At 41.4% G+C, this 258,162-nt stretch overlaps 2 protein-coding genes across 4 annotated transcripts; both read left to right on the forward strand.

Annotated features, from left to right (window-relative positions):
• The first annotated feature begins 71,863 nt into the window (after positions 1-71,863).
• map3k1 (mitogen-activated protein kinase kinase kinase 1, E3 ubiquitin protein ligase) lies at positions 71,864-196,098 on the forward strand. 3 transcript variants are annotated; one of them, XM_067986192.1, is made up of 21 exons: positions 71,864-72,231; positions 72,307-72,498; positions 131,972-132,122; positions 136,381-136,602; positions 138,888-139,088; positions 142,640-142,756; positions 145,516-145,664; positions 150,786-150,907; positions 151,838-151,919; positions 152,732-152,882; positions 153,230-153,523; positions 166,104-166,225; positions 168,116-168,207; positions 173,390-173,588; positions 177,292-178,603; positions 185,387-185,539; positions 188,044-188,206; positions 188,910-189,041; positions 189,391-189,533; positions 192,328-192,459; positions 192,914-196,098. In XM_067986192.1, the coding sequence occupies exons 3-21, from the start codon at positions 132,015-132,017 to the stop codon at positions 193,058-193,060; spliced, it is 4,041 nt and encodes a 1,346-aa protein (XP_067842293.1). In that variant the 5' UTR covers positions 71,864-72,231; positions 72,307-72,498; positions 131,972-132,014; the 3' UTR covers positions 193,061-196,098. The 3 variants fall into 3 exon arrangements, with proteins under 3 accessions (XP_067842293.1, XP_067842285.1, XP_067842274.1); XM_067986184.1 differs by having other exon boundaries at positions 71,864-72,498; XM_067986173.1 differs by lacking the exons at positions 71,864-72,231; positions 72,307-72,498 and adding an exon at positions 79,314-80,133.
• A 23,048-nt stretch (positions 196,099-219,146) lies between these two features.
• setd9 (SET domain containing 9) lies at positions 219,147-256,458 on the forward strand. The gene is made up of 6 exons (XM_067986205.1): positions 219,147-219,513; positions 229,614-229,981; positions 238,219-238,342; positions 243,314-243,429; positions 245,360-245,465; positions 250,470-256,458. The coding sequence occupies exons 1-6, from the start codon at positions 219,428-219,430 to the stop codon at positions 250,555-250,557; spliced, it is 888 nt and encodes a 295-aa protein (XP_067842306.1). The 5' UTR covers positions 219,147-219,427; the 3' UTR covers positions 250,558-256,458.
• Positions 256,459-258,162: the final 1,704 nt, after the last annotated feature.

A 258,162-nucleotide genomic window follows, 5' to 3' on the forward strand; every position in this document is an offset into this window, starting at 1 on the left:
TAGCACCAAGGAGCCATGGCAAAACTTACTTCAATGCGGGTCAAGGGGAAAGCCCTTCAGTGGCTGGGGTCCTACCTGACACAAAGGAAGACAGTTGTGGCTTTCAGAGGCCAATGATCACAGACTCAGGACATTGCTGCAGGAATTTCTCAGGGAAGCATCCTCAGCCTGACCATCTACTGTTGCTTCATCAATGACATCCCCTCTATCATAAGCTCCAGAGTGGGGCTGTTCGCTGACAATTCCACAGTGTTCAGCTCCATTCACAAATCTCCTGATAATGAAGCAGCCCATATCAGCCTCCAGCAGGAGTTGGACAATATCCAGGCTTAGGATGACAAGTTGTAAGTAACATGCACATAAGCGCCATGTCAGTGTCATAGCTGTATTGGAACAACCTGGCTAGGGAAGCAGCTAGCTCTGGTGCATAAACCTTTAGCACTACATCAGGAATGTTGTCAGAGCCCATAGCCTTTGCTGTGTCCAGTACACTCAACCACTTCTTCATGTCATCTGGAATTAACTGAATTGGCTGGATACTGGCATCTATGATGGTGGGTACCTCGGGAGGAGGCTAAGTAAGGTCATCCACTCAGCACCTTTGGCTGAAGACACTTGCAAACACTTCAGCCTTGTCTCTTGCACTCATGTGCTGGGCTCCACCATAGCCGAGGATGGGGATGTTCACGGAGGCTTATCCTCCTGTTAGCTGCCTGGTTGTCCACCACTATTCTGGACTGAACATGGTAGATCTAGATTTTTGCTCTGATTCATTGGTTGTGGGATTGCTTAGTTCTGTCTATAGCCTGCTGCTTTTGGTGTTTAGCATGCAGGTGACCCTATGTTGTAGCTTTACTAGATTTATACCTCATTCAAAGCTATGCCTGGTGCTGCACCTGGCATACCCTACTGCACTGCACTGAGCCAGGTTTGGTTTCCCAGCTTAACGGTGATCAAGGAGTGATGGATTTTGCGGGCCATGAGGTTACAGATTGTGGTAGTATATAATTTTGCTGCTGCTGATGGCCCACAGGGCCTCATGGGTGCCTAGTGTTGGGCTGCAAGATCCTTTATCTGTCCCACTTAGCACTGTGCCACATTACACATTGGAGGATGTACTCACAGTAGGCACAACTTTGTTTGTTCAGGGAACATTCTGTGCCCTTGCTTCCCTCAGTGCTCCTTCCAAATGATGTTCAAGATGGAAGAATACTGTTTCATCAGTTGAGGGTCAAAGTTGGTGGTAATCCTTGGTTCCTTGATTCATTTGATCTGAAGCCATGAGACTTCATGGGATACAGAGACAATATTGAGGACTCCCAGGGCTATTCCACCTAACTGCATATCACTGTGCCTTCAACTCTGGTGGGTCTCTTCTTCTGATGGGCCAGAACATACCCAGGAATGATGGTGGAGGAATCTGGGATGTTGGCTGATAGATATAATTCTGTGAGTATGACAATGTCAGGCTGTTGCTTGTCTAGTCTATAGGACAGCTCTCCCAACTTAGGCACCAGATGTTAGTGAGGAAGACTACATGGTGGAATGGGCTGAAATTGCCTGAGTTTTGTTTTGATAGGATGCCTGGGTTTTTGCAAATGATCCATCTATTTAAAAAAGGAGGGAGAGAAAATAGGGAACTACAGATCGGTTAGCCTAACTTCGGTAGTAGGGAAAATGCTAGAGTCTATTATAAAGGATGTGATAACAGGACACTTAGAAAATATCAACGGGATTAGACAAAGTCAACATGGATTTATGAAAGGGAAATCGTGTTTGACAAATCTACTGGAATTTTTTGAGAATGTAACTGGTAGAATAAGGGACAACCAGTTGTTTATTTGGATTTTCAGAAGGCCTTTGATAAAGTCCCACACAAGAGGTTAGTGTGCAAAATTAAAGCACATGGGATTGGTGGTAATGTACTGGCATGGATTGAAAATTGGTTAACAGACAGGAAACAGAGAGTAGGAATAAATGGATCTTTTTCGGGGTGGCAGGCAGTGACTAGTGGGGTACCGCAGGGATCAGTGCTTGGGCCCCAGCTAGTCACAATATATATCATTGATTTGGATGAAGGAACCAAATGTAATATTTCCAAGTTTGCTGACGACACAACACTAGGTGGGATCATGAGTTGTGAGGAGGATGCAAAGAGGCTTCAAGGCGATTTAGACAAGTTGAGTGAGTGGGCAAATACATGGCAGATGCAGTATAATGTGGATAAATGTGAAGTTATCCACTTCGGAAGGAAAAACAGAAAGGCAGAGTATTACTTAAATGGTGATAGATTGGGAAATGTTGATCTACAAAGGGATCTGTGTGTTCTTGTACACCAGTCATTGAAAGCAAACATGCAGGTGCAGCAAGCAGTTAGGAAGGCAAATGGTGTGTTGGCCTTTATTGCAAGAGGATATGAGTACAGGAGCAAGGATGTCCTACTGCAGATATACAGGGCCTTGGTGAGACCACACCTGGAGTATTGTGTGCAGTTTTGGTCTCCTTACCTAAGAAAGGATATACTTGCCAGAGAGGGAATGCAGCGAAGGTTCACCAGACTGATTCCTGGGATGGCAGGATTGTCGTATGAGGAGAGATTGGGTCGCCTCGGCCTGTATTCACTCGAGTTTAGAAGAATGAAAGGGGATCTCATTGGAACATATAAAATTCTGACAGGGCTGGACAGACTGGATGCAGGGAGGATGTTTCCCCTGGCTGGAGGGTCCAGAACGGGGGGTTACAGTCTCAGGATATGGGGTAGGACATTTAGGACTGAGATGAGGAGAAATTTTTTCACTCAGAGGGTGGTGAACCTGTGGAATTCTCTACCACAGAAGGCTGTGGAGGCCAAGTCACTGAATATATTTAAGAAGGAGCTGGATAGATTTCTAGACACAAAAGGCATCAAGGGGTATGGGGAGAGAGCGGGACTATGGTATTGAGATAAAGGACCAGCCCTGATCATATTGAATGGCGGTGCAGGCTCGGTGGGCCTAATAGCCTACTCCTGCTCCTATTTTCTATGTTTCTATCTGATTTTTTTATTATTACTGAACTTTGTACAAATGAGTGGCTTGCTAGGTCATTTTAGAGGGCATTAAGAGTCAACCACATGGGACTGGAGGCCAAACCCAGGGTAGTGGTGGCAGGGTCCTTTCCCTGAAGGACATTAGTGAACCAGTTGGGTTTTTATGACAATCTGGAAGCTTTCATGGTTATTTTTCTGGTGATAGCCCACAATTTACCACATTTATTGAATTCAGTTTCACAACTTGCCATGGTGAGACTTGAACTCATGACTTCTGTTAGTCTAGTAACATAACCACTAGGCTACCATACCATCTCTACAGTGGAACTCAAACATGCCTAGAAAGTTTTAAATGCAGTAACTGTTAACATCATGCCTAGTTGCTGGTACAGGAATAATAAGGCTGGCCATTAATAATTGCATCAGTGTGTGCCATGGTTCACATCCAACATTACGGCAAATCATTCATCTAAAAGGCAACTTTTTTTCCACAGTATGAGCAGTTCTCAGAGGCAAAAGCCAGCAGTTTATTTTATAGGAAGAGTTCACCTCTGATTAATTACAAATATTAACCATAAGGCCTTAATCTAACTAACTGCAATTATAATGAAGTGGCAAAATGTAACAGAATATGAAATTGATTCATTTAATACACTTTTCATTTAGTAATGGATAGATTTGCACCCATTCATTGTCAATGGCTGGAAAATCTACCCCTGAAGCACTGACTCAAGCTGCAAATGTGCTAATTTTGCTTCCTGAGTGCTAAGTTCACCAAAATATTAACTTTTGCAGAAACCTGCTGGATGGCATTTCATAATATTAAAGTATTTTCATGCTCCAGAATACCATTCAAAATGTTGTAAAGTGGTTTCATTCACTGTCAACACCTGCTGCATACAGATTTGCAAATCATGGAATGCATACATACATATAACTGATACAGACACACTTCAAAAATACGCTTCAAGCCTCATTTCAAAATACAGTTGAATCCTCAATAAATACACGGCCAGTTCAGTGCATCAGGATTTGTTTATAAAATGGGCAAAATTTTCATTAATGTAGTTTCATTAGTGCTAAATTTAATCCAAATGCATTCAGTTTGCACTACTGCGAGCTATACTTCTAATAGATATTACTATAACAGCCCTGCACAAACAATTCTTCGTCTGCTGGATAAAAAAGATGTAGGCTACAGCACAAAAAAGTAGGTTTTTGATTATCTGCTCTTCATATAAAATTTCTGTGTAAGCATTTCTTTTTCTACCTCCAATTTTTCACTTCCACTTCTGAAGCTGATGATAAATGTGGGATGCGGTTCCACTCATTAAACCAGGCTGAAACACTCTGTGGGTCTCGCTTCCACTGCTGAGATGCACTGTATGCCTGCAACTATTGAGACTAGTGGAGATTAGGTCAATTGATGCCATCCCGTTTTCCATTCCTGACATCAGGCTGCAAGGGAACAGACACAACAACCACCCATCTCCACCTCCCAGATAATCCCAGTGCCACATCCAACAGGGTGACGACCCAGTACAAGTGGGTCCCACCCCAATTTCCATAATTGCAAGTCCCCATCCACCCTAAATGTACCCTGAATCCGCCGGAAGGATTGCGGATTTTAGAGGCCTGAGTGCCATCAGACTTTTTCCACTGCAGGGAACGCTGAGGCCAATTTTGTTAGCACTGCCTCAGCTGAGATCAGCTAACACCACACTGTCCTGGTGTCAAACCTGGACGGTGTATGGCTCATTTTCACATTGCAGTGTTTTACCAACTGAGCCATTGAGGAAGCCAATGTATTTTAATCTCTCTGGACGATTGTGGCAGGAACATGAATCCATACATTCTTTTTTATTTTCGTATTATGACTATTAGGTTTCAATTAGTGCAACCAGTCATTTGTACCGAGAGTTAGAGAAAAATTGTTAAGGTTAATAGAAGGTAAGCCAACTTAATCTTCTACTAATTGTCTCCTTTCTGCTTTGCATAGTGTAAATTCCAGTTGGCTATCATTGCGTCTTACAAGTAATCATAAATACTACCTCTATTTGCATGAATAAAAACGCTGCACATTTTCCTGTGCTTGGCCAGAACAAGGGTAAATGTTACTTACAGAGAGTGACTAGTTAATATCAAAAGGGTTACATTCTGTGCTTGTATCGAGTGCACATTTAAGCTGGCAATTTCCTCTGAGCTGCTCCCACTCCACCAACGTGACTTCGCCGGAAGTGCAACAGAAATGCCATTTATGTGCGTAAGTGGAGTTACTCCACTCTTCTATCAAAGTTACAGCAGTGGTACGGGAGTAGCTCCAAGGAAATTCCCAGCCTTAGAAATTTCTGAATTTTGGGAGTAGAGTTTGGCTAAGTACAGAATACATTGTACCATAAATATTTCATTCATACAATGTTCATTCTCAGTGTGATTCTTTGAACCCACAGATAAATAATCCGCAAGATTTCATGCTTGGGTCATCTGTAATCATTCATGGAGCAGCCAATAGCTTTGTTAAAGTAACCGTACTATCCTATAGTTCACATGTACCAGGAATTTCCTTGGAGATGCTCCTGATTGGCCACTGTAACTTCAGCGAGAGATCAGTCGAAAGCCTAAAGCTACAATGGCCGATCAGAAGTCTCTCAAGAAAATTCCCGGCACATACTTTTTTTCTATTCCCCTGCATTTCTGTACATTTTCTGAATACACAAGAGCAAGAAAAGATTAGAAGTAAATTGTTTCTACTTTGTTTTTTATTTTCACTCCTGCATACAAGAATTTTTAAAAATTTAAATTTATATGATATTTTAAATGTGCTATTTACTCTCAAATGCCAGCATGGTTCAGTTGGTAAGTCTCTTACCTGTAAGTCAAAAGTTTGTCACTTCTAACCCAACTCTAGATTTTGAGCACGTATTTTAGAATGTGCTAAAAAAAAGGGGTCATTTTAACTGGGAGCAGGTTTTGAGCAGGGATAGCGTCAAACTGAGGCCCTGGCTATTTTAATGCCCAGGCCTCATTTACATCCTGTCAGCCAGCTACTGAGCGGGGAGATGACCTAACCAGCATTATCTTGCAAAACAGTTCAGACTCCGTGCGGATCCGAATCTTATATTTTGCAAATAAGAGGTGCAGGCTGCCTTTATGTGGTGCTAGCCACTCACGCAATATCACGTGAGTACCTGGATGCGGGGGTTATCGAATTTAACCCCCACTGTCTTTTGCATGAGTATATATGAGTGAAAACTTTTACTCATGCCACCATTTACTTTTTTTCTTAAAATTAGCAAAGACAGGAACTATGACCCCCAATTGCTCTACCTCAGCTAATTCAAAACTGTCAGCTTCTCATTACATTGCAGATCACATCTGTCAGTGCAGCTGAGCAATCACTTCACCTTTACAATAGGTCTTCACCATGCTGAAGTGCTAAAATTGGGTAAAAGTTACTATCCATTTCTGCTACAGCAACAATATTGTCATTTAACCCTTTTACATTACAGCATTGCTGCCAACGGCCCTGACTTTACTGTAAGGTAGGCAAGGTGCGTTATTTTTGGAAGCAATGAAATGCACCAAAACAGGTGCTTTTCACCTGTGCCTCTATAGGCAGCAGTGACAAATATAAACTCTGCCACTGGCGATGGTGGCTGACACTTTTTGTGACATAAAAAAATAGAGTTTAACCTGCCTATGTAAGGCTGAGATGCAGTTTTCCAATTATTGTCCATCACTGGCTTTCCCTAGCCACTGGCTAGTAAACGAAGAACAAAGTTGCGTCTTTTGAACAACCTTGCCTGCACAAATCTTGCACGTATGCACTTGTTTTTCTGTTGCCATCAGGTTTTGGACCCTATCTACAATACAAGATATCACAGCACAAGGGCAGTCTATACTGTTGCAGATCTCCTTCAACTTGAAATGGTTCTGTAATATAAAAGCGGCAAGTGTTGAAGAACACAATTCCTGTTATCTTCCATCTCCAACAGCTATTGTAAAATTCAAACTGTCAGGTTGAGAATGAATTTTCATCTCTCCCATTGAGTAATCAGAGTCCTGGTGCTCCATGGTGTGAATTAATTGCTTAATTGACAGGCAAAAGTGTTGGTCTCTTGCTGATACCTTGCCCTTATCATGGGGGTTAAATTCATTTTTAATCTTGCTTGTGCTCTTTCTACAGTTTTTCTCTATATTTAATTCATTCCTTGGTGCTTTGCTCAGCCACTATCATTGTGAGAAAGGGAAAATCTCTATATTGATCCTCACGTTTAAATTTTTTTATGCTTAGAGGTGCAATTGGAATGTGTCTTTTGGTGCTCAGAGTCATTACTGTAACTCCTGTTTGTAATGTCACACCATTTATAGCCCATATTACTGTACAGCACTGCCACTGTCAGCAGTCCTCACTTTGGCTGCAAGATAAGTGCGGCCCACCTAAAAAAATGTTTTTGCTTGAGGCACCACCATCTCTAGCAATCTAAATGGTGCTACCAGAGAAAAAGGCCATTATTTTTTCTGACTACCAACAGACTAAATGTCTTGTACAAGCAGTGCTATGGCAGAAAGCCATACTTGAAATGAGTTGTGACACAACTTTTTTTGAGTTGTGTCTTACTGTACCAAGAATAATGGAATAATTGAAGGTAAATCCTATTTAAACTGCTGGCAAGAAGGAAAGACCAATGGCAGGAGGACAGTAACTTGTTAGCAGAATTTGAAAACCTACCTGCACCTAGACTGTTGGGAACTCTGCATCTAGAGTAGATTATGTGTCTGATTGACCAATTCGAGCTGTATTGACTATTTTATTTTTTCCACTGATTTGGTCCTTATTTGCAGCTATTAGCAAGGTATGTATGGCTGACTTTCCCTTTGGTACTGGTGGAAAATCCACTTGTCCAAGTCATAAATTTAATTCTTTACGAGAGCGAGTAGTTTTAAGTATGTGCGAATATCCATAATGGTAGACTTTACATTTTGAAATGGCACTTTTCCAGCTGCCCCCAGCATGCTCTTGTGGGTGGTCCAGTATGTCACCTGCCTCAGTTTTTCTTCAACTTTCTTCAGGCTGTTCTTAGTTTAAACTTGCTCCTCATCCTTCCGTGAGCATGAATGGAACTTATCCCACCAACGACAGTAACACAGTGTGTCGTGGTTTTTCTTGACAATCAGGTAAACGGGATAAAAACAGGTTTCCCAAACTCTGCATTAGAAATGCATGTTTCATCAGTTATAGTGGGCAGGAACATTGATCTGCCCCAACACCACTTTACTTAAACTGACTGGAGTTATATGGTAGGCGGGTTAAGCACGGGATAAGATCACAGGGATAGAGAGGGGTGAGGCCATGGAGGGATTTAAACATGAGAATTTCAAATTTGAGGTATTGTGAGGCAATGTAAGTCAGCAATGACAGAGGTAATGGGTGAGAAGGACTTTGTGTGAGATAGGATACAGGCAGCAGAGTTTTGGATGAGCTGAAGTCTACAGAGGATGGAACATAGAGGACAGTCAGAAAAGTATTGAAATTGTTGAGTCTGGAGGTGACAAAGGAAAGGATGCGGGTTTCAGTAGCATATAGGCTGAGGTGGGGCAGAAGTGGGCGATGGAAGTAAGCAGTCTTTGTGAATTACATAGAATCTACAGCACAGAAACAATCCATTCAGTCCAACTAGTCTATGTCACTGTTTATACTCCACAGGAGCTGCTTCTCACTCTAATTAACTTGATGGAGAGAATTAGGGGTTGGAAGCTCAACTCGGGGTCAAATAAGATGCCGAGGTTACAAACAGTCTGGTTCAGCTTGAGACAGTAGTCGAAGAAAGCAATGGAGCTAGTGGTGAACGTACAGAGTTTATAGAAGGGGCTAAGGACATGGCTTCAGTCTTCTCAATGCAGCTCACCCAAGACTGGATGTTGGGCAGGTAGTCTAACAGTACAGAGGCAGTGGAGGGATTGAAAGATTTGGTGGAGAGGCATGTTTTTCACTGCTTGCACCCATGGAGGTTGCTGTTAAAAGGGGCAGAAAAAGTACTAGCTCCTTAGCTGCCAACTTTAATGCTTTAATGTTTTCTGCTCTTTTAAAAAAAGAATTTATTAGCACTAATGTTCTGGCATCATTTTAATACTCAGTGCTGAAGAATGCCAATTAAGGCCTCATTAATGGTTCAACTCCGATTCGCACTGTTTTCTGTTCAGTACAATAAATTCTGCATAGGAACTCATCACTCTTGCCCTTAGTTGGAATTATTGTGATCCCCAGCTGTAATTTATACTATTCACATGTAAATGCCAGTAGGTATTGGAGCCCGATCCATCCTGCTACACAACAGATTCACTCTCATTATCCCCTCACTAGTGAGTTACTATTTTGAACCATGTGATAGTGGGAAGGCAGCAGATGGACATCAAAGGGCAGATTATCTGAGTCCTTGACACAGCTTAGTACCTTGATTTTCCAATGCATGCTTGTAGTGTGCAAGGTACCCCACCAAATACGAGTTGTCAAAAAATCTACCCTCAAGTGTTTCCTCAAAGAGGAGGAAAGTCACCTCCTCTGGGCTATTCCTATACCAATCTGAATGACTACAGAGCAACATTGGAAGGGGAAATTAGAGAAGGTTGGTTTTCCCTCCCTGCACTTTGGCTCTGGTTGGTGCTTAACAGGGAGACAGAAGAGAAAGAAAGAGAAAGTAAATTCATTAATTTTTTTAAAAAGAGAATATCAGAAACTAGGTCTGTGCAAGACCACCTGTTTCCCCTTCACCACTTTGCAAACAGCTCATGCCTCTTCTTCCTGAACTGTCTTGCAGCCATTACTGAGACATGGCTGCAAGACGGTCAGGACTGGGAACTGAATATACCAGGTTATAAGGTAAGAGTTGTGTATAGGCCCCCTGTTAGCAACTGTGAAGTGGCAGAATGCATAAATTCAGCGATTAGACAAGAATGTAGCAAAGGCAAAGTAGTTTTAGTGGGGAAGTTTAACTTTCATATAGATTGGGCTAAGCAGACGAGCTCATGTCAGAAAGGTAACGAATTTCTTGATTGTGTTCAGGACAGCTTTCTGCAACAATATGTCCAACAAGGGGGCAAGCCAAATCAGCTTTAATAATAAGTAATGAGTCAGATTTAGTTAACAGCCTAATGGTGCGTGAATATTTATCTAATAGGGATCATAATATGATCGTGTTCTACATTGTGTTTGAAAAGGAGAAACCCGTAACAGCTACTAAGATTCTAAATTTAGGTAAGGTCAACTTCAACGGGATGACTCAGAGACTGTCCACAGTAAACTGGGCAAATCTGTTAATGGGTAAAATGACAGAAGATCAGTGAGAGGTGTTCAAAAAAGAATTTAACATGATACAGAACCAGTTTATACCCCTAAGGGGCAAGAGCACTACTTGCCAAAGAAAACAGCCATGGATGACAAAAGAGGTAAGGGATAACATAAAACTAAAAGAAAAAACAAACAAAAATGCAGAAAATAGCACAGATCCTGGCGGCTGGGAGAGATACAAAGAACAACAAAGGGTAACAAAACAGATGGTAAGAACTACAAAAAGGGAGTATGAAAAGAAACTTGCAAGGGATATCAAAATCAACACAAAAATTTTTACAATTATATTAGGAAAAAGAGGGTGGACACGAGCAATAAAAACAGAAAATGCTGGAAATACTCAGCAGGACAGGCAGCATCTGTGGAGAAAGAAACAGAGTTAACATTTCAGGTCGATGACCTTTCGTCAGAACATTTTCTGTTTTAATTTCAGATTTCCAGCATTCTCAGTATTTTGCTTTTGAAAATAAGGAAATGGCGGACATGTTAAGTAATTACTTTGGGTCAGTATTTACAGTAGAGGAAGAGGATAGCATGCCGGACACCCCAAGGAAACCCATTTTGAATCAGGTACAGGGACTCACCATAATTAATGTAAGCAAATTAACAGTAATGAAGAAAATAATGGCACTAAAGAATGACAAATCCCCAGGACCAGATGGTCTCCATCCCATGGTTTTAACAGCAGTAGGTGAGAACATTGTAGATGCCCTAACTATAATCTCCCAAAGTTCTCCGATTCAGGACCCGTTCCTTTAGATTGGAAAATTGCACGTCACTCCACTATTTAAGAAAATGAGAGAGGGAAAACAGGAAGTTATAGACCAGTTAGCCTAATATCTGTTGTCGGGAAATTACTAGAGTCTATAATTAAGGACAGAGTGACTGAACACCTTGAAAATTTTCAGCTGATCAGAGGATCCAGCACAGATTTGTAAAGGGTAGGTCATGCCTGACAAACCTGATTGAATTTTTTGAAGAGGCGACTAAAGTAGTGGACAGGGGAATATCTAAGGATGTTGTTTCTATGGACTTCCAGAAGGCATTCGATAAAGTCTCTCATAAGAGACTGTTAGCTAAAGTTGAAGCTCATGGAATTGAGGGCAAATTATTGACCTGGTTAGGAAATTGGCTGAGCGGCAGGAGACAGAGAGTAGGGATAATGGGCAGGTACTCAAATTGGCAGGATGTGACTAGTGGTATCCCACAGGGATCTGTATTGGGGCCTCAACTATTCACTGTATTTATTAACCACTTAGATGACGGGATAGAGAGCCACATATCCAAGTTTGCCGATGAAACAAAGATAAGCAGCATTATAAGCAATGTAGATGGAAGCATAAAATTACAGACAGATGTTAATAGATTAAGTGAATGGGCAAAACTGTGGCAAATGGATTTCAATGTAGGCAAGTGTGATGTGATCCACTTTAGACCTAAAAAGGATAAATCAGACTTTCCAAATGGTGAAAAGCTCGAAACAGTGGAGGTCCAAAGAGACATGTACATAGATCATTAAAATGTCATGGACAGGTACAGAAAATAATCAAAAAGGCTAATGGAATGTTGGCCTTTATATCTAGAGGACTAGAATACAAGGGGGTAGAAGTTATGCTACAACTATACAAAGCCATGGTTAGACCACACTTGGAATACTGTGTTCACTTCTGGGCACTGCACCTTAGGAAGGATATATTGGCCTTGGAGGGACTGCAGTGTGGATTTACTGGAATGATAACTGGACTCCAAGGGTTAAATTACAAGGCGAGATTACACAAACTAGGGTTATATTCCCTGAAATTTAAAAGATTGTGGGGTGATTTGATCGAAGTTTTCAAAATATTATGGGGAACTGATAGGGTAGATAGAGAGAAACTATTTCCACTGGTTGGGGAGTCTAGGACTAGAGAACATAGCCTAAAAATTAGAGCCAGGATTTTCAGGAGTGAAGTTAGGAAACACTTCTACATGCAAAAGGTGGTAAAAGTTTGGAACTCTCTTCCGCAAACGGCAATTGATGTTAGCTCAATTGTTAATTTTAAATCTGAGATTGTTAGATTTTTGTTAACCAAAGGTATTAAGGGATATGGGGCTAAGGCGGATATATGGAGTTAGATCACAGATCAGCCATGATCTCATTGAATGGCGGAACAGGCTCGAGGGGCTAAATGGCCTACGCCTGTTCCTACGTTGGTAGCTTCCTACTTCCTACCACCAATTCTCCTGAGAGGAGAGAAACTGGGAACGTACCACAAAGCCAGCTGTAAACCAAGTTACTGCAGATGAAAAGAACACATCTGGTTGCCATTTGTGGGAAGATTGAGACCCAGGTTTGAAACGTGCTTTGTGGGAAGGAGATTTTCTTATTGATAATCTTTGGAATCATAATCAACTGTGGGGCCCTGTCACTTTATGAAGTCTTGCAATCTTTAAATCAAAAATGAAACATTGGACTCATTTGAAAACACAATCAACTGCATAATTAGAATTAATTATGTAAGGTATTTAAAAAATTTATTACAATTTTTCTAAATTATTTTTACAGATACCTTACCCAGTAGTATTCAACTTGAGCCTAAATTTTCTGCTCAAGTGAAATCCCAAATGGAAATATGGCAGAATGTAATTTGTGCCTGTCTGCCAGGACTTATGCTGACCCTGCTGCAATTTCTAGGGTCAACCTAACGACAGGCAAGGTCCTGGCATTATGGACATTGGTTATTGGTCAGTGTGTGGGGTGTGGGATCTAGCATGCTACTGCAGGATGTAAAGGTGTGCAGTAAGTTAAAGGACCCATGCCAAAAAAAAAGGTATTGGATGTGCCGCTGAGATTTCTTTACCTCAAGAACGTCTGTCAGATCTGGGAGCGTCTAAGGTAGACCCAGAGCCCTCATGTTCACAGCCAATGGGGTTTAGGGGTTCTGCATGAAGTCAGGCATAGGAGGAATACACTGTTTGACACAGAATGATGAAGGCCTGCAAGAACAGTAGCAGTGGCAGGAGGTGGCCAGGGCAGTCAGTACCAATTTAATCACCCCATGCACAGCAGCCGAGTGCCAGAAAATGTTTCATGACCCTACCACGTTTGACAAAGTTAAGGAAGCTAACCACACCTTCCAACAATGCACTGCATTAAGCATTTCAGCTATGTACCGTGACCTCCCTCATACTATACTAAGAAATTGCTTTCAATACCCAGGAGGAAGCATGGTGTCCTTTACCCCCCCAGCCTCCACCTAACAGTGTTCCTTCACTCAGCCTTACATGCATTCACCCCACTAAAAGCCTCATGGTATGTAATTGCTTGGAACATGCACCTGTCTTCATCCCCATTATGGTCTGTATGTTGATGCCTTGGTTTGACTGCAAACAAAAGCAATTCTTACTTTTTTGCATTCTTTTTAAAAGGAGAAGACAGACCATAACAACAAAAGCTCTTCAGATCCTGGACAGTGAGTCCAAAATGGGGAATTAGTAGGGCTGGTGCTAGCTACAGGTTTATCTTGACATTCTGTTTCTCCTTCTCTTCATCCTACTGTACTTTGAATTGCCTGTCAGAAAATTATATCATGAAACCCTCATGTAGTTCCTTCTCTTCTCTTCAGCAACTCAGTCTAACCTTTCTTCCCATTTTCCTCCTCTAGATGTGACCCAGGAAGAAGAGAAAGAAGAAGAACCAAGACCCACTGCATTCAACACTACCAACACTTCACAACCTGCACTGTTACTCACTACCTCCATCCCAAGCACCAACTCAGAAACATCTATGCTACAGGAATTGAAGAGTGAGATAGAGGGGAGAGTACAGGCTGATGCAGAGCTCAAATGAGCCGGAGGAGCCGGGGTATGGAAGATAAAGAGTCTGAGGATCCAGATTTCCTGCTTTTAAAAGAAGGATGCCTGCAGAGCACAAATGTATGTGCTGGCACTGGGGACCATGTCAGACAAGGTGCTGCAGATTCACTACCTGCATAAGAACACAAAAACACAAGAAATAGGAGCAGGAGTGGGTCCCTCGAGCCTGCTGCACCATTCAATAAGATCATGGCTGACCTACGACCTCAACTCTACTTGCCAGCCCAATCCCCATATCCCTTGATTCCCTTAGAGTCCAAAAATCTATCGATCTCAGACTTGAATATACTCAATGAATGAGCATCCACAACCTTCTGATTGAAGAAATTTCTCCTCATCTCAGTTCTAAATGGCTGACCCCTTATCCTGAGACAATGCCCCCAAGTTCCAGACTCTCCAGCCAGGGGAAACAGCCTCTCAGCATCTAACCTGTCAAGCCCTCTCAGAATCTTATATGTTTCAACAGATCTCCTCTCATTCTTCTAAACTCCAGAGAGTATAGGCCCATTCTACACAATCTCTCCTCAAAGGACAACCCTCTCATCCCAGGAATCAATCTAGTGAACCTTCGTTGCACCGCCTCTAAGGCAAGTATATCCTTCCTTAGGTAAGGAGACCAAAACTGTATACAGTACTCCAGGTGAGGTCTCACCAAAGCCCTGTACAATTGTAGCAAGATTTCCTTACTCTTGTACTCCAACTCCCTTGCAATAAAGGCCAACATACCATTTGCCTTCCTAATTGCTTGCTGAACCTGCACGTTAACATTCTGTGTTTCGTGTACAAGGACACCCAAATCCCTCTACACACCGGCATTTAATAGTTTATCATCATTTTAAAAATATTCTGTTTTCCAATTCTTCCTACCAAAGTGAATAACCTCATATTTTTCCACATTATACTCCATCTGCCACCTTCTTGCCCACTCACTTAACCTGCGTGACCCCCTGTTAGATAGCTTTGCAGCACTGCAGTCTACCCTAAAGCAAATAGCAGGGAAATCGGCAGCAGGGGCACCTACGACAGACTGCTGCCATAACTGCCTGGATGCCAGATTGGAGAAGGCTGTCTCTTCCAACCTCCAAACAACTGAGGCTGGGTTGCAGACAAGTATCTCATTGGTCCTATTAGTTCTGCTTTGCCACAGATCAGTGACCATTTGGAGACCAGGGATTCAGAGTGCCCAGTACTATTGGCACAGCAGGAATAGGATTGGATGATGCTGCTGTCTCTTAGGATGGCAGCATGTGCAGACCCTGCTACCAACTTCCTATAGTACGTGGCTCCCCATGCAGCAGCACAAAAACTGGCATCTGCAGCAGTCCCAGCAGGCACCAATATCAGTACAACAGCCATCCACCTCACACACTCATACCACTCAGATAGCACCTAGGAGAAACATAAGGTTAGGTTTAAGAACACATACTTCATACACTAGTACAAAGGAGTGCACTAGCATGTACACAGTATGGGTTTTCATTAAAATTAAGGTTGCACCAAAGTTGTGGGTACAGATATTGTTCTGGGCAAGGTAAGGAAGTGGCTTTGATTGGGTGGCACAAATGGGAACAGTGTGAGATGATGTGCACAGAGAAGAGTTTGTCGATGAAGCATATTTGTTGTGGGAGGGGGAAATGTGCACAGGACTGTTTGTGCAGTGGGCAGATATGGTAGTGAAGAGAAAGCCAGAAGAAATATCACTTGCAAGTTGACAACTGGTTGTCCTCCACATATTCTTCAGGGTATTGCTGTCCCTCTTGATGATGCCTTTGCTCCCCATGGAGGCCTTCATCCTTTAAGGGCTCTAACAGGAAGTCTTTTTGTATAGTGAAACTGCACAGCACACAGTACGCCACCATGATCCTTGAGACTCTTGCTGAATTTTACAGCAGAACACCCCAGATCGATCCAGGCATCTAAAGCGTACACTCAACGGGCTCGATTTTAAAAGGGCGGCAGGACGGCAGCAATGGGGTCAATGGACCCGCGGCAAGCCCAAATAATAAAAACTTATCGTTCCCCACGCGATTGCAACTTAATTGGTGGCCATTAATCTTGTTTCCAGGCTTGCCATCCGAAAGCTGCGCAGTGGGCAGACTGCGCACCACATGACAGGCTGTCAGCTGGGGTGTCTAGATGCAAGAGGATTTGAGTACAGGAACAAGGATGTCTTGCTGCAGTTGTACAGGGCCTTGGTGAGACCACATCTGGAGTATTGTGTGCAATTTTGGTCTCCTTATCTGAGGAAGGATGTCCTTGCCATGGAGGGAGTGCAACGAAGGTTTACCAGACTGATTCCTGGGATGGCAGGACTGTCGTATGAGGAGAGATTGGGTCGACTAGGCCTATATTCACTAGAGTTTAGAAGAATGAGAGGTGATCTCATCGAAACATTTAAAATTCTAACAGTACTAGACAGACTAGATGCAGGGAGGATGTTCCCGATGGATGGGGAATCCATAACCAGGGGTCACAGTCTCAGGATACGGGGTATGCCATTTAGAACCAAGATGAGGGGAAATTTCTTCACTCAGAGGGTGGTGAACCTGTGGAATTCTCTACCACAGAAGGCAGTGGAGGCCAAGTCATTAAATGTATTCAAGAAGGAGATAGATATATTTCTTAATGCTAAAGGGATCAAGGGATATGGGGAAAAAGTGGGAACAGGGTACTGAGTTAGATGATCAGCCATGGTCATTTTGAATGGCGGAGCAGGCCCGAAGGGCTGAATGGCCTACTCTTGCTCCTATTTTCTATGGTTCTATGATTCTATGATTTAAAGGGCCATTGCTCCAATGGATTTTGTTGGAACAAAGAGCAAGAAGACCCAATGGAGCAGAGGGGCAAGGCTGCTCCAAGATTCAGCGATGCCTCACTTTAGGTACTACTGGCGGGGTGAGGAGGAGGAGGGAGCTATTTTACCCGGTTGACAGGAGGAAGTGCCCTGCCTCTGCCACCAAGAAGGCCTGGCTCGAGGTGACAGAGGAGGTCACCAGCAGCAGCAACATATTCCGCACTTGGGTCCAGTGCAGGAAGCGTTTCAATTACCTAACTAGGTCAGCAAAAGTGAGTACACTTACTGATTCTCCTGCATGCCGTGGTGCACAACACCCCACCCTCCCCAAGTCCCCCAACTCATTCTGCATTGACAAGACTACTCCATCACATCACTCCTCACACCCACTTAAGGCTCATCCTCAACTTACCTTCACTTCCTCACCTCCCCATTTGTGACTCCGCCACTACCACTCACCCTAATCCTGATCCAGTGTGATGTGTCTGTCTCATACTCATCCTCTGATGCATCACTTTCGCGGTCAGCCTCACCCAAAGCAATGCATTCATCGGTAGGCCACTTCATCATCACTCACTCACATGTCTGTACTTTCTTCCCTTCTAGAAGAGAGCGCATCATAAGGTCAGAAATGGGAATGTTCGCTGATGATTTCACAGTGTTCAGCTCCATTCACAACCTCTCAGATAATGAAGCAGTCCGTGCCCGCATGCAGCAAGATCTGGACAACATCCAGGCTTGGGCTGATAAGTATTATAAATAACATTCATGCCAGACAAGTGCCAGGCAATGACCATCTCCAACAAGAGTGAGTCTAACCATCTCCCCTTGACATTCAATGGCATTACCATCGCTGAATCCCCCACCATCAACATCCTGGGGGTCACCATTGACCAGAAACTTAACTGGACCAGCCACATAAATACTGTGGCTATAAGAGCAGGTCAGAGGATGGGTATTCTGCGGCGAGTGACTCATCTCCTGACTTTCCACCATCTACAAGGCACAAGTCAGGAGTGTGATGGAATACTCTTGGAAATATATCGCCGTTCCTTCATTGTCGCTGGGGCAATTAGGGATGGGCAATAAACGCCGGCCTTGCCAGCGACGCCCACATCCCGTGAACGAATAAAAAAAAAAAATACTCTCCACTTGCCTGGATGAGTGCAGCTCCAACAACACTCAAGAAGCTCAACACCATCCAGGACAAAGCAGCCCGCTTGATTGGCACCCCATCCACCACCCTAAACATTCACTCCCTTCACCACCGGCGCACTGTGGCTGCAGTGTGTACCATCCACAGGATGCACTGCAGCAACTCGCCAAGGCTTCTTCGACAGCACCTCCCAAGCCCGCGATCTCTACCACCTAGAAGGACAAGGGCAGTAGGCACATGGGAACAACACCACCTGCATGTTCCCCTCCAAGTCACACACCATCCCGACTTGGAAATATATCACCGTTCCTTCATCGTCGCTGGGTCAAAATCCTGGAACTCCCTACGTAACAGCACTGTGGGAGAACCTTCACCACACGGACTGCAGCTGTTCAAGAAGGTGGCTCACCACCACCTTCTCAAGGGCAATTAGGGATGGACAATAAATGCTGGCCATGCACGCGAGAGGGCGAGGACTGGAGTGGGGCAACAACAAGTAGTGGTCCTCACAGACACGGAGGAGGAGGCCCTGGAGATCAGCCCCACCCTCGAGTGCTTGTCCGTCGGGGATGCAGAGACTGGCACCCCACAAACATCTGGTGACACAACTTTAATATTCATCACACACAACATGAATTGATGTTAAGAATGATTGGCATGTTGAAGACTTCAGTATGCTCATTGCAACATGACACATCTGTGCTGATGCTTAATATTGCCTTCTGTTCTCTTCCAGGCCCTTCAACGACCACAATGACGGCAGAGGGGATTCCTCAGAGGAGCTCCCAGCCTATGAGGACGCACCATCACATCATAGCAAACCATCCACCAGCGCAGATACTCACACCTCGGTGGGTCCTAGTAATCAGTTAGTTAGGTTGGCACCTGGTGAGTCACCACATGTAAGTGAGCACGAGCAAACACTGGTGGCAGGGGCAGCTGTGGAGAGTCCGTGTCGGTGGGCGCACTCCTCTCCAGACTCTGCTTAGCTGGACGCAGATGCTGAACCTTGGGGGCCATCCTTTAAAAGGAGAATGATTGAGGGACAGTAGCACATTTGCGAGGTACTGGAACAGGTGCCACGCACACTCTCCACAATAACACAGAGGATGGAGGAGTCCAACTCCTGCATTAGTGGAATAGTGGCACAGGTACTTGAGGGAATCTCTGAGATAGTGTCACAGGGACATGAGGAACTGTCTGAAATAGTGTCACAGGGATCTGAGGAACTGTCTGCGATAGTGTCGCAGGGACGCAAGGAACTGTCTGCGATAGTGTCGCAGGGACGCAAGGAACTGTCTGAGATAGTGTCGCACGTAACTGCTGAAATGTCTGAGATAGTGTCGCAGGAAAGTGTGGGAATGTCTGCGATGGAGAGAATGGCAGCCTCTGTTGAGCTTCAAGCATGGCTCACCATTGAGTCCACTCAGGCCCTGACAACGGCCGTTCAGACTCACGGTGACCAACCTTTCTGCCACCTTAAACAGGCAGACAGAAACTTTACAACTGGGTTTCCATGGCATCATATATGTCCTCCAAACTGTTGTCCAGCAGGGTGGTAGGAGTGATGTGTGCCTGGCCCAGGAGAGGGATGATGGCGAAAGGGGACATGGAAGTGGGGACTCCACTCAAAGTGCTCCCACGTCTCACCCGTTGCCCCCCTCTCAACCAGTACCTGCAATGCTGCCTCCTCTCCAGGTGGCCAAGTCTGCCCTTGCACAGGTGCAGGTGGAGCAGTCTTTGGAGGGGCCCTCATGGCCTCCAAAACCTCGAGGGCGAAGGCCAAAAGCATCTCATCAGTCCGGCCATGGACATGAGCAACCTGCCACTACATCTGCTGCAGCCACAGGGGATGCACCACGTAGAAGTGGTAGGAAGAGAAAGGCTAAGGATTTGTGATCACGAAGGGGATGCACAAGGGTGTCAGACAGACTGTCATGTTTTTCATTTATATTTGGTTTCTGTTAAAGTCACATTAAATGTTATCATTCTCACCACTACTGCCACGTCTTGCCCATTCTTGACTGGCTTTTGTGATAGGGCCCTTTCATGAGCTTCATCATGAACAGCGACACTTGATACCGCCCAATGGGTCACTTTACAGTGGGTGTATGTGTAGTTGCAGGACTGTTTTGTGCAAGGAGAGGGAGGGGCTGGTGTTGGCACTGCTCTTTCCAGGTGGTGTGAGGACTGGATTCTTCTCACTTTCTGATCTTACGAAAACCGTTCACGTATGTGTTCACTTACTCCCTAGCCTCACAAGCAGCCAGGTGAGCTGTTGCTCTGCCCATGGGCTCGTCCTCCTCCTCCTCCTCCTCCTGTTACTGCTCCTCCTCAATGTTGATTGCAGACATGGATGCTAGATTAGGGCAGGAGGCCTCCTCAACCGGTACCCCTCTCTGCTGCACCATGTTATGCAGGACACAACACACTACTGTAAAGCAACCCACTCTCACTGGTGCATATTGAAGCGCTCCCCCAGAACAATTGACGCTCCGAAATCGCATCTTTAGCAGTCCTATCGCATGTTCAATTATAGACCTGGTGGCGATGTGGCCGTCATATCAACGCTGTTGCTTGGTTGTGGGGTTCCCCAGAGATGTCATGAGCCACGTGTGCAGGGGGTATCCCTTGTCCCTGAGGAGCCAGCCCCTAAGGGTGTTTGGTATGTGGAAGATGTCCAGGATGTTGGATTCCTCAGAATGAACGAATCGTGGCAGCTCAGCTGCCAGGGAATCTGGTGTACACTTGAAGAAATCTTTTGCAGTGGTCACAAACAAGCTGAGTGTTGATAGAGTGATATCCCTTTCTGTTGATGAACAGTCCTGGCTCGTGTGGAGGTGCTCGGGTTGCTATATGCCTGCAATCGATTGCACCCTGTACATGTGGGAAGCCAGCCAGTGAGTGGAATCCCACTGCCCTTTCCGTCTGGCTGAGGTCGTCCATAGAATTAGAATCATAGAAAGTTACGGCACAGAAGGAGGCCATTCGGCCTATCGTGTCCATGCCGGCCTAAAAAGAGCTATCTAGCTTAATCCCACTTTCCATCACTTGGTCTGTAACCCTGTAGGTTACGGCACTTCAAGTGCACATCCAAGTACATTTTAAATGAGTTGAGAATTTCTGCTTCTACCACCCTTTCAGGCAGTGAGTTCCAGACCCCCATCACCCTCTGGGTGAAAAAAATTCTCCTCAGCTCCCCTCTAATCCTTCTACCAATTACTTTAAATCTATGCCCCTTGGTCACTGACCCCTCTGCTCAGGGAAATAGGTCCTCCCTATCCACTCTATCTAGTCCCATCATAATTTTATACACCTCAATTAAATCTCCCCTCAGCCTCCTTCGTTCCAAAGAAAACATCTCCAGCCTATCCAATCTTCTCATAGCTAAAATTCTCCAGCCCTGGCAACATCCTCATACATCTCTAGCACAATCACATCTTTCCTGTAATGTGGTGACCAGCACTGTACACAGTACTCAAGCTGTGGCCTAACCACTGTTTTATACAGTTCTAGCATAACCTCCCTGCTCTTATATTCTATGCCCCGGCGAATAAAGGAAAGTATCCTGTATGCCTTTTTAACCACCTTATCTACCTGTCCTGCTACCTTCAGGGATCTGTGAACATGCACTCCAAGGTCCCTGTGTTCCTCTACACCTCTCAGTATCCTCCCATTTATTGTGTAGTCCCTTGCCTTGTTTGCCCTCCCCAAATGCATTACCTCACACTTCTCTGGATTGAATTCCATTTGCCACTTTTCTGCCCACCTGACCAGTCCATTGATATCTTCCTGCAGTCTACAGCTTTCCTCCTCACTATCAACCACACGGTCAATTTTTGTAACATCTTCAAACTTCTTGATCAAGCCCCCCACATTCAAGTCCAAATCCAAATCCATGGAGAAGGTGACGTATTGCGGGGCTCTGCAAAACAAACCGTCGGTAACCTGCCTTATGCACTTGTGTGTGGACGACTGAGAGACCCCGACGATGTCCCCGGTGGCACCCTGGAATGATCCAGAGGGGAAGAAGTTGAGGGCAGTGGTAACTTTAACTGCGACGGGTAATGAGATGCCACCAAGCCCAGCCGGGAGCAGCTCGGCATGAAGGAGGCTGCAGATGTCTGCGACCACCTGGCGACTCACTCTCAGCCTCCATATGCACTGCTTCTCAGAGAGGTCCATAGCTGAGCCTTGGTCTGTAGACCCTCTGGCAAGGGTAGTGCCTCCTGCAATGCCGCTCTCTCTGTTGTTGCCCTCTGTGCTCTTGTGCAGGTGCTTGTGACGCAGCACTGTGTTGTGGCGCTACAAGCGACAGAAGTACACGCTGTGCCTGGTGAGGATGGTGCTGTTCCTCGTCCTCGGATGTACTGGTGAATGCAGCCATCGCGCCCTCCATCCTGATGGTGTCAGTTTGATGGAGTCTGAAAAGTTGGTATATATGTGTGAACAGAAGAATTCTGAGTGGAAACAAAGAATTTTCAGTCTAAACATAAAGATCTCCCAGGCAAAAGTTTGTCTGAGAGAACTGAGTGCCCTGCTGCAATAACTCACCTTTTAACCCCATCCGTCAAACAGGGATTTAAATGTTCAAATGGCTGCCGGCTGCAACCCGCCGAGTTTCCCATGGCGTGTTTCACACAGCACGGGAAACACGTTGAGGCAGCGTTGAAATCGCTTGCCTTCACAGCTAATTGCATTTTTGGATTTTTTAACTAGTTTAAAGACTTCAATTGCTGCTTTAAATATCGTCAGACTTCTGGGTTCAGGAACGCGCATGCACCAAGATGGCTCTGGCGTGTTGGAGCCGGAATTTCTGCCCGCTCCTGGAAAATGCAATTTCCTTTGCCCCCCCACCCAACGCACCTGCACTTTTGTTTCAAAATCGAGCCCAACATGTGCCTCTAGTGATGCTCAGCTGGGATCCTGGGAAAGTACACAGATGTCAAGAGCCATGACTGTAAAGGATAGCCTTGATCTCCAAGGACCCAGGTTGTGATGTCATTATTGCCTCATTTTCATGTGTCGACACAAAAAATGGGCCGGACTACCACCAGTCACTGGAAATGATAGTTCAAAAATGGGATGGGTGCAAAAATGGGTGGGGATATGACATAATGCATCCCCACCCCATTTCCCGCTCCTGTTCACCTAATTACCACCCCAAAATCCAGGCCATAGTGAGTAATCTACAACATACAGTGACCAGATTTTCTTGCTGCATTTAGATAATATTGGAGATAAATCGACAGAGTGCATAAAGTTTCTTTCTCCCTACTTAGTGGGCAAGTTATGGAGAACAGCTCCTGCCACAATGATAATCCCAGCTCCAACAGGTGATATGCACAAAGTCATTTCTAAAGAAGGAAACCTCCTCTTGAAAATGCTGAACATACTTTCTAGACATTTTTTTACATTGTTAACAACCATTCAGCTGCAGTTCTTGCAAATAAAGATGGTGTCTCTGGGATTGAGTCTGACACTTGGTATGCAAGCAGCATTGTCAAACCTGTTGACAGATCCACTGGACGACATAATGGGCCAGATTTTGCTGTCAAAATAACAGTGAGGCTCATGGCACTATTATTTATGCACAAATGATCCAGCAACTTCAGGCGAGGGGCAGATGTGTGATTAAACTCAAATATCCAACAGTTGCTGTCCGAGTTCCGCTGTTAGCTTTGTGAAAAAGGTATCTCGCTGTCTGCCTCACCATTGAAATGCATTGAATGGCAAAACTGCTGTATTTGCGCAGTAGATACAAACTAACTTCACCACACGAAGTTAAGTCTTGTCCATTCCAGTCTAAGTACCCTTTTAACGACAGGCTAAGTGTTAATTACTGCCAATAAACCTCTCTGGCACTGAAAATTAACTATTACAAGTGTGGAGTCACATTCCTTCAGGTATTAATTATTGTTGGAGTTTTTAAAAATGTCACATTTTAAATTTGACATTTTTTTTCCTTTCTCTCTCTTAATCCAATCTTTCTTTCCCTCTCTTTTTTCCTCTTTCTGTACCTGATTTGACATTGAATTTACCCACTCTAATTTACACTTCCTTCTCAGTCCTTGTGCTGTTAATTTCACAATCCTTCAATCTAATTGGTTAAGTAGATACACAGTTGCTTGCCCTGTTCACTCAGGTCCTAGATGCCCTGTTTCCCTCCCTGCGACGTTATCAGCTCGCACTTTCAGCAACTTGCCACACAAAAAAATTAAAAACCTAAAGGTGCAAGGGAAAGTCTAACTAACATCAAACACCGTTAGATGTCCTGCTGCAGCAAAATTTGGCCCAATATTGTGAATTAAGGCAGGTTGCAATGCAACTTTGTTTTCTTAATGACATATGCATTGATTCAGTATTACTGTTACAGTTTTGCCTTTAATGAAACACATAGTAAGTTGGAGTCCTGAATAAACACACTTGAGTTTGTCAGCAATCAAGAAACAGTAATGGCCTTGGGAAAGATTGTGATTTCCTTTATGGCAAATTTTACATACATATAAATGTTACTTTTATTATTAACAACTGGAATAGATTTAAAATTAACCTGATTACTATTTTGAAGGGGAAGTCATGTCTGACAAATTTGCTTGAGTTCTTTGAGGATATAACGTACAGGGTGGATAAAGGGGAACCAGTGGACGTAGTGTATTTAGACTTCCAGAAGGCATTCGACAAGGTGCCACATAAAAGATTATTACTTAAGATAAAAAATCACGGGATTGGGGGTAATATTCTGGCATGGGTGGAGGATTGGTTATCGAACAGGAGGCAGAGAGTTGGGATAAATGGTTCATTCTCGGACTGGCAACCAGTAACCAGTGGTGTTCCGCAGGGGTCGGTGCTGGGTCCCCAACTCTTTACAATCTATATTAACGATTTGGAGGAGGGGACCGAGTGCAACATATCAAAATTTGCAGATGATACAAAGATGGGAGGGAAAGTAGAGAGTGAGGAGGACATAAAAAACCTGCAAGGGGCTATAGACAGGTTGGGTGAGTGGGCGGAGATTTGGCAGATGCAATACAATATTGGAAAATGTGAGGTTATGCACTTTGGCAGGAAAAATCAGAGAGCAAGTTATTTTCTTAATGGCAAGAGACTGGAAAGTACTGCAGTACAAAGGGATCTGGGGGTCCTAGTGCAAGAAAATCAAAACGTTGGTATGCAGGTGCAGCAGGTGATCAAGAAGGCCAACAGAATGTTGGCTTTTATTGCTAGGGGGATAGAATATAAAAACAGGGAGGTATTGCTGCAGTTATATAAGGTATTGGTGAGACCGCACCTGGAATACTGCATACAGTTTTGGTCTCCATACTTAAGAAAAGACATACTTGCTCTCGAGGCAGTACAAAGAAGGTTCACTCGGTTAATCCCGGGGATGAGGGGGTGGACATATGAGGAGAGGTTGAGTAGATTGGGACTCTACTCATTGGAGTTCAGAAGAATGAGAGGCGATCTTATTGAAACATATAAGATTGTGAAGGGGCTTGATCGGGTGGATGCGGTAAGGATGTTCCCAAAGATGGGTGAAACTAGAACTAGGGGGCATAATCTTAGAATAAGGGGCTGCTCTTTCAAAACTGAGATGAGGAGAAACTTCTTCACTCAGAGGGTAGTAGGTCTGTGGAATTTGCTGCCCCAGGAAGCTGTGGAATCTACATCACTAGATAAATTTAAAACAGAAATGGACAGTTTTCTAGAAGTAAAGGGAATTAGGGGTTATGGGGAGCGGGCAGGAAATTGGACATGAAGCTGAGCTCGGATCGGTCAATGCCCTGTGGATGGCGGAGAGGGCCCAGGGGCTGAGTGGCCGGGTCCTGCTCCTACTTCTTGTGTTCTTTGGATTTGTGGTTGGGATCAGATCAGCCATGATCTTATTGAATGGCAGAGCAGGCTCGAGGGGCCGATTGGCCTACTCCTGCTCCTATTTCTTATGTTCTTATGTTCTTATCCCCTTAGAAAAATATGCATCAAAAAATTCTCGAGAAATTTTTGACTACTTTTTTTCATTTTGCATTCAAGGATTTTTATTCATTTAGATTTAAACATAACAATAATTTGCTCACATCTTTATTTTCCAATTTTCTCCCCTCCTTTCCTGAATGTGCTGACTCATGTTTACCTACAATGTTTCTCCAGGGTTTCCGTGGCTCTTCCACCGAAGTTACAACGGGCAAGTGGGAGAACCCCTGCAGAAATTCACCCCGAGTGTCAACAGATTCTTCTACCCTCAAGGTGTTACAGCAGAGCATAATATCGTCTCAACCAACGTCTATACACGCACACTTTCTAGCAGGTGTCACTGGATTGCGATCAAGTGCAGAAACCTTGCCTGATATTTCCGCTTCCCTTCGCTCAATTGCTGCACCTCTACTGAGATCAGATAACTCAGCACAGGCTAGAATCTGAACACGGGGTTTTCCCAGTCTGTAAGACTGTTGAAGGTTCTGAATTTGTAAACATCAATTTTAAAAATGGGAAAAGCATGGATTTATGCTATTGAGAAGATTCATAGATTACAGTTAAGTAACAAATGCAGACTCTATCATTTAAACACAAAATCTAAATAATGGATCATGGTGTTTATTATTTTGTCCTGTGATTGCTCTATGGAAAGAACTAAGACAAAAATCCATCCATAATTATCACCAGCAAACTATTCCCTGTAAATTCCCTGTTAAAATTCCTCTTGACACAACCATTCTGAAAGATTTAGGCATCATGTACAGTTCTATTCAGTCCTTCATTTCTTGTTCACAATTCTACGTTAATACAAGGTCTCCTGTTGCGCTTGATGTAATTCATACCCCTCCCTCTCACTAGTACTTTGATGTGTATATGGCATTCCTGAGTGCTGCTGAATGCCAGATCAACTTTCAACTTGTTCCAACATGTTCTTCCACTGTGGCCTATTGTTTTAGTAGTAGAATTAAATGTATGACTTTTCTTAAAGTACAGCCTGGTGCAAAATTTTAAAATGTAGTTTTTGCCAGGAACTGGACAAGTCCTCCTTCAACATATGAAAGTCAGTTACAAAATACATTAAAAACCTTGGTACTTATCCTGTTGGATTGCATGGTTCAGCGCAGGTCATTGTGACCTGAACGACTGCCTTCTCTACAAGCTTGAAAGTATAAATGGAATGAATAATACTGAAAAAACTCTATGAATCACTATTGAGTTGCATATCCATCAAAAGACTGTCAAGACTTGTACACGTACTCCCACCATTGCTTTGGACTGTTTTGAGTCTGGACACTGGGTGGGGAGGGATTTCCTTACCATTTTCAGCAGATTAACGGTGGATAAATGGCACAGGGAAATTTTTTGACAGGAAAATCAACTAGAAGTCATTCCCAATCATATTGTGCCATTAAAATGCTTCACCCAAGTTCCATTGCACTCCTCACGATTTGCCCACCAAGTCCCCACTGGCCTCATTTGTATATGTCAGAGTGAGGGCCAGTGACATAGCAACTGCAAGTTTCCTGGGTCTGCGCTGCTAATGCAGTCTGGGTAAGGTAGATTGCGATATATGAGGTGCAGCAGCTGCCAGGAGGACCTGATCAAGGTGAGAAGTTTTTGAGCCTGAAGAGTTCAAACACTGATTTGTACAGCTGGGAAAAGTTTTTTAACAAATACCTGCATTTTCTTCTAACAGGGTCATATTCTCAGATTCCCCCACCCCCACCACAGTCAGGCCTTCTCAGGAGCAAGCATGACATTCCCGATAGGCATTCCATTTTGTGCCATTATCATGGAGGAGGAACAGCAGCACAGGATGGAAATAAAGAGAGTCAGACACCATTTAAGGAGGATGCAGCCCAATAGGTATTACCCTCTCTTCAGTCGAATATGCATGCAGCACAGGTCTTATGAGGACTTTTCTGAGGAGTTATGCGTAAGTAGGGTGCACTTTAGCTATGAGGCAATAGGGCTCTCTGTGACCTGCTGCAGGAGGACCTTCAGTTACATTCATCTGCCCGCAGTGGTCTCTCAGTGGTTGTGACGCTGACCACTGCCCTCAACTTCTAAGGCACAGGGTCATCTCAGGCAACTGGTGGGTGGGGGGGAGGGGTCTATGTAACATCAAGCAGGGTGCAGTATGGGTATGTGTGTAATGGAGTAATTGTCCGTATGTATACATCGTGACAAAACCACTGGGATATCCAAACATAAAATTATTTTGCAGGGACAAGTAGGCCCAAGCCTACCTTGAATTTGCTAAACCTGCATGTAAAAATTTTGTGCGGACACTAAAATTTCAAATGCAGTGGCATAAAACAACATTACTTCCACGTGACTACATAACACAAACAGCATTCAGCAGCATAATAACAACTATGAACTCAGGCCCACTATGTTACCACCAACCACTGAAGAGCAACCATTAACTCTATGATAAATCAACCTTGGAACGTTTTACTATGTTAAAGGTGCTATATAAATGCAAGTTATTGTTGTTGTTTAATCAATGACAGATGTTGTTAAGTTATACTTACAAACTGCTGTTCATTATCCATTTTGCTGGCACATTAACGGACATTTTTCTGGTATCTGAAACTCACTCAATTAACCTTATTAATATGAATTCAATATTAAACCTTGACAACACTGAAAAAATATTGATTTTGGGTCACAGTAACACAAAAGTGCTTAGAGCAACAGCGTAGATGTTAGCAGACGCAAATAAAAGATAAAATTCAGCCCAGTAACTCCAGATTTGAGCCTGGGAAAGGAAAATAACAGAGAGGGCTGAATATCATGGGATGCATGACCCCAGTGATAAAATTCCTAATAATATACTGCTTGTAGCTGGGAGGATTGGGTCTAAATGCCACACCACTGAAAGAATTTGAAACATCAAGAGCATTCATCCCTATATCAAGGTATTTGATCTGCAAACACCATTAGAGAAAAAATATAGGAAAATGAGTGTAAACAGTATTGAGACCAGTGTTTCACCTTATCTAAGTAAACAGTTGCAGTAAACATTAACAGTTACTATGTACTCACCAGGAAAATCAAGCAGAAAGTGCTTCTACACTTAATGTGTATTAATATATATTAATATATCATATATAATTCATAGTTTTTAAACTTATTTATTTTCCACCTTTTCCAATTTTCTCCTTTCGACTCCTGAAGGCACTGACTTATACAACATATGATTCCATGTGGCCATTCTTCATTTGTGAGCCCAGACAGTGAGTGCCAGCAGACTATTCCACCAAAGAAAGCATCACAGGTGATCCTGGTTCTGTTCTCAGCCGACATCCGCAAGCATGCTTACCAGTACTGAATACTTACCAAGAGCAGCAACCCTAGCTGATTTTCACCCCCCCTCTTTGGCTGAGTATAATTGTAGCACTCCTACTGCAGCCCTAGATGAGATCAGCTCATTTAGTTTGGAACAGCAACTAAATCTTCTTAATTTGCATAAAATTTCTTCAAATAAAACATAATGTGCATTTTAACTATGACACGGGCTGACTTGATCTAATTTAGTAGCATCGATTTGCTTTTCATTTAAAAGCAAAATTTTATAATGCAGCACACATGAAACATCGCAGTATGCTGTAACAGCCAATGTTACAATTAAAATGAAAAGCCATTTTTCTTCATGTCAAGCCATTCCAAATAAAACACAATAATGTACCATTCATGATTTTTTTTAGCATGAAAGAATGGAACCTGTTTTACATAAATTTGTAGGCATCTACTTCTATTTTTCTACTTTTTGTTCATTTCAAAGTGATTATTGCTTCTTGTAATAGTTCCTAAATGTGATTCAGTGCCTGCACAGATCAGTCTGGCTAAGCTTCCGAAAACATATTCGATAAGGTGCCACATAAAAGGTTGTTACACAAGATAAGGGCTCATGGGGCTGCGGGTAACATATTATCACGGATAGAGGATTGGTTGACGGACAGAAAACAGAGAGTAGGGATAAACGGGTCATTTTCAGGTTGGCAGGCTATAACTAGTGGGGTGCTGCAAGGATCGGTGCTTGGGTCTCAGCTATTTACAATCTATAATAATGATTTATATGAGGGGACCAAGTGCAATGTATCCAAGTTTGCTGACGATACAAAGCTAAGTGGGAAAGTAAGCTGTGAGGAGGACACAAAGGGCACAATTTTAAAAGGGAAGAACGGGTGGATTGGGGGCGGGGGGCATTAAAAATCGCACCCATTTCGGATCTGCCTCCAACCCGCCCACTTCCAGTTTTCACCGGGACGGGACGAGGGGCAGACGATTAAACCACTCCCAGGAGGCAGGTTGATAATTAAATCCTTTCGAGGAGGCTGCTGGCCTCCATTTTTACAAAGTTTCCAATTTCAACCCCTGGGGGCCGGGATTCCCGGGCCTTCTCTTTCATGCCACATGAAAGAAGGTGAGAAGGCCTGAAACTAACAGGTAAGTATCTATCTGGCACAGGTTGTGGGCCTGGAGGAGCCTATCTGCAGCAACCCCCCCCCAACAATCGCGGACCCCCCCACCCCCCCCGATCTCTGACCCCCACCCAACGATCGCAGACACCCGATTCCCCCCCAAATTATTGCAGACCCCCGCGATAACCCTCAATCCCAACACTCCCCCATGACTGACCCCCAATCCCTCCCCCCATGACTGATTTCCCCCCCCCCATGACCCCCATTCCCCCCGGTGCCCCGTGCCAACCCATGCCCTCCACCCCCATCGATACAAACAAAGTCTTAACTGAAGACTTACCTTTTCACGTCCTCTCCTTGGCTGCTCTCCCGTCTGAATCAGACCAGCCTGTCCATGAGGCCAGCCAGTCGGATGGCAAACCGACAAAAATAGAACACGTCCTTACGTCAAAATTGTACGGACCTCTGGGAAATCCATACTTCCAAGTTTCCCGTCCGCAATTTCACATCCTCCGCCCCCATTTCCGACTCAGGGTCAAAATGATGCCGAAAGAGTCTGCAAAGGGATATAGACAGATTAAGTGAGTGGGCAAGAAGGTGGCAGATGGAGTATAATGTGGGGAAATGTGAGGTTATTCACTTTGGTAGGAGGAATGGAAAAACAGAATATTTTTTAAATGGTGAGAAACTATTAATTGTTGATGTTCAGAGAGATTTGGGTGTCTCTGTCATTTAAGACTGAGATGAGGAGGAATTTCTTCACTCAGGGGGTTGTGAATCTTTGGAATTCTCTACCCCAGAGGGCTGTGGATGCTGAGTCGTTGAATATATTCAAGGCTGAGATCAATAGATTTTTGGACTCTGGGGAATCAAGGGATATGGGGCTCGGGCGGGAAAGTGGAGTTGAGTTCGAAGATCAGCCTTGATCTGATTGAATGGCGGAGCCAGCTCGAAGGGCCATGTGGCCTACTCCTGCTCCTATTTCGTATGTTCTTAAAACAATAGGTTAGAAAGAACTATGTAATATTGCTTCAATTTGATATTTTACAGGTGCCATTTTTTTTTAGACCTGTTCCAAACATTTCTAAAAATGATCAGTTAGAACCTGGGGTATTTTTGAAAATTGTAGGAAAAGAAAGAAAAGCACAAACCTGGAATAAAATCATAAAATGATGAAAATGCACGGTAGGTCGGTCAATGTCTGAAAGAACAGATACATGCTAACATTTTGTGTGTTCTGATGAAGCATATGGAAATATTAACCTGTCTTTTATCTTCCAGATGCTAATGTCCAGTTAGGTAGGATTGTTGAAAAGCCCAATGGCAGCCAGGTGTTAAGGAGTAACCCCTTCAAATAATGAATTAGGAGCTTCAACGACTAGCACTGGAAATACATTTCAAAAACTGCCTGATGTTAATGAATTGGGAAGATACCACAGTGGCGCCCAACACTTTCCACCCCAGGTGCCCAGAACGATAAAGAAAAAGACAGAAAGAACTTGCATTTATATAGCACCTTGCACCACCTCAGGACGTCTCAAACCACTTTACAGCCAATTAAGTACTTTTGAAGTGTAGTCACTGTTCCAATGTAGGAAACGCAGCAGCCGATTTATGCACCACAACATCCCACAAACAGCAATTAAATAAGTTACCAGATCAACCGTTTTAGGTGTTAATTGAGGGATAATTAATGGCCAGGACACCAGCCCTGCTCTTTTTCGAATAGAGCCGTGGGATCTTTTACATCCATCTGACAGCGCAGATGGGGCCTCAGTTCAACCTCTCATGCGAAACACTGTACCCGCTACAGTGCAGCGCTCCCTCAGTACTGCACTGAAGTGCCAGCCTAGATTATGTGCTCAAGTCTCTGGAGTGGGACTTGAGCCCACAATCTTCTGACTCCGAGACGATAGTGCTACCACTGAGCCAAGGCTGACACTAAGCCAGTCTTGTATCTAATAGTATACCCTAACCCTAAAGACATTTTAAATCTGTTTACATTTATACATATTAAGGGCTCTGTATATTAACTGTCAATTGCAATCAAAACTGTGCACTCTAATGCACAACAAAATCTGAACATATTTTTGCTACTTCTTTGAATTCTGATTCAGCTGTCACATAGTGAAGTGAGGCTTTACACTTCACTGCACACTTCACACTGGCTCAGAGAAGCTTAGTTTCCGCTCCACCTGTGGTGTTGGTCTGTTTCCTGTAGATGATGACGCATTTCCTGGCTTCCAATTTGGTTTCAAACCACTTCTTCTTAATTTCTCTAGATGAGCACGTCTCTGATCCAACCATGTTGTAACAGTCAGCTGCTTTTCCTAAGATTTACTTTTTGTTCAGATAATAAGCCAGATAGCAGACATCTATGATTTTGCATTTTATTATTAATAATTACCTGTATTTTTTTCTTATGTAAAATTTTGCAACTTATGCTTATCAATAGTTCTCTTAAAGGTAGAGTTTTCTCTACACTAAATGGCTTCTCAATATTTAAAATGAGCACCCTTTGACTATGACTAATAGGGAATATGTGGCAATCTAATTATCACATGAACACTTTCAATATAAATGTTTCAAACATGTTCAATTGACTGTGATAATAATTATATAAATGTAAGATTTCTTTGTAACTTTGTACAGATCAGGAAGTTCCTAGCTTCAATTCCGGGTTTGTGCTGCATTAAATTTATTTCAGGGGTAAGGCTTAAGAAGAGGTAGAATCAGTCATGGCTCCCTTTCTTGGTTGCTATCCAGTAACTCTTGCTGGAAATTGGACACTGGGTAAAGATAGGATTAGGCCTGGCTATGAAGAACTCCATAGTCAAATATTTTGGCAACAGTCACCATCTAGGCCCTCCTATGTAGAATAGTCAGTTAGATGAGGTACCGAAGGGCTGTCACCACCTACCCTAACCTAAGTCACTGCATTTAAGAGAGAGGAGAATGTGTAAGTGTTAAGGTACTTGTGTACTAAAATGTTGCAATGATTTTACATGCACCATTTGTAAACATAATGTGAGAATTTTCCATTGCTATGACCCTGGTGTTATACTTAAGCATTTATTTAATTTTCTTAGTTCAAAAGCTTATCAGAAACATGTAAAAAGTTTCCATAAATTTATAAATTTTACATAATGATGTCCCTATTAAACTACCCATAACTATGATAATGTAGCCATGATGTGGAGATGCCGGTGATGGACTGGGGTTGACAATTGTAAACAATTTTACAACACCAAGTTATAGTCCAGCAATTTTATTTTAAATTCACAAGCTTTCGGAGGCTTCCTCCTTCCTCAGGTGAACGAAATGAAATCCTCGAAATGAAATCGCATTTATAATTCACAGAACAATGCTTGGTGATTACAGACAGTTTTTTCAACTGCCCGTTGCCAAGGCAATCAGTGTTACCTGCAAGGTCTCAGAATATACAAATCATCAAAAAAAAACAACAAACAAAAAAAAACAGAGATAGAGAGGTAGAAACATAGAAAAGACAGCAACTGACCCGTTATATTAAAAACAGATAACATTTGTTCGCTGGTGGGGTAACGTGTAGCGTGACATGAACCCAAGATCCCGGTTGAGGCCGTCCTCATGGGTGCGGAACTTGGCTATCAATTTCTGCTCAACCGGGATCTTGGGTTCATGTCACGCTACATGTTACCCCACCAGCGAACAAATGTTATCTGTTTTTAATATAACGGGTCAGTTGCTGTCTTTTCTATGTTTCTACCTCTCTATCTCTGTTTTTTTTTGTTTGTTGTTTTTTTTTTGGTGATTTGTATATTCTGAGACCTTGCAGGTAACACCTGTCTGTCTGCACACTGATTGCCTTGGCAACGGGCAGTTGAAAAAACTGTCTGTAATCACCAAGCATTGTTCTGTGAATTATAAATGCGATTTCATTTCGAGGATTTCATTTCGTTCACCTGACGAAGGAGGAAGCCTCCGAAAGCTTGTGAATTTAAAATAAAATTGCTGGACTATAACTTGGTGTTGTAAAATTGTTTACAAATATGATAATGTAAGCTAGCAAGGAGCAATGTGAGATACACAATGAGCCATGAATCGACATCCAATCTGGTAATACAGTACACATAGCACACTATGGGCAAAATGTTAATATGCCGGTGGGAAGAGTCTGAGGCGGGGGGGGGGGGGGCGGGGGGGTGGTGGTGGGGGGTGATTTGTGGGCGCCAAACCTGGAAGGGAAGTAGGCGGGTGATCGTAACCCTAATGAGGCCAATCAAAGCCTGATCCGGGTTTCGCGCCCGGCAGCCAGCCTGATTGACAGGAGCTGCACATCCGAGGGGCGGGGGTAGAAAGAGAGAGAGAGAGACCTCATCAGCAGTTAGGATAGAGATGGGGGGGCGGGGTGGAACAAAGATTAGAGCAGAGACATTGGACATCGGGATCAGAGGGCAGACATCGGACATCGGGATCAGAGAGAAGACATCGGACATCGGGATCAGAGTGGGGGGAGGGGGGGAGTCCAGGCAACATAGTTTTTAAGGTATGTTTATTTAATTTGTTTACAATGGGAAATGTAATTTTATTTAACTTATTTAGTTTATTTTTCATTGATTCGGCTCTTCCCGTCTGGGAAGCTGTGGGAAAGCCGCCCAGGTAATATTAAAATCTTTTTAACTATCCAATACACAAAAAATAAACTGCCTTAAGTACCTCAATGAGGTACATTTGCTCCTTTAATTATCAGCCCTCCGGATTTAAGTGTGGGCGGGACTTCCTGATGACTGACGTACGCACGCACACAGATTTGCCTGAGTCTCATTCAAAAATGTGCGGGTTCCAGCCGGGATTTCGGTCCGCTCCCAAAAACAGCGATTTTGATTGCCCCGCCCTCAACCCACCCGTTTTTCGCTTTTAAAATCATGCCCTATGTGTGCTTAGACACTGCAGTCTGATCGGATTTGGATCAGCTGTGCTTTTCTAGTTTTGTCAACAATGAAACTCTTTCAAAAAAGAACTTACAAAACTGATGCTCATTTTCAGTGTAAAAACTCAAGGACTGCAGTACGGCTAATATTTTCCTGTACATTTCATTTTGGAAGAAATGAACAGTTTGAAATCAGCATGGCAAAACAGCAGGTTTTAAAAGATGTTTTGACACATTGTGGATTTTCAGCAATTGCACCGAAAGGCCCAGGGATACTTCTTGTCATACCCCCGCCAACTGGCACCGAAAGGCCCAGGGATACTTCTTGTCATATCCCCGCCAACTGGCACCGAAAGGCCCAGGGATACTTCTTGTCATACCCCCGCCAACTGGCACCGAAAGGCCCAGGGATACTTCTTGTCATACCCCCGCCAACTGGCACCGAAAGGCCCAGGGATACTTCTTGTCATATCCCCGCCAACTGGCACCGAAAGGCCCAGGGATACTTCTTGTCATACCCCCGCCAACTGGCACCGAAAGGCCCAGGGATACTTCTTGTCATACCCCCGCCAACTGGCACCGAAAGGCCCAGGGATACTTCTTGTCATATCCCCGCCAACTGCACCGAAAGGCCCAGGGATACTTCTTGTCATACCCCCGCCAACTGCACCGAAAGGCCCAGGGATACTTCTTGTCATATCCCCGCCAACTGCACCGAAAGGCCCAGGGATACTTCTTGTCATATCCCCGCCAACTGGCACCGAAAGGCCCAGGGATACTTCTTGTCATATCCCCGCCAACTGCACCGAAAGGCCCAGGGATACTTCTTGTCATATCCCCGCCAACTGCACCGAAAGGCCCAGGGATACTTCTTGTCATACCCCCGCCAACTGCACCGAAAGGCCCAGGGATACTTCTTGTCATACCCCCGCCAACTGCACCGAAAGGCCCAGGGATACTTCTTGTCATATCCCCGCCAACTGCACCGAAAGGCCCAGGGATACTTCTTGTCATATCCCCGCCAACTGGCACCGAAAGGCCCAGGGATACTTCTTGTCATATCCCCGCCAACTGCACCGAAAGGCCCAGGGATACTTCTTGTCATATCCCCGCCAACTGCACCGAAAGGCCCAGGGATACTTCTTGTCATATCCCCGCCAACTGCACCGAAAGGCCCAGGGATACTTCTTGTCATATCCCCGCCAACTGCACCGAAAGGCCCAGGGATACTTCTTGTCATATCCCTGCCAACTGGCACCGAAAGGCCCAGGGATACTTCTTGTCATATCCCCGCCAACTGCACCGAAAGGCCCAGGGATACTTCTTGTCATACCCCCGCCAACTGCACCGAAAGGCCCAGGGATACTTCTTGTCATATCCCCGCCAACTGCACCGAAAGGCCCAGGGATACTTCTTGTCATATCCCCGCCAACTGGCACGTTTTCAGAACAGTAGCCATCAATAATTTCGTGCTAGGACCATCTGATAGGACATGAGCCATCTAGCACTGGAATGTCAGCATTCCTCCCCACTGTGTTTTCACAGTTGTGCCCTCTGTTTAGATACCAGCCATTAATAGAAACTCCAGCACCTGCCTTGCACACCTCAGCCAACCAAGTCTTGCAGCCTGTCTTAAGAAATTAAGAAACAGTACACTTCTCTTAACCCCTTGTCATCCAAAGGTTCTCCATTTTTCCATCAGAGTACTTGAGGCAACTTTTGTGATATTGATTTCTGAAGTGTTAAAAAAAATCTTACAATGAAATTCTTACAAATTGATCTGTGTTACAATGCCACAGTTACATTGGTTTTAGGAAATAAAACTTTAATTTACACAGTTTTCAAACCATTTGAATCAGTGTGCTGTAGCTTTGGAGAATGCTCGGACTAAACATCCATTGTACAGTACATTTTCTAAACATTTTAGTGACCTTTGAAATGACTTATTACACACATATTGCGGATGGTGAATTATGTTTTGTTGTGAACCGTTATTTTGTAAGATTTCAGGCTAATTATAGTTAATCACCACAGCACTCAAGCAAAGTAGAATATATCTCCACACCAAGCAAAGCATTTATTAGATTCCAGGCAGCCGCTGAGGTTTTTTTTTAAATTTAAAATTCATAATGCTTTATCATCTAAATGCAAAAGCACAGGAAGAAAAGGAAACCTTTGAAGCTTTGGAAAGCTAATAATAATGGGTTCTAGAGCATTAGAACCACATTGACAGGAAACTAGGGTTAGTGGTAAAAATGTCCCTTTTTGTTTGGTCATCCTTTTTTCTATTGATGCAGACAGACAGTGCAATACATTTCGGTTAAATGCAGGCCTAATGCAAAATAACCAAGAAATATTTTAATCAATGGTTATTTTTAGGACTAGGACTTGTTTCAAACTATTTTATGTACATTGTTTAAAAATACATGTATATTTTTTCATCAGTTAAATGTTTTTCCATTGACTCTCTATCAAACCTAGTCTCGCAGAGGATGTTTTCAAAATGTAAACAACTTGCAGCCCATTGTGAGGTACATGAGATATTTTCTTCATTTTTCGCCATCAATTTTCTTTTCTACACCCTTGTAAGAATGACGTATGCTGAGTTATGGTACCATAATTGTTGACTGTGCTCTCGTTTCTTACCTAAGTAGCCTCAACAGTAAAATTTGTCTGTGTGTTAGAGCTAACACATGTGTTAAAATGTGTGTTAATGTGTTGTTAATGTGTGTTAGCAGTAACACAGCTTTCACTAATTTCTGCTCACACTCCTAAAATTTCTTCAGGGAGTAATTTGGTTTAATGCATAGATTAATACATAGATTCATAAATTCAAATGCAAAGTGGTTAAACTTGCAGATGACACCAAACTAGGAGTGGCAGTGGAATCATAAGAGGCAGCTCAGAAACCACAAAATGAGTTGGACAGAAAATTGGCAGATGAAATTTAATGCAGACAAATGTAAATTGTTACACATGGGTAGAAAAAATGGACGACATGCGTACTCCACGTATGTTTTTGAAAGAGTAAGGATGAAGTTGAAAGAGGCCTAAGAGTCTTAGTAGAATCAATGCTAAACACGTCCAACCAATCTAGTTTACTAGATTGATTCCTAGGATGAGAGGGTTGTCCTATGAGGAGAGGTTGAGTAGAATGGGCCTATACTCCATGGAGTTAAGAAGAATGAGAGGTGATCTCATTGAAACATATAAGATTCTGAGAGGGTTTGTCAGGGTAGATGCTGAGAGACTGTTTCCCCTGGCTGGAGAGTCTAGAACTAGGGGGCATGGTCTCAGGATAAGGGGTCGGCCATTTAGGACTGAGATGAGGAGAAATTTCTTCATTTAGACGGTTGTGAATCTTTGGAATTCTCTACCCCAGAGGGCTGTGGATGCTGAGTCGTTGAATATATTCAAGGCTGAGATCAATAGATTTTTGGACTCTAAGGGAATCAGGCATATGGGGATCGGGCGGGAAAGTGGAGTTGAGGTCAAAGATCAATCATGATCATATTGAATGGCGGAGCAGGCTCATGGGGCTGTTTGGCCTACTCCTGCCCCTATTTCATATGTTCTTATGTTCAATGCTGAGCAGCAATCAGTAAAGCCAATAGGGTGTTGAACTATATAGCCAAATCAGTAGAATATAAGTCAGAGAAAATTATGATCACCCTTTATAGCGCTATAGTCACAATGCACCTTGAATACTGCATGCATTTCTGGCATTTCTGGTTGCCATGAAACAAGAGACACATTTGAGTGCTGTATTCAGTACAGAGAAGAGTCACGAGGTAGATCCTTAATGTTAGGGGTCGGTTATGAGTAAAGGCTGGAGAAACTTGAGCTTTTCAGTCTGGGAGGGAGATGTCTGAGGGTTGACCTTATAGAGATATACAAGATTGTTAAGGGAATAGAAAGAGTTAGCCTGGAATATTACTTTAAATTAAACAGCAGGAGTAGAACTAGGGAGTACAGGTTCAAGCTAGAGAAGAGTATTTTAGGACTGATATCAGGAAGTTCTTTTTCACACAAAGATTGATCAACATGTGGATTAAACTTCCAGATAGAGCAGTGGAGGCAAAAACCCTGGAATCATTTAAGAAACAATTAAATGCTACAATGGGGTGACGTTAGGATCTTTCTGAATGGATGAATTAATACAGACTGAATGGTCAACCTCATCCGCAATTATCTTGTAATCTTGCAATCTTCTTAATAAATTTGATTTGTAGTTTTCCCTCAAAATGTTATGGTCTGTCAGTGTGCTATGTGCCGTAAGTCGGAGGGATCAGAGGGTTCAGTGGGATCCTGTACTATTTCCAGTGCATGCTTATTGATGAAAAGGATTCATTGTTCACCCTGTGGCCTGCTGTCCCAGAATACTTCATACATAAGGTCATGTTTCAGTTCATAGGGAGCTGAAACACAGTTTTGCGTAGGACACAAGGAAAAAATATGTGGAGCTTGAATTGTAACAATCCTATCCTCACCAAACATTCGCACGTGTGACCCGGCGTGTTTAGGGACTCGGAGTGGGAAACCGACTTAAACATTCTCCTCCCTAGCCTACAGATACTGAGGTTAATTGTAGCACCCTTCTATCGCTGCCCTGGCTGAGATCAACTAACTCAACAGAGATAGGGGATTGACTATGGGAAGGGGCATTTAAAAATGATTCATTTTCACAGACGGTGGTTTTATTGTTACTGCCGAGCAGGGATAAGCTGAAGAGAAATCAAAGAAAAACTAAATAATTACTGCACAGTACAAGCTAAAAAGGCAGTAATGGGAAAGTAATTATCATATGAAAGCCGGGATTTTGCTCAGTGATCCTGCCTGAAATTGGGCGGGACAGTGGTGGAAACTGAAGAAAAATACAGGCATTTAGGCCTACCACCATCTCACTGCCTGACTTGTATTTCCCTCCCCATAATGGGACTGCCACTGGCCTCTCCTTCCCTGCCTTTCCGCCACATTGCTGGGAAGCGGGGCCTGGGTCTATGGTGGATTTCCCTCTTGTCCATCCATGTTACTGGCACTTCTTGGGGCCATCATGAAGCAAGGTGGTCGTGTAGTGGCCTCCTTTCCATTTATTTTCCATTCCACCATCCTTTGAAAAGTACCATAGCACATTTTGCTATTTTTAAGGCACTACGTAGGTGCAATTTTTTGTTGCTGTGGACAGTGAATGTCAGTAGACCATTTCACGATTGAGAGGGGGGCGGGTGGTCATTACAGCTGAGCACATACTATCGTCCCCCAGCATCCATTGACTAGATCAGAATTGGGAACCCTGGGTGATTTTATTTTTGTTCCCTCCATAGCAAATTGTAGCAACCCCCACTACTGCTAAGCTAATTCAACAGACCAGTGATCAAACCTTAATGTACAGTGCATTTGCTCTCTAAGTCACCAGGTTAGTTAGTTTTAGGAGTAAAGGATGTTTACATCACTTATTTTTGCAAAAACGTTATTTAGGAGAATCCTTCCATTTAACAGCCAAGCTTTAAAGGGTGTCCGAGTGTTTCTTTAGCATTACATGCCTAAGATTAATTTTACACACCTCAGTATTCTGCTTGTCCTTTGGCATCATGACCATAGACTATAATGGTACGTTCAACATTGGGTCAACTAACACAACAGGCTTACTCAGATCCTTTTTAATTCCTCTGCTCATTCAGCAATCATTTTTCTGTTTTAGCAGCAATGTGCATTATCTTACATTTTTCAAATTAAAAACATATGTTTCTCATCAACCCAGTGAAGTTTCTGTAGAAAACTTTGAATTTTATTATTTTCCTCCACATCCTGCTTTCCTATACCACATTGGCAGTTTACCTACGCTATTCTCAGACGTTCATTAATAAATGATACGCAGAATAGGCTCCAGAATCAATCTATGGGCTACTTCTCTGATAATAAAACTAGTTCCACTGATAATTACTTTTTATTTCCTGTTATTTAGTGAATTCATTATCTAATTTAAAATATCCTCCCCATCTCACAAGCTTTTACTTAAGCAACAAGTCTCTCATGAAGAATTTTATCAGATGTTTTCTCAAAGTCAAGATATTTATTATGAACATTTCCACTATCCACCAACATACATCTTTAAAAATATCTGATCAGTTTATTATGAATGACTTACCTTTCACAGAACTATAGAAGTTAACAGGACAGGAAGCCATTCAGTCCATTGTGTATGTATTGGCTCTTTGTTAGAGCATTCTAAAACTAATTCCAAAGCCTTGCTCTATCCCCATTGTGCTGTATTTTCCTCTGCTTGAAATATTTATCCATATTTAAATGTGCAATGGTCTCTGCCTCAACTATTCTGTAGGGCAAAGCATTCCATGCTCTAACAATTCTTGCATAAGGAAATTTCTCCAATTTTTCATTCTCTTAGTTACAATTTTAATTTTTTTTTTTATTCGTTCACGGGATGTGGGCGTCGCTGGCGAGGCCAGCATTTAATGACCCTTCCATAGGAAATAGTCTTTTCCTATTCACTCTATCAATACTCTTCATAATTTTAAAAGCCTTTATTAAATCTCTTCAGCCTTCTTTGCTCCAATGGAAATAGTCCCAGTATCTCAAGTCTCATATCTATAGTTTTGCATTGCTGGCATTATCCTGGTGAAGCTACACCATATGCTCGCTATGGCATTAATGTCCTTTCTATAATGGGGTGCCCATAACTGCACACATACCCTATCTGTGGTTTGACCATTGCTTTGTAAAAATTTGTATTTACCCCTTTGCTCTTGTTCTCTGTGCCCCTATTTGTAAAACCAATTTTGACTGGGAATTATTGCCTTTATATTTCATCACTAAAACAAATTTTAGTTATTTGATATCTTGACCTTTCCTAAACAATCCATGTTTTCCTTTTTTAAAACTTTTTTTGCTTATAGTAGTTTTGCTTATTGTAGTTCTTTAAAAAATATATTGACCTGAACTCTCTCTTTTTTCTCTCTCGAACATTTCCAGAACTAGCCTGCAGTCACAAGTTAATCCATCCCCTCCAGAATCAATTACCTTAGTCTATGTAAGATTTTGGGCTTTTTGGACTCAGCAGGGAGGGCAGACGGAAAGTCTGCCCATGCCCTCCCCCAACGGAAAATGGATAAATGAAAGAAATGGGGTGGAATCATGGCAGAACCGGGTTCTATCCCATTTTGCAAGCCCTGATCTAGAGATCGCTAGGTTTCTGCCAGGAATTTACCAACAGAAATGTATAGGACCAATTCTTCAAACTCTGAAGCTATCCTAGTGTGGGCAATTCCTCCGCCAGTCATTTGGGGCTTGTATGGGGCCCAATTCCCAACTCTGCAGGGTTTTTCCATCAAAATCCGCATACGCAGTGTATCTGAGATGTTGCCGGCTGTATTTAGATACCCTGCGTGTCTCTGTATATTTAAATGAGCTGATCCTGCCTTTTATACCAGGGTCAATGCCATAATCTCAAGGGTCCCGCCCACCTCAGTTACGATGATGCAATAGCACCAGCAAAATTTCGAACCCTACTTCACTCTAAACTGAGTGGCTTATCATCTACTCCTGGAATACAATGTTAGAGAAATGAACTGCAACTCCAATTACAGTACTCTAAGGTAAAGAAGTGTGGGCCTCCACAATTCTCAGACATGATCTAAGAAACCTATGTCCCTCTCCTCATTCACTCCGGTCTCCATCTGTATTCCACTCTCAAGTCCAACAGTGCTCTACTCCTGTGCTTGACTTTTTAAAATAAATAATTTTATAAAGAAACCTGATTCCCCACATTTACTCCTGCAACCCACACACCCCAAACCTCAACCCAGCACTCACCCTCACCCTAAGCCTCAGCCTCAGCGCTGACGGTGGACCCCACCTGGCCTTGATGAACACAGTCTCCCTCATCCTGTGAGCAAGGGTCCACATATGGGTATATAAATGACAGAATGGTAATTTATATTACCATTAAAGGGGTACAGATTCAAAAAAAATGTTCAGAAAACCAATATTAATTTAATGCAAACACTCAATACATTAACATAAAATATATCAAAACCCTAGTATTGAGTCACATGCACATGACATTGTAGTGAATGACGTGGCTTTTCCGTCTGTTTTCCCTCCTCAAACCAAAAAAAGGTTTTATAAATACTATTCCTATTCACAATGCCCCTTTAAATAATGGTTCGTTTATTCTTTTTGAAAATGTCCTATGATCCGATGGCCTACATTTTTGCAGACAGGGTTCTGCTTCATGTTTTAATAACAGATCCTGACTAGCTTCAGGCAGCAAAGTTTCCTGCCTTGTTGATGTATGCACACAGATTCAGGAAGCTGAATGAACATAGTTAAGTACACAGTGACTAGAAGCTATTTTGAAAAATGGCACATGAAAACAAATTAGACTCTTGCTTCAAAATGTTATAATTCAAACCATTTAAAAGTTAATTTTTAGATGAAGGTGTTAGAATAAAGATTTAGGATCCAAATTCAGATTTTTTTTGGGTGCACAGGTAGTGTAGTTTTGATGTAGGGGGCTGGAATTCAGGATGTAAGTCAGTTATGCCAGAATTACACCTGTTCTAAAATACATGCTTATTTCCAGTAGAATTGGCTGCTGGCAGATGATTTGCCAGCCCCAAAGTGTAGCATTTATGTAAATGACAGGATAATGAGGGCAACAGATTTTCTGCCATTTACACCTGACTTTGTTGGCCCTGACTTTGTTAAATTAAGTCAATTAACTTCTCAAACCAGGAAGTAGTTGAGTTCACAGGCTTTAAATGTCCACAAACTTTGTCTGAAACATCTGCTTTGACTGAAGTTTATTCAAGAAAAATTCTTTTCTCAGCTGTGCAACTAAGAAATTATTTTGCACGCTGCTTTTCAGCAGTTTTGGGCAGCAAAATCTTTTGTTTTGCACCTTTTTAACATGGGAGTCCTTACCATCAGGTTCACTATGGGCATTTCCATACATGTCCTTATAATGGAGGCAGAACAGGAGCAGGAGGAGAAGGAAGGGGAAATGACAGTCAGGCCAGAAAAGGCTACATCAAAGGAGAAGAAAACCGACCAGAGGGTACCCTTCCATCAAGAGTCTACAGACCACGCAGCTCCCTTGGTGATGTCTCAGAAGAGGCCTGTTAAGGAGGCAACGGTTCCGTAAGGAGACAGAGAAGAAACTCTGCCTCACATTGCAAACTGACCTCCAAACATCCTCTCAACTCTAAACCTTGGCATGCTGGACTTCTTATCACAAAATTTTATTGTGCACATATATACTTACAGTGTGCTTCTTATTACCAGCTTGCCTACCCCCGGTGTCTCTGTGAGCCGTTCTTAAACCTATCCTGGTGCTGTGCCAAGGTGATACCCAAGTGCTAATGATGCTATAGTATCATAAGCCTCTTGGGACCAAGGTGACCCTTTACTATGAGCTTCTGAATCCAAGGAGTCTTTAGCAGGCTGCATCACAACTGCAGGTGCATGGGCAGTTTGTATGCTGACACCCTACATGAGCAAGAATCTGAGGGAACTGGCTAGAAAGGTTACACGAGCTTTCACCAGGAGAGGGGATGGCATCATCAAGGCAGATTCGCCACTTGTGTTGGGTCCTGGATATGAGTGTCCACTGATCAGCAGGAGGGCAAGCCTGATGAAAACAGTTAGATTCTGCAGACCCTGAGAGAGGTCACCTAGGAGCCACATTCCATCGTCTCTCCACATAATCCCCAAAGCCTCAAGACCAGTTGACAAAGCATCCATTTTGGATGCACCGACTGGTCTTGAGGACTCTCTGTTGGTGGGGGAGGGGGGAACAGATGCAGTTGTTCATGATGCCACCACCTGCTCCAGCTAGCCCTGCATTGTTTGGAGTCATACCTAGCACAAAGGAAGATGGTAGTGGTTGTTGGAGGCCAACCATCTCAGCCCCAGGACATTACTGCAGGAGTTCCTCAGGGCAGTGTCCTAGGCCCAACCATCTTCAGCTGCTTCATCAATGACCTTCCCTCCATCATAAGGTCAGAAATGGGGATGTTCGCTAATGATTGCATAGTGTTCAATTCTATTTGCAACCCCTCAGATAATGAAGCAGTCCATGCCCGCATGCAGCAAGACCTGGGCAATATCCAGGCTTGGGCTGATAAGTGGCAAGTAACATTCGCGCCAGACAAGTGCCAGGCAATAACCATCTCCAACAACAGAGAGTCTAACCACCTCCCCTTGACATTCAATGGCATTACCATCGCCGAATCCCCCACCATCAACATCCTGGGGGTCACCATTGACCAGAAACTTAACTGGACCAGTCATATAAATGCTGTGGCTACAAGAGCAGGTCAGAGGCTGGGTATTCTGTGGCGAGTGACTCACCTCCTGACTCCCCAAAGCCTTTCCACCATTTACAAGGAACAAGTCATGAGTGTGATGGAATACTCTCCACTTGCCTGGATGAGTGCAGCTCCAACAACACTCAAGAAGCTCGACACCATCCAGGACAAAGCAGCCCGCTTGATTGGCACCCCATCCACCACCCTAAACATTCACTCCCTTCACCACTGGCGCACAGTGGCTGCAGTGTGTACCATCCACAGGATGCATTGCAGCAACTCGCCAAGGCTTCTTCGACAGCACCTCCCAAACTCGCGACCTCTACCACCTAGAAGGACAAGGGCAGCAGGCACATGGGAACAACACCACCTGCACGTTCCCCTCCAAGTCACACACCATCCCGACTTGGAAATATATTGTCGTTCCTTCATCGTCGCTGGGTCAAAATCCTGGAACTCCCTACCTAACAACACTGTGGGAGAACCTTCACCACACGAACTGCAGCGGTTCAAGAAGGCGGCTCACCACCACCTTCTTAAGGGCAATTAGGGATGAGCAATAAATGCTGGCCTTGCCAGCGACGCCCACATCCCATGAACGAATAAAAAAAAACACGAGAGGTTGTTCAGCAAGATAAGGTCTCATGGGATTGGGGGTAATATATTCGTATGGATTGAGGATTGGTTAACAGACAGTAGGTTAACAAACAGAGAGTAGGAATAAACGGGTAATTTTCGGGTTTGTAGGTTGTAACTAGTGGGGTGCCGCGAGGATCAATGCTTGGGCCTCAGTTATTTACATAAGAACATGAGAAATAGGAGCAGGAGTAGGCCATACAGCCCCTAAAACCTACACCGCCATTCAATAAGATCATGGCTGATGTTCAACCTCAAATCCACTTTTCTGCCCAATCCCCTTATCCCTTGATTCCTTAATGTCCAAATATCCATTGATCTCAGTCTGGAATATACTCAACGACTGAGTATCCACAGCCCTCTGGGGTAGAGAATTCCAAAGATTCACAACTCGCTGAGTGAAGAAATTTTTCCTCATCTCGGTCCTAAATGGCCGACCCCTTACCTTGAGACTATGATCCCTCATTCTAGACTCTCCAGCAGGGGAAACAGCCTCTCGGGATCCACCCTGTCAAGCCGTCTAAGAATTTTATATGTCTCAATAAGATCACCTCTTATTCTTCTAAACGCCAGGGAATATAGGCCCATTCTACACAATTTCTCCTCATTGATTCCTGGGCTGAGAGAGATGTCCAATCTAGTGAACCTTCATTGCACCCCCTCTAAGGCAAGTATATCCTTCCTTAGGTAAGGAGTCCAAAACTATACACAGTACTCCAGGTGTGGTCTCACTAGAGCCCTATATAACTGCAGCAAGCCCTCTTTGCTCTTGTACTCCAACCCCCTTGCAATAAAGGCTAACATACCATTTGCCTTCCTAATTGCTTGCTGTACCTGCATGTTAACTTTCTGTGATTCCTGTACAAGGACACCCAAATCCCTCGGACAACCAACATTTCTTAGTCTCTCACCTTTTAAAAACTATTACAATATATATCAATGACTTAGATGAGGGGACCAAATGTAATATATCTAAGTTTGCTGACGATACAAAGCTAGGTGGGAAAGTAAGCAGAGAGGTGGATGCAAAGAGGCTACAAAAGGATACAGACAGGTTAAGTGAGTGGGCGAGAAGGTGGCAGATGGAATATAATGTAGGGAAATGTGAAAGTATCTACTTTGATAGAAAGAATGGAAAAGAAGAATATTTTTTAAAAGGTGAGAGACTAAGAAAGGTTGGTATTCAGAGGGAGACCACACCTGGAGTACTGTGTATAGTTTTGGTCTCCTTACCTAAGGAAGGATATACTTGCCTTAGAAGGGGTGCAACGAAGGTTCACTAGATTGATTCCTGGGATGAGAGAGTTGTCCTATGAGAAGAGATTGAGTAGAATGGGCTTATATTCTCTGAAGTTTAGAAGAATGAGAGGTAATCTCATTGAAATGTATAAAATTCTTAGAGGGCTTGACAGGGTAGATATTGATTGGCTGTTTCCCCTGGCTGGAGAGTCTAGAACTAGGGGTCATAGTCTCAGGATAAGAGGTCAGCATTTAGAACCGAGATGAGGAAACATTTGTTCACTCAGAGGGTTGTGAATCTTTGGAATTCTGCATCCCAAAGAGCTGTGGATGCTCAGTCATTGAGTATATTTAAGTCTGAGATAGATAGATTTTTGGACACGAAGGGAATCAAGGCATATGGGGATAGGGCAGGAAAGTGGAGATGAGGTAGAAGATCAGCCATGATCTGATTGAATGGCAGAGCAGGCATCTGGCCTACTCCTGCTCCTATTTCTTATGTTCTTATGTTCTTCCCCCCCCCCCCCCGCCCAACTGCCCCTTTCCATCTGCATCTTCGTTCCTCCAACCACTGTTCCCCTCTCCCCATCAAGATATTTTCCAGTACTACCAGCCTCCGCCCCAATTCTGCCCCCCCCCCTATTTTATGGCCCATTTGGTCTTAAGTAGCTCCCCTTCTGTATTTTTTGCATCACCGCCCCCCCCCACCTGCCCCCCCCCAGCATACTAGAGGAATGGCAGACTGTATCTAAACAGCCTGCATGTCTCTGTATATTATAATATGCTGCCCGCTCAATTTATGGTGAGGTCAACACCACCAGCTCCAGAGGGGTGGAAGTCCGATTTACCGCTCTTCTAACAGTGCAAGGGAATGAAGTCAGAATTTCAGTTTTCAAAGTTTTTATTTCTGAAATACTACTTTTTCTTTCAATTTTTGCCCTCTCCCCTTCTAAAGGCACTGATGTAAAACAGTGATCAACCGTGGGACTCCCGGTTTATTTTTCCCCTTCCCCAGCACAGGAGAACAAAGACTAATTGTAACAGCACTACCACCGTTCTGACTGATATCAGGTAACCCAGTATGGGCCACGGATCAAACCTGGAACCTTCCTGGCCTCTGTGGCTCAATGCCATACTGGGCAGTGCACTTATTCACTGAGCCATGAGGTGAAATATTAATTAAGTAAGCTACCATTTAAATATGCTATTTTTTGCAGTAACAAGCCTTTTTTGAAATTAGTGGTGGATGGGAGGTGACAGTCATCAGTCTTGCAGTTACAGTACTTGACCTCCCGATATCCTAAACCCTAAACCTGCTGGCAGGCCAACTGGAAGCACATGTGCCTGCCTGTCAGTTTAATGTTTAACGTCACTGTTTATAGCTATATATTAAACTTTGCAGATCTGTGGACAATTCTTTTAAAATAATAGACAATAAGAAATTGTAATCATCTCTGTGGAAATAATGAAATCAGCAGTAAGCAAAAGTGCTGCTTTTATGTTCTCTGGAGGGACTTGCTATCTGTGCCAGTCACTCATATATCTTTTGGTTTTTTTAGATTTTGCTGTGTTTGCTGACAGTTTGTAGACCATGTACACTTAATACTCGAGGCTTTTTCAAAAGGCTGAAATCCTTTATAGTACTGATATATCTTGACTGATGTAAGTTGAGCTGACAGCTTGTAATAATACATTTATCAACTTCAACCTGCTCTGTAGGCATTTGATGTCTATATTTCCCCCAGGCTATCAATAAGGCACCAGATTGATTTACTGGATGTTACAGTCTATATATGTATCATACAAACATTTATTGGCATTTCCACTACACACCAAAAAAAAAACTTTGTTAGAGCTTTAAATTATATTATATTGTAATACAATATTCCTAGTGACCAGGTTCTCCAAATTATCATGGTAAGTTAATCTAGTTTTAAATAAATCTAATTTTGTAGCAAACTTCAACCATTACTTTATTGAACCAAGTTCTGATCAGTCCCAGTATTACAAGCTGTTCTGCCAGGCTCTGTACAAGGCAGTGAAAAACACAACTGTCAGTGCTAACAGATGGCTCTCTTGCATCGACTGAAGGCCGCTGACTGCCGCAATTTATGATGTGCAATATTTTTAGGATCTTAGCAACCTTCTTTGATTTCAGAAACATGAAAAAATATTTGTCTTTCCTCGTCAACCAAATTGGAAAATATTTGTGTTTCCACCGTGAGAAATCTCTAGCCATTTGGAAATGTGGGGAGTGAAAGTTGCTTCTAATGAAACATATTCAATAAGCTCCGACTATCAATGTCAAATCAGAGCTCCCTCAAGTCCCTTCTGCAAAATCTTTTATCTGTGGCCAAAATGTAATTCCGCCAAGTTACTCAGATATTCCGAAGAGGTTAAAGAAACTTCACCAGGGAATAAGAACCTATGAATCATAACTATATAAAATGGATCGACAAATATTTGTGAGCAAAGTATTTTCAATTGTAAGAAAAGCTACTAAATCCATTTTTATTTTTACACCCTATTTAAATGATAGAATACCAAATAAATTGCTTTTGACTAGTAAATTTACAAAAATGAGTTGCACATTTGATACATTTTATGAAGATGATTAGTTAATTGGCTATAAGTACATGCATTTGACTCTTAACCTTTCCGATCAGGCCAAATTGTCTCCAACATTTGATGGTCTGAACATTGGCTTCACAGCAGTGGCCCAACTGTGAATCTGAGTTTTGTCACTGGATAACTCCAATTTCATTCAAACTGAAGGAGAACTTCAAATGCTCATCCCCCATTGCCTGTTCATTTTGTGATACTGTTTTATAATACAAACCATTATTATCTTGTAATATTTAGTAAAATAAAAGCTCGTATCACAATAGTATGAATCACACAGCATGACAGAATTCAAGTATTACTTTAATTTGAATTCCAGATGTTTGCTGTTAAGTACTGAACACTCAGTTCTACTAGGGATTCTCAGAACTACTTCTCCCCCCTCCTATTCTCCTGAAGGCACTGACTCCTACTGGGGTAAGGTTTCACGGGCACCAGCTATCCTCTGGTACATGGTCCAAGTAATTATCCTTGACATGTGAGCCTGAACAGTAAATGCCCGCTGGTTATTCAGTCATTCGGGGGAGGGGCAGCCAAACTCAATCCAGTCCTCAATTGGCGTCAATACACATGCAGTTTCCAGCAGGAGTCACTGGATATCAATAAGAAACAGGAGCCCTGGCTGATTTTTTCCTCACCATAGCCCAGGAATGCTGAGACCACCCTAGCTGAAATCACCTAGCTCTGCGCAAACCCAAAATCATTTGGGTACTTACCAATGGAGCCACTGAGGGAGGCGACTCCTGTTTTTATATTATAAAATAAATAGAAATATGTTTCAAGATAGAAACACATCTCAGGATTCAGATGGTGCTAATAAACCAGTTGAGCTTTTCTCACGGTACATTCTGTCATTTGAAACCTTCAGTGTGTTCTTGTCTTGAAATGCATCTCTGTTTATGTATTATCCTAGTTATCAGACAAAGTTATTCCGCAGTTGTAAAGTTATTGAGGTCTATTTTGGTTTTTGGATGACCGTTCGGCGGAGTGCACTGGTCAGCCGTCCATTCCGGTGGTGAAAAGGCCACTGCAATTTTGAGGCCCCAGCCTCATTTAAATTGAGCAGGCGAACAACAAACTGGCAGCCCTGTGCAGCTTACCAGATTTAGGCCTCAAGGTCGGGCGAGACTCCTGCTCCTCTGGGGCCCACAAAAATAATTTGACACTTACTTTTAGCGGGTCTGTTCGGTTCCATTGCTTAATTTTGAGGCGGTTACCGTCCTTTTAACGCCAGATGAAGGCAGTCAAAATTGCTCCATCGATAGTTAGAATGGCACTTCAAATACTTGCACACATACATTACTGTGGCTAAAAGACTGTCTGTTTCTAGGGCCATGTGGCTTCTCTGAAAATCTGCGCAGGCTCCGACCAGTTCCAACCTAAAATGGCAATCGGGGTTCTATTTATGTCATAGGATCCGATTTCCGTATTAAATGGAGCTTATCGCCTGAAACAGGCGTGCGCTTTGGACACCCAGCGGTAGGCCCCTTTCAAAATGGAGCCGACCGCATCACCGTTGTTAATTTTGAGGCTGTTACTGCCCTTTTAACGCCAGGTGAAGGCAGTCAAGATTGATCCCATCAATAGTTAGAATGGCACTTCAAATACTTGCACACATTCATTACTGTGGCTGAAAGACTGTCTGTTTCTGGGACCATGTGGCTTCTCTGAAAATCTGAGGCATACAAAAAAATATGCCAGTTACAGAGAGGCTTTGCTATGTATAGATAAACAAGATCACAAGATAATTATAAATGAAGGCGGCCTTTCGGCCCATTTCAATTCATCCATCCAGAGAGATCCTAAAGTTCCCCCATATCTGCACAGTAAATAGTATACTGCAAAGTCCCAAGAATAATCATAGGTTCCACAATCAAAGAAGAGTTAAAAAATACTGTAGGGATGAGTCTTAATTTTGAATAAATAAATATAATGATAACTGATGATAATACATGAAATAATACAGTAAACCAGAAGATTTTCACATTCTATTATATTCACAGATACCAAAAATCATCAAATATTTTTAAACTTAATCAGTAAAAAGTTGCACGATATTTTAGCTACAAAGCAAATGGATGATACAGAGTAGGAATAAGGCAACACGTTCATGTGAAGTGCTTTGAGACATTTCTGAGTGACGTGATAAGGTGCTATAAAAATGCAAGTCTTTCTTTGATTTCTCTTTTGCGATTGTCAGGCTTTCATTTCTACAGTGTTAGTCTTAGTGGGCAAATATTATATGGCCAAATGGACACAAGATGAATTTGCCCTTAAGTTGATTTCAAAATTGTTAAATGACAAGATTTACTCTTAGCCAAGCCTGACTTTGAAGGGTCAGCTTCATTTGCATAGTGTGCATAAGCTCCTGACCTATATCTGACCTGGCATTGGGCATCAGAAGTCACTTATAAGGAGTCCTTAAAGAGCTGATTACAAGCAATGATGCGTACATTTAAAGGGATGCGGCCACTTAAAGGTAAGTGCCTGCATATTGAGGTTAAAATGCTTGTGTCCTTTACAAAGCATCCTATTATTTTTAATGTATATTTCAGCCTTTGCAAAGGCTTATTTGGTAATAACTATGTATGGCAAAAGACAGTGATTGTCACAATAAACAGGGAGGCAGGAAACAGAGTCTGGCCAAGTGATGGATTGATACAGCACTCCAGTGCCCTGTTTGATGGCTGGAGCAGGATGAGGTGGGCAGCAAGGAAAGTGGTCCTGCTTCTCACTCTGGGACACCTTCCCCGTGTGACAACATTGCAGCATTTCTGGGAGGAGGCAGAGGAGGACTTAAGGGCACAGTTAAACATTACTGCCACTGGCAAGGTTTTTCCTATGGAGTATGTTATCTACAGACACCCTCGCAGCAAATAGCACAGCTCTTTATCTGGCTGTCTAATAACTTTGAAACTGTGTAGCCAGTTCCACATGATCATTATCAGGTAGGTGTACCTTTGCATGTAAATGTGGGTGGGAAGGTACTGGCAGGTGAATACATTCTACTACTTATGTGGCCTGACCTGTTTGGCATCTCTCAATTAATCTTCTTCCTCTTCCAAAACATATAAGTAAAAAAGAATTCCTATTGGAAAAACCCATTGTCCCAATATCATGGATGTACCAAAAATGGCCTCCTGACTAAGTAAGCAGAAAAATGAAAGAAACAAAAGAAATGGGCTCAGAAATAGTCTCTAAATGCTGCTACAAGGTAAGATACTGAGAAGTCTAGAGGAACGGAGGGACTTTGGAGTGCATGTCCACAGATCCCTGCAGATAACAGGACAGCTACATAAGGTGGTTAAGAAGGCATACGAGATACTTTTCTTTATTAGCCAAGGCATAGAATATAAAACACTAGTTAGGCCACAGCTTGAGTACTGCATACAGGTCTGATCAGCACATTACAGGAAAGATGTGATTGCACTAGAGAGGGTACAGAGGAGATTTACGAGGATGTTGCCAGGACTGGAGAATTTTAGCTATGAGGAAAGGTTGGATAAGCTGGGATTGATTTCTTTGGAACAAAGGAGGCTGAGGGGAGATTTAATTGAGGTGTATAAAATAATGAGGGGCCTAGATAGAGTGGATAGGAAGGACCTATTTCCCTTAGCAGAGGTCAATAAACAGGGGGCATAGATTTAAAGTAATTGGTACAAGGATTAGAGGGGAGTTGAGGAAAAAAAATTTCACCCAGAGGGTGGTGGGGGTCTAGAACTCACTGCCTGAAAGGGTGGTAGAGGCAGAAATCCTCATCGCATTTAAAAAGTACTTGGATATGCACCTGAAGTGCCATAACCTACAAGAGCTGGAAAGTGGGATTAGGCTGGATAGCTCTTTTTCGGCCAGCACAGACACGATGGGCCGAATGGCCTCCTTCTGTGCCATAAATTTCTATGATTCTATAATACAAGTCTTACTGTAGGACTCTTTAAATGCAACTTGGTAAACACTAGCCCTAATAGCCCTGACGCCCATTTAATATGGGTGAGTATATGATAGACAGTTAAGCTGCTGTAAATGCTAGAAAGTTCTGTAGATGTCTAACTGGTGTCACCGGGGCCTAATTTTGTTATAATTGACTGCAAAATGCTAGTAATTTCTAGTGCCAGTACAAAATGGACACCCAACTGGAAAACTGGATGAGTGTTAAATGGATAAAAATTTAGCATAATGTATGTACACCCATGTTTCAATTGGTTATACCCATTTTACACCCGGTAATTGAGTGTAACTGATCAGAAAATCTACCCTATTGTATAGGTAATGTTGTTGAGATGCAAGCACATCGAAAGTCATATTCTGTAACATCTTAAACAAAAAAGTGTACTCCTTAGCTAAGTGGCCTTTACATGACCTCACACAAGCAGCAGAAAACATCCTATACCCTCTTATTCTCCTAGTTGTTAAAACTGACCAGGTTACTCTGGGATGCTATTTTTACTGTAACTATAACACAGGTCATACCCTCACAAGAGGCTAAAATTAGATTAAAGAACAAATTTAAGGAGACTGTTTGCAGCCTGTTCAGCAAATACAGCTGCATTACCCTATATAGGCAAAACGATTCACCCTGCAGCACTTGGTGCTTGTTGTGTGACCTGGGATTTTAAATGTGTAATTTATTTTGGTTTTAAGTATATTCACCATCTGGGAATGTTCCACAGTTAAATCAAAATATGCAAATGCAGGTAACAAATTGCACTATATTTAAGAAGTGGACATCTATGCAGTGCTTTGAACCTAAACATTGAATGATTATTAATGACAGTTAAGACAAATAAATATTTCAATATTTGTTTATGTACTATTCACTGTATTTATTAACAACTTAGATGACGGGATAGAGAGCCACATATCCAAGTTTGCTGATGACACAAAGATAGACAGCATTGTAAGCAGTGTAGATGGAAGGATAAAATTACACAGAGATATTAATAGATTAAGTGAATGGGCAAAACTGTGGCAAATAGATTTCAGTGTAGGCAAGTATGAGGTCATCCACTTTGGACCTAAAAGGGATAGATCAGAGTATTTTCTAAATGGTGAAAAGCTTGAAACAGTGGAGGCCCAAAAAGACTTATGGGTCCATATACATAGATCATTAAAATGTCATGGACAGGTAAAGAAAATAATCAAAAAGGCTAATGGAATGCTGGCCTTTATATCTAGAGGACTAGAATACAAGGGGGTAGAAGTTATGCTACAGCTATACAAAGCTCTGGTTAGACCACATCTGGAGCACTGTGTTCTGTTCAGGGCGAATCACCTTAGGAAGGATATACTGGCCTTGGAGGGAGCACAGCGTAGATTTACTAGAATGATACCTGGACTCCAAGGGTTGAATTACGAGGAGAGATTACACAAACTAGGGTTGCATTCCCTGGAATTTAGAAAATTAAGGGGTGATTTGATCAAAGTTTTCAAGATATTAAGTGGAACTGATAGGGTAGATAGAGAGAAACTATTTCCGCTGGTTGGGGAGCCTAGGACTAGGGGACATAGCCTAAAAATTAGAGCCAAGACTTTCAGGAGCGAAGTTAGGAAACACTTCTACATGCAAAGGGTGGTAGAAGTTTGGAACTCTTCTGTAAACGGCAGTTGATGCTAGCTCAATTGCTAATTTTAAATTTGAGATTGATAGATTTTTGTTAACCAAAGGTATTAAGGGATATGGGGCTAAGTAGGTATATGGAGTTAGGTCACAGAACAGCCATGATCTCATTGAACCACGGAACAGGCTCGAGGGGCTAAAGGGCCTACTCCTGTTCCTATGTTCCAATTACTACCTCTTCACGATATCAAAGAAGATTAACTATCTCAGGTGTTTTCCACATTATTCCAGGAATATTTTAATAATCTGTAATATAAACTGAACTCATATTGAAAGAGTTGGGCATTGAGTTTATTCATGAGCAAGACTTTTATAATTCCTCGTGACTTCACCTATCGATAATAATGTTTTCATTACCATGGTATAAATTGCATAGCCCAAATTCCTAGTTGTACTTTTAGATTTATTCTTCAAATAATATATAGATTCATTATTCACTGCAGCAAAATGATACTATTGAAATTATTAACCTTTTAAGCATATCAAGCAGAAGTGAGGAATTTTGGTTTAAAGAAGTTTGATATCAATATATCCATTAAACATTCAGAACAGTTAAAAAGAATTAACTTTTTTGGCATAAACTGGTTTTGATCTATTTCTTTTCAATTTCAAAAATATTTTCTTTAAACCATGAATTCTGAGGGTATTATCCCAGCCTGGTGGAGTTGCTGTCTGTGTCCAACAATGTGAGGAAGCTCTATTAATATACAGTTTAAATGATAAGATCAGTGAAGCACCCTGGGTTAATGACTATGTCTACTGATGTAATTCAGCCAATTCATAGTCAGGCTCAGTAACTCCACCCAGATAACTCCCTCAATTAAGTCATAAGCATCCACTGTTTAAAACAAAAAAGTTTTAAAAAATTTTAAAAAGAGAAGTGATAAAGTTTAAGATTCTTATGTTTTTAAAGCATTACAGATGTTAAAACTTCTTTGGACTCTTGATAAAAAAAACCTTAATGAAAAATTGTTTAAATTTGACTAAAAAACAAAAAAAAAATCAATTGAACGTAGGGCAACTACTTTGAAAGTGGATTTGTTCAAGAGAAAAAAAGGGAGGAAAGAAAGCAAGCTTTATACGTCTCTCTAGATGTCCTGAAGTGCTTGCATACAATTAATGACTTTGAAGTGCTGTCGCTATTGCTGTTATGGCATTCAGGAGTATGCCATTCAATCCATTGAGCTCCACCATTATGTTAGCCATGGTAGCTCTTTATTTTTAAAAAATCCTAATTAATCACCCTTTCTCCATATCCCTTAATACTATTACTTTCAAGTAAGTATCCATCTCTTTTTAAACGCCTGGTGATAGGATTTCCATGGCAGTTCTCCACTGTAACTTCAGTGGGAGATAGGCGGAAACCCCAGAAAATGGCATAAACGCCCGCCTACACTATTTCTCCAGGATTTCTGCTGATCTTCCATCAAGTTAGTTAACCCTAGTTTGTGTAATCTCGCCTCGTAATTTTTTTTAAATTCGTTCATGGGATGTGGGCGTAGCTGGCAAGGCCAGCATTTATTGCCCATCCCTAACTGTCCTTGAGAAGGTGGTGGTGAGCCGCCTGCTTGAACCGCTGCAGTCCGTGTGGTGACGGTTCTCCCACAGTGCTGTTAGGTAGGGAGTTCCAGGATTTTGACCCAGCGACAATGAAGGAATGGCGATATATTTCCAAGTTGGGATGTTGTGTGACTTGGAGGGAAATGTGCTGGTGGTGTTGTTCCCATATGCTTGCTGCCCTTGTCCTTCTAGGTGGTAGAGGTCGCAGGTTTGGGAGGTGCTGTCAAAGAAGCCTTGGCGAGTTGCTGCAGTGCATCCTGTAGATGGTACACACTGCAGCCACGGTGCGCCGGTGGTGAAGGGAGTGAATGTTTAGTGTGATGGATGGGGTGCCAATCAAGTGGGCTGCTTTGTCCTGGTGTCATTCTTGTAAATCCACGCTGCAAATCCCTCCAAGGCCAATATATCTTTCCTAAGATGTGGTGTCCAGAACTGAACACAGTGCTCCAGGTGTGGTCTAACCAGGGCTTTTGTATAGCTGTAGCAAAACTTCTACCCCCTTGTATTCTAGTTCTCTAGAGATAAAGGCCAGCATTCCATTAGCTTTTTTGATTATTTTCTGTATCTGTCCATGACATTTTAATGGTATATGTACGTGGACCCCTAAGTCTGTTTTGTATCTTTTACAATAGTTGTAAATTAATCTCTAAAGCCTCAATATTCTTTCTATAGTGTGGAGGCCAATACTGCAAACAGTGCTGCAGGAATATAGGAACAGGAGTAGACCATTCAGCCCCTCGTGCCTGCTCCGCCATTTGATAAGATCATGGCTGATCTGTGATCTAACTCCATATACCTGCCTTTGGCCCATATCCCTTAATACCTTTGGTTGCCAAAAAGCTATCTATCTCAGATTTAAATTTAGCAATTGAGCTAGTATCAATTGCCGTTTGCGGAAGAGAGTTCCAAACTTCTACCACCCTTTGTGTGTAGAAATGTTTTCTAATCTCGCTCCTGAAAGGTCTGGCTCTAATTTTTAGATTGTGCCCCCTACTCCTAAAATCCCCAACCAGCGGAAATAATTTCTCTCTATCCACCCTATCTGTTCCCCTTAATATCTTATAAACTTCGATCAGATCAGCCCTTAACCTTCTAAACTCTAGAGAATACAATTTGTGTAATCTCTCCTCGTAACTTAACCCTTGAAGTCCGGGTATCATTCTAGTAAACCTAAGCTGCACTCCCTCCAAGGCCAATATGTCCTTCCGAAGGTGCGGTGCCCAGAACTGCTCACAGTACTCCAGGTGCAGTGTAACCAGGGTTTTGTATAGCTGCAGCATAACTTCTGCCCCCTTGTAGTCTAGTCCTCTAGATATAAAGGCCAGCATTCCATTAGCCTTCTTGATTATTTTCTGCACCTGTTCATGACACTTCAATGATCTATGTACCTGAACCCCTAAGTCCCTTTGGACATCCGCTGTTTTTAACTTTTTACCATTTAGAAAGTACCCTGTTGTATCCCTTTTTGATCCAAAGTGGGTGACCTCACTTTTGTCTACATTGAATTCCATTTGCCACAATTTTGCCCATTCACCTAATCTATCAATATCCCTTTGTAATTTTATGTTTTCATCTACACTGCTTACAATGCCACCAATCTTTGTGTCATCGGCAAACTTAGATATGAGACTTTCTATGCCTTCATCTAAGTCGTTAATAAATATTGGGAATAATTGAGGTCCCAAGACAGATCCCTGCGGGACTCCACTAGTCACATCCTGCCAATGTGAGTACCTTCCCATTATCCCCACTCTCTGTCGCCTTTCGCTCAGCCAACTTCATAACCAAGTCCGTATTTTTCCCTTGATTCCATGGGCTTCTATCTTAGCTAACAGTCTCTTATGTGGGCCTTCTGGAAGTCCATATAAATAACATCCATTGACATTCCCCTGTCCACTACTTCAGTCACTTCTTCAAAAAATTCAATCAGGTTTGTCAGGCACGACCTACCTTTCACAAATCCATGCTGGCTCTCTCTGATTAACTGAAAATTCTCGAGTTGTTCAGTCACCCCATCCTTAATTATAGACTCCAGCATTTTCCCCACAACAGATGTTAGGCTAACTGGTCTATAATTCCCCGGTTTCCCTCTCTCTCCTTTCTTAAAAAGCGGAGTGATATGTGCAATTTTCCAATCTAGAGGGACAGTTCCTGAATCTAGAGAACTTTGGAAGATTATAGTTAGGGCATCTGTAATCTGCTCACCTACTTCATTTAAAACCCTGGGATGGAAACCATCTGGTCCTGGGGATTTGTCACTCTTTAGTGCTATTATTTTCTTCATTACTGTTGCTTTACTTATGTTAATTTTATCGAGTCCCTGTCCCGATTCAATATAAGTTTTCTTGGGATTTCCGGCATGCTATCCTCTTTTTCGACTGTAAATACTGACGCAAAGTAATTATTCAATATGTCCGCCATTTCCCCATTGCCAATGACAATATCCCCACTTTCAGTTTTTAAGGGGCCAACACTGCTCCTGACCACCCTCTTTTTCCTAATATAACTATAAAAGTTCTTCGTATTGGTTTTGATTTCCCTTGCGAGTTTCTTTTCATACTCTCTTTTTGTAGCCCTTACTATCTGTTTTGTGACCCTTTGTTGATCTTTGTATCTTTCCCATTTGTCAGGATCTGTGCCATTATTTGCCTTTTTGTATGCCCTTTCCTTATGTCTTATACTGTCCCTTACCTCTTTAGTTGTCCATGGCTGTTTTTTTTGGCAAGTAGAGTTCTTGCCCCTCAGGGGTATAAACCGATTCTGTATCACGTTAAATGTTTCTTTAAACATTTCCCACTGATCATCAGTCGTTTTACCCATTAATAGATTTGCCCAGTTTACTGTGGACAGTCTCTGTCTCATCCCATTGAAGTCGGCCTTGCCCAAGTCTAGAATCTTAGCAACTGATTCACTTTTTTCCCTTTCAAACACGACATTGAACTCGATCATGTTATGATCACTATTGGATAGATGTTCACTCACAGTTAAGCCGTTAACTAAATCTGGTTCATTACTCATTACTAAATCTAGTATGGCTTGCCCCCTTGTTGCCTCTCGGACATACTGCTGTAACTTATTAAGGATTTATATTGGCTCAGCATTGCTACTTGTTTTTATGTATGTGTTTTTGTCGTGGTCAGAAGGGAATTTCAGAAATATGCTGATGCCTGAGAATAGAGCCGTGGCTACACACACTGGGATACACAAGATCACTTCTGTGCCTGTTGGAGGGTTGGTGCCTCGGATCTGCCTCGATGTTATTGTTTTTTTGAGAGGATTGCGAGATATAAAGAAAGAGAGAGCAGTTTCTATAGTTATATAAAAAGAAAAAGGGTGGCTAAGGCAAACGTAGGTCCCTTAGAGGATGAGACCGGGAAATTAATGGTGGGAAACATGGAGATGGCAAAAATGCTGAACAAATATTTTGTTTCAGTCATTACGGTAGAGGACACTAAGAATATCCCAACACTGGACAAACAGGGGGCTCTAGGGGGGGGAGGAGCTAAATACGATTAAAATCACTAAGGAATTGGTACTCAGTAAATTAATGGGACTCAAGGCTGATAAATCCCCTGGACCTGATGGCTTACATCCTAGGGTCTTGAGGGAAGTGGCAGTAGGGATTGTGGATGCTTTGGTAATAATTTTCCAAAATTCTCTGGACTTGGCAAAGGTCCCAGCAGATTGGAAAACTGCTAATGTAACACCCTTATTTAAAAAGGGTAGTAGGCAGAAGGCTGGAAATTATAGACCAGTTAGCCTAACATCTGTGGTGGGTAAAATTTTGGAGTCTATTATTAAGGAGACAGTAGCGGAACATTTGGATAAACATAATTTAATAGGACAAAGTCAGCATGGCTTTACGAAGGGGAAGTCATGTCTGACAAATTTGCTTGAGTTCTTTGAGGACATAACGTACAGGGTGGATAAAGGGGAACCAGTGGACGTAGTGTATTTAGACTTCCAGAAGGCATTCGACAAGGTGCCACATAAAAGATTATTGCTCAAGATAAAGAATCACTGGATTGGGGGTAATATTCTGGCATGGGTGGAGGATTGGTTATCTAACAGAAAGCAGAGTGTTGGGATAGATGGTTCATTCTCGGACTGGCAACCAGTGGCCAGTGGTGTTCCGCAGGGGTTGGTGCTGGGTCCCCAGCTCTTTACAATCTATATTAACGATTTGGAGGAGGGGACCAAGTGTAACATATCAAAGTTTGCAGATGATACAAAGATGGGAGGGAAAGTAGAGAGTGAGGAGGACATAAAAAACCTACAGGGGGATATAGACAGGCTGGGTGAGTGGGCGGAGATTTGGCAGATGCAATACAATATTGGAAAATGTGAGGTTATGCACTTTGGCAAGAAAAATCAGAGAGCAAGTTATTATCTTAATGGTGAGAAACTGGAAAGTACTGCAGTACAAAGGGATCTGGGGGTCCTCGTGCAAGAAAATCAAAAAGTTAGTATGCAGGTGCAGCAGGTGATCAAGAAGGCCAACGGAATGTTGGCTTTTATTGCTAGGGGGATAGAATATAAAAACAGGGAGGTATTGCTGCAGTTATATAAGGTATTGGTGAGACCGCACCTGGAATACTGCATACAGTTTTGGTGTCCACACTTAAGAAAAGACATACTTGCTCTCGAGGCAGTACAAAGAAGGTTCACTCGGTTAATCCCGGGGATGAGGGGGCGGACATATGAGGAGAGGTTGAGTAGATTGGGACTCTACTCATTGGAGTTCAGAAGAATGAGAGGCGATCTTATTGAAACATATAAGATTGTGAAGGGGCTTGATCGAGTGGATGCGGTAAGGATGTTCCCAAGGATGGGTGAAACTAGAACTAGGGGGCATGATCTTAGAATAAGGGGCTGCTCTTTCAAAACTGAGATGAGGAGAAACTTCTTCACTCAGAGGGTAGTAGGTCTGTGGAATTTGCTGCCCCAGGAAGCTGTGGAAGCTACATCATTAAATAAATTTAAAACAGAAATAGACAGTTTCCTAGAAGTAAAGGGAATTAGGGGTTACGGGGAGCGGGCAGGAAATTGGACATGAATTTAGATTTGAGGTTAGGATCAGATCAGCCATGATCTTATTGAATGGCGGAGCAGGCTCGAGGGGCCGATTGGCCTACTCCTGCTCCTATTTCTTATGTTCTTATGTAGGAAGAAAAGTGTGTGTAAGTCATGCAGAGAAAACTGTATGATCCATACAGAGAAAGTGGGAGACATAAGGGAGAGAATGCAGCAGGAAGCAGATACCTACAGAAGGTAGAAGAGAGAAAAAGGTTGATTTTAATTATGCCCGCCCGATGGGAACGGGATAGCCAAGTGGTTAAAGTAGTGGTTGGATGCTTCCCGCTGCATTCCCACCACGTATGCATCCACTGCCATTTTAACAGTGCTGATTTTGGTGCTGGGAAAGGCACCACAGGCAGGCATGGTCTTATTAATATATAAAAGTTGGAGTCCTATGATGCAATTAGGACCTGAAGCAATTTTAACCCTGGGACCCAACAGTGAGGCATGGCAAGCAGTAGCATGGCCAGAAGAGGTCCAGGTAAGTTGTAATTCAATTTTCTTTATGGTTCCGTGAGCTAGGAGCAGGAAAGCTTCTCCGGGCCCCACCGCCCCGGGTTTCCTTCCCTCTCCCCTGACCACGATCCTCAGGAGAGCAGGTTAAAGTCGTGGGAACCTGGCATTTTTCCGGCAGGTAAGTAATCTGGACAATTTTAACTGCCCAGCCGCTTTGTAGGGTAAAAATTACCCCCTGTTGTTTCAGCGCTAAATCCACTACAGAGAAAAATCTAGGCCAAGCGTTTGCTCCGCTCAGGGCAGCCCAATTTCTCAGAGGAGTCCTAAAGTGGATGTAGGCCCCTCATTAGCACATACAAGAGGCTAACACCTGTTTTAGGTCGCCGCCCCAGACGTGTGAAAAATGGCCCGACCCAATATCGGACCAGACATCATTCAGGCGTACTTTAGGCATGGGATGGACGCAAAGAGGTCCAATTTCTAGGCCAAAGTACATTAAGCTAGGTGGAGGAGGAGGATAGATCTATTGTCGTCATTTAGACTAGCCTCATCTATCAAGGATAAATAGGCTAAATGACAATGTTTATGGCTTGAAACCTTGGCTAATGGCCAGCCCCTCTAAATTTTAGTTCACCTGCTAAGGAACAGTTCGGCACTTGAGTTCACTTCAAAACCTATGAGATGCTCAAGTTGCATTTTAAATATTCGAGCCATTCAGGAGGAATGCTACAATATATTCCTCAGAAGGTCTAGCAGTTTTTTCTGTGCTTCATAATCTTGCTATTCGCCAAGGATGACTGGTTGATCTTTCTGAGGAGACATTGAATGCTTACAGACATATCTGTTTCTGGAACTTTGTGTCCCGACTCCCAACAGGAGCTGAATGTGAGAACTGATAATATACACGAGGAGCACAGTCAGTAGTTTCTACAATAGGCTCTTGTCTGTGCACTATTCTAACTGCTCCTGTATGACTTGCCAAAGCACAGGTGCGGGGGATACTGATCCTTGGCCTTCACATAATATAATGTTGACTGTCTGTTTTCAATGCCTCCTCCTGTTGTCTGGTAAGTTATGTATAAAACATATATAGAAAGAACTTGGTGACATTGAGACTGAGCTTGCAGGTAAGTGTTAAGACTTAGGTACAGCACAGATTCACTCGGATGCTGCCTGGTATGAGGAAATACAAATACAAAGAAAGACTGGAAAAATTGCCACATAATAGAATGTTAGCAAAATTGAAGCCCATGGGATTAAAGGGGCAGTAGCAGCATGGATACAAAACTGGCTAAGAGACAGAAAGCAGAGAGTAACGGTGAATAGTTGTTTTTCCGACTGGAAGGTGGAGTCCCCCAGGGATCAGTATTGGGACCACTGCTCTTTTTGATATATATTAATGACCTGGACTTGGGTACAATTTCAAAGTTTGAAGATGGCACAAAAGTTGGAAATATAGTAAACAGTGAGGAGGATAGTAGCAAACTTCAGGAGGGCATAGAAAGACTCGGGAAATAGGCACTCACATGGCAGATGAAATTTAATGCAGAGAAGTGTGAAGTGATGCAATTTTAGGAGGAAGAATGAGATGAGGCAATATGAGCTAAATGGTACAATTTTAAAAGGGTGCAGGATCAGAGAGACCTGGGGGTTCACATACATAAATCTTGAAGGACAAGTTGATAAAGCTGTTAAAAAAAACATGTAGAGTCTTTGGCTTTAGAAAGAGGCATGGAGTACAAAAGCAAGGAAGTTATGGTAAACCTTTATAAATCACTGGTTAGGCTTCAGCTGGAGTACATAAGGACATAAGAACATAAGAAATAGGAGCATGAGTAGGCCACATGGCCCCTCGAGGCTGCTCCACCATTCAATCAGATCATGGCTGAACTTCGACCTTAACTCCACTTTCCTGCCCGATCCCCATGTCCCTTGATTCCCCTAGAGTCCAGAAATCTGTCTCTCAGCCTTGAATAGATTCAACGACTCAGCATCCACAGCCCTCTGGGGTAGAGAATTCCAAAGATTCACAACCATCTGAGTGAAGAAATTCCTCCTCATCTCAGTCTTAAATGGCCGACCCCTTATTCTGAGACTATATCCCTTAGTTCTAGACTCTCCAGCCATGGGAAACAACCTCTCAGCGTCTACCCTGTCAAGCCCCCTCAGAATCTTGTATGTTTCAATTAGGCAACCCCTCATTCTTCTAAACTCGAGAATATAGGCTCTACTTAACCTCGCCTCATAGGACAGCCCTCTCATCCCAGGAATTAATCTAGTTAACCTTCGCTGCACCACCTCTAAGGCAAGTATATCCTTCCTTAGACAAGGAGACCAAAACTGTACGTAGTGCTCCAGGTGAGGTCTCACTAATTATAGTAGGACTTCCTTACTTTTGTGCTCCAACTCCCTTGCAATAAAGGCCAACATGCTATGTGCTTTCCCAATTGCTTGCTGTACCTGCATGTTAACTTTTTGTTTCTTGTACGCGGACACCCAAGTCTTTCTGAACACCAACATTTAATACTTTCTCACCATTTAAAAAATATTCTGTTTTTCTATTCTTCTTACCAAAGTGAATAACCTCACATTTCCCCACATTATACTCCATCTGCCATCATCTTGCCCACTCACTTAACCTATCTATATCCCTTTGCAGACTCTTCGTATCCTCTTCACAGCTTACCTTCCCACCTAGCTTTGTATCGTCAGCAAACTTGGATACATTACCCCCAGTCCCTTCATCTAAGTCATTAATGTAGATTGTAAATAGCTGAGGACAAAGCACCGATCTTTGTGGCACCCCACTAGTTACAGCCTGCCATCCTGAAAATGACCCTTTATCCCAACTCTCTGTTTTCTATCCATTAATCCATCAATCCTCTATCCATGCTAATATGTTACCCCCAAGCCCATGAGCCCTTTTACTGTGTAACAACCTTTTATGTGGCACCTTACCAAATGCCTTTTGAAAATCCACAGGTTCCCCTTTAGCTACCCTGCTAGTTACATCCTCAAAAAACTCTAATAAATTTGTCAAACACAATTTCCCTTTCATAAAACCATATTGACTCTGCCTAATTATATTATGATTTTTTAAGTGCCCTATTACCACTTCCTTAATAACGGATTCCATCATTTTCCTGACGACTGATGTCAGGCTAACTGGCCTGTAGTTCCCTGTTTTCTCTCTCCCTCCTTTCTTGACTAGTGGGGTCACATTTGCTACCTTCCAATTCGCTGGGACTGTTCTAGAATCTAGGGTTAGGGAATTTTGGAAAATCATAACCAATGCATCCACTATTTCTGCAGCCACCTCTTTTAGAACCCTCAGATGTAGGCCATCAGGTCCAGGGGATTTATCAGCTTTTAGTCCCATTAGTTTGTCCAGTGCTTTTTCTCTACTGATATTAATTGCTTTAAGTTCCTCACTCTCATTAGACCCTTGGTTCCCCACTATTTCTGGTACATTTTTGTGTCTTCTGTGAAAACAGATACAAAATATTTGTTTAACACATCTGCCATTTCCTGATTCCCCATTATAATTTCTCCTATCTCAGCCTCTAAGGGACCATCGTTTACTTTTGCTACTCTCTTCCTTTTTACATACTTGCAGAAGCTCTTACAATCCATTTTTATATTTCTTGCTAGTTTACTTTCCTTTCTATTTTCTCCCGTTTTATCAATTTTTTGGTCGTCCTTTGCTGGTTTCTAAAACTCTCCCAATCCTCAGGCTTACTACTCTTCTTGGTAAAATTATAGGCCTCTAATATTATCCTTAACTTCTTTAGTTAGCCATGGATGGATCACTTTTCTCGTGGAGTTTTTATTTCTCAATGGAATGTTGAGAATATTGAAATATTTCTTTAAATAGTTGCTTTTCCACTATTATACCCTTTAATTTGGTTTCCCAATCTACCCTAGCCAACTTGCCCCTCATACCTATGTAATTGGCTTTATTTAAATTTAAGTTTAAGACTCTAATTCTGACTTAAGTACGTCACTCTCAAATTCAATGTGAAATTCTATCATATTATGATCACTCTTCCCCAGAGGATCTCTTACTGTGCGATTACTAAATAACCCTGTCTTATTACATAATACAAAATCTAAAATAGCCTGTTCCCTGGTTGGTTCCATGACATATTGCTCTGGGAAACCGTCTCGAATGCATTCCATGAACTCGTCCATCAAACAATCTTTGCCAATTTGATTTGCCCAGTCTATGTGCAGATTAAAGTCCCCCATGATTATTGCATTACCTTTGTTACAAGCTCTTATTATTTCATGATTAATACTCTGTCCAATGCTATTGCTACTATTAGGGGGCCTATAAACTATTCCCACCTGTTTTCTGCCCCTTGTCATTTATCTCCACCCATACTGATTCTACTTCCTGATCTTCCAAGCCAAGATCCTTTCTCACCACTGTACTTATGTCATCTTTTATTATTAGGGCTACACCCCCTCTCTTTCCATTCTGCCTGTCTTTTCTAAAAAGTCATGTACCCTGGAATATTTAGTTCCCAACCTTGGTCACTTTGCAACCATATCTCTGTAATGGTTTTTAGATCAAACCCATTTATCTCTACATGTGCAACTAATTCATCTATCTTATTACGAATGCTCCATGTATTCAGATAAAGAGCCTTTAATTTTGACTTTTTACTATTTTTTCCTGCTTTGACATTATTTGCTGATGCACTATTATTGGTAAACTCTCTGTTCCTTCCTGCCACACACTGCTTACCTAAATCACCACACTGCTCTCCTAAATCACCACACTGCTCTGTTGTCTTGACTTTCCTGATTAGATTTCTAAATTTCCCCTCACCTGACCCCTCCCCCCCCTTTTTAGATTAAAGCCCTAGTTATTCGATTCACCAGGATGCTGGTCCCAGCCTGGATTGAGTGGAGCCCGTCCGAACGGAACAGCTCTCTCTTTCCCCGGTACTGGTGCCAGTGCCCCATGAATCGAAACCCCTGCTTCCCACACCACTCTTTAAGCCACGCATTTAGCTCTCTGATCTGTTTGTCCCTATGCCAATTTGCAAGTGGCTCAGGTAGTAATCCAGAGATTATTACCTTTGAGGTTCTGCTTATTAATTTAGACCCTAGCTCCTCAGCAGAACCCCATTCTTAGTTCTACCTAAGTTGTTGGTTCCTACATGGACCACGACAACTGGATCCTCCCCGTCATGCTCCAAGTTTTTTTCCAGCTGCGAGGACAGGTCCTTAACCCTGGCACCGGGCAGGCAACACAGCCTTCAGGATTCTCAGTCGCGGCTGCAGAGAACAGTATCTATCCCCCTGACTATACTATCCCCTACCAATACCACATTCCTTTTTACTCCCCCCACTTGAATGGCCTCCTGTATCACGATGCCGTGGACAGTTTGCTCATCCTCCCTGCAGTCCTTGTTCTCATCCATACAGGTAGCAAGTATCTCATACCTGTTGGACAAGGTCAAGGGTTGAGGCTCCTCCAATACTATAACCTGGGTCCCCATACCTGCCTGACGTGCAGTCACATCCTCCTGTCCCTGATCACTGAATGAATCTAAACTACTACCTAACCTAAGGGGTGTGACTGCCTCCTGGATTAAAGTGTCCAGGTAACTCTCCCCCTCCCTGATGCATCGTAACATCTGCAGCTTGGACTCCAGCTCAACAAATCTGAGCTGAAGTTCCTCGAGCTGCAGACACTTACTGCAGATGTGGTTGCCGGGGATCACGCTGGTCTCCACCAACTCCCACATGCTGCAGATACAGCATACCCACCTGCCCTGCCATTGCTTGTCGAAGCAGAATTTATTTATTTACTTTATTAAAGTTTTTAAATCACTCAATATTTTTGGTTTTATTAACTAATTAATTTATCTAGTTTAAGTTACCGATTTAAGCTCTTAGTTAAACCCCTGCCCTGACTTAGAGAGAGAAAAAAACATTGACATATATCAACCAATCACCTACCTGCTCTCCTCTATTGTGTCCAATTCTGGGCAACGTACTTTAGGAAGGATCTATCTATTGTCCGATCATCAGTCCCTGTGATTACTGATAAAAAATATTCTGCCATCCTGCATTTTGTGGTGCTACATAGGCATACTCTGGATTTAAATGCTGTTATCCCACAAATTAGAATAGTAGAGGACATAGGAACATGAGTAGGCCATTCAGCCCCTCGAGCCTGTTGCGCTATTCAATTAGATCATGGCTGTACCTGTTCCATTTCTCTTGATACCCTTACCCAACATCTATCAATCTCAGTCTTGAAAATTTCAATTGACCCAACATCCACAGTCTTTTGGGGGACCAAGTTTGAGATTTCCAATATCCTTTCTGTGAACAAGTGTTTCCTGATTTCACTCCTAAATAGCCAAGCTCTAATTGTAAGATTATGCCCTCTTGTTCTGAATTCGCCCATCAGAGGAAATAGATTCTCTGTACCTACTCTATCGAATCTCTTTAACATTTTAAACACCTCGATTAGATCACCCCTCAATTCTAAATTCAAGGGAATATGAGCCAAGATTATGCAAACTGTCCTCATAATTTAACTCTTTAAGGCCTGGTATCATTCTAGTGAATCTGCACTGTACCACCTCCAAGGCCAATATATCCTTCCTGAGGTATGGTGCCTAAAACTGAATGCAGTACTCCAGATGGGGTCTGACCAAGGCTCTATACAACTGTATCATAACTTCCTCCCCTTCATATTCCAGCCCTCTTGAGATAAAGGCCAACATTCCATTAGCCCTTTTTGATTACTTGTACCTGTGCACTAGCTTTTAGTGATTTGTGTATCTGGACACTCAAATCCCTTTGCTCCTCCACAACTCCTAGTCTCACACCATTAAGAAAATATACCGATTTGTTTTTCTCAGATCCAAAGTGGATGACCTCATTCTTCCCCAAATTGAACTCCATCTGCCATAGTTTTTCCCCACTCACTTAGTTCGTCTACATCCCTTTGTAACTCCCTACTCCCATCCACACAATTTACTGTGCCTCCAAATTTAGTATAATTTTCAAATTGGATCTTTAACTGTCTATTTCTTCATCCAAGTCATTAATATATATGGTGAAAAGCTAAGGCCCCAGTATCAATCCCTGGAAAACATCATTCCAATCAGAGAACATTCCCTTTGTCCCTACTCTCTGTCTCCCACCTCCCAACCAAATACCGACCCATGTCACAAGGTTACAACCAATTCCGTGCGCTCTCATTTTTTCTAATAATCGCTTGTGCAGGACCTTATCAAATACTTTCTGGAAGTCCATATAGAAAACATCCATTGACACTTCCCTATCCACCACGCTAATGACTTCCTCAAAAAATTCAACTAGATTAGTCAGACATGACCTACCCTACGCAAATCCATGCTGACTCTCTTTGATCAACAACATCTTGCGCCTTTAATGTAGTAAAACATCTCAAGGCACTTCACAGGAGCATTATCAAACAAAATTTGACACCAAGCCACATAAAGGGATATTAGGACAGGTGACCAAAAGCTTGATTAAAGAGGTAAGTGTTAAGGAGTGTCTTAAAGGAAGAGAGAGAGGTAGAAATGTAGAGAGGTCTAGGGAGGGAACTCCAGAGCTTATGACTTGGATGAAGAAATAGAAAGTTATATAGATTCCAGTAACTTCCCCAAAATTGATGTTAAACTGATAGATCAGTAGTTACTTGGTTTTCTCTCCCTCCCTTCTTTAATAATGGAGTGACACTTGCAAATTTCCAATCCAAAAGCACAATTCCTGAATCTAATGTGCATACAAATATCTGCATTTATTTTGGAATAAAACCACGTGGGCAAAATTAGGGGCACCGGTATCAGCTGTGGCTCATTGACTGCACTCTCACCTCTGAGTCAGAGGTTGTGGGTTTAAATCCCACTCCAGAGACTTAAGCACTAAATCTAGGCTGACAACTCAGTGCAGTATTGAGGGAGCGCCGCACTGTCGGAAATACCGTCTTTCGGATGAGACGTTAAACCGAGACCCTATCTGCCCTCTCAGGTGATAAAAGATTCCATGGCACTATTCAATGAATAGGGGAGTTCTCCCTGGTGTCCTGGTCATTATTTTTCCCTAAATCAACATCACTGAAACACAGATTATCTGGTCATTATTGTATTGTTTTTGTTGGACCTTGCTGTACACAAATTGGTTGCCCCGTTTCCTACAACAGTGACTACACTTCAAAAGTACTTAATCGGCTGAAAAGCACTTTGGGACATCCTGAGATCGTGAATGGCTCTATATAAATGCAAGTCTTTCTTTCTTTCAATGCACCTTTTGTTAAAAAAAATTCTCAGCCTGACTTTTCAGTTTGTTTTTATCCCCACCCTGACACACTCCTTGGCCAAGACTGTAAACTGGGGCTTGATCTTGTCAACTCTTGAGTTAGACAGTAAGACGTGTGTGAAGGCAGTCTGGGTGACTTACCCATTAACTATTCCCTCCTTACAATTGGGAAGTGTGTAGGTTGTACTTAATATCTCTTCCTGATTAAATTTAAAGTGCAGGCACAAATTAAAGTTCTGCTACTCTTTGGTATAATAGGTTGGTAAACCAAAATTAATCTAGGTGTATCAAAAATGGTGAAAATAAGTGTTGTGCAACTCAGTGTTCCCTCTATAATGGCCAACCATTTAGAGTCCTCCACACTATAATGCAAATATACTGCGTATAGAGTTACCAACTTTGGTTGGACGTATTCCTGGAGGTTTGATCATGTGGCATTTGATCACATGACGCTCAATCGCTGCAATTTCCAAATGTTATTGCACTTACCTTATAAAGCTTGGGGTTCCAGTAGTTGAGTGCCTTTGCATACAGTTTTTATTTTATTTTCAGCAACCTGAAGAAATTTCAGCATAGAATGAGTGGCTGAAACCGAAGATGGGCAGCGCCTTGAATGCCTAAGATAGTTGTCTCCTAGCTAAGACGGTAACTGAGAGTCCAGGCTACAGAGGCATTCAAAAGCACTTTTTCCGGGATCGCCAGCAGCGGCGCTCAGGAGATTAATCGCCCATTCAGGGAGAGTCCCGGGCAATCCGGGAGGGTTAGCAACCTGAAATTACTACAACAACGACGAAAGATTAATTCATTATACATCTATTAATTCCTTACAGACATTTTTTTAATAGATATTCGTCCAAGTTAAAGATGGAGTGAAATCGCAAAAGGTACAGGACAAGTAGGTAATTACCCTCTGGACTAGCTATATGCAATGCACAATGATGTTTTCCCCTATTTTCCAGGTATTCCTGGCTCAGGTCTTTGCAATCCTCCCTATCTTACCTCAAAATTCCGATTCTGCATCCATCTTGCTACCACCACCACCGTATAAGATAAAGCAAGACAGAGATATACACTGACAAAGAGAGTGAGAGAGAGCAAAACAAACAATGAAAGAGAGCAACAACAAAAAAAGTGAGAACGCGACGGAGGAGGTGAGTTGTTGGGCAAGAGTGCATGGGGCTACAGGGATGGGGACTCATGGGCTGAGTGAGGTGGGAGTTGGAAAAAAAAAGTATATGGCTCAATTTTCTGCAACAGGCTGGTATCTGTACGTCTCAAGAATCAAGGATAGAAAAAGCCAATCTCATTTTTAATTATAAAATTTACGTGCCCGGTATAAGCAAGGAAATAAGAGGTTTTCCCGGTTGGGCGACCAGCAGGGGCCTTGTAATGCATTGTTAATTGGCTGCAAGCGAAGATAGTCAGGACGGTGCGCATGAGCGAACTACGCATACAAGGAACCTTTCTCCCGGATCACCAGCAGCAACTCATTCCAGGAGACTCTTAGCTGTCCATGGTCACTCTTACGAGAGGTTTTTGATTTTACAATTATGTACATTCAGTAAAAAAAAATGCAAAATTAGGTTGTTAATGAACAAAATTGCACAGATGAAAATTGGTACCTTCCTCTTGTTTATGCCCAATTTTCTCCCATCCTCTCCTGAAAGCACTGACTCATGCTGATGTAATTCGACCGGCACCGTTCTCTCTTCAGTACTTTGCCCATTTTCCATGCTTGAGGCGTGTCAATGTATTTGTTGACTTACTACCATATTATTTCTGTTGTTGTATATTACTAAAAACATTTTCATAGGGGAGCTAGTGTGTCAATATTTGCAGAGGTCACTCAAAAAAAATATTAGGACACTAGAGCAGTGCTTTCCTAATTTCTGTGTGAGGGACCCCTGTAAATATTGACACACTAGCTGCCAGCATAGAGGGGAGGGGGGGGGGGAAGAACTGAACAGTTGTTGCAGGCTGAGGCTCTGACATAGCATGGGAGCAAAAGACATTCATGTGACTCTCACGAGGCTTCAGATGTAACGCATGCTTGGTTCAGTTGGTAGCACTCTAGTAAGAGAATTGTGGTTTCAAACCACAATCCAGTACCTGAGCACATAATCTAGGCTGACACTTCAATGAGTACTGAGGTTGTGCTGCATTTCACAGATGATGGGGGTTAAATTGGTTGACCCCCGAAAACGGGAGCTGAGGTCATGGTGCGTGATTAACCCGCGCTCGATCGTAGCGTTGCAGGCTGCATGTAACGTTTATGCTGGCTAGTGATTTCAATGACTGCTGCGTGCAGCTAGCGCAGCAGCAAGGGGCCCCAATATCAGGAGTGGCTAGCACCATTTAAAGGCAACCTGCACCATGGCTGCAGGAAGTGGTACAAGTCAATTATAAAGTGACTCTGTGCTGCAATATAGTGAAGCATGGTGATGATAGGAACTGTGGAATTTTTAATGAGCAACAATTTGGCTGCTCAAAGTTTGCGGGACCCTTATATTTTCAAAATATAAGTTACGGGTCTGAATGGAGATCAGAAATCGCACACATAAAACATAGATGCAGGTCTCATCCTTATGTTTAAAAACTGTTGTTTTATTTTAAAATATTGAATAAAGGTTGCTCATAAACTACATCCCACAACTTCCGATCTGCGTGCTAGACCCCACCAATTGGCCGATCTGAGTTTGTACCGGGCCTGCGAGAGAGCGTACACCAAGGTTCTCTGATGATGCACTAGAGGCCTTGGTGCAAGAGGTGGACAGAAGGAGGGGCATTCTATGTCCGCCGGGGGGTGGGCAAGGGCAAGAGACCCTCCAGACATATGCTCCCAAGGCAGTAGGGGACGAGGTCAATGCCAGGAGCGTACCACCGTGTGTTAATTGTATCCATGTGATTTATATCAATTAGTGTTAATTGTATTCAGGTGGTACATATCAATTGGGGAGTCTCTTGTAACCATATATATGAGAGCTGATCTCGAGTGTGGAGTGTGTGATGTGGAGCTCTGTGAATAAAGGCTTAGAAGCAACTAAAGACCAGGCTCTAGTATTCTATCCTTCACCAGGCTATCCAGTTTGTAACACCACAAACATGGATGCAGTGTGATGATTTGACATGAGTGGTCAAGGTGCGTGAGATCAACTGTCAAGTGGCATATCCTACCAACTGCACCACTAGTCTCATCCACTGCTCCATGCACTACACCCCCTACCACCCACCTACCAACAGACTCTTTCAATCAGTACTTAACTCTTCCAATCAGATGTTTCCTCTCACCCTCACACATTACCACTGTTGCAAGCCACACCCCCACAACTCTCAGGTTACACACACTGGCAGCTATTCAATCATGACAGCCACATCACCCAAACATCTTGCAGGACACTCTCCAAACCACTTCCCGCCCCTTATGAAGGTGGCGCGTAAAAGAAGGCAGCAAGTGGCAGTGGTTCCATGGAACATGAACCCGCTGACCTCTCTCAGGATGACAGCCTTCCTGTCCCACCCCAGCCAATCTACCAGTGCCCTTGCTGTTGCCTGTCAGCTAGCCAGCCTACTCCCTGTAGAGTGTTGAAACTTTATTATAAGAACATAAGAAATAGGAGCAGGAGTAGGCCACACGGCGCCTTGAGCTGGCTGCACCATTCAATCAAATCATGGCTGATCTTTGACCTCAACTCCACTATCCTGCCCGATCCCCATATCCCTTGATTCCCCTAGAATCCAAAAATCTATCTATCTCAGCCTTTAATATATTCAACGACTCAGTATCCACAGCCCTCTGGGGTGGCGAATTCCAAAGGAACATAGGAACAGGAGTAGGCCATTTAGCTCCTTGAGCCTGTTCCGCCTTTCAATGAGATCATGGTTGATCTGTGACCTAACTCCATATATCCCCTTAGCCCCATATCCCTTAATACCTTTGGTTAACAACAATCTTTCAATCTCAGATTTAAAATTAACAATTGAGCTAGCATCAACTGCCATTTACAGAAGAGAGTTCCAAACTTCTACCACCCTTTACGTGTAGAAGTGTTTCTTAACTTCACTCCCGAAAGTCCTGGCTCTAATTTTTAGGCTATGCCCCCTACACCTCGTATTCAAGTATAGGAGACTTCCGAAAACAGGTACAAATGCATCAGCAGCCAGAAGCAATAATCCAGCAACTAACCTGTAACTCCTGCATGATCCCTTTAAATAGCGCTGATGGGGGCTCCTCCATGCCACTTAAGACCTGTTCAGCTGTGCGAGGTTAAGACAGTGTGTTGGCTGGAGCATGGAGTTCCAAAATCGCATCTGTCCCTTTAAATCAGCGTAGTACACTGATTTATGTCATAATCTCCTTACTCTACATGCTGCCGGCATTTGTTAGGTGTGCACCCACCTTTAACAAGATGGCATCCTGCGCATGTCACACTGGAAGTGTGCGCGCATATCTCGGACGACATTTTCGGAGCTTAGGTGTCCACGTAGCGCCTACACAATGGGCGCTACGCAGCCGAATTTAGCCCTTGATGTCTGTTTGAAGAGATGTTAAACTAAGTGGTTCAGGTGGATGTAAAAAAAAACTCCATTGCACTCTTCAAAGAGCAGCGAGTTCTCCCACTGTTCTGCCAACATTCCTCCCTCAAACAATACCACTAAAATTAACAAGTTATTCATCTCATTTGCTGTATGTTGGAACTTGCTGTGTGCAAATTGATTGCCGCACATTTACCGACAACAGTGAGTCCACTTCAAAAGGTAACTTGTCCTGAGAGACATGATATGCTATATAAATGCAAGATCTTCTAAAACAGATTGAGCCAATTTCTTAAGTCAGTTGCTGTGCCTGATGGAGAATCAAATGTAGGCTGCTGCACTACAACAGGAAGCAGCAACCCATGCCTTGGACACTGCAACAAGATCTGTCGCTTTCAGTGCATTGATTTGCGCAGATTGATATGGTTACATTTAGTGTTGCGTTGCTTCCATGGGAGCTAAAGCAGAAGCTATTATAGCTTCTCTTTGGAAAAAAACATTTTTTTTGGGGTGGGGGGCAGGTAGGTAGAGGAACTGCTGAAATTGTTTAAAAGAAACTCGCAGGACATATATGGTAAGGCACAGATAGCTATAAATAGCACGGTCCCTCTCAAGGGTCCCCCTTTCTCAACAGGTAGAATGTAGCTAAATTCAACTTGAAGACCACATTATACTCTAGAGTGTCTTTTTGTCTTTGAATGGTATCCCTGCCCAGAGACTCCAGATGGGGAATCCCGTTTCACCTAAGGCCTTGCATCAATAACTTACCAAATATTCCCTTCCTAAATGCCCAGAGCCTAGAAATTATCAGAGAGAGTTACCTCTTCAATTTATAGGATGCCTCTGAGAATCTATAGAGTGATCAGATCAAACCATTTGTAGCACTCTATTATGGTAGCAGCATTGAAGATGAGATAGTCAAACTACCAGCATCAGGATCACCTTGATCAGGAGAGAACGTTAGGCACTGTCCTTTGGATGAGGTGCTAAACCAGGTCCTTTCTTGTTTGTTAAAAATTCCATGGTATTATTTAAGGAAGTTCAGGTAGTTTTCCTGGTAACCTATGGATTAAATGTTAAACCAAGATCCTGTCTCCTTCTTCCGGTAGCTCATCTGCATGTTAAAGATCTTAAGAAACAGCAGGGAGTGTTGCAACCAGCATTCCTCTCTCAATGAACACCACCAAATGGAGATGAACTCATTGCTCATCACTTTCTTGCTATGTGTGGGATTTTGTTGTGTACAAAATAACTGCCATGTTTTCCTACAGAACATAAATCACTGCACTTCAAAGTAATTCATTATATGTGAAGTGCTTTGAGATGTTTCTGAAATGTGATAAGGTGCTTATATAAAATGTAAGTGTTTCTCTTAAAGGAATATTGTCCCATGATTTTGATGCCTCCTGCTAGATAATGATCCCATTGTGATGTGTGTGGAAGATAAATAAATGAGAAAGAATGGTGAGATATATTACACCTCGTGCAGTTTGCTCAAATATTTGACTGGTTTCATTAATATAATATTTAACATTGAGCACTCAGAATTGGGAAAATAGGCTCCAATTACATGCTTCTAATGAAATCTCTGAAAGTAACAACTTAAAAATGGTTATTATACATCATTTTATTGATACATAGAAGTTACAACACAGAAACAGACCATTTGGCCCAACCAGTCCATGTCAACATTTATCCTCCACTCAAGCAAATAGTCCTAATCAGCTTTCTCCACCTGTTCCCATATCCCTTTTCCTACATCCACCTATCCAATCTAATCTTGAATGTTGACATAGTTTCTGCCTCAATCACTAATCCTGGAAGTGAATTCCACAGCCTCACAGCTCTCTGTAAAGAAGTTTCTCTTCTTCTCTGTTAAATCTCTTACATTTAATCATATATCTATGCCTCTGCATTCTAGACCCCTCAACTACTGGAAACAGTCTGCTTCTATCTAACCTGTCCCATCCTTTCATATTTTAAAAACTTCTATCCTATCGCCTTGTAATCTACATTGTTCTAATGAAAAAGGACCCAATTTTTCAAGGCTTCATATTTGTATTTCCTCATACCATGCAGCATCCTGGTAATCTGCCTTGTACCTTCTCTAAAGCCTCAATATTTTTCTATAGTGTGGAGCCCAATACTACATACAGTACTCTAACTGGGATCTTATTAAGGTTTTATATAGGCTCATCATTACCTCTTGGGCTTTTATATTCTATATCTTTTGTGATAAAACCTAGAATCCCATTAGCGATTTTATACAGCTTTATCAACCTGAGGTGCTGCCTTTAATGTCCAGTAAACCTGTACCCCCAAATCCATCTGCTTTTTCACAACACCAAGCCTAATTCCATCCAGAATATTACTATTATTTTTTAACCAAAATGTTTCACCTCACACTTAACTGACATTGAATTCCATCTGCCACTTACTAGCCCATCCCCTCATCTTATTAATGTCCTTGTGCAGCTTCCTTTGGTCTTCCAAAGAATTAACAATACCTCTTATTTTAGTATCATCTTCAAACTTCAATATCACTCTCTCTAGGCCTAAATCCAAATCATTCATATACACAGTGAACAGAAGTGACTTCAGAATTAAACCTTGTGGAACACCAATACCCACTTCCAACCACACCGAAAAAAATGAGCGGCAATATGTGGCAACGGCTCACCTGCCCGCCACAGAATGTATCCACTTTTCATCCCACTTGAATGAAAATTAGACGAGCTCTACAACAGACAGGTGATCCACCCTGCCAGTTCACTACCCAAGCAGCAGCGAAGGTGAACATTACCCCCACTCTCTGTTTTCATGAGTTTTACCCAGAATCATAGAATTTGACAGCACAAAAGTCCATTCAGCCCATTATGCCTGCCCTGGCTCTCTGAAACTTAGTCTCATTCCCCTGCACCTTTCCCATACCCTTTTAATTTTTCTTTTCAAATTATTATCCACTACCCTTTTAAAAGCTATTATATATTCTGCTTCCACCACTGTTTCTGGTGGGATGTTTCATATCCTGATATCCTTCTGCATATATAAAAAAAATATAGCCTCTCCTAAAATGACAGTTCAAATCGATAAATACTTATCTCCCCTTCCCAAAACTATGGAGAAGAACTTTATTAACTCAGTAATACTCTCAGCTAGGTTTCTCAATTGAAAATGTTTGGTGCATAACAGATTTTACGTTGGAGCTCTCTGCGCGCTGGTTTAGAAGAACAATTCGCCTCAATGAATGAATGAAATGACTGACCGACATACAGGAGGCTGTCCACGATTCCTAGATCCTGCCAACTTGTAGATGTGAAACAGTAGGTCGGTTGGAGGGGGACTGGGGGCGGGGGGGGGGGGTTAACTCCAGGGAAGTTTGGCCATATAAGGGATGGGGACGGGTCGACATCACGAAGGAGCTCGAGCGCTCCTCCCCCTTCACTTTTGAGAGCGAGAAAAAAAGAATACGCGAAGTTTGTGTACATAAGACTTAAAGGCGGCTCAGTGAGTCGGTCGGTCCGAGCAGCAACAGCACGGCCTCCCGCCCGGAGAGAGATGTTATTAACCGTGGCCGCTCCTCCCGCCGTGGCACTGACTCAGACCTCGAACTGTAAGCCGGTTTAGTGCAGGTGGCGGTGAGAGGAGGACGTCGGGGCCGGTTGAAGAGTGCGGTTGGTGCCCGACCTCCGGCTCGTTGTGCGAGGGGAGGATGTGAGTGGGCTGGTGGTTATTTACTGTGCGTGTTTCTCTGGCCCGGTGTGAGGAGGAGCGCCGCCCGGCTGTGCTGGAGGAGGCCGATCGTCTCTCCATTACACTGGGGCCCATGAACTAAAACAGCACAAAATGGCGGCGGCGGCGGCGGCAGCAGCGGCGGGGACGGGGAGCCGGGCGGCGTTAACAGCGGAGAACAGTGTCGGGACCGCGACCGGCACCCGGAGCACCGGTACCAGCCTCGGTAACAGTAACAGCGGCAAGAGCGCTGAGCCGAGGGAAGAACCGGGCTCGGCCCAGAGGCAGCTCGCCTCGTATAGGAAGCACCTCCGGAAAGTCAAGAGCGTCGATTTCGATGTCTCGGTGGAGAAGGACCTGAGCCCGGACCCGTGTCCCCAGGCCGACCCCGGCGCGGAGCAGCCCGTGCATTACGGTGGTGGTGGTGGTGGTGGTGGCGGCGGCGGCACTGCGGGGGCAGCGGCGGCGGGATATGGCGGCTCGGCCGGGGCCATCCTCATGGATATAGGCGCTCCTCTCAGGTAAGGTGCTTTCCCCCCCCCCCCCCCCCCCCCCGGTTACATTAACGCGCTGTGACCGCGGCTCCCGCTGATGGAGGGGAGAGGGCGGGCGAGGGGAGCCCTTGCCCCGGGCACGGGTGTAACGGCGGAGTCGGTCACGGGACGGGGTCGGCAGGCTTCGTGTTTGAGGCAACCTCATTTGTGATGTTTGCCGAACATAGGAGGGTTTGTAACTGTGGTTAAAATCTGACCTGTAATGAATAAATTAAATGACTATAATGTGTGTGTGAAAGGGGTGCTGCTCTCACTGGACTGCGAGTGATGGTCGTGGTGTGTGTTCGGGGGCTGTTGAGAGATCAGGCCGGAGGTACATGCCTTCAGCCTCAATGTAAACAATCTTTTTTTAAAACAGTCGGAGTCCTGTGTGAGTGGGCGAAGTTTGGGCGCAGCTACATGTGATTTAGTCTTTTTGTTAAAATCTGAGACTTTGTGTGTTCTGGTTTTGCTGAGTTTTATTTATCGAGATAAGTCTTTCCCAGTTTCCTGTACTGGTTTTGAATATGTTGTCGGTTGTGGTATCGTCATATGATCCTGTTTGATCTTCGGTGAAGGACCGACACTTCTCGCTCTTTTTTATATGTTAAAAAAAAATGTGTCGTCCCCCTTTCCTCCGCAAGGCTTGAGTTCTGTTCATTTTGGAAAGTTAGTGATGTTGCCGAAGTCACTTCAGAAGTTAGTACTGCGTACGTGTAGACACAGCGAGCGAGGACTTTGTAGCACTTCATGGTACTACAGCCTCGGGCCATTGCAAATGGTTAAAGTACCAACGGATCATTCACGGTGAAGTTAGTGTAGGCTATTTTTCATAACATTGGATAATAATGGGACGAAAAACACGTTTCTTTTTTCTCAAGATCTGCCCGCGGTAGTAAGTTGGGTTATAGTTTTAGTTCCATCTGTGAATTTAAGCAACGTTGTAGATTGCTCGTAGCACGTGAAAGGAGACACGCGTTTAGTTTTTTCTGATATTTTGGGCATCAGACACTAGGCGTCTTAACATTTGCAACTCCGTGCGCAAGAGCGCAGGGTCTCTGCGTACACATGCCAGATTCGTGTAGCCTCTTGTGCATTTGTAATATTTTTTTAAATGAACACTTTGTGTGCGAGTGAGATAATGTACCGAACTGTTGTATTTTATATATTGGATTTAAATGCTGTAATTGTCTAATGCCAATTTGGGAGGTGGAAGTGTTAGAAGTCTCCTGTGGTATTAATTTATAAAATGTTACCAGATTAACAGCTGTAATTACATTTAAAATCACTAAAGCAATTTGCATTTATATAGCAGCTTTAACTTAGAAAAACGTCCAAAGATGTTTCAGAGGCATACTAAAAGGAGATATTGGGTGGGGAAGAGGGTAGATAAAATCTTGGTCAAAGGTGTGTTTTAAGGAGGGTCTTAAAAGAGGAGAGGGGATGGAGGGGTTTAAGAGAGGGAATCCCAATACAATCAGATCAGTGCATGGCCATACTATGTTAAATGAATCACCACTTGTGTCTAAATTTGGAACATAAGAAATAAGAGGCCATACGGCCCCTTGAGCCTGCTCCGCCATTCAATAAGATCATGGCTGATCTTCAACCTCAACTCCACTTTCCCGCCCTATCCCCTTACTCCTTGATTCCCTTGGAGTCCAACAATCTATTGATCTCAGTCTTGAACGTACTCAACGACTGAGCATCCACAGCCCTCTTGGATAGAGAATTCCAAAGATTCACAACCCTCTGAGTGAAGAAATTTCTCCTCATCTTAGCAGATGAGATGATCTCATCTAAATGTCTGACCCCTTATCCTGAAACTCTGCCCCCTGATTCTAGACTCTCCAGCCTGGGGGAAACAGCCTCTCAGCATCTACCCTGTCAAGCTCTCTCTGAATCTTATATGTTTCAATGAGATCATCTCTCATTCTTCTAAACTCCAGAGAGTAAAGGCCCAGTCTACTCAATCTCTCCTCATAAGACAACCCTCTCATCCCAGGAATCAATCTAGTGAACCTACGTTGCACCGTCTCTAAGGCAACTATATCCTTCCTTAGGTAAGGAGACCAAAAGTGTACACAGTACTCCAGGTGTGGTCTCTCCAAAGCCCTGTACAATTGTAGCAAGATTCCCTTACTCTTGTACTCCAACCCCCTTGCAATAAAGGCCAACATACCATTTGCCGTCCTAATCGCTTGCTGTAACTGCATGTTAACTTTGTGTTTTGTGTACAAGGACACCCAAATCCCACTGAACACCAACATTTAATAGTTTCTCACCATTTAAAAAATATTCTGTTTTTCTATTCTTCCTATCAAAGTGTATAACCTCACATTTCCCCACATTATACTCCATCTGCCACCTTTTGCCCACTCACTTAACATGTCTATGTCCCTTTGCAGACTCTTTGTGTCCGCCTCTCAGCTTACTGTCCCATCTAGTTTTGTATTGTCAGCAAACTTGGTGGATACATTACGCTCGGTCCCTTCATCTAAGTCATTACTATAGATGCAAATAGTTGAGGCCCAAGCACTGATCCTTGCAGCAGCCCACTAGTTACAGCCTGCCAATCCTGGAAATTGATTAAAAGTGTAGCCGAACACTTTTTGGGAAAAGTTCAAAATATCAGGCTTTGAAATTTAGTCTTTCGCCCTGACTTTTGACCTTGCTTATGAGTGTTCCACACATTAAGTAAATTATTTGTAGAATTGAAGTGTCATTGGAGTAGTAGCATGGTTTTGGTTTTATAATACAACAAAATAAGATTGAACAATTTACTGGTACTCTTGCATCACTGTAAAGAAACAAACAAAACTTGTTAGCTTTTAATGAAGCAAAAATGCAATATGTCTTAACATTTGATATACTTTACATGTGCTCCATTCGGTGTATGGACTGGTAAGTTTGAAAGGAAGTTGGTTTGACATTTTGTCAATGTTGGTTTCACAAAATTTTGCCTGTCTATGACCTCTAATTGGCACTGCCTGCTTTTTAAAAAATTAGCTTGTATTTTGGAGTTTTGTCCCGAGTCATGTTACTGTGTTTAGAATTGTGAGATGACTGGAGTACAAAAATTGACCATGTGTGTATTTGGCTTTTCAAAATGACTCTTCATAAACTTTCTAGTAGCAACTTAAGCAAGTATTAAAATTATCTTGTAGCTGCTTATAAACGGGAGCAGTATTTTAGAAACTTGGGTTAAGTCCTGTTTGAGAGCCTTCATTAGCTCAATGAATATTTTTGATAATCTGGGACCATCATTCTATATAACTAGTATGTTCAGATGTTTAACAAATGTTGGTCTAATCCAATTGCTTTATTTTCTCGTGGAGGCCACTAGTTCTAATACAAACAAATGGAGTGTTCCAAGCCACTGTACCACTCTCCCTTAACTAGGCAATGAAAATAGGTATATATTTGTTTCTCCTACCTTTTTCTTCCTTCCCAATTTTCTTTTCATTTTCTCTTATGGAAGCAGTGCTTTGGACTGAGAGTGGTCCCATGACTGGTAATTCTCCCCCCTCCCTCCTCCACCTCTCTAGCACCATACCTAAGTAGTCATTCTTCAGGTGTGACCCCCAGAGAGGGAGACAGTATTGGGCTTTTTGACTGGCATTTCTCATTCATCAACTCATGCTAAGGTGGTCAACTGTCTGAGGCCCTCGGCTATATTCAAAGAAACTGCCAAATGTAGGATGAGTTAATGGGCCCAAAATGAAAGTTATTCATTTCCATCGACTGCCTCTGTCAGCTGCTTGTGTACAAGTCAGAAATAATATCGATTGTGTTGAGCGGCTCATCATCTATATTCTACTACAATGGTGACGTTACTAACGATTCAATTTTGGCACATTCATAATGTTCAGCCCTCAACATGTGATGGCAAGTATAATGGATAACCATGCAAAGTGTTGACTTTTTTTACGTTGCTATGCTACTGACAGTGTTCTATGGTGCCAAAACTCTGACTCTGGTTAGGACCCAACTACAGTGACTATCGACCTTTGACTTGTGAAGTCAATAGTGCCTACTCTGAATCAACTGGCACCGATGCATCACAAATGTCACCATCAATCAAAGGACTAATGTTAATTAATTAATGCCAGCAAGTTGACTATTGTGCTACTTTGGACGTGCTGCTTGCAACCCCCAGAGACGATGGTTAACCAGATTTTCTTGACCATCAGATTGAGACTCTCTGCATGGATGATAGCATGCTCACTGGGCGGATCAACAACTGAAGACAGTGCAGCATTAATTGAAACTTGAATGGGGAGAAAGCTTCAAAACTGCCCCTGACATCCATGATGCATACTTCCAGTAGAGATCACTGGATAATGATCAAGACCAAGAACCGTGGCAAATATTTTTCCTACCCTATCTTCAAGTTAGCACAGGGATGCTGAGGCCCATTATAATGCCCCACTACTAAATCTATAGTGACTGGAGATCAAACCAGGGATTATCCTAGTCAGCTAGTTCAGTACATTGTCATGTGATTAAAGTTATTTTCTTTGGCAGTAAGATCCTACAGTAGTTATTGTGATGTCCTTTTGAATATTCTACTTTTGCCAAAAGCTTGTGCTTTTTTTTTTCCTGAGACCTAATGGTGTGGTGGTTTTGTACATTTCTGTTACTTAGGAACTGGAGTAGGCCATTCAGCCCCTTGAGCCTGCTTCACCATTCAGTTAGATCATGGCTGATCTGTACCCCAATTCAATTTTACCCACCTTTGTTCCACATCCTTTGATGCACTTGCCTAACAAAAAAAATCTTATCAATCTCAGTCTTGAAAATTTTAATTGCCTTGCCATCCATAGCCTTTGGGGGGAGCGAGTTCCAGATTTCTATTACCCCTTGTGTGAAAAAGTGCTTCCTGATTTCATTCCTAAATGGCCTAGCTCTAATTTTAAGATTATGCCCCCCCCCCCACCCCTACAACCAGAGGAAATAGTTCCTATATATTAATCCTATCTAATGCCAAAACCATTTTAAAGATCCCGATCAGATCACCCCTCATTCTTCTACACTCGAGGGAATATAAGCCAAGTTTATGCAACTTGTCCTCACAAGTTAACCCTTTAAGCCTTGATATCATTCTAGTGAATCTGTGCTGTACCCCTTCCAGGACTATGGTTCAGTCTCCAAAATTGAACTCCGTACTCCAGATGGTATCTGACCAAGGCTCTGTACAACTAAAGCACCACTTCCTCATTTTTGAATTGTAGTGAAGATGGTACAGTTTGCAAGTCCACTGTCACTGTTGTATTTCTGACTTTTTTAAAGCCTGTCCATTCAGATGTGGGAAACAAAACTTGCAGGTGCCTTCTCTGCATCACAACTGTCCCTATGCTAGATGTTCAGATGAATTGTCCTCGATTCCAGTACAGTTGGTATCAAGTATAATCTGTAATTTGTATTTATATTATGGTCCTGGACTTTAACATGAAAATCCAACTGGGCAGGAATTGTTTTTTTTTGACCCACAAATGGTTTTTGTGTCACTTGCAAGCCCACTTAACATAACTGGTGTGTAACCTTTTGTGTTCATCACACACATGGTTAGTTTCATCTGTGGTATGAAGATCATACAAGTATGTACACCTTTTTTTAATACACTTGGTAATTTATATGATTTCTCGGTTGTGGTGAAAGGCATGATTACGTCAGACTTTTATAGTATACCATTTTTTGGCAACATATTCAACTGAATTACATCTTTTGCTTAATATAAACAAATGTGTGAATGGAGTGTGACATGGAATTTGCTGTCAGTGAGATTGGGAAAGGATCTGTACACAATTTTTCAAATTTTTAACCTGGGATGCCTCTACAGGAGATTAATTGCAAGTCATGATGGGTCTGGTTATAATTTTCCACAATTTTCTTGCATTGCCAAAGGTGTAGCAATTCAGTCACTGAAGGTTTGAAATGTAATCATTTCTAACGTAGTATTTAACGTTTCTTTGTGAACGTTTGTAGAAGTTGCTGAAGGAAACTATTTAGTGGTGCCTTAGCATGCCTTCCTCGCATACCCAATACTAGCAAGAAATGAGAACTGGTAGATTTTTTTTTTTCTCCTCTAAATGAGAGTACAGGTAATCCTGGTAAATTAAAGGTAAAAAATAATTTGAAATATCCTTTTTTTTTCTCACAGCAAATATGGAAAATCATGCACAGAGCTTTATTATGGCATGAGTTCCAGAGCGAAGGCAGGAGCATTCCTGAAATTCAATACTATTTTATTTAAAACTTTCTCCATATTAAGAGATATTTGAAAGAAAATGTGGAAAGAAAAACCACAACTGTAGTTGGCATGTGTTAAGTAGTAACTGAGAGACCTAAAATGTTATGGAGCCTTTTAAGAGCATTTGTGTTCTACCCCAGGGATTTACCGAACATTAATGTTTGCAGAGTCATTTTGACCTCTAAAAGTAACTGGGAATTGAGTTGGATCTTGCAGGATATAATCCATGGTTGATTTGTTGGCATAACCATCTTGAAGACCTACAGTTGAAGGCAAACATTGCTTTTAATACATCAAATTATAACTGAAAGGGGATAATTACAAAAATGTGTGGTCCTCCTATGGTAGTCCTATGTCTTAAGGACAATTAATGTGCTCTGCTGCAACAGATCTGTTGTACTTCTATGCTATAAGAACATGTTTCAAGATGTAAAACTTTCCCAGTACTTGGAATTTACTCAAAATTAATTGTTCTCATCATTGAATTTCAGAATTGATTGCCGCCTTTTGAGCTCTCATCTCTGACGTGACGTGTTTTAACTAGGGTTTTTTCATGGAACACCTGCTAATTCATTACAAGTTATCAAATCAAGGGAGGGGAGAAAATCTAGAGTCTGCTGACATTTCCTGCATCCTGAAGTGTTAGCACTTGGGGTGGGGGGGTATCCCTCTTTCCTGCAATTCCCAGTTTTTGTCTAGAGGATTCCTATGTTTCTCACTGCTCTTATTTAAGAAATGAAATAATTCCCCCAAAAATTCTGTAATGGTAGTAGTGGATATCTTCATCCAGTTTTCTGAAGTACTGTTGCGTTTTATTTTCTTGTCTTGTTCCTTGCTGCACCTTTCCTGCTTTCTCTTGATTTATTTGCTTGCTGATGTTTATTTCTGTACCACGTTCTGGTTTGTGCCCTTTCTTGATGATCTAGTCTTAGTTCTGTCCCAGGCAGTCCCACCATTAATTATCTATCTATCATCCATTTCATGCCAATAGAGGAGATTACATGTGGTTCTGGGGGTGAACAAAATACTGTAGTTACACATAGGTTGATGCAGAATCACCTAGAGTAGTTGGAGAGGGGAGAGAAGGAGGAGGAGAAGTGTCTTGCACCACAGTTACAGCATGTATAGAGCCATGTGTGATAATTAGTGTTTCTGGCCCAATAAATTACAATGTAAAATGAAATCTATTTTATGGTGTATGCTAGGTTTGTGTGTCCTGGCAGCTGCTTTTTAAATCATGTCCTCATGATTACTTGGTTAATCAATTGCACCATTAAAAAAAAATCAGACCATACATTTAATGTTAAAATGCTTGATTTAAAACAACACTGTTCTGATGTAAAACAGGTGTGGGAAAACTGTGCCAGTGTGTGAATTATCATGGAGAAAATCATCCAGTACGATCTCTTTCAATGGACTAATTTTGTGTTTTCCAATGTTCTGTCTTTTTGCTCTCCTTTTCTCTTTTTTTTGTTTCTTCCCCCCCCCCCCCCCCCGGCCCGCCCAAAACCAAAATGTGATAACTCTTGCTAAGGGATGGTGCCACAAGTGCTGGCAGGCATCTGGCACATCAGCCCAAGTAGCCATTTTTCATGCTTGAGCTAAATTAATAATGTCAGTAGGTTATTTCACCACGGTGACATCACAGCCATGTCTCAAGTTGTCTCTTTAAATATCTGTAAAGCTGCACTTTCCAACAAGGGCAACTGAACAGTAATAACGGTTGGGAACTCCAGTTGTTCCTTTTTTTTACTCCCAGTCCAGGGTTAACTAAAGTTAATTTGCACCCCCTACCCCAAAACCCTGGGTGCCATCTCCAATGAAGCAACAAACGACGCAGGCTGGGAATGATTCTTGATCTCTGGCTGCATGGCATAAAAGAGCGTTCATCAACTGAGTTGATGTAATACGTAGAATGTTCTGCATAGAAACAGGCCATTTGGTCCAATAGGTCCATGTGGGTGTTTATGCTCCACATGAGCCTCCTCCCACCCTTCTTCATCTAACCCCATCAGCATATCCTATTCCTTTCTCTCTGTGTTTATCTAGCTTCCCCTTAAATGCATCTATGGCTAGTTGCCTCAACTGCTCCTTGTAGTAGAGGGTTCCACTCTCTGTGTAAAGATGTTTCTCTTGAATTCCCTATTGGATTTATTAGTGACTATCTTATATTTATGGCTCCTAGTTCTGGTCTTTCCTACAAGTGGAAACATCTTCTCTAAGTCTACTCTATCAAACCCTTTTTCATAATCTTAAAGACCTCTTGGGTCATCCCTCTTTTTTTTTTCCTAGAGAAAAGACCCCCAGTCTGTTCAATCTTTCCTGATAGGTGTAACCTCTTAGTTCTGGTATCATCCTAGTAAATCTTTTTTGCACCTTCTCCATTGCCTCTATATCCTTTTTATAAGATGGAGACCAGAACTGTTCACAGTACTCCAAGCGTGGTCTAATCAACGTTCTATACAACTTTAGCATAACTTCTCTGCTTTTCAATTCTATCCCTCTAGAAATGAACCCCAGTGCTTGGTATTTTTTATGGCCTTATTAACCTGTGTCGCTACTTTGATTTGTGTATCTGTACCCCCAGATTCCTCTGCCCCATTTAGACTTATTATCCAAGCAGTATGTGACCTCCTTATTCTTCCTATTAAAATGTACTATCTCACACTTATCTACATTGAGATTCATTTGTCAATTACAGACCCATTCTGCAAGTTTATTAATGTCTTCCTGTATTTTGTCCCAGTCTTCCTCAGTATTATACCCCCCCCCCCCCTCAATTTGGTGTCACTTGCAAGTTTTGAATTTGTATTCCTGATTCCGGAGTCCAAATCATTTATGTAAATGGTGACCAACAGTGGTCCCAGTACTGATCCTTGTGGAACACCACTTCCCACCTTTTGCCAGTCTGATTAACCCCTACTCTCTGTTTTCTGTTTTGTAGCCAGCTTGCTATCTATGTATTTTGCTACATGTCCCCCCAACTCCACATGCTCTGACTGTAGTCATGAGTCTACTATGCAGTACCTTTATCAAAATCCAAGTAAATAAAGAGACACTGTTCCCATTGGCGGAAGGGTCGAGAAACGGGATATGATTTAAGGTGAATGGCGAAAGGATCAAGAGGACATAAGGAGAAACTATTTTACGCGGCAAGTAGTTATGATCTGGAAAGCGCTGCCTGAAAGGGTGGTGGAAGCAGATTCGGACGTGGCTTTCAAAGAAATTGGATAAATACTCGAAGAGAAAAAACTTGCAGGGCCACAAGGGAAGAGTGGGGAATGGGGCTAACTGGATTGCTCTTACATAGAGTGGGCACCGGCTCGATGGGCCAAATGGCCGCCTTCTGTGCTGTAACTATTCTATGATTCTAATTATCCTTTCCGCTAGGAATCTGGTCCCACGCCAGGTGGAGCCCGTCCCAGTGGTACAGTTCCTGTCCCAATACTGGTGCCAGTGTCCCATGAAATGGAACCCCTCCTTCCCTCACCACTCTTTCAGCCACACATTCACCTTTCTGATCTGTCTATCCCTATGCCAATTAGCATGTGGCTCGGGTAGTAATCCTGAGATTACCACCCGTGAGGTCCTGTTTTTTAATTTAGTTCCTAACTTCTGATATTCCCTTAGCAGGACCTCCTCCTTGTCTTCCTTATCTCATTGGTGCCGACATGGGCCACGACAACTGGATCCTCCCCCTCCCTTCCCAAATTCCTCTTCAGTTGCTCCGAGATGTCCTTTACCCTTGTACTGGGTAGCAACACACCCTCCGGACTCTCGGTCGCAATTGCAGAGGACGCGGTCTATCCCCCTGATTATAGAATCTCCTATGACTACAACCTTTCTGATCTGATTTCAGTTCAATCCATTAGAAGTTCACTCTCTGTCCTTACCAACCTCTGTGCTCAAGCTCTTAAAATATTTGATGTTAAATGTAAATTTGATTTTCTTTGAGAGTAATTGACAAAACATCAGCTTAAACCTAACTGTTTAAAGTATCAGAAAACTACAAGTATTTCAAATTTCAGAGACTTAACATTTGAGCTTTGGGTAATTTTCTGTTGGTTAGCATAAAGAAATAGTGTGATACCAGCAAGAGCTGTTCTGATTTTATTTTAAATGTAGATATATTTTGAGGTTTGGAGGATGATGCTTTCAAAAGTTTGCTTGTAACACCAGAGCCTTCAAAATGTTGCCAGTATTCCCACTCATATGGCTGTAAGCTAAATTTTTTTTAAAAAAGTAGATATTGTCCAGATCTTTTACATCTTGTATGTGTAGTAGTAGGAAAAATATGATTGTCTCACTGGAGGAAAACCCCACAGGAACTGATCCTATTAAAACATCAAATGTAAAACTTCTAAGAAATCTAATTGTTAGTGTTGAATTATATTCAATAATAGAACAACTAAATGCATCATAAAAGGATTTTCTTTTCCTTGGCCATAGTTCTGTCTTGAAACCCATTCTTCATTACATGGATCATCCTATTTTCCTTACTTGTGTAATCAGTGCTATAAATAAACTCTCTCATTTTTGAACAAGGTTTACCAGATATGAAGTCAATAGGTTAAAAGTGGGATATAGGTCTTAATAATTCCATAAATATTTAGTCCTCCAGCTACTTCTGAGGGCTGAAAGCCTCTTGTAGTTCCAGTGAAATTAGTGTTGAATTTTGTAGCAGTGTCGAATGTAGGGGACATAACATGAAAATACAGCCCTCAGCTCTTAAATGTGCCGCTAGTTTTAAAGTTCTATGTCATTGATCATAAATTGCAAGATATCTATTTAGAGATGTAATGTCTGCAAAAAAAAAGGTTCTGTTTAGAGTTCTATATACTATATTGTATTTAATTGTTCAGTATACTCTTTGACAATCAATCCGTTTCATAGGACTGAATTGGATTTTATATTGGCTTTCTTTTAACTCAGATTCTGGGAGACTGAGCATGTTGCAATAAAGGAACTGGATTTAGTAGTATAAACACCAGGAGCTGTCTTGTGATTCATTGTTACCCAGAATTAATATTAATACTAAGCCGATACAAAAACAACCTAAATGTAGTTCTTTCAAAGAGCAGGCACGATGGGCTGAATGGCCATTTTCTGTGCATGTGCTGATGAGATTACTGTATACTGCGTTGTACAGCAGACTCTGCTTTCACCTAAATAATTTTTGTGTTTTAAAAGCATCTGCCAGCCTATATTGTGTGCAGATTTTGCTTGGTGTTCCTAGCTCCAGATGGTCTCAACACACTAGATTTGTTTTCTGCTCTCCAGCTGCCCCCTTTATGCTTCATCTGAGTCTATGGGTGTGGGGACTAGCAGTGCTAGAAATGCCCTGCTCAAATAGGCAGGAGTTTTTTGTATTCCTTTGGAGATGGGGACATCCTGCACAAAATTTCCCAATGGTGTTCAGAAATGCAGGACATTATTTGCAAAGGGCAGCCATAAGAATTGGGCATCCAGTATTGCTAGGAAGGACTTCTGCAGATATAGGGTGCTGGACCTTACTTTGTGCTTACAGAGGCTCCTGTTCCTGGAGGAGTGGGAACAGCAGATCTGATGGCACCACAAAGATATATGAATGCCTGGCTAAATATAGTGTTAGATGCTTCTGTAGTATATTGTGCTTTTGGTGACACTGCCTGAAAGAAGGTAATTGTAAACAATTTTACAACACCAAGTTATAGTCCAGCAATTTTATTTTAAATTCACAAGCTTTCGGAGATTTTCTCCTTCCTCAGGCAAATGTTTCAAGATCTCCTTGAAGCCTACGCATTTATACATATTGAACAATAATAAATGGTGTTTACAGACTGCCTCTGCAACTGCCCGTTGCCAAGGCAATCACCGTGTTCAGACAGAGAGGTGTTACCTGCAGAACCTCCGAATACACATTCAATAAAAAAACAAACAGGGAAAAAAAAACAGAGAAAAAAAAACACAGAGAGAGGCAGAAACATCCGGAAGGCAGAGAGAGCCAGCAAATGACCCATTATATTAAAAACAGATAACATTTGTTCGCTGGTGGGGTAACGTGTAGCGTGACATGAACCCAAGATCCCGGTTGAGGCCGTCCTCATGGGTGCGGAACTTGGCTATCAATTTCTGCTCGACGATTTTGCGTTGTCGTGTGTCTCGAAGGCCGCCTTGGAGTACGCTTACCCGAAGGTCGGTGGATGAATGTCCATGACTGCTGAAGTGTTCCCCGACTGGGAGGGAACCCTCCTGTTTGGCGATTGTTGCGCGGTGTCCGTTCATCCGTTGTCGCAGCGTCTGCATGGTCTCGCCAATGTACCATGCTCTGGGGCATCCTTTCCTGCAACGTATGAGGTAGACAACGTTGGCTGAGTCACAGGAGTATGAACCATGCACCTGGTGGGTGGTGTCATCTCGTGTGATGGTGGTATCTGTGTCGATGATCTGGCATGTCTTGCAGAGGTTACCGTGGCAGGGTTGTGTGGCGTCGTGGACGCTGTTCTCTTGAAAGCTAGGTAGTTTGCTGCGAACGATGGTCTGTTTGAGGTTGGGTGGCTGTTTAAAGGCGAGTAGTGGAGGTGTGGGGATGGCCATAGCGAGGTGTTTGTCCTCATTGATGACATGTTGAAGGCTGCGGAGAACATGGCGTAGTTTCTCCGCTCCGGGGAAGTACTGGACGACAAAGGGTACTCTGTTGGTTGCGTCCCGTGTTAGTCTCCTGAGGAGGTCTATGCGATTTTTTGCTGTGGCCCGTCGGAACTGTCGATCGATGAGTCGAGCGTCATATCCCGTTCTTACTAGGGCGTCTTTCAGCGTCTGTAGGTGTCCATCGCGTTCCTCCTCGTCTGAGCAGACCCTGTGTATTCGCAGGGCCTGTCCATAGGGGATGGCCTCTTTGACGTGGTTAGGGTGGAAGCTGGAAAAGTGGAGCATCGTGAGGTTGTCCGTGGGCTTGCGGTAGAGTGAGGTGCTGAGGTGCCCGTCTTTGATGGAGATTCGTGTGTCCAAGAAAGAAACTGATTCTGAGGAGTAGTCCATGGTGAGCTTGATGGTGGGATGGAACTTGTTGATGTTATCGTGTAGTCTCTTTAGTGATTCCTTGCCGTGGGTCCATAGAAAGAAAATGTCGTCGATGTATCTGGTGTATAGTGTTGGTTGGAGGTCTTGTGCAGTGAAGAAGTCCTGCTCGAACTTGTGCATGAAAATGTTGGCGTATTGGGGTGCGAATTTGGTCCCCATGGCTGTTCCGTGTGTTTGGGTAAAGAACTGGTTATCGAAGGTGAAGACATTGTGATCCAGGATGAAGCGGATGAGTTGTAGGATGGCTTCCGGAGATTGGCTGTTGTTGGTGTTGAGTATTGATGCTGTCGCAGCGATGCCGTCATCGTGGGGGATACTGGTGTATAGTGCCGAGACGTCCATCGTGGTGAGAAGTGTTCCTGGTTCAACTGGTCCGTGGGTACTGAGTTTTTGTAGGAATCATGAAAGAAGGTATGCTAGGCTGATTGGCCACACATGCCTGTAAGTATGACACCTAAGCTAAGAAAATGATCGTAGCCAAAATTTTCAACTAACACACTGGCAGTACAAACTTCAACATCTACAAAGCTATTGCCTGCACCAAAGCAGCCACTGACAATCAATTATTCAAGCTCCATTGGAGTCTGTACAATACTCCTAAGAACAAATCAGCAGGAGCCAGCCTCAGTTGATTGCTCTTGAGACTGGTGTGCTGAGGTGACTGGTTACAATCGCCACCATAGTCTTTTGACCTGGTGAGTGGTGCTTACTTAATAGAATGGGGCATATACTTATAGGCTCGAGGAGTGTGTATCCAATCCTGACATACAACTGGCTTGTGCTGATTTCCAAAAATGAGGTTTGTCACAAATTAGAGATTCTACACAAAACAGCTATTTCCTACATCTGACTAGTGTATGCAAAACTTCAACAGTGTTAACAAAACCTCAAGATCCTCCTTGCTCACCTCAAAGATGTTCAGAATGTGATGCAGTAGATTTCAGCAGGGATGAAGTACAGTCTTATAGATGGGTTGCTTTGTAAAATGTCTTAGATTACAATAGATAAATGGGATTGGTCAGATAAAGGTCTGTAGCTAACCTTCAGGACAAAATATTGCTGAAATTCTGATGCAGGACACAACAATTAGGCAGTGCTCTCAATGACTCTTGATCCAGAATAGAAGTTTCTTTATGCCTGCGTACACCCACCCAACCCCACCTGCCCTCTTCCATTTTCCTGTTGACAGGAATCACTCAAAATTTGAATGGAGCACACCATCATAATTAAATTTTGACCAACTGAGACCTTACTCTGCGTATTGTTTGACCGTTCCAAATGTTATGCAGGTGAATTATATTGTAGATGGAAATTCAGCTTAGTATAATATGCATGAACAAGAATATTAAAGGACTTGGGGAGCAAGCAGGAGAATGGCATTAGACAGTGACTTGATAGGCCGAATGGCCTTTCTCTGCTATAGCATTCTAAGGTGTTGGGGAACTCTCTTTGAATCCACTTCAGTCGAAAGCCAGATGCAGAGTGTGCATTTGCTATAAGAACATGTGGCTACCATGCAGCGTGGGGTAGGTACATCCACTGACCGTTAATAGTCAGCTGTACTCTGTAACTTGGCTCCACCTCCTTGAGGACATGCTGCAATGCTGACCTGTGGGGCACAGTGGGCCACCCTCATAAGCACATCGTGTAGCACCACTTACGCTCTAGCAGCCATCAAATGGAATGGGTGCTGGGCTGCTCTGTCATGGGCTTCCAGTTCCTCATTTTAGTCCCAATCCTCTTCTACCAATGGATTGAAATGCCTTTTGAGCCTTTTCAAAGTTTTTGTTGCCCAATTCTAACATTTTTCCATAAATGGCTTCTTCACTTTCATTTGCATGCATTTTTCCACTCCTACCACTGGTGTGTCCTGTAGCCATCCATTTCTGCACCTGAAGCTATGCTAATGAGATGTCCTCAGAAAATTGGGTGCAAAGAGCACACTTACGTTTGGGTCTGCCTAAAACCGTGTTGTGCAATACATTAGCCACAAGCCAAATGTGGATGATTTGGGAATTCAGATGTGGCTTAATTGCATTTCTAATTAGTAAACAAATGTATAAGACACCTTTTGGGAATGTCAACTCGCGATAGTGGCTGGGGGATGGGGTGGAGTTGGTAGTGAGGATACAGATTTTGTGGCGAGGGCCAAAGATGACTTCACTCATCGCTGTGTTTAGCTATAGGAAATTGTGGCTCATCTGAGACTGGATGTCAGACAAGCAATCTGACAGTATAGAGGCTGTGGATTTATTGAGGGAGTTGGGTGGAGAAGTAAAGCTGGAAGTCATCAGCTTCTATATGTGTGCTAACTTCATATCTGTGGATAATGTAGCCACAGGGTAGCCTGTAGATGAGGAGAATGGGCTGAGGCTGGTTTCTAGGTGGTCTCTGCTGGTGTGGGGCTGGGAAGAGAGGCTGTTCCTAGAGATGATCTGGCTACCATTGGATAGGTAAGAGATGAACCAAGCAAGGGTTAGTCCTACCAAGTTGGACATTGGAGGAGGACAGTGTGATTAACTGTGTCAAAGGCTGTAGAAAGGACAAGGAGAGGCAATCACCACAGTCATGGTCAGAGAATGTCATTTGTGACTTTGTTTTGGTGCTGTGGGACGGGTGATAACCTGATTTGGATGGATTCAAACGGGATTTGTGAGAGATTTGGCAGAGATCTCGGAGGTGATGTGTTCAAGAACTTCGGAGCGGAAAGGGAAGCTGGAGATGGGATGGTGGTTTGCAAGGACAGAGGAGTCAAGGATGGGTGTTTTGAAGAGGCGGGTGAGAATGGGCAGTTTTGAAAATGACGAGGATAGTGCCGGAAGAGACTGAACCATTTACAATGTCCGTTAGCATGGGGCCAGGAAGTGTAGTTGGGTAGTCAGTTTAGTGCTACTGGGGTCAAGGGAGCAAGAGTTGAGCTTTGTGGATGAAATGAACTGAGATGGCATGGGAGAAGATGGGAGATGAACTAGAGAGAAAAGGGTTCCGGGCTTAGTTGGTAGGAGCCTGGAGGGAGTCTTGACTTTGTGAAGAAAGCAGCAGAGGAAGCTGAATGGCTAGTAATTATCGGTGACAAATAAGTCCATGAGCTTATGGAACTTGTTAGAGGTGAGAGTGTAGGAGTCCGGAGAGCTGTTTAAGGAAGTAATTGATAGTGAAGAAAAGAAGCTGGGGATTGTCTTTGCTTTTCAAAATCATCCTAGCGTAGTGGTTTTGGCAGATAAGAATGAGGTTTGGTAGTGCTCGACGTGGCCCAGCCAGAACTGTTGGTTTGGCTAAGCCAGATATGCTCAAGGCTGCACTTGAGGGAGCTAAGATTGGTTGCGGGGGGTTGTACCAGAGGGAACAACCTGGATGGGAGACTGTGAAAGGCCAACCAAAGGATGAGGGAGTGATTGAATAAATTTATAAGTATTATGGCAAATGGGCCTAAGGCTAGGCAGTTGGGAGTTTGAAAGAAGCTTGGGAAAGTTTTTTTCCAGGGTGGATGTGGAAGGAAGTGGAATTGAAAGGGATATGGGAATGTGGTTGACAATGTCATTGTCAGTGATCAAAGTGATGGGAGTAAAGAGACCCTGGGAGATGGAAAGGTGATGGGTTAGCCATGAATATCAGTAGGAGAGTTTTTATATGGAGGGAGTGGTTTAGGGAGGAGAGGAGAGCAGTGAATTCAGAGGAGAGAATGCAAGGGAAGCTAAGGTGGAGATTGAAATCACAGAGGATGAAGAGTCTCAAGAGTCTCTCCAAGGCTGAGAGGATATCTCTTAGGATAAACTCAGGGTGTGGATTAGGAGTTGGGGTGATAAATGGCGAGGATTTTAAATAAGGCGGGAGTGGTGGAATAAAGGCTAATTTTAATCGCTCCACCATTGGTGGCCATGCCTCAGCTGCCTAGGCCATAAGCTCTGTAATTCCCTCCCTAAACCTATCTGACTCTCTACACCTCTCTCCTCCTTTTAAGATGCTCCTTAAATCGTACCTCTTTAACCAAGCTTTTGGTCACTTGTCCTAGCATCTCCTTTATATGGCTTGGTTTCACATTTTATTTGATAACACGCCTGCGAAGCGTCTTGGGATGTTTTACTATGTTAAAGGCGCTGTATAAATGCAAGTTGTTGTTGATATTGAAGAAACCAAGGTGTGACCTTGTGCTTATAGCCACGGTGCCACTATGGTAATTTGTGTGGTGCAGATGGTTGGAAGTATGAGCATGCACAGAGGCCTTGGTAAGGGGCAATGTATTGTCACCTGTGAGCCAAGTTTCGGTCAAAACCAGGATGTCCATGTGATTGACCACAAGGCTAGCAAGGGGAAGGCAGATGAGTAGTGATGGATTGGGGTAGGAATTAGAGTGGCAAAGGTACCTCGGAGGGGACGAATGAAAAGCAATATGACTGATTGATGGGGTGGGAGATTGCAGTAATGGTCTTGGGTCTGGAGGTTCCAACTAATATTGGGACATTCTTCACACAAGAGTGATCAGTACACGGAATGAACTCCCAGGTAGAGTAGTGGAAATGAAAACATTTGAATCGTCAGTTAGAGGCTGCCATGAGGATCTTTAGGGTCATTCTGCATAAATGATGCTGCATAAATAAGATGGCCCATATGGCCTGCCTGCCTCATAATTATCTTTTAAGTATATGAAAGCATTAACCATTTTGTTTACATAGACAAGCTGGAACTATTATCTGATCATCTGGTTAGGCTAATAAAAGTATTTGACATGGTTTGCCCTGCTGAAATATGCTCTGCTGTTTCTTTAAATACTGCACAATGGTGCCATTCTTTGATTTTTAAAAAAGGTCAGATTGAAAATTTTTAACAAGACAAAGAATGCTGTATTGACTTTTTAGATTCAACCAATAGAAGCTGTCTGAAGTTTCACAGATGTTTTCAGTGAGTGGAACAATGTCTGCAGTTGTTTTCACTGTAAATGCAGAAGTTATGTTTGTTTGCCAGTAATGTGAATCCTGGGTGGAGTTAAGGTGGTATGACAGGATTTTAAAAGATATGGGTCAATTTGCCCTGCAGAGAAACAGATGGGTCACTTTTCTTGATGCTGTGCTGCATAATTGCAACAAAGATTCCACTTTCAAGGGTGAGAGTTACCTGAACAGAATGGACTTTGCTTTGGAATTGGTGTGTACCTGAACCCCTAACTTGCACCTCATAGTTTAGAATTGGTGAGAAGCCGAAACCACAGCACACCAAAGCTAAACTTCTGTGAGTGCCCTCTACTGAATTATGTGAAAATGTGTAGATCTGTATTCTTGGATTAACTAGACATTGAGTAAAGAATTAACTGTATTGGAGATTTTGTCAGTCATAAGAGGATATTTAATATAGAACCGCTTAGTCTGTGAGCTAATGCCTCTATCATATGACCCTTGCTTGCACAGAGAATATCCGAATAGAATCCTAATATTTTAGCATCAACTGAAATGAATAACCTAGTTTGTGAAGTTTAAAAATATTTAATGTACCTTGTTGAGCATCGCTATAAAGATTTGTAACATAATCTGGCAGTCAGATCCCAAACACATGAATGCACCAAAGCCTCAAGTAGTGTGAGACCCTCTCCATAGGCCATCTTGCATTGGTTGCAGTGTGCTCTAGGAATAGTATATATGCAGCTTGTGCAAAGCTGTGTTTATATTTCAATAATGGTGGGTTGATCCAGCTGCCTCTGTTTTAAAAAAAAAATTAGCTGCCCAGGGGAGGGGAGCAGGAGCGGTAGCCTTGCACTTATGTGTAATCGCACATAGGCAGGGCTGTGTTGGCGCTGACCTGTGTCCCAAACTGCCCGTACTTGGCAGTATAAAGGCATTGAAATAAGGATTATAAAGTCTTAAATCCGGGAATTCTTTTGATTTGGTTGGGTGGTGGTGTAGCTTTGAAGGCTGGGAATGTTGTATTCTGAAGTGCAAGTTGCCATTCCATCAGAAAGAGCCTTCTGTTTGTAAAATGCTGCCTGTAATTTTTGTAGCTTTTGTAACTTGCATTTTTATTGTAAAATTCAGTTTAGCTTTTTCTTTTCTGATGGAACTAATTTCAAAGTTGGTGTACAATGTATTGTGCTGTGGGCTAAATTACCTTTGGCAAACTGTGCAGTGGCAACTAAAGGCTATCAGATGGCAAACTTTTCAAACATGTTAATTGTTATGTATCACTTTAGGCAAGTATTTTTTTTAAAGTTATAGAACAGCAAAGTTGTGCAATCGTTCCTGTTCATATTTTTCAAGGCCTTTTTGACTTTATTTAGTTTCAGCCCAGATCTATGGCTGCATTCTGTTTTAGTTTTGATTACTTAATGCTGAGTTTTCAGTTACAATACAAACTGCTATAAGCAGCCAGCTTTTGTTCCATGGAGATGAGTTTAAACCAGTGGAAAATTAGGTATCGGCATTGGTTTATTGGCATCACCCTCACCATCAGCATTTAATCTAGGCTGATGTTTCAATGCAATACTGAAGGAATGATGCACTATCAGGGGTTGTAGTTCAGATGATATGTTAAAGCACGGTCCTGTCTGCCGCCTTGGGTGGACATAAGAGCAGGGGCTTTCTCAGTGTCCTGGCCAACATTTATTTATCCATTAACCAATACCACTAAACCAGATTATCTGATCATTTAATTGCTTTTTGTGGGACCTTGCTGTGCCAAATTGGCTGTCATGTTTTCCTACATTACAACAGTGACTACAGTTAACTCTTTTTCTTTCATCTTGTAATTGTCATTGTGTGAAGCTGAGGAAGAGTGCCAATAGATCTGTTTTACTAAGTGATATCCAATATTTCTGCTAATGAGGTGTGTGTGGTTGGTTGGTTTTGGTGCATGTTGGTCATACTTCAGGTGTTGTTCATGGGAATTCTCCTTCATACTTAAAATTAATAAGAGAGTAAGACTTTTCCTGGCCAATCTGCCAAAGAACCATTAACCTCTTTGAGTGCAGGATTTAGACTTTTGCCCATTAATGGATCAACAATCTTTGCCCTCCGGAATGATCAAAACCTGGCTACTGGCCAGTAAACTTGCTCTTCAATGAAGCTAAACTGCCCATTTTCATCTTTCCTGCCCAAACCCCTGTGGCTGTCATGGCCTTATTCCTCTGGCATCATTTTCTCATGCAAACACCTCTGCTATTTCAAAGTCCTTGCTGTCTACTGCCTCCTCTCCAAGTCCCATAGCAACTCCCAGGAATGCACAAAACTGGAAAAGGCCATTGTGGTCCAAATGACTTCTCACTCGCTGAGGTCTCCTCCCTGAGCCTTTGTGTCTCATCCTTGACGATTTTAGCCTAAATTTTTCTTGTCCTGTATCCACTTGAGGTCTCTGCCCTCCTGTCCTTGTTCAAGCAAGGCCACCCCCTCAAGCTTGCCCTCCCCACCTCTCGTGCTCTTGATCACAGATAAATGCTATCTCTAACCATATACTCAGCTTCACTACCTTTCTTAATTCCAATGACCTTGCCCTCTGCCCCAACTTTCTCGAACTCCATTCCTAAACAACTCTCCACCCCCATCACTTTTTTTTACCTGAAAACTCATCTCTTCAACTAACCTTTTGGTCATCTCCCCTAGCTGCCATTTTGATGTGCCTTGGTTTTTTCTCTCTCTCTCTCTCTCTCTCTCTCTCTCTCTCTCTAACAATCTTCAAGCACATCAGGTTACATATTTGCTTCTCTCTTACAGAATAATACATTGTGCTTTATATAGTATAATGCTCCTGTCCTTGTAAATTGACTTTCTCGCTGTATTTTGTCCACTTATTTCTAGCTAAATCATCTTAAGTTTGTAATTTGGTTAGAAATAATAAACTTAAGAAATCCCCCTGCTATGTTTGCAATGTTACTTAACACGTAGCATCCACAGTCACCCTGTTGGAGAACACAAACAGTGAACTGATACGGTAACAGCTTATGTTTTTGATTGAAATGGAGCATGCAGCATAATATGCTCAAAGTGCATCCATGTGGAGCCTTTCAATCTAAAAGTAGCCTATTTTTCCCCTCCCCTCCCTGTAGGATCCATTTGGAGCTGCTTCATGCGCTAAACTGAGATCAGAATCGGTGGCTAGGTGGAGAAATCCATGTTCCACCACTGTTAAGATGTGGTGCTGTAAATTGTGCCACTCAAATAACTATAGAGCTCTGCTGGTATGATTGTGCTTAATCTTGTGTTTAAAACATTGCTTTAATTTCCACCTGCTTAATTCTAAATATTAATTGAATTTGTGACCAAGGATATTTTGAGGATGTTCTTTTTGTGTTGGCTATTTAAAGCTATCTAGTTAACGAAGTAGAAACCAAAATGTTCTCAGTTTAGCTTTAGGGAGTACATGCATCTCAAGACAGCACTTATAAAATTGAAAGCAGGGGTTCGTAAAATAATAGAATACTCTTACTGTTGCTGATGTCCCAAAGGGTATTTAGTTTAAATCCTACATTTCCTAATCCTTTGGAGTATAAAAGAGTAGTACTGTAAATGAATGTGTTGGAGAGGAAACAGACCATGTTGCATTAGTGCAGGGGTTTGTGTTTATTGAAACAAATGAGAACATTGCATGTCGGATTGAATTGATGCATTTCTTTGCCCTGCAGCTGTAGAGGAAACACAAATGGATAGATTTGTTCTTAAAAACATAGAAGCTTGTTTTTACAACTGAGCCACTGCTCACTGACAAACTTGTTTCAGTTAATGTTTTAGAAGCATTACACAGAATTCAGTATCTGAATTTTAAAGAAATACTTTAATTGAACTGTATTGTTTGTGGGGGGATGGGTGGGTGGTCTAACTATCTTATATCAAACGACTTCCCCATTTTGAAAATATTGGCAAATGCAAAGAAGACGTGGTTCAGAATCAGCCTAGATTTTCTTTCCTTTATCATGATGTGGAGATGCCGGTGATGGACTGGGGTGGACAAATGTAAGGAATCTTACAACACCAGGTTATAGTCCAACAGTTTTATTTGAAAATCACAAGCTTTCGGAGGCTTTCTCCTTCGTCACCTGACTAAGGAGAAAGCCTCCGAAAGCTTGTGATTTTCAAATAAAACTGTTAGATTATAACCTGGTGTTGTAAGATTCCTTACATTTTTCCTTTTATTAGTTATTCCTTCGTCGACTAGCCACAGCTGTGGCTACAGCAACACCATTTTTAGCCGCATGTGTGAATTTCAGTAGAAGACGCCTTGCATAAGACGCGTATACGTACTTAACAAACATCTGCCACCATTCAGTGGTGAAACTCTTCAGTCTCTCTTTCACCAAAGTTTGGAATTCTGGCATGAAATACAGACACAGCACATTCTAGGTTTTTGCTCAGCGTTTGTGAGCGGTACTTTGACTTCACCAGCATGATTGCTGAGAATGTTGACCAGACCTCAAGATGTGCCAGACCCACCCCTGCTCTCTATCCAGAATGTGGCTGCTAGCCCTTTGCCATGACATGCCTTGTTGGAGCTGCTCGTTATTGGTTGGGCTTGTTTTTTTCTGACCTGGAGTTGTTATTCCGATTAGTCAAGCTGACCATGATGACATCTGCCCTTTTCTTAAAAAGTTGCCGGTGTTTCCATGGTGCTGAAGTATGCTGTTTTCACCCGTGTTACATGCCATTTTAGCAGATAACCAATCAGCAGTTAGCAACTAAGTAAAGCACGCACAACAATTTAAAAAAAACATTTGGATGCTTAATTTTGCCAACAAATGTACAAAAAGGTTAAAGTACACATGCATACACCGTGCGAATGAGTATTCGGATCACATGCTCAATGATATTTATTACTCATTTTATTTGCTAATCAAAAATACAATTAGCCACATATGACATGGTTAATATATTGGACAATAGGTTTTTTGCTGCATATAACTAACTTTGTAAAGGAGGTAATTCTATCAAATCATGAAAAGTCATAATAAAATTGAACTTGAATTTTATGTTGGGTGAAATTAGAACTAGGGGGCATAATCTTAGAATAAGGGGCTGCTCCTTCAAAACTGAGATGAGGGGAAACTTCTTCACTCAGAGGGTGGTAGGTCTGTGGAATTTGCTGCCCCAGGAAGCTGTGGAAGCTACATCATTGAATAAATTCAAAGCAGAAATAGACAGTTTCCTAGAAGTGAAGGGAATTAGGGGTTACGGGGAGCGGGCAGGAAATTGGACATGAATTTAGATTTGAGGTTAGGATCAGATCAGCCATGATCTTATTAAATGGCGGAGCAGGCTCGAAGGGCCGATTGGCCTACTCTTGCTCCTATTTCTTATGTTCTTATGTAAGTATTTGACATTTGTTGTAAATGTATGTAGCACAGAACTTTAATTGCACATTAACCATGGTTTGTGAAATAGGGCGTTTTAAACCTTGCAAACAGCCTGAGGACCACTGCACTGTAAATTTTTATCTTTAGAATATATTATGGACCTTCTAAAAATCAGTTTTATGGCTAATTGAAAAACCTTTTTTTGCTTTTCACGTGGTATTGATGTTTTTAAAATGGGTGGGGGGAATTTCAACCCCCAAAACCCTGATAGTTTTGAGTTTTTAGCAAATTTATCAAGGGATTGAAACAAAACTTGCAGTCAAGTTAAATGACAACCCACAATTATTTAAATAGTTCACAAGCACCACTTTCATTGAACTCATCAGACTCTTGCTTAATCCCAAGAACCTATGTTTATTATTGTGGCTCCAGCCACTTGAATGATGGGATATTAAAAGTTGATGCCGATGATGCAGAAGGAAGCAGCAGTGATCATGCTATTAGTAAACATTGCCTTGGTGTGTGTGCCCGGAGTCAGCCCTCTAAAGACGTTTACTTCAAGCAGAAGCAGTTCTGTGTGATTTTAGAGGTTGCCTATGCTTCTCCATTTATATTGTGCGATAAATAGTACAACACTGAAGGAAATTGAGAAATAATTGTCAAAGCACAATTTTGCAAGTGCACAGTTTGAAAATTATGGATTGTGACCATCACTTCTGGGTGCAGAAAGTCTCTTGATGCAGTCCTTTCTGGTCAGAAAATAAAAATCCTGTTGCTCACTTGTATTAGTTGAATGCTCATCTGAAATGACATGCTACTGGCAAGAAGTGCAGTGCCTCGGGAGGCTACAGCAAACATCACCTGTTGAGGTGGTTCTTTGCTGCACTAAAGATATTAGCATTGCCGTATTTACTTCACAATGCTGTTGCCAAAGCCACGGCTGCTACCAGTGGAAGTTCTTTGATGTGAAAGGACACTAGACATTTCCCAAATTGGGAGTGGCTAATTTGAAAGTACTTAATCATAAGTGAAGAGGGAAGTCAAAATCGGGCATTTTTGGAACCAAAATCCATTATAGCATGGAGTCTAGGAGACTCTAACTAGGCTTCCATCTTACCACTAGTGGAAACAGGGTGGATGTGGAGAAACTCAAACCCCATCATATAATTTTACAGACTTATATCAGGTCACCTCCTGTAACAAAGGTAATGCGATAATCGTGGGGGACTTTAATCTTGATACAAACTGGACAAATCAAATTGGCAAATGTAGTTTGGAGGACGAGTTCTTGGAATGCATTCAAGACAGTTTTCTAGAACAATACATCGTGGAACCAACCAGGGAACAAGCTGTTTTAGATCTTGTCTTGCGTATTGAAATTGGATTAACCAGTAATCTCATGGTAAAGGATCCTCTGGGGAAGAGTGATCTTAATATGATAGAATTTCACATTGAGTTTGAGAGTGACATATTTAATTCCAAAACTAGAGTCTTAAACTTAAAGCTAATTATATAGGTATGAGGAGTGAGTTGGCTAAGGTAGATTGGGAAATTAGATTAAAAGGTATGATGGTAGATAAGCAATGGCAAACATTTAAAGAAATATTTCAGTATTCTCAACAAACTTACATTCCATTGAGAAATTAAAAACTCCATGGGAAAAGTGATCCATCCGTGGCTAACTAAAGAAGTTAAGGATAGTATTAGATTAAAAGAAGAGGCTTATAGTGTTAGCAAGAAGAGAAGTAAGTCCTGAGGATTTGGGAGAGTTTTAGAAACCAGCAAAAGATGACCAAAAAATCGATAAGGGAGAAAATAGAATATGAATAACTTAGCAAGAAATATAAAAACAGATTTGTAAGAGCTTCTACAAGTATGTAAAAAGGAAGAGAGTACCAAAAGTAAACATAGGTCCCTTAGAGGCTGAGACAGGAGAAATAATGGGGAATAAGGAAATGGCAGAGATGTTAAACAAATATTTTATATCTGCCTTCACAGTAGAAGACACAGAAAACATACTAGTAATAGAGGGGAATCAAGCTAGGTGGGAAAGTAAGCTGTGAGGAGGATGTAAAGAGTTTGCAATGGGATATCGATGGGTTACGTGAGTGGGCAAGAAGATGGCAGATGGAGTGAAATGTGAAGTTGTTTTTTTTATTCGTTCACGGGATTTGGGCGTCGCTGGCAAGGCCGGCATTTATTGCCCATCCCTAATTGCCCTTGAGAAGGTGGTGGTGAGCCGCCTTCTTGAACCGCTGCAGTCCGTGTGGTGACGGTTCTCCCACAGTGCTGTTAGGAAGGGAGTTCCAGGATTTTGACCCAGCGACAATGAAGGAACGGCGATATATTTCCAAGTCGGGATGGTGTGTGACTTGGAGGGGAACGTGCAGGTGGTGTTGTTCCCATGTGCCTGCTGCCCTTGTCCTTCTAGGTGGTAGAGGTCGCGGGTTTGGGAGGTGCTGTCGAAGAAGCCTTGGCGAGTTGCTGCAGTGCATCCTGTGGATGGTGCACACTGCAGCCACAGTGCGCCGGTGGTGAAGGGAGTGAATGTTTAGGGTGGTGGATGGGGTGCCAATCAAGCGGGCTGCTTTATCTTGGATGGTGTCGAGCTTCTTGAGTGTTGTTGGAGCTGCACTCATCCAGGCAAGTGGAGAGTATTCCATCACACTCCTGACTTGTGCCTTGTAGATGGTGGAAAGGCTTTGGGGAGTCAGGAGGTGAGTCACTTGCCGCAGAATACCCAGCCTCTGACCTGCTCTCGTAGCCACAGTATTTATATGGCTGGTCCAGTTAAGTTTCTGGTCAATGGTGACCCCCAGGATGTTGATGGTGGGGGATTCGGCGATGGTAATGCCGTTGAATGTCAAGGGGAGGTGGTTAGACTCTCTCTTGTTGGAGATGGTCATTGCCTGGCACTTATCTGGCGCGAATGTTACTTGCCACTTATCAGCCCAAGCCTGGATGTTGTCCAGGTCTTGCTGCATGCGGGCTCGGACTGCTTCATTATCTGAGGGGTTGCGAATGGAACTGAACACTGTGCAGTCATCAGCAAACATCCCCATTTCTGACCTTATGATGGAGGGAAGGTCATTGATGAAACAGCTGAAGATGGTTGGGCCTGGGACACTGCCCTGAGGAACTCCTGCAGCAATGCCCTGGGGCTGAGATGCTTGGCCTCCAACAACCACTACCATCTTCCTTTTGTGCCAGGTATGACTCCAGCCACTGGAGAGTTTTCCCCCTGATTCCCATTGACTTCAATTTTACTAGGGCTCCTTGGTGCCACACTCGGTCAAATGCTGCACGTTGGTAGGAAAAATAGAATATTTTTTAAATGGTGAGAAACTATTAAATGTTGGTGTTCAGAGGGATTTAGTGTTCTTGTACACGAAACACAAAGTTATCATGCAGGTACAGCAAGCAATTAGGAAGGCAAATGGTATGTTGTACTCCAATTCCCTTGCAATAAAGAGTAAGGAGATCATGCTGCAATTGTACAGGGCTTTGGTGAGACCACACCTAGAGTACTGTCTGCAGTTTGGTCGCCTTATCTAAGGAAGGATATACTTGCCTTTAAGGTGGTGCAACGAAGGTTCACTAGATTGGGCAACCCTCCCATTCCCAGAAATCAATGAGGTGAGGTTGAGTAGAATGGGCCTATGCTCTCTGGAGTTTATAAGAATGAGATGTGATCTCATTGATGCATAAGATTCCAAGAGGGCTTGACAGGGTAGATGCTGAGAGGATGTTTCCCCTGGCTGGAGAGTCTAGAACTAGGGGACATAGTCTCAGGATAAGGGGTCAGACATTTAGGGCTGAGATAAGGAATTTCTTCACTGAGGGTTGTGAATCTTTGGAATTCTCTACCCCAGAGGGCCGTGGAAGCTCAGTCGTTGAGTGAGTATATTCAAGACTGATATTGATAGATTTCTGGACTCTTAAGGGAATCGAGGGATATGGGGATAGGGCGGGAAAGTGGAGTTCAGGTAGAAGATCAGCCATGATCTTATTGAATGGCGGAGCAGACTACTCCTGCTCCTATTTCTTATGTTCTAAGAGCAGGCATGATGGACCGAATGGCATCCTCCTGTACTGTACCTACTATGATAACTTGTGTTGCTACTTTTTGCGATTTATGAATCTGTATTCCCAGATTTTCTGCTCCTCTACCCCCTTTAGTTTCTTACCGTGCAAGGAATAATTGGTCTCTTTATTCCTCTTACCAAAATGAACCACCTCGCAACTAGGTAAGTTCTATTTCCAATAAGGTATAGTAATGCATAGGGCTGTGAACTTCAAATACTGCTATGTTTTGGGAAAGGACATATTAAACTGCTTACACATGAAAATTATGGATCCAACGGACCATAAGACTGGGGGTTAATTCGTGTTAAAAGACCACTCCTGAAATATTTCCCTTTTGTTTATACGGTGGAATGGAGAGCTGCAAGCTTATTAAATGTGCCATTTATCTGAACAGTTTGCAAAACATTTCTGTTCAAATTAGGGTAATTGATGTACTGCATTAAGCATAGTTAATTCAGCATAGAAACGGATATGAAGTACAGTGAAATCATTATACATAGAGGGTATTCTGGGACAGTATTGTTGCTAGGATTTCAGTAAAATGTGATCGGTATATTAAATTTCCATTGAATTTCTACTTCCACTGTGGAAAAACATCCAGCAATGCAATCATAGATTTTGTTTTTTCAAATGTTGGCTATGATTCCTTGAGTGTTGGTGGATGCATTATATCTTGCTTTAGTTAGGCTGTACTTCATGTGTGAGCGAATGTCCGTGGACTATTAGCTTGTAGGAACATAGGAACAGGAGTAGGCCATTCAGCCCCTCGTGCCTGCTCTGCCATTTGGTAAGATCATGGCTGATCTGTGATCTAGCTCCATATACCTGCCTTTGGCCCATATCCCTTAATACCTTTAGTTGCTAAAAAGCTATCTCTCACATTTAAATTTAGCAATTGAGCTAGTATCAATTGCCGTTTGCGGAAGAGTTCCAAACTTCTACCACCCTTTTTGTGTAGAAATATTTTCTAATCTCGCTCCTGAAAGGTCTGGCTCTAATTTTTAGACTGTGCCCTCTACTCCTAGAATCCCCAACCAGTGGAAATAGTTTCTCTCTATCCACCCTATCCGTTCCCCTTAATATCTTATAAACTTCGATCAGATCACCCCTTAACCTTCTAAACTCTAGAGAATGCAACCCCAATTTGTGTAATCTCTCCTCGTAACTTAACCCTTGAAGTCCGGGTATCATTCTAGTAAACCTATGCTGCACTCCCTCCAAGGCCAATATGTCCTTCCGAAGGTGCGGTGCCCAGAACTGCTTACAGTACTCCAGGTGTGGTCTAACCAGGATTTTGTATAGCTGCAGCATAACTTCTGCCCCCTTGTACTCCAGCCCTCTAGATATAAAGGCCAGCATTCCATTAGCCTTCTTGATTATTTTCTGCACCTGTTCATGACACTTCAATGATCTATGTACCTGAACCACTAGGTCCCTTTGGACATCCACTGTTTTTAACTTTTTACCATTTAGAAAGTACCCTGTTGTATCCCTTTTTGATCCAAAGTGGATGACCTCACATTTGTCTACATTGAATTCCATTTGCCACAGTTTTGCCCATTCACCTAATGTGGGTGCTCTAAGAACATACTTCTGCCTGTTTCCCACCTGCAGTTTCAGGAAGGCCAGAGTTGGAGTTAATCTTTTTTATTTCTTCCCAAGAATCCATTCCATTTTAGTGTCTTTGCTTGAATTAAATGTTTGTATGGATCTGAGTCATTGCATTTGTCGTTGTGAAGGAATAAGAGAAAACCATATAGCCATAGCAACATTTTAAAAATTGTTCTCAAAAAAAAACTACACAAAATGTTCATTTCAATTGGTCTAATAAATCTTTACCTTTTGTAGTTTAGGATACAAGTATCTTTTTAAAACCAATGCTATGATTTCTTCTAATAACTACAACAATGCCTAGATGCTGGAATAGGAAATGGTGAGCCACTTCTGGAACAGGGACATCAGTTTTTATGCTGTAGCTATTTTGAGCAGCTGGTGTAAAAATGTTTTTGAAATAACAGTATTTCAAGTGCTGAACTATAAATGGGAATTTCTGACCTAGTTACAGATCAGTTAATTTTATTTTAGTGGACTGTTTGCTAAAGAGATTACTGGAAGACTTGTCCACTTGTTTCTAGTACAACATGTAGAAATAGTTCGGGGGAATCTAATTGTAACCTGATCCTTGTTTTATCATTGGTAGTTTACACTTTTGCTTTGTATGTAGATCAGAGTGGCTTATCCATTGGCAGGTTATTCTACTGAAACAGATTTTAAAATAAATTTATGGTAAAGTGGAAACATGGTGTAAATTTAAACTTTATAATTTTCTTGTAAGTTTTTACTTTGCCCTTTTTAAAATCTGTTGTAAACATTTTTTTTAAAAAACTGATGCAGTGGACAGCATGTGGTTCCTTCATCTCTAGGTCTGAAACCAGCACAGAATGATAGGTTGAAAACCCACATTCTGCCAAACTGTGATGGTCCCAAGTGAAATGTGTTTGGACAGTTTCAACCAACTGCTAACGAGTGTGCAACCACAGCACAAAACTACACATGAATTGGCAACTTCAGATAGGGCCATTAGAGTACCGTTTTGGATGTGCTATATCATTTTGGGGAGTGTTTGGTGCCAACTGGAAAGAGGTTCCATTTCCTGTCCCTTACGTACCTTAATCCGACCCAAAAAAAGACTGTTGGAGCATGTATTGGGCAGTGGAAAAGATCTGGCTTGCCTATTGACTTCCTAGTTAAGGTTTTCGACCTCTACTGCATTTGCAGCAATTATGAAATCAATTTAATTGCCTTGTTACCACCATTGTCATCGTCATCTGTTATGCTGTCCAATATTTTGCTGAAGGGCTCGTACACAAGCTGTAGATGAAGGATTTCCAGGTACTTGAGTTCTGTATGTATTTTGTGTTGGCATGTGATTTCAGGGACTGTATAGGGCCTTCAAGATAGTGGGTGGAAAAGTGATTTATTTCAGGACAAATTTAAAAACGAGTTTAAATGATATGCAGTTGTTCATTGTTGCTTCTCGGGATCTAGCTTGCTCTCATTTGCAATGTTGATCATAAATATGTATTTTGGTAGGAAGAACGAGGAGAGGCAATCTATACTAGAGGGCACAACTCTAAAAGAGGTACAGGAACAGAGATCTGGAGATATATGTGCACAAATCGTTGAAGGTGGCAGGGCAGGTTGAGAAAGTGGTTTTAAAAAAGCATACAGGATCCTGGGTTTTATAAATAGAGGCACAGAGTACAAAAGTATAGAAGCCATGATGACCTTTATAAAACATTGATTTGGCCACAATTGGAGTATTGTGTCCAGTTCTGGGCACCACACTTCAGGAAAGATGTGAAGGCCTTAGAAAGGGTGCAGAAGAGATTTACTAGAATGATTCCAAAGATGAGGGACTTTAGTTACATGGTTCGACTGGAGAAGCTGGGGTTGTTTTCCTTGGAACAGAGAAGGTTGCGAGGAGATTTGATAGAGGTATTTTAAAATAGTGAAGGGTCTAGACAGAGTAGATAGAGAGAAACTGTTCCCATTGGCGGAAGGGTCAAGGACCAGAGGGCATAGATTTAAGGTGATTAGCAAAAGATCCAAAGATGACTTGACGAAAAACATTTTTACACAGCAAGTGGTTAGGATCTGGAATGCACTGCCTGAGGGGGTGGTGGCGGCAGATTCAATCATGGCCTTCAAAAGGGAACTGGATAAGGACTTGAAAGGAAAAAATTTGCAGGGCTACGGGGCAAGGACGGGGGAGTGGGACTAGCTGAATTGCTGTTGCATAAAGCCGGCGTGGACTCGATTGACCGAATGGCCTCCTTCCTTGCTGTAACCTTTCTATGATTCTATGTATCTTGTAGAATATGTTTGGCTCCAAATGATTGATTTTGTAATTAGGGTGGAATAAACTTCACTGAAAATGACAACAAAATTTGATGTGGGGGAGAGGAACTTTGGACTAAATGCACATCACTTGATTCCAACTCTACTGCAGTCTTTCTGCATCACTGAATGCTGAAATCTTGCAGATTACATCTGATTTTTCATCCTTAGTATCCTGATATTCAGTAATCTCGTGACTGGCTTTTCATGCATTTGTATTCTAAAGTTTACAACGTAGGATGCATTTTTGCAATGTTTTCTTTGCGTTTTGTGCTTTAGATGCTGTGATTGGAGGGGCCTAAGTTAGGGTATTTACTCTAATGGAGGAGATAAAGTTAATGGATAAAACTAAAAGATCTGGGTAAATACATTTTTTGCTGTAGGTCAGAATCATGTTATTTGCGAATGTTTTACATATGTTCTAACCTGCAGCTAACATCTGCCATTATCAAGCTATTTTTTAGACCAGTTGAACTGAAACAGCACTTGTAGTTTGTTTACTGCTTAAACTTTATAGTGTTATAGAACTTGGTGTTATCACTTTTTAAAGCCCTGTTTTTAGTGGGAAACATCCATTTTGTTGTGACAGAGAGGATCTGAATAAACTCTCCTTTTGGCTCCTGTTTGCTGGTATAAATGGCATGGGTAGTTCTGCATCAATGGGTAAATTCTACCAAAATGCACAGAAAAATAGGGGCTTTGGTTATTGACACTTATTTCTTGGTGAAACTTGGATTCTACTAGTAAAAATTATTTACTGATATGTGGTTCTGTACTATTGTTAGTTTGATAACTCTTGTGGGTGTTTGAGTTCAAGCTGAATTGTTTTTTAAAAAATAACCTTTTTTTGTTTTGAACTGATGACTTGTACAAGAATCTTGTACAATAGTGTTTTTAAGAATATTGTCTACACTGTGTAATCTGTTCTAAATAACTTCCACTGAGAGAGAAATGTGAAATTTTAAGATTTTTAAAAAAATTCTGTTGAACATTGTACCATTGGGGTACCAGTATATGTTAACAGTCTGACCAAGATGAGGAACTCTAGCTTTGGGGATTGAGCATGCACCCTAATACTCCTTTGCTGTGCAATTTACCTCCAATGAACTTTGCCATTACTCTTTTTTTATGTAAAATGTTGTATCTCATCAGTCTGATCAAATTACCTGTTATGCTCCCAGTTTGAATCATGGTAGCCGAATGTTTTTGAATTCCAAAGTTTAGATTTCACTGCTGTAAGTTATTACTGATGAGGAAGGGGAGAAAATGTTACTAGCAGCTAATTTGTTTGTATTCCTGGAACAAGAAACATATCCTAATTTTACACTTAAAGTCCATAAAACTATAGGACATTATTGCTTTATTATCTCCATTTCCAAATGCTGACCTCAATTTAAAGCGTATATGCCAGGAAGTCTTCAAAAACTTGCATTTGTGAGTCTAATCCTAGGAATTGCAGGTTCCTAATTGGGGACAGATAGGAAAGAAGATAGAAGGGAGAAGAGCAGGACATTTACAAGTAACTTAGACTTTGCTAAGAGGCTGGTTAGATTAAAAGTAAGAATTTAATTTAGCTGAGTCTTCATTGAAATGACAGCAAGGATTCTGGAAATGAGGTGCTGGATGAACTGATCAAAATTTGTGTAACTTTAATTATAAAATGACAGGGATAAGTATTTAACTTTTTGTTAACTTGTAGTTACTAGAGTTATAAAGATGAGTATGATGTGACCATTCCTTGCTGTGTTCCTTCAATAAAATGTACACCTTTTATACTTAATGGAGGTCGCTTATAATAGATTTTTGTTTGAGACTATCAACTTCTGACTTAAGTTACATGATCGCCTCATGTTTTTAGTGCAAATTTCTGCAATCTTTTTGTATACATATGATATTGCCTCAATTTTTTTTTGCTTTCAGAAGAGCTTAGGAAGCAAGGCCATTTATAGCACCAGACCAGTGACAGTGGGAGTGTAACTACTGTCAGATGTGTGAATGCATTCCAGAGTTAATATGCTAACTCCACTGTGTGAAGGAGGAAGCCTCCGAAAGCTTGTGAATTTAAAATAAAATTGCTGGACTATAACTTGGTGTTGTAAAATTGTTTACAATTTCCAACATGCTGGAAGCTTTGTGTGTGTATTCTACAGCAAGTACACTTTTAGATTGTTTTGGCAGATTAGAGAGTTGTTTCTGCTGGTCCTGTGCAGTGGTTCTTAAGTTTTTTAATTTTTAAGTATTGCTTTAGAACCTTTTTAACTTCAGTTTGAAATTTTAGTTTTACATGCCAGTGATTATTCTTACTGAGCAGGAATTACAAACAACATATCAAAAGTAGGAAATGAAACTACTTTTTCTTCCTCCCATTTCTGGCAATTTTCTTCTTATCATGTCTGAAAGTACTAACTCCTGTATGGATATAGTACCATTTTGTTTCTGGGCACCTTGCCAAAGTTGCTGCACTCCATGCGTGAGCTTAGATACTGAACATTAGTGAATTATTCAACTGTGCTGGGGTCGGGGGGGGGGAGAAGAGAGGTTCACAGATCATCTGATGTAGCATGGCAAGGAGCTTGTTTGGTCTATGTGCTCGGCTACTTGCTACCATAACCAGCTGAGTCATTGGAAGAATCCTCTTGATTGCAACTGTGACGTCAGCGTGTAGGTTGTGTGCTGCTCGTACTACGCTGACATCACTGAAGCATTGTGCATGTACTCTGGACTGGATTTTTGACAGGAAAAGAAATGAAGGATGTGCACTTTTTTTAAGGGGATCTGGATCATCTTCGACGTTTGCTGCAGAATAAAAAAAAATTGTCCTCACAAAAATACCTAGTCTTTCATTCCTGGGTAGATATGGAGGAATGGCAGCAGTGCACTGATACAGTTACTACACTAATGGCCTCCTGAAGACTGAGGTCATCACCAAAATGGCAACTGTTCCCTTGTGCTTAATCTTAACAATTTCCATTCCACTCTCGTAGTGATGGGTAAGTGGCCGGAGCCACAACAATAAAAAAAATGGTTCGTCAATTCTATTTTTTAAAAAAAAAATAAAAACCTCTATTAGTTAAGTGAGAATATGATGCTGAGCCTTGTTTGTCAACTGTGTAAATAATTGTGGTTGTCATTTAGCTTGATTGTACCTTTTTTTTTATAAGTCCCTTGTTTTTGTGGCTTTTAAAGTTTCAAATAAAATTGTGTATTATTGATTTTTTTTTTCCCAATTTATTGTTTTTTTGGAGTGCAATTTTTCCATTTTTCTCTCCCTCCAATAAAAGCTGTCTTTAATTTTTACAAATGACAGTGTACCATTAATAGTCTCTTTACTGAGATGAGAAGATACATGCTTTCTATTTTAACAATTTGAATTTTATAGTGACCATGCTGTGGAATGTGTCCTATTTACACCGCAGGGCAGATTTCATAGTAATTCTTTGTAATGTGCAAGTTGGAAACATTACCCAAGATACCTTGGGACCAAATTATGACTTGTAAACACTCCTGAGATCATGAACCTGTAAGCCAGAAAAATTGCTTATACCAGTGGATATAGATCTAGAGACAGCAGTGATAAATGTTGGCAAGTGGTACATACTTCTATTTTCCTACCCATGGTTAGGCTGAGTGCTCAGTGTGACTAAAGGACAACACTGTAGTTTCTGCATTGTTGCTTTGCATGGACCTCCTTTAGGCAGCGGGGTACTCTAGCAACTTGAAATGAAAGTTACTATTGCGAGTTACAAACGACTGCATGCACAAGCTAGCACATCAGTAGCTTTCTTGTGTTGCTGACACTACTGTGAAATCTGCTCTGCAATGTAGATAGGACAGATTCTGCTGCACTGGCAGCCTAGCATATTTAGCATCTCCACTACTTGAAGCAGATTAGAGATAGAGGATATAAGACTTTGAAGTACAAAGTGGATTGCATTTTCCTTTCCCTTCCTGGGGGTGGGGGAAGGAAGTAGATGAGAGTGACGCTGGACTTGAATGACTCACTCCCTTTACAAAGTTCAAGCGGTACTGTTGTTTTAAAATTGACAAGATTTGAAAAAGAAATTTGTCCTGGATTATAAATCTTCAATATAAAAAGATTTATACTGGTTTTTTTTTCCTTGTTTTATTTTTTTTTAAAAATCTATTTTGGGGGTGGGGGATGGGGGATGGGGAAAGAAACCATTAGAATTAACTAGTCCAAATACAGATAATGTGATTTACTTGAGCCAACAGCTAACTGGTTTTTATTTATCTGCCTTTGCAGATCAGAGACCAGTTTAATGCTGCGGATCAGTTGTCTCTACTGGTTGATTAGTAGCGATTGTCTGCTGCTACCTCTTTTTCTGTACAAAGGTTCTGCAGCCTAACATTCCTTCAGGGTGTCTTGTGAATAGTTTCCTAAATGCAGATATTGCTTCCTGGATTGTTCTCAGAATTGTTAATTAAGCTGGTCAGTAGGCAGGAATGGTCTGATTAGCATTTCTGATATAATGATCTCCCCTGTGGACAGGCAACACAACATTGGTGAAACTTATCAGTAAACTTGGAAGATCAAGGGAGAAACACCCCTTTCTGTATTAAATACTAAGATGACTCATTGATACAGACAGCATATTCTTTGGTTTCTTTTATCAACAACTTGACTACTAACAGTTGCAGATCGTAGTGAAAATGAGGACCTAGTAATAACTACCAGTTGAAAAATGGTAAAATATGTAAAATTGGCAGAATTATAATAAAAAAAATTGAAACTGATCTCCATTTTTCTCCCCCTCTCAAGTTTTAACGTTGAGATCCATATCTGGCACATCATGGAATACCACACCCACAGTGGTGCAGCTTTGCTGCAGACTAGCAGGAAGCGGTCAGGATGCTAGAAAAATCTTGCTCCTAAGCCACTCAAATTGCTTTCATCTTTTTCCTGTAATTTAAATGCTGAACTATGGCAATTGACTAATTGCAGTTTTTGTTTCAAATCTATTTCTCATGAAAGAGTATTGATTTCAATTGGATGTGTAATTAAACTTATTGCATTGATAGTATTTAACTGTTTTAGCGAACATCATCTTTGGCGGTTAAAGTATATCTGTTTACTACTTGTGTAAAGGAAAATATACTTCCTTCATTCTGCATCCACCACGCGCAATAGGAGTGCAGCCTAGTTTGTGGGGTTCTAAGGAAGCAGTGTGCATGCATGTGTTTTCATGATGTTGCAGATAGGTGGTGCCACACATGATCTCCTACATCGGTATCACATAAAGCCCCAGGACCATTGCCAGTTCACTTCTACAGCTAAAGGTGTTTTGTTTCTCACATCGGACCCCTTGATTTCGGACGAAGTCTCCAGCCTCTGCAGGAGTAGATTAGTTTGAACAAACAATATGTTGTGTAATCTTGCTTGTCAGGTTTTTGTGTCTTTTTTTCAGATTTTGCAGGAGCCTAGATATTAGTACCAAAGAGTGAACCGAAGTTATCCATTTTTCAGGGTTGAGTATACAAAAAGACCAGGGGCGAAATTGGATCACGTTGCAACAGTTTTCCCGGCTGCCCAATTTGGGGGTCCAACCTCCCACATCACGACAGCTTTGACTAGTTTTTCAAGTTCTTCAGCGGCCTAACCAGTGAGTTCGTCCCGATGTCCTGGCCAATATTTATCTCTCAACCAGCACCTTTTTTTAAAAAAAAGATTATCTGGTCATTTTCACATTGCTGTTTGTGGGACCTTGCTGCATACAAATTGGCTGCCGAGTTTCATACGTTACAACAATGACTACCCTTCAGAAGTACTTTGTTGGTTGTAAAACGCTTTGGGGTGCCCCGAGGTCGTGAAAGGCGCTATATAAATGCATGCCTGTCTGTCTGTCTCCTCCTGCCTCAACAGCAATGTGCAGGTTGTTGCCAGTCCACACTCAGCACTCCCTGAACATCATCACCCCCGCCCCCCCCAGGCCCTACCCGAGGGTCCTGAAATTGACCTCCGCTTCACCAGCGAGCCACTTGGGGTACACGGCAGATGCTGGCAGCTCGCCAGACTTATTAAAATGGGGTTCAATATTGATTTGGCCTATTTGTTTAAGTGCAAGGATTATTCCCTGCTCCAGTTTGCGCCTATCTAGTGGCGCAAACTAATTTCTCCTCCGCTATGATCTTTGGGTTAACTACTCCTTTTGCTCTCTGGATGGGCAAAAATACAGGAGCGTCAGCATACAAGGAGCTAATGACTAATTTTGCATTCTGTACCCAAGTGTGACCCAGCATTAACTAGTGCAATACGTTGTTTGGTATTGAAACAAACTAAGCTGCTTCGTGGATGTGGCAACGTGTCTGAACCAACATTTGGCAATTGGCTGCTGGGTTTGCCTATGTAACAGTGACTACACTTCAAAAGTAACCTGTTGGATGTCCTGAAAGATGTAATGTGGCACTTTTAAAATGGGTTGAGCCAATTTCTGAAGTCAGATTCTGCTTCGATGGAAAACTAAATGCAGGCTGCTGCACTACAGGAAGCAGCAATCGATGCCTTGCACTTTGCAACGAGATCTGTGGCCTTTGGTTCACTTGATCTGCAAATTGACATGGCTGCAATTAGTGTGTTGCATTTGGAACTTGCAATGGGAACTTGTGACATGACTTACCTTAGCCTACCTCATAAGATCATTGGACTGTTGTCAGTGCTGTAACAGTTGTGGGGTGGTCGAGGTGGCACTGCCTGCCTGCCTGTGCTATCCTCTTCTGGGGCTGCTTGTTATGGGTGCCAAAGAGCTGGTGTCTCCTTGACTGCATCTCTGCCAATAATACATTCAGTGCTTTGAGAAAATCTAGGGGCTCTAGCCACAGCAGATGCCCCAAATACTGCTGCTGCTTCTGTCATTGTAAACTTTTGTTTCTCTTTCGTCTTTCTCGTTCACGCTCTCCCTTTCCTCCATTTCCCCCCCCCCCCCCTCAAATTCTCATGGTTGAGTAGCAGAGGTCAGTTGGCAAGGAGCCAAGGCTTTCAGAAGGGAGTCGAGCTATTTTCCAGAGAATGAAGAAAACATTTATTTTAAAAAATGGATCTCATTTTCTGATCTTGAGACTTGCTCTTTTGGCTCCATCGCATACATCCAAAAGTGAATCCATTGACTTCCTAGGGGCCAGCGCTTAGGATCAGTCCAGAGAGTGATCCACCTGATCTTTGAAAGAAATCCACCAATTTAACATGCAACACTACCCAACTGGTAGTGATTTTCCATGCTCGCATGACTCTGGATTGATTCCTGGTTGGTCTGAAATGTTGGCCATTAATGAATGGAGCTGCACGGACCATGCCTGTAACTGACGTCACAGTTGAGAAGAAAATAAGATGTGTTTAATGAAATATATTAATCTTTTTAAAAGACAGACTTACAGGGTTGGCAATTGCTGAGTGAAATCCCTCTTACTTGGGGATCGCAAAGTAGCATAAAAGTCAATGACCAGCAATGGCAATTTGTACCACTGAAATCTTTTACTCTTAATATATTCACTCTTGCAATCTAGCCATTTTGAATGCTCTTGGAAGTCTGCATATCTCCAACCCTGTGTGGCAAATTATTCAACGTTCATCCTTTGTGTGAAAAGTTTATTTAGGGTATATGTTCCAAGTTTATTTTTAATTTGACCTTTTCCTGTTAATCCTGACTAATTTTGAAATAATATCTAGGACTTATCCTATCTACAAATTGTTAATATTTTATATAATTCAGAAAGTTCCCCCTTCACCCTTTTTTATGTTGTTTCTCTAGGCAGTACAGATTGAGCTTTTTAAACCTTTCCCATAGGTTGTCCCCTTACATAGTAACATTCTTATTGTAGTCTTTTTCAAGCCTTACCACTGCTAAGTGCATTTTTCAACCATACAAAAAGTAGAGAATGCCGCATATGGTGTGGTGTTAATGAACTGTTGACTAATTTCCTTCAAATGGAGAGAACTATTCTCTTAACTGGTGGCTTCTGGTTACAAGCATTGGTAATCTTTGCCCACTAAGTTGCAAATTAGCATCTGCCGCCCCCCCGCCCCTCCCGGTGGGAGGGACACCTAACACTAGCAGTTTGCCAATTTGATATCAACATGATTGGTTATAGGGCTTTCTTGACCAAGGATTGTGTGGACTTAAGGAAACTAATAATTAGTACACTTGGAGTGTGTGAGCATTAGAGATTTTATAAAACAAATCAAATCTAACTTGCATTATCAGTACAGCAACACGAGGCTAATCTGTTGCATCAGCCCAAGGTACTTCCTGTTTATCAAGAAACCCGTTGAGACTTCTTGAGCTAACGTTTTTGTGTTGGATCAAAAATGCTTTTCTGATGAAGGCAGCATCAGCAATAAGTATTTTTACCTCAGAATGGTGGTTATTTAATTAGACATTGTTCTATACTAAATATCGTGACACCATTATGCAAGTGGTTCCAGTAACCTGTGGCTGCAAGAACATAAAACTAGTTGTTTTTTTTCCCCCAAAAGAAACTTAATCGTTGAAGTAATCAAACCAGAGATCCTGAAAAATTGCAGACACACCAAACAAATGCTTCCTGTCTTATTTAGCCTAAAACAGTGCAAGAAAAATGAATGCAAGGCTTCCATGTATGCATGTGATATTTTTTCTTCCTGACTTCACATTTTCTAAATTATAAAATTAAAAGTAGAAATAGTTCCTTCCTGTACTGGATGGATAGATTTCTTAGGCCAAGGGAGACATTAACCCCTCATTCTAGCAGATCTGGGTTTGAGCTCTTGTTTTGTCCTCCACACAGATTGTCTTTGTATGTCTGACTGGATGTTTAAAATTGTTTTTGATAAAGTTTCATTCAAAATTACTATGCCACTTCATGTATCACTTAAATGGCTTATGTTGAAAGGGAGTGAATAATCTGTTTTGCAACATATAGCTACATGAAGTTCAAGTAAACAGTATCTTTTGACAATAATTTGTCATTGTTGTGAAAGGCTTCTATGAAAAATAGTGCTATGAGTTAAAAACAGGATTTAGCTTGTCAGTATTGGCAGGAAATTTGGGGAAAAATATACCCATGCGGGACACGTACCATTTCTGAAAATAAGCTAATACAAGGATGTTTTGAATAGAAGTGTTTGGAAGTAGTTTAAACAAATAAGTGAAAAGGGCATGACCAGATTCTAGACATTTCTAATGGTGAATGGAATTTGCCCCAATTACACCTTGTGATCAAACTGCATGTGCAGTAGTTTTGAAGTTCTTTTATGACTTTTTCTGGCCACTAAACCTCTCAATATTTGGGTATGGGCAACACAGGCCAGTTTATAAAAATAAAAAAAATTGTTGGCCTGTATGTGTAGTTTGAGCTGCTTGGCCTGCCATCAGTCAGAAGAGATGGCAGCCTCGCCAAGCCATAACATTTATTTTGCAAGGGACGTTGTTGCTTCCATAGCCACGTGGAAGTCCAATACCCCGATTTTGTGGCCAAAATAACAGCGACCTTAATGCGCACGCCATTATTGATATGTAAATCGTTCAGCAACTTGTGGCAAGGAAGAGATACCCCGTGAATTTCAAATCTCAGCAAGATGCTGGACGAATTATGCAGCTTTGCTAGTAGCGTCGCGGAAAGGCCTGAACCTCCCTGTGAGTTTTATGAAACTGCTGCATTTGCACATTAATTGCCAGTTAAGCTCGTTGCAAGAAGTTAGGGCTGGGACTTAACAGTGTAACTACCTTTTTAATAGAGATTTATGTTCCTGCAATGTCAGTCAACCTCTTTGGCCCAGAAAGGGAACAATTGAACAATCCTGCAGGCAGTGAATTGTTAAGAGAATTTCAAATTTTACGTTTTTTTAAATTTTCCTTTCTGTCTCTTTCTCTCAATCCAATATTTCTTTCACAATCTTCATTTCTCTTTCTGAACCTGATTTGACTCTAATTCACTCTTTCCTTCTGTCGTTCCTCTGTTTCTTTCTCAATCCTTAAATCTCATTGGTTAAGGTGATAGACTGTTGGTCCTGTCATTCACCAAGGTCCCAGATGCCTTGTTGCCCTCATTGCACTGTTACCAACTTGCAGGGCAAAAATTTTTCTAGCTGGAGGGTGAGGGAAAAAGTCTAACGGGACATGCCGCGAAATGCCCTGCTGCAGCAAAATCTGGGCCATTTTCTCAGAGGGGTCTTTATACCTTTTTTGGAGGCAGCAGCACTGCCTTATTGACCCTGCAATGCTGACATTGAAGTTTCAATTGTTAGCAGCATCATAAGGTAAATGGAGCATAAGGTCAGTCATGCTATGAACTTTGTGCTGATGGATTCACATTTTTTGGAATTAAATTTGTTGTGTTCAAATTTTTTTTTACCTCTCCAAGTTGTTTCTTGTAGGAATATGTAGGGCTGATGTTATGAAATCTCACTTTCGGTTGGAAGCCTCGTCTGCCAAGAATGCATATTAGGAGATGTGCTCCCTATAAATTTGGATTCATTAATTTTAATGGATAGGCAGTGGGGAGCATACTTGCTTTCAGGAATTCCTCAGCCAACTAAGAATTATATTCATTGATAACTGAAAATCATACTATTCTGTCATATGCTGTGTTTATGCAGGCCACATCATAATGTTGCAAGTGCTGTTGGGATTGAGGATGACTTACCCAATTTTACTCAAGTATTTGTGTGGACCTTCCTTGAAAGTGTAAAATAAAGGATATCAATCTGCCAAGTATCTAGCAATAGCTGGTGATCATTTATTGGCTTTGAAATGCCATCCTCCTTCCTGAAGCAAAATACTGCAGATGCTGGAAATCTGAAATAAAAACAAAATGTTGGAAAAGCTCAGCAAGTCAGGCAGCATCTGTGGAGAAAGAAACAGTTAACATTTCAGGTCAAAGGCCTTTCGTCAGTACTGAAGAATTTTCTGAAGTATTGAAATTCTACCCAGTTAGTGTCCTTGGTCTTTGTATTGATGTGAAAATTATTGCATAAACCATTAAAGTTTCTGAAGTAATAGGCAAGTTTGTCCTAGTGAATTTAAAAAAAGTAGAATGCCCCAGCTAAACTGAGACAGACCTCAAGTCATGTGAAACATATTTGTGAAATCCTGCTGTTTAAGCATGTGCTTAAAATAATGTATCGTTGATTTGAGACAGATGAGTAGGATTTATCACTTCAAGCGATTGCTTTACTTCAAGTTTGAACACTGGGTATAAAAACCTAGCAAATCAAAAGGCATGTAATTGTCAATGTGATAAGTGCTACTAAAGATTGAGATGATGTGGTGCATGTAGTAAGAGGACAAATTTTGGGACTGCCTTTGTGATGGTTTGTTGCGTGAGATCAAGAGAGGTTGACCCTTTAAATGTTCACACTTGTACTTGCCAGCCTCAGTCTAACTAAGCCTTCTGGTTTTTATTCTTTTAGTCACGCCAGTATTTCTGTGTGATCCCAGATAAGCATTAAGTAACCTAGTTTTTTGGTACCGTTTAGATCTTGAGATCATTACTGGCTCAGAATTGTATGGGAGATTAACTTTTTAAAAACAAAAGTAGTTATTCAATAATTTTACAGATGTTTTACTAACTTCAACTTCTAGCAGCATTTGTTGTTTTATTTGCTAGCTTAAGTTTTATTCTATTGGGTAGTTAGTAATACCAAGTTTTAAAATTTGTTCAAGTTTTTGAAGCAATGTTAATGCCTAGTTCATAAATGAAAACCTTTTTAAATGATGTTTATCCTGCAGTGGTCCTGTCTAAATGTGTAGAAATTTGTGTTAATATAGTACAGGTAACATAGCATTATTAAAAATACATCACTTTTTTTTGTTTTATATTCCATCTAATATATATATATATATATCGAAATGTATCTGACAATCTTTAGGGATAACCCACATCAACCTTATGGGAGGAGATAGCTGCATAAGAGGTCTTAATAAGTATCTACTGTTTGTGTTTTTACACACTGTATATTCAGAACTAGTGGACTTCTATCGTGGGGCAGTAAATACCTATTTGGGAAGAGGGAAGTAGGCAGTTACATCTACTGGCACTTCACACAGTAGAACCTAACTTACTTTATGTGGATGGCTGTAATGTTGCACCTACTCTATATTGAACAAAAAGAGCCTGTTCCTTTGCAGATTGGAATGGAGTTTGATATTGAGAGCTGTAGTTTTTTTATCCTAGGTTGCACTATGTAAGCCCACAGTGTTTATCTTCTGACAATTTAAATGGTAATTGTAAATAATATGTTAACATTACACCTTAACCTTAGTGAGCTGAATGAGCGTTTTCTGTCATTTGTAATTTTAGTTTTAAAAAGTATTCAATTTTAATTTTTTCTTTGTCAAGAATTGGTAGTTTACAGAAAATAAAGCACAGATAATTGATACAGTAGTGTAAGTTCTAAGCACATGTATTGCAGGCAGCTGGAAATGTGTAATGGTGATGGCCCAGTGGCAGCATAAACCATTGGTATTTAGCAAATGCATGTTTTTACACAAAAGGGTCAATGTAGGAAAGTTCATCTTTCTTAGACAACCACTTTCTGATCCAGTAAACTTGAAAAATGCTGGCTACATGAAGGGAAATACTGTGTGGTACAGAGTTTTTTTTTAGTAGGGGAAAGGCTGTGACTTTCTGGTTATTTATAACCACTGAAACCTAATTTCAAAGTGTTTCTTTAAACTTTGTTTTGAACAAGTTCATAGCTGTAGCATTAAAAGTAGTCTAAATCTGATTTCAATTTTTTAATGCAAAAAATTACATTAATAATTTGAATTAAATAATGTAAACAATGCAACAAAAGTGAGAATTTAGTCCTTAAATTTAATTAGTAGATAATTTAAATTGTGATTTATGAGTAGACTATGTGGACAAGAACAGCATCCAAAACCAAAATGAACAAATAAGTTCTTGTTTCACCTGTGTGCGTGTTTGACTCAGCTGGATGTGGCCTGCTTCCTTTTTATTAGTAGAAAGTAAGGTAAAAGTTGTGTAGGGGGAGAAGCCTCCCATCTAAAACTAAATAATTGTTGCTATGTTTTAATTTAGTGATTGCCAAATTTTGCTGCATTGTGCACCCCAATTTTAGCAAATACAATTGACCCAACACTTTAACAAGGTGCAATCAGCTGATTGAACCTGCTTGAAGACCCAACTTTGAATGAAATCAGCAGAGCCTTTTAAATGAAAGCAAAATACTGCGGGTGCTGGAAATCTGAAATGGAAACTGGAAATGCTCAGCAGGTCAGGCAGCATGTATGGAGAGAGAAACAGACATTTCAGGTTGATGACCATTCATCAGAACTGGAGGGTTAGAGATTTAACAGTTTTTAAGCAAGTGCAGAGCCAGGAAAAAGGGGGTGGAGGAAGGAAAGAACAAAGGGAAATGTCCATGATAGGCAGGAGCCTTTTAAATGGCTAAGTACCTATTAAACTGCCCAAAATAGTTGGTGCACTTAATATATTATAAGTGGCGCCTTTTGTAATTGATTCCTATGGTACTGACAAATGGTTAGCGCATTTGCCCAATATAGGCAGCTGCCCGTGCTAAGCATGGACGGTTTAAATGGTAAGGACTGTACTTCAGATGGGGGCTGACCAAAGGCCTGTACAACTGAAGCATAACTTCCTTCCCTTTGCATTCCAATCCCCTTGAAATAAAGGCCAACATCCCATTAGCCTGTGCACTAGCTTTTAGTAATTTCTGTACATGGACACTCAAATTCTGTTGCTCCTCAACAATTCCTAATTTCTCACCATTAACAAAAATTACATTTTGTCTTTCTGACTTCACACTTCCCATATTAAGCTCCCATCTGCCACAATTTTGTCCACTCACAATCTGTCTTTAACTTTCTGCTCCCATCTGCACAACATCCAATGCCACCTAACTAGCAGTACTGGGATGGGATATCTGGGTTGAGCAGTACTTTGAGGTGTGCTCCCAGAGCCTGCAAGCACTGCGAGTGAGCTTTGAGTTTCAGGAACACTGGAGCAGGTACTGGGATTGTTGGGAGCGGGATCTTGGGAGCATTATGGATGGGATTAGGGAGCATTGGGAATGTGCTCTAGGGATTTGTGAGCCCGAGACATGGTTCCAAGATGGAGTGGGTGGGAGGGATAATCTGAGGTCCCACAGGTATTTGGAGGGGATTTTGAGGCATTTGTGAGTTGTAGGGATCTAGTTGAATTGGGTGGAGCAGAATCTAACATCCTTAAAAGTGGGGGGGGGGGAGGAGGAGGAGGAGGAGGAGGTGGTGGTGGTGGTGAGGAAAGAGAGGAGGAGTGGTCGTAGAATCCAGGCAAATGAGACGGAAATTGTCATTGGCCTCTTGAACCATTAGGCCCCCAACACCGCTTTCCCTCATCGACAGCTAGTTGATATCGACATCTTTTATATTCTATATATGAGTTAAGTCTCAAATGGCTGGGGGAGAGGTTTTAACTAACTGAATATACACAACCAAAAGCGATAATTGACTTAGAGAAAATCCATTCTCTGCTTTCTTTTCTAGCCAAAAAAACCATGTTCAGCAACTGCTATTCCTATTGCTGTCTCTGTCATCGTTTATGTTCACACGTGCTGTCTGTTTTTGTGTGAGGAGTTCTTAATAGAAAAACACAATTGCAGTGTATTAATGTTTTGGAATGCTGTGCCTAATGTTCATGATTGATGGTTAGATAGCTTGAAACCTTAACTTTCACATTTGAAGGAATATATGGTGTGAGCTCAATGTTCCCTCGGGCCCTGATTGTTTATGCTGATTTCTGCTTGTTTACGCCCATTTTTACGTTCTGGCATATGCTAATAAGATTGACAGGAAATTTGGGTGTTTATAGACGTTGGCAAAATGAGTGCATAAATATGTGTAATTTTGGGTGTAACTTCCAAATTCCACCCTGATTTTTTATATATATATATATTCTAACTGGTTAAATCAGCTGCCTTTTATTTGTTTATACTTACTTATTTTTGAATTCTAACAACTTCTGGAAGGATTGTACTGGTCAAGTTTGGAGGGAAGTTCTGAATCAAAACACAATGTGAAATGCTTTGCTTATATACACTTGATAGAGATCTTTGGTAAAGAAGATGCATGCAAGAAGAGAGTAAAACCAAAGTTTTAAAAAATATTTTTTTTAACCTTTGGTATTAAATGCCAGGCTCTAAACAGATGGACAGTAAAGGACATGGAGATTTATTTTTTTTAACTGGTATGTATGTATTTATTTATTTATTTATTTATTCATTTATTTGTCTACTTCCAGTGGGTAAGGAAAACAATTTATGTTCCAGGAAACAATCCAAAAAACATATTTACTTCAAAGTCACTGGGGGAAAACCTCCAACTTTATTCCAAATTATTTCACTGTAGATTTGTGAGCGCCCCCCCCCTCCCCCACACCTTTGCAACAGCGTAACATTTGATTTATTGTGAGCATGTCGTGGAAGATTTGCTGGTATAGTTTAAAATAATTACGAAATGCACCGTTTCCTAGCTAAGAAATTTTGTGCATACCGTGTGTTTCTGTAAACTTCAATAATCAAACAGTTGTGAAATGAAACAAATGTTACTACTATGTAATAGGAAATCATGTTTACACTTATATATGAATACAAAATGTTATTTTTATAATGGGGATAATGTGATTACAAGGAGCTTCAATTATGCCAGCTCTTTTACACCTGAATTTGGTAATTAATCAATGAAGATATTTATAAGGCATTATATCTAGGCATATAATAGGTTTTTTTAGCTTTACATTTTCATTACCGTTAGCCAATGAAGCCTAAAAAATTCTAATGAAATTGGTCATTGCTGGTGAAAATTCTTTGGCTTAGTGGGATGAAAATCAAAACTGATTAGGTAGATGCAAAATGTAGTTCAATTGGAAGCAAATTGGATAGGCAAAAGAAAAAATGGAAGTGGACTATTATTTAAAAGCTGAATATTTGCTATGAAGCTCCTTGAAAACTAATGAATGCTCTGGTATCCACCCCGAATTGCATGCCACTGATGATCATGTGTCAATGCAATACAGTGTAGGCCGGAGACACTTTTTTTTCAAATTCCTTGATTACAAAAGGTCCTGCTCTTAAATAACCAGTTGCGCAATTAACTAATAAAGTTAAGTACCATTACTGCAGATCCTACATTGCAGCTTTTCTGACTTAATAGGATAAGATTCGGGCTATTTGAACTGCATATTATGAGGCACATAGTTTCTTTTCAAATTGCCAGATGCAGAGTGTTTGCTATGGCTTATTTAAATTGACTCCAGGTGCAGTACTGGAGTGATTCCAGTTTACTGGTGATTTTGGAATCCACGAACAGTCTTGGGCCTTGAATGTTCTGCTCTGCAGTCAGTGTTTAAATGAGCACCTGTAAATCACAGTATGCTAGAAATTGGATGTGCTCCAGTTTACGCACAGCAGTAGAAATAGTTTCACAGAAATGGTTAGACTCCAGTTGGGAGTGTTGTATGAAGTTTTGGGCATCCCACTATAGAAAGGATATTGGGGCTATGAAAAAGGCACAGTGTAGATTCACTAGGATGATCGAATATACAGCACAGTGACAAACCATTTAGCCAGCTGGTGTATGCCAGTATTTGCACTCCATGAGCCTCCTCCCACTCCAATTACCACTTCCCACCCTATTACAGTACAGGGTAAGACGGTTTAGTTAATCAAGTCTGTTGGTAGTTTTAACAATGTGAACCATCTACTTTAATCACACTCTCTTTGCTTCTGACACCATTGTTGAGAGGATATGGTTATGATGAAAGACTTGGAAAAACTAGGGCTGTGTTACCTGGAGCAGAGAAGAGAGATTTGATAGAAGTATCCAAAATTGTGAAAGGATGATAGTTGTTTAAAGCTAATAGATATTAGAATTTGGAGTACCTTTTATTGTGAGTGGCTATTGAAGGCACTTGTGAATGCACAGTAAGGATGACTGTTTGAGAAAATAAAGATTTATGTAGGTGTTCTTCTGAGGTAATGGCTAAACCAAACTTGGCAAAGTAAATGGCGCTTTACTTTGCAAATGCTATGCCCAACCTGGGAATGTTTGCAGTTGGGTGGCCAAGTGTTTCACTCCTGAGCGCACACATCCTTCAATATATTGAGCACAGGATGCACTCAGATACCAAACTTGGAGATCTAGCAATCTGCATTTGTTCTTCATTCAACCTCTGCTCCATGTAGAACATTATCCAAGCCCTGTAGCAGAAGAGAGAGAGAAACCACTTTGACATTGCCCCTTTTGAGTTTGATGCAAGGAAGGAAGCAGTGTACTTTATTTTGTTAGCAAGTTTGTTCTGTTAGCACATCAGGTGGAAAAGATATCTTCCCCCGCCCTCCACTTTCCTGATCCTGTTGCTTGTCATAGTGTTACACTTTGAAAACTTTATTTTCTGTTTGTGAAGCTTTGAGTTTTTGATTTTACAAGTCAGTGACTTACTTCCAGTCTTTTAGCCCATTTTTTTGCTTCAGATTGTGTTTAAATCCCTCATATCAACTGTTTCTATAAACCTCTTTCAAAATAACTGAGTAGTATATCCTGCATTTAATCAATGTAAGTTGACTTGGGAGTGCTGTGCAAAAAGTTTAAAAAGTTTTGTCAGGATTGACATTTTCCCTGTTAACGGGTACAGCCATTTTCGATCTTTGCTAGTTCCTTGTTCCTGTCCATCATTAACTGCTTAGTCCTCTTGCTTCTTCTTTGGTAAGACATAACCAGACTAACGATGACCATACACCGAAGAAACATTGCTAGTTTGAATAGACATTCCAAGTGAAAAAGAGACACACATGGAGTGTGATAGATAACCCCAAAAGGCAAAGACTGGAAAATCCTTGACTGAGGCCCAAGAGCAGCAGAGTGACCAGAACACAGAGTGGAGGATGAACCTTATAAGAGCGACTCAACTATTTTAATTCCTCAGCCTCTCTTTACCTCAATCCCAACCTCCATATTTGGCACCTCCCAACTGTTAAACACATATATTCTGCCCCCACTTCCACCCCTCCCCTGTTGAGTGTGCATTCAGCCCCAATTCCTATCCTCCCCATCAAAATGAATAGCACTCAAAAATGGCTGGAAGACAACAAGTCCAAGTAGTTGGTGATAATGTTAGATGTAGAAACCCTGAAGAAGCTGTGAAATGAGTGGCAAAGAAAACAAAAAGCTTCCCACCCTCACCCAATAAGCAGGTACTCCCACTGAGCAAAAAGTTGTGGTTTGCACTCAACTCTTCCCAACCCCAATTCAAATTTCCATCTGTTCACTGCTGCATCTCTTCGAGCCCACAGCTAGCAAAACCAATGATTTCTCAGGCTAAGATGCAGTCATTGAACAGCATCCCCTCCGGTGTTTCCCATCCTCTCTCCATTCATCCCTCAATCCCTCCATTCATTCATCCCTCCTTCCTCCTCTCTCAATCCATCTCTTCCCTAGCTGGCTGCCTGGCTCTGTCTGCCGATCTATCCCATCCAGTAGGATGCAGAAGCGTCTCCCTTTCCATTGATGGTGTTCCAGTGGCCTGTTCCTTTGTTGTCATCTGACCCCCCCCCCCCCCCCCCACACACACTTTCCCTGCACTCCACTGAGAGGAGTTGTAGGTTTGCCCTTCTGGCTGACACAGTTGTCCCATAGGTAAGCCAGCATCAAGAAGAATAAAGTGCACATCAACTGAACCATGATTTTTCGCTCCCCTCACAAGTTTCCCCTTTCAGGATCACCCAATGTTTTTGAAGCACTCTCTGCAAGTACACCTGCACTGCCTCACCCATCCATTCAGTGTAGAGTACTGGGCAACAATTCAACAAGAATCCTAACATTACATCTTTGCCATTGAATTTAAATTGCCCCAGCTCTGCTAGCAATCTTTAGGCAGGCTCCTTTACCAGCTATGATTTTTTTTTTTTGCAGCAGAAGAGAGTAACCCAAAATCGTAACAAGAAGTCAAGTCTGTGGGCAGGAAGTGTATGTCCTATGCAAGATTATTAATATGTAGATATACTTCAACAGAAGATCTAGTTTAAGGATTTTATAAATAGCAATCTAGCACTTCACCATTTGGGAAGAAGCAAAACTGTGTTTGTGAATCTTGGCAAGGAGGAATCTGTAAATTTTGCTGGCTGAAAAGACGCGCAATCTTAATTTTTTTTTCATATCTGCAATGTCACAATACTGAAAATTGAAAATGTTGTGGTTTCTTTTTCATGACTAGCATAAAGTTGTACTATATGGGCATATTTCCTATGAGACTGGAGGATAAAATGCACTTCTCGTCTTTACTCTGAGCATAACATTCTGCCAAAGCAGTTGTGTACACTCTCACTGAAGAATAGCTTCTGTGCCCTTGAACTTGGAGATAGATTAGTGATGATGCTGTCCTGCACCTACATACCTACATTGTTTCTTCAGTTACTGAGAGGTTTCACGCTCTTCAATATGCTGCAGTTATTGTAAATGGTTTAAATGCACTGTCTTAAGCTATTTTGTATGTGAAGTAGCTTTCTATTTTGTATTTTTTTTATTTTAATCATATGTCAGCTTATTTTTGCGTGTGTGCGCCTGAGTGGTTGCTCACTATAGTGTGCATCTACTGTTAGTGTCCCTGCTGCTAGTTTCATGAATTCACTGAGGGCCTCTAGTGTTAGAAAAAAGTTTACAGCATGACAATACTTTGGATTGTTGTAAAAAGCCTGAACATTCTGTAACTGGCTTTGGGTCAGTGTGCTTATACACTTGGGTATTGATCTTCTCTCTTCTCATGGGGCAATAGAAAGGATTAAGAGGACACATATATAGGCAATGATAGTTTTTTGGCCTGGTATCAAGTCTGGAGAGCTTGTTGAACAAGTCCTTTTTTGATTTTTCTTTTTTGGTATCTCTTTACTTCACTCTTCCCAGTACATGCATATTTGGCTGTGGTTTATTTTGCATTTAAATTGGTTGGTTATAGAATTAATTTGTATAACTGCATTTGAAGTTTGGCATTGCATACAGGCACTTGTTTGTTCGGATATTTTGGTGATTACCTCCTGGTAATCACAGACTTTGTAGCCCGTTTGCAGTTGGAAGTGTGTTCAGTTCAGAGCCAAGTAGGCTACCTTACAATCCTGCCCCACCCTTATGATAAACTGCAATTGTATGAAGAAAAAAAGAACTAATGAACACAGCACAGTGATGTAATTTTTAAAAACACTAAATAGATTTTATGTTTGATATTAATTGTCTTTCCATTTTTTTTTTTCCTTCTTCCAGTCGTGACATTGAAAATAAGGAGACACTCAGGGGGTTACCAAAAATGGATGACCGCCCAGAAGAGCGCACGATCAGGGAAAAGCTCAAGGCAACGTGCATGCCAGCCTGGAAACATGAATGGCTAGAAAGAAGGAACAGGCGAGGACCTGTAGTAAGTACAAATAGGAATGATATAAAAGTAATATTTTGGGCGAAGGTTCAGGCAGAATTCATTTAAGGATCCTATTTGGCTTTTTTCACCACTCAGTGACCTATTTTGCATAGGTAAAAATGTTACAGAAAAATGCAGTGACATTCATTGGTGCTTGCATGACCTGAGCAACCAGATAATACTGGAGCATCTGGAGTGCTTGAGTTTGTCTGCATAGTATTTAGGTTTTGCTTTTGTATCATCTTTTTGGTCTCTTATTTTCTCAATTTATTTGTGGTGCCACTGCTTTTGGGATGTATTTTTGGGCAATTGGAAATCCTTGGGGTTTTATAGTAATTAAATTTAGATTTCAACTTTTGTTTGTGTATATAAAATAAGTGTGTAATGTAGCACACTAGTGAATTTCCCGTGACCTTGCTTCTGGTCATTAAGAGGAAACTGTATTTCCTTTTAGCTGTGTTTGTTGTAACAGGCTGAGATGTTAATGTTAACTGTGGAACATGAGAATAATAGGCATTGATTTCAACATACTGGAGCTGTACCAATTCAAGGATTTTAAGAAATTTCGTATACTAGTCGATCTCCTGTGGCAGTGCACAGTGAGTCAAAGAATCAACTCTTGTAGGAGTATTTATGCTATGTAGAACATAACATCAGGGTCACTGATTTGCAGTAACTAGGTCAAATTACATTTTTTTAAGAACGTATTCCTGGATTTTTCAGGTGCGGAAATTGAGTTTCTCAAATCTGTCCATTATTCTATGACGACTGCAAATCAGTGCCCTGTATATTTATATATCTTCATTTGTGTTTAGAAGTAGTAAAGGATAAAAATGAAAGCTGGGAATACCTCACAAGATGGTATACAAGAGGCATCATTTGGAAATTGATGTCTGGCATTTAGCAGTATTGGGAAGGGGATGGGATTTAGCTATTCTTGCAGGCAGTCCTGCACTCTGGTAGCAGTGGGGGAAATTGTGGGACTGAGTACCACTGGGGGATATTTCTCGGCTTTGGCAGAATTGGGGTGAGGGTCCTGGAGTTTGATCCTTTGATCTGGCATGGCTGAAGTAGAAACCTAAGATTTTGTACAACTGCGGGTTGAATGTGAAGTTTGGCTTAGTGGATTTTTAAAAATTTGTTCGTGGGATGTGGGCGTCGCTGGCGAGGCCAGCATTTATTGCCCTTGAGAAGGTGGTGGTGAGCCGCCTTCTTGAATCGCTGCAGTCCATGTGGTGAAGGTTCTCCCACAGTGCTGTTAGGTAGGGAGTTCCAGGATTTTGACCCAGCGACGATGAAGGAACAGCAATATATTTCCAAGTCGGGATGGTGTGTGACTTGGAGGGGAACGTGCAGGTGGTGTTGTTCCCATGTGCCTGCTGCTCTTGACCACCTAGGTGGTAGAGGTCGCGGGTTTGAGAGGTGCTGTCGAAGAAGCCTTGGCGAGTTGCTGCAGTGCATCCAGTGGATGGTACACACTGCAGCCACAGTGCGCCGTTGGTGAAGGGAGTGAATGTTTAGGATGGGGTGCCAATCAAGCAGGCTGCTTTGTCCTGGATGGTGTCGAGCTTCTTGAGTGTTGTTGGAGCTGCACTCATCCAGGCAAGTGGAGAGTATTCCATCACACTCCTGACTTGTGCCTTGTAGATGGTGGAAAGGCTTTGAGAAGTCAGGAGGTGAGTCACTCGCCGCAGAATACCCAGCCTCTGACCTGCACTTGTAGCCACAGTATTTATATGGCTGGTCCAGTTAAGTTTCTGGTCAATGGTGACCCCCAGGATGTTGATGGTGGGGGATTCGGCAATAGTAATGCCGTTGAATGTCAAGTGGAGGTGGTTAGACACTCTTGTTGGAGATGGTCATTGCCTGGCACTTGTCTGGCACGAATGTTACTTGCCACTTATTAACCCAAGCCTGGATGTTGTCCAGGTCTTGCTGCATGCGGGCACGGACTGCTTCATTATCTGAGGGGCTGCAAATGGAACTGAACACTGTGCAATCATCAGTGACCATCCCCATTTCTGACCTTATGATGGAGGGAAGGTCATTGATGAAACAGCTGAAGATGGTTGGGCCTAGGACACTGCCCTGAGGAACTCCTGCAGCAATGTCCTGGGGCTGAAATGATTGGCCTCCAACAACCACTACCATCTTCCTTTGTGCTAGGTATGACTCCAGCCACTGGAGAGTTTTCCCCCTGATTCCCATTGACTTCAATTTTACTAGGGCTCCTTGGTGCTGCACTCGGTCAAATGCTGCCTTGATGTCAACTGCAGTCACTCTCACCTCACCTCTGGAATTCAGCTCTTTTGTCCATGTTTGGACCAAGGCTGTAATGAGGTCTGGAGCCGAGTGGTCCTGGCGGAACCCAAACTGAGCATCAGTGAGCAGGTTATTGGTGAGTAAGTGCCGTTTGATAGCACTGTCGACGACACCTTCCATCGCTTTGCTGATAATTGAGAGTAGACTGATGGGGCGGTAATTGGCCGGATTGGATTTGTCCTGCTTTTTGTGGACAGGACATACCTGGGCAATTTTCCACATTGTCAGGTAGATGCTAGTGTTGTAGCTATAGTGGAACGGGTTGGCTAGAGGCGCGGCTAGTTCTGGAGCACAAGTCTTCAGCACTACAGCTGGGATGTTGTCGGGGCCCATAACCTTTGCTGTATCCAGTGCACTCAGCCGTTTCTTGATATCACGTGGAGTGAATCAAATTGGCTGAAGACTGGCTTCTGTGATGGTGGGGATATCGGGAGGAGGCCGAGATGGATCATCCACTCGGCACTTCTGGCTGAAGATGTTTGCAAACGCTTCAGCCTTGTCTTTTGCACTCACGTGCTGGACTCTGCCATCATTAAGGATGGGGATGTTTACAGAGCCTCCTCCTCCCATTAGTTGTTTAATCGTCCACCACCATTCACATGCCTGGTGTCCGTCAGCACTGAGGAGAGGGCCTGGGCGTGGGCTGACAGCATTGTTTGGGAGAAAATCCCATGTCAAGCGGCATAAGTTTGTGACTTTTGAGGGATCTTTGTAAACATTGAATTTGATGTTTTGTATGTCTTACCTTTTCTCATTTTTTGCTCTTATTTGTTTATGTTCTCTTTCCCCTTTCTTCTCTCACACATGCTGCATAAAGATTTTGAAATTTGTTCTCTAGCTGCTGTTCAAATGATTTTTAAAAACTTGAGCAGAGACTGCTAGAATTCCATCAGTACATCTGACAGAACAGCACTAATGCATCCTGGGGAATTAGGTACACTGCACATGCTCAAACGGTACAATCCAAATTCAGCTCTGTTTATAGCTCTAGGCAAAATGATCAAGATCAAGCCTGGACTTTTAGGAAAGGCAGAGGCCTTCAAGTAAAATTTTTTAATGAAGGTGTTAAAGACAGAAAAGACAATTTAGTGCATAAATTAATAATGTTAAATGTATGTTTTGGTTTAAACCTTTTATTATGAACATTTAGTGAGGGTAAAAATAATAGTGAATGATATTTTCAGAAAGCATTGAACGATTCGTGGGAAAGATTTTATTCTCTAAAATAGCAGCTATTGTAATCTCAGATGTGATGGCCTCTTGTCATACAATTAACATTAAAAAGACTCATCACAATGCCACCTACAGTCATAGCAGCTACTTATAACGAGTTTCATTTAATGTATAATAAATATTATATGTCTAATGTTCCTTGGGTATGTAAATTAAACTATTTGAATAAGATTCAAATTTTCAGATGTTTAATTGTGAAAGATAATGCATGCCTAGTGAATATTTGTGTTTGTAAATATAGAACAAACAATTTTAAAGTTTGTTTTTGTTAATAAATTTGAACAAAAGATTCAGATTTGATGATTGTGACTTTTTTTTAAAATCTGGTCTTTTTCACCGTGACAAAGTCTCTTTAATAAGTAACAAAATGCATCTTTATGCCGTTACAACCAAGTAGTACTACAGCAAAATGGCAACTTCATGGGTAAATGATCGGTGATTATAATATGCTGACAGTAAAAACCAAATTAGAATACTTTGGGCACCTTTTTAATACATTAAAGTTCCTTGAAGCAATGAATAGCCAGAGTATGTTGCAGATTAATATTGTCGACCATGATGATTCGAAGTTTTGCCTATAGATGTTTGGCAGAAATCGCAAATACTGTTTACAAAATTTGATTTAAAAATCTTTTTCCTTTGAAATCCTAATGCATTTCAAATGAATGCAATTAACGATGAGCCTTTTCTGTCTGCTTTGCAGGTTGTGAAACCAATTCCAGTGAAAGCAGATGGGACGGAGTTTGGCAAGCAAGCATCTGACTGTCCGACAGATGTAATTGCCTCCCCACAAATGCAGCGGGGGAGGCGCAGTCCTTCCCCTGGCAGTTCATCTTCATCTGCCACATCATCTTCATCTTCCTCAAAAACTACTGCAAAGTCTGAATCTCCTGGTGTAAGAAGGAAAAGAGTATCACCAGTTCCTGTAAGTGCAAGAAGTAAGAATTTCTATCCTCTCCAATTACTTTGGAAGAATCTAAGTGAATATATTAGATATGAGAAGCCAAAACCAAATTACCATAAGCTGAACGAATATCAAAATATGATAACCCATCTAAAATAGCTTTTTTTTGTTTATCTCCTTTTGCATTCGTATCTCACTATCTACCCATCTCGAGAAGCAGGCAGGCCAGATTCTACCACTTTGTTTAACACTGATGAAACTCAGTCTTGGGAAAAGAGGTTTTAGGTTATTTTCTGAATGTTGCTAAATTAATTCTTCAGTTGTCAATGATAGTTGAAGTTAACCTGAGGACATATCCCAAAGATGCACTTAATTTTATTATAAATGAGTTAGTCTGTCTGGAGGGGGGATAGAACTGCCATAGTCCACAAAAGATCGGGTAAAATGAAGACAGAATCCATAAAGATTAAACTTAGAGGAAGAAATATGCTGACCGGAAAATGAAATGTTGTTAGGTTTCAATTAACCAGTCATGGTGGAAAATAATAGCTCCTGGCGTATTAGTGGGATTTTCCAGAACTGTTCATTGCATACACTGGATGGTGTGATTTAAAGTGTCAGCACTGCCACCATTTGAAACTGAAATCGCAGCTATAACTGCATGAGTTGGGTGTCCTAAAGTATTCAAATGCTGGAAATCTAAGTACTGAATTATATTCAGCATGTTGAAAACATTACAACTGAAGAATGTACAAGTTGGAACAATTGGGATGGGATTCTGTATCTGCTCCTGGGGTGGAGAGTGTTCATTTAAATTCTGCAGCAAGGGGATGAAGTTGATCTTTTTAGTAGTTTCTTTGTTAAAACCTGACAAACTGAAAAATTGCCCAAAATGGAAGCTTAAATAAATCGTGTTAGATACATCTGAACCTGCTTTGGTTTTACCAAAAGCATTATATAGTCCCAGTTAACAATTCTCTTTCCATGCTTTGAGGTTTTTCAGTCCTCTGCTAATGCAGCTCTTCAGATGGCCCTGTTCATGAAGAGCCCAGTGACTACTATCCATCTCTACAACCATGTGAATAAAATCAGAGATTAAGAGTGGGAGATTGAAACTGGGTCCTGCTGTCCTGCCCGACCATACCAGTAATAGGTGAACAGCATTTCTATACTTGCCTCAAGAGTTTTCCATCAAAGTCTCATGACACAATTTGAAGAAAAGTTCTGACATTCTGGTCCACATTTAACCATCATCCAATACCACCAAAAACAGAATAACTGGTCATTTATTTCATTGCTGTTTGTGGGACCTTGGTATATGCAAATTGGCTGCTGTACTTGCTCATGTAATGGTAACTACACTTCAGAAATAATTCATTGGCTGTGAAGTGCTTTGAGGTGTTCTGAGAATGTAAAGAGCGCTGTTTAAAGGCAAGTTGTTGCTTTCTTATATTGGAGAGCTCCATGTAGAATTTACTTCTGGCACGGGCTCGATGGGCCGAATGGCCTCCTTCTGTGCTGTAACCATTCTATGATTCTAAACTGCATAAACATTAACCTTATTACTGACGTGAGTCATGTCAGCGCCAGAGAAGGTTGAATTTGCCCCTGCATTGATGACTAGTTCAGTCAGGCTTCATTAAGTGTTTTGGCACCAGCTGTTTGCCACAGCACGAATTGGAAATCTCGCTCAATCTCTAAGGGCAACTGATGTGAAAATGGGTAGAATTCATACTTGTGCAGTAGGAGCTGGTGGTCGTCTGAGATTGGAACGAGTAGGGGAGCTCTTCCCATCATCTGTGCATGTTGTGCCTGATCTCGGAGTATTGGAAGCCAGAAGTGGAAAAATGGTCTGTTTCTTCGTGCCAAATATTTTCAGTGTCTATTTTTAACAACATTATACTTATAAATAGTGTTGCTGGAAAGTTAACATGCAGTTATGGGCAGTTATCCTCCTAAAATGATTTTTTTTTAAACTGTCTTTGCTTGCTTCCTCCACCCCCCCCCCCGCCCCCTCCTCCCCAAATGCATCACATTTTACAAATCTAAATTGTGTACTGTCTAGTTGTGGATAAAGATCTTATTCTGTCTTTTTAAAATTCTCTTTTTAATATTTGACTGAAACCAAAGTATGTTTGACTGGTAAACTCCCTCAGCTTGTGCGTACAACTGATTTGTCATCTGTGCAGATCAAGGATAATTGCCAAGATTAACTCTTTTCATAAGCTGTTTTTTTAGAAGTGAAAATCTAATGTTGCTAGGTTGTTTGGTTTGTGCAAGAAGATTGAAAAAATGTTGTTTTGTAGTTTCAGAGTGGACGTGTGACCCCTCCTAGGAGAGCTCCTTCACCAGATGGGTTCTCACCTTATAGCCCTGAGGAAACTAACCGCAGAGTCAACAAAGTAATGCGAGCACGACTGTACTTGCTGCAGCAAATAGGGCCAAACTCCTTCCTTATCGGAGGCGATGTTCCTGATAACAAGTACAGGGTGTTTATTGGTCCTCAGGTCAGTCGAATAGCAATGTCTAGTGTCTTGTTAATACCATCTTGGTTTTATTTTGGGGAAGAAATGTGCATGGCAAAGCATTGGATGACGCTCACTTTTATGTAGTTTTCATAACAAAGTAAACATTATGTAGTTTTGATGTCTCATGCAAAGTTTTTTTTTAATCCGGTGAAGTTTCTGGCAGATATTTTGATTGTAGATAATCAAGTTATTATTGTATAATATCCTAAACCTATTGGAAAATGCAATACATTGTGAATGGTAATTGACGAGCAAAATGTATCACCATATGATCAAAGAGAAAATTATACTGCAAAGATCCTGGCAGGTGATACATTTCTTCTTTCCATTATTCTCATGCACATAATGTGGGCATTCCTTAAACTACAAATACCCTAGGGTTATTAGTTTTGTTTTCCTTTTTGGGAATTTTAATAACAAATTATTTTAACCCATCAACTGACTTTTTTTTCTTTTTCATCTATTATCAGCAGTATGTACAGGCTCATCATGTATGTGCGGAATTGAGAGCACAGGAAAATTTGTATTCACAAAAGTCCATTTGGCCCAACAAGTTTGGCTCTTTTTGATTGATTTTTGCTCTTACTTTCTTGCTATATGCAAATGTTAGGTGTTTGACTATAAGGCAATGATGCAAAATTCCTATGGGGTACTTTGCACAGTATTAGGCACCATACCGTATAGACAGAATGTCACTGCCCTTGAAAGGGTTGTTGGGCAACCAAAATGACAGATTTCATTGAGGGATATGGCTGATAGGAAGGAAGGTGTTGCCTTTACACAAGTTGGCTTCAACTGCAGTAAATCAATCATTCTACATTCATGGATGTTATCATTTGGATGCCTGGTGTGGTTAGTAATGTTTTTTTTTAAAAAAATTAATTAAAACTGTAGTGGTGGGATGGTTAGCATTCATGTGCCAGGGAGCTCCGATGTTTTCTGGCATGCTTTAGGGTAAAATGAAGAGCATGATCCCAATGATGTCTCTGCTTTGAGTACTCTGCATTCAGGGCATTCTGCACTCTATGCAGGCAAAATACTTTTATATATCCAGAAACCATTACAGTATTTACATCTATTATATATTGCAAGTGTTACTGCTAAATAGTAAGGGAAATGAAATGTGCATAGTGCCATCTGCTCCAATCCCGTTTCTTCTGTCACATGAGGAACTCCTGAAATCTGTATAATGTCCAGTAGACATTGAATCATCTATGCAAAACTGTTCCGTTTTTCAAATTATATGAAATGCTATGGGTCTTTACATTAGAAATGTACTACTTATTCGAAGTGTAGAGGAAGTAAGGGACCTTGGGAGTGCATGTCCACAGATCCCTGAACGTAGCAGAACAGGTAGATAAGGTAGTTAAGAATGCATCCGGGGTACTTTCCTTTATTAGCCGAGGCATAGAATATAAGAGCAGGGAAGTTATGCTAGAACTGTATAAAACACTAGTTAGGCCACAGATTGAGTACTGTATACAGTTCTGGTCACCACATTACAGGAAAGATGTGAATGCACTAGAGAGGGTACAGAGGAGATTTATGAGGATGTTGCCAGGGCTGGAGAATTTTAGCTGAGGGAAGATTGGATAGGCTGGGGTTGTTTTCTTTTGGAACAGAGGAGGCTGAGGGGTGATTTAATTGAAGTGTATAAAATTATGAGGAGCTTAGATAAAGTGGACGGGAAGGACCTATTTCCCTTAGCAGAGAGGTCAGTAACCAGGGGGCATAGATTTAAAGTAATTGGTAAAAGGATTAGAGGGGAGTTAAGAATTTTTTTTCGCCTAGAATGTGATGGGAGTCTGGAACTCACTGCCAGAGGGTGTGGTAGAGGCAGAAACTGTCGTTGCATTTAAAATATTGGATATGCCCTTGAGGTGCCTACAAGGCTCCGAACCAAGAGCTGGAAAGTGGGATTAGGCTGCATAGCTCTTTTTCAGCTGGCACAGACACGATTGGCTGAATGGTCGCCTTCTGTGCTGTAAATATCTTTGATTCCTGATTTTGGTACGTTTTGTTTTACTGTTTTTGTTTGCCAAGATCTAGAGAATTCCATAGCAAATTCTGAAAGCTGTAATGATGTAGATTTCAGTAACAACTTATCAGGAGATGAAAAACATGATTGTCCTATTGAGGTTTAACATTGTCTGATATCATTCACCTTGTTATTTCAAGGTGGAGTTTGTAGCACAGGAGGAGCTTCAGTTGCCCTTTTTAATTGATCCATAAAGATGACATTAGGTTGCCCCAGTGCCATCAGCAGAGAATCAAATTTGCACATGCCTCTTTTGTTTTGAGGAAGCACAACTAATAAAAGAATTGAAACATAAAGTCCAATTTCAACAGAACCAAAAGAGAACATATAAAACTAAATCATAATGTTATTGCATGAGTCTATTCTTTGCAATGCCTACTGGTCGCGGACGGTCCCGGGTGTACTGGTGGGCACTACGTGCTCCCCCTCCAGGGCCACCCGGATATTTACAAGACCACAGAAGAGAGAGAGGCCGCCAGAGCAATTCCTATCCCTCCCCTTGGCCCATCCTGAATCTGAAAATCCATCTTCGCCAGGCCCAGGATCAGACCCACAAGAAGGTCCTTTGACTCCGCCAGCCCTTCCCACACTGTGGCCGAAGATCAGGAGTGTAGGGCTGAATTACAACCAAAAATTGAGGAGCAGCCCCCTCAAATAACTAACTAGGGGCTGCAACCACTCACTCCGCAAAAAATGGAACACCGGCTCATCCAAGCCGCAAAAGTTGCTGACTGCCTAACAGTCCGTGAAATTAATTTTTAAAAACTTCTTGCACTCTCCACCCTGGATCCCCATGGTGTAGGGAAGGGGTCCCGCAGCATAGCGAGCCCTCCATTGGAGCCCCCATTCTCTGTCGGAGGGCAAGATGGAATGCTAGGGCGAGTAAGTAGAATATGTGCCCGTACAGGAAAAATCTCTGCGCAGAGTGGAATGGCACGGAGGGAATATCCGAAATGTGGAGGTTCCTGGGGGTGGTTTTGGGGCCCTGCGCCGATGAGAAATTCCACTCAAACGGGAAGATTATCGGGTGGGCTCCTTGACGCACCTAGTGGGATTGGGGCTGGGTGCAACTTTCAGCACCTGGATGGCTTCGGCCGTGGGGACCTAAGACCCGCCAAGATTATTCAGGATGCAATAATGTGTGTAATATTGAGGTTGTATTGTATAATGTACGTAAAGCTACCTAATTCACACATTGCTCTTTAGTACTAAATAGGGGGAAAAGTGCCATTTGAGTTGGTTTGGTAAATTTTATATGCTCAATCTCTGCTATTGAGAGGGAGAAAGATGTACAGAGCAACTATCCTAGGGGAGGATGGGAAGGAAACAAGGTATGTGGATAAGCTAATACTCTAACAACACCTATGGTAGACTTTCCTACTGTTTTCAAATATATTGAAAATTGATTTACTGCCAACTGAGAGAATTTAGTTCTGCTATTAGAAGGCTTTGATCTAATATGTCAAGATTATAACTCTTTGATCTTTTATAGACCTGCAGTTGTGGACGTGGAACATTCTGCATTCACGTTCTGTTTGTTATGCTGCGAGTCTTCCAGTTAGAGCCTTCTGACTCATTGCTGTGGAGAAAGACGTTAAAAAACTTTGAGGTAAGCAGAACAATAAAACTCATTCTTAACTTTTTTGGGTGGTTATTGAGTTCATAATCATTAAGATGTGCTTAAAGAAAGAACTTGCATTTATGTAGTACCTTTCATGATCTCAGGACGTTCAAAAGCACTTTACAGCCAATGAAGTATTTTTGAAGTGTAGTCACTGTTGTAATGTAGGAAATGCAGCAGCTAATTTGCACGTAGCTAATTTGCGCACAGCAAAGTCCCACAAACGGCAATGAGATAAATGACCAGATCATCTGTTTTAGGTGTTGATTGAGGGATAAGTATTGTCCAGGACACCGAGAGCTCCCCTGCTCTTCAAAATAATACCGTGTGACCTTTTACGCAAATCTGAGAGGCCAGTTTAACGTCTCACCCGAAAGTTTGGCAGTGTATATTTTTGCATTGTTACTTGTCACTTTGTGATTTACAGAGATAATATAAATATTTGATATAACTTACAGAAAAATATCCTTGCAGAAGACTCTAGGAGAGCACCTGTATCCTAACTACACACACTTCTTGTAAACATATTGCAGATTGAATTAATTTTTGGACAGACATAAAGGGTGAAGAAGACAATTTTATAGTAGAGAATAAAGCAATAGTAGAGATGTTTGAATATTTTACCTCCTAATTGGAGAAAAGTGAAGAAAGATTACACAAATACCAGAGGAGAGTATAGAAGAGGAACAAATTGATGTCAGTATTTAAAAGTAAATTATATTAAAATTAATGGGAATTGAACTTGATAAGTCACCAGACCCTGATGCTGTACACTCCAGGATACTGAGGGAGATTAGTGATGGAGAGAAGAGAGTCTAATTATATAATTCATGCAAAATTCTTTAGAATCAGAAAAGTACCAAATGATTGGAGGATGGCAAATGTTAAACCTCTGCTCAAAAAAAGTGGAAAAGGCTATAATAAAAGCGGAAATTGCTGGAAATACTCAGCCAGTCAGGCAGCATCTGTGGAGAAAGAAACAGTTAACATTTCAGGTCGATGACCTTTCGTCAGAACAGTACAGAGCCAGGCCAAAGACGGGGAGACGAAAGAACAAAAAGAAAGATCTCGGATAGGGTGGAGGGCAGGAGTGATATTAAATGACAAAAGGGATGGCGGTGCAAGGCAAGGAGGATGGTAAAGGGACAAATAAAGAAACAAAAGATGGGTCTGTGAATGGCAACAGCAGAACCATTACCAGCACCTGCTGTCCGAGAAAATGGGAGCCGTGATTATGATCTGAAGTTATTGAAATCAATGTTGAGTCCAGAAGGTTGTAAGGTGCCTAATTGAAAGATGAGGTGCTGTTCCTTGATCTTCTGTTGAGCTTCATTGGGACAGCATAAGAGGCAGATGTCAGAGTGGGAGTGGGACGGGGAATTAAAATGGCAAGCGACCGGCAGGTCAGGGTCATGCTTGCGGACTGAGTGGCAGTGTTCAGCAAAGCGATCACCCAATCTGCAGTGGAAAAAGCTAGGTAGGTTTTTTTAAAAAATTGCAACTGCCGAAAATATACTAGCTGTCAGCACTTTTTTAAAAAAGGGACAGGTTAACATTTTGAATATATACCTTTCATCAAAACTAAAAAGTAAAGATAAGCATTTTAATAAGATTAGGAAAAAAAGAGAAAGGGGGGGGGGGAAACAAGAGCTCCAGTCAGACAGGAAGTTAATGGGCTGAATGATCAGCAAACTGCTTAATAGAAAACGGTTATAAAAGATGAGATGGAAAGACGCGAGTGTGCAAATAGTTAAGAGGGTGAAAAGACATGGAAAGGTCCACACAAACACAGGTGAGAAATTTGGGTCATATTTGTGGGGGAATAAATAACTGAAAACGGAGGAGGTCTGAAATGAAAACAGAAAATAGTTGGCAAAACACGAGACAAAAGCAGCCCAAAAACAATGGGTGAATACCCCTCTACTAGCAATGTTCTGATGAAGGGTCGGTACATGAAATATTAATATGCCTCCCCTTCCTCGGACACACCGCCAACACCTGCTGCTGTAAGGAAAATGGGGGATATAGTTACCAAGTCAGTGTTCAGCCCAAAGGACTACAGAATATGTAGCAGAAAATGCAAAACAGTTTCTGAAGGTTGTGTTGAGCTTCACTAGAACAATGTAGGTGGGAAAAGACTGGTCAAAATTGGAATGGGAGAGCCAATTAAAATAGCAAGCCAGCAGGAGGTCAGGGTTGCACTTATGGGCAAACAGGAGGTGTTCAGCAAAGCTGTCACCTCGCCTGCATTTGGCTTCACCATTGTAGAGGAGGCTGCACCATGGGCAGCAAATATGTGTAAATTGTAAAATGGAAATATTGTTTGGGCCTGTAGAGAAATGGATCAGAGTTCTGTTGGAAGATGGGAACGACAGCTGGAAGTGTGGGTGATACGAGTGACACAGGATATCCTGGAGGGGAAAATATCTTTGGTGATAGGATCTTGTTGTATTTGGCAGAAGATGCTCAGGTGAATACAAAGGCTTGTGGGATGGAAGGTGATAGCAAGGGACTCTTATTAGTGGAGGAGGAGGGGTGAGAACAGAGGGAAATGAGCCGGACCTGGTCAAGGGTCTTGTTGCTTAATGTGTAGGTACAACCTCTGCTCAAGAAGAAGCTTTTTCAGAAGTTCTGGAGTAGAAAGTGGAGTTATCAGAGCAAATGCAACAGAGATTGGTTTTAATCAAAAAGTTGATGAATTGCATTCTTTTAAAGGTTATGAATTAAATTGTGTTTTTTCTCAAAAGGTGGAGAGTCTATTTCAGAAATACCACAGTAGGCGGAGTTCGCGTATCAAAGCTCCATCACGTAATACCATACAAAAATTTGTTTCCCGTATGTCTAACTCTCACACATCTGCTTCATCCAGTACCTCTACATCCAGTGCAGAACATAGGTAGGTATTCTGTAGTGAATAACCTTGTGAGACAATGACCAGATAATTTTTTTTTAGTGATGTTGGTTTGAGGGATAAATGTTGGCCAGGACACTGGAGAACTCACCTGCTCTTCTTGAAATAGTGCCAAGGAATCTTTTATGTTCACCTGAGAGGGCAGACTCTGTTTAAAGTTTCGTCTGAAAGACAGCACCTCTGACAGTGCTGCACTCCCTCAATATTGCACTGAAGTATCAGCCTAGATTTTGTGTTCAAGTTCCTGGAATGGGACTTGAACCCACAACCTTCTGACTCAGAGGCAAAGAGTGCTACCATTGAGCCATGGCTGACTAGCAGGGAAAATTCTAGAATCAATTATCAAGGACAAAGGTACTGAAGCATTCAGAGATATAAACTAATTAGTAAGAGACAGCATGGAATCGCAAAAGGGAAGACATGCCAGAAGAATTTAATAGAATTCTAAATTAAATAGCAAAATATTTAGATAAAGATGAGAATGTATAATATACTTGGATTTTAGTAAGGCTTTTGATAAGGTACCTGATATAAAACTCTTGAAAATTAGAAGACATGGTATTGGCGGCAGTGTACTGAGATGGATTGAATTGGGGCTGGCAATAGGAGACGGAGGATCTGTGTGAATGGGACCAGTACTCTTCAACGTTTCCATAAGTGGTCCAGTAGAAGGTAACTTCATTTTAAAGTTTGAACATCAAAAAAAAATCAGTAATGGTTAATATTGGGGCAAGCTGCAGAAGGATTTAGACTGGGAAGCACTTGGAGTTGCGGAACAGGCCGGTATTACATGATTAATGGGAAAATACTGATCAAGACATCAGGAAAGGGACCTGGGAGTTGTAGTAGATAGATCCCAGCAGACATGAAGCCAACGTTGGCTGCTGTTAAAAGATAATTGGATGGTGGATTGCATAAACAGAGGAATAAGAATATAGATCAACGGAAGTAATCCTGCCATTAAGTAAAGCACTAGTCAGGCCACAATAGGGTATTATGTGCAGTTCTGGAATCCATAATACAGAAGGGTGTAGCTGAGCTGGGAAATATGCAGCTAAAGGCTAAGATATTGAGCCTAGAAAACAAAATACATAATAGGCTCAAAGAACTAGGGCTCTTTTAGAGGATATGAATGAAGGTTTTCAAATTAATAAAGCTCAGGAATGTAGAAGATCAGTCAAAGGTACAGACTGCAAAGTGAGGGGACATGAGAGAAGAGGTGGATTCAGGTAGGATGTAAAGTAACTTTGCTTTAAATTTTTTTATAATAGCTCATAGAGGGAGTTTGTAAGGGCTAGTTGCTTAGATCTCCGGGGTGGAATTGATCAAGTATCTTGGAGAAACATATTATCAGATATAACTTCTAGGACAGCAGGAAGACTGGCTTGCCTTCCAGTCTGGAGATTCCTATCCTGCATACACCAAGCCTTTTCTGACTTTTGCCTTGATGAAATTAGCTCTGACAAAGTAGATAAGTCACCAGGTCCAGATGGGATGCATCCTAGGTTGCTGAGGGAAGTAAGGGTGGAAATTGCGGAGGTACTGGTCATAATTTTCCAAACATCCTTAGATATGGGGGTGGTACCAGAGAACTGGAGAATTGCACATGTTACACCCTTGTTCAAAAAAGGGTGCACGGATAAACCCAGCAACTATAGGCCACTCAGTTTAACCTCAGTGGTGGGGAAACTTTTAGAAACTATAATCTGGGACAGAATTAGCAATCACTTGGACGAGTGTGGATTGATTAGGGAAAGCCACCATGGATTTGTTAAAGCCAAATCGTGTTTAACTAACTTGATAGAGTTTTTTGATGAGGTAACAGAGAGAGGGTAGATGAGGGCAATGCAATTGATGTGGTGTATATGGACTTTCAAAAGGCGTTTGATAAAGTGCCGCATGGTAGGCTTGTTATCAGTATTGCGGCCCATGGAATAAAGGGGACAATAGCAACATGGATACAGAATTGACTAAGTGACAGGAAGCAGAGAGTAGTGGTGAATGGTTGTTTTTCGGACTGGAGGGAGATGTACAGTGGTGTTCCCCAAGGGTCGGTGCTGGGACCACTGCTTTTCTTGATATATATTAATGACTTGGACTTGGGTGTACAGGGCACAATTTCAAACTTTGCAGATGACACTAAACTTGGAAGGGTAGTGAACAGTGAAGAGGATAGTGATAGACTTCAAGAGGATATAGACAGGCTGGTGGCATGGGCGGACACTTGGCAGATGAAATTTAACCCAGGAAAATGTGAGGCGATGCATTTCAGTAGGAAAAATGAGAGGCAATATAAACTGAAGGGCACAATTCTAAAAGAGGTAAAGGAACAGAGAGATCTGGGGGTATATGTGCACAAATCGTTGAAGGTGGCAAGGCAGGTTGAGAAAGCGTTTTTTAAAAAAAGCATATGGGATCCTGAGCTTTATAAATAGAAGCAGAGAGTACAAAAGTAAGGAATTAATGATGAACCTTTTTATAAAACACTGGTTCAGCCACAACTGGAGTATTGTGTCCAGTTCTGGGCACTGGACTTTAGGAAGATGTGAAGGTGCAGAAGAGATTTACTAGAATGATTCCAGGGATGAGGGACTTTAGTTACGTGGATAGACTGGAGAAGCTGGGGTTGTTCTCCTTGGAACGGAGAAGGTTGTGAGGAGATTTGATAGAGGTATTCAAAATCACGATGGGTCTAGACAGAGTAGATAGAGAGAAACTGTTCCCATTAGCGGAAGGGTCAAGAACCAGAGGGTATCGATTTACGGTGATTGGCAAAAGAACCAAAGGTGACATGAGGAAAAACCTTTTTTTACACAGCGAGTATTTGGGATCTGGAATGCACTGCCCGAGGAGGTGGTGGAGGCAAATTCAATCATGGCCTTCAAAAGGGAACTGGACAAGTACTTGAAAGGAAAAAAATTTGCAGGGCTAGAGATGGGGCAGGGGAGTCGGACTAGCTGGATTGCTCTTGCATAGAGCCAGCGCGGACTCGATGGGCCGAATGGCTTCTTTCTGTGCTGTAACCTTTCTATGATTCTAAGCACAACAACTTCAAAGAAACTGGAAAGTTTTTTTTAATAAAGCTAGTCATTCTCAAATAAAAGCAGACACCTGTAATCCCGAAATTAGATAAATTTTTTTTTAAAACCAAGGTATCCAAATATGCCCCACCATCCGAGAAAATTATAAGTAGCTCATGAAATCCAATCCCTGTGTGCATCCTGTACCTCTGCAGTGTCCTTGCTTTCAATCTAGGAAAGAGAAGATTGAGAGGTGAGCCAATAGAGGTTTTTAAAATTATGATGGGATTTAATAGGGTAGACAAGATAGTCATTAATAAATCCAATAAGGAGTTCAGGAGAAACTTCTGCACTGAAGAGTTGTGAGAATGTGTAACGTGCTATGACATGGAGTGGTTGAAGTGAATAGCATAGATGCATTTAAGGGGAAACTAGGTAAGCACATGAGGGAGAAAGGAATAGAAGGATATATTAGGGTGGGAGGATGCTCGTTCGGAGGATAAATACTGACATAGCCCTGTTGGGCTGAATGGCCTGCTTCTGTGCTGTAAATTCTATGTATGTAATCTGGTCACTAGAATGCCCTTGAAAAAATCTCTTCAAACACGTGTTCTTTGAATCTGTCCTCCTGAAGTTAGTCTTTTAATTTTGTTCATGGTGATGGGCCATATTTGGACGATCATTGGTTAATGGCATCTGCAAACTCTACATTATATTATGGAAGGAAATTAACTATGGCAATAGACCCCAGATCAGGAGGAGAGATGTTTAAGTGAGTCGGCATGTATTTATGGAAGGGAAGTCTTGCCTAACAAATTTATTGCAATTTTTCAAGGAAATGACGGACCTTGTTGACTGGAAATTCTGTAGATATGATTGATTTCAGCAAAGTTTTTGACCCTGTGCCACAAAAATGATTAGTCCACAAGTTAGGCAGGCATAGAATGGGAGGCAAGTTTGAGTGGATTGAAAATTGATTAAACCAAAGAAAGCAAAGGGTGGTTATGAATGGATCTGCATCATTATCTGCTCACTAGCATGGTGTCACATGGATCAGTGCTGCGGCCATTCCTGCTTATAGTGTATATAAATGATTTGGTGCTGGGGCAGAAACAAGGCGACTTAAGTTTGCAGATGATGCCAAATTTTGGGGCTAAGGAGATTGAACATTAGGGAAATGGCATACTAAATATAAAGGGATCTAGATAGGTTGGGATGATTGGCAAATGACAATTAATGTAGGCAAAACAAGGTAATGAGTTGGGTGATTGAGAAGTATTCGTTTTTGGGACTGGCCAGATGGCGTGGCTATAATGTTGTTATGGTAAATTTTGTGGAAAACCGTGGGTTAGTCAGGGCAAAAATTTCAAGAGCCATGATAAAAAAAAAAATGTCAAGTCGTGGAAATCAGAGCAAAGTCAGATATTTGGTGGTGATTAATCTGCTTTTATCCCTCTTCCATATCTCTTTTTTTTTCTCTCTCTCTCTCTTCCCCCACCCCCCCCTAAATTTCAGTCCATCTCTGATCATTTTATTTAAAAACAAAAGAAGTTGAGTACTGTATTGCAACATTCAGTGGCTGCTGTGGAAGATAATTCTGTCTTTTGGAACTTGCAGTAATAACTCAACTCGAAGACACTTTTTGCAAGTTGATAGTACTTAATTATGTTGCCAATTTAATTTTTGTTTTTATAGAACTAATATTCAGCTACTAAGGTGTACAAACTATGACCTATGGGCTACCTACAGCCAGCAAGCCCTGGCAATCCAGCTCTCAAAGACAAAGCAACTCTGTTCTATACTCACTAGTTTGCTTCTTTGAATTTTACAGGCCTGGGTATTTGGAAAGGGCTCTTCTTGATTTGCTGCCTCATTATTGAATAACTCCTAAAACAGAACTCCTAGATCTCTTAGTATCTGCAGATTGCGATCCATGCAAATTAATAGGAACGTTGATTTAAACCTTTTTGTGTTTGCCTCTTGAGATTCCGTGGTAATGTTCTAAGTGACCCAAATACAAAAAGTTTGGACACTTCTGAACTATGTGAAGCTATAAGCATAGGAATTTTTTTTGTTGTTTTTCCAGCTTGAAGGATGAAGAAGAACAAATGTGTCCCATTTGTCTGTTGGATATGCTTGATGAGGAAAGCTTGACGGTGTGTGAAGAAGGCTGCAGGAATAAACTTCACCATCACTGCATGTCAATCTGTAAGTTTTTAGGGATTTTCAAAATTTACTATGTTCAGTTAATTTTTAAGCAGCGATGAAATGTTTCTACTTCAAAGCAGTTTCTTTTTATCCAATGTTTTACTATTTTGGTTTACTAGTAAATACTCTGCTTGTTACTAAACAGCTAATTTTGAGTTGAGGCTATTTTATCTGGGGACCAATGAATAGCAAGGTTGTCTAGAACTTTTATTTCATTTGCTTGATTGTTCATTTTTAAAATTCTAATAAAAGAAATGTGGATCTCTATACGTTTGAAAAGATCATGGTGTTTTATAACTTTAAATTGATAAACTTGGTTACATGTACCTTTTACTTCTGTCATTGGTTGCTAGTTTCTAGTCTACATCTTTTGGCCTTTGACCTTGCACTTGTCTGAAGATATTGATTGATTTAGAAGATTCTGGCATCATTTTAAAATGTTTTCTTAGCAAAGTTGGGCATTGTCTTCAGTTGAAATTAAAACTCCCAAAGTGACAATTATTGGGCTCCATTTTTTGGTATGTTAAGAAAATGTTTTAAATTGGTGTAAGAATCTTAATCTTTTTTTTGTGTGGGGGGACTAGGCCTATTAAAATCATGGCTCATGATGACTATAACCACTTCCCAAATAGCAGCCAGATTGATTAAAAACCAGGCATGTCAATCAACATGACTGGAGCAAAACATGAGCAGAGATTGCTTTTATAGTATGCCCTGAAGTATGAGTATAAATTCCATCTGCTGTGCCATATACTGTACAACTTTATTTGCATGAGAAGTAGTCACTTAGACATCACTGAGGAATGCATCATGTCCTAACTAGATGAGGGGGTGGTGGTCTACAAAATGTCTAGAAGTTGAAAGCAAATAAAATATATGGGTTTGTTGCAGCTTGATGAGTGTATTCAATTATGTTGGACTTAATTCCAGGGGCTGAAGAATGCAGAAGAAACCGGGAGACACTCATCTGTCCTCTTTGTAGATCCAAATGGAAGTCCCATGAACTGCACAGGTAGGAGACCCATTGTATAAAGCTTAAACCACTCAATGTTGGTTATGGAGTATTGCATTTTGCACTTCAAACTTCCAACTGCCCCTCTACATTTTAGACCTTGTAAATTTGAATGGATTATGTTAAGTGAGAATAGTTCAATATATGATGTCCTTGGGGACCAAAAATGCTCCATATTGACTGGAGGTACCTCCCTGTAGTTAAGGATCATTGTTCTCTGTGCTAGATATTACTGCTGAAATTCATCAAATCTCTTTCAGTTGTAGCCACTAAAATTCAGAACATCAGCTGTGTGCCTGGATGAGTGTTTCATGAGGGCACCTAAAGGAAGTTCCTATTGGCGCAACGCACCATCACCACCCTCGGGTCCAACTGTGGGAGATCTGTATTTTTCTTCACAAGGTTTTACAGAGGTGTAGGTGTATTAAATATGCATAGTGTTCAATGTACAAAACCTGGCATCATAGTTGTAACTAATCCATCAGATGTGACCAAGTATCAACACAAACCATTGTCATAATTCTGAATTGCCTATCTGGTTCAACAATTGGGATGTCTCCACATCCGTATATACATTCTCACAATATGTTCAGTGTGGCTTTAGCAAAATTGAAATTATAGATTTATACATACCTGTGATCTTAGCCAGATGTAGGTAGCGTAACAGAGCTTTGGATGGTCTGATGTGCATGGAAGCCGTTCTTTCAAATAATGGTTTCACAGGAACCTAATAATTAATTAACATTCATTCATTTGCATACTTTTAGAACTGAATTTCACAATGCACTTTATACTTTTTGCCTTTTTTAAAGCCATGAATCACAAAGTTCAATACAAATCCACAGCCAGCCGCTAGAGGTAGATGCACAGAGGCGACAGCAGGACAGTGACTTTAAGCTGCCTCATTATGGGATTCAACAAATCCCACCAAATTACAAAGAGTTGGCAGAACCCTGGATTCAGGTGAGGGGATTTCAAAAGTATAAATTAGTTTTTTGCACAATAACAGCGGTTGCAGCTTAGTACAAATGCTTTGGAAATTTTAAATGGAAATGCACTATAATTTCTACTATGAATGTTTTGAAACTTTATTTGAATGTGGTATCCTATTACTAAAATTCTGCAACAAATTGATGGAAAGTTTACATAGTAAAACCAGCAGTAACTTTTTTAAAATAGAAGTTATTTTTTCAAAAAAATTCTAGTCTTATGCCAAAATGCACTTATAATATATATAGATGTTATGTTCCTAATTATTTAGATCTTTATTCTTAGTCTGTTGCTGTGATGCTGTCCACTTTCTTACTTAGGTATTTGGAATGGAACTGGTTAGTTGTCTTTTTTCTCGGAACTGGAATGTGCGAGAGATGGCATTAAGGCGTCTTTCACATGACGTCAGTGGTGCCTTGCTATTGGCAAATGGCGAAATCCGTACTGGAAGTTCCTCCTGTAGTAATGGAAGCGACACTGGATCTAGTAGTCTGACCGGAGCTAGTGGGTCTTCTCAGACTGATATCTCAGGAGAAGTGGTGGTGGAGTCATGTTGCAGCGTACTCTCTATGGTCTGTGCTGACCCAGTCTACAAAGTATATGTCGCTGCTTTGGTAAGATACTGCTAATCTAATATTCAGAATGCAATATAGCACTGTTAATACAAAATGCTCAATCTATAAAATACTGAAACTGGACAACAATTCCAAGAAGTATTGTGCAATTCAGTAGACCGCTCAAAGGTCAGATTTTTAAAATTGGATTTTTAAAAAAAATCTAGATAGATGTTAAAAAAGTATAATATCTTAAGTGGATATCAGAGTGCCAGCTCAGATGCTGTGGCTGATTGCCCTCCTGCACTGTGAAATTCTATATGTAATATTGAAAAAGTGGTCCGTTTTAAGAATAGGCCTAATGACTCTTGAGGAAAATGTGAAATTCTTTTCACAAAAAAGATTGGCAGTTTTTTTCACTGCAATCAACTCGCTAACAAAAATGGATTCTCATAATTATTGAGAAAAATGGGTACTCGCTTATGTTTTGAAAAAATTCTGTGCCTTGGAAAGTATTTTAAAAAGACAACTGTATTCCATTCCTCCTGTAGTTTTGTTCAGTTGTGATCTGATTAATACCATAGGATATATGGAAGGGATCTTTTGACAAAATAAGATCTCCTTTATCATGTCAGTCTGGCATAGTTGGTAGCACTCTTGCCTCTGAGTCAGCAGGTTAAGAACATAAAAAATAGAAGCAGGAGTAGGCCATATGGCCCCTCGAGCCTGCTCCACCATTCAATCAGATCATGGCTGATCTTCGACCTCAAATCCACTTTCCTGTCCAATCCCCATATCCCTTGATTCCCCTAGAGTCCAAAAATCTATCCATCTCAGCCTTGAATATATTCAACAACTCAGCATCCACAGCCATCTGAGGTAGAGAATTCCAAAGATTCACAACCCTCAGTGAAGAAATTCCTCCTCATCTCAGTCTTAAATGGCCAAACCCTTATCCTTCAACTATGCCCCCTAATTCTAGACTCTCCTGCCATGGGAAACAACCACTCAGCATCTAGCCTGACAAGCCCTCTCCATAATCTTACATGTTTCAATGAGATTGCCCTTCATTCTTCTAAACTCGAGAGTATAGGCCCATTCTCTCAACCTCTCCTCATAGGACAACCCTCTCAACCCAGGAATTAACCTAGTGAACCTTCATTGCTCCGCCTCTAAGGCAAGTATATCCTTCCTCAGATAGAGACACCAAAACTGTAGTGCTCCAGGTGAGGTCTCACCAAAGCCCCGTACAATTGTAGTAAGACTTCCTTGCTCTAATACTCCAACCACCTTGCAAGAAAAGCCAACATGCCATTTGCTTTCCTAATTCCTTGCTGTACCTGCATGCTAACTTTTTGTGTTTCTTGTACCAGGGCACCCAAGTCTCTCAGGACACCAACATTTAATAGTTTCTCACCATTTAAAAAATATTCTGTTTTTCTATTCTTCCGATCAAAGTGAATAACCTTGCATTTCCCCACATTATACTCCATCTGCCACCTTCTTGCCCACTCAATTAGGAACAGGAGTAGGCCATTCAGCCCCTCGTGCCTGCTCTGCCATTTGATAAGATCATGGCTGATCTGTGATCTAGCTCCATATACCTGCCTTTGGCCCATATCCCTTAATACCTTTAGTTGCTAAAAAGCTATCTAGCTCACATTTAAATTTAGCAATTGAGCTAGTATCAATTGCCGTTTGCGGAAGAGAGTTCCAAACTTCTACCACCCTTTGTGTGTAGAAATGTTTTCTAATCTTGCTCCTGAAAGGTCTGGCTCTAATTTTTAGACTCTGCCCCCTACTCCTAGAATCCCCAACCAGTGGAAATAGTTTCTCTCTATCCACCCTATCCGTTCCCCTTAATATCTTATAAACTTCGATCAGATCACCCGTTAACCTTCTAAACTCCAGAGAATACAACCCGAATTTGTGTAATCTCTCCTCTTAACTTAATCCTTAAAGTCCGGGTATCATTCTAGTAAACCTACGCTGCACTCTCTCCAAGGCCAATATGTCCTTCCAAAGATGCGGTGCCCAGAACTGCTCACAGTACTCCAGGTGCGGTCTAACCAGGGTTTTGTATAGCTGCAGCATAACTTCTGCCCCCTTGTACTCCAGTCCTCTAGATATAAAGGCCAACATTCCATTAGCCTTCTTGATTATTTTCTGCACCTGTTCATGACACTTCAATAATCTATGTACCTGAACCCCTAAGTCCCTTTGGACGTCCACTGTTTTTAACTTTTTACCATTTAGAAAGTACCCTGTTCTATCCTTTTTTGATCCAAAGTGGATGACCTCACATTTGCCTACATTGAATTCCATTTGCCACAGTTTTGCCCATTCACCTAATCTATCAATATCCCTTTGTAATTTTATGTTTTCATCTACACTGCTTACAATGCCACCAATCTTTGTGTCATCAGCAAACTTAGGTATGAGATTTTCTATGTCTTCATCGTTAATAAATATTGTGAATAATTGAGGCCCCAAGACAGATCCCTGCGGGACTCCACTAGTCACATCCTGCCAATGTGAATACTTACCGATTATCCCTACTCTCTGTCGCCTTTCGCTCAGCCAATTTCCTAACCAAGTCCGTACTTTTCCCTCGATTCCATGGGCTTCTAACTTAGCTAACAGTCTCTTATGTGGGACTTTATCAAATGCTTTCTGGAAGTCCATATAAATAACATCCATTGACATTCCCCTGTCCACTACTTTAGTCACCTCTTCAAAAAATTCAATCAGGTTTGTCAGGCACGACCTACCTTTCACAAATCCACGCCGGCTCTCCCTGATTAACTGAAAATTCTCGGTGTTCAGTCACCCTATCCTTAATTATAGACTCCAGCATTTTCCCCACAACAGATGTTAAGCTAACTGGTCTATAATTCCCCGGTTTCCCTCTCTCTCCTTTCTTAAAAAGCGGAGTGATGTGCAATTATCCAATCTAGAGGGACAGTTCCTGAATCTGGAGAACTTTGAAAGATTATAGTTGGGGCATCTACAATCTGCTCACCTACCTCCTTTAAAACCCTGGGATGGAAACCATCTGGTCCTGGGGATTTGTCACTCTTTAGTGCTATTATTTTCTTCATCACTGTTGCTTTACTTATGTTAATTTTATCGAGTCCCTGTCCCCGATTCAATATTAGTTTTCTTGGGATTTCTGGCATGCTATCCTCTTTTTTTTCCTACTGTAAATACTGACGCAAAGTAATGATTCAGCATGTCTGCCATTTCCCCATTGCCAATGACCATATCCCCACTTTCAGTTTTTAAGGGGCCAACACTGCTCCTGACCACCCTCTTTTTTCCTAATATAACTATAAAAGTTCTTTGTATTGGTTTTGATATCCCTTGCAAGTTTCTTTTCATACTCTCTTTTTGTAGCTCTTACTATCTGTTTTGTGACCCTTTGTTGATCTTTGTATCTTTCCCATTCGCCAGGATCTGTGCCATTTTTTGCCTTTTTGTATGCCCTTTCCTTATGTCTTATACTGTCCCTTACCTCTTTAGTTGTCCATGGCTGTTTTTTTTGGCAAGTAGAGTTCTTGCCCCTCGGGTATAAACCGATTCTGTATCTCGTTAAATGTTTCTTTAAACATTTCCCACTGATCATCAGTCCTTTTACCCATTAACAGATTTGCCCAGTTTACTGTGGACAGTCTCTGTCTCATCCCATTGAAGTCGGCCTTACCCAAGTCTAGAATCTTAGCAGCTGATTCACTTTTTTCCCTTTCAAACACTACATTGAACTCGATCATGTTATGATCGCTATTGGATAGATGTTCACACATAGTTAAGCTGTTAACTAAATCTGGTTGATTACTTATTACTAAATCTAGTATGGCTTGCCCCCTTGTTGCCTCTAGGACATTCTGCTGTAGAAAACTATCCTGGACACACTCAAATTCACTACCTTTCTGACAGTTGCTAGTCTGCTTTCCCCAATCTATGTGAAGGTTAAAGTCCCCCATTAAGACCACTATGCCTTTGTTACATGCTTGTCTAATCTGAGTTTATACAATCTAGAACTTCAGAGCTGCTGTCAGGGGTCCTATACACAACTCACGCTGTTTATATCCCTTTGCAGACTTTGTGTTCTCACAGCTTACTTTCCCACCTAGCTTTGTAACTTCAGCAAACTTGGATACATTACACTCGATCCCTTCATCTAAGTCATTAACATAGATTATAAATAGCTGAGGCCCAAGCACAGATCCTTGCTGCACCCCACTAGTTACAGCCTGCCCACCTGCGAATGACCCGATTATCCCTACTCTTTGTTTTCTGTCCTTTAACTTATCCTCTATCTCTGATAATATATTACCCCTAACCCCATGAGCCCTTATCTTGTGTAACAACCTTTTATGTGGCACCTTATCAACTGCCTTTTGAAAATCCAAATATACTACATCCACTGGTTTCCCTTTTATCTACCCTGCTAGTTACATCCTCAAATAAATTTGTCAAACGTGATTTCTCTTTCATAAAACTATGTTGACTCTGCCTAATCACATGATTTTCTAAGTGCCTTGTTACCACTTCCTTACTAATGGATTCCAGCATTTTCCTGACGACTGATGTCAGGCGAACTGGCCTGTCGTTCCCTGTTTTCTCTCTCCCTCCTTTCTTGAATTGCGGGGTAACATATGCTACCTTCCAGTCCACTGGGACCATTCCAGAATCTAGAGAATTTTGGAAGATCATAATCAATGCATCCACTATCGCTGTAGCCACCTTTTTTAGAACCATAGGATGTAGGCCATCAGGTCCAGGGGATTTGTCAGCTTTTAGTCCCATTAGTTTGTCCGATACTTTTTCTCTAGTGATATTAATTGTTTTAAGTTCCTCACTCTCATTTACCCCTTGGTTCCCCACTATTTTTGGTATGCTTTTTGTGTTGTCTTCTGTGAAGACACATACAAAATATTTGTTTAATGCATCTGCCATTTCCTTATTTCCCCATTTATACTTTCTCCTGTTTCAGCCTCTGAGGGACCAACTTGTGCTTTTGCTACTCTTCCTTTTTACATACTTGTAAAAGCTTTTACAATCCGTTCCTATATTGCTAGTTTACTTTCATATTCTATTTTCTCCCTTTTTATCAATTTTTTGGTCATCCTTTGGTTTTTAAAACTCTTCCAACCCTCAATCTTATTACTCTTGGCAACATTATAGGTCTCTTTCAATCTAAACTCTCCTTAACTTCTTTAGCCATGGTTGGATCACTTTTCCTTTGGAATTTTTATTTCTCAATGGAATGTATATTTGTTGAGAATACTGAAATATTTCTAAAATGTTTGCCATTGCTTTTCAACTATCAAACCCTTTAATTTAATTTCCCAATCTACCTTTGACAACTCATACCTAATATAATTCACTTTATTTAAATTTAAAACTGTAGTTTCTGACTTGAGCACATCACTCAAACTCAATGTGAAATTCATCATATTATGATCACTCTTCCCCAGAGGTACTTTTACTGTGAGATTATTAATTAAACCTATATCATTACATAATACAAGATCTAAAATAGCCTCTGTTCCCTGATTGGTTCCATGACTTATTACTCTACAAAGCTATCTCTAATACATTTCATGAACTCGTCTTACAAACTACCTTTGCCAATTTGATTTGCCCAGTCTAAATGTAGATTAAAGTCCCCCATGATGACTGCATTTCCTTTGTTACAAGCTCCCATTATTTCATGACTCATACTCTGTCCAATGGTATAGTCACTATTAGGGGGCATATAAACTATTCCCACCTGTTTTGTTGAGAATATTTCTAATTTCCACCCATATTGATTCTACTTCCTGATCTTTTGAGCCAAGATCCATTCTCACCACGGTCCTTATGTCATCGTTTATTATTAGGCCTACACCCCCTACTTTTCCATTTCTGCCTGTCTTTTCTAAATGTCATGTACCCTGGAATATTTAGTTCCCAACCTTGGTCATTTTGCAACCATGTCTCTGTAATGACTATTGGATCAAACCCATTTAACTCTGTGTAATTAATTCATCTATCTTATGAATGCTCTGTGCATTCAGATAAAGAGCCTTTAATTTTGACTTTTTAACCATTTTTTTCCTGTTTTGACTTTACTTATTGTTGCACTATTATTGGTAAACTCTCTGTCCCTTCCTGCCACACTGCATATCTTTACCCAAGTCACTACACTATTGTCCTAACTTTTCTCATTAGATTTTTAAATTTCCCCTCCCCTCCCCCCCCGCCTTTGTTTTAGTTTAAAGCCTTATCTACAGCCCTAGTTATTCGATTCACCAGGACACTGGTCCCAGCCCAGTTTAAGTGGAGCCCCTCCTGTCAGAACAGCACCCTCTTTCCCTGGCACTGGTGCCAGTGCCCCATGAATTGAAACTCTTGTCTTCCACACCACTCTTTGAGCCATGCATTTAACACTCTGATCTGTTAGCCACGTGCAAATTGGCATAGGGACAAAGGTAGTAATCCAGAGGTTATTACCTTTTTTTGAGGTTCTGCTTATTAACTTAGACCCTAGCTCCTCAAACTGCCTCAGCAGAACCTCATTCTTAGTTCTACCTATGTTCTTGTTTCCTACGTGGACCACGACAACTGGATCCTCCCACTCATGCTCCCAAGTTCTTTTCCAGGCGCGAGAAGATGTTCTTAACCCTGGCACCGGGCAGGCAACACAGCCTTCGGGACACTCTCACGGCTGCAGAGAACAGTGTCTATCCCCCTGACCATACTATCCCCTACCAATACCACATTCCTTTTTACTCCACCCCCCCCCCCCCCCCCCCCCCTGCCAACTTGAATGGCCCTGTGCCAGAGTGCCATGGTCAGGTTGCCCATCCTCCTTGCAGTCTTTGCTCTCATCCATACAGGTAGCAAGTATCTCATACCTGTTGGACAAGGTCAAGGGCTGAGGCTCCTCCATTACTAGATCCTTGGTCCCCATACCTGCTTTACTCAGTCACATCCTCCTGTCCATGACCACTGTACAATTCTAAACTATTAGCTAATCCTGCCTCCTGGATCAAAGTGTCCAAGTAACTCTCCTCCCGGATGCATCGCAATGTCTGCAGCTCGGACTCCAGCTCAACAACTCTGAGCTGAAGTTCCTCGAGCTGCAGATGTGGTTGCTGGAGATCACGCTGCTTTCCACAAACTCCCACTTGCTGCAGTCATGATACACCTACTGCCCTGCCATCGCTTGTCGAACGAGAATTTATTTACTTTTAGAGCTTTTAAACCTCTCGCTAGTCTCAGTTTTATTAACTAATTAATTTATCTAGTTTGATTTATTGATTTAAGGTCTTCGTTAAACGCCTGCCCTAACTTGAAGAGAAAAAAAACCTCATACTCACCAACCAATCACCTACCTGCTGTCCTGTGAAGTCACTCCTTGATTTTTTTTTCCAACCCCACCAAATTTATCCTGAAGATTTACCGCCTCTGCTGCTCTGGTCCTCTCCTCTGCTGCTGTCAGAGCTCTTCCTGTCTCTTGACTATCCTTCCCCTTCTACACCTAATTCCTCCTCTCACCAAATTCTCAAGTTTCCACTCTGTTTGTAATGCATTCCATTCGCTCTGTGCTTCAGCAGATACCTTAGATTTTATACACCTTTTGAGAGCAGCAGTTACAACTGCTTGATCAACTTCTGGTCACAGTAATCACCCTCTATTCAGACAATCATTTACAGCTCCCACATGCTGCAAACAGGTTATAGCTAAAAGCTCCATTCCAAGAGCATCTGGTTTTGATTGACACTCCAGCAAAGCACTGAGGGGACCTTGTATTGTCAGAAGTAATGTCTTTCAGATCAGAGGTTAAATCCAGACCCTACCTGCCCATCCTATTGGCTCAGGTGAACATTAAGGATCCCATGGCATAATGTAAAGAAGACCACAGTACATCTGGTGTCCTGACTAGTGTTCCTGTTGCAGCTTACAGATCGTGCAATAGAGGAAAGTCATTTTAGAAATTAATTGAAGTTGGTTGTGACAGGAGACTTCTGACATCCGAGATTTTGAAGTTTCTTTATACACACGTTGTAAACTGTGATGTATGATACTTAGAGGTGTTCATTGTGCTTGTTAAATTAAAACAAAACTGTGGATGGTTTATAAGAAGGTTATCTAGGATTGCAACGGGATCTTGATAAATTGGGCCAGTGGGCCGATGAATGGCAGATGGAGTTTAATTTAGATAAATGTGAGGCGATGCATTTTGGTAGATCGAATCGGGCCAGGATCTACTCCGTTAATGGTAGGGCGTTGGGGAGAGTTATAGAACAAAGAGATCTCGGAGTACAGGTTCATAGCTCCTTGAAAGTGGAGTCACAGGTGGATAGGGTGGTGAAGAAGGCATTCGGCATTCTTGGTTTCATTGGTCAGAACATTGAATACAGAAGTTGGGATGTCTTGTTGAAGTTGTACAAGACATTAGTAAGGCCACACTTGGAATACTGTGTACAGTTCTGGTCACCCTATTATAGAAAGGATATTATTAAACTAGAAAGAGTGCAGAAAAGATTTACTAGGATGGTACCGGGACTTGATGGTTTGACTTATAGGGAGAGGTTGGATAGACTGAGACTTTTTTCCCTGGAGAGTAGGAGGTTTAGGGGTGATCTTATAGAAGTCTATAAAATAATGAGGGGCATAGATAAGGTAGATAGTCAAAATCTTTTCCCAAAGGTAGGGGAGTCTATAACGAGGGGGCATAGATTTAAGGTGAGAGGGGAGAGATACAAAATGGTCCAGAGGGGCAATTTTTTCACTCAAAGGGTGGTGAGTGTCTGGAACGAGCTGCCAGAGGCAGTAGTAGAGGCGGGTACAATTTTGTCTTTTAAAAAGCATTTGGACAGTTACATGGGTAAGATGGGTATAGAGGGATATGGGCCAAGTGCAGGCAATTGGGATTAGCTTAGTGGTATAAACTGGGCGACATGGACATGTTGGGCCGAAGGGCCTGTTTCCATGTTGTAAACTTCTATGATTCTATGATTACATTCAAAATAGAATTATTGATAATTATAAGAAAATAGTCATACTTTGGTTCTGTGGTTTCATGACCTTGGGCCTGTGAAAGATGGGAGTCATTTTAACTAAGCATTTATGACTTTCAGTGCAAATGGGTGAAATTTGAAACTCAATCATTCCTCTTCAGTATTGTCAACGCTGTCCTTTTTGAATTCATAATCTCTTTACTGAGGCTGACATTTGCTTGTGGCATTTTGTTTAGAGAGGTTGGTATGCATGAACATAGAAAAGCATTGTTCGTTTAGGCTTGCAAGCATGTGACTGATAGAAATGAGCTTCTGTTGTAGCACATTTATATTATGTTGCTGTAGTAAAAAGGAGCATCCAGGCCTATAAATAACTGGTAAAGACAATATCGATTTTTAAAAATTAATGGTTAGTACTAGAATATGTCAATCACAACAAGAAAAATGTTTTTCATAGAAGACACGGGGCTACCTTTTTCTTCCCTGCACACTGACACAATCATGGACATAAATCTGAGCATTAGACCTGGCTCTGCATCACTAAAATGCTCCACTACTCACAAGGTGATCAATTGTGTGTGTTTGGGCTACAATATCCACCATTTATAATGTTATGCCTCAGTGATGGAGGATGCCATCTGGATGCAAAAAAAACACTTCGGTTTCAGTTGCCAGGCTGTTCTCTTAATATAGATGAGAGTTCATTTGTCCAGAAAAGTGACTTTTCAGGGAAATTAGATTTTCATTCCCAGTGCACAATGGAGATGGGAGTCTGATTACAAGTTAATTTGTCTGATCAGTGTACACAACATACTTGTGTTTTATTTCAGGTAATTTGGCTATATGGGATAGTGAGTGAGTGAGTGAATCACAGCATCTGCATCAATGCGTAGGAGTTTGTAGTTTAGAAAGTTTTATGTGAATCGTGTCTGTGTAGGCATATTGGGGAATTTAGAAGAACTTTATTTAATGCTGCAAAAGGATTATGCAGTGCTACATCTTTGCTACATGCAAGATTTTTCTCACGTGGTGAATTTTCAATTTCGTATGCAACAGGAGGCAATCCTCAAGTTCTGCTACTAACATGTAGGCAGCTAGCTTTTTATGTAGGGTGCATGCAATCCATTTGTAGATTCAACAATTGTAAACAATTTTACAACACCAAGTTATAGTCCAGCAATTTTATTTTAAAATTGCTGGACTATAACTTGGTGTTGTAAAATTGTTTACAATTGTCAACCCCAGTCCATCACCGGCATCTCCACATCATGACTACCATAGATTCAACAACTCATCGTACCCTTGGCAAATCTGTCTCTAAACAGTGTTGGCAAAATAGATGGTGGAATGCATTCCTCCACTTCCATCACAAGGCAGGCAGGAAACCTTTATGTTCAAAAGATAATCCATTCGGACCACCACTTCCTAATGGGCCAATCAAAGCTACTTTTCTGTTCAGAGCTGACCAGGAGTATTTCACAGACCGTAACAAGATCTTGATTTTATGTATGGCCAAACAGCTGGAATGTTGGTTGTTATGCAAGGGACTCTACCCTTATACTGAATACTCTACTTCTTGGAGGGGCAAGGAGAGATGGGGATGAAATTTGGTAATAATGGCAAATGTTAACAAACACTTGTTTAACAAATACTACGCGTTTTGTATCGGCTCCTGATAAAAAGTCTTTTATTTAGCATTTATAAGAGTAACTAGTTTGTGGTTAAGATTTTAAAAATATATCTTTCCTTCACATGCCACGATATCTGGTTAATGAAGTGAACAAATAGTGTCCTCGGGGATGCAAAAAGTCAGCCATCTGTTTGAGTGTATCACAGTTGAGCCCAATCCTGTTGCTGCACAATGTCACCGCATGCATTTTCCAGCAGGAGTTACTGGAAACCAGTCAGGAGCAGAGACCAAGATGAATTACTCTTACCAAACCCAGGCATGCAGAGTTCAATTATAGTGCCCCTGTTAACCACCCCAGTTGAGATCAGCTTAACTTTACGCTGACCTCATGTTTCTGGCTGCCTGTACTTGTATACTATAAAAGCACCTTGAGTTGTTTGCTGTTGAACCTGGACACAATAGATATTAATGAAAATTAAACCTCAGTGCTGCAGCTATACTTCATTGCTCATGAAACAAAATGTGCCATGGGAAGTACTGGTCTTGCAGCATGATGGGTATTTAGAGTTCTACATAGCTATAAAGCACTGTGATTAAAATTGGAATCTGTGCCAATATTGTGCTTGCTGTATGTTTTATAGCTATCAATGTGTTAACTATAGACAGAGCCAATATAGTCCTGTTTACACTCTTCTCTCTAGAATTTAAACAATGAAAACTGTAACAACTCTAGGCATTTCTGTATGGCTAATTCAGGCATGAAGTGGATGTGCCCTAAAAGGCTGTCCCTTGAGTTCTTGTATCAGTCTGTGACTTCCCTCTTTTTACATCTATATAGCACTTAAGTGGTTCCTCAGTACTTCTGTCTATTTGTGCTGCTGCTGATAAATTTCTCATGAACATTCCCAGCAAATGGTTGATCTATTAAACTACTACTGGTTAGCCATTACGCTCCAAGACAAAATATGCTGGAATTTATTTTGTATTTTTGAGTGTAAAATCCCTTTTTTCTCTTTTTTTCCTCCCCCCTCCCCCGGGGTCATGCATCCTCGGAGTGTAGATGGATGACCTGCTTCCAGGTCTCCCTCAATGCAGGTTTGAGCCTGCTTCTAGGACGTTTATGCCAGGGGTTTAAGGATGATGAGCGTTCCATTTTGTCCTGCACTGCATATCCCCATAGCAGAATGGAAAATGTTGCCACTACTGTGGCATTACACTTCACACTGCTGCCTTTACGTCAGGCATTTGATTTTCAGACTGCATAATCAACTGCCAACTTGATTTTAAACACTGGTGCTGTCTGTTGCCATAGGTGTATGCAAGGAAATGGGGAGACTCAGTACTTCAATGGTTGCCATGTTGCACCTGTAAGCAAAATCTAGTAATCCAGTGTTTAATATCTATTTTACCAGATCAGCACATGGTATCAATACTGATGCACACAAGATAGTACTTGAATGTTCAATAATCTGATTATGATGTGATGTCTTAAGCTAAGGAAAAAGTTTGGAATGGTGACATGAATTTGAAGTCTCATGGTTTTAGGCTGTTTGGTGATTTATGAATATATCCATGAGGTAAACATGAGCCTGTACACCAAAGGGTAGTTGAGTTCTACCACAGCTTTTCTGCACCAAAAATATTAATTTTCATTTAAATTGAAATTAATAAATATATAATGTTTTTGAAAATCTGCTTTCAATAAGTCATTTATTGACCATTTTACAAAATGTATATGCAGAGCTTTATTTAAACAATTAAGAGTCTTTAATCAGTGGGTTAATTGGGCAGCAAAATATAAATAACTGAATAGGTTAAGCCAACTTCTATCAAGCTTTTGGTTTACTCAGTGGCATGTTAACAAACCCTGTCAAACTATCTCCAAAATATTTCCACATCTCAGGCTGTTGGTGTTTGCTCATTCTTCTGAACGTATTAGAAGGTTGTAAAATGAAACTTGATAACTGAATTAGTTACTTTCCATTTCATGTCTTAATAGAAAACCTTACGAGCCATGTTGGTCTACACACCTTGTCATGCAGTAGCAGAAAGGACACGACTTCAACGACTTCTCAGGCCAGTAGTTGAAACTATATTGGTCAAATGTGCAGATGCTAACAGGTAATTGAGTAATGGGTAGATCTACCAACTCTGGCAGTTTTAATATTGTCGAGCAATGTATGAAAGTACATAATTCACCAAATACTTTGATATTTGTATTTAATTGTTAATTGCAAATTAAAGAGAGGTTTAAGACAGTAAAAGGGTAGCTAAAGGAACACATCAGGGATGGTTCACAAAAATTGAATTTTTGAGCTGTACCTCAGTAACGGAGCTCCTTGAAGTAAAAACTGATTAAGACTTCTCTGGTTTGGCCTTTCTAGTCATAAGTGGCTACCCACTTATCAGGTTACTCCAGTGATTTACTGCCTGCCTATGTTTATTTTGGAGCACTTGGCTATATTTAAGTGGTATGCATTAGTAATCTCTGAAAAGCCATATAATAGGAAGTAAATGGATTCATTACAGTTGTAAAACTAGATGAGGTATCCCCCTCCAGAAAGGCAAATTGAGCATTGGTTTTATTGGATTTGTATAGCTTTTAAACATTTTCTGGTAATAGTGTGTATAGAGTATAAATGGTGATTTGGGTAGTGTCCTAGAATGGAGTTTTTAATGGTTTATGAAAATTTGTGAAACTGCAATGTTGAATGCTTAAATTCCTCCACAATATCTGTTCAAATTTTTAATTTAAAAATTGGCTAGTGATACTTAATCTGAAGTGAAAATTTGTTTGAGGGTTTTTTTGACCATTTAGTCACCCAAATTATGTCTGGTGACCGTTTATTATGGTGCAATTAAATAAAGGGTGAAATATGTTGTGACTAAAGGTGAATGGATGCCCTTGCTCTATGGGTTCAGTTTAGACTGTGGCTCAAAAGCTTCCTTTCAGAATCATACAGAACAGGAGGAGGTCATTTGGCCCATCTTGCCTGTGCTGGCTTTTTGAAAGAGCTATCCAATTAGTCCCACTCCCCTACTCTTTTTAATTCGTTCGTGGGATGTGGGCAGTGAATTCCAGATCGTTACAACTCGCTGAGTTTTTAAAAAAATTCTCCAAATCCCCTCTGGTTCTTTTGCCAATTATCTTAAATCTGTGTCCTCTGTTACCGACCCTCGTGCCAGCGGAAACAGAGTAGATAGGGAAAAGCTATCAAAACCTCATATAATTTTGAACACCTCTGTTAAATCTTTTGGCTACTTCCAATCCCAAATTTGTTTAGTGATCCTTTTGGCCTTCACGTTATATCCAAATTCAGCTTCTTCACACTTCATTTTCTTTACCTGCCCCTTTATAAATAAGACTTTGAGGCTTTACTAGTTCATTGCAACAATGCTGCGAAGCTGAAAGTACTAGCAGCTTTACAACCCTAATTGTAATAGCACAAAGTATATTTTCATGTGATTTTTCAAAGGTAACTAGGTTGTTTTTTGCAATGATTGTAGTGAAATTTATGGCCCATTAAATGTAAATCTAGTTGTTTTATCACAAGTTCCTTGGCCTGAATCTTGAAGTAACATTCTAGTAATCGTCATTCAGTTATTAAAGTTTAAAAATCTAATCCTGCAATAAATTGGTTTCTTGAACTAAAATATTTTGATGCCAAGATACTGGTTTATTAAAGCTTGAGGCTATACCCTTCCAACTTAACTTGTCAGTCTTTTTATTTTGTACATCAAAGCAATTTGATTGTTGCAACAGCAACCTTCTGGCACTTAACAATAACTGAGCTATTTTCCACGTGAAAGCCACTAGATAAATGCAAGTTGTTGTTGTATTGAGTTGACCTATATTTCAAAAGCTCTGGGAATTACATTATGCCATGTTGAACATAGATTTTGCTCTAATATAAACTGTACAAGTATTAGGAAATAACAATGTGATTTAGGTTAGAAAAGCAACATTATTCCAAAACTACATTCAGATTTATTTTTGCACTTTATTTCCAGTCGTACAAGTCAGCTATCTGTTTCTACACTGCTGGAGTTGTGCAAAGGCCAGTCAGGAGAGCTTGCTGTGGGCAGAGAAATTCTTAAATCAGGCAAGAAATAGTTGCTATTACAACTTATTTGTGTTTTTAGCGCTGCGCCTTTTGTGTAAGTGTCTTTTTTTTAAAAGGTCTCTCATAGCTGATAGAAGCAAACTGTTAATCCCTTTTGTTTAATAAGATGCAGCTTGGTCTGAGTTGGACATCAAATAATGTTGGAACAACTGAAGCACATCTTTCTGAAATTAGGAATAGATGTTAATTGTCATTTTGTTTCATAGATGTGGTTGTGCAGCTGTTGAAATCGGATGCTACACAGCCAGTTAACTTGACGGTTGCCAATAGTTCGTGTCTCGCTGAATTACAGGACTGTATATAATGGATATGGTTCTGCCTCTGCAGAAGTGAATGTCTACAAGAGTGCCAGCGGAGGGTTTTTTTGACCATTTAGTCACCCAAATTATGTCTGGTGACCGTTTATTATGGTGCTCCATACAGATCAGAAAGCCTCAAAGTATATATTTTGGGACAGTTTTCTGGAACAAAATATTTTGGAACAAATAAGATACAGTATCAAGCTAAAAGAAAAGGCTCACAAATGCAAGGAAAAGTGGAAATCCAGCAGACCGCGAGAGCTATAAAATGCAACAACGGGATACAAAGAAGAAAGAGAGTGGTTAGGGGGAACGTGGGTCCATTAAAGACAGGTGTAGGTGCTACTATAATGATCAACGATGGTTTCATGGTAGAGAAATAGGACAAAATACCAGCAGTACAATAAAAGTGCTCCATACAGATCAGAAAGCCTCAAAGTATGATCCTGGTCTGAGCTTAGTTAGCCTATCTAAGCTGGAGGTATTGCTAGAGATGCTGCAATTAGCCTCAGCACCCCAGCCAGGGAGTGGAAAGATTAGGCAGGATTCTTGCTCCTGTGCACTGTCCACTAGCCCTGCTGGAAATGGGCGTGGTCATTGGGTGAGGACAGGATCAAGCTTGGTTTTGGTGATCTCCATGAGACACTGAATCACCCCAATACATGCTATAATCCAGGTTCACACATGAAGCATGGATATTTAAGCTCCAGTGTCTGTTGAACACTATCCCAGCAAGAGTCATTGCTTGGTCAAGACCTCCTGACAGTGATGTAGTGGGTGATGTATAAATACGGAGATCAGGGAAGCATGTAACAGAAACAATGTGGTTATAATGGGAGATTTTAATTTTCATCTATTCTGGGAGAAGCAGAATAGTTCAAGTAAAGGCAACGTATTTCTGGAATACATTTTGGGACAGTTTTCTGGAACAAAATATTTTGGAACAAACAAGAAATAAGGCCATACTAGATTTAGTGATGAGTAACGAACCAGAATTAGTTAACAGTCTGACTGTAGGGAAACATCTTGCGAATAGTAACCATAATTTGATGATAGATTTTGAGAGGGAGAAGGGAGACTCTCAAGACAAGGTTTTGAAGGGAAGAGAAATAAATTGACCACAGTAAATTGGACTAAGCTGTTAATGGGTGAACTTACAAACAGTGGGACGTATTCAAATAAGTTTTTAGTACAATACAAAATCAGTACATAACCCTAAAAAGCAACAGCTCTGCTTGTGTAATTAAGCATCCATAGTCAACAAATAAGATACAGTATCAAGCTAAAAGAAAAGGCTCACAAATGCAAGGAAAAGTGGAAATCCAGCAGACCGCGAGAGCTATAAAATGCAACAACGGGATACAAAGAAGAAAAGAGCTGCAAAAAGGAGAAGGAAAAAAAACTTGAATGGGATATCACAGCTAACAGTAAAAGTTTTTATAAATATATGAAGAGAAAGAGAGTGGTTAGGGGGAACGTGGGTCCATTAAAGACAGGTGTAGGTGCTACTATAATGATCAACGATGGTTTCATGGTAGAGAAATAGGACAAAATACCAGCAGTACAAGAGAACCTAAAAAGAAGTCAAGGGGAGGAACTTATTGGATCAAATATTAACAAAATGAGAATGAGAAAATAATGGGTCTTAAGATAGACAGATCTTCAGGACCTGATGGTTTCCACTCTAGGGTATTAAGAAACAGGTGTGGAAATTGCAGATGTGTTGGTCGTCATTTTCTTAAGCATTCTGGATTTGAGAATTGTGCCTTTTTTGTATTGGAAAATTGGAAATGTCACTCCATTATTATAAGCAAGGAGGAAGGGAGAAACCAGAAAACTACATACCTGTCAGTTGTGGAGAAGGTACTGGAATTTATTTATTATCAGGGACAGTGTGACTGAGCACTTGGACAAGTATGACATGTCAGAAAAGAGTCAGCATGGATGTGTGATTGGATAGGTCATGATTGATTAATCTGGTTGAATTGTTTTGAGGAGGCCAACAACATGGTGGACAGGGGAGTGTCTGAATGTTGTCGATATGGACTTCTAGAAGGCATTTGATACACTTCTGCTGAAGAAATCAACAAAAATAAAAACTGAATTGGAGGTAACTTTGTGACATGGGTTGATAATTGGTTGAGGTAGGAGACAGATTAGGGATAAAGGGAATGTACTTTGGTTGGTGTAATGTGACAAGCGGTGTTCCCCAGGGATCTGTACTAGGGCCTCATCTTTTCACCGTATATAAATGACTTGTATAAAGGAATAGATTTATTGTGCATCAAACTTGTATAAAGTTGTATTGCAGATGACACTAAGTTAGGAGGCACAGTAAGTTGTGGAGTTCAGTGTTGGGAATTGTGAGGTCATCCACTTTGGATCCAAGAAAGACACATCGGAATATTTTCTTAATGACGAGAGACGAGGAAAGGGATTTAGGTGTCCCATATATACAAATCACTCAAAGCTAGTGCACAGGTACAAAAAGTAATCAGAGGCTAATGGAATGTTGGCATTTATCTCAAGGGGGCTGGTATACAAAAGGGAAGAAGTTATGCTTCAGTTGTACAAGCCTTGGACAGACCACATCTGGAGTACTTCATTCAGTTTTGGGTACCACATCTCGAAGTATATATTGGCCTTGGAGGGGGTACAATGTAAATTCACCAGAATGATACCAGGGCTGAAAATGATAACTTATGAGTACAGGTTGCATAAACTTGTCTTTCATTCACTTTTTAGTTTAGAAGGTTGAGGGATGATTTAATTGCGATGTTTAAAATCATAGATGGATTCGATGGGTAGATTCAGAGAACCTATTTTTTTTTCTAGTGGGGAAATCCTGAACAAGGGGGCACAATCTTAAAATTAGAGCTAGGACTTTCAGGAGTGAAATTAGGAAGCACTTTGTCACACAGGTTGTGGAAACTGGAATTCTCTTCTCCCAAAAGGCTCTGGATGTTGGGCCAATTGAAATCGACATTTTTATTAGGTAGGGGGTATCAAGGGGTATGGATCAAAGGCAGGTAAATGGAGTTGAGGTACAGAATCAGCTATGATCTAAATGAATGGTTGAATAGCCTTTATTTTATCCATTCATGGAATGTGGGCGTCGCTGGCAAGGCCAGCATTTATTGCTCATCCCTGATTGCCCTTGAGAAGGTGGTGATAAGCCACTGCCTTGAACTGCTGCAGTCCGTGTGGTAATGGTTCTCCCACAGTGCTGTTAAGTAGGAAGTTCCAGGATTTTGACCCAGCGATGATGAAGGAACGGCGATATAATTCCGAATCGGAATGGTGTGTGACTTGGAGGGAACGTGCAGGTGTTGTTCCCATGTGCCTGCTGCCCTTGTCCTTCTAGGTGGTAGAGGTCGCGGGTTTGGGAGGTGCTGTCGAAGAAGCCTTGGCGAGTTGCTGCAATGCATCCTGTAGATGGTACATGCTGCAGCCACAGTGCTTCAGTGGTGAGGGGAGTGAATGTTTAGGGTAGTGGATAGGGTGCCAATCAAGCGGGCTGCTTTGTCCTGCATGGTGTTGAGCTTCTTGAGTGTTGCTGGAGCTGCACTCATCCAGGCAAGTGGAGAGTATTCCATCACACTCCTGACTTGTGCCTTGTAGATGGTGGAAAGGCTTTAGGGAGTCAGGAGGTGAATCACTCACTGCAGAATACCCAGCCTCTGACCTGCTCTTGTAGCCACAGTATCTATATGGCTGGTCCAGTTAAGTTTCTGGTCAATGGTGACCTCCAGGATGTTGTTGATGGGGGATTCGGCATTGCTAATGCCATTGAATGTCAAGGGGAGGTGGTTAGACTCTCTCTTGTTGGAGATGGTCATTGCGTGGCACTTGTCTGGTGCGAATGTTACTTGCCACTTATCAGCCCAAGCCTGGATGTTGTCCAGGTCTTGCTGCATGCGGGCACGGACTGCTTCATTATCTGAGGAGTTGCGAATGGAACTGAGCACTGTGCAATCATCAACGAAGACCCCCATTTCTGACCTTATGATGGAGGAAAGGTCATTGATGAGGCAGCTGAAGATGGTTGGGCCTGGGACAATGTCCTGGGGCTGAGATGATTGGCCTCCTACAACCACTACCATCTTCCTTTGTGCTAGGTATGACTCCAGCCACTGGAGAGTTTTACCCCTGATTCCCATCGACTTCAATTTTACTAGGGCTCCTTGGTGCCACACTCGGGAATCTGCTGCCTTGATGTCAACTGCAGTCACTCTCTCCTCACCTCCTGGAATTCACATCTTTTGTCCATGTTTGGACCAAGGCTGTAATGAGGTCTGGAGCCGAGTGGTCCTGGCGGAACCCAAACTGAGCATCGGTGAGCAGGTTATTGGTGAATAAGTGCCACTTGATAGCACTGTCGACGACACCTTCCATCACTTTGATGATTGAGAGTAGACTGATGGGGTGGTAATTGGCCGGATTGGATTTGTCCTGCTTTTTGTGGACAGGACATACCTGGGCAATTTTCCACATTGTCGGGTAGATGCCAGTGTTGTAGCTGTACTGGAACAGCTTGGCTAGAGGTGCGGCTAGTTCTGGAGCACAAGTCTTCAGCGCTACAGCCAGGATGTTGTCGGGGCCCATAGCCTTTACTGTATCCTGCTCCTGATCCTAAGAGGGAAAGGCAATAGAGGGAAAAAAGTGAAAACTGGTACTTGTGTGATTCAGTAGTCATTGGCTGTTTTCCCCATACACAGTCATTAATTTCAGTAACTCTAATATCCTTGTGCCCTAAGCTTGCCCATTATTAGCTAGTTGATAAAGGAAAGAATATTTATTAGCCATCCTGCTTTTGAAGTTTAGTCCTAAATGTAACCTGTTTTATTTCCTCTTTTTCATAGGGTCCATTGGGGTTGGAGGTGTTGACTATGTCTTAAACTGTATTCTGGGCACCTCAACAGAATCCACTAATTGGCAGGCTTTGCTTGGCCGTCTGTGTCTCGTCGACAGACTTTTACTGGAATTCCCTGCTGAATTCTATCCTCACATTGTTTCTGGTAGTGAGGGTCCAGTTGCTCAAACAGAACTTGTGCTAGAAAGGTAATGGTATTTCTTTTAAATTGTCTTCACAACTTGATGGGAATATATTGCTTATGTTTTACATCAGAGACAACAGTTTAAAGATATTCAAGTTGATATGTACAGCTGCATATAGATTCTACCAAAGTAAGCTACATTGGCTAAACCAGGTCCAGTAATTTTCACAGTCTTGCTTCTTTTTCTTTTAAAACAAACATAGTTTTAGGATCTGTCTTTGGGGAAGTCATTTTCTGTAGTATAATGCATGAGCTTTGCTGATTTATGTGGAACTGTCAAGTGATAAACGTTAGGTGTGAGATTTTAAGTAATGAGCAGCTGCACACCTAAGGCATTGCTTTGAACCAAAAACTAGTTCACAGCAGTGAACTTCAACTGTCATGTGGGTCATAAAGGAGACTTGCTGCTTTGGTCAGGCCTATCAACACTTTTGCATTTGAGGGACTCGAGCAGGGCATTGTGATCTAGTACCTTTTGCAGAGACAGTTTCTGGCAGCAGAGAGCTGTACTGCTATCCAATAATTTGGTTTTACAGATACACGCTGGATGCTACCAGTGAACTTGTTCTTTTAATGTTAATTTGGTAGAATCCTATTATGATTTATTGGCTCAATTAGTGTATTTTAACTTTGTTTCATTTGCTTCCATTCCTTTATTATCCTAACCATATCCAGCCCGTCAAAGAAACAGCCCAAAAAGTCTTGGTTCCCTCAAAGTGCAAGTGGTCACCATAGAAATGCATTAAATTGACACTAGCATAAAATAATTAATAGAAGTTTGAGACTTGCTAGACATACCAACAATGATGTGTTGATGTGCAATGTAGAAAGGGGATTGCAATATTTTTCTTTGAGCCAGGCACACAACTGACCAGCATGTACTTTGGGTTGAAATATTCATAATCTACAATTTGCCTGTGCAGTGCAAAGTTGAGAAGCAGGGGTCCTGTATGAAGGCACACGGTTGCAAACCTTATACACGGGAGAGTTGGTAAGACCGGATCTCTGGTTGTAGAGCCTGCAGTAGGCAGTAGTAGATGCAGCTTAAAAAATTCCAACTCACCAGTACAACAATTTGGATTTATATTGGCATCTTTTAATCTGCAAAAATATTATTGAGCTTCACAGAGGTGTAGAGATAAAAAAAATTAATGTTGAGCTGAAGGAGGATAGATTAGGAGAGGTAACCAAAAGAGGAGGGTTTTAAGGAGGAGAGGAGCGTGGAGAGGCACAAGGAATTAGAGAGAAAATTCCAGAGTTTAAGGCTTAGGTGACTGAAGGCATGACTGCCAGTTGAGGAAGGAAGTGGGGATGCGTGAGGCTAGATTCAAAGAAACCAAGAGCTCGGGGAGTTGTAGCACTGGACAAGACTACAGGGATAGGGAGGGACAAGGCCATGGAAGGATTTAAACACAAGGATAAGAATTTTAAATTTGAGGCATTGGGGCACTGGGAGCCAATGTAGAGAGGATGAGTGGGACTCTCTCACGGTGACAGAGAAATCCATGAGTTCTTCGAACTTATCGTTAAAGGAGAGTGGAGTGCGCAGGGAGAGGTGGTTTAAGGGAGGTAGTAGTGGGGGAAAAGAGAAACCAGGGGTCATCTTTGCCTAAACCACCTACTACTCCAGGATCATCTTGGAGAGTAGAGGCCTGATAGAGCTTGATGTGGTCCAGTCAGAATTGGCGATGGATGGTTAAACCAGTTTTGTGCCAGATAGGCTCAAGTCTGTGTCTCTTGCTCTCGGAGCAAAGATGCGGTCTGTACCGGGGGAACAATCAGGATGGGGGAACAAAGGTTTTGCTCTGGGCAAGGCTATCAAAAGTGGAGTTGAGAGGGTGATTGAGCAAATCTGCAAAGTTATTGTGAATGAAGGCCCAAAGGTTAGGCAGTTGAGTGTTGGAGAGTGCAGTTCTATATTATTTGGCAGAGATTTTCCTCCCCAAGGGCAGATGCAGAAGAAAGTGGTTTTGACGGGGGTAGGGAGATGTGGGTGCTAAAGGCAGTGGTTGTAAAATGTCTTATCAGTGATCGAGACCATTAGAAGAAAGAGGTCATGGGAGATGGTGAAATCAAGGGAGTGGCCATACATATGGGTAGGAGAGTTTTTATATGGAGTGAGAGATTTAGGAAGTGCAGGAGGGCAAATGGAGCTGAGCTGGAAAAAGCAACAGGTTAGGGCTTGGTGCACAGTAGACAATGAAGATTTTAAAGGAGAGGGGTGGAATAGAATGAGATGCTTGAAGGAGGAGAAAATACCAGAAAAATAGGGGGAAGAGATCAAGGTGTGACTTGATAGGGGCCACTACCAGTGTGGCAGTTTAGGCAGGGCAGGTGGTGGAAAGTATATCCAGGTTGGGGGACTTTGAGAATAGACAAGGTGTTGTCACTTGCAAGCCAAGTTTCAGTCAAAGTCAGAATGTCAGTAGAATCATCCACAATACGGTCATGGATGGTAAGGGCCTTTCAAGAACAGACATTCGGAAGGAAATGAGAAGGGCAGTGATTGATCAACCGGCAGAGTCTAAGGGGAAAGTGATAAGTGGGGTGAGCGGGAGGGGCAGGAGGCTGATGGTTCGTCAGCAGGTGTGCTGCGCAGCAAGTTAATGAGAGGGGGAGGATGGGGGCAGTTCGAGTTGCTGCTCGTAAGAAGGCAACAATGGATGGCTCATCGGACGCTTTGGAGAATGCTAAGGGGCACAGGGTAGGTGTATCTATATTGATGAAAGATTCAGGCCTAGGTTGGTGACGGGTGAGTATAAGGCAGTGGAATGGTGGGGGGTGGGGGAGGAGCTGAGAGTACCTGAGAGGGGAGAAATGAAAGGTGGCACGGCCAGGTGACGAAGGGAAGGAGAGAGGGGCATAGAGTTAATAATAATTTAAAAAAATTGAAGTAATTGACTTTGTCCCAGAGCAGCAACCAAAAATCACATGCAAAAAGGCACAAAAGGGAATTTGGGCTACATGGGCAATGCAGGGATTAGGCACGATGTGTCTCAATCATAAACAAGAGAGAGGAGATGATATTAAGCAGTTCAAAGTTAAAGTATGAGACCCTGTGGTGGGATACAGTCAAATTGTAGACCGCATGGCATCAGCTTGAAGTGTCCACAAACCAGTGTCCAGGTTCGGAGTCATCTATGGAGCGTGGGTGGATCCAGGAACTATTTGAGAGGTAGAGTATCACCTGAGATGCTGTTGAAGGTTGCCCAGTGAAATCAGAGCCGAAGAGGAGCGGAGATTTTTATTTTGTATGAAATGAGGCCTACTCGAAGCAATTTGTTTTGGGGTGGGGGGGATGCTGGTTTGGGCACAATGGCGAGAATTATTGTTAAGATTTGTGTTAAGGCCTGAAAATCCCTCATAAATTAGTATTGCCCAGTGCTAGCCATTGTATAGCTACAAGAACAGCTGACTGCCAGACCTTGAAGGCATTTAATTTAGGACCTGAGAACAGTCAAGTCTTCTAACCAGACTTCATGTTGAAAGCTGATGCTTCATTGTTTTTATTACTGCTTACCAGTAATGGTATATTCCAAATTCATAGTAGAGTTTCCTTAACCATTTAATGTGTGCTGTGATTTCAATGCGTGACCATCATGTATTGAAAACCTACAGTCCACAAGTGTCCCCATCTTTGCATTCAGCTTAGCAAATGGCTTATAAAGAAGTTATTGTTTCTTAATATGTTCTGGTTCGTTTTCTAGATACAAGAAGCTACTGTCACTTTTGAACTTTGCACTGCAGTCAATTGACAATTCCCATTCAATGGTTGGGAAAATGTCCCGGAGAGTCTTTCTCAGTGCTGCACGGATGGTTGCAAGAGTGCCTCATGTTTTTGTGAAACTGATATATATGCTGAGTGTAACCAGCTCAACCCATTACACGCGTATGCGGCGGCGCTTGATGGCTATAGCAGAGGAAATGGACATTCTTGACGCCATTCAGTTAGGTATAGAGGACGTACAAACTGTGGAAGGAAGACATGATGATTTTGTAGCGCCCTCAGCACCGCATAACTCACCATATGCTACAGAAAACAACTCCCCAGTCAACACAGTGCAGTTATCTGGAAGAGCAATAAAAAGTGTGTTAAGTCCAAATCGTGAAACTAAATCTGGTGTGAGCCCAGATGAAGTGGGAGAGTTACTAGGAAATAATTCATCTACAAGACTTCCATTGACAACAGTGCCCTGTGAACAACCAAAGACAGCCATTCAAGCACGCCCCAGACCACTGAGTCAGTGTGTCAGCTCATGTTCATCAGTGACGCCATTAAATCATTCCCAGCCTTCCTTCCCATCTTTGCCTTCCCCTTCATCATCAAGTACTTTAGCTGGACAAACAGCGATTGATAGTTCCAAATTAAGACCTCAGGGGTTTGGTCCGAGCAAATTTGCATCATCTTCTCCAAAAGCACAGCGTAAGTTTTCTCTCCAGATTCAGAATAACTGTTCTAAGGATGTCACTGGAGGTAGAGAGACTGAAAAGCTATCTCCAGTTTTTACCCAGGCACGGCCTCCTGCATCCAGTCAGATCCACAGACCAAAACCATCCCGGCCATGCCAGAATGAAGCAGGGAAGTCGCCATGTGACTTGAGCAGAAGCTGTATGATGCTTGAACTGAAAGATCTGACACTTAATGACCACTGTACTAGCAATCCAGTTATTCCCAGTGATGAAACTGTATTCACGCCAGTGGAGGATACTTCTCGTCTGGATACTTCAGCAGAATTGAACTCTAGTATGGAAGATCTGCTTGAAGCTTCGATGCCTATGTGTGATAGTACTGTTACGTTTAAATCTGAAGTTGCAGTGCTCTCTCCTGAGAGAGCAGAGACTGATTGTACCTACAATGATGATGTTAATCAGAATCAGAAATGCAAAGAAAAGATGGAAGCAGAGGAGGAGGAGGCACTAGCAGTTGTCTTAGCTATGTCAGCATCCCAGGATGCCCTGCCTGCTATTCCTCAACTGCAGGTTCAGAATGGAGAGGACGTCATTCTCATTCAGTTAGATGTAAGTGTTCTGGGTTTTTTTCCCTCCAAAAAGGTCTTTAATTCCCCACCTCTTTTGTTCCTCTGGGGAACTTTATACATTTTCAGAATACTCTTCATTTTTGCAAAGCTGGAGTGGACAAGATGGGTGGCGTCAGCCATTAAAATCCCTTTGGAACATGTTTTTTCCATAACATAGTAAGAGGCCAACTGCACAGCCACTCTTATGTTTTTCCAAATGCAGTACTCTATTAATAAGTGTACAAAACAGGGGAGAATTTGAGTACATCCTGGTGGAATCTTGTCTGGATAGATACTATAGGGCTGTTATGTCAACTGAAAAACCTTTTTTGTCCAGTAGTGGATTCCCTGGTTGTTTTAATGAGAAAAAAAATGGGACAGTACCTTTACAGGACAAAGGTGAAGTACCTGAAACTGAATCTCAACAAGTGAAAATGTGAGTAAACTCGTAAGAAATATAAAAACAGATTTTAAGAGCATCTACAAGTATGTAAAAAGACTAGCGAAAGTAAATATTGGACCCTTAGAGGCAGAGACAGGAGAAATTATAATTGGGAATAAGGAACTGACAGATGTTAAACAAACATTTTGTATCTGTCTTCACAGTAGGAGATGCAAAAAAAAATACCAGAAATAGTGGGGAAGCAAGGGTCTAATGAGAGGTGAGGAACTTAAAGTAATTAAGATTAGTAAAGAAAAAATACTGGAGAAATTAATGGGACTAAAAGCTGACAAATCCCCTGGACCTGATTGCCTACATCCTAGGGTTTTAAAAGAAATGGCTGCAGAGATAGTGGATGTGTTGGTTTTGATCTTCCAGAATTCCCTAGATTCTAGAACGGTCCCGATGGATTGGAAGGTAGCAAATATAACACCGCTATTCAAGAAAGGAGGGAGAGAGAAAACAGGGAACTATAGACCAGTTAGCCTCACATCAGAAGTAGGGAAAATGCTAGAATCTTATTATTAAGAACGTAGAATATAAGAATATGATTAAGCAGTGTCAACACGGTTTTATGAAAGGGGAATCGTGTTTGACAAATCTGAGTTTTTTGAGGGTGTAACTAGCAGTGGATATCATATATTTGGATTTTCAAAAGGCATTCAGTAAGGTGTCACACAAGAGGTTGTTACACAAGATTAGGGCTCATGGGATTGGGGGTAATATTAGTATAGATTGAGGATTGTTTAACGGACAGAAAACAGAGTAGGAATAAGCGGGTCATTTTTGGGTTTGCAGGCTGTAACTAGGGGTGCTGCAAGGATCAGTGCTTGGGCCTCAATCTATATCTGACTTTGATGAGGGGACTGAGTGTAATGTTCAAAGTTTGTTGATGATACAAAGCTAGGTGGGAATGTAAGCTCTCATGAGACTGCAAAGGGATATAGACAGGTTAAATGAGTGGATGAGAAGGTGTTAGATGGAGTATAATGTGGGGACATGTGAAACTATCCACTTTGGTAGGGAGAATATTTTTTTTAAAAGGTGAGAGACTTAGAAAGGTTGATATTCAGAGGGATTTGGGTGTCCTTGTAATACTGTAACAAAGTGACTTCTACAGTGCTGGTTAGTATGTCACTGTTGATTTGTCCAATTTCTTTTGAAAAATCTGACTTGTGCCAGTTTTTAATCATAGAATCATAGAAGTTACAACATGGAAACAGGCCCTTCGGCCCAACATGTCCATGTCGCCCAGTTTATACCACTAAGCTAGTCCCAATTGCCTGCACTTGGCCCATTTTCTGTGTTAAAAAAAAATTAAAGCACCTTTATTCAAAATTGGATGAATCTTGCGATGGGATATATTTGGGTGATGACCTGTCATGTCACATGACATTATAGTAATAACTACCAAAAATTCAGTAATAGTCACAGAGTTAACGTGCAGGTAGATGAAGCAATTAGGAAGGCAAATGGTTAGTCTTTATTGCAAGGGGGTTGGAGTCTAAGAGTAAGGAGGTCATGCTGCAATTGTACAGGGCTCTGGTGAGACCACACCTGGAGTACTGTGTACAGTTTTGGTCTCCTTACCTATGGAAGGATATACTTGCCTTAGAAGGGGTGCAATGAAGGTTCATTAGATTGATTCCTGGGATGAGAGGGTTGTCCTATGAGGAGAGATTGAATAGAATGGGTGTATACTCTAGAGTTTAGAAAAATGAGATGATCTTGTTGGAACGTATAAAATTCTTAGAAGGCTTGACAGGATAGATGCTGAGAGGATGTTTCCCCTGTCTGGGGTGTCTAGAACTAGGGGTCATGGACTCAAGATAAGAGGTCGGCCATTTAGGACCAAGATGAGGAAATATTTCTTTACTCATAGGGTTGTGAATTTTTGGAATTCTCTACCCCGGAGGGCTGTGAATGCTCAGTTGAGTATATTCAAGATTGGATATTCAAGGGATATGAAGATAGGGCAGGAAAGTGGAGTTGAGGTCAAAGATCAGCCAAGATCTTATTGAAAGGCGGAGCAGGCTCGAGGGGCCATATGGCCTACTGCTCCTATTTCTTATGTAAGTGAATGCTTTGGGGAAGAACAAATGTGATGTCATCTTATTGGGTGCACTGTTTATATGAGTGAAAGGCTCAGACTGCCCATAAACTCTAAATAACTTTTTTTTAAAAAAAATGCAGCATATGAATCAACCTGAAAAATTACAATGGCTACCTATTTCCACCTGTAACAGCACTTGCTTTCTCTCTCTTTCTCTCGGTTTCTTCTCTCTCGCGGGTGCAGCCCCTGTTCTCGCGCTCTCTTGCACACGGCCCCTATGTTTTCTCTTGCTCGCTCTCGCGCACACGGCCCCCGCGTCCACTCACACGTGCTCTCTTCTCCTCCCTTCTTTCTCTTCCCCCCCCCCCCCCCCCCCGGGCTTCCTCTTGGGGTCTCTCCTCCCCCACCACTGCTTCCCCCTCTCTTCTACCCCCCCCCCTACCGCAGAGTAGTAACCTGTGTCCACATATCGACCTTATTCTTCCACTGGTCTTACTCCGAGAACATCGGAGGGAAATCGTACCTCGACAATTTAAACTTGCTTTCTGCCATTTCCACAATGGCAGCTAGGCTTTCAAGATTTTCATGTCCAAAAAAAAATCGTTGTGTGCAATCTCCACCTTTAGGCAACCATTCTCTGCTACCATGTTATAAATGGAAAGCCATGTGGTGAAGGATAGAATACTAGAGCCTGGTCTTTTAGTTGCTTCCAAACTTTTATTCATAGAGATTCCCCTTACACACACACACTACAACCTAGATAAGGTCTCCTATAAAAGGGATACCGGAAAGTCCCCCAGTTGATTCTTTGAAGAAGTGATAAGGAGGATTGATGAGGGTAGTGCAGTGGTTGTTGTCTACATGGATTTTAGTAAGGCATTTGACAAGGTCCCACATGGCGCACTGATCAGAAAGGTAAAAGCCCATGGGATACAGGGAAATGTGGCGAATTGGATCCAAAATTGGCTCAGTAACAGGAAACAAAGGTAGAAGTCGATGGATGTCTTTGCGAATGGAAATCCGTTTCCAGTGGTGTGCCACAGGGCTCAGTGTTGGGTCCCTTGCTGTTTGTGGTATATATTAATAATTTGGACTTGAATGTAGGGGGCATGATTGGCAAATTTGCAGACGACACAAAAATTGGCCACGTAGTTGATGAAGAGGATAGCTGTAGACTCCAAGAGAATATCAATGGGTTGGTGGAGTGGGCGGAAAAGAATTCAACCCGGAGAAGTGTGAGGTAATGCACTTAGGGAGAGCAAACAGTAAAAGGGAATACGCAGTAAACGCAAATATATTGAGAGAGGTAGAGGAAGTGAGAGACCTTGGAGTGCATGTGCACAGGTCCCTGAAGGTGGCAGTACAGGTAGATAAGGTTGTGAAGAAGGCATGTTCTCTGTTATTAGCCGAGGTATAGAATACAAAAACAGGGATGTAATGATGGAACTGTATAAAACGCTGGTAAGGCCACAGCTGGAATATTGTGCGCAGTTCTAGTCACCACTTTACAGGAAGGACGTAATTGTTCTGGAGAGAGTGCAGAGAAGATTTACAAGAACGTTGCCAGGGCTTGAAAATTGCAGCTATGAGGAGAGATTGGATAGGCTGGGGTTGTTTTCCTTGGAGCAGAGGAGATTGAGGGGCCAAGATAGAGTAGACAGGGGAGTACCTGTTTCCCCTAGCGGAGAGTTCAAGAACTAGAGGACATAGATTTAAGCTGATTGGCGGAAGGATTAGAGGGGACATGAGGAAAAACTTTTTTACCCAGAGGGTGGTGGATGTATGGAATTCGCTGCCCGAATTGGTGGTAGAGGCAGGGATCCTCAACTCTTTTTTTTTAAAAAAAAGTACCTGGACCTGCACCTAAAGTGCTGTAAGCTGCAGGGCTACGGACCGGGTGCTGGAAGGTGGGATTAGAATGGGCACCCGGTTGCTCTTCGAGCTGGAGCGGACACATTGGGCCAAATGGCCCCCTTCTGTGCTGTATCTTTTCTATGGTTCTATGATAGCCACCATAATATAATCAACACTCATTGATATAAATCATACAATTAACACCTTTGTCATTTCACTGCTCTCCTGGCCAGCTTCCTATTCTCCACCCTCATCAAAATTCAGCTCATCCAAAACTTGCAACCTGTTTCCTGTCCTGCTCATTCACCACCCCTGTGCTCTCCAACCAACATTGGTTCCCAGTCACCCAATGCTTCAAATTTAAAATTCTCATCCTAGTGTTTAAATCCCTCTGGTCTCATTCCTCCCTATCTCTAACCTCCTCCAGCCCAACAACCTATCCTCTCCCAACTCTACATTCCTCTGACTTTTGCCTCTTATGCATCTCAACCATCCTTTTGCCCCACCATTGGTGGCTGTACCTTCAGCCGCCCTAGGCATCACGCTCTGGAATTCCCTCCCTAAACCCCTCTGCCTCTCCTCCAAGATCCTTCTTAAAATCCACCAAGCTTCTGGTCACCCTTCCTAAAAGCTCCTCTTTCTGATTATGCCACGTTGTGGCATGTTTTTCTACATTAAGGTTGATTTCTGTTAGATGGAAATAAATAGTTGGCTTCAGAATTCAACTGGAGTTTTTATTTCATAAATTGAAATATTAAATGAAATCTATTTTTCCCCTCTTTCCCTCCTTTTTCTCTTTTTTCTGTCTCACTACCCTTTAGTTTAATATACATTTTTAAAGTTTATAGAATGCAAAGTAAAAGCTATTACATGTTTGTGATCAGAACACTCACTTTTTTTTCTTGCACTTATACAGACATACGGCCTCTCTTAAATTATAAATTTTCTCTTAGTAAAGCATTTTGTGTTGTTTTTAAAAATTATTTGAAGAAAAACTACTGGACAGAAAGTGGTGGGAGGTAAAGAAAAAAAAATCTCAGCAGTACATCTGACTAGCACTGATGCATCCTGGGAAATTGGAGAACAATTCAAGTTCAGCCGAGATCTCAACTCTGGGCACAAATATCACGTCCAAGCCCAAGCTTTTGGAAAGGGGTGATGTCTACATGTAAAAACTTAATAACAGCATTAAAAGACACGAAAGACAATTCAATGGATAAATGTAATCATGTTATTGTAAATTGTGTTTGAGTTTATTTTGTTTAAACTCTTATTTTGGACATTAAAAATGTTGTTTACTGAGGTATAGGAAAGATGGCTTAAAAAAAATTCAGAGAGCATTGAATAATATTGGAATTGGTGGCTAGACTGCACAATCTCAATGTAATAAACTCTTAACTATAAACTTGCAGTTATTTGTGTCTCTGTGTGACACATTTGATATTGAAAATACTTATTACAGTGCCATCTACAGGATTAACAGGTACTGCAGGTACTTAACATTTCAATTAAATCAAAAATAAAATACTGCGGATGCTGGAAATCTGAAATAAAAACAGAAAATGCTGGAAATGCTCAGCAAGTGAGGCAACAAAGTTAATGTTTCAGGTCGAAGACTAGTCAGAACTGAAAGATGTTAGAGTTAAAGAACAGCATCTCATCTTTGGATTAGGCACTTTACAACCTTCCGCACTCAACATTGATTTCACTAACTTCGGATCATAACCACTGCATTTTTTTTGGACTGCAGCTGCTGGTTATGGTTCTGCTGCTGCCATTTATAGCTCCTCCAGGCCCATCTTTTGTTTCTTAACCTGTCCCATTACCACCCTCCTTGCCTTGCACCATCATCCCTTTTGTCATTTAATCACTCTTGCCCTCCACCCTATCACAGACCTTCCCTTTTATTCTTTCCTTCCCTCCCCGCCCCCTTTCCGCCTCTGTACTTGCTCAAAAACTTTCTCTTTAACATCTTCCAGTTCTGACGAAAGGCCTTCGAGCTGAAAGGTTAACTCTTTCTTTCTCCACAAATACTGCCTCACTTGCTGAACTTTTCCAGCATTTTCTGTTTTTATTTAACATTTCAATTAAATGGGCATCCCATGCACTGTGTATAATAGATTGTAAAAAAAATCTCTAGAACCAAGTTCTGTCAAATCTTGTGAAAATGTAAGTCAATTTATTTGCATAGTTTTATAACTAAAACATTTAGTCTAGCTGCTGAACTGTTCTTAGTTAGCAGAAATGTGACTGCATAAAAAGTAATTTTTTTAGTGGAAGTCCAAACCTAAACAAAAAATAATGTTGAGCAATGTGCATTGCTTTTTTCCATTATTATCAAACAACTGCACATGAGGGTTTTTTTGGAAGGTGGTATTAAATTTAAATTGTAAATTGAATAAGTTGTATAATAAAGTATTATTGTTTATTTGTAGACACCAGAAACCCTACCTGGACATACCAAAGCAAAACTCGCTTACAGAGAGGGTGTAGAATGGTTCAAAGGTCAACAGATAGGCCTTGGAGCCTTTTCTTCATGTTACCAGGCACAAGATGTGGCAACAGGGACATTAATGGCTGTGAAACAGGTAATTTCCAGATATTCTGCTGATTGCTCCAACATTTTGTTGCTGGTGGGAAGATGTGACAGCTTTAGCATGTTTTATTTTTGCTTAATGGCAATTCATCTCAAATAACATCAATTCATTTACATCACAAGTTCACTATTCTCCATATGTGTATCCTAATGCGAATTTTCTTTCTGTGGAGTAGCAGAAGTCCTGTGACATTGTTCATGCTGTGTTAGGGAATACAGTGTTTTACAACAATGGGGGTATTAATGCCATATGGGTGGTAACATAAGGGTTCGGGTTCGTTCTCTCTTTTTCTCTTCCTCCCCTGTTTCTCTGGGTCTGTTCTCGCTCTCTCTTGCACACGGCCCCTATGTTTTCTCTTGCTTGCTCTCGTGCTCTCAGCCCCCGCGTCTGCTCCTCTTTCGCGCACGCACGGACCCCCGCATCTTCACTCTCACGTGCCCCCCCTCGGCAGTGCTGTTATTTGGGCCCTAAATGCTATTTCCTTCAAATAAAGGATGCACCCCACAACAGATCTTTTATAATGCAGTGTGGAGAAAATCACCCAACATGAATTTTAAGGTTTCTCATATTTTTCCCCATTTCACTGGATGACAGCTTTTCATATTTGTGTATGGTGTTTGAACGACTTTTTAAAAACTGAGGAAGGTCTTATCTTTGGTAAGAAAGAATGAAGTTACATTTTTATTGTGCTTTTCATGTCTTCAGGATATCCCAAAGTGCTTCAGTCAATGAAGTACTTTTTGAACTGTGGTCATAGAATCATAGAAGTTTACAACATGGAAACAGGCCCTTCGGCCCAACATGTCCATGTCGCCCAGTTTATACCACTAAGCTAGTCCCAATTGCCTGCACTTGGCCCATATCCCTCGATACTCAACTTACCCATGTAACTGTCCAAATGCTTTTTAAAAGACAAAATTGTACCCGCCTCTACTACTGCCTCTGGCAGCTCGTTCCAGACACTCACCACCCTTTGAGTGAAAAAATTGCCCCTCTGGACCCTTTTGTATCTCTCCCCTCTCACCTTAAATCTATGCCCCCTCGTTATAGACTCCCCTACCTTTGGGAAAAGATTTTGACTATCTACCTTATCTATGTCCCTCATTATTTTATCGACTTCTATAAGATCACCCCTTAACCTCCTACTCTCCAGGGAAAAATGTCTGTCTATCCAACCTCTCCCTATAAGTCAAACCATCAAGTCCCGGTACCATCCTAGTAAATCTTTTCTGCACTCTTTCTAGTTTAATAATATCCTTTCTATAATAGGGTGACCAGAACTGTACACAGTATTCCAAGTGTGGCCTTACTAATGTCTTGTACAACTTCAACAAGACATCCCAACTCCTGTATTCAATGTTCTGACCAATGAAACCAAGCATGCCGAATGCCTTCTTCACCACCCTATCCACCTGTGACTCCACTTTCAAGGAGCTATGAACCTGTACTCCCAGATCTCTTTGTTCTATAACTCTCCCCAACGCCCTACCATTAACGGAGTAGGTCCTGGCCCGATTCGATCTACCAAAATGCATCACCTCACATTTATCTAAATTAAACTCCATCTGCCATTCATCGGCCCACTGGCCCAATTTATCATTGGTCACTGTTGTAATTATTGTTTATTCGTTCATGGGATGTGGGCATCGCTGGCAAGGCCAGCATTTATTGCCCGTCCCTAGTTGCCCTCAAGAAGGTGGTGGTGAGCCGCCTTGAACCGCTGCAGTCCGTGTGGTGAAGGTTCTCCCACAGTCCTTAGGAAGGGAGTTCCAGGATTTTGACCCAGCGACGATGAAGGAACGGCGATATATTTCCAAGTCGGGATGGTGTGTGATTTTGCAGGGGAATGTGCAGGTGGTGTTGTTCCCATGTGCCTGCTGCCCTTGTCCTGCTAGGTGGTAGAGGTCACGGGTTTGGGAGGTGCTGTCGTCGTAGCCTTGGCGATTTGCTGCAGTGCATCCTGTGGTTGGTATACACTGCAGCCATGGTGCGCCGGTGGTGAAGGGAGTGAATGTTTAGGGTGGTGGATGGGGTGCCAATCAAGCGGGCTGCTTTGTCCTGGATGGTGTCGAGCTTCTTAAGTGTAGTTGGAGCTGCACTCATCCAGGCAAGTGGAGAGTATTCCATCACACTCCTGACTTGTGCCTTGTAGATGGTGGAAAGGCTTTGAGGAGTCAGGAGGGGAGTCACTCGCCACAGAATACCCAGCCTCTGACGTGCTCTTGTAGCCACAGTATTTATGTGGCTGGTCCAGATAAGTTTCTGGTCAATGGTGACCCCCGTGATGTTGAGGGTGGGGGATTCGGTGATGGTAATGCCGTTGAATGTCAAAGGGAGGTGGTCCTTGCCTGGCACTTGTCTGGCTCAAATGTTACTTGCCACTTATCAGCCCAAGCCTGGATGTTGTCCAGGTCTTGCTGCAATGTAGGCATATGCAATTTAATTTAGTTAATTAATTCAGAGTTCTAAATTTATTTTTCTAACTTGGCAAACAGGTGACTTACATCAGGAACACATCTACTGAGCAAGAAGAAGTGGTACAAACCCTAAGAGAAGAAATCCGGATGATGGCCCACCTTAATCATCCTAATATAATTCGGATGTTAGGTGCCACCTGTGAGAAGAGTAACTATAATCTGTTTGTTGAATGGATGGCAGGTGAGAATGAACATTTTTTAAAAATGAATAAATGATCTAATCTGAAGTCATTTTATTTTTCTAGCTGGCTTGTTTCTAGGTGTCAGTTTTGGAAAGTTGTCATTGTTCATCCCATTGGAAAGAATGGAAGCATCAAATAGACAGCAAAAATATTGTGTGTTGAGTATACTATAGCTGAACTGTTTGTAATTACAGTGTTGAATTTATACTTTGAGCTATCCCAATTGCTCAGTTGGTAAGTCTGCTATCCATTGTGGAACTGATCCATATGTACCAATCTGTGCTAAATTAGCTGATCCTGCTGGGGTGGTGGAAGGTTGCTCGAATGGGTCTGGCATCCCTAGGCTGGAGAGGAAGGAAAATCAGCCTGAGGTCTTGTTCTTGATACCCATCCAGTGACTCTTGCTTGTTGGGAGTGTACTATACCATTTATTTGATTGTTTTACAGTGGTTCTTTCATGAGTAAGTTACAAGTGTTTTTAAATAACTGGGAAGAAATGTCTGAAACTTTGTAATTGAGATTCCTGATTCTGCGATTCCTGATGGAACCTTAAGTACACTTCGAACACAGCAGACTGTGAAGTGCTGTATTGCATGAAAATTTAATTTTTGATTTTACGATTAAATGAGGTGGGGAAATATGCTGTACTGAGCAGTTCTATACTACGTTTCAGAATCTCTTCACATAGCATTTTATTTTTAGGTGGATCGGTTTCTCATTTGTTGAACAAGTACGGTGCTTTCAAGGAACAAGTTATTATTAATTACAATGAGCAGCTGCTGCGTGGCCTGGCTTATCTCCATGAGAACCAAATCATCCACCGGGACATCAAAGGTAAGAATGCCTTGATCCTTAGCCAAATACAAAGGGTTCAAAAGACAAATGGATGAAATGAGAGCATGCCCTGCTATGAGCAACCATGCTTTGTGGTGCTGTCACAGTGGAGCAAGAGCATGATCTTGCTCTGACCTTTTGATTTTAAAGCCTTTAACTGAGTACAAACCATATCCAATAACATGCTTACTACTTTTAAGAATACATGCCTCCCTGCAGTTGTCAAGGAATGGGGTCTCGTTGGAATGTGTATATGGCATTTAAAAGAATATCTGGGGTTGTAACTAGGGAACAGTATTTGCCTCCCCTACTGATTACTGTACTAACTTGCAGTATTTTGGTTTCCTAGGTGCCAATCTGCTAATTGACAGCACAGGACAGCGACTAAGAATAGCAGACTTTGGAGCTGCAGCCAGGTTGGCATCAAAAGGCACTGGTGCGGGCGAATTTCAAGGGCAGCTGTTGGGAACTATTGCATTCATGGCACCTGAGGTGAGATAAGACTGTAAACTATATTATACTTTGTATTCATGCAGTACTTTTGTTGCTGCTTCTCTCTAGTCATTGGCATTAAAGTAACCTGTTAACACTGAATATTGCATTCTTGCCCTGGCATACTTGCTTTGGGGAAAGGGTTTAAATATGATGGTAGCCTGTATTGAGTTTAGAGGCCAAATGCAAGAAAAGTTACAGGCTGCAAATCTTGTGTTAAGCGTTAAATTATTTCCTCCAAATGATCCATTTTTACAGATTATGTGTCAATGCTGCAGAAACCTTTGTGTATTCTGATGAGAATATACTCATGAATAATTTTAGAGAATTGTGGAATGCATCTTTTATTGTAGAGCGTACTGTATTTGCTTTACCAGACTGATGGACACTTTTTACCCCCTTTCCTACATTCTGAGTATCCTTCTCACACGTACCACTTACTCCCTAGGCAGGTTGTGATCTATGGCCAAGCCTACTGGTGTCACTTTTTGAGAAAGCTACTAGGAGTTGTGTGACAGTGGTGGAGAGTAACAGTGATCCCTCACATTTCTCCCACTCCCTCCCTGGCCCTCTTACTGCACCCTACGAGTGTCACTTTCAGATATTAGCTTCTATTACATTTGAATTCCTGTTGTCAACATTAATTGTTGCCACGTATTACTCACAATGAGGGGAAAAGAATAAACTTTATTAAAAGATTCTTGCAATTTTATTTTTGTCAAGCTTTATTCAGAATCTCAGATCTATTATCCTTAGGAGGAAAGAGTAATAGATTTGGGATTCTGAATGAAGTACAAATTACCCAGACTTTTTTGTAAAATTTGAATCAAGTTTGAAAGCCCCCTTCATAATCTTGGAAACTTCAGTTAGGTCATCTCAAATCCAAATAAATAATTTAAACTTGTTTATTCTTTCCTACTTGAACAATTTTTAATTTGTCTTTTTTAAAATGGCTGCCCTCCCATATTCCAGTCTGTCGTCTCTGCCCTAATTTTTGGAGCACTCTAATATGATGCATTGGTGCTTAAGCAGCAGGTCAAGATCCCTCTAACATATGTGGAAAACATAACATTGTTTAAGCAATTTTAACATGATTTCTGAAGAACAGTAATGCCTGCAAATAATTTCTAATATATTTTGTACAAAACATGACTCATTGGAAAACTACTTCTATGGGAGTTTCATTGTAAATACATTCCTTTGTATGCCATAGTTCCTGTCCTAGGCTACACGCACACAAAGTATCTCCTAATGTAATATGTTGGCAGTGGTCGAATTTGTTTCAACTGCCATTTTATACAGAAAATGGTTGAGTTGGACAGTAAAGATTCTTATTTCACATTAGCTGAGAATGTTGTCATAGCTTCAATTATAATTTTATTAAATTCGTTCATGGGATGTGGGCGTCGCTGCCAAGGCCAGTATTTATTGCCCATCCCTAATTGAGAAGGTGGTGGTAAGCTGCCGCCTTGAACCACTGCAGTCCATGTGGTGACGGTTCTCCCACAGTGCTGTTAGGTAGGGAGTTCCAGGATTTTGACCCAGCGACTATGAAGGAACGGCGATATATTTCCAAGTCAGGATGGTGTGTGACTTGGAGGGGAACGTGCAGGTGGTAGTATTCCCAGGCGCCTACTGCCCTTGTCCTTCTAGGTGGTAGAGGTTGCGGGTTTGGGAGGTGCTGTCGAAGAAGCCTTGGCGAGTTGCTGCAGTGCATCCTGTAGATGATACACACTGCAGCCGCGGTGCGCCGGTGGTGAAGGGAGTGAATGTTTAGGGTGGTGAATAGGGTACCAATCAAGCAAGCTGCTTTGTCCTGGATGGTTTTGAGATTCTTGTGTTGTTGGAGCTGCACTCATCCAGGCAAGTGGAGAGTATTCCATCACACTCCTGACTTGTGCTTTGTAGATGGTGGAAAGGCTTTGGGGAGTCGGGAGGTGAATCACTTACTGCAGAATACCCAGCCTCTGACCTGCTCTTGTAGCCACAGTATGTTTGCGGCTGGTCCAGTTAAGTTTCTGGTCAGTGGTGACCCCCAGGATGTTGATGGTGGGGGATTCGGCGATGATAATGCCATTGAATGTCATGGGGAGGAGGTTAGACTCTCTCTTGTTGGAGATGGTCATTGCCTGGCACTTGTCTGGCGCGAATGTTACTTGCCACCTATCAGCCCAAGCCTGGATGTTGTCCAGGTCTTGCTGCATACAGGCACGGACTTCTTCGTTATCTGAGGGGTTTCGAATGGAACTGAACACTGAGCAATCATCAGCGAACATCCCCATTTCTCACATTATGATGGAAGGAAGGTCATTGATGAAGCAGCTGAAGATGGGCCAAGGATACTGCCCTGAGGAACTCTTGCAGCAATGACCTGGGGCCGAGATGTTGGCCTCCAACAACTACTACCATCTCCCTTTCTGCTAGGTATGACTCCAGTCACTGGAGAGTTTTCCCCCTGGTTCCCATTGACTTCAATTTTACTCAGGCTCCTTGGTGCCACACTCAGTCAAATGCTGCCTTGATGTCCAGGGCAGTCGCTCTCACCTCATCTCTGGAATTCAGCTATTTTGTCCATGTTTGGACCAAGGCTGTAATGAGGTCTGGAGCCGAGTGTTCCTGGTGGAACTGAAACTGTAGACTTCAATACAAAACCTATACCATCAACAAAGCCTACATTATATGTATTCATGTTCTGCTTTCCACATCACTCCTACTTTAGGTGCTTACAGAAGCCAGCCCTCAGCAGTCAATCCCATTCTACGCTGATCCTAACCCTTGCAATTACTTTTTTTAGGTGTTGCGGGGGCAACAATATGGTAGAAGCTGTGACGTGTGGAGTGTCGGCTGTGTTGTTATAGAGATGGCCTGTGCCAAACCTCCTTGGAATGCAGAGAAGCACTCCAATCACCTTGCTCTAATATTTAAGGTAAGTAAATTGATGGAAAGTTATCCAGGTTAAATACTGAAAGATTGTATGCATTATAAAACGTACATTTATTGCAATAGTGTGTTTTGTGCATTAAGCATTGTTAACTTTTTAAACCATTATTACAAGCCCACAATAAATATGAAGTTATGTTTGATTTGTTCTGAACATTAGTAAAACATTTTTAGACTTGTAACTAATTGGAAGAATGGACAATAATGCTCAAATAAAATCAAATATAGGATTATGCTCTTAAAGATGTGTAAGTTTGTATAGAATTATAGTGCAATGCCCTCACACACTGGTTGTTACATAATTTATTTTTAAGTACTACATATTAATACATTTGCAAAGGGTGTTAAGGAATCTGTGCTGATGATTGTTGCGGTTGAAATCGATTACTGTAATGCATACTACCAAATATTTCTAAATATTGCATCTTAAAAATCAACAGATTGCCAGTGCAACGAGCGCCCCAACAATTCCAAACCATTTATCCCCTGCATTGCGGGACGTGGCTCTCCGATGCCTGGAACTTCAGCCCCAGGATAGACCTGCATCACGGGAACTTTTGAAACACCCAGTCTTCCGAACATGGTAATGGATACCATTGCAAATAAAAGCTGTGCAAGAAGAAACTACTGAAACAAAGAAAATGCCTGAGTGTTGTCCTGCAGTGCACTGTAGAGCTGTATAAATGAGTGAACTGGCCTTAAGTTTGAAATAAAAGCAGCAATGGCCAAAAGGAGCCTGTGTCTCAGCAAACAACTGCCTCACAAGGATCTATACCTTTTAAAATAGTATGCAAATGTCTTGTTCTTGCTTGTAAAAGTTGTGCCTTCTTATTGATCAGACTTGTCCTTAGTGCCCAGAAATGTCCAGTTGAAAGCTGTTGTGGGGCAGTTGGGGAGAACATTCTTCCGCTAGAGCACTTCTTCAGCAAAACTAGCAGCTGAGGGGCTCCACTGAGTTTTTGCTGTTTTTAAGCTGCCACTTGTAATGGTTTATACATTTCTGAAGTAAAACTGAGGATATATTAAAATTGCCAGATTCTCCCTCTGTTAAACTTATTTACAAAATGAAAAAGGTTTTTTTCTGGGTTTAGTACTGAGACATTTAATACTTTCAATGATCCACTTAAGTACTTGATTTTTACGTTTTCATTGTGGAAGACAGTGAAGTTAGAAAATCATCTAAGCTGATTGGACAACTTATTAAAAGGTGCCTGCTGTATCTTTGTCCACTTTTAATGAAGAGGTCATTTTACTAGCCGTTGTAATTGAAAGGAATTCTGTGGTATTCACTTACGGCTTAATTTGTTTAATATTCAGGGAAGGGTTATGTGTGAAACCTATTTTCAAAATATGTATTTGTAAAAGTGTTTGCCATAATTCAGCCGTTTGAGTTAAAGTTACTGAAAAATTGCTTTGTTTTTACAGTTTATTGAAGATGTGTACTATTTCTTGTAGGATGCAGAACAGATTACCTTTACAATTCCAGTGTCATACCATCACTGTGCTCGTTACAGAAGTTTTACGGTAGCGCCCGCTATTTAAACCTGTTACTCAGTTCCAGTTGATAAATGTTAACCAGCAGCCAAGCCAGACAGAACCTTTTGTGGTTTCATTTGTGCTACTGTATTGAAGCCTTCAACTTTTTGAAACATTTACGTTTCAATCAGTTGAACTTGCTGCTGTAAGATTCTGGAATCTTTGCAAGAAAGTCTTACTGTCTCTACCCTTTTTTAAAAAAAATAGAACAGCAAAAATTTTATATTCAAAGCTTGGTCTGCAGTTTTCCTTCAGCAAAAGGCTTAACTCATAGTTATCATTTCTTAGGATACAACTTAAAATTGTTGGTTCATTGCAATGTCTTTAATATTGATTTTAGTCCAATTTGACCTCTTTGGAATAGTTATTTTGAATGTTAGCCTTCAGTCACTGATCTGCTTAAGGATAGATGTAATTTAATGCTGTATCCTGAGAAATCTTAGTTGAATTACAAGCATGTTACAAAACTGCATGTAACACTTTGATAACTTTAAAAGAGTATTAGTGTTTTCATCACCTCTTACTTCATTAAACTAAGGATGAGAGGAACATAAGTTTGAATTAGACTTATCACTTCAATGGCATGTCCTGAAATGTGGACTTTAAGTAAACCCCAGTGCTGTTTTATGGTATTCAAAGTTTTTATGTCTTCACATGAAGACAAGTAAAGAAAAGGCAAATACATATTGCTGTATGGAAAATAGTACTATTAGATGACAACAAATGAGAAGATGAAATAATTTGCATCAACTAGTGTATCTTTTTAAGAGGCAAGACAAATTCTGATTGACCTATTTATATGGCCAGTCTAGATTTTAGATCTGTTAATTCACACTTACGTAGTACTGAAGGAAAACGGCATTTTGCTTTGACATTTTTTAGTTGAATCTAAATATTTTGTAAGTGTTTTAAGTGGTTAGCTGTAAAAGCTTGCATCCTTTAGAAATTTTAGTTTGGGAATTTTAACTCTTCCAGCAATAAGTCTTATTGTCTTTACAGATTTTTAATAATGGTTATTTCCACTGTACATGTGGCAAGTTTAGTAAATAAAAATATTCATGTCAAATTGATATACATGGGTTGAAAAAAATGTATGAGGCTTTTAAATATCAATGAAATAAGGGGTTTCTGTCCCCATGTTCGATTAAAAACCGATTATAATGTGAAGCCCTGAAAGTATAGATGTTAATTTTTTAAAAGAATGTTTTAATGTTGTATCACATTCCTCATTGGTTTAAAAAGGTGCTGTTATTGCTTGGAGAGTTAAAGATGTACAGAGATGTTTGTAGCGTACTTCATAGCAGTGACTCCTTAATTTATTGACAACTTGGAATCATATTTTGTGGTCCTTTCAAGTCAATAAGTTTTTTTTAAGTGTTTTTTCTTGAGCTTTAAATGATGCACTCTTGCCATTTTATACTGGAAATGTTTTTGTCAAATTTTCACTGTTTCTGACAAAAACATTAAACTGATGAACCTCGGCTAATCAGTATTACTTTGTAGATCTCAGCATCTGGCTTGTTTAATAAGTTGATGCTTTTTATTACCAAGATGCGTTTTAATTGAAATTGTTTGCATTGCCCTCAGCTTGCTGGTAATTGTGAGGTATTTTGTGTAATTTTCTTTTTATTTTATGCACATGTGATGTAATATTCTTTTTCTTTGGATCAGAGCTGGACTGAAAATATAATATGTAATTATTTGTGCTGTTCCTATTGTTATTTGGTACTTCTTAAATTGTAAATAACGTCTACTGCTGTTTTATTCCAGTTTCTACCTCAGGTGTCCTATAGTTTTCTTCTACCAAAGTACACTTTCACAATGAAACTATATTTGCTATGTGACTGTAATTTCTAAAACTTCCAGGGCTTAAGGGCTAACTTCTATTAGCACCTTACTGTGCAAGCAAATTTTTTTTTTAAATCTCTGGGGTTGAAAAATTTGGCTAAATGTATCCTTTGTAATTTTAAATATATCAAATATTTTAATTATTGAAATTTTTACCCCATTTTGAAACATTTTATAGCATAATTTGGACCTATTTTGGTGTTTTTGTCTTTCTAGTAAATAAAAGTTTTTTTTGGAACAACTCTTGCATCTTAATTGTTTTTTGCTGCACACACTAAATGATATTGTATGCTCATTATATGGAAAATCACATCAGGGATCAATGGTTTATACAGTGAAGTGTGTACATTGAGAGTTATGGTGGCCCTGCTGAGTGATTGTTTGCATGAACCAAATGAGTTTATTAGCACTTAATAATTAATTCTTCATTTACTGCTGATGTGAGCATGTTCTTAAGGGGCTGTACTTACTTTTATTCCAACAAATGCATTAAAACAGAACATGTCAGGAACAGATGACTTCTCAAAAGTTATACCACTCCCCTTTTGACAGCTGTTCTAAAAACAAAACCTGGTGGTAGTTCCATATAAATTCAGTAAGGATTAAAATTTGCAGCAACTTATTAATCCACAATTTTTACTGTTAACAAATTACTGTCTAAATTGTATTTTCCTGCAATATGTTGCAGTTTTCTAACTAATTTTCCGGTCACCAGTGGTATCCCGCAGGGATTGGTGATAGAACCGTTGCTATTTACTATTTTCATTAATGATCTAGATGTAGGTGTTGGGGGAATGATCTGCAAGTTTTCAGATGATACTAAGATATGTGCAGGGACTGTAGAGGATGCTCGACTACTACAGGTCCAGCTCTTGCTTGAAGGAATTTATTGAATTAGTGTTCACCACACAAGCCGGCAGCCTGGTCCACCAAAGACAGTCCCAAGGGCCAGGATTCAAAGAACCTAGGCAGGATAGACTGCAGACCCTGGGAGGGGGGGTTCCATCACTGCTATTACCCAGCAGTGACTGCTGCTCCTAGTACTAGCAGAAAGAAAACTGAGTAGAAATATTTCTGTGAAATTGAAGAGAAATTCTGCCATTTTTACCCATCTGTCTCTTGCTTTGTTTACTACTGTTACTTATAAATAATGGGGTGTCATTTAGAGATTTGATTGCAGTATGCATGACCAGGTAAAGTAGGCTGCACAAACTAAGTGAATCACTTTTTGCAAAAATTTGGCAGTAACACTTCAGGTTTGGGAGAAACCCTACCTTGATGAGTTAAGCCAGCATCATTTAGATGTGGCTTGCATCAGTGCCCCTTGTATTGATAGTGAAACAGAAGAGGGAGATCACAAAATTTTCCTTTCATTCTTGTCACCTCTCTCACACAACTTCATCTTACTGGTTGAATAGAATGGCAATGTCTATAAATGGTCCAAGAAATTGGCATTCTCCCACTCCTTTTTTGCCATTAGGAAAGTGCCCAGCTTTCACCCAGCATCTTCTTAAAGCAACAACAACTTTTATATAGCACCATTAACGTGGAAATACATCCAAAAAGTGCTTCATTTTTAATTCATTCTCTGGATGTGGGCATCACTGGCAACGCTACATTTATCGCCCATCTGTAGTTGCCCTGAGAAAGTGGTGGGCCACCTTGCTTTAGCAGTACATTCAGCTGTGTGGCTTGCTAGGCCATTTCAGAGAGCAGTTAAAAGTCAATGACGTTGGCATAATCAAAAAAAAAATGTCGAACCAAAGAGGAAATATTAGGAGGAATGACCAAAGATTTGGTCAGAGGTCGTCTTAAAGGAGGAGATGGAGAATCTTGCGTGCTGGTGGTTGAATAGAAGGCCATACGGGAATGGAGAGTTTGGCAGGGGAGTGATTATAGGTTCAGAGAAGATTAGAGATGAGGGGCAAAGCCATGAAGGAATTTAAACACAAGGATGACAATTGAGGTTTTGGGGAACCAGGTGCTAGTGTAGGTCAATGAGGATAGCAATGATGGGTGAGCGGAACTTGGTGTGGGATAGGATAAGGGAAGCAGAGTTTTGGATGAGCTGAAGTTCATGGAGGATGGGATGCTGGTCAGGAGAGCAGTGGAATAGTCAAGTCAGGAGGTGACAGACGTGGATGAGGGTTTTAGCAGATGATGAGCTGAGGTAGGGTTGGAGGCGGGTGATGCCATTAGAGGTGGAAGAAGACAAACTATGAAGGAGACAGCTACAGGTGAGGTGCCTGAAGATTGGAGGGTGGCAAATGTGCCTTTGTTTAAGAAGGGCGGCAGGGAAAAGCCTGGGAACTACAGGCCGGTGAGCCTGACATCTGTAGTGGGTCAGTTGTTAGAGGGTATTCTGAGGGACAGGATCTGCAGGCATTTGGAGAGGCAGGGACTGATTAGGAACAGTCAGCATAGTTTTGTGAGAGGAAAATCATGTCTCTCGAATTTGATTGAGTTTTTTGAAGGGGTAACCAAGAAGATAGATGAGGGCTGTGCAGTAGACGTGGTCGACATGGACTTCAGCAAAGCCTTTGACAAGGTACCGCATGGTAGGTTGTTACATAAGGTTAAATCTCACGGGATCCAAGGTGAGGTAGCCAATTGGATACAAAATTGGCTTGACGACAGAAGACAGAGGGTGGTTGTGGAGGGTTGTTTATCAAACTGGAGGCCTGTGTCCAGCGGTGTGCCTCAGGGATCGGTGCTGGGTCCGCTGTTATTTGTTGTTTATATTAATGATTTGGATGAGAATTTAGGAGGCATGGTTAGTAAGTTTGCAGATGACACGAAGATTGGTGGCATTGTGGGCAGTGAAGAAGGTTATCTAGGATTGCAACGGGATCTTGATAAATTGGGCCAGAGGGCCGATGAATGGCAGATGGAGTTTAATTTAGATAAATGTGAGGTGATGCATTTTGGTAGATTGAATCGGGCCAGGGCCTACTCCGTTAATGGTAGGGCGTTGGGGAGAGTTATAGAACAAAGAGATCTGGGAGTACAGGTTCATAGCTCCTTGAAAGTGGAGTCACAGGTGGATAGGGTGGTGAAGAAGGCATTCGGCATGCTTGGTTTCATTGGTCAGAACATTGAATACAGGAGTTGGGATGTCTTGTTGAAGTTGTACAAGACATTAGTAAGGCCACACTTGGAATACTGTGTACAGTTCTGGTCACCCTATTATAGAAAGGATATTATTAAACTAGAAAGAGTGCAGAAAAGATTTACTAGGATGGTACCGGGACTTGATGGTTTGACTTATAGGGAGAGGTTGGATAGACTGAGACTTTTTTCCCTGGAGAGTAGGAGGTTAAGGGGTGATCTTATAGAAGTCTATAAAATAATGAGGGGCATAGATAAGGTAGATAGTCAAAATCTTTTCCCAAAGGTAGGGGAGTCCATAACGAGGGGGCATAGATTTAAGGTGAGAGGGGAGAGATACAAAAGGGTCCAGAGGGGCAATTTTTTCACTCAAAGGGTGGTGAGTGTCTGGAACGAGCTGCCAGAGGCAGTAGTAGAGGCGGGTACAATTTTGTATTTTAAAAAGCATTTGGACAGTTACATGGGTAAGATGGGTATAGAGGGATATGGGCCAAGTGCAGGCAACTGGGACTAGCTTAGTGGTATAAACTGGGCGACATGGACACATTGGGCCGAAGGGCCTGTTTCCATGTTGTAACTTCTATGATTCTATGAGACGATATGGGGGTCAGAAGCTTATTTCGGATTTGAATAAAACGCAGAGGTTACAAACAGTCTGGTTCAGCTGAAACTGGCCAAGATGGGGGATGGAATTGGTGGCGGGAGCCAAAAATAATGGCTTCAGTCTTCCTAATGTTTAACTGAAGGAAATTGCAGCTCTTCCATGACTGGATGTCAGACAAGTAGTCTGACAATACAGAGGCAGTGTAGGGGTCGAGAAAGCTGGCGATGGTGAAATAGAGCTGGGAGTTGTCATTTGTACATGTGGAAGCTGATCCCATGTCTGCGGATGATGTCTCCAAGGAGCAGCATATGGATGAGGACGTGGATGGAGTTGAGGATAGATCTTTGAGTGACTCAGGAGGTAATGGTGCGAGGGCAGGAAGAGAAGCCATTGCTGGAGATGCTGTGACTACAATTGGATAGGCCAGAGTGAAATCGAGCAAAAGCATTCCCACTGAGCTGGCAATGGAGGAAGATAGTGTGGTCAACTGCATCAAAGGCTGCAGCGAGGTTGAGGAAGACGGGGAGGAATAATGCAACACAGTCACAGCACATCATTTGTGACTGGTTGGTGCTATTTCGGTGCTGTGACAGGGGTGGAAAAGTGACAGATTCAAATAGGGAGTTGCAGGAAATAGGTATAGATTTGTGAGGTGACATGGTCAAGGACTTGAAAGGAAAGGGAGGTTGGAGATGGAGCTGTAGTTTGTGAGAACGGGTCAAGGATGGGTTTTTTTGAGGCGGGGAAGATGACAGTACCTGAATCATTAACAATGGCAGCTAGCATGGAGGCCAGGAAGGAAAACTTTGAGGCCAGCAGTTAAGTGGAAATGGGGTCGTGGATGAGATGAGCTCAGAGGGCATATGGGGAGATGGGAAAGAAAGTAGAGACAGACACTGGTTTAAACCTAGGGTGGAGGAGACTGGGGGAAGGTTTGGCTTACTGGGAAGCAGCAAAGACATCACAATGGATGGTCTTAATCTTAGTGACAAAGAAGTCCATGAGTTCCATGCACTTGTTACTGGAGGTGAAGATTAAGGGGCTAAGGGAGAAGGGTTGAAAAGGATGGTTAGTAGTGAAGAAAAGAAGCCGGGGTTATCTTTGCTTTCCAGGATGATCCCGGACTAGAGGAAACAGAGGCCTTATAGCACTTGATGTGGTCCAGCCACATCTGTTGATGAATGGCTAAGCCATTTGTGTACCAGATGTGCTCACGTCTGCATCATTTGGACTTGAGTGAGTGATGATACAGGCCATATCTGGGTGGGTGACAGATGGGAGAGAAAGCAGCGTAGTTGAGATCAGGAGCTCATCATATGTGGAGTTATAGGTGCTGATCAACTTGAAAGATACATACGAAAATGGGCCGGGAGATGCACAAAAGGCTGATAATGTAATGAAGAATGGGAGGGCATCGGGATGGATTGTTAATCATCACATAAGGAAGAATCCAGGACAAGAGTGTTATTCCTATATTTAAAAAGGGAGGTAGAACAAGTTCAGGGAACTACAGACCAGTTAACTTAATGTCGGTGGTAGGAAAGATAATGGAATCTTTACTCAAAGATGCAATACAAAAACATCTAGAAAACAAAAATATAATAGAGTAGTCAACACGGCTTTAAGAAGGGAAGGTCATGCTTGACCAACCTTATTGAATTCTCTGAAGTAGTAACAAAGTGTAGGCAAGGGTAATGCAGTAGATGTAATATATTTGGATTTTCAAAAGGCCTTTGATAAGGTACCGCATGATTAAGGTCAGAGCATATGGAGTAGGGACATGGTAGCAGAATGGATAGCAAGTTGGCTACAAAACAGAAAAGAGAGAGGAGGGGTTAAGGGTAGCTACCCAGACTGGCAAAAGGTGGGAAGTTGTGTTTCACAGGGACCGGTGCTGGGACCACTGCTTATAATTTACATAAACGATTTGGACTCTGGAATCAGAAGTACAATTTCAAAATTTGCAGATGACACCAAATTGGGGGGTGTAGTTAATACAAAGGAAGAATGTCAACATTTGAAGACATTAATAAACTTGCAGAATGGGTGTGTAATTGGCAAATGAATTTCAATGTAGATAAGTGTGAGGTGGTGCATTTTCTAGGAAGAATAAGGAGGCCACATATTGCTTGGATAATAAGAGTCTAAATGAGGTAGAGGAGCAAAGGGATCTAGGGGTACAGGTACACAAATCAATAAAAGCAACAATGCAGGTTAATAAGGCCATAAAAAAGGTAAAACCTAAGTACTGGGGTTCGTTTCAAGAGGGATAGCATTGAAAAGCAGAGCAGTTATGTTAAACTTGTGTAGAACCTTGGTTAGGCCACATTTGGAGAGGGTGCAAAAAAGATTCACAAGGATGATACCAGAACTTAGAGGATATCCTTATCAGGAAAGGCTGAACAGGCTGGGGCTCTTTTCTCCAGAAAAGAGAAGGCTGAGGGGTGATCTGATAGAGGTCTTTAAACGAATGAAACGGTTTGATAGGGTAGACGTGGAGAAAATGTTTCCACTTGTGGGGGAGTCTAAAACTGGAGATCATAAATATAAGATCATCACTAATAAATCCAACAGGGAATTCAGGAGAAACTTCTTTACCCAAAGAGTTATAAGAAAGTGGAACGCACAACTACTAGGGGTATTTGAAGCAAATAGCATAGCTGAGGGGAAGTTAGATAAGCAATTGAAGGAGAAAGGAATACAAGGGAATGCAAGGGAATGCTGAAAGGGTTGGATGAAGTAGGAAGGGAGGAGGCTCGTGTGCAGCATAAGCCCCAACATAGAACAGTTGAGCTGAATGGCCTGTTCCTGTGCTCTAGATTCAATGTAACTCAATGTAAGAATGAGCAAGGGCTGGTAGGAATGTCTGCCAACACCTCCACTAGCTAGACCTCCAGCTTCAGTAGTGGTGTTGTAGGGGCTGAAATCACAATGCCTAGGAACACCTGATGGCCTGCATGACCTACATGAATTGGTAATTGTTGACCTTTACATTAAGAACTGAAGCAGGCTAAGTGTACATTGATCCAATTAATCTTTTAATTTCTTTTAGACTATTTTTAGTTACAAATTTCCTACAGATTAATATGGCAATTTAGGGAGTTAGTTTACCAATAATGCATGTTCTATTTCAATCTTTTGGTCTGAATATCCCAAGAAAATAAATGAATCGTGGATAGATTACTATCCATTGATCTTCAGAGGCAAATAATGCCCCAGAGGTTAAACACATCCTTCCCATAAAAGCCCTCAGTGTCCATGAATAATATATACAATAAATTTTCAGTTTCTCTAAATCCCACAGTAGATCCCAAATGATTTTAATTTATTTTGTAAAACCAGGAGTGGACTCAACCCCCTTTGATTGCACCTCTGGGAACAACCTAGCATCTTGCACTCACCAGTGATAGTTAGAATCTTTCAAGATGTTGTGCACACAGCTCTGTATAAGTGCAACCATAGGAAGGTGGGGGAGCCTATTCCCTCAAATTATTGCGATGAGTATGTTCCTCCCTCTTTTCTCCAAATCCCAGAATTGTCCCTGATGTCCCTTATTCCTTTCCCTTGTAATTTATTTTTCCAAGTTTAGATATTTCCTTATGTGTTTTCCTGAGCGTCCAGGGTCCCACAATCTACTCCTGGCTGTATTGCGGCCCAACAGTAATGGAGGTAGTTTGGGAGATATTTCTCATTGGAGCTTTAGGTAGCTAAGCTTGATTTAGGACTTCCTACTATTTCATAAAAACTGGGAAATGAGGCAGTCAACGTCAGCCAGACCCACAACCGTAGAAATCCTCTTCACTTCCCATAAAGGCACAGCCAAGTTAGTTTCTCGAGGATATTTAGTCGTTATTTCCATTTGCTCAGATAATACAAATATAGAAAAGATAACCTGAGAGAGAATTCTCAAATGCATCTCATTTGATAAGTAGGTAAGTCAGCATGTATAGTTTATATCTTTTTTATTTGTTCTTGGGATGTGGATGCCACTGATGGGCAGTGTTTATTGCCCATTCCTAATTGCCCTGAGAATATTAACCACATAGTGTGGGACTGGAGCTACGTGTAGGACAGACTGGCTAGGGGTGATGTGTCCCTTTCCTGAAGGACACGTGTCATTGGGTTTTTATGAAAACCAGCAGCTTTCATGGTCATTTTTCTGGTGCTAGTCCATTGATTATCTGATTTATTGAATTCAATTTCACAACATGTTATGGTGGGATTTGAAGTCACAATTGCTAATCCATTGCTAACTAGGCTATTGTCCCTTTTTTTTTGGCACACCAAGAAAAACAATCGTACCAATTGTAGGACCTCTTCTTCCACTCCATGTTTCATCAGTTTTTTTATTCGTTCATGGGATGTGGGCGTCGCTGGCAAGGCCAACATTTATTGTCCATCCCTAATTGCCCTTGAGAAGGTGGTGGTGAGCCACCGTCTTGAACCACTGCAGTACGTGTGGTGAAGGTTCTCCCACAGTGCTGTTAGGAAGGGAGTTCCAGGATTTTGACCCAGCGACGATGAAGGAACGGCGATATATTTCCAAGTCGGAATGGTGTGTGATTTGGAGGGGAACATGCAGGTGGTATTGTTCCCATGTGCCTGCAGCCCTTGTCCATTTAGGTGGTAGAGGTCACGGGTTTGGGAGGTGCTGTCGAAGAAGCCTTGGCAAGTTGCTGCAATGCATCCTGTAGATGCACTGCAGCCAAGGTGCGCCGGTGGTGAAGGGAGTGAATGTTTAGGGTGGTGGATGGGGTGCTAATCAAGCAGGATGCTTTGTCCCGGATGGTGTCGAGCTTCTTGAGTGTTGGAGCTGCACTCATCCAGGCAAGTGGAGAGTATTCCATCACACTCCTGACTTGTGCCTTGTAGATGGTGGAAAGGCTTTGGGGAAGTCAGGAGGTGTGTCACTCGCCACAGGATACCGAGCCTGTGACCTGCTCTTGTAGCCACAGTATTTATGTGGCTGGTCCAGTTAAGTTTCTGGTCAATGGTGACCCCCAGGATGTTGATGGTGGGGGATTCGGCGATGGTAATGCCGTTGAATGTCAAGAAGAAGTGGTCACACTCTCCCTTGTTGGAGATGGTCATTGCCTGGCACTTATCTGGTGCGAATGTTACTTGCCACTTATCAGCCCAAGCCTGGATGTTGTCCAGGTCTTGCTGCATGCGGGCTCGGACTGCTTCATTATCTGAGGGTTGTGAATGGAACTGAACACTGTGCAATCATCAGCGAACATCCCCATTTTTGACCTTATGATGGAGGGAAGGTCATTGATGAAGCAGCTGAAGATGGTGGGGCCTAGGACACTACCCTGAGGAACTCCTGCAGCAATGTCCTGGGGCTGAGATGTTTGGCCTCCAATAACCACTACCATCTTCCTTTGTGCTCGGTATGACTCCAGCCACTGGAGAGTTTTCCCCCTGATTCCCATTGACTTCAATTTTTCTAGGGCTCCTTGGTGCCACACTCTGTCAAATGCTGCCTTGATGTCAAGTGCAGTTACTCTCACCTCACCTCTGGAATTCAGCTCTTGTCCATGTTTGGTCCAAGGCTGTAATGAGGTCTGGAGCCAAGTGGTCCTGGCAGAACCCAAATTGAGCATCCGGGAGGAGCTTATTGGTGAGTAAGTGCCGCTTGATAGCACTGTCGACAACACCTTCCAACACTTTGCTGATGATTGAGAGTAGACTGATGGGGCGGTAATTGGCCGGATTCGATTTGTCCTGCTTTTTGTGGACAGGATATACCTGGGCAATTTTCCACATTGTCGGGTAGATGCCAGTGTTGTAGCTGTACTGGAACAGCTTGGCTAGAGGCGTAGCTAGTTCTGGAGCACAAGTCTTCAGCACTACAGCTGGGATGTTGTCGGGGCCCACAGCCTTTGTTGTATCCAGTGCACTCAGCCGTTTCTTGCTATCATGTGGAGTAAATCGAATTGGCTGAAGACTGGCTTCTGTGATGGTGGGGATATCGGGAGGAGGCCGAGATGGATCATCTACTCGGCACTTCTGGTTGAAGATAGTTGCAAACACTTCAGCCTTGTCTTTTGCACTCACATGCTGGACTCTGCCATCATTGAGGATGGGGATGTTTACAGAGTCTCCTCCTCTTGTTAGTTGTTTAATTGTCCACCACCATTCACGACTGGGTGTGGCAGGACTGCAGAGCTTTGATCTGATCCGTTGGTTGTGGAATCGCTTAGCTCTGTCTATAGCATGCATGTTGTCCTGTGTTGTAGCTTCACCAGGTTGGCACCTCATTTTTAGGTACGCCTGGTGCTGCTCCTGGCATGCTCATCTACACTTCTCATTGAACCCCTGGCTTGTTGGTAATGGTAGAGTGAGGAATATGCCGGGTCATGAGGTTACAGATTGTGCTAGAATACAATTCTGCTGCTGCTGATGGCCCACAGCGCCTCATGGATGCGTTTTGAGCTGCTAGATCTGTTCTGAATCTGTCACATTTAGCACGGTGGTAGTGCCATACAACACGTTGGATGGTGTCCTCAGTGTGAAGACGGGACTTCATCTCCACAAGGACTGTGCGGTGGTCACTCCTACCAATATTGTCATGGACAGATGCATCTGCGTCAGGTAGATTGGTAAGGACGAGGTCAAGTAGGTTTTTCCCTCGTGTTGGTTCGTTCACCACCTACCGCAGGCCCAGTCTGGCATCTACGTCCTTCAGGACTCAGCCAACTCAGTCAGTAGTGGTGCTACTGAGCCACTCTTGGTGATGGACATTGAAGTCCCCCACCCAGAGTACATTCTGTGCCCTTGCTACCCTCAGTGTTTCCTTCAAGTGGTGCTCAACATGGAGGAGGACTGATTCATCAGCTGAGGGAAGGCAGTAGGTGGTAATCAGCAGGAGGTTTCCTTGCCCATGTTTGACCTGATGCCATGAGATTTCATGGGGTCCAGAGTCAATGTTGAGGACTCCCAGGGCCACTCCCTCCTGACTGTATATCACTGTACCGCCACCTCTGGTGGGTCTGTCCTGCTGGTAGAACAGGACATACCCAGGGATGGTGATGGAAGAGTCTCGGACGTTGGCTGAAAGGTATGATTCTGTGAGTATGGCTATGTTAGGCCGTTGCTTGAGTGGTCTGTGGTTCAGCTCTCCCAATTTTGGCACAAGTCCCCAGATGTTAGTGAGGAGGAATTTGCAGGGTCGTCTGGGCTTGATTTGCCTTTGTCATGTCCGGTGCATCGTGGTCCGATGCCGGGTGGTCTGTCCGGTTTTATTCTTATTATGACAAAGGCTGATGTCGCACTGATGAGGGACCGAGCCTTAGTCCTTGGTAGTCTATATGGCTTGGTACAACAGTTGGTATACATTTACCTACTGAATGTTGATGTGAATTACAAAGTTCAAATTACTATGTTTTTCATTTATTACTGTTTTAGAGATCCAGAATGTACTAGCAGAAAAATTATTAGTAAATGAGTTTCTGATTTTAATTAAGGCTGTGAGTTTCTGAACAGCAATCACACTGCTTTCTCGCTAGGTATATTACTTATGTTTTTACTCGTAACTTTAAATTTGCAAACTTTGGTTTTAATACTATGCACCAGCACCTCCAAGTGGTTAGGCATGCTGCTGCATTAAGTTTATTTTAGCTCCATAAAGTTGGTTAATGTCCCATGCTAGCTTTGACATATATCCTCAAATCAAAAGGTAGTTACTTTGGAAAGCTGCAATTATAATCTTACTTTGAAAGTGCATTTTTCATTTAAAATTGATATTAAGAGCAATACCTGTAAAAGAATTATTTTTTGCCAATTATACTATTAATGCATGTACCCTTATATATAAAATCTTTTCGATTACACTAGACATTGCTTTTGCACTGACCTGCATTTTATGCAGTACATGTCTCTTTTGAGCTTTTCCCCATGGTATTATAGCCCACTTCCTTTGTGGTTGAAAAAGTCACTAGTGCTGGTATAACATCATTTTTTTGTCATGCCTTGCTCAGGAGATGGCGAAGTGATTTCTTCAATTATAATAGATGCCATCTACAAAAAAATCCAGATTTCTGATGGCTTGGTGGGTAAATGCATGTTGTGGTGTGACACTGACCAATTCATTATAAATGATTGTTTCCTCACACAGTATGTTGTGGGGCATTGGCACCAGTTCTGGGGAAGATGGGAGCCCCTTTGGAGCATCATTTTAAGCTACAGAGGCAGAGAATTAAGCTAAACGCCAGGAAGTTTTTCTTTAATGCAGAAAGACATCTACCTTTGGAACAAATTGCCTTCTTTGATTCACCCTTCATAACTAGATCAATAATTGCCATCCAGTGTGCAGCAAAGTTTATTCCTCTGAGTCATGCAGCAGAATCAGGTATGGGACCATGACAATTGAGCTGCAGTGGTTCAGCAGAGCATGGGAAGTTTCAATTGCCAGTGATTTTACTGATCGTCACGTAATCAGCGGTGCCCACCCTGAACCTTCTGTTAGAATGTTAGAGCAGCAGCATGACAATCTAACAGTGGAGATGAGACCTGGCAAGGTCACAAAGCATTCTTTCTTAGCCTTCTGCTCCCAATGAAGCAAGCAGGCTTCTTGAAGAAGGTACTCTATACCCTCTGGGATGATTTTCCTTGTGAAGGTTTGGGGCCTTCTTAAACTGGCCTGAGACCTTATATTAACTGTATGGGATAGCTTGGAAGCTCCCCAGACACGCCCTCTTTGATATGGGGGGAGAGGCAGAAGATGCGCCCACGCTCGACTGTAATTTAAAGGGACCCCAAGGAAATCTTTTCTGTCCTCCCTGAATCCAGGAATTTTGGGGCCTAGGATCAAAGTGTGCACATTCAGCCTGCAATATTTGTCACATTTACACAAATGGCCAAACAGAAAATTAACCCAGGAATGAAACCTGAGAGTGTTGGGTGGAGGGCATGGCCCTGTCAGCAGGGAGAGATCCAAAGGGAGACAACAACACTGACATGGACTCTTAACATTGATACGAACGTTGACACTAATATTAAAGCAAGTGACAGTGATATTCACACTGACATTAACACCAACATGACACTAACACTGAAACTGACCCTGACAATAACACCAACATTGACATTAACAGTAACAGTAACTAATAATACCAACACTGGCTCTCACAATTGCACTGACATAAACACTAATACTGACACTCACACTCACACCAACACACTGACATTCACACAAATACACCAAAACACTGACATTCACACTAATACACTCACACCGATATTTACTGACATTCACACTAATACACTCACACCAATATTTACTGACATTCGCACTAATACACTCACACCGACATTTACGGACATTCGCACGAATACACTCACACCAACATTAACTGACATTCGCACGAATACACTCACACCAACATTAACTGACATTCACACTAATACACTCTCACCAACATTTACTGACATTCACACTAATACACTCACCGACATTAACTGACATTCGCACTAATACACTCACGCCAACATTTACTGACATTCGCACTAATACACTCACACCAACATTAACTGACATTCGCACGAATACACTCACACCAACATTAACTGACATTCGCACTAATACACTCACACCAATATTTACTGACATTCACACCAATACACACACACCAATATTTACTGACATTCACACGAATACACTCACACCAATATTTACTGACGTTCACACTAATACACTCACACCAATATTTACTGACATTCACACTAATACATGCTCACCAATATTTACTGACATTCACACTAATACACACACCGATATTTACTGACATTCACACTAATACACTCACCGACATTGACTGACATTCACACTAATACACTCACACCGACAATTACTGACATTCACACTAATACACACACCAATATTTACTGACATTCTCACAAATACATTCACAACAATATTTACTGACATTCACACTAATACACTCACACCAATATTTACTGACATTCACATTAATACATTCGCACCAATATTTACTGACATTCACACTAATACACTCACACCAATATTTACTGACATTCACACCAATACACTCACACCGACAATTACTGACATTCACACTAATACACACACCAATATTTACTGACATTCACACCAATATTTACTGACATTCACACCAATATTTACTGACATTCTCACTAATACATTCGCACCAATATTTACTGACATTCACACTAATACACTCACACCGATATTTACTGACATTCACATTAATACATTCGCACCAATATTTACTGACATTCACACTAATACACTCACACCAATATTTACTGACATTCACACTAATACACGCTCACCAATATTTACTGACATTCACACTAATACACTCTCACCAAAATTTACTGATATTCACACTAATACTCACACCAACATTTACTGACATTCACACGAATACACTCACAGCGACATTTACTGACATTCACACTAATACTCTCACCAATATTTACTGACATTCACACTAATACTCACACCAATATTTACTGACATTCACACTAATACACTCTCACCAATATTTACTGACATTCACACTAATACTCACACCAATATTTACTGACATTCACACTAATACACTCACACCAATATTTACTGACATTCACACGAATACTCACACGAATATTTACTGACATTCACACTAATACAATCTCACCAATATTTACTGACATTCACACTAATACACACCAATATTTACTGACATTCACACTAATACACTCTCACCAATATTTACTGACATTCACACTAATACACTCTCACCAATATTTACTGACATTCACACTAATACTCACACCAATATTTACTGACATTCACACTAATACACTCTCACCAATATTTACTGACATTCACACTAATGCACGCACCAATATTTACTGACATTCACACTAATACACTCACACCAATATTTACTGACATTCACACTAATACTCACACCAATATTTACTGACATTCACACTAATACACTCTCACCAATATTTACTGACATTCACACTAATACTCACACCAATATTTACTGACATTCACACCAATACACTCTCACCAATATTTACTGACATTCACACTAATACACACACCAACATTTACTGACATTCACACTAATACACACACCGATATTTACTGACATTCACACTAATACACACACCAATATTTACTGACATTCACACTAATACACTCACACCAATATTTACTGACATTCACACCAATACACTCACACCGACAATTACTGACATTCGCACTAATACACTCACACCGACAATTACTGACATTCACACTAATACACACACCAATATTTACTGACATTCACACTAATACATTCGCACCAATATTTACTGACATTCACACTAATACACTCACACCAATATTTACTGACATTCACACTAATAGACACCAATATTTACTGACATTCACACTAATACACTCACCAATATTTACTGACATGCACACTAATACACTCTCACCAATATTTACTGACATTCACACTAATACTCACCAATATTTACTGACATTCACACTAATACACACACCAATATTTACTGACATTCGCACTAATACACTCACACCAACATTTACTGACATTCACACTAATACACTCACAGCGACGTTTACTGACGTTCACACTAATACTCACACCAATATTTACTGACATTCACACTAATACACTCTCACCAATATTTACTGACATTCACACTAATACACACACAGCGACGTTTACTGACGTTCACACTAATACACTCACACCAATATTTACTGACATTCACACTAATACACTCACACCAACATTTACTGACATTCACACTAATACACTCACAGCGACGTTTACTGACGTTCACACTAATACTCACACCAATATTTACTGACATTCACACTAATACACTCTCACCAATATTTACTGACATTCACACTAATACACACACAGCGACGTTTACTGACGTTCACACTAATACACTCACACCAATATTTACTGACATTCACACTAATACACTCACACCAACATTTACTGACATTCACACGAATACACTCACAGCGACATTTACTGACGTTCACACTAATACTCACACCAATATTTACTGACATTCACACCAATACTCACCAATATTTACTGACATTCACACTAATACTCACCAATATTTACTGACATTCACACTAATACACACACCAATATTTACTGACATTCACACTAATATACTCACACCAACATTTACTGACATTCACACTAATACACTCTCACCAATATTTACTGACATTCACACTAATACTCACACCAATATTTACTGACATTCACACTAATACACACACCAATATTTACTGACATTCACACTAATACACTCTCACCAATATTTACTGACATTCACACTAATACTCACCAATATTTACTGACATTCACACTAATACACACACCAATATTTACTGACATTCACACTAATACTCACCAATATTTGCTGACATTCACACTAATACTCACCAATATTTACTGACATTCACACTAATACACACACAGCGACGTTTACTGACGTTCACACTAATACACTCACACCAATATTTACTGACATTCACACTAATACACTCACACCAACATTTACTGACATTCACACTAATACACTCACAGCGACATTTACTGACGTTCACACTAATACTCACCAATATTTACTGACTTTCACACTAATACACTCTCACCAATATTTACTGACATTCACACTAATACTCACACCAATATTTACTGACTTTCACACTAATACACTCTCACCAATATTTACTGACATTCACACTAATACTCACACCAATATTTACTGACTTTCACACTAATACACTCTCACCAATATTTACTGACATTCACACTAATACACTCACACCAACATTTACTGACATTCACGCTAATACACTCACAGCGACGTTTACTGACATTCACACTAATACACTCACACCAATATTTACTGACATTCACACTAATACACACACACCGACATTTACTGACGTTCACACTAATACACTCTCACCAATATTTACTGACATTCACACTAATACACACACCAATATTTACTGACATTCACACTAATACACTCACACCAATATTTACTGACATTCACACTAATACACTCTCACCAATATTTACTGACATTCACACTAATACACACACCAACATTTACTGACATTCACACTAATACACACACCGATATTTACTGACATTCACACTAATACACACACCAATATTTACTGACATTCACACTAATACACTCACACCAATATTTACTGACATTCACACTAATACACTCTCACCAATATTTACTGACATTCACACTAATACTCACACCAATATTTACTGACATTCACACTAATACACTCTCACCAATATTTACTGACATTCACACTAATGCACACACCAATATTTACTGACATTCACACTAATACACTCACACCAATATTTACTGACATTCACACTAATACTCTCTCACCAATATTTACTGACATTCACACTAATACACACACCAACATTTACTGACATTCACACTAATACACACACCGATATTTACTGACATTCACACTAATACACACACCAATATTTACTGACATTCACACTAATACACTCACACCAATATTTACTGACATTCACACTAATACACTCTCACCAATATTTACTGACATTCACACTAATACTCACACCAATATTTACTGACATTCACACTAATACACTCTCACCAATATTTACTGACATTCACACTAATACTCACACCAATATTTACTGACATTCACACTAATACACTCTCACCAATATTTACTGACATTCACACTAATACACACACCAATATTTACTGACATTCACACTAATACACTCTCACCAATATTTACTGACATTCACACTAATACAAACACCAATATTTACTGACATTCACACTAATACACTCTCACCAATATTTACTGACATTCACACTAATACACACACCAACATTTACTGACATTCACACTAATACACACACCGATATTTACTGACATTCGCACTAATACACTCACACCAACATTTACTGACATTCACACTAATACACTCACAGCGACGTTTACTGACGTTCACACTAATACACTCACACCAATATTTACTGACATTCACACTAATACACTCACACCAACATTTACTGACATTCACACGAATACTCACACCAATATTTACTGACTTTCACACTAATACACCCTCACCAATATTTACTGACATTCACACTAATACTCACCAATATTTGCTGACATTCACACTAATACTCACCAATATTTACTGACATTCACACTAATACACACACAGCGACGTTTACTGACGTTCACACTAATACACTCAGACCAATATTTACTGACATTCACACTAATACACTCACACCAACATTTACTGACATTCACACTAATACACTCACAGCGACGTTTACTGACGTTCACACTAATACTCACACCAATATTTACTGACTTTCACACTAATACTCACACCAATATTTACTGACTTTCACACTAATACACTCTCACCAATATTTACTGACATTCACACTAATACTCACCAATATTTACTGACATTCACACTAATACTCACCAATATTTACTGACATTCACACTAATACTCACCAACATTTACTGACATTCACATTAATACTCACACCAACATTTACTGACATTCACACTAATACACTCACACCAACATTTACTGACATTCACACGAATACACTCTCACCAACATTTACTGACATTCACACTAATACACTCTCACCAATATTTACTGACATTCACACTAATACTCACCAATATTTACTGACATTCACACTAATACTCACCAATATTTACTGACATTCACACTAATACTCACACCAACATTTACTGACATTCACACTAATACACTCACACCAATATTTACTGACATTCACACTAATACACACACCAATATTTACTGACATTCACACTAATACTCACACCAATATTTACTGACATTCACACTAATACACACACCAATATTTACTGACATTCACACTAATACACACACCAACATTTACTGACATTCACACTAATACACTCTCACCAATATTTACTGACATTCACACTAATACTCACCAATATTTACTGACATTCACACTAATACTCACCAATATTTACTGACATTCACACTAATACTCACCAACATTTACTGACATTCACACTAATACTCACACCAACATTTACTGACATTCACACTAATACACTCACCAATATTTACTGACATTCACACTAATACTCACACCAACATTTACTGACATTCACACTAATACACTCACACCAATATTTACTGACATTCACACTAATACACACACCAATATTTACTGACATTCACACTAATATACTCACACCAATATTTACTGACATTCACACTAATACACACACCAACATTTACTGACATTCACACTAATACACTCTCACCAACATTTACTGACATTCACACCAATACACTCTCACCAATATTTACTGACATTCACACTAATACTCACCAACATTTACTGACATTCACACTAATACACTCTCACCAATATTTACTGACATTCACACTAATACTCACCAATATTTACTGACATTCACACTAATACTCACCAATATTTACTGACATTCACACTAATACTCACCAACATTTACTGACATTCACACTAATACTCACACCAACATTTACTGACATTCACACTAATACACTCACACCAATATTTACTGACATTCACACTAATACACTCACACCAACATTTACTGACATTCACACTAATACACTCACACCAATATTTACTGACATTCACACTAATACACACACCAATATTTACTGACATTCACACTAATACACTCACACCAATATTTACTGACATTCACACTAATACACACACCAACATTTACTGACATTCACACTAATACACTCTCACCAATATTTCCTGACATTCACACTAATACTCACCAATATTTACTGACATTCACACTAATACTCACCAATATTTACTGACATTCACACTAATACTCACCAACATTTACTGACATTCACACTAATACTCTCACCAATATTTACTGACATTCACACCAATACACTCTCACCAATATTTACTGACATTCACACTAATACTCACCAACATTTACTGACATTCACACTAATACACTCTCACCAATATTTACTGACATTCACACTAATACTCACCAATATTTACTGACATTCACACTAATACTCACCAATATTTACTGACATTCACACTAATACTCACCAACATTTACTGACATTCACACTAATACTCACACCAACATTTACTGACATTCACACTAATACACGCACACCAATATTTACTGACATTCACACTAATACACACACCAATATTTACTGACATTCACACTAATACTCACACCAATATTTACTGACATTCACACTAATGCACACACCAATATTTACTGACATTCACACTAATACACGCACCAACATTTACTGACATTCACGCTAATACACTCTCACCAATATTTACTGACATTCACACTAATACTCACCAATATTTACTGACATTCACACTAATACTCACCAATATTTACTGACATTCACACTAATACTCACCAACATTTACTGACATTCACACTAATACTCACACCAACATTTACTGACATTCACACTAATACACTCACACCAATATTTACTGACATTCACACTAATACACTCACACCAACATTTACTGACATTCACACTAATACACTCACACCAATATTTACTGACATTCACACTAATACACACACCAATATTTACTGACATTCACACTAATACACTCACACCAATATTTACTGACATTCACACTAATACACACACCAACATTTACTGACATTCACACTAATACACTCTCACCAATATTTACTGACATTCACACTAATACTCACCAATATTTACTGACATTCACACTAATACTCACCAATATTTACTGACATTCACACTAATACTCACCAACATTTACTGACATTCACACTAATACTCTCACCAATATTTACTGACATTCACACTAATACTCACACCAACATTTACTGACATTCACACTAATACACTCACACCAATATTTACTGACATTCACACTAATACACTCACACCAATATTTACTGACATTCACACTAATACTCACCAATATTTACTGACATTCACACTAATACTCACACCAATATTTACTGACATTCACACTAATACTCACACCAATATTTACTGACATTCACACTAATACTCACACCAATATTTACTGACATTCACACTAATACACTCACACCAATATTTACTGACATTCACACTAATACTCTCACCAATATTTACCGACATTCACACTAATACTCACACCAACATTTACTGACATTCACACTAATACACTCACACCAATATTTACTGACATTCACACTAATACTCACCAATATTTACTGACATTCACACTAATACACACACCAATATTTACTGACATTCACACTAATACTCACACCAATATTTACTGACATTCACACTAATACTCACCAATATTTACTGACATTCACACTAATACTCACCAACATTTACTGACATTCACACTAATACTCACACCAACATTTACTGACATTCACACTAATACACGCACACCAATATTTACTGACATTCACACTAATACACACACCAATATTTACTGACATTCACACTAATACTCACACCAATATTTACTGACATTCACACTAATGCACACACCAATATTTACTGACATTCACACTAATACACGCACCAACATTTACTGACATTCACGCTAATACACTCTCACCAATATTTACTGACATTCACACTAATACTCACCAATATTTACTGACATTCACACTAATACTCACCAACATTTACTGACATTCACACTAATACTCACACCAACATTTACTGACATTCACACTAATACACTCACACCAATATTTACTGACATTCACACTAATACTCACACCAACATTTACTGACATTCACACTAATACACTCACACCAATATTTACTGACATTCACACTAATACACACACCAATATTTACTGACATTCACACTAATACACTCACACCAATATTTACTGACATTCACACTAATACACACACCAACATTTACTGACATTCACACTAATACACTCTCACCAATATTTACTGACATTCACACTAATACTCACCAATATTTACTGACATTCACACTAATACTCACCAATATTTACTGACATTCACACTAATACTCACCAACATTTACTGACATTCACACTAATACTCTCACCAATATTTACTGACATTCACACTAATACTCACACCAACATTTACTGACATTCACACTAATACACTCACACCAATATTTACTGACATTCACACTAATACACTCACACCAATATTTACTGACATTCACACTAATACTCTCACCAATATTTACTGACATTCACACTAATACTCACACCAATATTTACTGACATTCACACTAATACACTCACACCAATATTTACTGACATTCACACTAATACTCACACCAATATTTACTGACATTCACACTAATACTCACACCAATATTTACTGACATTCACACTAATACACTCACACCAATATTTACTGACATTCACACTAATACTCTCACCAATATTTACTGACATTCACACTAATACTCACCAATATTTACTGACATTCACACTAATACTCACACCAACATTTACTGACATTCACACTAATACACTCACACCAATATTTACTGACATTCACACTAATACACTCACACCAATATTTACTGACATTCACACTAATACTCTCACCAATATTTACTGACATTCACACTAATACTCACACCAATATTTACTGACATTCACACTAATACACTCACACCAATATTTACTGACATTCACACTAATACTCACACCAATATTTACTGACATTCACACTAATACTCACACCAATATTTACTGACATTCACACTAATACTCACACCAATATTTACTGACATTCACACTAATACTCTCACCAATATTTACTGACATTCACACTAATACACTCACACCAATATTTACTGACATTCACACTAATACTCACCAATATTTACTGACATTCACACTAATACACTCTCACCAATATTTACTGACATTCACACTAATACACTCTCACCAATATTTACTGACATTCACACTAATACACTCACACCAATATTTACTGACATTCACACTAATACTCACCAACATTTACTGACATTCACACTAATACACTCACACCAATATTTACTGACATTCACACTAATACACTCTCACCAATATTTACTGACATTCACACTAATACTCACACCAACATTTACTGACATTCACACTAATACACTCACACCAATATTTACTGACATTCACACTAATACACTCACACCAATATTTACTGACATTCACACTAATACTCACCAACATTTACTGACATTCACACTAATACACTCACACCAATATTTACTGACATTCACACTAATACTCACCAACATTTACTGACATTCACACTAATACTCACCAATATTTACTGACATTCACACTAATACTCACCAACATTTACTGACATTCACACTAATACACTCACAGCGACGTTTCCTGACGTTCACACCGACGCCTTCCATTCCCCGTCACTCGAAGCCGCCGCTTCATCTGTCACAGGGGCTCCAGTCAAAGAGGGGCCCGGACCTGGGGGCCTTCCCCCGGAGAGAGCGGGGCCCGGACCTGGGGGCCTTCCCCCGGAGAGAGCGGGGCCCGGACCTGGGGGCCTTCCCCCGGAGAGAGCGGGGCCCGGACCTGGGGGCCTTCCCCCGGAGAGAGCGGGGCCCGGAGCTCAGCTGAGGCCTCGTTCCTCGGGCCGGGGGTTTGGGGCTGTCGGACGCGGCGATGCTGAAAAGGCTTCTGTGCCGGTGGAATTCCTATAAACACAGATTCGTGCCCTGGATCGCACTGAACATGTGGAAAAACCAGAGGTACAAACACCAAATATCAAACCGTGTGATCAATAAATAAATATCGAAAAATCTCCAACAAATTCCGAAAAATATCACAAACAGAAAAACGTTAACCTTTGTATTAAAATACAAAATATTAAATCCAGCCAAATACTAAATATATTTAAAAATTACAAAATAATACAACAAAATATTATATTGTATAATCGCGAAAAATAATAAATATAGCAAAATATTAAACTGCAATAAAAGCAAAATATTAAACAGTAAACTATTACAATGTATATTACAGCAAAATAATAAATACAGCAAAATATTGAATTTAATACAGCAACATATCAAACCATATAATGCTAAATATTGAATAATTTAAGAGCGACATATCAAACCATATAATAAATACAGCAAAATTTTAAACCATATAACAGAGTATTAAATGCAGTAAACTATCAAACTGTGTAGTAACTATGACAAAATATCAAATAAATCAGAATAACAAATAGTCAAATAATAAATACAGCACAATTGCAAACCATATGTTAAATACAGCTAAATATTAAATATAGTAAAATATCAACCAGTATAGTAAATATAGAGAAATATTTAACCATATAATAAAGAAAGCAAAATAATAAATGCAGCCAAATAAATATAGCATAATATCACACCATATAATACATTGAGCAAAATATTAATATGGCAACATATCAAACAGTATGTTAAATGCAGCAAATATCACACAGTACAATAAATACAGCAAATGTGGGCTTTGTTGGCAAGGCCAGCATTTATTGCCCATTCCTAATTGCCCTTGAGAAGGTGATGGCGAGCCGCCTTCTTGAACCACTGCAGTCCGTGGGGTGAGGGTTTTTCTACAGTTCTGTTAGGCAGTTCCAGGATTTTGACCCATTGACGATGAAGGAATGTGATCTATTTCCAAGTCAGGATGGTGTATGACTTGGAGGGGAACGTGCAGGTGGTGGTGTTCCATGTCCCTGCTGCCCTTGTCCTAGATGGTGGAGGTCCTGGGTTTGGGAGGTGCTGTCGAAGAAGCCTTGGCGAGTTGCTGCAGTGCATCTTGTAGATGGTACACTCTGCAGCCACAGTGCGCCGGTAGAGGGAATAAATGTTTAAGGTGGTGGATGGGGTGCCAATCAAGCGAGCTGCTTTGTCCTTTATGGTGTCGAGCTTCTTGAGTGTTGTTGGAGCTGTACTCATCCAGGCAAGTGGGGAGTATTCCATTACACTCCTGACTTGTGCCTTGTAGATGGTGGAAAGGCTTTGGGGAGTCAAGAGGTGAGTCACTCGCTGCAGAATACCCAGCCTGTGACCTGCTCTTGCAGCCACAGTATTTATGTGGCTGGTCAATTTAGGTTTCTGGTCAGTGGTGAACCCCCAGGATGTTGATGGTGGGAGATTTGGCAATGGTAATGCCGTTGAATGTCAAGGGGAGGTGATTAGACTCCCTCTTGTTGGAGATGGTCATTGCCTGGTATTGTCTAGCACAAATGTTACTTGCTACTTATCATCCCAAGCCTGGATATTGTCCAGGTCTTGCTGCATGTGGGCACGGACTGCTTCATTATCTGAGGGGTTGCGAATGGAACTGAGCACTTTGCAATCATCAGCGAACATCCCCATTTCTGACATTATGATGGAGGGAAGGTCATTGATGAAGCAGCTGAAGTGGTTGGACCTAGGAGACTGCCCTGAGGAACTCCTGCAGCAATATCCTGGGGCTGAGATTGATTGGCCTCCAACAACCACTACCATCTTCCTTTGTGCTAGGTATGACTCCAGCCACTGGAGAGTTTTCCCCCTAATTCCCATTGACTTCAATTTTACTAAGGCTCCTTAGAGTCATAGAGTCATAGAGTTATACAGCACGGATAGAGGCCCTTCGGCCCATCGTGTCCGCGCCGGCCATCAAGCCCAGTCTAATCTAATCCCATATTCCAGCATTTGGTCCGTAGCCTTGTATGCTATGGCATTTCAAGTGATCATCCAAATGCTTCTTGAATGTTGTGAGGGTTCCTGCCTCCACAACCCTCTCAGGCAGTGAGTTGCAGACTCCAACCACCCTCTGGGTGAAAAAGTTCTTTCTCAAATCCCCTCTAAACCTCCCGCCTTTTACCTTGAATCTATGCCCCCTTGTTATAGAACCCACAGCGAAGGGAAAAAGCTCCTTAGTATCCATCCTATCTATGCCCCTCATAATTTTGTACACCTCAATCATGTCCCCCCTCAGCCTCCTCTGCTCCAAGGAAAACAAACCCAATCTTCCCAGTCTCTCTTCATAGCTGAAGCGCTCCAGCCCTGGTAACATCCTGGTGAATCTCCTCTGCACCCTCTCCAAAGTGATCACATCCTTCCTGTAGTGCGGCGACCAGAACTGCACACAGTACTCCAGCTGTGGCCTAACCAGTGTTTTATACAGCTCCATCATAACCTCCTTGCTCTTATATTCTATGCCTCGGCTAATAAAGGCAAGTATCCCATATGCCTTCTTTACCACCTTATCTACCTGTTCCGCCGCCTTCAGGGATCTGTGAACTTGCACACCAAGATCCCTCTGACCCTCTGTCTTGCCTAGGGTCTTCCCATTCATTGTATAGTCCCTTGCCTTGTTAGTCCCTCCAAAGTGCATCACCTCGCACTTTTCCGGGTTAAATTCCATTTGCCACTGTTCCGCCCATCTGACCAACCCATCTATATCGTCCTGCAGACTGAGGCTATCCTCCTCGCTATTTACCACCCTACCAATTTTTGTATCATCAGCGAACTTACTGATCATACCTTTTACATTCATATCCAAGTCGTTAATGTAGACCACAAACAGCAAGGGCCCCAGCACAGATCCCTGTGGTACCCCACTGGCCACAGGCTTCCAGTCACAAAAACAACCTTCGACCATCACCCTCTGCCTTCTGCCACTAAGCCAGTTTTGTATCCAAAGTGCCAAGGCACCCTGGACTCCATGGGCTCGTACCTTCTTGACCAGTCTCCTGTGCGGGACTTTATCGAAGGCCTTACTGAAATCCATGTATACCACATCCACTGCGTTACCCTCATCCACGCGCCTAGTCACCCCCTCAAAAAATTCAATCAAATCAGTCAGACATGATCTTCCCTTGACAAAGCCATGTTGACTATCCCTGATTAATCCTTGCTTCTCCAAGTGGAGACTAATTTTGTTCTTCAGAATTTTTTCCAATAATTTTCCTACCACTGATGTTAGGCTCACTGGCCTGTAGTTCCCCGGTTTCTCCCTACTCCCCTTCTTGAATAATGGTACTACATTAGCGGTTCTCCAGTCCTCTGGCACATCCCCTGTGGCCAGAGAGGTTCTGAATATATGTGTTAGAGCCCCTGCAATCTCCTCCTTTGCCTCACACAGTAGCCTGGGATACATTTCGTCCGGGCCTGGGGATTTATACATTTTTAGGCCTGCTAAAACCGCCAATACCTCCTCCCGCTCGATGTTAATATGTTCGAGTATATCACAGTCCCCCTGTCGTATTTCTATGTCGACGTCGTCCTTCTCCATCGTGAAAACAGATGCAAAAAATTCATTTAGAACCCCTCCTACATCTTCCGGCTCCACACACAGATTGCCATTTTTGTCCCTAATGGGCCCTATTTTTTCCCTAGTTATCCTCTTACCCTTAATATACTTATAAAACATCTTAGGATTTTCCTTTATTTTGCTCGCCAGTGTTTTTTCATGGCCCCTCCTTGATCTCCTAATTTCCTTTTTAAGTATCCCCCTGCACTTTTTGTACTCCTCTAGGGCTTCCTCCGTCCTTAGCCTTTTGTATCTGCCAAAAGCCCTCCTTTTTTTCCTAATCCATTCTCGTATATCCCCTGACATCCAAGGTTCCCTGGAGTTCTTGGAACCACCCTTGACCTTTACGGGAACATGTTGCCATTGTATGGTCTCAATCTCCCTTCTGAAAGACTCCCATTGCTCCGATGCGGATTTTCCTACAAGCAGCTGATCCCAGTCCATTTTGGCCAGATCCTGCCTTATCCTATTAAAATCGGCCTTCCCCCAATTTAGAACCTTTATTTCCGGCCCCTCCCTGTCCTTTTCCATGACCACCTTAAATCTCACTGAATTATGGTCACTGTCACCAAAGTGCTCACTTACTTGATGCCACACTTGGTCAAATGCTGCCTTGCTGTCAAGGGCAGTCACTCTCACCTCATCTCTGGAATTTAGCTCTTTTGTCCATGTTTGGACCAAGGCTGTAATGAGGTCTGGAGCCGAGTGGTCCTGGCTGACCCAAACTGAGCATTGGTGAGCAGGTTATTGGTGAGTAAGTGCCGCTTGATAGCACTGTCAACGACACCTTCCATCACTTTGCTGATGATTGAGAGTAGACTGATGGGGCGGTAATTGGCCGGATTGGATTTGTCCTGCTTTTTGTGGACAGGACATACCTGGGCAATTTTCCACATTGTCGGGTAGATGCCAGTGTTGTAGCTGTACTGGATCAGCTTGGCTAGAGGCGCGCCGCGGCTAGTTCTGGAGCACAAATCTTCATTACTACAGCTGCGATGTTGTCAAGGCCTTTTCCGTATCCAGTGCACTCAGCTGTTTCTTGATATCACGTGGAGTGAATCGAATTGGCTGAAGACTGGCTTCTGTGATGGTGGGGACCTTGGGAGGAGGCCGAGATGGATCATCCAAATGATACAAAGAGCAAAATTTTGACTCTGGTGCACGGGGTGTCCTCTATGCACTCCCAGTGTCATCAGCTAGAAGCCTGAACCATTTTCATGGTCAGGCCTCATTGGAATAAAATTGGCAAGCTGCTTATCAGTGCAGCCTTTGGTTGCAGATTTGAAATTGTGGGCTTTGTCTCATTTTACGCCAACCACAACAGCCTATTTGGTGTATATCATTAAAGGAGAAGAAGCAGCCAGGGTTTCTGCAGCATTCTTATTTTGAACTTGGCAAAATGTATAAATTCTAATTCAATTCTGTACTCAAAGTGGCTCCTTTACCTCATAGTAGTAGATACCTAAAGTGACTCCTTCACACTTGTATAACTGCACAGGCTCTATACCTTTATACTCTTTTATCTTGTTTATACTAGTATATCTCTGGGTATGTGATATAAAATAAATCTACAGTAGCATTTCCCATAGATAAGTGAGACAATAATCGGCACAAAATTACTTGGCACTTGGAAAAGTATGGACTAATAAATGAAAGTCAGCACAGACTTGTCAAAGGAAAATCGTGTTTGACTAACTTGATTGAGTTCTTTGATGAAGTGATGGAGAGGGTTAATGAGGGTAGTACAGTTGATGTGTATATGAAGTTTCAAAAGGCATTTGATAAAGTATCACATAATAAACTTGTTAGCAAAATTAAAGCCCATGGGATTAAAGGGACAGTGGCAGCGTGGATACAAAATTGACTAAGGAACAGAAAGCAGAGAGTAGTGGTGAATGGTTGTTTTTCAGACTGGGGGGAAGTATACAGTGGTGTTCCCCAGGGGTCAGTATTAGGATCACTGCTCTTTTTAGGAACATAGGAATTGGAGTAGGCCATTTAGCCCCTCGAATCTGTTCTGCCATTCATTGAGATCTGATTGAGGCTGATCTGTGACCTATCTCCATATACCCGCCTTAGCCCCATATCCCTTAATACCTTTGGTTAACAAAAATCTATCAATCTCAGATTCAAAATTAACAATTGAGCTAACATCAACTGCTGTTTGCAGAAGAGATTTCTGAACTTCTAACACCCCGTGCGTATATATGTGTTTCCTAACTTCACCCCTAATTTTTAGGCTATGTCCCCTAATCCTGGACTCCCAACCAGCGGAAATAGTTTCTCTCTATCTACCCTATCAGTTCCCCTTAATATCTTGAAAACTTTGATCAAATCACCCCTTATTCTTCTAAATTCCAGGGAATACAACCCTAGTTTGTGTAATCTCTTCTCGTAGTTTAACCCTTGGAGTCTAGTAAATCTACGCTGCACTCTTTCCAAGGCGAATATATCCTTCCTAAGGTGCGGTGCCCAGAACTGAACACAGTGCTCCAGGTGTGGTCTAACCAGAGCTTTGTATAGCTGCAGCATAACGTCTACCCCCTTGTATTCTAGTCCTCTAGATATAAAGGCCAACATTCCATTAGCCTTTTTGATTATTTTCTGTATCTGTCCATGACATTTTAATGGTCTATCTACATGGACCCCTAAGTCTCTTTGGACCTCTACTGTCTTGAACTTTTCACCATTTAGAAAGTACTCTGATCTATCCCTTTTAGGTCCAAAGTGGATAGCCTCACATTTGCCTACATTGAAATCCATTTGCCACAGTTTTGCCCATTCGCTTAATCTATTAACATGTGTCTGTAATTTTATGCTTCCATCTACACTGCTTACAATGCTGCTTATCTTTGTGTCAACACACAAACTTGAATATGTGGCTCTCTATCCCGTCATCTAAATCGTTAATAAATATCGTTAATAAACACAGTGAATAGTTGAGGCCCCAGCACAGATCCCCGTGGGACACCACGAGTCACATCCTGCCAATTTGAGTACCTGCCCATTATCCCTACTCTCTGTCTCCTGCCGCTCAGCCAATTTCCTAACCAGGTCAATAATTTGCCCACAATTCCATGAGCTTCGACTTTCGCTAACAGTCTCTTATGAGGGATTTTATTGAATGACTTCTGGAAGTCCATATAAACAACATCCATAGACATTCCCCTGTCCACTACTTCAGTCACTTCTTCAAAAAATGCAATCAGGCTTGTCAGGCATGACCTACTCTTTACAAATCCACGTTGGCTCTCTCTGATCAGCCGAAAATTTTCAACGTGTTCAGTCACTCTGTCCTTAATTATAGACTCTAGTAATTTCCCGACAACAGATATTAGGCTAATTGGTCTATAATTCCCTGGTTTCCCCCTCTCACTTTTCTTAAATAGCGGAGTGACGTGCAATTTTCAAATCTAAAGGGACGGTTCCTGAATTGAGAGAACTTTGGAAGATTATAGTTAGGGCATCTGCAATGTTCTCACCTACTTCCTTTAATATCCTGGGATGGAAACCATCTGGTCCTGGGGATTTGTCACTCTTTAGTGCCATTATTTTCTTCATTACTGTTAATGTGCTTACATTAATTATGGTGAGTCCCCATCCCGATTCAAAATTAGATTCATTGGGGTGTCCGGCAAGCTATCCTCTTCCTTTACTGTTAATACTGAAGCAAATAAATTATTTAACATGTCCGTCATTTCCTTATTTTCATTTACAATATCACCATTATCACTTTTTAAGGGGCCTACGTTGCTCTTGACCACCCTCTTTTTCCTAATATAATTGTAAAACTTTTTGTGCTGATTTTGATATCCCTTGCAAGTTTCTTTTCATACTCCCTTTTTGTAGTTCTTACTATCTGATTTGACGCCCTTTGATGTTTTTTGTATCTCTCCCAGTCGGCAGGATCTGTGCTATTTTTTTGCATTTTTATATGCTTTTTCTTTTAGTTTTATGTTGTCCCTTACCTCTTTTGTTGTTCGTGGGTTTTTTTTTGGCAAGTAGAGCTCTTGCCCCTTATGGATTTAAACTGGTTCTGTATCACGTTAAATTCTTTTTTGAACACTTCCCACAGGTCGTCTGTTGTTTTACCCATTAACAGATTTGCCCAGTTTACCATGGACAGTCTCTGTCCCATCTCGTTGAAGTCGGCCTTGTCTGAATTTAGAATCTGAGTAGCTGTTACGGGTTTCTCCCTTTCAAACATAACGTAGAACATATTATGATTGCTATTAGATAAATGTTCATGCTGTTAACTAAATCTGGCTCATTATGCATTATTAAATCTAATATGACCTTCCCCCTTGTTGGTTCGAGGACATATTGTTGCATAAAGCTGTCCTGAACACACTCAAGAAATTCATTACCTTTCTGACATGAGCTCGTCTGCTTATTCCAATCTGTATGAAAGTTAAAATCCCCCATTAAAACCACTCTGCCTTTGCTACATGCTTGTCTAATCTCTGCATTATATATTCTGCCACTTCACAGCTGCTACCAGGGGACCTATATACAACTCCCACTACAGTCTTAAATCCTTTTTGATTTCCTAATTCTACCCATAAAGTCTCCACTGCCTGCTTACCTCTCATTATATCCTCTCTTATCATTGAATTAATTTCATCCTTAATCACTAAGGCTACTCCTCCCTGTCTACCAGTTTCCCTATCCTTCCTGTAGACCTTATAACCTGATATATTCAGTTCCCAGCCCTGACCGTCTTGCAGCCATGGCTCAATGTATATTAATAATCTAGATTTGGGTATAGAGGGTATAATTTCAAAGTTTGCAGATGACATGAAACCCGGAAATGTAGTAAACAACGTAGAGGATAGTAACAGACTTCAGGAGGACATGGACAGACTGGTGAAATGGGCAGACACATGGCAGATGAAATTTAACGCTGTGAAGTGATGCAATGTGGTAGGAAGAATGAGGAGAGGCAATATAAACTAAATGGTACAATTTTAAAGGGGGGTGCAGGAACAGAGAGACCTGGGGCTGCACATACACAAATCTTTGAAGGTGGCAGGACAAGTTGAGAAGGCTGTTAAAAAAGCATATGGGATCCTGGGCTTTATTAATAAAGGCATAGAAATAAAAGCAAGGAAGTTATGCAAAACCTTTATAAAACACTGGTTAGACCTCAGCTGGAGTATTGTGTTCAATTCTGGGCACCAGACTTTAGGAAGAATGTCAAGGCCTTAGAGAGGGTGCAGAAGAGATTTATTAGAATGGTGCCAGGAATGAGGAACTTCAGTTGTGTGGAGAGACTGGAGAAGCTGGGGTTGTTCTCCTTAGAACAGAGAAGGTTAAGAGGAGATTTGATAGAGGTGTTCAAAATCATTGTCGGTTTTAAAAGAGTAAATAAGGAGAAACTATTTCCAGTGACAGACGGGTCGATAACCAGAGGACACAGATTTAAGGTGATTGGCAAAAGAGCCAGAGGTGACATGAGGAAACATTTTTTTACGCAGTGAGTTGTAATGATCTGGATTGCACTGCCTGAAAGGGTGGTGGAAGCAGATTCAATAGTAACTTTCAAAAGAGATTTAAATAAATACTTGAAGGGAAAAAATTTACAGGGCTATGGGGAAGAGGAGGGGAATGGGACTAATTGGATAGCTCTTTCAAAGAGCTGGCACACACACGATGGGCCGAATGGCCTCCTCCTGTGCTGTACCGAATATGATACTATGCCACCATGGTATGTGGTCTTTTAGAAGGAAGTTGATTTGGTGTAGCGTTTGTTTCTGGAGGTGAGAATGATGTGGTTTGTGGGAGCAGGTTATTTGGTTTGTAAGGATTTGGGAAGGATGTGGAAGTAATCAAGGAGTGAGTTGTGGGGATTGTGGTTATTGGTAAAGAAAGTATTGAGTATTTTTGGGGGTAGTTGCTAATTGGTGTGTGGTATCAAGAGAGAGTAAGTAATGGGGTACTAAGTAGGGAGAATAGATTTGTGGGGAGTTGGGGTATAAGGACTGGGATATTTAGAGTTTGGATTAATCTGTGACAGAAAAAAATATTTGCAAATGGGAATTGAGAACAGGAGTACCTTAGCAGTGACCTTAAAGGGGCAGGCCAGCTTAACAACTAAACAACACAACTGTGCTCCAGTCCCCAGGCTACCCACGAACAATCGCACAGGAAGTCAGCTAGTATTCATAAAAAAGGTAAGTGAGGAAAGTATTTATAAAGAGTAGGAGACACAAATCGCAGAAGACAGTAAAAGGGAGCCTTAAGGAATTAAAGGAGGACATTTGTGATGCTTCGGTTGATATTTTGGAATATATCCAAGGGCAGGAGGCTAGCAAATGCAGTTCTGGTCTTTTTCCAGGAATATTTTATACTTGTCCTAGCTGGAGGGAGTCCCAGAAGCACCATTCTTAATTTGTAGTTTGTATCTGTAAGATATGATAGGGATTGAGAGATTCTGAGCCTGTAGTCAGTCTTGAAGGAATTTGATTACTCCCTCCCAGAAGCACATTGGTGCAGGGCATTCCCAGAGCATGTGACCTCTTTTAACCGTAATCCTTTGCTCTTGTTATTACAGGACGCTACGATTTGTTGCAGAAGATTCTTTGGATAAAGTTATTTCTGACCAAGTGGTTGAGACGTCAATACTGAAGCTATTTCAAGCTTTGTTCTTGAGTGATTTGAGCAATCAAGCTGAGTTTATTAATCTGCTGCCAGAAAGTATTCAATCAAAATATAAGAATACGTTAACTCATTTTCAGTCAATTAAAGAAACTGAGAAAGAAGCAAAAGGAAATCGAATGGATTTTAACCCCGATAGGGCAATATTTGAAACACTTGGATTCAGTATAAGTCGAGCAACTAGTTCACTTTCTTTTGCAGGAAGAGGAGTGTTTGTTACAACAGGAAGGGTGTCCAAAGGAGCAGTTGTTTGCATGTATCCTGGTACTGAAATCATTTTTACAACTTTTATTTCTTGCATTGCATTTCTTGCATTTTATATGTGAAAGATTGTTACTGTTCGTGGTGGTGTGACCAGTTTACTTTGATCTCTAAAGTAAAGTAGTATTAGAATGCTTCATATACTTGAAATCTGGAACTCTCTCCCCCAAAAATCTGTTGAGGCTAGGTCAATTGAAAATGTCAAAACTGAGATTGATAGATTTTTCTTAGGCAAGAGTATTAAGGGTTACAGAACCAAGGCGGGTAGATGGACAGGGCATTGGTGAGATCACATCCAGAATATTGTGTGCAGTTTTGGTCTTCTTATTTAAGAAAGGACATAATTGCTTTAGAGGTGGTTTAGAGAAGGTTCACTCGACTGATTCCTGGGATGAGGGGGTTATCTTATGTGGAAAAGTTGGGCCTGTATACATTGGAGTTTAGAAGAATGAGTGGTGATCTTATTGAAACATATAAGATCCTGAGGGGACTTGAAGGGGTAGATGCTGAGAAGATGTTTCCCCTTGTGGGAGAGTCTAGAACTAGGGGCCACAGTTTAAAAATAAGGGGTCTCCCATTTAGGATGGAGATGAGGAGAAATTTTTTCTCTCAGAGGGTCGTAAGTCTGTGGAACTCCCTTCCCCAGAGAGCGGTGGAGGCAGGGTCATTGAATATTTTTAAGGCTGAGTTAGATAGATTCCTGATTAACAAGGGAGTCAAAGGTTATTGTAGGTAGACGGGAAAGTAGGGTTGAGGTCATAATCAGATCAGCCATGATCTTCTCAAGTCTGCTCTGCCATTTGATGGGCTGAAAGGCCTACTCCTGCTCTTAATTTGTATGTTTGTAAACAGATCAGCCATGATCTAATTGAATGGCGGACAGGCTCAAAGGGCTGAATGGCCTACTCCTGTTTGTATACTGTCTGGTGAAACCACTTTCAGTGGTTGCGAAGAGTATGGCATTTCAATGCTCATACTTCCATCTTCCTTCTCTTCCTCCCCTGTACCTGCCTCATCTCTGTCCACTTAGTCTTCCCTGCCACATCCCCTCTGACCCCCCCCCTTTGCCCATCTGCCTCCTCTCTTGCCTGCTCTCCTCCCCAACCCATCTCCTCCTGCCCTTCCCACCCTCCCTCTCCAGTCCTACCCACTGCCCTCCTCTTCTCTCATTCACCTTTGTTCCTTCCCTCTTCCTCTTTCCCCTCGCCTCCTCTCCCACCCCCGCTCATACCTCCTCTCCTCTGACCCTCTCCCCACTTCTTCCTGCCAACTTGCCTCTTGGTGGGGGTTTCAGAGCCAAAAAGATAATCAGTAGGGGAGGGGGACAAATGTCCTTCAACAAGGGGACAGGTCCAGAATGACCGTCAGTGGTTGGGGGGAGGTTATAAAAGGACTTCAAAAATGATTAGTGGGGAGGGTGGGGGAAGGGGGAAGGATGAGGGTTACCAACCTGAGAAAGTCTGGAACTGGGGTGGGGGGGGGGGAGGAGAGTTGTCAATCATTGGAAAGTCTGTCAGTTTGGCAGGGGGAGGCTGAGTGGTTGCCAGCACCAACATTCCTTTTTAAGAGACTGTTGCCATCCGAGAATAGTCAAAGGTGGGTGTCGGCCATGGTGGATGCAGGGCTGAAGAAACTTGTTGGGGGGTGGTGTCTGAATGGTGTCGAGGGGAAAACCACGAGGGTGATTGTGGAATAGCTAGAATGTGAGGAGGCTGTAATATGCCAAACTACTTTGGGGCAATTGGGGAGAACTGTAGCATGGAAATTGGGCAGTGCCGGTGAATGCTCACAGAGGGTCAGGGGGCGGAAAACCTGAACATTTTGAGTCATAATTCTTGTTGAATCATGGGCAGGCTGATCTCCAGTGCACATTTGAGCTTCAGATGCATGAGGTGGAATTGACTGGTGAGATGCTTTGGGTTTCTGCATACGAGTATAGCTCCGTGTTTGGGATCTGAACAGCAGCCTAAGGGAGGGCTTACAGTTGCCGACTGACTCCTTAATTTCTAGATGGCAGGAGGCTTCACATGTCTCCATTTCTGCTGCTATGAAGAGAGTCTTCTCTATATTCCGTTATGCAATGCCATCCAGTGTATTTTTCATAGAGCTGTATGCTTAGACACATGCTGACTTTAAGGCCAAAAATGCAGTTGCAGTGCTGAGTTTGGACCAATTGTTACTTGACAGGTTTTTTAATCTTACAAATGGCAATCACAGTATCACCTAAAGGCATAACAGATACTGTAAATAAATGTTGACACTTTAAAAATAGATTTTCCCATTGACAAAGCCCGACAGGAATTTTCACTGTATTGTTAGACCATCTGTTGCAACCCACTCAGCATTTTATGTGAGTGTATGTATACATATATATCCATTATTGTTGTACACCATGGAGTCCACAAGGCAATTTTTGTCCATCTTTCCCTTACTTTTGCCATCAGCAAGTATCATAGTGAACACATAGTGAATATATATAAAAACACACACATACAGATAGTATTATTCATTATTAATCAACTCTGGATTATAACTCGTTAATTTTGAATTATGGACGTCAATGTGCGCCATTTATATGGAGCATCCTGGCGGTCAGTATTCACTACATTTGCTGATGGCAACAGTAAGGAAAAGATGGACAAAAATTGCCCTGTGTACAAAAATAATGGACACGCAAGAGTGATTTCAGGACAATAATATCATGTTGGATTTCAGTTGCTGTTATAAAATATGTCATCTGAACCACTTGGTGTGATTACTTCCTGCACTCTCAGGTATTCATTACTTTTTATGTAATTAAATTCATTTTGATTAAATATGTTTCTAAATAACCAGTAATGTATCCACAACTGATGAGATTTGTGATTTCAGCCTTGATCATAAACATGGTTTTCGAATACACTGTATCAGAAAATATAGTTTTCTAATGCATGATTTATGATGGGGTAGCTTTAAATGATAGGCAGAGCTATAGTTTTGTTGTACAGCATATTCTAAAATAGTGCTTTTTATATGTTACTTTGATTAATAAAATTGTAGAACAGGCTTCCTTAGTATCATGCTGAGTTATATAGACTAGGACAGTCTCAGGTTTCATTCATAGATACATAGAATGATACAGCACAGAAGGAGGCCATTTGGCCCATCATGCCTGTGCCAGCAATCCCCAGTCTGTGCTGTGTAAACTAATCTTAGCCAAGGCAGCAGCAGAAGGCTATAATCGCGTTCAGCTCCCTGGGTTTGGATGGGGAAAATCATCCAGAGCTTCCACTCCTGATTGACGTCCAGAAACCTCTTTTGGAAGTGTGCTTGTGTGGATATCAGGTGATGACAGGATCGGGATCAGCTGTGATGCCCCCTGTGGTCGAATGACATACCAACAACCACTGTCAAGATTCACACTTGAATAACGGCCACTCGGGTGAGGTGGAACCTTTGAAACCACCTGTGGAACTTTACCTTAACAAGGCAACACTTTCAGGAGGAAAGGGGAGGATATTGGCTGAAAATAATTGTAGAATATAAAATTTGGATTGCCTGGATATATCGAAAATTGGAGGCCATGATCTCAAGATAGGTACTAGATACATAAAGGGGAAGATTAGAAGAAACATTTTCATGAAAAGAGTTATTGGAATGTAGAATTCTTTACTACAAGTGGTATCTTATGAATAACTTTTAAAATATAAAGCAAACATTGCAGGTACAAGTATTTAATTTTATAAAAAGACATAGAGATTTTGTGTTGATTAGCAAATAAAGTGTATCAAAATAATTTAACAAAATCCTGTTTCTAATGGCAAATGGAAAAATTTGATTTGGATTGATGGCAGTGCTAAGACCTATTAATGGAAAATAAAATCTGGGTAATCAATATACCACATTGGTATGACAGATTGTGAGGCTGGAGGACGTGGACAGGTTCGGGCAGTGGGTAAATAGAGTATAAATACAGTTCAACAGGTAAATGTGAAGTAGTAAATTTTGGGAACAGAAAATGGAAATATATCCTAATTGTTCAATTTTCATTGGAGTGGAGGAAGCAAGAGATCTAGAGCTACACATACATAAATCAAAAGTAGTATTGCAGTTGGGAAAAGCTATAAAAAGGCTAATGGTATTCTGGGTTTTATATAAAAGACATTGAATACAAAAACAAAGATGATGGTGAATCTGTTAAAGACATTGGTTAGGCTGCAGTTAAGAGCACTGTGGACAGTTTGGGCACTACATTATAGATGATATTGGAGCATTAGGAAAGGTGTAATGTAGATTCAATAGGATGATAGCAAATCATACAGCACAGAAGAAGGCCATTCGGCCCATCATGTCTGTGCCGGCTCTTTGAAAGAGCTATCCAATTAGTCCCACTTCCCTGCTCTTTCCCAATAGCCTTGCAAATTTCTCCTTTATCCAATTCCCCTTTGATGGGAGTTAAGATGAGAGACTTGAAAAACTGGAGCCGTATTCACTTGACCAGAGATGGCCATGGGGAGAGTTTAATAAAAGTGTTCAAAATTTCGACAGTTGTGAAAGTTTATTTCCACTAGTTGGTGAATTGGGAACAAGGTACCGTAACTTTAGGTTTGGCACTAAAAACATAAAGGGAGAGGTTGGATAACACATTTTCATGCAAAATAGAATATGGAATCTGAGTCAAACATGATATTTAAGAGAAAATTAGATAAGTATTTAAAGAAGAAAAATATTAAAATATACAGTGAAAAGCAATGGAAATGGGATTAGTAAAAGATGTGGAAAGGAAGATCCTGTCTATTACTGGACTTTAATTTAAACCTCTTTAACCTCAGCTATCAATTAAACACTGAGGGACAAGGAAGCGAGAAAGGGAAAAGCATATGTCACTGAAACTATCAAGAAATGGGCATTACCAAAAAAATGATTGAATCATGTTCCCTTCTGATCGGTTATAAGAACCAGATTCCAGCATGAAAATAGCAGGTGATATGCTCTCCGTGTTTTCCTCTCTCTGCTTAATTCATGTTTCCCAAGGGTATACACATCACTGTACACACGTCAGTCATGGCCTTGTGTTGAGCACAAAATCCAGGCTGTCCTACGTGAATGTTGCACCAAAAGCCAATTTGAATTTCCAACCTAAGCACATGGAAAAATAGTTTAAAAATCTCTTCCTACAAATGAGCGGGCTCTTGACCACCCCTCCCTGTCGAGTTGCACCAGGGTGGCCATTTGCTGGCAGTGAGCTCATTCCAAGCAAGGCAAGGACACATCGAGTTACATCGAATCTACAGCACAGAAACAGGCCATTCGGCCGAACTGGTCTATGCCGGCGTTTATGCTCCACATGAGCCTTCTCCCACCCCTATTCATCGAACCCTGTCAGCATACTCTTATATTCCTTTCTCCCTCATGTGCTTATCTAGCTTCCCTTTAAATGCATCTATGCTAGTTGCCTCAACTACTCCTTGTGGTAGCGTGTTGCACATTCTTACCACTTTTTGGGTAAAGAAGTTTCTCCTGAATTCTCAATTGGGTTTATTAGTGACGATCTTATATTTATGACCTCTAGTTTTGGACTATCCCACAAGTAGAAACATTTTCTCTACATTACCCTATCAAACCCTTTCATTATCTTAAAGACCTCTATCTGGTCACCCCCAGCCTTCCCTTTTCTAGAGAAAAAAACCCTAGCCTTTCCTGATAAGTACATCCTCTCGGTTTTGGTATCACCCTTGTGAATCTTTTTTGTAACCTCTCTAATGCCTCTATATCCTTTTTATAATATGGAGGTCAGAACTGTGCACAGTACTCCAAGTGTAGCCTAACCAAGGATCTATACAAGTTTAACATAACTTTTCTGCTTTTCAATTCTTTCGCTTTAGAAATGAACCCCAGTGCTAGGTTTGCCTTTTTTATGGACTTATTAACCTGCGTTGCTACTTTTAGTGATTTGTGTATCTGTACCCTGAGATCTCTTTGCTCCTCTACCCAATTTAGACTCTTATTATGCAGGCAATATGTGGCCTCCTTATTCTTCCTACCAAAATGCACCACCTCACACTTATCCCTATTGAGATTCATTTGCCAATTATATGCCCATTCTGCAAGTTTATTAATGTTCTCCTGCATTTTGACGCAATCTTCCTTTGTATTAACTATCCCGCCCAATTTGGTGTCGTCCCCCAAATTTTGAAATTGTGCTTCCGATTCCCGAGTCCAAATCATTAATGTAAATTGTGAACAACGGTGGTCCCAGCACCATTCCCTGTGGAACACCACTTCCCATCTTTTGCCAGTCTGAGTAGCTATCCTTAATCCCTCCTCTCTGTTTTCTATTTTGTAGCCAGCTTGCTATCCATTCTGCTACCTGTCTCCTGACTTCACATGCTCTGACCTTAGTCATGAGTCTACAATGCAGTACCTTATCGAAGGCCTTTTGAAAATCCAAATATATTACATCTACTGCATTACCCATGTGTACTCTTTCTGTTACTTCTTCAAAGAATTCAGTAAGGTTGGTCAAGCATGACTTTCCCTTCTGAAATCCATGCTGACTATTCTTTATTACATTTTTGTTTTCTAGATGTTTTTCTATTACATCTTTGAGTAAAGATTCCATTATCTTTCCTACCACCGATGTTAAGCTAACTGGTCTGTAGTTCCCTGGACTTGTTCTATCTCCCTTTTTAAATATAAGAACTATGTTAGCTGTCCACCAGCCCTTTGGCACTATTCCCCTTTCTAATGAATGTTTATATATATGTAATAGTGCCTCTGCTATCTCTTTCTCATCTTTTAATATGCGCGGATGCAATCCATCCGGACCAGGAGTTTTATCCTCTTAGTTGATTAGTTTATCAATTATCTTCCCCCTTTCTATCTTAAATGCCTTCACATCTGTTTTGATCTCTTCTTCTAATGTCATGCCCACCATGATAAATACTGAGGCAAAGTAACTATTCAATAGTTTTGCCATTTCACTGTCATTACCTGTGAGTTTATCTTGTGCGTCCCTATCCCTATCCTGACTTTTCTTTTGTTATTTATGTGTCTGTCGAATACTTTACTATTTCTTTTTATATCCCTTGATAATTTAATCTTGTAGTTCATCTTTGCTTTCCTAATTGTTTTTTGACTTCTTCCCTAAGCTCATATTCCCTTTTGTCATCCTCTCCTTCATTGTCTATGTACTTAGGGTATGCCTTTTTCTTTAGTTTCAATTTTACCCTTATCTCTTTATTCATCCATGGTGTTTCATTATTGGCTAGTTTGTTCTTGTTTTTTAGAGGAATATACTTCTCCTGGACTCTATTGATCACCGTTTTAAATATTTCCCACTGCTGTTCTATCTCTTGCCTGTCAACATTTCTTTCCAGTTTACCTTCCATTCTCATCCCCTCAAAATTAGCTTTTTTCCAATCTATTTCTTTGGTTTTGTGTCTTACTTATGTCTTTCTCAATCATTATTTTAAACCTTATTATGTTATGATCACTATTGCCTAGATGTTCCCCTACACTTCTCTTATCTGTTCTGGTTCATTTCTCATTACTAGATCCAGCAGTGATTTCTCTTTTGGGCTTCTCATATAGTGGGTAAGAAAGGAGTCCTGTATACACGGTAAAAACTCCATTCCCTTTTTCCCTTTCCCTACCTCTTGCCAGTTTATTTGGGGGTAGTTGAAATCTCCCATGATCATTATTTGATGTTTTTTACTCATTTCATAACTCGTTTCAGGTTGAAGCTGCATTATATATTAACATGTAAATTGTGAACAACAGTGGTCCCAGCACCAGTCCCTGTGGAACACCACTTCCCACCTTTTGCCCGTTTGAGTAGCTACTCTTAACTCCTCTCTGTTTTCTGTTTTGTAGCCAGCTTGCTATCCATTCTGCTACCTGTCTCCTGACTCCTCATGCTCAACATAGTTGTTCCCCCTAATTTGGCAACTTTGGCTTCAAAATGAGTGTGATTCAATAGTTAAAATAAAGCAGAATGAGTACCTTTTGTATTACTTATCTATCTTTGGTACAAGTACTTGTAAACTGTGTGTGTAAGTATGTACAGATCACTGAAGCCAAACTAAACCATTGGCTAGAGAGTTCACCTTTTGATAAACTACAGCTTCATCCCCTTTGAGTAAAGTATGCCAGACCTTCCCCTACCCCCAGCAGGTCAGTGTGTGTACATATGTAAAATCTAAGAAGCATATCCTTCACTTAACCGTATTTAACTGATGCTCTGTTTTTATGAGTAACAGGTACTGTCTATCAGCAATATGAACCGATCCTTTTCCAGTCTGTGTGCAACCCATTCATTTTTCGATGTATAGATGGTGTGCTGATTGATGGGAATGACAAAGGGATTTCTAAAGTTATTTATAGGTAAGTTTTATTCACCTTGTAGTTTCAGATGTGAGCACAGGTACTGCATTTTTAAAATCCTGGACGCACTTGTAATTTTATGAAAGTAGTCTAAAGTGGGAATTTATAACTGAATACAGTGACTCGCCCCTCCCCATCTCTGCAACCTCCTCCAGCCCTCCGAGATCTCTGCGCAACTCCAATTCTGGCCTCTTCCGCATTCCCGAGTTTCATCGCTCCACCGTTGGCGGCTGTGTCTTCACCTGCCTAGGCCCTAGGCCCTGGAATTCCCTCCCCAAACCTCTCCGCTCTCTACCTCTCCCTCCTTTAAGTCGCTCCTTTAAACCTACCTCTTTGACCAAGCTTGCGGCTCGGTGTAAAATTTTGTCTGATAATGTTCCTGTGAAGCACCTTGGATGTTTTTACTATGTTAAAGGCACTATATAAATCATAGAATCATAGAATCATAGAAGTTACAACATGGAAACAGGCCCTTCGGCCCAACATGTCCATGTCGCCCAGTTTATTCCACTAAGCTAGTCCCAATTTCCTGCACTTGGCCCATATCCCTCTATACCCATCTTACCCATGTAACTGTCCAAATGCTTTTTAAAAGCCAAAATTGTACCCGCCTCTATTACTGCCTCTGGCAGCTCGTTCCAGACACTCACCACCCTTTGAGTGAAAAAATTGCCCCTCTGGACCCTTTTGTATCTCTCCCCTCTCACCTTAAATCTATGTCCCCTCGTTATAGACTCCCCTACCTTTGGGAAAAGATTTTGACTATCTACCTTATCTATGCCCCTCATTATTTTATAGACTTCTATAAGATCACCCCTTAACCTCCTACTCTCCAGGGAAAAAAGTCCCAGTCTGTCTAACCTCTCCCTATAAGTCAAACCATCAAGTCCCGGTAGCATCCTAGTAAATCTTTTCTGCACTCTTTCTAGTTTAATAATATCCTTTCTATAATAGGGTGACCAGAACTGTACACAGTACTCCAAGTGTGGCCTCAAATGCAAGTTGTTGTTGTAATAGCAACCAAGGGGATGACTGTAGGTGTTACTTGTACAATTTACTTATTATTCAAAGATTCTAGGCTTTTACAGGGCTTCTGATCAATATATAATTCATCGTCTAGTAAATGTTATTCTTCAAATCAGAACTTCAGTATAGCAGGAATGAATGCACTGGTACATTGGAATTTTACTCTTGAGTTAGGTATGATTATCCAAATTCCACGCGGTTAATAACTAAAGGATTAAGAACAATCTCAGAATAACTAATGAGTTCTTAAGAACTTCACCCCTTGAGCATTAACCGTTAATTCTATTAAATGTTTCCTGATTGAATTTAGCATTGTGTCAGTGAGGCATATCACATTCAGAGAACAAAATCCTTGTGTGAATACCCCTAATAATAAATCCAGATACTACTGCTTATGTGGCAATATACAAAATTACATAAAAAGCACAGTATATGCTGTGTAAAACATGCCACTGATGTCCAATGGTACACTTGCCAATCACCTTAAAGCTTAGTTTCAGTACAGGAACATAGCTTTATCTTAGCGCAGTGGGACACTTTCTTCCCACCCCCAAAAACTCTTTGTTTTCTTCCCCCCGTCCCAGCCCACCCTGTGATGTTGGGCACACATTCAGTTAAAAATGGAAATGCAAATCTATTTCCCAGATTTATGCCCTTAAAATTAGCTGAATATGGTGATTAATGTAGTACCTCTGGAATCAGTTAATCTTGTCTGCATCTTTCACGACTGAAGCAAAAGATGTTTGAAGTCTCTTATTTTTCCCTCTTCACTTCTCTGTTGTCTCAGTACACCCTCCATGGTCAAGATAAAAAGCAGGTGAACTGTTCTTGGACTTCTTATGAATGACACTATAAGTATCTTCAGGCGAGACAGAGGGGGAGGTATAAGAGGAGGGGGGGTCGCAATATTAATTAAAGAATCAATTACTGCCATAAGGAGGGATGATATATTAGCAGGTTCCTCTAATGAGGCCATATGGGTGGAGCTTAAAAACAAAAAGGGGGCAAGCACTTTGATGGGAGTGTACTATAGGCCCCCAAATAGTCAGGGGGAGATAGAGGAACAGATATGTAGGCAAATCTCAGAAAATTGTGCAAATAATAGGGTAATAATAGTGGGGGATTTCAACTTCCCCAATATTAACTGGGATACTCAGAGTGTAAAAGGTTTAGAGGGTACAAAATTCTTAACGTGCATCCAGGAGAGCTTTTTGAGCCAGCATGTAGAAAGTCCTACAAGAGAGGGGGCGGTACTGGACCTAATTCTAGGGAATGTGGCCGGCCAAGTGGAAGAAGTGCTAGTAGGTGAGCACTTTGGTGACAGTGACCATAATTCAGTGAGATTTAAGGTGGTCATGGAAAAGGACAGGGAGGGGCCGGAAATAAAGGTTCTAAATTGGGGGAAGGCCGATTTTAATAGGATAAGGCAGGATCTGGCCAAAATGGACTGGGATCAGCTGCTTGTAGGAAAATCCGCATCGGAGCAATGGGAGTCTTTCAGAAGGGAGATTGAGACCATACAATGGCAACATGTTCCCGTAAAGGTCAAGGGTGGTTCCAAGAACTCCAGGGAACCTTGGATGTCAGGGGATATACGAGAATGGATTAGGAAAAAAAGGAGGGCTTTTGGCAGATACAAAAGGCTAAGGACGGAGGAAGCCCTAGAGGAGTACAAAAAGTGCAGGGGGATACTTAAAAAGGAAATTAGGAGATCAAGGAGGGGCCATGAAAAAACACTGGCGAGCAAAATAAAGGAAAATCCTAAGATGTTTTATAAGTATACTAAGGGTAAGAGGATAACTAGGGAAAAAATAGGGCCCATTAGGGACAAAAATGGCAATCTGTGTGTGGAGCCGGCAGATGTAGGAGGGGTTCTAAATGAATTTTTTGCATCTGTTTTCACTATGGAGAAGGACGATGTAGACATAGAAATACGGCAGGGGGACTGAGATATACTCGAACATATTAACATCGAGCGGGAGGAGGTATTGGCGGTTTTAGCAGGCCTAAAAATGGATAAATCCCCAGGCCCGGACGAAATGTATCCCAGGCTACTGTGTGAGGCAAAGGAGGAGATTGCGGGGGCTCTGACACATATATTCAGAACCTCTCTGGCCACAGGGGATGTGCCAGAGGACTGGAGAACCGCTAATGTAGTACCATTATTCAAGAAGGGGAGTAGGGAGAAACCGGGGAACTACAGGCCAGTGAGCCTAACATCAGTGGTAGGAAAATTATTGGACAAAATTAGTCTCCACTTGGAGAAGCAAGGATTAATCAGGGATAGTCAACATGGCTTTGTCAAGGGAAGATCATGTCTGACTAATTTGATTGAATTTTTTGAGGGGGTGACTAGGCGTGTGGATGAGGGTAACGCAGTGGATGTGGTATACATGGATTTCAGTAAGGCCTTCGATAAAGTCCCCCACAGGAGACTGGTCAAGAAGGTACGAGCCCATGGAATCCAGGGTGCCTTGGCACTTTGGATACAAAACTGGCTTAGTGGCAGAAGGCAGAGGGTGATGGTCGAAGGTTGTTTTTGTGACTGGAAGCCTGTGGCCAGTGGGGTACCACAGGGATCGGTGCTGGGTCCCTTGCTGTTTGTGGTCTACATTAATGACTTGGATATGAATGTAAAAGGTATGATCAGTAAGTTCGCTGATGATACAAAAATTGGTAGGGTGGTAAATAGCGAGGAGGATAGCCTCAGTCTGCAGGACGATATAGATGGGTTGGTCAGATGGGCGGAACAGTGGCAAATGGAATTTAACCCGGAAAAGTGCGAGGTGATGCACTTTGGAGGGACTAACAAGGCGAGGGAATACACAATGAATGGGAGGACCCTAGGCAAGACAGAGGGTCAGAGGGATCTTGGTGTGCAAGTTCACAGATCCCTGAAGGCGGCGGAACAGGTAGATAAGGTGGTAAAGAAGGCATATGGGATACTTGCCTTTATTAGCCGAGGCATAGAATATAAGAGCAAGGAGGTTATGATGGAGCTGTATAAAACACTGGTTAGGCCACAGCTGGAGTACTGTGTGCAGTTCTGGTCGCCACACTACAGGAAGGATGTGATCGCTTTGGAGAGGGTGCAGAGGAGATTCACCAGGATGTTACCAGGGCTGGAGCGCTTCAGCTATGAAGAGAGACTGGGAAGATTGGGTTTGTTTTCCTTGGAGCAGAGGAGGCTGAGGGGGGACATGATTGAGGTGTACAAAATTATGAGGGGCACAGATAGGATGGATACTAAGGAGCTTTTTCCCTTCGTTGAGGGTTCTATAACAAGGGGACATAGATTCAAGGTAAAAGGCGGGAGGTTTAGAGGGGATTTGAGAAAGAACTTTTTCACCCAGAGGGTGGTTGGAGTCTGGAACTCACTGCCTGAAAGGGTTGTGGAGGCAGGAACCCTCACAACATTCAAGAAGCATTTGGATGAGCACTTGAAATGCCATAGCATACAGGGCTATGGACCAAATGCTGGAATATGGGATTAGATTAGACTGGGCTTGATGGCCGGCGCGGACACGATGGGTCGAAGGGCCTCTCTCCGTGCTGTATAACTCTATGACTCTATCTGCTAGAAGGTGCATAATACTGGCTCACGGTGACTTGTCCTCCAATTTTTCCTTCTCTTCCTTGGTGAAACATTTTGGCTTCACTCAGCTGCTCCCCATGATGGCATAGCTGAGATTGAGAATTTATTGTGTAGGTAATTGCAAGTTCACATTCAGATCATAGCACTCTGTGGCACAGTGTGTCAAAGCTCTGACATGTTACAGTACTGGACCACGCTTTTAACTGTTATTTAATGGAGCGCTACAAACTTTACATGGTTGAGAACTTTTAAATATACGTAGATTGCTGAGGAAAGAAATATCTAGATATTTATCATGAGTAAATTTGCATGGATAGTTTTCATCAATTTCTTTGTATGACTATTTTCAGATCATGCAGTGGGCGGGACAGGCTTGGTCCTTATAAAACAAGTGATGTCTCTTGGCTTACAGAAACCCCAGTCAATCCATTAAGTGTGGGTCAGTACGTCAACAACTGTTCTAATGGTATGTTGCATTCTTTTTGGGTCTTCTTTGTAATCCATGTTGCTACGCATAGAAACCGTGTAATTAATAAATTTGCAACTCATCAAAGAGCAAAGAGCAAAGAGCAATCGAAGAGATGTGAGAGTTCCATTTGAGATCAGGGGGATAGTGAGACCAAGAAAGTCAATTGATGAAGACAACTAAGAGTAGACCCTAATACATCTTTGGACTTTTATCTCAGATACATTCCTTGTACTCAATGCTGAAGACCTCTCCTATAAACCATAGTATGACTTTACATACTCAGTACCTGGGTAATTGTAACAAGCCCAGTGGTTAAACAGAAAAGCCTTGTCATTGTATTCAGCTTTACTTGTATGTCCCATGGCCACAAACGATCTCCTTGACTTCAGAAGACAATAGAATAAATACTCTATCAAACCATGGCTTAGACTACGAAACACCAAACAGATTTATTAACAATACATAAACAAGCCGATTTCAGTAATATACAGAACCTAGCTATTCCTCCTCCTGGTACACAAGGAAACTAAAAGAAAATTTCAAAAACTCACCTTGCTGGGCCTCTTCTGGCCCTGGCTCCTGTTCCCAGCAGGTTTAGCCCAGCGGGTTAGCCATTGCTACTCCCCCGCTCAGGCCTCAGGTTAGAATAACAAATGGGGTCCCCATGTCTTCATTGGAGCCTGATCTGCATATTTAAAGAGGACTATGCCGACTTTAGGTGGGTGTTTATGCTGCCTGCAATTTAAAGTTGCAGTCAGCCAGATCAGGGTGGGATAGCAGTGGATAAGTCTCTCGCTCCATTTTAACTGGTTCCCACCTGGTTTCTGCCAGGCGGGGAGAGTTAAAATCGACCCTATCATTTATATTCCTGCACAAATATGTATCAGCCAGACAGGGTTATTTCTTTAATTGAACTTAGTTTTAACCACATATGTACCTTGACAAGGAAGAAGCAAATATAATACATAATAGGCAAAATGCCTATTTTTTGTCACTGAGCCATCAAAGATAAAGTTATTAACTTTTGGTCAAACACATAAAAGAAATGAAGAATCTGTGTCTTTAAAGAATTGAAATATTTTCATTGCCCCATTGAAGGGCATGGAAAAAATCAAGGTGTAGTAATTTAGTCATTGACTGTACGATGACTAGAGGTTATATGAATTGATAGCATGCGATCTGAAGGAAACTGATGTGTAGAAAAATAAAAACTTGCATTTATATAGCACCTTTCAAGACCTCAGGACTTCCCAAAGCACTTTACAACCAATGAAATACTTTTTGAAGTGTAGTCACTGTTGTAATGTAGGAAACGCAGCAGCCAATTTGCACACAGCAAGGTACCACAAACAGCCATGTGGTAATGGTCAGATAATCTGTTTAAGTGATGTTGGTTAAGGGATAAATATTAGCCAGGACACCGGGGAGAACTCCTTTGCTCCTAGCAAAAGAATAGATAATGTTAGATGATGAATGCAGTAAGTTATTGATGTGAAGAAAAAGTAGAATGTGAAAGAGGACAGAGCCCTGGGGAACCCTGAATTAATGGAAAAGAGTTAGCACAGATAGAAATATTTGAAAGGAACTAGCCATGAATATAACTTTGATGGAGAACCATATGATGGTAACTTGTTTAAAAGTGTATAGTGTCAGACTCTGTCAGAAGCTTTGGAGATGTTCAAGGCAATAACAGAGAATTCATCACTGTGTTCAGGAGTGGGCTACCGGTCAGCATAACACATGCAGTAAGATCAATGAAACGGCCATGCCAAAAGCCATACCAACAATTTTGGATTAGGCCAGAATTTGAAAGCTAACACCCACAAGGAGCTTTAAGTACAGCATTCAGAAAAGTAAAGAAAAAAATCCCACAAATATCATTAGTGTGTTTAAATAAAAACTAATCCTGTAAACTGTTATGTTTCAGAGAAAGCAGCTAATGTATGTTATCAGGAGTTTGATGTTCCTGTGACATTTCCTGTAGAGCTCCGCCAGTACATCCCAAATGTCAACTATGGTCATGATGTGGAAAGGTTGGTCCCAATTGGCATTTGAACTATGATTTATTATTTTTGTCATCAAACAGTAGCATCATATTGAATGAAAGGTTTCATAAATATCTATCCAGAATTGCCTTCAGTTAAGATAGATTTGGATAGTGACTGCGCATTATTAATATATAGAAGAGGTACTGCAAGTTAAGTAGATGATATATTTATCACTAATTGCTAGTAATTTATATACAAAGTATTTGATTTTTTTTCAGTTTCAGTGTGATAAAAACAGTCAAAATGACGCATAGGACAATGACATGACACAAAATGCAACTGCACAACAACTTGCATTTTTATAGCACCCTTAATGAAATAAAACATTTCACATGGGGAGGACAGACACTGAGAGGTAATTGAAGAATTAGGAGAGATGATCGAATGATGCAAAGCTGAAAGCGGTAGCAAAGGTACATTGGGGGCAAGGCAATAAAGAGATTTGTAACCAAGGACAGGATTTTGAATTGAATATATTAGAGGATGGGGGACCAGTGGCGGTCGGTGAGGATAAAAGTGCTGGATGTGGACACTGGAGTTTTGAATGATTTGGATAGAGCTCAAAAGGACAGCATTGGAGAAACTGAATCTTGAGATAAGGAAAGTGTGAATAAAGGGTTGGCGGAGCCTGGCAATGTTGGAAGCAAGTGGTCTTGATGATGGATATGATATGGGGTTGAAGCTCATTATACCTAGGTAGCATACCTTCTGGTTTAGCCTGAGCAAGCAGCCATGGGTGAGGCAGAAATAGAGTTAGAGGCAATGGTAATTTTTGGCAGGAGCCAAAAAGTATCAATTCTGTTTTCCCTTTGCTCAGTTGGAGAAAGTTCTGGCTCATCCAGAACATAATGTTTTTAGGCAGTCTGACCAAACCACAGGTCACGGAATCAAGGGTGGTCCTGCAGAGTTAAAGCCAGGTCTTGTTGGCATTTGGACAGAAATTGATCTGTACATAATGCCTCTGAGGGGCAACATGTAAATTCAGGAAAGGAAACTGGAAAAAAAAACAAAGCAAATGAAAGTACTTGCAGACAATTAGGAAAAAAAGATTAAGGGTACAACATATTTTTAAATGGATTGAATCTGTTCTAAAGTATTTGCACAAAAATATTAGTTTACAAACCTGTAAAGGAACTGAAAGGAAGGGAATTTGCCCCTTTCCTGTTTAATTCTGAAATTTTCCTTGGCCTCTTGTGAGCTTGTAAAAAGTCAGTTTTCAGAGCCCATCATGGAGTGAGCTGGTAGCAGAGTAAAGTGGGACCAGAGTGAGAGTAAAGACTTCTAAAACGGGAATTTGGTGAAAGTGGAAGCTCAATGGTGAGTAAGAGATAAGCTGTGGGAAAATAGTACAGAACTTGTGTTTTTTATTAGACTGATAGTTAAGCTTAGATTTTAACTTGTGTAAACTGCAAGTCACCTGTAAGTAAGTCACTGTCCAGGTGCTAATTAGATACTGTGTAGCTGGCCTGACTGACCACTCAAAACTGGTTTGTGTCTGAAAGGTACATGAAGAGAGGTTGTTGCAAGAGCTCCAGCTTAAATCAAGAGCACATCACAGAGTGAGGTAGGAACGGAACAAGAGTAAGGACTTATAAAACAGTGAATGAAAATGTGGGAAGTAGACTAGCTGATACTACATCTTAAGTAATATAAATTTTAAAGTAGAACAAGCTAATCAAACCTAAAAATGGCAGCATTGGAAAAGACAGGGATGTGTTATTCCTGCAAGATGTGGGAGTTTCGAGCAGCAGGTGTTGCCTTGGACAAATATGTCTGTGGGAAGTGCCACCAACTCACATTGCTCAAGCTCAAAATCTCAGAACTTGAGAAGGAGGTGGAGACAATGTGACACATCAGAGAGGGAGAGAAGTCATTGGAGCGAGAGTTTGAGTGGGTCGTCACGCTGATGGGAGATACGGAGCAGGCAGTGGAGGAGGAAAGATGGGTGACTCTCCGAGAGGCAGGGAAAGGCAGGAAGGAATGGTTAGGACAGGAGTGCTCAGAGCAGCTTATGCTGTCAAACTGATTTGAAGCTTTAGCTTCTTGTAAGGAAAGTGAGGACTCTGGGCAAAGAAATATCAATGGAATCAACAAACAAAAGATGGCTCAAGGGGGAAAGATTAGCAACACAGCTAGAAATCCAGTAGTGATAGGGGATTCAGTAGTTAGAGTGGCTGACACGATCTTTTGCAGTCCAAACTGACAGTCCCAGATGCTTTGTTGCCTCGCAGATGCTAGGGTAAAGGACATATCACATAGACTGAAAAAGATTTTGCATGGGGAGGGAGAGCAACCAGTCATCATGTTCCATGTGGGAGCCAATAATGTAGATTAAGAAAGGCCTGAAGTCCTGCAAAATAAATTTAGGAGATTAGGAAACAAGCTTAGGAGCAGGATTTCACCATGTGCTAGAACAGGGAAGGACAGGAAGATTAGGGAAATCAGTGCATGGCTAAAGGAGTGGTGTCAGGAAGAGGGATTCCGCTTTGTTGGTCACTGGCATCAGTTCTAGGACATTTGGGAGCTATTCTGCAAGGATGGGTTGCATCTGAACAGGGATATACTGGCAAAACAGTTAAATAGGGAAGTGATTAGGTATTTTAATCAGGAAGAGGGGATGGGAAAATAAAATCAACCAGGATCAGCTAATAGAGAGGGAAGAAATAGATGAGGATAATATTGATGCGGAGAACAATTTAGCAAGAGGGATATGGAATAAAGGAATAAAATCGAATGGATTAATTATAAACGAGGAAAAGACTGAAGTAAAAGTAGGGGTAGCTTAGACAAAAAAAATGGTCAAAGGAGTAGAATTTTAAAAAAAGAAAGCTTGAAATGCATCTATTGCAATCCACAGAGTGTGGGAAATAAACTGGGGGAACTGGAAGCAATTATTTTACAGGAAGATCTAAACTTAATAACATTAACAAAACCTGGCTGCAAACTGGACAAGAATGGAAAATAAACATATCAGGATATAATATATTTAGTAAGGATAGAAAAGATAAGAAAGGAGGTGGAGTTGCAATATTGGTAAAAGGGGAATACATGTTATATAGGGTTGATGTAGACAAGAAAGGGGTACAGACAGAATCAATATGTTTGGAACTCCAAGATAAGAAAAAGACTTGTTACATTAGTAGGGGTGTACTTCAGACCTCCAAATTGTGGGAAGGAAATGGAATTCTTGCCTAATGAGAGGAAATCCTCAAATAAAATGTGACGCTCAGCAAAGCAGTGGATTTTGTAAGGAAAATTTCTTAATCTATTGAAATACAGGACATCTCACCAATAGCAGAGGATTATAAAATTCTTTCACAAGTTTGAACAGCACATAATTTTCAACTGCCACAGACAGGATTTATTTATGCATGTTTTTTTTGGAAGAGTAAAGGAAAATAATTTTTACTGTAGATGTATTTGTTCTGTAAAGCCTTAAATAGCACTTCAAATGAATTCTACATCACCATACACTGCTGATGATTAAATTATATTTTCCAAATGAGAATTATCATTACTATTTATGATTTTCACATTTATGAAACATTTATCACATGGCCATTCACAAAACCATTCAGCCCCTTCCGCAAGAGTAAAAGAGTGAAACTAACACTAATATTGGGCCCTCAACTGTACATTGTATTCCATTACTGTTCATATATATGCTATACATATATATGTAAAGTCCTGAATTGCATGAATGAATAAAAAGATTAGGGCAATATCAAGTCTTAAGGAGGAAGCATAGAACAAAGTTAAACCTAATAATAAACAATACCAAAGGCAGAGAAGAGAGGAGAAATAAAAGGAAGATTAAGAGGGATAAGAAATTGGATTTCTCTGCCATTCTTTTATTCTTTATCGGATTGTCATCTTTGGTCTTTAACCATCTCAGTGAAGCTGCTATCCCTGAGGGTCCAGCTTCCGACAGCCTTTCTCTTACAGTGGCAAGGGCAGCCAAGGCCAGAAGCAGAGCTGCCTAACAAGGGTTTTGCCTCTGAATGAACAAATGAGGATGAAGAAGTATTAGAGGAGGATGTGGAGGAACAACTAATAATAGATATAAATATTAAATGAGTTAATGAGACTTAAAATTGTTAAGTCACCATAATAAGAAAGGATTGTAAGGAGGTAGCAGCGGTTCTAACCATTGTTTTGCAAAATGATTGGACGATGATGACTACTGCACTCTTGTTCAAAATGGGGAAAGGGATAAGCTAGCAAGACCAGTTACCCTCACATCAGTCGTAGGAAAACTGTTAGAGATCATAATAGGAGATGATATTAGTAAGCACTTAGGAATGTTAAAACTTCAGAACTTTAAAGCTTAAATGTAGGAAGGAAAGGCCATAAAAAGATTAATGGGACTCTGAGTTTTATATGACTACGAAAGCATGGAGTTGATAATAAATCTGTACAAGATATTGGTTGGACCATAGTTGGAATACTGTTTGGATCTCCTGATAATAGAAAGAATATTGGAGCCATGGAAAAGGTGTAGTAACATGGATCGAGTAGGAGGATGCCAAGGGTGAGAAGGTATAATTATGATGGGAGACTTGAGAAAACCAGGACTTTATTCACTGCAGTATAAAATGTTACGGTAAGATCTAATTGAAGTGTTTAGAATTATGAAAGATTTCAGGGGGTAAATAGGAAAAGTGCTGGAAGCATAGAGAGGTTAGAATAAGCCTTTTTCTTGCAAAGTGTTATAAAATGGAATACATTACTATTGAAGCCAATTCCATCATTGTTTAAGGGGGAGTTGGATAAACACTTGAAAAAAAGTAGTGTTAACGGGTATGGTGAAACAGCAGGAAAACAGGATTGAAATAGATAGCTCTGGAGCTAGCACAGGCACAATGGGCTGAAATAGCTTCTTTCTGTACTTAAATTTCTATGATGCTTAGTGGTGCTTACAGATTTTGTAATTTAAATGCTTCATCTGTTTCTCTTGTCCTTAAGATTTTCATTTGGTTTTCATTGCAGGCCTTTGCGATGTGTGGTTCTTGTGGCACTTAGAAACATAGACAAGGGAGAAGAGTTATTCTCTAATTACTACACTATTGTACATTGAAAAACCAGGACACAAGTGACATCAAGAACTTCATCCCATGCAGAATGGAGTTTCACATTTTAGCTATTGATGCCAAATTCTCAAAAATTATTTCTCTACAAGACAGCTTTTTAATAAGTGATGGATTGCACAGCCATTTAGAGTCTATATTTTGATTAGAAAAAGAAATAGGACCTTTTTGAAATACATGTAACTTTTGTATAAACAAATTAATAATAACCATTACTTTGTGTGTAAGATGTAGAGAAAAGCACATGTACAATTTGAATTGAACTATATCAAAGTGATTCATTTTATTTTGACGATGAAACTTTTTTATTTTTCTTGCCTGGTTCCCAGAGCTGTGCATTGTCTGCGGCTACGAGGGAGGGTGGGCGGGCAGGCAGCTCCCAGAGTTCCACCAGTGCCACTCTAATAGGAGGTGCATGAAAGTAATTGAAGGATTATGCTACTTTCATGCCCTCTGCTGGGCATCCATCGAAACAACAGAGCCTGGTGAGGTGGGGTGAATTGAACTGGTTGTGATACTGTAGGGCCGATTTTCATCTGCATCGCAACCCATTAGGGCTGTTTCTGAAGAAAATGAGCACAGACCCCTTATGCCTGGTCTCCACTCAATTTCTGTCTCGTGCATTTCTGGTCGGTTTTGGGCAGTAGTCCAGATGTTGCAGCCAAAACTGGTGTTTCATTCAAATTGAATTGCAATGAGCTAGGAATGATGTAATTGGGGCCTGCACATCAATTTCCTCCAGTTCTGCTGGTCACAGTCATGTGCAGGCAGCACCCATATAAAACGGGCATTGGGGTTTTTCAAATGTTTAATATTTTAAAGGCAGCAACTTGGACACAGTGTGACAATTTGACTTTTGGGCAGTGAGGTGAGAATAATTTAAGTTTGCCTTTGCAGAAGGGCTGAACTGTGAGCAGGAGCTTTGAAGGAGAGATGGTGAGTTCTGTACTCCTACCAACCCTCTTAGCACGATGGTGTTCTACTTGGAATCCCCTTGGAGGAAGAGGAGGAGGTAGAAGAACATGTGGATGTCAGGGAAGTGCGCCATCACCGCCCCAGTTACTCTGCCGACTGAATATATCGGCCACGTATGAATTATTTGGGCCTTACAGTAAAGCAGTACCTTTGGAGGCTATGATTCACCAGGGAGGCAGAGTTACAACTGTGTGCCATGCTGCAGGAGGACCTGCAGTCCAACTCCAGGATGCGTATAGTGTTGTCATTAACAGTGAAGGTAACTGCTGCCTGGATTTCTTTTGCCTTGGGCTCTTTCCAGGAGACTGGTGGGAACATCAGTCATTCTGCAGTGCATTGCTGCACAAAGCAGGTGACTGATGCCTTGATTTCCAGAGCAAGTAAGTACATCACATTCCACAAAAACACAAAGAGGAACTGGAGAAAACGCTAGGTTGTTTCAGAAAGGCAGTATTCCCTGGGGTTGCATTGATGCCATTCGTATAGCCTGCCCACATGACTCTGTTGCTAACCAACTGTTTTTTTCTCTCAAGGCCCTCTTCACTATACAACAGCAACTTGCATTTATATAGTGCTTTAACGTAGTAAAATGTCCCAAGGCACTTCACAGGAGCGTTATCAAACAAAATTTGACACCGAGCCACATTAGGAGATATTAGGACAAGTGACCAAAAGCTTGGTCAAAGAGGTAAGTTTTAAGGAGCAGAGAGAGGCAGAGGTTTAGGGAGGGAATTCCAGAGCTTAAGGCCTAGACAGCTAAAGGTACGGCCACCAATGGTGGGGCGAAGTAAATCGGGGATGCGCAAGAGGCCAGAATTGGAGGAATGCAGAGTTCTCAGAGGGTTGAAGGGCTAGAGGTAGTTACAGAAATAGGGAGGGGCGAGTCCATGGAGGGATTTGAACAAAAGGATGACAATTTTAAAATCGAGGTGTTGCTGGATCAGGAGCCAATGTAGGTCAGCGAACACTGGGGTGATGGGAGAATGGGACTTGGTGCAAGTTAAGATATGGGCAGCAGAGTTTTGGATGAGCTCAAATTTATGGAGGGTGGAAGATGGGAGGCCAGCCAGGACAGCTTTGGAATAGTTGAGTCTGGAGATAACAAAGGCATGGATGAGGGTTTCAGCAGCAGATTGGCTGAGTCAGGGGCGGAGATGGGCGATATTATGGAGGTGGAACTAGGCGGTCTTGGTGATGGAGAGAATATAGGGTCGGAAGCTCAGCTCAGGGTCAAATAGGATATTGAGGCTGTGAACAGTATGGTTCAGCATCTGACAGTGGCAAGGAAGAGGGATACAGGGTGGGTTTGGAGCAGTAATACTGTTCCTCATAGATATACTGCCACTGGGAAGAAAGGAAATTCAGTGCTGCAGCATTTAAAAAGCTGCAGCCATTTAAATGGGCACATATGTTTTAGAAAAGCAGGAGACAGGCATGCTAATCTGCCAGAGAGAGGGGTATCAGAAGCTGGAATGGCCCCACAGTTTCAGATGCATCTTTGGAAATCCTTTTGACAGAAATGAGGACCTGAAGAGTGAGACTTGGGGAGTGAGGGCAGGAAGTTCCATAATGGAATAGTTCAGGCCCTATTGAAGGAGGTGACGGAGGCAATCAGTGCAACCTGCACCACCCCAGGTGCGAGAAGAGGTTCAATAACCCCCACGAGTGTAGCTAAGGTAAGTCAAGGCACTGTTAGTGAGCCACATCTTATGCCACTGTTGGATCCTTCACTCATCTCCTTACTACTCTTCGTCAGCGCCTGGGTGTCAGGACAACCTCTGCAAAAACTCAAGCACCAGCTTTACTCAAAACCGCTCTGTCAATTCACATAGACTGCTACAGGGGGTTCTGCTAATCGTCAAAGCCAGTGCATCCACCTCTCATCATCATGGGATGATACTGACGTAGAGCAAGTGTCCACACCACTCAAATGTCTCGAACATTGTGTTCTCTCCGTCCTAAGAAAAGCTTGCCCATAACTATCGCCAGAGAAATGCAACCAGGAAAGGAGCACCAGCTCTAAAAGCCCAGAGTTTGCATGAAGGGGAGGTGTTAGATATCATGGGCAGACAGACAGGAGAAGCTGTGGGAGATAGTGAGGATGGAGGCGAGGTAGCAAGACAAGGTTGGTAAAGGCTGCAAAATGCTTATTACAGGTAGTCTCAGCTTCACGTGCGTTCTCAAAATATTGCAATGCTCTTACACTCAGCAACTATTTCTTCAACTGAACAGGCTCTTCTATATTTCACGTCACTGGGGGTATCTTGCAGGAAAAAGCTGGCCACTCAGATTACCACCTAGGCTCTTTAAGATCTGAATTTATTGGCACATCCAGAGCTGGAACTGCTGCCCCATCCTCATCAATTCAGTTATCACATCTCACCTGCTCCAGCACCAGCCAGAGGCATCATTCAGGAGAAAGTAATTAGAGAGTTGGAAAAGTTTTTACTGGTTGAAGCACTAAGCACTAGTGAACATGAGGACCCGGGTGTGGAAGAGAGGGAGGGTGCTATTCCAGCACAGAGGGTGCAGAAATGACTGCCCTCCGCTAAGAAGCCTGTGGGCCCAGACTCCCAAAGAGTCCAATCTCATGTGGACATGGTTTCCCTGCTGAATGGCTAAGATGGTGACAAGTGGCAGGAGCCCACAACTCATATCAGCAACACATTGCAGGAAGTTTCTGACACCTGCAGAGCACCCATTCGGGAGCAACAGTTTGGGAGATTTCTGCAGCAGCAAGATGCCAGGAAGAGCTAAGCATACTGGTGACTACCAGAGTGTGACAGCTAACAGTGCTGCAATAGATGCTTTGAACAGGACACTTTCACTGGGTTTCTAAAACCTAGTTGGGACTATTCCTCCTGTGATAACACCTACCAGCAGCACCTCAGCGCCTGTGCCGAGCACCAGTGAGCTGCAAGGAGACGTCACAGGTGTCACTGTCTGTCTGGAGAGTGGCAATGAACCTGCTTCCTTAAGGCCCCTCCAAAGCCTACATGAGAGCTCTTCAGACTTGGGTCTGGCTCTCCTTGTCACTACAAGAGAAAGACGGCTGGAAACTGGACCCTTTGAGGCAGCAGCTTCACCTCAGGCCTGAGACTCCAGGTGAACCATCCCAGCCACCCACCGCTCAACCTCATCCCCTCAGGGAACACCTTGTTAGATTAGGAGCTAGGGCAAGCAACTTATTTGGCATAAAGGGGAAACATGGTGGTAAAAATAGTTATAGTGAATGCTTTTGTTGGCACCTTTGATGAATGCTTCTGTGCAAAGTAAACACTGTTTGACCACAGAGAGGTCAGAGCTCATTTCTTTGTATGCTTGCTTAATTTTTGAACGTATATGGGGGCAGGCTTCTGTCTTACGAAGTTTGATATGCAGGTTAAATAACACCACCCTTCAGTTTTAATAAAACAAATGGTTTCCTTAATGAAATATTCACCTCAGGGATACCTTAGTGATGCTCATATCTCCACTTACATAGTGGCAGTAATAATTTGGGGCTTCTTTGGAACATATATTGGGGGAAATAGGTCCGGAAGGTTTAGCCATGCTCACTTGACCCCATTTAAATGTGGTGGGGTGGGCTTTAAAGAGCACTGAGTTCAATGACTCCAGCTCCAATTTTAGACCAGCAGTTTTGAGGCAGTTGGTGTAACTGCCACATTTTACTCTTTACCATCCCAAAACCACCAGAAAGCTGGCAGTAATTCAGAGCAAGGTTCAGACTGTGGTGTGGAGAAACTGCAGGAGGGGAGAAGGGCAAAGAAAAAGTCAACAAACGCACCCACGGAAGAAGCTTCTCATAGTTTATATCTTACTAGTTTTTAAATTACTATGAATGTATATGCCAACAGGTAAAGTAAAATACATATATTGTCCTCGGACAGGGGATAAGGAATGAAGATTAAAGCACATTGACTAATAACAAGTGTAGATGCTGGAAAAATTATAAACATTCTGTAAATTCTAAAGCCCCGATTTTAACCCCCTGCGCCTGACGAGAATGGGATTTAAAAGAGGGACAGAGTGTTTACCTCCACGTTGGTGCACACTCGCGCCGAGTGCTATTTCAACTTTCAGTTCCGCAGGCAGGCGAAAGCCTCATAAAAATTCAAAAGTCGGGATCCGATGACAGCATTCGGACAAAACAATACTTTAAGCCTGGGCCGTGCGACTTGTGCACCGTGCTGATCGTGCCCAGGACAACTAGCATCACAAGGATCCGGGACAAGAAGAGGTCCAGTAAGGTCATTTTTAGTAAGTTTCTAATGGTTTCCCTTTGGGCCATGAGGAGCAGGAGTGCTCCTCCAGGACCCACAAGGAAACCTTGGACCTCTCTTGGCTAGTCCAAGGTCTATAGCAATTCCTGTGGGGGATAGTATCTCCCTAATCGTAGTATTAGGGAGATATCCTTGAGCCATGTTAAAAATTGACATTCAGGTAACTTAATTTCATGAAACTTACAACCACTTGCATTTATATAGCTCCTTTGACATAATAAATGTCCCAAAGCATTTCACAGAGAAGAAGCAGATAGCCAGCAGTAGTCGACAAATTGGAAGAGATGACTCAAAGCATAGTCAATGAGATTGGCTTGAGGTGGCTTAAAGGAAGAGAGAAGTAGCAAGGTGGAGGGTTTAAGATTCCTAGAGAGTAGGATTGAGACAACTAAAGGCACTAGTTAACTTACTCTTAAGAAACGTCTAATGTTCAATTGCACAATCTACCTAGTTTTACTGAAACCATGATATTAATGTAAGTTTTTATTTTTCTAAGTATACCTGAAACCTTCATGAGCTTTATCAGTAAAAGTGTACCATGCTTTTGCTAATTTACTTCCTCAATATCCCACCAGATTGTGGTTCATGTGCTCTGCTCTCTTGTTGATAATAAAACTGCAGTGCCCAAAATAATCCAGTTTTACATCCAGTATTTTTCAGTTTGAAAGCACCTACATAATTACGTCAGTCAGCCAAAATTCCATTCCACTGTATGTTTTGTTGATACCAGTTTCTTTTTCAATCAAAATAACAACGCTGAGACATATCACGTCAACATGGGTAAGATGGGTATAGAGGGATATGGGCCAAGTGCAGGCAATTGGGACTAGCTTAGTGGTATAAACTGGGCGACATGGACATGTTGGGCCGAAGGGCCTGTTTCCATGTTGTAACTTCTATGATTCTATGATTCTATACCATGAGAATTGGTACACATTTTCTTAGATTAATTAAGAAAAATCTTTCAACAAAATATGATCATAGACTGTGAGAGTGAGATTATAAAGTGAGTGTTGAATCATGGCTGGTCTTCTACCTCAACTCCACTTTCCCGCCCTATCCCATATCCCTTGATTCCCTTAGTGTCCAACAATCTATCGATCTCAGCCTTGAATATACTCAACGACTCAGCATCCACAGCTCTCTGGGGTACAGAATTACAAAGATTCACAACCCTCTGAGTGAAGAAATTTTTCCTCATCTCAGTCCTAAATGGCCGACCCCTTATCCTGAGACTATGGACATGATGTTAACGGGGAGCCAGGAAGGGGGCAGGGGGTGGGGGGCATGGCCTGGAATACCCGACGAGAAATATGGGTTTCCTGGACGTCCTCACAATTTTGACATAAGGACGTCTTTTTTTTTGTGTACGTTTCCCGCCTGGCAGGCCAACCTGATTGACAGGCTGGTCTCAGTCGGACAGGAGAGCAGCCAAGGAGAGGACCTGAAAAGGTAAGTGTTAGGTCGGGGGTCACCGTTAAAACCAGAAGTGGGCGGGTTGGAGGCGGGTTTAAATTTTTAACATTTTAACTGGCTCCCCGCCCCCCAACCCACCTGTTTTTCCCATTTAAAATCATGCCTAATGACTCCATAGTTCTCGACTCTAGACTACCCTGTCCAGCCTTCTTTATACATTTCAATGAGATCACCTCTCATTCTTCTAAACTCCAGAGAATACAGGCCCATTCTACTCAATCTCTCCTCATAGGACAACCCTCTCATCTCAGGAACCAATCCAGTGAACCTTCGTTGGACCGCCTCTAAGGCAAGTATATCCTTCCTTAGGTAAAGAGACCAAAACTGTATACAGTACTCCAGGTGTGGTCTCACCAGAGCCCTATATAATTGGAGCAAGGCTTCCTTACTCTTATACTCCAACCCCCTTGCAATAAAGGCCAACATACCATTTGCTTTCCTAATTGCTTGTTGTACCCACATGTTAACTTTCTGTGATTCATCTACAAGGACACCCAAATCCCTCTGAATACCAATATTTCTTAGTCTCTCACCTTTTAAAAAATATTCTGCTTTTCTATTCTTCTTACCAAAGTGGATAATTTCACATTTTCCCACATTATACTCCATCTGCCACCACCTTGCCCAATCACTTAACCTGTCTATATCCCTTTGTAGCCTCTTTGCGTCCTCTTCACAACTTACTTTCCCACCAAGCTTTGTATCGTCAGTAAACTTGGATACATTACACTTGGTCCCCTCATCTAAGTCATTGATATAGATTGTAAACACCTGAGGCTCAAGCCCTGATCTTTGCGGTATCCCACTAGTTACAACCTGCCAACCCAAAAGTGACCCGTTTATTCCTACTCTCTGTTTTCT

Source organism: Heptranchias perlo, chromosome 1 (assembly GCF_035084215.1).
Source record: "Heptranchias perlo isolate sHepPer1 chromosome 1, sHepPer1.hap1, whole genome shotgun sequence".
In the NCBI taxonomy this organism is placed as follows: domain Eukaryota; kingdom Metazoa; phylum Chordata; class Chondrichthyes; order Hexanchiformes; family Hexanchidae; genus Heptranchias; species Heptranchias perlo.

Excerpts from the sequence above, each read along its gene's own strand:
- map3k1 (XM_067986173.1), top strand. The coding sequence starts at position 79,727 with ATGGCGGCGGCGGCGGCGGCAGCAGCGGCGGGGACGGGGAGCCGGGCG. Across the intron at positions 151,920-152,731 it reads AAGTCCCATGAACTGCACAG|CCATGAATCACAAAGTTCAA; the intron begins GTAGGAGACCCA and ends CCTTTTTTAAAG. Across the intron at positions 189,042-189,390 it reads CATCCACCGGGACATCAAAG|GTGCCAATCTGCTAATTGAC; the intron begins GTAAGAATGCCT and ends TTGGTTTCCTAG.
- setd9 (XM_067986205.1), top strand. The coding sequence starts at position 219,428 with ATGCTGAAAAGGCTTCTGTGCCGGTGGAATTCCTATAAACACAGATTC. Across the intron at positions 238,343-243,313 it reads ATTTCTAAAGTTATTTATAG|ATCATGCAGTGGGCGGGACA; the intron begins GTAAGTTTTATT and ends GACTATTTTCAG. Across the intron at positions 245,466-250,469 it reads TATGGTCATGATGTGGAAAG|GCCTTTGCGATGTGTGGTTC; the intron begins GTTGGTCCCAAT and ends TTTTCATTGCAG.